At 42.1% G+C, this 265,288-nt stretch overlaps 1 protein-coding gene and 1 long non-coding RNA gene across 2 annotated transcripts; one reads left to right on the top strand and one right to left on the bottom strand.

Moving 5' to 3' along the window:
* Positions 1–100,154: 100,154 nt before the first annotated feature.
* Positions 100,155–101,359, bottom strand: LOC117507963. Its single transcript, XR_004559910.1, has 3 exons — positions 101,350–101,359; positions 100,329–100,332; positions 100,155–100,257 (listed from the first exon to the last, which is right to left on the bottom strand). It is a non-coding gene; the product is annotated as an uncharacterized LOC117507963 (long non-coding RNA).
* Positions 101,360–116,762: 15,403 nt separating this feature from the next.
* LOC117507210 (uncharacterized protein KIAA1755 homolog) lies at positions 116,763–254,225 on the top strand. Its single transcript, XM_034167026.1, has 24 exons — positions 116,763–117,068; positions 157,274–157,471; positions 162,936–164,415; positions 179,855–180,031; positions 183,110–183,233; positions 184,008–184,101; positions 194,978–195,064; positions 195,174–195,290; positions 199,839–199,937; positions 200,031–200,179; positions 206,421–206,559; positions 206,781–206,903; positions 208,175–208,372; positions 208,606–209,537; positions 209,713–209,962; positions 213,844–213,933; positions 217,818–218,042; positions 226,037–226,207; positions 226,814–226,991; positions 233,812–233,928; positions 234,114–234,383; positions 252,163–252,440; positions 253,387–253,439; positions 253,575–254,225. The coding sequence occupies exons 1-23, from the start codon at positions 117,066–117,068 to the stop codon at positions 253,417–253,419; spliced, it is 5,532 nt and encodes a 1,843-aa protein (XP_034022917.1). The 5' UTR covers positions 116,763–117,065; the 3' UTR covers positions 253,420–253,439; positions 253,575–254,225.
* The last annotated feature ends 11,063 nt before the right edge of the window (positions 254,226–265,288 follow it).

The raw sequence follows: 265,288 nt of genomic DNA, 5'->3' as shown, positions 1-265,288 counted from the left end.
GACAAAATCACAGTCAGTGAGCAAAAATTACAGGTTGAAGACAGAAAATGATCAGAACACAGGCTGCAGAGATGAGCGCTGGAGACGTGATTTGATACACACAATACTCTACAGCAGTAAGTGGCAATGCACCCGTCAGCAACTAAATAATGCAACCAATTAGTGTGGCAGTGCAGAAAGTGATCGTGGATGAGAAACAGGTGTGGAAGCTCTGGAATGTGCAGAGGATGAGATGTCCACAAAAGACACAGGTAGGTGTTTACAAAGGTGAAACCAGCATGGAATTCAAGTGAGTGCATGCAGCGAGTGTCATGTCACTCTGGGACACAGAAGAAAAAGGAAAGTGAAAAAGATACACATGATCCCCACACACAGGCACAGGTAGGGTGGAGTGGAGTGGGTCGAGAAGCCTGACAGGAGTGATTTGTGGTCAAAGGACATCAGTGAAAGGGAACATTTACAAGAGCTGACGAGCTGTGTTGCACGGTTTATATTAAGTCAGAGACTCTAACAAAGACAAGAAGCAGGCCTGAAGGTTGTAGAGTGTAAGGGCCCCTTCACACATAACACGGAAGAAAAGCCGCAAACAAAAAACAAAATGGGGAACCGTGAAACATTCCACCTGCTGTTGAGAGGGACACACAGTCAGACAGGCGTGCACGATACAGCAGCGACGGTTTCATGCACGCTTGTGTGTATGCACAAACACAGTGTGAACAGCTGGAATGTGTTGCACCACATTACGCCGCTGCTGTGAGGAAAAAAAAACACACACCATAAAAAACACCACAATTTATTTAATCCCTCTTATCGAGCGGACAATACAAGTATGAACCTTTTGTTCCAGCCGGCCCTGCACGTGTCCAGCGAGTGGCACACATGTCCAGCGAGTGGCGCGCGTGTCCAGCGAGCAGCGTGTGTGTCCAGCGAGAGGTGCGCATGTCCAGCAAGAGGCGTGCATGTCCAAAGCCGAAGCATAGATGCTGCATCATGTGGACCAGAGTTGACGTGGGTGACATGACGTTCAGATTGCCAGCTGAGTGTCCACATGATCAGACGGTCCTTTTCTCCTGGCACACCCTGCCAGTGTGTGCGCTATGTGGTCGCTGCAGCTCGTTGCAGAGGTGATATATGTTTTATGTATTTCCACATGAGGACAGCAGACACATGCACGCACCCCACGGTGGACAGTTGTAAGGTGATGTTCTTCAAAACACTCTATGTGTTCTCCAGCTGTGACTCGCAGGTCCAGAGATCTCAACAGCAGTGGCTCGCATGGAAACGCCTGTCTGTTCGATCAGCGCACAGAATAAAGTGTCACTCTCCTTTGCTTATTATTATTTTATTTTATTTTATCTCCTTTTACATGGACGTAGCTTCACTTTGCAAACTGGGAGATATTAACGGTCCAGTCGGCTCCAGAGGATCGTGCGCTGCTCAATTTTCAGTTTCAATTTATTTTCATTTATATAGTACCAGATCACAACAAGGTTGCCTCAAGGCCCTTCACACAAGTAAGATGTATCCTTACCAACCCCCAGAACAACAATGGTAAGGAAAAACTCACTCTGAGGAAGAAACCTCAAGCAGACCCGACTCAAAGGGGTGACCCTCTGCTTGGGCCATGCTACGGCACAAATTACAAAACAATTCACAAAACGAACATACAGGAAATGTTGCCGGTGCACAGGACGGTTTCCGGAACAGATACCACACCCATCTCTGGATGGAGCCACACCTCAAACAGAAAGAAAAGAAAAAAAGCAGAATCAAGCATCAGAAAGACAACAAATAAAAGTATAATTTGTCAGTATTAAGGAACAAGAAAAACAAAAGAAATACTAAGGTGATCGACGGCCACTAGCCCTAAGTTTCACTAAAAGACCCAGAATTTAGAAAAAGTTGAGGCCGTGGCATGCTCCGTTTCCTAATAAAATGAAGTAAAAGAGTAAAAAGCATAGAAGCATACAATGCCAATATGCTAGCCATACGAAAGGGAAAATAAGTGCGTCTTAAGTTGGACTTGAAAGTCTCCACAGAATCTGTTTTAACATGCCCTGACATGTCCAGCTTGTCCACAATTTCTCGGATAGTCACACGACTGAAAAGCCACCGAAAACCGTCTGAATCTTCCGAATGGTTGACGAGCTGGGCATGTTACAACATATCCTGTGAGACTTCAACACTGAGGCGCTGTTGCTGCGCCATCAGCTTCGTGCTGATGAATTTCGCCGCCACTCTTTTCATGGCAAAATCTTCTGTCACAGTGGAATGTGCCAAAAAAGTGCTGATGTCCACCTCTTCCACAATTTCTTGGATAATCATCACGGTCCCACATCTCCACAGCGTTCACTTTGGAAATGATCTGGTCATTTCAGTGTGTTGATGCCGATCGGAGCGCGGCACGCCCTCCACCGTTGTGCGGACGTCTTTAAACTGGTTGTACCGCTCCTTAATCTGTGTGATGCCCAGAGGATCGTCACCGAAAGCCATCGAAATAATCCGAATGGTTTCCACCTGGCTGTCGCCCAGTTTGTGGCAAAATTTGATGCAGTCGCGCTGCTCCAGTCGTTCCGCCATTTCCTTGCAAAGAAAAAACGATGAGAGACTCCACCCATCCTCACACAAAGGCTGCTTACAAGCAAATGACGCAACCGACAGGCGTGAAAAAAATCACGCATGCGCACAAAGGTTCAAGGTTGGCTCATGCAAGCACACGTGATTCAAATCCATCAGGTTTTTGAAAAAAATAAAAAGGTCGGATACTTTTCTAACAGACCTCGTATGATCAAACTGTGACTTTTTTTTCCCAATTATTTATTTATTTTTACTACTTAACATTCTTGGCATTTTTTCCCACAAAGTTAAACAATATTGATTAAGATGCGTCTTTGTCTGTGTGTGCATGTGTGCGTGACTGAGTGACTATGTGAGAGGGAGAAAGAGAGGTTGTTCAACTGACCAATTTATTTTTATGAACTGCAGTGAGAAAGTGTCAGATACTGCATGCAGCCATATTCAATAAAAAATATTAATATAGGCTACTTTGTGTGTTCAGCTATATGTGTGTATGTGTGTAAGTGGTCTGTAAGACTTTATTTTTTAATGATCTGTGTGAACTTGGTGATTCACACAAACATCCAGTGATGGCAAACAGGGAAATAATATGTCAGCCTTATTCACTGTATTCTTCTCAAAAGCACCACGTTCAGTACAAGCAAAGTTTTCCAACAGACTTTATATTACCCAACCAAACGAAGAGCAAACAAACAGCAAAAAAAAAAAAAAAACCCGACTGGAGTGGAGGCAGTGACCGACACCACATGGGCCGTTTTCAGCTCTGTCTTGTCAAATGCTCTGCGTATGATACGAAACAAGTTCACCAAGACCTTTAAATACCAAAAAAGAGACGAGCTGAAGAAACAGCACAGCACGGAAGCCAAGCACAGAGAGAGATCCTGTGTGTGTGTGTGTGTGAGAGAGAGAAGCTGCGGTGAGACGTGTCTGTGTTGGGAAGGTCGGGCGCTGTGTGTGACTGGCCAATCACAGAGCGTGAAGACAGTCAGTTAGCCAATGAGAATTTTCCTTCAGCACAGCACAGATATTGAAGGGTTTTATTTGGATCATGTTCGTACTCGTCAAAAATGCTTTATCCGTACCGGATACTCGTCTGAAACGAGTATCTGGGTCAACCCTACTAAGGACCTCAGTGGGGTTGACGGTTAGACTATTTGGGTTTAGGGGTGATTCCAGAGTAGCATATATAAGATGCCTGGAAGTAGGTTTAGGTCTGAGACATTCCACACAAGTTGTAGGTAGCATACACAAAATCTTTGATATTGCTGGAACAGCCAACGGGCCATCCTCAATTTCAACATCATCTAATGTAGTAATGGGTATTAAGTTTGCAAAGCATATCCTCTATGATTTTTATGGACACGTCTATGGAAGCAGGTCACAGTCTCAACTTGTTGAATTTCCCTCCCTGGCAGATAAACTGCTCTATCACCATAGTGGATTTTTGCCACTAATTTCCCCACTAAGCTAATGGATTCCACACCCACATTTGTCATAGACCTTGCAGGGTCTCTAATCACCTGCTCCGTGGCCTGCTGTAAAATCCTAATGTTACCCTCCCTGTAGAGCTCTATCTATGTTCGCAGACAAGATGGCGGTGCCTTCCCCAGTAGGGTGAAGGCCGTCCAGCATCAGCAAGCCACGGCGGCCCCAGAATGAGGGCCAGTTATCAATAAAACTAAAGCCTTGCTCTCTACAAAACTGCGCCAGTCACCTATTCAACGATGTCAGCCTGCTAAATGCCTCATCATTACCCCGGGAGGGGAGGGGACCAGAGACTATTAATCAATGCCAACACATTTTTCTGGCAAGGTCACAAGTCCGCTCTATCTCATTTTTGCTCCACCACGGAAAACAACACGTTAACAAGGCACTAATAATAACTGCACACTGTGAAGCGGCAAATAATTCTCTTTTCTTGCCACAACAGCAGACATGAATCCTGGTCTTTAATCAGCAGACAACTGACATCTTTAAAAGGCTTTGACAGAGGCTGATGAATAAATTGTGGACTTGCTGCTTTAAAATAATAATAATAATAATAATAATAATAATAATAATCAGCCCCACTCATTATACTCTCAGGCTCAGACACATGCTGGCATCCCAAATGAGTACGATGATTCGATTCAGCAGGGTTTTATCACTTTATTACCAGATCACACCCGAAAATAACAACTTCTACTACACTTTCTAATAGGTTGACAATGTGGGATGTCCCTTTGCAATCCCAGCATGCACCACGCCAAATCCAAAATGGAGGTATCCATAAAACAGTTTATTGCATTCATTCATTCATTTTCAAAACCCACTTACTCAAATGAAGGGTCCCAGGGGCTGGAGCCGATCTCAGCAGTCATAAGGTGAGAGGTGGGGTACACCCTAGACACCAGTCTATTGCAGGGCCACATATAGACAGACAAACACAACCACACTCTTACCCAGTGTTGTATAAAGTACCGGAAAATCACACTTAAGTAAAAGTACAGCTAGCCATTAAAAAAATGACTTTGGTAGAAGTTCAAGTCACCGATTGCAATGCAACTCAAGTAAAAGTCTTAAAGTATGTAGTATTTATTGTACTTAAGTATGACAAGTAATGTACAACTAAATGTACTCAAGTATTGAAAGTAAAAGTACAAGTAAATGTTAATCAAAAACAGACTGTTTTTTTTTTTCATATTACAAAGTTTATCTAGGCTTGTAAATGACTGGTAGTATTATTCAAAATACTGAAAATTGTGCACATCACACAAAAACACTTCAGAAACAAGGTTTCAAAACCAAAACGAGAGTAGGCTACTCGTGTTCACAGGAAACAGTTATTTATTTCTATATGTATTTATTTATTTTCATTGTTACATGGTTTTATCTTTTCTGTTGTGTTTTGTTTCATTAGGTTCTTTTTGTCTCTTTCTCTAAAATTGTATTGTAACATTATTAGTCTATTATTATTGTCTATTATGTAGACTATTGTTGTTGCTATAATATATGAATAAAAATAAATTTTAAAAATTACAATTTGACTCTTTTACAACAACGAACGCTGAGCCATTAATTATACAGAAAACAAACCAACAGAAACTGATGCAAACAGCTTAATGCTAACTTTAAAATTTTGAAAACGCCATAGACATGCTAATGCGTTAGCATCGGTCCCGTTTTTAAGTTATAAAATACATCTATCAACTGTTTCAGAAGACCATAACAGGTCGGTTTAACATAAAAATATTAAATATTACTCACAGACATATGCTCTTCAGGGTTTTAGCGGGGGGAAATTAGGATAAAGCGAAATTAAACAATATATCCATGAATCATAGATCGAAGCATCACATATTAGATGATGTCCACTAAGTTCACAGTATAGCATAGTGTCAAACCATGTTCGCAGCCCTAACCCACACAGACAATTTAAAAAAAATTCTAAAAAGTTTCTTTTACTCCAGCAAAATTTAATGATGAATCAATATCTGCTAGATAGTATCAAACTAGAGATCTCTGGCTTTCATATGACACCAAAATCACAGTGATATGTGAAGAAGAAATCAAATACAACTACATTAAAATTCCATATATATGCTTCAAATTATTGCAATAGCTTTCTCTGAGCCACACGATTGTCACATCCATTTCTAGATTAGAACTTTGTGTGCATTTATTAGAATCATAAACTAAATCAAACCCTGCAGTAGTACTAGTGCAAATATTCTTACCTGAACATTCTTCATCATCAAAAATTATCAACATATCATAAAAATGTAAATGACAGATACAAGGTTAAAACTAAGCCTTTCACAATATATTCATGACCTGGTGTCCACACATTATCTACACTAGATCAACAAACTAGTAAATGGAACAACAAACTAGTAAACTGAACAATCATCAGATTCTGCACAGTTTAGTCATCATCACTGTCTGAATCATGACATGTCAGCATGTGCTGATGTTCTGACATAGCAGATGCAAAGGCTTTTCAGGGTACCTGAAAAAAAACTTGCACAATTTTTGTTATCTAAACCCAAACTAGATCTGGTCTGCATATATCAACCGTACAAGTTCTTGAAATACAGCGGTAGTATTGAAAACAAGTTTTTATTTGATATATTACACAACTTATTCAATGACATTTTTCCACTTTAAGAAAGAAGGTGAAATATTGTAAAAGTTTACTGCGTTCAAGATGCAACATGTGAATTTGAAGCATAAATAAGGAATTTTAATGTAGTTATTTGATTTCTCCTTCATATATCACTGTGATTTTGGTGTCATATGAAAGCCAGAGATCTCTAGTTTGATACTATCTAGCAGATATTGATTCATCATTAACTTTTGTTGGAGTAAAAGAAACTTTTTAGAAAACTTTTCTTAAATTGTCTGTGTGGGTTAGGGCTGCGAACATGGTTTGACACTATGCTATGATGTGAACTTATCCTTTGTTACACAGAAATATAGTGGACATCATGTAAATCTAGAGAATCTAAGCTTTTTAAAAATGTATAGTTTTATATGATATACAGAACATTTATACAACTTTTATGCATGTCAAAAATGCAAAAAAAAAAAAAAAAAAAAAATCAGCCCATAATTGGGCAAGGACAAGACAGTTTGAGGTATAATAAGAAAAACGGTGTTTTGATCAAGTTGATCCCTATATTTTTTTCTGTTACCTCTCCATTTCATACTCTGTAGAGTTCAGGGAATCTGTTGGGAAAGTGTAGTGACACGGACCCACAACAGGGGGCGTAAATGAACGGACAATAGAGGGAGTTAAATTAGAACACTTTACTGTTGTGAATGTCACAACCACACACAGCAGATTACAGAATAAATACAAGTCAATAAATGAAGGTGTCGTGTGGGCAGGCTCGACAATAGGAGACGCCCGTCTGGAGATGAACCGGAACCACACGATTTCCACCGCCACCGAACCCGAAGGATACTGGAGCCGCCAAGTCCCGAAGTCCCCAGGTGGCCACCGTCTCAGCGTGTCAGATCTGGTACTGCTGGCGGAGAACAAAGACAGTCAAGTGTGGGTGTGTGTACACCCCGTAACAATAATGGTGGGAATTCCACCTCCACCTTTAACACACACTCGTGCAGCGTCTGTTTAACCACTTATCTGACGGGACGTAGGACGAAACAGTCGCGACCCACGCCGGTCCTCTGGTTGACAGCTGCAAAACAATAGCTCTTGAAATCACTGAATGCTGGCAGAGAAAGTTACCTCTCACAGAAGTCGATATCTCGGCGATGTGGTGGAGGTGTCATCCTGCTTTTATTCAGGGTGAGATGCAGATGATCGGTGACAGCTGTCATAGTTGATGAGTGACAGCTGTCACCTCGGCTGTTCCTGTAGGCGGCAGCGCCCTCTCGTGCCTGAAGCCCGCACTTCAGGCAGGGCGCCCTCTGGTGGTGGGCCAGCAGTACCTCCTCTTCTGGCGGCCCACACAACAGAATCTAAAAAATATGGTTTCATTAAATTGTGTGTGGGCGAGGGGTGCTCCCTGGACCTATTCCAGCCTGTGGCCTACCACGGATGACCGAACTTCTCACCCTATCTCTAAGGGAGACACCAGCCACCCTCCTAAGGAAGCCCATTTCGACCACTTCTACTCATGATCTAGTTCTTTCGGTCATGACCCAACCCTCATGACCATAGGTGAGAGTAGGAACGAAGATTGACCAGTAGATCGAGAGCTTCGCCTTTTGGCTCAGCTCCGTTTTTGACACAACAGTACAGTAGAGCAAATGCAGCACCACCCCTGCTGCGCCGATTCTCCAGCCAATCTCACGCTCCATTGTCCCCTCACTCGTGAACAAGACCCCTAGGTACTTGAACTCCTTCACTATATTATCATACGTAACAAAATTCCATGCCTCGCATGGGGGACCAAAATACATGTAACAAATTTGCTAAATCCTCACACCAGGGGACCAATAAATAATGTAGTAATTTACAGGTCCTTCACACCGGCGCACCAATAAATATGTAGTGAAAATGTTGTTAAACTCCCAAATTGAATTAGATTGGCCTAGACCTCATTTAATGGGTCACCAAAATAATTAACAATTTTAGGGTTTAATAATTATTATTTAATTTGAATAAATCTAATCCTCAGGGGCATCACCTATTTAAAGCATAGGTACTTTAATTTAAACATTCATTAATTTATCAGTCTCAAATAAATCAGTCTCAATTTAATTAATCGGTCTCGGGTCTGAAAGTCTGAATTCTTTAATACGACTGACCAAAGGTTTCCTTCTGAACACAAAATGGACCACAGCAAACATATTTACATTTTATTTACAATTATACAAGAAATGAACAGTTTACTGGCATTTTTGTGGACAGTGATTAAATAAGTTCATTTATGGACACGATTTACTTGCTCATGAGACGTTGAAAGAAAGAGAGATAAAGCTTAAAGACTTTAGGTAAATAAATCTGATTAGAATTTAGTGATGAAATTTGAAGCCAATTATTATTAAGAAAATTATAAAACAAACATATGAATATGTTTAAAAAGAAGAAGCCACTTTGCATCCATTGACAACAAAACCCTTTTTCTGGATCCTTTAACTGGGTCACTTAGCTGATCCATTGAAGAGGTGGTTCGGACCACCCGTCTGTCCGTCATTGGTGTAGGCTCTTTGCAACATGCTCACTTGGGACAGTGGTTAACTCAGTGGTCTCCCCGGGTGATCCCAAAGGCTTGTGTCGGTTGGCTTTACCGACAGGATGGCTGCTTGCAGTCAGGTCGTCAGCTTGCTGAAGCCCAGAGGTGGAAGGCGTTTGTTGAAAATGGTTTCTGGTAGCTTTTAAAAAGTTTGTTGGAGCCAAATTAAAAGTCTTTGTGAATTCAGGAAAAAAGGTAAAAACTTTAAAAGCTGCATTGTAAATTACAAAAAAGGAAAGTCGCTTTTCTGTAAATTCGCTATTATTTTGAAAATGTTATGTGGGCCGCTGAAGAGGAGGTACTGCTGGCCCACCACCACCAGAGGGCGCCCTGCTTGGAGTGCGGGCTCCAAGCACGAGAGGGCGCCGGACCCTGAAGAAGTGACAGCTGTCATTCATCCCCTGCACCAGCTGTCACTCGTTCATCATCAGCATCACCATCTTAAAAGCCGGATCGGAACTCCACCTCCTCGCCGAGAAATCGACTACCGTGAGGTAATTTTCTCTGCTGACTTTAACACAGTGTTTAGGATTCTGACCTTTTGTTGCAGCCGGTATCCTGTGGTGTTCACCCTTATCTGGAAGTGGCGTGGAGCGTGACGACGACAACCGCGCTACAGATAAGTGGTCACACTAGGAGCTGCACGAGTGTGTGATTCGGAGGTGGAGGTTCTCCTCCTAACTGTGCACAGACTGTAGACCACTGAGTGTAAGGATTTACACTCACTCATCTTTTTCTGCTTTCTGCCAGCAGTACCAGGGTCGACAGCCGAAGACAGAGGTCACCTGGGGATTCGGGACTTGGCGGCTCCGGTGTTCTTCAGACCGTTGGTGGTGGAGGCCGTGTGGGACGCGGTCTCTCTCTCGTCGGGGTCTTCTATCTTCGAGCCTGCCCACACGTCACCTGGTGTTCATTGACTTTGCAATTTCTGTACATTTAGTTGTGTATTGTCACAACAGTAAATTGTTACCTTTTGGCTTACTCATTGTCCGTTCATTTGCGCCCCCTGTTGTGGGTCCGTGCTACGACACCTTCCCAACAGAAAAGATCAGATCAGATCAGAAGTTCTCTTAAATATTTGAAAGACTTGACAAACCTTAAAACTTGTTAAAGCTATCAAAGGATATCAACTAATGAATGAATGAATGCCACATGGTGCCTTAGCTAAGGTTAGCATGGGGCCTTGTTGACCCAAAATTGAAGATAAGCATTTAAAGAGAAGAGAAGAGGGAAGGCAGGCAGAAGAGCACTCCAAGAGAGCGAGAGAGACTCTGTTCTAACTTTTTAAAGGGGACTTACGTCATTAAACTCCACCCATTCAGGGTATGTAATTTCACAGAAACTTCATGTGTTAGAGAGTCAGACAAAGAAATGATTCAACTATTTAAACACATTAACTATTTTGGCATACTATTTGTTCTAAGACACTCGAATGGATACACATTATTAATAGTCACTTAAACACATCCTTTGGATAAACAGAATACTTCAACATCAACATATTGATAATGCAGAAAGATCACACTTAAACACACATCAGTTAAAAGGAACACGTGCCAATAAAACAGAATGATTATATGCAAAGCATTTTGTTTGATTAATTAATACAAACACATTAGAAGTTTTTATATATGAATAAAGGAATACTGATGCATCTTTTTTTTATTTTAAGCAAAGGTCTTTCTCTTTACTTAGACCTATAGATAATAGCTGGTTGTCAAGGCCCAACGTTTTTGGCCATTATCGTGGAAGAGATCTTCCTGCAGCGTCTGGGGAGGTTCTGGCCTTGGCGTGAGACCATAAAAGGTGGTTCTCCGGGCCTGGGGAAGTTCAGATTCTGACATGAAGCAATTATAATGTCATGTAATTCATAGTGACCGAAATTTAACCGATAAACAAGCAAGGGCTCCTTTGAAGAACTCTGAGTTACAGTTCTGTTTTGCTCTGAGCCACAGTGTGGAGACCCATGAGGGTTGTCTCCAAGAGCTTATCTCCAGATCTCCAGATGGACTTAGGAATTTCAGAGCTAGGAGTGAAAACAACAGCCTCTGTCCTCAGTTCAAAACCTCAGGTTTTTGTTGAGACAGCATTAATGTATTTATTTAATTAAGGCAATTCGAGGCCATGTACTACACATACTATTTATTATGTTATCCAAATGAGAGGCGGTTTGTGTGTGAGGTGTTTCTCAATATGTTTCTACACACACCCCTCCTGCTTAAAGAAAAAAAATTAGTAAACAAATAAAAAAAAAAAAATCTATATTGGCCCTAGTAGGCAGTGGTGTATGTATGTATGTGTTTTTTCAGCTGCATGAGTTTGCATTATTTGTGTCTCTGTTCTTTTGGACACTGTCTGATTATAATGTGTTTCTTTTAACCCTGTTCAGCTTGTTCCATGTCTGCTCAACATCCCTGCCTCAAATTGGACCACCCATTAATTCATAAAATTGTTTGAACATTTTCTGCTGTCCTGACTCTGCCATATTGTAAAGTGATAGTTTGTTGAGACAACAGTGCTGCACATTCACTTACTCACTCGCTCACTCACTCATCTTCAACAACTGCTTATCCGGGACCGGGATGCAGGGGCTGCACATTCAGTGCTTTTGTAAAGGTTTGAGAAAAGGATTGTCAAGACTTCTATTCCTGTTCATCTTCATCACTGGGTTCTTGGCCTTGCACCCAAACAGGTACTGGTGACCTTCTGTGGCCACTAGGGTTGAGCCGGATACTCATTTCAGACGAGTATCCGGTACGGATAAAGCATTTTTTGACGAGCATGAGCATGATCCGAATAAAACTCATCAATATCTGTGCTCGTGCTGAAGGAAAATTCTCATTGGCTAACTGACTGTCTTCACGCTCTGTGATTGGCCAGTCACACATAGTGCCCACCCCTCCCTTCACAGACACGTATCTCTGCAGCTTCACACACACACACACACACACACACACACACACACACACACACACACACACACACACACACACACACACACACACACACACACACACACACACACACAGAGGATCTCTCTCTGTGCTTGGCTGGATTCTGCCTCACGTTGCTCTGTCAGTACTCTAAGTTTTCTTCAGATCGCCTCTTTTTTGGTTTGTCTGATATTTAAAATTACTTGGTGGACTTGTTTTGTATCTTACGCCGTGCGTTTGACAAGACAGAGCTGAAAACAGCTCCTGTCGCGTCGGTCATTACCTCCACTATGGTCAGGTTTATTTTTTTATTTATTTGTTTTTTTACCGTTTGCTTGCTCTTTGTTTGGTTTGGTGATATAAAGTCAGTTGGAAAACTTTGCTCCGACTGAACACGGTGCTTTTGAGAAGAATACAGTGAACAAGACTGACATATTATTTCCCTGTTTGCCATCACTGGATGTTTGCGTGAATCACCAATTTCACACAGATCATTAAAAAATAAACAGTCTTACAGACCACTTACACACATACACACATATAACTGAACACATAAAGTAGCCTATATTAATATTTTTATTGAATATGGCTGCATGCAGTATCTGACACTTTCTCACTGCAGTTCATAAAAATAAATTGGTCAGTCGAACAACCTCTCTCTCTCCCTCTCACACATTTACACACACGAGAGAGAAAACTGACCCACCTTTCGTCAAAAAAGTGACAGCTGCCAATCAAAATCGACTACGTCACTAAGCCCCGCCCCCTCTATGACGTCATAGCCAATCAGAATCGATGACGTCGCTATGTCCCGCCCTAAGCCCCGCCCCTAGTCCCGCCTCCAAGCCCCGCCCCTTATGACATCACAGCCAATCATAATCGATGACGTCACTATGCCCCGCCCCTAAGCCCCGCCCCTAGTCCCGCCTCCGAGCCCCCGCCCCTTATGACGTCACATCCAATCAGAGTCGATGACGTCAGTATGTCCCGCCCCTAAGCCCCGCCCCCGGCTCCTCCCCTAGTTCCGCCCCTGGCTCCTCCCCTAGCCCCACCCCCAAGCTCCTCCCCTAACCCCGGCCAAGCACCGCCTCCAAGCCATACCTCCCCTCCCACCCAGGGTCTAATATTTTAATGTCATTTTATTTCATGAATTAAAGAATGATTAAAAATACCTAGATCTTTTTAATGTATTAAAGAATTAACTAATTCTGAAATAATTAAACATAAATCACTGTCTATTATTTAATGCCCCTTTAATATCTTTAATTCTTAAATTATTACGTTTCCTTTTCTGTTTTTTAATTCGTAAATTAAAGAAGGGGAACAAATACCCGTCTCTCTCGGCTGTAAGTCTTTGCAGCAAGACGGTCAAATACCCACGCATAGAGCCGCTCGCGGAAACATGACCCCACGGCTGTAAAACCTGTTGCAGACGCTGTGTCTGTGTGAGTGCGTGTGTGTGTGCGTGTGTGTGTGTGTGTGTGTGTGTGTGTGTGTGGCGGGACACCCGCTGAGCGGAGATGCTGCCCCGAGGTGATGAACCCGAAGAACAATAAACAATGCTCCTTATCACTCACGCCAGATGATGTTTTCTTTTAAGATATTAGCCGATCGATCATGGGGCGCGGGACACCCGCTGAGCGGAGATGCTGCCCCGAGCCCGAACAATAAACAATGCTCCTTATCACTTAAGCCAAACGGTGTTTTTAGAGCAAAAGGTAAGGAATTACGCCCCGCGGACGAAGAAGGGTTTAAAAATCCCCTTTCGACGATAGAGTGACATACAGCATTCACCATGGCGAGACGAACTCCGATCCTCCGCTACATCTGCGAGACCCCGGTTAACATCACCATGACAACAGAAGGCTCGCTTGCCCCAAAAAAAGCGAGAATGTACGTCAGCCGTCTGAGCCAACCGATACCGGAGGAAGATCTGACGTACAGCCTGGAGGGGCACGAACGTTTAACTTACACGTTCGACCCGTATTATGCCCAAGTAAGTTTCTTCACTCTGGCCGAGGGTGAGACTGCCACTCGAGGAACCCCACGGGTGGCGCTTACTTCCGCCGATTGGGGTGTCTTCTCCGCGGCGGCGGGCTCGATGATTCGCGACACGGTCAACCCTGAACCTCCAGGAGATCGGACGCCGGAAAAGAAGAAAACACGCTTCCAACTCACCTGGCTCAGCGCCCAGGGGCCTCGCTATAGGGTGATATTCCAGCGTGGACCTCCTGACACTGTCTCTGAGGGTGAAATTAAGTTGGAGCGGGTTAGTGCCAGCGGCCACGTCAGAAGCGTCACAGCTGCGGCTGAGAGCTGGCATGAGATGTTCAACACCTGCAACGACAGGATTACGGGCCTCTTTACAAGGTGCCTGGCCTGGAGGGACGTTATCGAAGTCCGAAAAAACTTGGCCCCTCTTTTTACTTAAAAAAAATAAATAAAAAAATAAAATAAAAAAATAAAAAAAACTCTGACGTAGCTCCTCCCCGCATGCACGGGGATTTCTATAAAAACCAGGGGACCACATCTCATTCAAGCATCGGACGACGAACCAGCATGAGCTCCTCAACCTCTCCCATTGCAGCGGCCGACGACATCGCTTGTGACTGCGCGCTCGACTGTGGAAGAGACCAGCCCTCTCTGAGCCAGGCTTCACGGACCCGCGGTGGGTACGAGAGCCCGTGGGGAGTTCAGCTCGAGGCGGTCTGGGGCGAGATCCATCCTTCTCACGCGCTTTCCAGCCCGGGAGGCGTGGGGTCTCTTCCGCTGTCACGGAGGCCGCGAGTCCGCGGGAGGTACAAGACCTCGAGCCGGCTGAGAAATACGCCACATCTTTCGCATCTGACCGGCCTGACGGGTTCCTGTCAGAGGAATTCCTGAAAACGGTGAAAGTCGGCGTGGCACACTTACTTTTGGCTGTGATCAAAAGTTACAGACAAAAACTCTGTTACGGGTGTGAGATCGATCACCCCAGCCAGCGCCAGCACGAGTGCCTGGACCCGTTAAATGAATATTTCTTTACCGGACATTTTGAGAGATTAATGGTGAGACTCTGGAGACCGACCTTCATCCCGGCTGTGGTAAAGCTCCTAGCCCAGCGCTTCCTCAACCCATCGGCTGCGAGGGTTCAGGGGGTGGTAGAAAACATCCTCACTGAGCTGAAATACACTGATACTTTTGAAGCAAAGATCAACGAACTGTACACATGTTTCGGTGAAGACGCAGATCTCGACCTGGAGGGGATGGTAGCCGTCTATAACCCAGACGACTGAAGAAAAACCTGCTTTTTTTTGTTTGTTTTTTTTAAATATCATTATATTGTTTTACAGTCATGGGTAATTGTGTGATGATTCTCTTTCAAAGCTTGCGGGAAGTTTATATTATACGTGGACTCTCGTATAAGCTGGAGCGGGTAGTCATTCGCAGGCTGGAGATCCCAGACGCCCCGCCTTCATGCGTTATGGAGAGGGTCTTCGACGTTATCAGACGTCGCCCCGGGCCCGGAGTCTGGACAGATCATATCTACAGCGCGGCTCTCCATTCATCTGAAAAATCTCTGTACAACGTATTACTGAAAATCTCTGTTTTGACCACTGACGATTTTACACGGTGTAATACGATGCATCTGCTTACATTATACACTCTGTTTGTGGATGTGATAGCGTGCCGGGTGAAACAGATGGGGGTGTCCAGAGGGGAGATTGTTCCTACACTTTTACAGCTGAATACTGAAATAAACCGTAAATGCGGGGGAGATGTATTACTGAGAGTTTTCCAGTTTTGTACGTGAACGTATGCTTTTTTCCTTCACGTATGCTGTGTTTAATAAACATGAACAATTGCTTTTTTCTCTGTGTGTGACTTTAATGAATGTAATAAAGCACATATTCTAAACCTTATACGGCCTGTGTTCTTTCCTATAATATTGTTGAAAAAGGGTGAAATGTTTTTCATATTGCAAGACAGAGTCATACAAACGAGGTTTTGGTGGAAAAAAGGTGCTCGTATGAATTAATGAGGGGTTTTAACACGGTCTCATTAAAAGCTCGAGGCTGCTCTGTGAGCGCTCTCCGCGGTGCTGAATCAGAGTTCAATTTAACGTTTCCAAGAGCTCCTATTTAAAACGTATACTTTTTTCCTTCACGCATGTTGTGTTTAATAAACATGAACAATTGCTTTTTTCTCTGTGTGTGACTTTAATGAATGTAATAAAGCATATATTCTAAACCTTATACGGCCTGTGTTCTTTCCTATAATATTGTTGAAAAAGGGTGAAATGTTTTACAAATCAAATTTATATAGTGCCAAAACCACAACAAAACAGTTGCCTCAAGGCGCTTCATATTGCAAGACAGAGTCATACAAACGAGGTTTTGGTGGAAAAAAGGTGCTCGTATGAATTAATGAGGGGTTTTAACACGGTCTTATTAAAAGCTCGAGGCTGCTCTGTGAGCGCTCTCCGCGGTGCTGAATCAGAGTTCAATTTAAAACAAAAGACTAATATTTATGGTCGCTAAAACATATAAAAATGCAAAAGGACTATCCGGTTCATCATTCTGAAGAGATCCGTCTTAAAAGATGGGTGATGAGGGTTTAATGAAGGATGTATATTATAGTCCGGTAAATCCGGGGAGTTTTGGAGGGCCGGAGCATTTACGCAGGGCTCTGCATGATCAACACAGCTCTAAAATTCGTATGAAGCATATCAGAGATTTCCTGTCGGGGGAAGATGCATACACATTACACAAACCTGCCAGGACGCATTTTCCAAGAAATAGAGTATTTGTCACAAACCCGCTTAACCAATTTCAGGCGGATTTATGCGACATGCAGGGGTTATCAGATTTTAACGACGGGTACAAGTACCTGCTGACCGTTATCGATATCTTCTCAAAAAAAGCGTATGCCAGACCTCTGAAGTCAAAGCAAGGGCGCGAAGTCTCACAGGCCTTTGCCTCACTCTTAAAGCAGAGCGGGGTGCCTCTGAAGATGCAGACTGATGCCGGGAAAGAGTTTTTTAACAAACCGTTCAAGGATTTAATGAAAAAACACCGGATTCTACATTTTGCCACCGCAAGTGATCTGAAAGCCTTGGTTGTCGAGAGGTTTAATCGCACGCTAAAGACGAGAATGTGGAGATATTTTACTGCTAAAAACACGAGAAGATACATCGACGTCCTACCGTCTTTACTCACGGCTTATAACGAGAGTTATCATAAAAGCATTAAGATGAGGCCGAATGAGGTTAATGATCGAAATGTCGATCAAGTGTTTCAAAATTTGTATGGGGCATCCACCCTACGCAGGAGGCCTGTGAAGTGTAAATATAAGGTCGGAGATATAGTCAGGGTCTCCAAGCTCAGGGGAGTTTTTGATAAAAAATATGAACAAAGTTTTACGGATGAAATGTTCACGGTGTCAGAATGTATACAACGTACGCCGCCCGTTTATAAATTGAAAGATTATGACGGTGAGATCATTGAAGGCTCATTCTATGAACCGGAATTGCAGAAGGTTAAAATAGCAAAAGACAGACCGTATCAGGTTCAAGAAATTATTCGTGAACGTTTTACCAAGGGAAAGAAATTTGTATTTGTCAGATGGAAAAATTGGCCCGAGAAATTTAACTCCTGGGTTCCCGCGGACCAGCTGATGGCCGTATAAATATGAGAACTTCCATCTTCAACCGACATATGAGAAATGGATCGGGATCTGAAACACGGATTTTATATGACTCTGCCTTCAAACGCCAGCCTAAAAGTATTCCCGGACAACACAATTTCATGCTACCAGGTGGACTTGGCTCGACACCTGGATCTAGAGGGTGACTGGGATGTGGCGCTGACGGAAATTTGTTATCCGCACACCTGGTTAAATATCCCGGAAAAGCCTTCCTGTACGTTCCAGGTGATGAAAATTACGGGCAAGAACAAACTCGCCGTTCACTCGCGATATTTTGACACGGGATATTATGATAACTTTGAGGTTATTGCAGGGCTGATAAACCCTCGTTTGAAGACTATAGATCCGAATCTGACTTTAAAATATGACGATATCCAGAAAAAGTTTCTGTGGGAAGGAGACGGTACCAGCCAGGTATATTTTGAAGCCCCGACGGCGTACATGCTGGGGATGCACCCTAATCAATGGTTGAGATGCGGACCCGGGGTCACGAGCTGTCCCCGCTACCCCGATATAAAAGCAGGGATGTATCACCTGTTCTGTTATACAGACGTTGTACAGCCTCAGGCGGTGGGTGACGCTTTTGCTCCTCTCCTCCGAGCGTTCGAAATTGGAGGTCGTTTCGGGGAAATAATTACAAAGAAATTCAACCCCGCTTATTACATCCCGGTCTCCAAAAGACATATTGAGACAATACGCATCGAAATCAAAAGCGATCAAGATCAAACGGTGGATTTCAGATACGGTAAAGTGGTTGTGACATTACATTTTAAACCGGCGGGATAAAAAAAAATGGCTGGGGCAGCGCACAAAGCCGACATTTATAGATTTGTGCCTTACTATGAAAATCAAGTCGGGAACGGCCTTCACGGCTTCCACGGCGCTCCTGTTATGTATGGGCGCGGGCTCGGGAACATATTTTCGAAACTGTTCAAATTTGTGTCGCCGCTGATTAAACAAGGATACACGATCGCCAAACCTCACCTGAAAAACGCAGCCCGAAGCATCGCTTCCGACGTAGTGAGCCGCGTTGTTGAGAGGGCCGGACGGAGTCAGGAGCCCGAGCAGCAGCGGGGGTCCGGGATCATGGTGCTCTCAAGAAGGCCCCGGAAACGCCCCCCGGGGAAACGGGTCAAAACGGTTAAAAAGCGAAAGACCCCCGGAAAAAGCAGAACAGTTCGAAGGAAGCATAAGAAGAGGAGGTTGTCCGGGGATATTTTCTCTTAAACAATGTCTCTTTTGCGAAATAATTCCCCCGAATGCACCATGAGCGAATTGGATTTATTCGCCGTCCCCGGGACCCAGCTGTCCATCGAGCAAAGCCAATACGTTGAAGTCAGCCCGTTATCAGCCCTGACGGACATGGGCCCTATCGAGTTTTTTATCCCCGGAGACGGTGAGAGGTATTTAGACCTCAATAATACGCTGCTTTATCTGCGAATGAAAATTACAAACGCCGACGGGACTGACCTGGCTAATGACGCCCGCGTGGGCGTCATAAATTATCCTCTCAATACGATTTTCTCACAAGTCGACGTGACTCTGGGTGACCGGCTGATTTCCCAGTCCAGCGCGACGCACCCGTACAGGGCAATGATTGAGACGCTGCTGAACTTTTCCCCCGCTTCATTGAAATCGCAGTTCACGGGCGGTTTGTTTTACAAGGACACCCCGGGTCAGCACAATTCGACCGCTGTGGATGACGCGGGCCCGAATAAAGGCCTCGTGAGCAGAGCACGCTTTAGCGCCGAATCGCGTGAATTTCAAGTTCAGGGTCCGCTGCACGCGGACATATTTTTCTGCGAGAGGCTTCTTCTGAATAACATTGATCTAAGAGTTAAATTAATTCGAGCCAGCGATGCTTTCTGCCTGATGGGGCTGGCGGCCTCCACTTTCAAGCTGAAAATTCTGGGCGCGTCCCTATTCGTTAAGAAAGTCACCGTATCCCCTGCAGTGAGATTGGGCCACTCCGCGGCTCTCATGAAAGGGAACGCTGTGTACCCGTTATCACGAATCAACGTTAAGACTTACGTGATCCCCAGCCATTCCAGGATATGCAACCAGGAGAACCTGTTTTTAGGAACCATGCCCAAATATGTGGTTCTGGGTATGGTGAATCACAATGCATTCAGTGGGAGAAGAGATCTGTCCCCGTTTGAATTTGCACACTATGACCTGGAGTACCTCGCACTCAGTCAAAACGGGAGACAGCTGCCGGCTAAAGCTTTCCAGCCTGAATTTAACAACGAACTCTCTGTCAGGGAGTTTTACAATCTCTACACCGCGACCGGACGACACCTCAAAGACCAGCCTCTCTGTATAGACCGGGAGGATTTTGCGCGCGGCTACGCGCTGTACGTCTTCAATTTAAACCCGGAGGAGGACAGCGGCGCTCTGAGCCCCGTCTCCACAGGCACCCTGCGACTTGAAATGAGATTCAGAGTCGCGACTCCGCATACCACCACGCTGATAGTGTACGCGTGTTATGATTCTCTCCTGGAGATTAATTCCAAGCGACAGGTCCTTGTGGATTTTTACTGATGAACACCCTGGAATTGGACGCTGTTATGAGGGGCTTAATAGGAGACCTGTTTGCCGGTGTTTTTGTGTCTGACGAGTTATTCCGGATCAAGCCGGGCCCTCCCGTATATTTCATTGTAAACACCCACCCTAGACATTTACCGGGAGAACACTGGTTAGCGCTCACCGTTGAAAAAAATGGTCGAGCCACATTTTTTGACTCGTTCGGCCTCAGCCCTGACTTTGATTACTACCCTAAAAGCATCCTGCAATATCTGGAGAATCTCCCAGATGTTAAAAACATTCTGTATCACAACAAGCAGCTTCAGCACGAGTTATCCGACGTATGCGGACAACACTGCGTGTATTATCTGTATAACAGAGCCAGTGGGAAGTCGTACCGGGACGTGGTGTCTTTATACTCCGAAAATACTATCGCGAACGATGATTTGGTTTCTGATTTTGTGAAAAGATATCGTTATTGCCTTAAGAAAAGCTGCAATACCTCCTGTAACCAGCTAGCAGGGCCTCTGCATGAGTTTAAATATTGTCACGGCTTGTGTTAACCGGCGTTCCTATTTTTTTATGTTTTTCCGTGTGAAAATGTAACCCCCGTCTTAGAACGCTCTCCCGATCATACCTTTAAAGTTTTATTGCGTTCGGAAAATTTAAACCCCCGTTTTTTAAACGTAGAAAGAAGCCTTGACCTTTGACCTTTGATTTTTGTATGTGTTTTTTTCGCCTGAAAACGGGGTGGATGTGTGAGAGCGGCCTTCCGATCATACCTTTAAAGTTTTAACGCGTTTGCATAATGTAAACCCCCGTTTTTAAACGTAGAAAGAAGCTTTGACCTTTGACCTTTGATTTTTTGTATGTGTTTTTTTCGCCTGAAAACGGGGTGGATGTGTGAGAGCGGCCTTCCGATCATACCTTTAAAGTTTTAACGCGTTTGCATAATGTAAGCCTCCGTTTTTAAACGTAGAAAGAAGCTTTGACCTTTGACCTTTGATTTTTTGTATGTTTTTTTTCGCCTGAAAACGGGGTGGATGTGTGAGAGCGGCCTTCCGAACATACCTTTAAAGTTTTAACGCGTTTGCATAATGTAAACCCCCGTTTTTAAACGTAGAAAGAAGCTTTGACCTTTGACCTTTGATTTTTTTTATGTGTTTTTTTTCGCCTGAAAACGGGGTGGATGTGTGAGAGCGGCCTTCCGAACATACCTTTAAAGTTTTAACGCGTTTGCATAATGTAAACCCCCGTTTTTAAACGTAGAAAGAAGCTTTGACCTTTGACCTTTGATTTTTTTTATGTGTTTTTTCGCCTGAAAACGGGGTGGATGTGTGAGAGCGGCCTTCCGAACATACCTTTAAAGTTTTATCGCGTTTGCACGCTTTAAAACATTGTTATTAAGTACAGAAAGAAGTGTTAATCTTTGATCCTAAATTTTTTTTATGTTTTTTTTCGCCTGAAAACGGGGTGGATGTGTGAGAGCGGCCTTCCGATCATACCTTTAAAGTTTTATCGCGTTTGCATGATGTAAACCCCCGTTTTTAAACGTAGAAAGAAGCTTTGACCTTTGATTTTTTTTATGTGTTTTTTGTGAAAAATGTTCCGAATGTGTAGAAAATGCACCCCCGATCATACCTTTAATGTTTTTGCATCGTTGTTATTAAGTAGAGAAGTGTTGAAAGTTGTTTTTTAAACCGTATACCGAATAAAAGTGATGAAGGCCGGAGATGAGTTTCAGTCTGTGTTTTATTAGTAACAATATACAAAAACGTGACTGACTGCGATGTATTTTAAAGAATCTTGATCATAATATCCAGTCAGTTTTTAATTCGATACCCTCCTTTTATGGTGAGAAACCTTCCCAGCGTTGGAAGTCTTTTTTTTTCTTAAGTTTCTTCCTGGCCGGCGAATCGGTTAAAAGAAGGGATTCATCCGGCGAGCTGCTCCGGCCTTTTTTAAGCTTCTGAAGCTGCTCGCGGGCTTGCGGGTTTGATACGCACGCCACCGGGATGTTCCGCTCCTGTAAAATATTGAGGAACTTCACCCAGCCTGTAGGAGGGCTCGATTTCTTGAACGAGGATCCGAGATGTTTCATAAGATCTATGGCGTGAGACCCCCTCACGACTTTCCCCTTGTAAATAAATTCCCCCGACGGACTCCAGCGCGTATCACCCTTCGATAATTTCCTCATAATATATTCAGCGTTTCTACGCTCTCTGGAGGGGATATTCTTCAGGACCTCTGTGACAGTCTCATCCTCCTCCTCCTCCACCCCCTCCTCCTCAGGTTGCTTAGCGACGCGAGTCTCTTGCGGGGGTGAAACGCGTGATTCGAGTTCCCCCTGCTTGATCAGGGTTAAATAGCGCTGCAGCAGAGCCTCATACTTTTTAATTTTTTCATAAGGAGAGTGAGTACGTTCTTCCAGTATACCTCGCATTCGCGAGTCTAAATCATTTTCCGCCGTTTGTCTGATGTTATTTCCGCTCGGCGGAACGGAATGACTGAGTTGAAGCATCTGCTGTGGAGTGAGTAAAAACATCTTTTGCGCCGCTTTGAACGCCATTATCCTCTGGGTACTATTAGACTCGTTATAACGGGCAGGGCCGCGGCGAGCAGAGGCAGGAGAAAGCCGCCCGTCTGAATCAGCGCTCCCCGCTTCTTTTTATAACTGGTTTTTCTGTCGGCCAGAAGACGTAAAACTCTTTTTCATTTTTTCAAGGCCCGGAATTGAGAGTCGCTCAAGGCGATATTCCCCTTTAATATATTCAAAGCGATCTCGGATAAAGTTTTCAGAAGCTCCGCCCTGCAGGTCTTCAGGCTGTGGTGACGCTCCCTCGCCCCGGCTCTGATTAGCGCTTTAAGAGCGGGGGCGTTCCTTTTTAAAAGAGAGCTCATATCCGTTTATCTTTCTGTAAATAAACTGTGGGCCACTCGTGCGGGAGTAATCCCGATCTCAGTCTGAACTGATCTGGACACTCCTGCGTGCAATCCAGTAATAAATACCCGTAAGGTACGCTCGTAGCATCATCAAGTGCCTCCAAAAAAAATTGTTTTCTGCCGGGAAACATTTGCTGAGCCAGAATGTTCATCTGTAACTTGTCTCTGGGATTTTTAAACAGCACCATATAATTACAATTCAAACTGATGGTTCGACTGTATTTCCCTTTATGAAACACGTTCTGTGTGATCATGATGACGCTCATATTCCGGTGATGTCTGTACTGGGTGAAAATTCTTACAACTTCAGGATGATCCGTTGCTTGAAAGATGAGATCGTCCAAAATAACCAGATGGCTCTGACCTTCAGGGAAAAGGCTGTCGTCCAGAAATGAGTCAGGGAGTCCTCTTACAAATTTAATATTTTTATTCTTCAGTTCAGAATACAGAGGTTGTTCAGACGTATACAGCCATACAATGTTGTCAGGCACATATCTCATAGCGTGGCTACAATTTTCCAGCAATGTTTTCACAAACACAGTCTTTCCCGAACCACTCGGTCCAACGATGAGACAGGAGAATGGGAGCTGAAGTCTGGGGTCAATCTCCACCGTATTTCCAGAGTGAGACATGTTTCAAAATCCGAACGGTTCGGTTTCCCCGTCCTTTAAAAGACGCCGCTTGTCATACACCACCCTGAAGGATTTTTGAAATGACACGTTTGTCAAACTGAAACTGCTTTTATGACGTTTAATTCCCTGCTGCGGCGTTATGATAGATGCAGCGAGGGCGGGATCTTTTATATAACCCTCGACCAGATCTTTGACGCTGTCAAAGTTTATTTTCTGACAGCTTTCGTGGGTTTGAGTGATCCCCTTCACACGCATGACCGTTTTACCTCGTGCGGTTTTATATGCGTAACTTTTAGGTCCCGCCGCTGCAAACTCTGTGATGACGTCGCCGTTCAACTCGTCGGTGAGCTGCCCCAGATAATTACCGGTAGGCAGCGGGGTTTCACCCCGCCTACAAACGTAAATCAGGCTATCGGTATCATAATACAGAATCCTGTCAGGATTTGCCACAGCCTCCATAAAACCGTACAAGGTCAAACGCGCGTACGCCGTTGTAAACGCCGCGATGAAAATATTGACGGTTTTACCCGGTCGGCTGACGTGCCGCGGGCCGTACCTCCATTGAACCATAGCCGCCTGACTGCTGAGGAATGTTAGATATGTGACCTCGTACTCTTCAGAAAACAGATACCTGAACAGATCGTCAGCATTTTTAACGAGCGCGGTCTGCGTCAGATTTGCCCTCTGGGCGAATTTCCCCCAGAAGGAGTTGAGGCAGATCTTAGCCATCTGTCGTTTTGCCGGATTGTGACTGATTTTTTCTGGGTCTAAACGAATCTTCTGATTCAGCCAGTAGTCCGTGATGTATTTTTCTCTGCTCTCGGAGTCTTTATCAAATTCGGGAGGGAAACCAGAGGCTTCCTGCTTGTGTTTTAAGAAGGTGTTTATGTACCCCTCAAAGATTTTATCACTTTTTTCCTCAAAATGCCAGACTTCAAAAATCTTAGCTACAGCATAGCCTGTATCCAGAGCTTTGTGGAATTCCGGGGTCGTCCAAGTCCCAGACAGAGCTCTCTGCTGCTGACTGTGTGTGCACGCTGCAGCTTGATTATTTTCATCAGCGCAGGTGCGACACAGAGTAAACACCAGTTTACCGTGAGGAGTTCTGTGTGGGAGGACGGGGAATTTTAGCCCCTGGGGCGGGTACACGATGGCTTTGATGAGCCCGAAATAAGTCCTGGGGTCTCTGAAATTTCTCTCTATAATTTCCGTATGCCCCGTGGGATATGTGAAATTTACGTTAACGTAAGGATACAGCGAGGTCACGTCGACGTAATAGACCGTCTCATCTTGCTCAGCCGTGTACCTCAGACGGGCCGCGCAAGTCCGACCGCCGTATAAAGCGTCGCGAGGTTCGAGGGGCGGCGGTAACCCCCTGCGGGCGAGGAAACACCGAACGCTCTCATCCCTCAGCCTCATTTCAAGCCATTGATGCTCCCAAATTACGTTGAGGGTGACGCCCGGCATAGCCCGCAGAAAGGCTATTTTTTTCTGACATGCTGCGTGGAGCTCTCCAAATGAGGTGTTTGTGAGAGGGTTTATTTCATGCTGTGTAAAACACCTTGCACACCCGTGGTAAAAACATCCGAGAAACTCCCACACTTTTATCCGGCCGTCAATCTGAGCATACCCATCAACATAATAACCTCCTATTTTTTTCTCGCCCCTGTTTAGAGCATGATCGATGATAATGTTTTGCGTCTCAGCAACCCATTCTAACCATTGCACGGCCACGTCCGAATATTTTTTATGCCTCGTTCTATAATTGTCGGCGGAGGGGATCGCCAGCGTTTTTGGAGCAAGAAAGTTAGTTTGGAAGACTTTCATACACGCCGAGGCGATTGTAACGCAGGTAAAAGGATCCACGAGTGTTTCAGCGATGAATTCAGACATAAATTTGGAGCAGGCTGCAGCCAAGATTTTTGTGTCGTTATCACAATACATAACGGCCTCGGCTTTAAAATCGAAAATTGCGGGTTTTTTCCGCACGTACCACGCGTTAAATTCCTCTCTTTCTCCCTCTGACATATTTGCGACCCCGTAAGCCGCTGAGTCAGGGTACGGACCGACATAGTTCAGATTTTTTTCTGAACTGAACAGGTGCGGAAAGTAACCTTTGCGGATGATTTCGTCTTTCAGCCGGATCCCCAGGGCTTTAGGCATCTGAGATAAGCGCATTGTAAGGAAAGATAACGAATCTATATATTTCTGTTTAAAGGCGGCGTCTGTCATGAGTAATAGTTTACTCCCGGTCATAATCACAGCGGGGGTTACGCCCTGCTGGACTAAATACTTTAGAAGCAAATAGCCGTCAAAACCTTTTGAGTTGTGAGCGATGAACACGTATTCTTTGAATTTTCTCGTTCTAAAATGTTTAAAGAAGCGGGCTACGCAGTCTGTCCCCCATGCGCTCCAAAAATCACCCGTCTTTGTTACAGCGCTGACGTAAAACGGTACGTGTTCCCCGTTATTATCGACATACGTTTCAAAATCATAAAAAACATATTTCTCTGAATGCGTCTCTTCAGCTTTGAGCGGGGTCATATAGCAGAGGTGACCCTCGCTCGGCTCCTGGAGAGCCTCGCCGCATATATGACACCTCTTCTGCTTACACACGTGCGGAGCGCTGTTTTTAGAAAACGCTATGTAATACTCACGTTTACATCGAGGGCATTTTTTTCTGTTATCACACACATTAACGAACTTACCGGCGGAAGGACGATACTTTGGCTGTTTATGCAGGGGGTAACAGGTGGGAGAGCGACACTCCTTGTTACATTCGCTGCAGAATACCGGGTTATTTTTCTCATAACACTGCGTGGATTCACAAATTTTACAATATGACGGACAATTATGGGAGGCGTGGTTATTGTACCCCTCAAAGCAAAACTTACATACATATTTCACTCCCAAAAATCTCTTTAAATCGATGATTCCGTAAAAATGATTATTAAACAGAAAAACGAAAAGAGTTTTCTGCTGCGCCGGTATTCCTGTCTGGAATTTTGTCAGCTTTCTCTCCCCTTCGGCTCTGAAAAACACCACAATTTTACAACCCAGAGCGTTTTCAAATTTTCCCACCTGCTCTAAAGATACCGGCGTAGCTTCCGTTAATCCGACGCTATTTTGTAACGCCAGTCCGCGCTGCTCCGCCTCGTGCGTACTCAGATGAGGATTCAATAACTGAACGAGGTTTATCGCGAAACATAAACTGTTGTCAGGATTATACACGATATTAAGGCATTTGGATTTTTTCCTCAGAACCTCGTGATGGAGGAGGTCATCTATTCTGCGCTTCCCCGCGCCGTTCTGGTTGCGGATGACTTGAACCACTAATTCCAGAGACTCGTCGGCTAAAACGTTGGAATTTGATTGTATCAATCGTTCTAACAGATTTTGGAAGCCCGTCACATCGCCAGCGTCGTTATATGAGCTGATCAAAGCGGCCTCGTTGTAGACTGAGTCCCCACGAATCTCCATTTGGATAAAGTCCCCGGCCCTGGCGTGTGTTAAAGCCTTTTCGACCGAGTTATGAAGAGCCCCAACGACGTTACGGTAAAATTCCGCGTAGTCGGGAATTTCGTCGGCGCGCTGGAAATTGAGAGGCAGCCTGATTTCGATATTGTTAAAAGCAGGTCTCCTGATGACGTTAGCAGCCCCACCACCCATCATGGGAGAGTGTCAGCTGGACCCCGGTCGTGCATCATCCCCGTCTTCCATCAAAACAGAGATCGCCGCGTTTATCGGGGTTAAACGAGCTCTGTTTAAAATCTCTTCTCCGCGCGCATTGCGCGGGGAGGGACTTCTTAAAGGTGAAAAAGCGCGAGCGTCGTTAGGCGTTTGATTTAATTCATCCACCGCGGATTGGACGTGAGGATTAACTTCACACGCGAGGAGGTTTACGGCGTTATTTAACGGAGTCAGACGTACCTGGTTCAACGCCGCGGGACCGGACTCGTCTGGAGGTGAGGTGTGCGGGGGGTCAGGGGGCTCTTCAGTATCAGACTGGACCGTCGAATTTATAGCGTTAATCGCAGAAATGATGTAGGGGTTAATTTCTTCCGATTCTCGTTCAGCCGCTAAATTGTTAAGAGCCTCATTTAACGGTGTTAAACGAACACGGCTTAAAAGTCTCTCTCCGGACTCGATGTTATTTTGAGGCGGCGAATTTAACGCCTCGGGTAATGGGCCATCTGCTCCAGGAGCGCTCCCCGCTGAGTCGATTATTGAAGCGTTTAAATCCAATACACGTCCGAAGTTATTTTCCCGATGTGAATTCTCTCCTTCCATCTTTTAAAATCTGTAGCAGGAAGAATCTACCTCAAGAAATTCAGTTAATATACCTCTTCAAAATGAATTCTCCCGTTCCATCGGAATAAGAGAAAAAATAAAAAAATAAAAACAGACTACACATTTTCAAGAAAGTTGCGTGATGAGGTTAATCCCAGCTCAGAATATCTTCGAGCCTTGCGTCTCTGTGGAAAATAGACGGTCTCCCTCCACCGCGTGCTGAAAAAAGAGAAAATCGTTAGTTATTAAATATTTAAAATAAATAAATACATAAACTCCGACTCCTTACCGTGTACATCCGCGGATCGTTTTACGGGTCTCTCCCGCTGACCCGCTTCTCCATGGGCTGTGACAGAAAAAATCGGGTTATTCCAGAGTTTTAATCGTGATTTAATCTCGATCGCTGTACTTACATCTGCGTGGTGAAGTCGGGGCTTCCAGCCTTCGAACTTCTTCAGGGGGCTCTGACTTGATTTCTAGAATTAACATAAATAAATGAATACAAAGCATCACCCTCGCAAGCGGATATTCTGTACTATTTCAAATATATTACCGAGGACGGGTCCGAACGCGCTCTGGACCGTCTGCGTGGTTTTGTCTAAAAAAAAAAAAAAAAAAAAGACAGTTTCAGACGGCGTGCATCATTTAAAAACACTCATTTCTATCAAAACAGATTACTTAAATCACTTACCCTGAAAGCTGATGCGGTTTTCGCACTCTGCTCGAAGACAAGAAAACTTAATTAAACAACATGGTTTTCCAGGATTTTTTCCGCAAATTTATTCTATTTTATACCCATAGCTGGGGGTCCAGGCATCTTCACTCTTCACCGGTCGTAGTGGAAATGCTCGCTGACTCGTTCCCAGGGACGTGAGTGATAAGGAGCATTGTTGATTGTTCGGGCTCGGGGCAGCATCTCCGCTCAGCGGGTGTCCCGCGCCCCATGATCGATCGGCTAATATCTTAAAAGAAAACATCATCTGGCGTGAGTGATAAGGAGCATTGTTTATTGTTCTTCGGGTTCATCACCTCGGGGCAGCATCTCCGCTCAGCGGGTGTCCCGCCACACACACACACACACACACACACACACACACACACACACACACACACACACACACACGCACACACACACGCACTCACACAGACACAGCGTCTGCAACAGGTTTTACAGCCGTGGGGTCATGTTTCCGCGAGCGGCTCTATGCGTGGGTATTTGACCGTCTTGCTGCAAAGACTTACAGCCGAGAGAGACGGGTATTTGTTCCCCTTCTTTAATTTACGAATTAAAAAACAGAAAAGGAAACGTAATAATTTAAGAATTAAAGATATTAAAGGGGCATTAAATAATAGACAGTGATTTATGTTTAATTATTTCAGAATTAGTTAATTCTTTAATACATTAAAAAGATCTAGGTATTTTTAATCATTCTTTAATTCATGAAATAAAATGACATTAAAATATTAGACCCTGGGTGGGAGGGGAGGTATGGCTTGGAGGCGGTGCTTGGCCGGGGTTAGGGGAGGAGCTTGGGGGTGGGGCTAGGGGAGGAGCCAGGGGCGGAACTAGGGGAGGAGCCGGGGGCGGGGCTTAGGGGCGGGACATACTGACGTCATCGACTCTGATTGGATGTGACGGCATAAGGGGCGGGGGCTCGGAGGCGGGACTAGGGGCGGGGCTTAGGGGCGGGGCATAGTGACGTCATCGATTATGATTGGCTGTGATGTCATAAGGGGCGGGGCTTGGAGGCGGGACTAGGGGCGGGGCTTAGGGCGGGACATAGTGACGTCATCGATTCTGATTGGCTATGACGTCATAGAGGGGGCGGGGCTTAGTGACGTAGTCGATTTTGATTGGCAGCTGTCACTTTTTTGACGAAAGGTGGGTCAGTTTTCTCTCTCACATGCACACACAGACAGTCATGCATGCACAGACACACACACCTTAATCAATATTGTTTAACTTTGTGTGGAAAAAAATGCCAAGAACGTTAGGTAGTAAAAATAACTAATTGATCATAAAATAAAATAAAAAAGAAAGTTGTGTTGAGTATGACAATTCTTGTTCATGCATACTTAGTAGTTCATAATTTCCTACTACACTGAATGTTAATTCTGAGGCTGTTCTGTAAATATTCATTCATACACTTTAGAATATTCATGTTCTGAGTTCATAAAAAAAACTTGTTCTGTAAATAGTTCTCTTACTTTTGTGATCAAAAACATTGATTTGAATCTCAATTTTGAGGCTGCTCTGTAAATAGTTTTCAAATAAACAATAAATATAGCAACTTTTGATCAACCCATATCAATTTCAGACTTAAAATAATGTACTGATTTAAGCCCCAGCCATTTGGGGTTAAACCATGCCCATTTCCGGTTTCGGCCCCGCCCACTACGAGTACAGATAGGGATACAGATCATTTAGATGGTTGAACAGATACAGATACAGATAGTGGTGTACTCGCTCATCCCTAGTGGCCACAACTACAACAAGCCACTTGTGCAGTTACGACTTTGAACACTGAAATTCCATGTCCACACCTGCTTCTGGAATGCAACAAATGCTCCTCCAAAGGTGAAAGGTCAAAACTTTGCAGCCTAGGGTGTCAACCAGATTTTCCTACACTATTCATGAGACATTTGGGTTTACAGCAGCCTGGCATTCATCACTCAACTGTACAAAGTATATAGCCACATGTGATGATGCAACTACAAATTTGATCATTTGTTGGGGTTTTGTGTTTGTGTGCATGTGTGTATGTGTGTGTGTTCCTCTCAATCCCACCCCTCTCCCTGTCGTGTGCATTACACCATGGCATAGTTCGCAGGTGGCATCTGCTCCACTGCCCCGCCAAAAACAGCTGTGGGATGAGAAGAATTCAACTCCACTTGGTACTGTTTCCCATCTCAAAAATCATAACCAGCAAGGTGACATTCTATAGTCTCAGAGTCAGTTGATACAAGTGGGATTCAGCACTCTAATGATATAATTGTGTTCCCTCAGTAAAACATACTTTAGGTTATATACAGTGGTGGGCACAGTTCTGCTCATCCGTTAACCGCTAATTATCAAAGCTAATGTTTTCATTATCAGATTAGCTTTTCAGATAACTTTGAAAACCATCAGTGGACCAATTATCTTCCAATAAAATAATTTTTAGACCGCTAACATATTATTACAGGCTTAGTGAATACATTTTTAACAGTTAATAAACATTTTTGAAGTCTGATATCAAAGATTTTAGAGCCTACCTGTTAAATGTTTTATAGCAGACGTATAGTTGTATCCTTGGCAAACAGAGCAGAGCTGGTTTCAGGAAAAACTGCTCTATCCTTTGGAATCAGAGGAGAACTGGTCACAGAACAAAAACAAAATAAGAATAGAAAAAATAATTTCTCTTGACACCCTACTAACTAGCCGGCAATATCACCCAAGTCATCCAGAGGCGTGCAGTTTTAACTTATGGTTAAAAATTTAACCAAACTAATTTCGGACAAGTTATTTAAATTAACGTCACGTCTGAAGTTTTACAAAGTGAAAATATCTGCTATATGTTTTAGTTTTAAGACAATTGTCCTCTTAGTTGTGTTTCCTAAAAACAGTGCATTTATTGGGATGACTAATGAAAGCAATGTTTCGCAGTGAACACAAAGAGAAGAAATAATGTACGGTGCCTCCAATCGGTCAGGTGTGGAAAAGATCTGTGTACAAGAAGGCCTAAGTTTCAACACATCTTTACAAGACTGCATGTTTGCAGACCAGACAACTAAATATCCTCTGTGGCAACTTTGTTCCTGCAAATACAATAGAACAACTCTGTCATGCACTGGATGTGATGGTAATGATGAAATCAACAAGAACAGATGTGGCGATCTGGTACTGACTGAGGAAAAGGAGTTTGGAATAGGCAAACACAGGGTGTGAGTGTGCGTGCACGTGTCTGTGTGTGTGTATGTGCCTGTGTGAAATTATGAGAAATATCAGGTATAGATCAGAAGGGTCCAAATTGCCAAACTAAATCATGCAAGTGGTAAAATTGTAAAACTAGAAAACATTGGCACATGGAATACATGTAACAACATGTGCACGTGCATGGCAGGAACAGCACTGACTTGACACTGCACAGATTATATTCAGGCACACTTAGGATTTAAACCCACTGACATAAACACACACACACACTCTTATTTTTGTCTCTCTTTGACAGTTCTGAGCAGTGTAGGCACACAGCCACACTTTAACAGTGCCTTCACAATAAGATGTTTGCATGAATACCACATGCACACTGACACTCTTTCTGGTGCACACATGAATGATGCGACACGGCATCCCACAGTATTCCACTAAAGGTTGCTCTTGTTCATGTTTTAATCACATCTGTAGTGTCCTCAAATTCACTGTGGCACCATCTACTTGATTACACACCTGTTTTCTTTAGCCTGTGTGTTGTTAATGGTGCACCCCACTGCACTGCAACTACATCAGTCTTCTATTCCTCAGGACACTGAACATTTGAGCAGGATTTTCTTTTCTGCAGAATGATGGAGTTTAGTTGTCTGATTCCATGAATGAACAAAAGGCTTCCATTTTCAAACTTCACCTATTTGTTTGGGTTGTGATGCTGATAGAATGACTGACAGACAGGGTCATGCAAGGTTGTATCAGAGTGTGTGCATGTATTGTGCATGACAGTGTGTTTGTATTTGTTCAGATGTTGAGGTCTATGCAACTTAGAGCTGGTATTTTCTCACTCCATATCAACTTTATATTTAAAATTTGGAATGTTTTAATTTCAGAATGTAATATTTCTACAAGCTTCAGTTTCAGTGGCTGCACTCTTGCCTTAAAGCATAGAGGTAGAGAGATGGAATGCCAACTTCTGATCTTGGGGGCTGAGGTTGTGCCGCGCATGCGCGAGAGGAGTTTGGGTTCTGCACTTCTGGTCTTTTGCTGTGCAGCCAACGTTTCGTTCACAGACTCCAATATTCTGCTGGGAATCGACGATGTCAAACATCACAAAATAAGGTTAAAGGTTTTGATCAATTAATCTGAATATTTTACAGAGCCTTACATTTTGTAGCTGCCCCGATTATCGCTCACAAAGTCACGCTGCTCTCAAAATGAAAATGCTTCGTCGGTGCTTCACTGTTATTGTTGCGAAGGTTTGTAAACAACCGGTTAGGTTGAAAGATCAAGATATAACCCACGTATCCCACTTGTCCGGAAATATTCAGCTAAAATATATCTTATATAAAATATAGACCTTGCAGTCGATTAGCAACAAGGCAAGTTTTAAAAGACAGTTAAATTTAAGTTTATTCAGTCAGCTAAGGGAAGAGGATCACACCACCTTTTTTATGTTGTGTGGGCCGCCAGAAGAGGAGGTACTGCTGGCCCACCACCAGAGGGCGCCCTGCCTGAAGTGCGGGCTTCAGGCACGAGAGGGCGCTGCCGCCACGGACACAGCCAGGATTGACAGCTGTCACTCATTATCTCATGACAGCTGTCACCCATCTTCACTTCATCATACTACTCCATAAAACCCGGACGTCATCTCCACCTTGTTGCCGAGATGTCTTCGACCTGTTAAGGTAACTTCTCAGCTGTAGTCAACTCTGACAAATAATCTGAGCTCTTTTTGCAGCCGTTTTCCTGTGGTGTTTCCTTATCTGCTGGATTGGCGTTTGGTGTGATTAGCGACGGCTTCGCCTCACACCCCAACCAGATAAGTGGTTAAACAGGAGCTGCACGAGTGTGTGATTTGAGGTGGAATTTCCATCATTGTTGTTACTGGGTGTACACACACCCACATCTTATTGTTTCTGCTCCTCGCCAGCAGTACCAGATCCGACACTCGGAGACGGTGGCCACCTGGGGACTCGGGACTTGGCGGCTCCAGTATTATCCGGGTTCGGTGGCGGAGGAAATCGTGTGGTTCCGGTTCTTCTCAGGACAGACGTCTTCTATCCTCGAGCCTGCCCACACGTCATCTTTGTGGATTGACTGTTTGCAAAATTCTGTAGTCCTCTGTATTGTGGTTGTGCTCATTTCACAACAGTAAAGTGTTCATATTCGACTCTTTCATTGTCCGTTCATTTACGCCCCCTGTTGTGGGTCCGTGTCACTACACTTTCCCAACAATTTACCTTTGTTTTTCAATGTGATTTCTGGTCCAAAAGACTAGCTTGTCTTCAAGTCCATTATTTTGTTGTCCAAAACATGGTGCTAAATTTGTTGTTTTTATTGATATCCCAGTGTAAATTGTATATATATGTATAAATAGGGTTGGGTAGGATTACTTTGAAATGTAATCCAAAAGTAATCAGATTACAAGTAATCCGAATGTATGTACATACATGAATGTAATCCACATGTATTCTTTCAAAGTAATCCTACTCAACCTTGTATATAAACTACACACTTATGGCTACTTACATTGATTGATGAGATTATAATGTCTTTGCAATCTGTATGTTTAATCGAGCAGTGTTGTCAAGTTTTAGCCTCACATGGACCACAACGGAAATAAGCATTTATTGTGTCATCTGTGCATCATTGATATATTCATCTTTCTCTTTATATTTATTTTACAAAATTAAGTCAATCAATTCTGTAAATACTGATGATTTCTGTTTTACTCTACTATTTTATCTGAGAAAACAAGGCTGTCCATGTTGTCAGACTGAGAACTGCTCGACTCAGCATCCAAGAGTCAGCTGTTGGTCTCCTGTCACCTGTGTCATTCTGTCAGCCGCCATCTGGTACAATACCGCCTGTGAGGCCTCACGGTTGATCCCAGATATTCTGTACCTCTTCATGATGCAAGAACTAGCAATGTGCGCAGTTCCGAAACTATAAAACTTTCATGTCAATTTAAATCATGCAATATTATACAAACCTGCTGGGCTTGCTGGTGATTTTTCCAGTTTTGGCAGCTTGATAGAAACTAAAAGCAGGTGTCAGGTCCTTCATGATGCCTCATATTTTCTTTGATTTGTGTGGACTGAAATAAATGATGCATATTTCATCGTATTGACTGTGTCATCTGTCCTGATGTGACGACAGCGGTTTCTGACACTCTCCGGGCGCTGGATGGAAAACGTTGAGTGGATTTTAAGATACTAAGGCCTATTCAAAGATGTCAGTCTGTCAGCCTGACAGAAGTCTTCAGTTTGGGTCTCATTAACATCAGATCACTGTCCTCAAAATGCCTGTTGATTAACGATCTAATTATGGATCATCACTAGGATATGATTGGGTTATGTGAAACCTGGCTCAAACCCACAGCTGTTCTTCCTCTGAATGAGGCCTGCCCTACCAGGGTACACATTTAGTCACATGTCTCATGGTGCGAAGCAAGGCGGGGGTGTTGCTTTTATTTATAAATCCAGGTTTACCTTATTGACTGTTGGGGGTCATAAATATAATTCATTTGAGCATCTGACTCTCTGCTCTGCCCATGATGCTACATATTGTCAGGGTCAGAAGTAGGGATGGGTATCGAGAACTGGTTCCTTTTCGGGTATCGTTAAGAAATGATTCGATCCACCGACATCAATAACCTTTTTGATTAACGATTCCCTTATCGGCCCTTCAGAGTGGCCGTTGTTTTGGGGGTGTTTGTCAGGAAAATGATCATTTTGCTACATTGATTACAGATGCTGCAACGGCTCTGTAATCAACTTTTTTGCAGCGCGGCTTTGCTTTGAACCTTGAACAAGTTGAAGCAGTGGTTGATTCATTGTTTAATTTTGCTTTATCTTAATTTTTCCCCGCTAAAACCCCAAAGAGAATATGTCTGTGAGTAATATTTACCTTTTTGACGTTAAACTGACCTTGTTGTGTGGGCCGCCAGAAGAGGAGGTACTGCTGGCCCACCACCAGAGGGCGCCCTGCCTGAAGTGCAGGCTTCAGGCACGAGAGGGCGCTGCCGCCACGGACACAGCTGGGGGTGACAGCTGTCACTCATTATCTCTTGACAGCTGTCACCCATCTACTCTACATCATCTCACTCCATAAAGACCAGACGTCATCTCCACCTCCTTGCCGAGATATCGTACTTCTATGGAGGTAATTTTCTCTGCTGAACTAATACATTAAGAAATAATCTGAGCTCTTTTTGCAGCCGTTTTCCTGTGGTGTTTTCTTATCTGCTGGATTGGCGTTTGGTGTGATTAGCGACGGCTTCGCCTCACACCCCAACCAGATAAGTGGTTAAACAGGAGCTGCACGAGTGTGTGTTAGAGGTGGAGGTGGCATTCCCACCGTTGTTACGGGGTGTACACACACCCACACTTGACTGTCTTTGCTCTTCGCCAGCAGTACCAGATCCGACAGTCGGGGACGGTGATCACCTGGGAATTCGGGACTTGGCGGCTCCAGTATTCACCAGGTTCGGTGGCGGCGGAAATCGTGTGGTTCCGGCTCTTCTCGGGACAGACGTCTTCTATCCTCGAGCCTGCCCACACGTCACCATTGTGGATTGACTGTTATCAGATACTGAGATTGTCTGTGTATTCGTTGTGCACCTTCACAACATTAAATTGTTACTTTTTGGCTCATCTATTGACCGTTCATTTGCGCCCCCTGTTGTGGGTCCATGTCACTACACTTTCACAACAGACCTGTTACGTTCTTCTGAAACACTAAACTACTAGATGTATTTCATAACTTTAAAACAGGGCCGGTGCTAATGCGTTAGCATGTCTAAGGTGTTTTCAATGTTAAAGTTATCATTAAGCTGTTTGCATCTCAGTCAGCATGTTTGTGTGCATTTCTTTTCTGTATAATTATACAGAATAATAATCATGCTCAACGTTCGTTGTCGTAAAGGAGTCAATATTTTTAAATTAATTTTTAGTAATATATTAATAATAGCAAAAATAATAGTAATAATAATTCATAATGACTACTAATGCTACAGTACAATTTTAGAGAAAGAGACAAAAAGAACCTGATGAAACAAAACACAACAGAAAAGATAAAACCAACTAACAATGAAAATAAATAAATAGATATAGAAATAAATAACTGTTTCCTGTGAACACCTAGTGACTCTTACACCTCCACTTCATCCCTGTTTAAGTTTAATGACAATTTGTTTCGGTCAAATCATATTTTCAATTTATTAATTTCTTCAGTGATTTCCTCCAGATGTATCTGCATCCTCGTAAGGGCAGAATACCACTGGAATGAATTTGAATAAGGAATGTTTTTTTTTGTTTCTCACCAAAATGGATTCTGCACTCACTGCAGTTTATTGTCTGGAATAGTCCCAGATTGCATTTCAGAGCTTCTAGAATTCAAACATTTTCATGTGGGTGGTGTTGGGGGGTAATTTTGGATTACAGCGTTTTTTGTTTTTCACCACATTCATCCCTGAGTACGTCAATCGTGAGTCAGTTTTGTGAGGATTAAACTGGGACTCCTGTCTTGTTGCGAGAAAGAAAAGAGAATCATCCTTCATTCTGTTCACACAGTTCCAAACGCTGCGCCGCTCTTTGCCGAGTCAAGTTAGAACAATAGAGTCCAGTCGGAATTAATAAATTAAAAGCGAAACACCGTTTAAATCAAATGACACCTCTTTCCAAACATTGTAATACAAACAAACTGCAATCAATCAAAACGCTTTATTTCCTCCCAAAATGAGACGTCCTGGGCTGACGTGCAGTAGCCGGCTGAGTTCAGCTCAGAGATATGGAGAGACATTCATGCCAAAATGTCTGAAAGGAAATGCTTTTGACAAAAACTACAGATTTTATTTATTTTTATTTATGTCCGGAGATCAAGGATCCAGTGACCAATGTAAAATGTTGTTGACATAGTAAACCTGTAAAACCTACATTTAGCACACAGAAAATTCACAATTCAATTCAATTCAATTCAATTTGTTTTTTATATAGCGCCAAATCACAACAAACAGTTGCCCCAAGGCGCTTTATATTGTAAGGCAAGGCCATACAATAATTATGTAAAACCCCAACGGTCAAAACGACCCCCTGTGAGCAAGCACTTGGCTACAGTGGGAAGGAAAAACTCCCTTTTAACAGGAAGAAACCTCCAGCAGAGGTATCAACAAGAGGTATCGATAAGGGAATCGATAAGGAATCGCATCGATAAGCGGAATCGATAATGGCATCGATTTCGATAAAATCTTATCAATACCCATCCCTAGTCAGAAGTATGGAAATCATTCATGTTATTTTGTCACTGTTAATAGGCCTCCCGGCTGATATTCTGAATTCTTAGATGAATTTGGTGCGTTCATCGCTACCCTGTCAGCTAGTGTGGACAACAGTTTGATTATTGGTGATTTTAACATTCATATAAATAAGCCCTCTGATCCCCTTTGCAAGTCATTTATGGAACTTGTGGATGCGTTGGGATTCAAGCAATGCATTCAGGATTCAACGCACATTAGTGGAAATACCCTTGATTTGGTTCTCACACGTGGCCTTGCTGTCACGAACATCGACATTTTGCCTCTTACCTCGGTGGTCTCTGACCACTCATTTATTAGGCTTGCATTTATGTTGCTGCATTTAGTGGACCGAAAGCCTTGTCTGTCTCTGTGGTGACGCATTAATCCCTCAACTATGACTGAACTCGAAGCCAGACCGCCTGAAATTTTGGCTTCAGGTTTGGAGAATGTTCAATCAGTGGATAGTCTTGTGGATGGCTTGAATTCAGCGCTCAAGGCTACACTGGATAAGGTTGCACCTCCTCTTTTAAGGCCACGCCTTCCCAAGGCGAAGTCACCTTGGTTCAGTGGTTACTTGCATGACCTTAGGCAGAAGGCTCAAGGTTTGGAACGGAAATGGCAAAGTTCTAAATTAGAGGTGTTCCACCTTGCATGGCGTGATGCTGTCTTAGATTATAAGCATGCATTACTGGCTACAAAGCGTGCCTATTATTCTGATTTGTTCAATTAAAAACAAGCATAACTCAAAGTTTTTGTTTGAAACTGTAGCATTTCTCATTCATGGATGGCCACCTGTTATTCACTCTCCCTTTTCAGCACAGGACTTCTTGGACTAGTTCGAGAAGAAAATTGAGGATATTAGGTTGAGCATACACCCACTGAGGTGTTACCCAGATTTACAGATTTTGATGGTATCTCGCTAGGCACGCTGAGGAACCTTGGGGTAATTTTTGAGCCTATGTTGTCCTTTGGCCTCCACATTAGAGATATTATGAGGACTGCTTCTTCCACCTGCGAAATATAGAGAAGATTCGTCCCATCCTGTCTATGGCTGATGCTGAGACCCTGATTCATGCGTTTGTCTCTTTTAGATTGGACAACTGAAATGTTCTATTTTCTGGTTTACCGCAGTCCAGCATTAGGGGTCTGCAGTTGGTTCAAAATGCTGCCACCAGACTTTTGACAGGAAGCAGAAAGTTTGACCACATTACACCCATTTTGGCATCCCTTCACTGGCTTCCTGTCCCTGTGAGGTCAGATTTTAAGGTTCTGCTACTAGCCTATAAAATTGTTCATGGACTGGCACCTCCCTACCTAGCTGAACTAATTAAACCTTATGCATCAGCCCGGGCTCTGCGTTTTGCATTCTCAGGGCTACTTTGTGTCCCTAGGGTGAATAAAAAGTGTGCGGGTCACAGAGCTTTCTCTTATCGTGCCCCTGTTCTGTGGAATGATCTCCCTCCGTCAATAAAACAAGTCAGATTCTGTGGAGACTTTTAAGTTCAGACTTAAGATGCACTTATTTTTCCTTTCTTATGGCTAACATACTGGTATAGTATGTTACTATGCTTTTTACTCTTTTAAATAAATTTTATTAGGAAACGGAGTGGGCCGCAGCCGCAACTTTATCTACATTCTGAGTCTTAAGATACACTTAAGACACACTTATTTTCCCTTTCGTATGGCTAGCACAGTGGCATAGCGTGTTAGTATTCCTTTTACTTTTAAATTCATTTTATTAGGGGGAGGACTTCCGCGTCACAGAGGGATGGCGGCATAGTTCTTTGTCTCTTGAACAAAAGTAATTCATTTTCCCGAAAGACAAGAAAAATCTGTATGATTTTTAAATGATAAACATCTAGTAAGGGGAAGAGATGGCTACGAAACAAAAGCATAAAAAGTCCACCCCTGCCATGGTTAAAGAAGCGGAGGTTCTGCACTACGATGAAGACACTAACACTAGCGCCATTGTTGCTAGCCTAGCTGAAAATATGGCAGCCAAGGAGGGGGAACCAGCGAGCCTAACGCTAATTCTCAAGAAGCTATGGGAATTTAGGCACGACAATAACCAAAAGCTTGAAATTATTCAAGATGAAATTAAGAGCACCAACTCGAGACTGGATGATGCTAAGGCAAGGATCGGAGAAACAGAGGAAAAACTGCAGAACATTGATGACGTGCTAGCGGAAATGCTAAAAATACAAGAGCGACTGCAAGATAAACTTACGGATCAAGAAGGCAGTTTGAGAAGAGAGAATGTGAGAATTTATGGTATCCCAGAAGGAGCAGAGGGGGACCCAAAAATGATGATCCCCTTCTAGAGAAGTTACTCAGAGAAAACCTCAACATTTGCGAATCAAAAGACCTGCAAATAGAGAGAGCGCACCGGGCGCTAGCGCAGCGACCCTCGCCAGAATCACATCCCAGATCCATCCTCATTAGATTAGTTAAAGTTATTGCGTAACCAACGACGCTGATGGAAATGATACAGAAGGCAGCGTGGCAACCGGTGCGGGGGAGGTGGACGAGCAGAGAGAGGAAATGGAACTACAAGGAAAGACTGCAAGTATATACAATCACCAGTAGAAATTGCACGTTGAAATTGATGGACAACAAAGGCGCTGCATGTTATTGAAAACTTAAGCCATTTTAAGTATAGTAATTATAAGAGACTTTGGTCAAGATATTGGAAAGGGAAACAAAGAAAAGAGGATTCATTGTCGCAATGCGGGCCTCCTAACCCTAACGGGGAGTAGAGGCTATCCCTCAACCTTGGATCAGGTTGGTAAATGGACCACAAGGTTGGAAGTAAGGAAAGGAGCATTTAATTTTCTTTTACTATTATTACTATTATTATTCCTAATGTTTGAGGTACTTCTGATGGAAGTAGTTCTGTTTTGTTCTACATTGCACTTACAGTCGACTCTTGAAGGGAAAGGTGTTATTAATGTTATTGTAAATACCCATGTCAGGAGAACCATTAGAGATAGTTTCCTTTAATGTTAATGGGGTTTTAAATCCCATAAAGAGGAGTAAAATTTTGTCAAAGTTAAAAAAGGAGAGGGCTCAGATCGCTCTCCTCCAAGAAACTCACCTGAGCAAACTTGAACATGAAAAACTGAGGAGAAAGGACTTTAAGTATGTATTTTCCTCCTCATTTAAACAAGGTCATAGGAGAGGAGTGGCTATTCTAATTTTGAGTACAATAAATTATGAGCATATATCAGAATTAAAGGATGATGAGGGCAGCTTTGTTAATCAATCAATCAATCAATTTTATTTATATAGCGCCAAATCACAACAAACAGTTGCCCCAAGGCGTTTTATATTGTAAGGCAAGGCCATACAATAATTACGTAAAAACCCCAATGGTCAAAATGACCCCCTGTGAGCAAGCACTTGGTGACAGTGGGAAGGAAAAACTCCCTTTTAACAGGAAGAAACCTCCAGCAGAACCAGGCTCAGGGAGGGGCAGTCTTCTGCTGGGACTGGTCGGGGCTGAGGGAGAGAACCAGGAAAAAGACATGCTGTGGAGGGGAGCAGAGATCAATCACTAATGATTAAATGCAGAGTGGTGCATACAGAGCAAAAAGAGAAAGAAACACTCAGTGCATTATGGGAACCCCCCAGCAGTCTAAGTCTATAGCAGCATAACTAAGGGATGGTTCAGGGTCACCTGATCCAGCCCTAACTATAAGCTTTAGCAAAAAGGAAAGTTTTAAGCCTAATCTTAAAAGTAGAGAGGGTGTCTGTCTCCCTGATCCGAATTGGGAGCTGGTTCCACAGGAGAGGAGCCTGAAAGCTGAAGGCTCTGCCTCCCATTCTACTCTTACAAACCCTAGGAACTACAGATGTTAAGATAACAGGGAGAATAGAGGTAATTGAAATAACCATTATAAATGTATACATCCCCCCAGGAAGTGATTGGCCAATTTACAAAAGGATCTTTGACCTCATGCTGAACTCCTAGGGCATAGCAATTTGTGGGGGAGACTTTGATATTAGATTGAACCCAGAACTAGACACATCAGGGGTGTCTCTCAAGTCAAATTCATTAACTAAAAAAGTGGGGTCAATGATGCAACAGTTGGGCATCCTGGATGTTTGGAGGGACTTGCACCCAAAGAGTACAGGCTACACACATTAATTGTCTTCACACACCATTTATTCAAGACTAGACTACTTTTTTATGCTGGATGCTGACAGATTTAGAGTAAGAGATTGTAGTATAAAGACAATTGACCTCTTGGATCACAGCCCAATCTCACTTACTATTCTCTTAGAATAGGAGGCCCCGAAAGGATTATGGAAATTGAACGGCAATAGTTTGAATTATTCTAAAATTAAAGAGAAATTAAAAGAAGAAATTAAAGAGTATTTGGAACTAAATGATACTGGACAAGTGCCACAGACAATCTTATGGGACACGCTGAAAGCAGTACTGAGAGGCAAACTTATTTCAATTACATCTCATCTGAAGAAATTAAAGGGGGAAAAATTAGTAGACTTACAGGGGAAACTAAAACAGCTACAAAAAGCAGATAGTACCAGAGCTAATTTCAATGTGAAAAAGGAAATTAAAAAATACAAGGTGAAATTGATGAGATTTACACACAGGAAACTCAGAAGAAAATGATTTTTTTGAAACAAAAATATTATGAAATGGGGGGAAATCAGAAAAGCTACTAGCATATAAACTACGTAAACAAAGAATGGAAAATACCATTTACAAAATAAAGAACCCCCAGACCAGGACTATTGAAACTAAACTTGAGAAAATTCAGGAGAGCTTTGAAGTATTTTACCGTGCCCTATACTCAGAATCTCAAGTTCCAAAAGAGACACAGATTGAAGAATGTTTAAAATCTCTAGACCTACCAAAACTCACAAATACTCAAAACGAGACATTACTACAACTAATAACAATTAAAGAACTGAACCTGGCCATATCAAGATTAAAGACAGGATCAGACGGTTGCACTGCAGAGTGGTATAAAGCTATGAAACAAGAACTATCCCCCCTTTTAATAAAGACATTTAATTGGGTTATAGAACAAGGAGAAATTCCCCCATCCTGGAGAGCTGCGGTCATTTCAGTCATCCCAAAGGAGGGTAGGGATAAACAGGAGTGTGGGAACTACAGACCTATTAGCGTTTTAAATTTTGATTACAAATTATTTACATCTATCATGGCATGAAGACTAGAAAATATTTTACCAGATTTGAATAATTTAGACCTAACAGGCTTTGTTCTACGGAGAAAGACTCTGGACATTATCAGGAGGACATTACATGTAATAGAACACTTGGCTAAGACAAAGACTAAGGCTTTAATAGTAGGACTAGATGCCGAAAAGGCTCTGTTAGATGGACTTTTCTATATGAAGTACTAGCAAGATTTGGATTTGTAGACAATTTTGTAACGATAATAAAAAAAAACGTATATAATAAACTGAGGGCCCGAATTAAGATAAATGGAGATCTCTCTGACTCATTTGTCTTGGAGAGAGGTATGAGGCAGGGATGCCCAATTTCCCCTCTTCTTTTTGCCCTCTTTATAGAGCCTCTGGGCCAACTAATAAGACAGAGTGACATGATTAAAGGAATTTCGGTGGCGGGAGAAGAGCAAAAAGTGGCAATGTTTGCAGATGACGTAATAGTTTTTATAGGGGAGCCTGAAAACTCATTTCCTGAACTGATGGCCGTACTATCTAATTTTGGGAATCTGTCTGGCTACAGAGTAAATGTGTCTAAAACACAGGTGATGACTTTGAACTTCAATGCCACCAAATCGTTACGTGACAAATTTGATCTTAATTGGGAAGCGGACTCACTGAAATACAGTGAGGAAAATAAGTATTTGAACACCCTGCGGTTTTGCAAGTTCTCCCACTTAGAAGTCATGGAGGGGTCTGAAATTTTCATCTTAGGTGCATGTCCACTGTGTGAGACATAATCTAAAAAAAAATAAAAATACAGAAATCACAAGGTATGATTTTTTAAAATAATTTATTTGTATGTTACTGCTGCAAATAAGTATTTGAACACCTGTGAAAATCAATGTTAATATTTGGTACAACAGCCTTTGTTTGCAATTACAGAGGTCAGACATTTCCTGTAGTTCTTGACCAAGTTTTCACACACTGTAGCAGGGATTTTGGTCCACTCCTCCATACAGATCTTCTCTAGATCTTTCAGGTTTGGAGTTTCAGAGATTCCAAAGATTTCCAAAGGAGTTTCCAAAGATTTTCTATTGAGTTCAGATCTGGAGACTGGCCAGGCCACTCCAGGACCTTGAAATGCTTCTTACGGAGACCCTCCTTAGTTGCCCTGGCTGTGTGTTTGGGGTCAATGTCATGCTGGAAGACCCAGCCATGACCCATCTTCAATGCTCTTGCTGAGGGAAGGACGTTGTTTGCCAAAATCTCACAACACATGACCCCATCCATCCTCCTTTCAATACGGTGTAGTCGTCCTGTCCCCTTTGCAGAAGAGCACCCCCAGAGTATGATGTTTCCACCCCCATGCGTCACGGTTGGGATGGTTTTCTTGGGGTTGTTTTCATCCTCTAAACATCGTAAGTGGAGCTGATTCCAAAAAGCTCTATTCTGGTCTCATCTGACCACATGACCTTCTCCTATGCCTCCTCTGGATCATCCAGATGGTCACTGGTGAACTTCAAATGGGCCTGGACATGTGCTGGCTTGAGCAGGGGGACCTTGCTGCCCTGCAGGATTTTAAACCATGACAGCATCATGTGTTACTAATGTAATCTTTGTGACTGTGGTCCCAGCTCTCTTCAGGTCATTGACCAGGTCCTCCTGTGTAGTTCTGAGCTTTCTCAGAATCATCCTTACCCCACAAAGTGAGATCTTGCATGGAATCCCAGACCAAGGGAGACTGTCAGTCATCTTGTGTTTTTCCACTTTTTAATAAATAATCATAACAGTTGTCTTCTACCAAGCTGCTTTCCTGTTGTCCAGTAGTTTATCCCAGCCTTGTGCAGGTCTACAGTTTTGTCCCTGGTGTCCTTAGACAGCTCTTTGGTCTTGGCTATGGTGGACAGGTTGGAGTGTGATTGATTGAGTGTGTGAACAGGTGTCTTTATACAGGTAACAAGTTCAAACAGGTGCAATTAATACAGGTAATGTGTGCAGAATAAGAGGGCTTCTTAAAGAAAAATTAACAGGTCTGTGAGAGCCAGAATTCTTGCTGGTTGGTAGGTGTTCAAATATTTATTTACAGCAGTAACATACAAATAAATTATTAAAAAATCATACATTGTGATGTCCGGATTTTTTTTTTTTTAGATTACGTCTCTCACAGTGGACATGCACCTAAGATGAAAATTTCAGACCCCTCCATGATTTATGAGTGGGAGAACTTGCAAAATCGCAGGGTGTTCAAACACTTATTTTCCTCACTGTATCTGGGAATCATGATGACAAATGACTTTTCAAAATTAGCACAAATGAATTATGGACCACTATCTTCAACAATAAAAACAGACTTACATAGATGGAATTTGATGCACTTTTTAAACTTGAAAGCAAAGATAAATGCAGTAAAAATGAATATATTGCCACGTCTATTGTATGTTTTTAGGACCTTGCCAGTTGAGGTGGATGATGCACAATTCAGGGAATGGGATAAATGGCTCTCCCATTTCATTTGGCAGGGTAGGAAACCGAGAATTCGCTTCACGGTCCTACAACAATATAAACAGAAGGGGTGGGGGGCATCAATCCAAAATTTAAGGTTTTATTACTATGCCTCACAATTAATTCCTATGTTCTATTGGTGCAACCAGGATTGTGAGGTCAAATGGAAAACAATCGAAATGGGCATAACATCAAATTACCCCCTGCAGGCTGCAATGGCAGACAAGGTCCTAACAGATCAACTTGCAGGGTTGAATTTATGGATTAATCACACACTTAAAATATGGCAGAAAGTGGTCAAGACCTGTGAGATCAACAACATGTTAAAAATATTTAGATGGTGTGCCAATGACACAGATTTCCAACCAAATAAAATGCATAAAAGATTTCAATTATGGACAAAGTTTGGATTAACAACATTTCTTTCATTCACTCATAAGAACACACTGCAAAGTTTTCAGAGTTTAAAATCCAAACACACACTGCATAAGTCAGCTTTTTTCAGGTTCCTCCAGATGCGGGCATATTTTTTTAAGAATTGTAGGGTTACAAACCTGACACCAGTTGAAATGCACTTTTTCAGGATTTTAAGCCTGTCATACACTACATCTGTAACTAAAGCTATTTCTCCATTGTATAATGTGTTGCTTCAGGCCAAAAATGGGAGCACTTTACATATAAAGGACAAATGGGAACGTGAAGCGGGAATAAATATAACTACAAAAGACTGGGAGAAAGTATGCCGCTTCCAATGGTCTTCCACCAATTCCCTGTTGTGGCGGGAACACTGTTGGAAAAATGTCATTAGATATTTTAGGTCAGTAAGAAAGCAGTTACGAGAAATTGGTTGAATCCAGCACCACCAAAGTTAGAAAACTGGTTTCAAGCTACATTTGAAATTTATAGGTAAGTCCCATTGGCTGCTCCCTTGTTTGCACTCAGGTCACTACAGCAAATCCAAGGTGGATATGCATGTTGAATTGGCATAGGTTTTACGCCGGATGCCCTTCCTGACGCAACTCCACATTACATGGAGAAATGCGGCAGGGGTGGGATTTGAACCCGGAACCTTCTGCACTGAAACCAACCGCATTAACCACTTGGCCACCACCCCTGCCATATGTGAAATTTATAGAATGGAAAAATTAACATACTCTTTGAGAATTCAAAAGGACTGTTTCTATGAAATTTGGAACAAATGGATCGCCTTCATATCTCCTACCCATGCAGACGTTTTATGACTCATCGAGGAATTTCTCATGTTGATTGCCATTTTATTTCCCTTTTCTAATGAATGTTCCATGACTGAGAGTGCTTAGTTTGGATACAATGTTCATGTTTGTTACTGTTCTTAATTTGCTTGTTTTATAGTGTGTAAAACCGAAAAAGGACTAACTGTAATTGTAAATGCAGAATATAACTGTGATGTTGCCTTTTTCAAATAAAATTATAATAATAATAATAATAATAATAAAAATTAATTTTATTAGGAAACGGAGCGCGCCGCAGCCTCAACTTTATCTAAATTCTGGATCTTTTAGTGGCGGTCATCTTTGTATTTCTTTTGTTGCTGTTGCTTAGTGCTGACAAATTATATTCTCATGCCTGATTCTGTTTTATTTTTTTTCCTCTCTGTTTGAGATGCAGCTCCAACCAGAAATGGGTGTGGTGTCTGTTTCTGAAAACCTCCTGTCCTGTGCACCGACATTTCCTGTATAATCATTTTGTGAATTGTTTTGTAATTTATGTCTGTATCATTGCCCAAGCAAGGTCACCCCTTTGAGTCTGGTCTGCTTAAGTTTTCTTCCTCAGAGGGAGTTTTTTCTCACCATTGTCACCTGTGTGCTTGCTCTGGGGTTTGGTAAGGTTAGACCTTACTTGTGTGACACACCTTGAGGCAACTTCTTTGTGATTTGGTGCTATATAAATGAAAATACATTGAAATTAAATTGAAACAAAACCATAAAACTGAACCTCACTAGGACAGGATGTCAGTGAAGAGAGGCCAAATTCAGGGTGATGTGCTCAAACTTTCTGCTTCAAGTCAACATTCTAGCAGCAGAATTTTGAACTAGTTGTACACATCTAATGCTGGACAGGGGTAATCAGAAAAACAGACAAAGGCATGGATCAGAGTCTCAGCATCAGCCATATGGGATGAATCCTTGCTATGTTACCAAGATGAGAGAAAGCAGTCCAATCAAAGGACAGTGAGAGATACAAGATCACATGAATCTAAGTTTAACGTTAGATATTCAAACTGATGTCTATACATTGCAGGACCGGTGACCATCATCTCAGTCCAAATGTAAATGCAGAAAGTTGCTAGACATCCAGCTTCTCAATGACGCCAGGCAGTGACAAGGCTGTGTTGTTCAGCAGCATCACTGTCAGGATCGTACCCTGTGCATTCAGCTTTTGTCCACGATGATCATGTGCAACAAAGCAGAACTACTACACAGCATGATACCACTCTCGACTGCAGCAATGGGATAGTCTACCTGTTGTATTACAGTACATCCAATTAGTATGCACTTAAAAAGAAGACCTGAAAGTTCAGCTGCAATTTGCCAGAAGGCACATCTGAGATGCAAGCCTCGATTTGATGGTTTTGTGAAAGAAAATCCTCCTCTATACCACTTCATCATCAAGCTGTATACCTGGTGATGCAAAATATGCACTATGCACAATTTCTCCAGCCACATAAGCCTATAACTTCTTCTGGGTTGTGTGGGTGTCTTGGTGGCTTTCCTCACTCTTCTCCTTCTTTCACAGTCACTCAGTTTTTGAGAGCTGTCTACTCCACACAGATGTACCATAAAGTGCCAAACTGTTTGTATTTCTTCATAACTGATATAAATAAAGTCCAAGACATATTAAATGACTTGGAAATGTCCATGTATCCATCCCCTGACTTGTCTGAGGAAAATGCAATAAAACTGATTACAGGTATTATACCAAAGCCTTCCATTATTTATGCAACTATCATCTTGACTTTTATATTTTTTGATTAATTTATATCAAGTTGTACAGATTTTCTTTCAGTTAGACTTTAAGGAAGATAATTTTGGAATTTTTTATTTTTTGGATTTTGTTGTATTTGAAATGGCATAAACAAATTAAAATGTGTGAAATACCAAGTGTTCCAGTACTTTTGGAGGGCACTGTATGTGTATCCGAATGCAGGAAACAGCTGTGCCAACTGATCTGAAATGATTGCTTTAAACGTTGTATTTGATGTGCCCCCTCTGGTGTTTAAACGTATTAAATTAATTCAAATCAATTTTATTTATATAGCGGCAAATCACAACAACAGCTGCCCCAAGACGCTTTATATTGCAAGGCAAAAGCCATACAATAATCACAGAAAAACCCCAACGGTCAAAACGACCCCTATGAGCAAGCACTTGGCGACAGTGGGAAGGAAAAACTCCCTTTTAACAGGAAGAAACCTCCAGCAGAACCAGGCTCAGGGAGGGGCAGTCTTCTGCTGGGACTGCTTGGGCCAGAGGGGAGAGAATCAGGAAAAAGACATGCTGTGGAAGACAGCAGAGATCAATCACTAATGATTAAATGCAGAGTGGTGCATACAGAGCAAAAAGAGAAAGAAACACTCAGTGCATCATGGGAACCCCCCAGCAGTCTAAGTCTATAGCAGCATAACTAAGGGGTGGTTCAGGGTCACCTGATCCAGCCCTAACTATAAGCTTTAGCAAAAAGGAAAGTTTTAAGCCTAATCTTAAAAGTAGAGAGGGTGTCTGTCTCCCTGATCCGAATTGGGAGCTGGTTCCACAGGAGAGGAGCCTGAAAGCTAAAGGCTCTGCCTCCCATTCTACTCTTAAAAACCCAAAGAGCGAGGAACTGTAGCCATTTTTTATTGTTCACACGTCACGCACGAACGACTCGTCTGTGAAGATAAATTTATTAACTACACAGATGTACAAATAGTGACTGGTTTATCGGGGGACATAATGGTGACATCACATTATATGCTGCCCTCCAAACCAGTCACTATTTATATATTGACCGGCAAAATGAGAGCCGCTATTCCACAAAGTCAAGTTATATAATGGCTAATCCTCTACACTAATAAAAATGATATTATGTTCATTGATAGTGTTTACAAAAACAAACTATCTTAATCTATTTTCAGTGGAAGTGTGCTGCAAGCGGTGGGAGGGACTTGCGGGACACTTACCTCAGAGAGAGAAGGATGGAGACAGAGGCCAGGAAGAGTGGGGCAGCAGCACACCAGCGGAGGAGATGGAGGTTCTCTGGTGTCCTCTCGTTCCTGGGCCCATTCGTGGCTCCCCGGCCCACTACCAGCAACATGAGCCAGGTCCAGGAGCCACAAGAGACCCAGAACCAGGACCTCCCTCCCTCATGGACGTTGGACCAGGAGTCAGAAGGTACAGTGCAACCAAAACATGTATTTTAACATGTCTTTTAAAGATGTCATAACGTTATGTCCTGTCATTATAGAGGATGATGAAGAGCCCAGGACCTCCTCACTGCCTGAGGTCTTGTCAGGCTCAAATAACCCTGGTCCTTCTGGTGGTGCTGCTGCACCCACTCCCCCGGTGTCCACTCCCAAGGTGTGTGCTGGTTATTATACAATCCACCAATCAATGTAGTTTTTCTTTGTTTAGGGCTGTTATACACACTGTAGAAATTGTGGGAAATCTAATTTAAATTTTTTTATTTTTCACAGGACAAAGAAAGGAGGAGAGCCAGACCACAGGAGGAGCCTTCTGTGGTGGAGGCTGCCATTTTGGCAGCTCTCCAAAACCGGCCGCCACTACCTCCACCTCCCCCTCCTCCTCTGGAATTTAGTGCTGTGGAGCATTTTCTCCTCGGTTTAGCCCTATCCCTTGAAAGACTGCCATTTCATGAGCTAGAGATAGTAAAAATGCAAATTTATCAGGTCATATTTGATTATTCCACAGTTGTGCTCAATTTGGAACATTTGGCCCCTCAATAGATTTTTTTTTACAATATAAATTGACAGTTTTTCAAGGGATGGACCTAAACATTATCTCCATCCTTCTCTCCCTCCCTGTACTTGTCTTTGTAAATTTTGTTCCAGTCATACAACTCCAGCCTACCAAACAATATATGGTTCAATAAATTTGTTCTTTTTTCCTGACAACTATGGTATAATTTCTTGCAGTCAATCTATACATAAGTATGACATGTTCATTTATCCACCAATGCATACTACTACTACTACTAATAATAATAATGTACTTTTGTGATGGTGTAGAAATGTAAGGTTTTTCACTTGGGCTTATCTCAATTTATTAAATCCTAATATTATAGCACACAAACAAACAATACTTTATGACTTTTCAAGAAGAAAGAAAGGCACAAAAGTGTTTTCATGGAAATTTTAAGTGGTAAAGTCAGCAATGGTGAAGAAAGAACAAAATAATTGCACTCAACACATATAAAAGACAGAACAAATAATGTAGAAAATGGGTGAAGTTAAGGTTTGCTGTTTGTATGTTTGTGGGTGGCTTTTAAAAAAGCCGTTTTTAGTCCTGAGAAGGACTGTTAAATCACTCAGTGGGCTGCCATGGTAGTGCTCCCTCCACTGTGAAGAAGTCTTTAAAGATGTCCCTCACACGCCGTGCATCTGTCGAGGAGTTGTTGGCAGCTACTCAGCCCAGGCCTGGCAATGGCTCCTCTCCACCTACTGGACCCCACAATGTCAGTGTCTCATCGTCCACTGAAGCCCGCAAGAAACTGTGTAGCACACATGTGGCCTTCACACACTGCTCCCCAACTTCTGTGCGGACCTCAATGAGGTGATGATACCACCTCCACTGGGAGGCCAGAATTCCAATCCTCCACCACCAGCCGGGCGCGGGACAAGTGGTAAATAAATGACCGCTCCTCCGATGACAGATGACCACGTCCTGTGAAGGGTCGTATTATGCACCTCCTCAGCGGGAACACCTCATCCGCCACGAAGACATAGGGCTGGGGTCCTCGGTCTGCAGCTCCAGGCAGGAGCTGGCCAGGAGGCAGATGGAGTGTTCCATCCCGCAAAGTCTGGCCAAAGGCAGAGTTGGCCAGAATGCCACCGTCACTTGTCCTACCATACCCCCCAACATCAATCACCCAGAACAGATACCGAGCGTCAACAACAGCAAGGAGCACAATAGAAAAATGCCCCTTGTAGTTGTGGAACAGGGATCCTGAGTTGGGAGGTGCTTGGATCTGGACATGCTTTCCATCCACAGCTCCGCAGCACAGGGGAAACTGCCACCGCAAGTAAAACTCCTCCGCAATGGCTCTCCAGTCTTCAGTGGTGGGCACAGCCATGAAGCTCTCGCTGAGGCAGTCCCAGATTGCAGTCACCACCTGAGGGACAATAACGCTGACGGTAGACACTCCCACCCGGAAACTATCAGCGATAGTTCGGTAGGAGTCCCCTGTGGCCAGATACCTAATCAAACAAAAACAAACAATTATAAAATATAAAATGTGTGACATATATTACATTACTTGTCATATAAGCAAGAACACACTATATATATATATAAATCACTCTGTTTAAAACTAAAAAAATAATGTTTGATATATACACTCAACAAAAATATAAATGCAACACTTTTGGTTTTGCTCCCATTTTGTATGAGATGAACTCAAAGATCTAAAACTTTTTCCACATACACAATATCACCATTTCCCTCAAATATTGTTCACAAACCAGTCTAAATCTGTGATAGTGAGCACTTCTCCTTTGCTGAGATAATCCATCCCACCTCACAGGTGTGCCATACCAAGATGCTGATTAGACACCATGATTAGTGCACAGGTGTGCCTTAGACTGCCCACAATAAAAGGCCACTCTGAAAGGTGCAGTTTTGTTTTATTGGGGGGTGATACCAGTCAGTATCTGGTGTGACCACCATTTGCCTCGTGCAGTGCAACACATCTCCTTCGCATAGAGTTGATCAGGTTGTCAATTGTGGCCTGTGGAATGTTGGTCCACTCCTCTTCAATGGCTGTGTGAAGTTGCTGGATATTGGCAGGAACTGGTACACGCTGTCATATACGCCAGTCCAGAGCATCCCAAACATGCTCAATGGGTGACATGTCCGATGAGTATGCCGGCCATGCAAGAACTGGGACATTCCAAGAATTGTGTACAGATCCTTGCAACATGAGGCCGTGCATTATCCTGCTGCAACATGAGGTGATGTTCTTGGATGTATGGCACAACAATGGGCCTCAGGATCTCGTCACGGTATCTCTGTGCATTCAAAATGCCATCAATAAAATGCACCTGTGTTCTTCGTCTATAACAGATGCCTGCCCATACCATAACCCCACCGCCACCATGGGCCACTCGATCCACAACATTGACATCAGAAAACCGCTCACCCACACAACGCCACACACGCTGTCTGCCATCTGCCCTGGACAGTGTGAACCGGGATTCATCCGTGAAGAGAACACCTCTCCAACGTGCCAAACGCCAGCGAATGTGAGCATTTGCCCACTCAAGTCGGTTACGACGACGAACTGGAGTCAGGTCGAGACCCCGATGAGGACGACGAGCATGCAGATGAGCTCCCCTGAGACGGTTTCTGACAGTTTGTGCAGAAATTCTTTGGTTATGCAAACCGATTGTTTCAGCAGCTGTCCGAGTGGCTGGTCTCAGACGATCTTGGAGGTGAACATGCTGGATGTGGAGGTCCTGGGCTGGTGTGGTTACACGTGGTCTGCGGTTGTGAGGCTGGTTGGATGTACTGCCAAATTCTCTGAAACGCCTTTGGAGACGGCTTATGGTAGAGAAATGAACATTCAATACACGAGCAACAGCTCTGGTTGACATTCCTGCTGTCAGCATGCCAATTGCACGCTCCCTCAAATCTTGCGACATCTGTGGCATTGTGCTGTGTGATAAAACTGCACCTTTCAGAGTGGCCTTTTATTGTGGGCAGTCTAAGGCACACCTGTGCACTAATCATGGTGTCTAATCAGCATCTTGATATGGCACACCTGTGAGGTGGGATGGATTATCTCAGCAAAGGAGAAGTGCTCACTATCACAGATTTAGACTGGTTTGTGAGCAATATTTGAGGGAAATAATGATATTGTGTATGTGGAAAAAGTTTTAGATCTTTGAGTTCATCTCATACAAAATGGGAGCAAAACCAAAAGTGTTGCGTTTATATTTTTGTTGAGTATATTAACCAATTTCTTATTTATTCTTGTTGCCATTTTATATATAGACTTTTCAACACTGTCATGTTCCCTAGTAACCTTTCTCGAAGACTTGCTTTGAATTAAACTTTTGTACTATTTTTGTATCCACTATATCCCAGCACGACACACTCATTTCATTTTAGCATTAAAAACTACATTTAGTGAAAAGGAGGCAGGCAATAAATCATTCATACTTATAATAAGAGAACATCAAAAAAGCAGTGAGTATTTTTTGGTTAATACACTATATAAGGATATATAAAGTATCAAAAACAATATTTAGCAGTCATTATTTTTGCAATATATATATTCATCAGTACATATGCATTATTTATTCATTATTTTTTTACCAATTTACTTATGGGGCAGTGCCTGAAAGCCACTAGATAGCGCTACTGGGTGGTATTCAATATCTTTGTTAATAACAATCAATATTATTATCTAAATAGTTATTATCTGAACCACATTTTACCAGGAAATTCCCATTACGAATGATTTATTGCTTTATGGCAATCATATGACAATTTACCTCTGTTGCCATCTGTTTGCCCAGTGTATTTTTATATTTTGGTGGCCTTTGATTATTGATTTAAGTGCAGGATATTTACATAACATATTTTGGATATATTGGTGTATATTTTTATTGTAGACAGGTTGTTTTTAATAACCAAAGACAGATGGAAAGGCGCTCTGCGGCAGGGATAGACCGTCTGTAATTCGTGTCCTGGAGGCAGATGGTGACTCCAATGTGGAACAGGAGGTCCTCAAACTGGGTCCTGGAGAGGCAGAAGTACCGCTGAAAGCGGCCATCATCCAGACGCAGGCTCTTGCAGCAAATGATGAAACTCCCCGAATTGGGAACTTCGCATGAGGATGCTGTGAACCCAGGGACGGCACCGCTGGCGATGTTAGTCAGCTTTCCACAACAAATAGAGCACAGCAACTCGCTCCGTGTGATCAAGGTCCGCCATGTTGACTTGATGCTGAGCGGAATGGAAGCTCCTCCTATTTTATGACCTATTGGAGTGAATTTTCGCAGCGAAAGTTCTGCCCAAGCAGAGCGACACACCGGGCGATGGTGGCGTCGCGTCGCACCCGGTGTGAACGCGACATAAGATGGGAGGCAATGTCGGGAGCTTTGGCCCCAGTAATACATTTGTTATTAACTTTCAAAATTATTCATGGACTAGCGCCTCCTTACCCAGCTGTTCTAATTAAACCTCATGTACCAGCCCATGTTCTGCATTCTCAGGATGCATGATTACTATGTGTCAGTAAAAAAGAAGTCAGCAGGCCACAGAGCACTCTTATCATACACCTCTTCTGTGGAAAAATATGCCTGTGGAGATAAAACAGTCTGATTCTCTGGATTGTTTCAAGTCTAGACTAAAGATTCACCTGTACTTCCTTTCATATGACTAACATTTGTGTGTACATAGTAGTGAACCACCTTTCATTCAGCGATCAACCAGCAGTTACACTTCCTCACTCATCTTCAACTGCTTACTGTAATTAACCACCACTATTTTTCAAAATTAATTTTTGACAGTAGACGAAATCCAAAAATTTTATCTGACATAATGGGGGCTATTGTTTCACCCGTACTTCCTGCTGCAAATATTCAGTCTAATGATTCCAGTAAAATCCATGGTACCAGGGCAACCATCAACACCTCTCCTTCTCTTACCGTCTCATGCCTCACCCAGCCATCACTACTGGAGCGCTCCATGCCATTATCATTGAAAGAGCTCATCAGTCTGGTTAATAGGATGAAACCTTCCTCCTACCCACTTGATATCATCCCCACCACTGGCCTGCATGTTTTATCACTAATCAACAAATTACTGATTTCTGGCTGTGTCCCTTGGTGTTTTAACGGGCTGTTATTCACTCACTTTTAAACGAGTGCTCTTGTTGTGTGGGCCACCAGAAGAGGAGGTACTGCTGGCCCACCACCAGTGGGCGCCCTGCCTGAAGTGCGGGCTTCAGGCACGAGAGGGCGCTGCCGCCACGGACACAGCCGGGGGTGACAGCTGTCACTCATTATCTCTTGACAGCTGTCACCCATCTACTCAACATCATCTCACTCCATAAAGACCAGACGTCATCTCCACCTCGTTGCCGAGATATCGTACTTCGTTGGAGGTAATATCCTCAGCCATTTGTGTTGCAACATATCTGTATATTGTGAGTGTTTGCAGGAGTACCGGTCCCTTTTTCTGTGGAGGCTGAGTGAGTGCAGGACGGCACTCATTTCCCCTGAGGAATCACTGCGGTACTCTGCAACATATTGAGTGAGAGGTGGAGGTGGCATTCCCACCGTTGTTGTTACAGGGTGTACACACACCCACACTTGACTGTCTTTGTTCTCGCCAGCAGTACCAGATCCGACAGTCGGGGACGGTGATCACCTGGGAATTCGGGACTTGGCGGCTCCAGTATTCACCAGGTTCGGTGGCGGCGGAAATCGTGTGGTTCTGGCTCTTCTCAGGACAGACGTCTTCTATCCTCGAGCCTGCCCACACGTCACCTTTGTGGATTGACTGTAATCATATTCTGAGATTGTCTGTATGTTCGTTGTGCACCTTCACAACATTAAATTGTTAATTTTTGGCTCATCTACTGACCGTTCATTTGCGCCCCCTGTTGTGGGTCCGTGTCACTACACTTTCACAACAGCTCTGAGAGCACAATATCCCTACTAGCAAATGTTGCTTTGTTTCAAGTGCTTGCTACATTCTGATAACATTTCAAGATTTGTGATAGTTGATTTCAGAATGCAGACACCAACTCATGAAACTGGCGGTGTCTCAGTTTGTTAATCAAGAGCCATAACTCTGCCAAGATGTGAAAATCTTGTACAATATTACGATATGCGTATTACCAACCTATAACAAGGATTTGTACCACGTTTCACAAAATTCCTCCTAAAAATGTGAGTAGTTGATTTCAGAATGCAGGCACCCACTCATGAAATTGGCAGAGTCTAGACTTGTTAATGAAGTGCCATAACGCTGGTAAAATGGGCCCACTCAAACAATATGATAATATGCGTATTACCAACCTATAACAAGGACTTGTACCAAGTTTCACAAAATTTCTCCTAAAAGTGTGAGAGGGGTTGATTTCAGAATGCTTATACCCTTTTTGGGACAGATAGAGAGACGGGCAGAAATCGCGATGACATAATCCCCCTTCGGGCCTTCGGCCAGCGACTTATGACATGGGTTTGGCATCTCTGGGTCAGCCTTTGACTGGTTTTTGCCCTCTCTCTCTAACAGGAGATTATCAGTTTCTGTAGCAAAATTTATGTATTCATCTGCCATTCTGTCTTGTAGTGTGCCCCAAGGTTCTGTATTGGGATTATTTATTTATTTATTTTTGCTTTGTATTTCCTCCCACTTGGACACATTTTGAGTATATTTGAAGATGACTCACATCATTGTTATACAGATGATATCCAGCTGTACATCCCATTTACATCTCACAATGTTGCTCAGATATCTGTCCTTAAAAACTGTGTCAATGTCATAAAGGACCAAATGGCTGCTAACTATCTGTTGGTGAATACAGCAAAAACTGAAGTTCTTGTTTGTGCCCCAGACAACTTAATTCCCACTGTAGTGTCTTCAGGAAACACATAGCTAAACCTCCAGAAGAAACCTCACAGATGTTTTCAATTTATATTTTTCTTTACTGGATGGTGAAAACTGTAACACATACATAACATTGTGTTAGCAAATGGATGATAGAAATGTAAAAACAAAGTGCACTTGTCCTTTTAAACATAATAATTTTAGCAAAATAATCCGTAAATATAAGTCCAAACACATTGATAAAACATCTCTGAAACTTAGAGCATTGCCCTTTGACATCTCAGGGTGGATGGCTACTGATTACAACAGAACATGCGTCTCAGTGCCAGCTCTCACATGGCCTCTGTTCACTACCTAGTGGGGGGAACCGGAAGTACTGCAGCAAACAGGAAGCTGATTTTTAACTATAATATTTTTTAACCTTTTTTTTTTTTTTACAAAAAACAATGACTACATTTACATGCAGCCAATCACCCTTTCATAACCCTTTCATAACCGGAATATCAGCAATAACCCGGTTGCGCACGGCCATGTAAACACCCGCAAAAACCCGAATATGCTCAGATTCCGGTTTTTAAAATCCCGAATAAGACCCCTGGGTTACTCCTTTTCTAACCTGAATATCAGGTCATATAAACACTCATCGGGATATCTGCATAGAAAGGAACATTATTTTGTGTTCTGCGCATGTCCTATCCGCAAGGAATCGCAAAGAATCTTGGTCTTTTGAGTAGGGCAGCTACTTGTATGCGACGCGCGCAACCCACCAGACACCACAGAAGCAGAGCTAAACAGTGCATTGTGTTCTGCATCCTTATCAGGCGGGCCGGTCGCGGCACCGGTCGGCATCACTGCGACTGCTCTCACTGCCTCCAATGCGTTTACTGTGTCTGCGGGCTCGGTAAACACCGCAGCAGGCCACTCCACTGCCCCTCTCTCTGCTGTGCGGAGCTGCGCCAAATCTGGCAACAGGTCCAGAGACTACGCTCGCTGTTTTGATGCGGAGGCAGCCCACAGTAGAGAAAATTGAGAAAAATGTTAATGCCTGTTTGAGAAAAGTGTGTAGTGAGGGGTTTTACACAAAGCAGGATTTGCACGAACGCCAGACCAAATCAAGCACTGGTGGAAGACGTGCCTCTCTGTTTAGATGGGGATATTCCAAATGATACCAGTGACCATACAGGAGTAACTCTGTCAGCTTAAGCATGTAAAGGGGTTATTCCTAATGATTCAGAAACCAGAATATTGACCTTAACCCGAATATTATTTATTTATTAGTTTATTTGACAGTGACAATACAATCAGACATAGCTACAAATCAAAGCTTGTAGCTGATGTGATGCATACAGAGTATAGCAACAAGTGCTAATTTACAACTCCCGTCCCTGGTTAGGCTTTTCTACTCTAACACGACCTAAAAACATCTTAATTTACATTTGAACATCTATAATAAATACAACAGTGCAATTCAAACTCTCACTCTCACTCATCTCATTCATTCACTCTCATATGTTTACTGGTGGGTACAGTTTTGGTTTGATTTAAGCCAAGATTAAGTTTAAAGGTGAACATTTTCAACTCACTGATGGCCTTAATATCTGTGGGCAGTGAGTTCCAGAGTTTACAGCTTTTGTAAGAAAAGGCTGACTGTCCAAACGAGGTTCTGCACTTGGGGATGGTACAGTTATGATTTAAGCTACCTCTTGTTGCTACTTGTATTAACGGCATGTAAACGTAGTCAGTGACTCAATAGTCTAAGCAATTTAGAAATAGTTATTTAACTTATTCCAGCATTTTGTTATGCTTTTATACTTCCATAAATTGTCAATGGATTATTTATTATAAAAACAAGTGCCTTAAGGGCAACACACCCACAGTGATTAAGAACCTTTGCTCTTTGCCATCATGAGTTCACTCAACAATCAGAAATCTGGGTGTTACATTTGACCAGGTTCTCAACCCTGTGTTAGCCACCTTGTACAAGCTGGTTTCTTCCATTTACAGAACATCGCCTGCCTTAACTGTGTCTCAAGCTGAGCTAGAAATGATTATTCATGCTTTTATTTCATATTTGAACTAGATTTCCCTTCCCATTCAACTGTTATTTTTATCCCAGTTCTTTTATGCAAGATTCTGCTCCTTACCAAAAACCAAACCACTGTATTCCTCATTTTGAGTTTATTAAAGGTCAAGTCAAAAACCAGGCCTGGGACCATCACAGACAGTGTCCATCTTGTGAAAAGGCCCCTACAATGAGTCATACATCACGTTTTATACCTTATGGGTGTTAACAATAGGTGTGGTTTAGTCTCACATTTCTAATGTTACTGGCTCTCACCAACAGGTGAAGATCTCCCTGTGTCCGAAACTTGGACATATGATGGAAGTGAAACTTAGCTTATTTCTCAGAATTTCCAAACAAATAACACAAATACTTGATAGCTAACATAAAACAAAGAATTAGCACATATATTATCTAACACAACCAGGATTGCCCCAGTGCACCCAGAGGGAAGTAATGATGATGATGATACATGTCTAGACTTCTCCAAATCTTCAGAAAACTGATGTCCAGCCTGTAAGAAAGCCTGTTTCTCTTCCTGTTGCTTTAATTTGATCAGTTTTTACATGATATGGCTTCTTTAAAGAGACTTTTTTTCATTACAAAATAAAACAAAACAGTAATTCAATTTTGTACAATTCAGTGTTGATCAGTCATTGTCACACTGTTCAAACCATGAAGCTCCTTTAATCAAGCAAAATTACACCAAGCCTCCTATCTGTGAAAATGAAACACTAGCAGTGGTGGGCACAGATAACCAAAAAATTAACTTTGATAACAGATAATCACATAACTGAAAAGTTATTTTTGATAAAGATAAACCAATAAACCACCCAAAAATGTATCGGAAGTTACAGATAATCGATAAATTCCAGTATTGTCTCTGGTACATTTGCAACTACTAATAAACTGAATTTGAGTTTTAACACCACGATTGCTTCTGGTAGCATCAAAAGCAACAACAGACCCAAACAATGAGCCAGCACTTCTGTCTTTGAAGATTTTGCCCCTTGCTAGAAGCTCTTGTTTACTACACAGCTTCCAGCACAAGCTGAGCACAGCCACAAAGCCCAGCTCTCTACCCAATCACAAAGCTCCGGTCAGGCGGAGGTCTTGGAAAATAAAGCAGTGCTGACGTATGGTTTTGATTTATAACATTAATACTGACAGAATAACTCCATTAATGTCAATTCTGTCATTTGTACAAAGTTAAAATATAACATATATCTTTTAATGTTGAATAATGCACTAATTCTGAGGTTTTGTAACAAACACAGACAGATCAGACCCAGTATTCTGGGTAAAATGTGCCTCTGCTAAACACTGATTGTTTCAGTCATTCATTATGTAAACCAACACATTAATGTGACGTGTGTCGTGTGTTGGTGTTTACAGATAAATGTGTTTTTGTAAAATATTCCATTTTTTTATTTGTAAAAACCGGCATTTTTACGGAGCCCTGGAAGTGTCATCGCAAAATGTTTTGCATGTGGAAAGAATGTGCACTCATTTTCTTATATTATGTGCACATTTTATTTTGTTGTGCGCACGTTTTATTATATTGTGCACACGTTTTATTATATTGTAAAATGTGCACTCAATATTGCCTTGACACATAAATGTTGGCTATTCGCCCTATTGATGTTTCAAATCCCACAAAACCTCGGAGAGGTCGCTGCGCTGTGAGATCTCAGTAACATTGAGAACTGCATTGAGACGCTCTGATCACAATGCATTTTAACCGCTGCACACAGACAACACCATTAACATCGCAACATAAAACTATTTTTATATTGTGCCTAAAACTCTCGTGAATATATTCTCTGGGTTTATAGATGTTGTTATTGTGTATATTTTATGTAAACGTGAGAATCACAGGCTGTCTGTTGGGAAAGTGTAGGAACACGGACCCACAACAGGGGGCGCAAATGAACGGACAATGGAGGAAGTCAAATAGCACAACAAACACAACTGATTACAACAATAGACAATAAAGTCGAATCACAAAGGTGTCATGTGGGCAGGCTCGAAGATAGGAGACGTCTGTCCCAAGCAGAACCGGAACCACACGATTTCCTCCGCCACCGAACCCCGGGAATACTGGAGCCGCCAAGTCCCGAACTCCCAGGTGGCCACTGCCTCCGCTTGTCGGATCTGGTACTGCTGGCGAGGAACAGAAACAGTCAGATGTGGGTGCGCCTGCACCCAGCAACACGTACGGTGGAAAAAAACACCTCGACCTCTTGTCAGGAAAACACTGTTAGTGCAGGAATGTGAGTACTTATCCAAAAGGGGTCCAATACAGTCTCCTGCTGTTCTACTCACTCTCTGCGTGAAGGCAAAAAAGTATTTATGGTCAAAAGACAATGTAATTGGCTGGATACGTTACCTCCTCGGTAGAGCGATATCTCGGCAAAGAAGTGGAGATGACGTCTTGCAGATATACCGCTGCGGATCAGATGATTGGTAACAGCTGTCGCAGGTGACAGCTGTCACCCCGGCTGCTCCTGTGAGGTGGCAGCGCCCTCTGGTGCCTGGAGCCCGCACTCCAGGCAGGGTGCCCTCTGGTGGTGGTGGGCCAGCAGTACCTCCTCTTCAGCGGCCCACACAACAGGACCCCCCCCTCAACGGGCGCCTCCTGGCGCCCGACCAGGCTTGTCCGGATGGCGGCGGTAGAAATCGGCCAGGAGGGCCGGGTCCAGGATGAAGCTCCTCTTCACCCAGGAGTGTTCTTCGGGGCCGTACCCCTCCCAGTCCACCAAATACTGGAAGCCCCGGCCCATCCTACGGACGTCCAAGAGCCGGCGCACAGTCCAAGCCGGCTCGCCATCGATGATCCGGGCAGGAGGTGGTGCCGGACCCGGAGTACAGAGGGGTGAGGTGTGATGTGGCTTAATCCGGGACACATGGAAAACGGGATGGATCCGCAGTGAGGCCGGAAGCTGAAGCCTCACCGCGGCTGGACTGATGACCTTGAGGATTTTAAATGGACCGATGTACCGATCCTGCAGTTTAGGTGAGACCACTTGGAGGGGAATGTCCTTTGTTGACAACCACACCTCCTGCCCTGGCCGATACGTAGGGGCCGGGGTCCGCCGACGGTCTGCATGGGCTTTCGTCCTCATCCGGGCCCTCAGCAAAGCAGAACGGGCAGCACGCCACACCCGACGGCACTTCCGCAGGTGGGCCTGGACCGAGGGCACACCGACCTCTCCCTCAACCACCGGAAACAAAGGAGGCTGGTACCCCAGACACACCTCAAAAGGGGAGAGGCCGGTGGCTGACGACACCTGGCTGTTATGGGCATACTCGATGCAGGCCAAATGGGTACTCCAGGCCACCGGGTGCGCGGCCGTCACGCAACGCAGGGCCTGTTCCACCTCCTGATTGGCCCGTTCTGCTTGCCCGTTGGTCTGGGGATGATACCCGGCAGAAGCTCCTCCAGATTTGCGAGGAGAACTGGGGACCGCGATCGGAGACGATGTCTGTTGGAATCCCATGCAGCCGGACGACGTGGTGGACCAGGAGGTCCGCTGTCTCCTGGGCCGTCGGGAGCTTCGGGAGGGCCACGAAGTGGGCCGCCTTGGAGAATCGGTCCACTATCGTGAGGATGGTGGTGTTGCCCTGGGACGGCGGGAGGCCCATGACAAAATCCAGGCCGATGTGGGACCAGGGGCGATGAGGCACGGGCAGCGGCTGGAGCAGTCCCGAAGCCCTGCGATGATCAGCCGTGCCCCTGGCGCAGGTGGTGCAGGCCTGGATATAATCCCGGACGTCGGCCTCTAGGGACGCCCACCAGAAGCGCTGCCGGACAACTGCCACGGTTCCTCGCTCCCCTGGATGACAGGAGAGCTTGGAGCCGTGACAGAAGTCCAGGACTGCAGCCCTAGCCTCTGGTGGGACGTAGAGTCTGTTCTTCGGCCCAGTTCCGGGGTCCAGGCTTCGTGCCAGGGCCTCCCGGACGGTTCTCTCTACGTCCCAGGTGAGGGTGGCCACGATAGTGGACTCCGGGATGATGGGTTCCGGTGGATCCGACAACTCCGCTTTGACTTCATCTTCATGTACCCGGGACAAGGCATCCGATCTCTGGTTTTTGGTCCCGGGACGGTAGGTGATCCGGAAGTCAAAACGGCCGAAGAACAGTGACCAGCGGGCTTGCCTGGGGTTCAGCCGCTTGGCGGTCCTGATATACTCCAGGTTCCGGTGGTCAGTGAAAACCGTGAATGGCACGGACGTTCCCTCCAACAGATGTCTCCACTCTTCAAGAGCCTCTTTCACCGCAAGGAGTTCTCGATTGCCGACGTCATAGTTCCGTTCGGCCGGGGTCAACCTGCGGGAAAAATAGGCACACGGGTGAAGGACCTTATCGGTCTTCCCGCTCTGGGAAAGCACAGCTCCTATCTCTGAGTCCGAGGCGTCCACTTCAACCACTAACTGGCGACTAGGATCGGGCTGCACCAGAATGGGTGCAGACGAGAAGCGCCGTTTCAACTCCTTGAACGCGGCATCGCAACGATCCGACCAGGTGAAGGGGACTTTTGGTGAGGTCAGGGCTGTCAGGGGGCTAACTACCTGACTGTAGCCCTTAATGAACCTCCTGTAGAAATTAGCAAAGCCGAGGAACTGTTGCAGCTTCCTACGGCTGGTGGGTTGGGGCCAGTCTCTCACCGCCGCGACCTTGGCCGGATCAGGAGCGACGGAGTTAGGGGAGATGATAAACCCCAGGAAGGACAAAGAAGTGCGGTGGAACTCTCACTTCTCGCCCTTCACAAACAGCCGGTTCTCTAACAACCGCTGCAGGACCTGACGTACATGCCGGACACGGGTCTCAGGATCCGGAGAAAAGATGAGTATATCGTCCAGATATACGAAGACGAATCGGTGCAGGAAATCCCGCAAGACATCATTAACCAATGCTTGGAACGTCGCGGGGGCGTTTGTAAGACTGAACGGCATGACCAGGTACTCAAAGTGACCTAACGGGGTGTTAAATGCCGTCTTCCACTCGTCTCCCTTCCGGATCCGAACCAGGTGATACGCATTTCTAAGATCTAGCTTAGTGAACATTTGGGCTCCATGCAGGGGCGTGAACACTGAATCCAACAAGGGCAATGGGTATCGGTTACGAACCGTGATTTCGTTCAGCCCCCTGTAATCAATGCATGGACGTAGTCCGCCATCCTTTTTCCCCACAAAAAAGAAACCTGCACCCATCGGGGAGGTGGAATTCCGGATCAACCCGGCAGCTAAAGAGTCCCGGATGTAGGTCTCCATTGATTCGCGCTCAGGTCGTGAGAGGTTGTACAGCCTGCTGGATGGAAACTCAACGCCTGGAACCAAATCAATGGCACAATCGTACGGGCGGTGCGGGGGAAGGGTGAGCGCCAGATCCTTGCTGAACACGTCCACAAGGTCATGGTACTCCACCGGCACTGTCCCGAGATTGGGCGGGACTCTGACCTCCTCCTTAGCCTGGGAACCGGGAGGAACCGAGGAACCTAAACATACCCGATGGCAGGTCTCGCTCCACTGAACCACTACCCCGGACGGCCAATCGATCCGGGGATTGTGTTTTAACATCCAGGGGAACCCGAGAATCACGCGGGAGGTGGCAGGAGTCACAAAAAACTCGATCTCCTCCCGGTGGTTCCCTGACACCACCAGAGTTACTGGAGGTGTCTTATGTGTGATTAAAGGGAGTAGGGAGCCATCTACTGCCCGTACTTGCACAGGAGAAGTAAGTGCCACCAGAGGGAGCCCTGCCTCCCTGGCCCATTTGCTGTCTAGCAAATTCCCTTCAGAGCCCGTGTCCACCAGTGCTGGGGCCTGAAGGGTTAAATCCTCATAAAGGATTGTAACCGGGAGTCGTGTGGCAATATGGGTGTGTCCCACGTGAATGTCTTGGCCCACCCCTAGTCCAGTTTCTAGGGGCGGGCGTTGGTGTTTAACCGCTCGGGGCAGTCCCTCACCTGATGCTCTATCGAGCCACAAACAAAGCATGCTCCGCGGACCAGCCTCCTCTGTCTATCCGGGGGTCTAAATGTGGCCCTGCTCGTGTCCATAGCTTCATCAGCAGGGGGAGCTGTAACCACACGGAGCGTAGGGGCCGTGTAGCCTGGGGAGGGCGGTTCTCGGTCGGAGCTGGAAGGGAGAGGGACGGCGCGTGCCCGGCCACGCCCTTCGTCTCGTTCCCGACGGCGTTCTTCTAACCGATTGTCTAATCGTATAACGAGATCAATAAGCCCATCTAAATCCCGCGGTTCGTCCTTAGCCACCAGGTGCTCCTTTAGGACCAACGACAGTCCGTTTACGAAGGCAGCGCGGAGGGCAGTGCTATTCCAGCCGGACCTCGCAGCCGCGATGCGGAAGTCGACTGCATAAGCAGCTGCGCTCTGGCGCCCCTGTCTCATTGACAGCAGCACGGCTGAAGCGGTCTCTCCTCTATTTGGGTGATCGAACACTGTTCTGAACTCCCTCACAAACCCATCATATGTTTGAAGGAGCCGTGAATTTTGCTCCCAGAGCGCTGTAGCCCAAGCGCGTGCCTCACCGCGAAGCAGGTTTATCACATAAGCTATTTTGCTGGCATCATCATGACGGGACGTTGTGCGGAGACGAGCGAACACTGCATAAGAAAGTCCGCGCACGTCTCCACACAACCTCCGTACGGCTCTGGAGGGCTTATGTATGCTTCCGGGGAAGGTGGGAGGGGTCGTTGAACGACCTGTGGAACGTCACTGTTACGCACAGGGTCGACAGGAGGGAGAGCCGCAGCAGCGCCCTGAGGGCGCGCTTCCACCTGCGCGGCGAGAGCCTCCACCCTGCGGTTAAGGAGGACGTTCTGCTCGGTCATTAGATCCAACCGAGCCGTGAAAGCGGTGAGGATTCGCTGCAACTCACCGATCATTCCTCCTGCGGACGCCTGTGCGCCCTGTTCTTCCATTGGCCGTTCAACAGCCGGTTGACGCCCCTCGGGATCCATGACGTGGCCGAGATATCCTGTTGGGAAAGTGTAGGAACACGGACCCACAACAGGGGGCGCAAATGAACGGACAATGGAGGAAGTCAAATAGCACTTTTACTGTTGTGAAATAAGCACAACAAACACAACTGATTACAACAATAGACAATAAAGTCGAATCACAAAGGTGTCATGTGGGCAGGCTCGAAGATAGGAGACGTCTGTCCCAAGCAGAACCGGAACCACACAATTTCCTCCGCCACCGAACCCCGGGAATACTGGACCCGCCAAGTCCCGAACTCCCAGGTGGCCACTGCCTCCGCTTGTCGGATCTGGTACTGCTGGCGAGGAACAGAAACAGTCAGATGTGGGTGCGCCTGCACCCAGCAACACGTACGGTGGAAAAAACCACCTCCACCTCTCGTCAGGAAAACACTGTTAGTGCAGGAATGTGAGTACTTATCCAAAAGGGGTCCAATACAGTCTCCTGCTGTTCTACTCACTCTCTGCGTGAAGGCAAAAAAGTATTTATGGTCAAAAGACAATGTAATTGGCTGGATACGTTACCTCCTCGGTAGAGCGATATCTCGGCAAAGAAGTGGAGATGACGTCTTGCAGATATACCGCTGCGGATCAGATGATTGGTAACAGCTGTCGCAGGTGACAGCTGTCACCCCGGCTGCTCCTGTGAGGTGGCAGCGCCCTCTGGTGCCTGGAGCCCGCACTCCAGGCAGGGTGCCCTCTGGTGGTGGTGGGCCAGCAGTACCTCCTCTTCAGCGGCCCACACAACACTGTCTCTCCGTTATTTTCAATGGGAGCTGCTGTGAGCTACAATCGCTTCCTGATCATGTCGTTCTGGGGAAAAGTGAAGTTTGCTCTTTAACGTCTTGATTATTGTTCTTTACAACACTGTTGGTCCTCTTTGTTCCAGACTAATACGTATATATGTCTGAAATTTGGTTTGTGTTTATTAAATTCCACACAGATTAAACGTAACAGACATGGATTATTTGTTATAATTGTTTTAGCAAGTTTTCAGGGTATGCAGTCTCTTATTAATGTGATGAAAAGCATAAAAAAGTACATTTTTGTAGTATAATATTAATGTACAACTGTCTTCGTGTTGATTCTCTATATCAGGGGTGGCCAAGTTCGGTCCTCGAGAGCCACATTCCTGACACTCTTAGTTGTCTCCCTGCTCTAACACACCTGAATCCAATGAAAGGCTCATTAAAAGTCTGCTAACGAGTCTATATAAAGCGCCTTGGGGCAACTGTTTGTTGTGATTTGGCGCTATATAAAAAAAAATTGATTGATATATTGGTATTAAGGTATTAACTAATAGGTAATCTGTGCTGTCTTCATACAACAACCTCCCTTTCAAAATGCACCTGATACACCCAGTTGATCGGCAATTTTTTTTTCCACCGTGTTGAAAGCTCTGGGTGTGCAGAGACACCAAAAATAAGTTTCTCTTCCTCCATGGTTTAAATGTCTTTTCTCTTTTTTCAGTCACAGACCCAGATTTCCCAGTTCTTGTTTCATGCCTCATTTCTACTGGCAGTGTGAGAATAGTGCTCCTGACTCGTTTCTACTGGACAGTGCAAAGCTACGTCACAGCGCACAGCAGTGAAAGTTGGATTGGGTTGAACTTTGACCGCGGCAGCCTGACGACAAGTGGCAATGCGCGCTCCCGGCAGATGCTTCGCTTTAGCTCGGTTTTTGATGCGACACTTCTGCCGTGTCAAAAATGCCACGCATCTCATTGAAAATAATGCTTTTTAGACTGATCCGCAATGCTTCTGCTGTATCTGATGCTTCTGGTGTGAAAGCCCCTTTACTGTTTCTGTCCTTCGATGCCATATTATTGTGGTTAACCACCTTAGCTTCCAGCCTTCCTTTCAAGTTTTGTCATAGTCCTTGTTCTGATTGCCTACCGTATGTTTGACCACCTGCCTGTTTTTTGGATCATGCCTTGCCTTATGTATTTATTACTGTTGCTGATGTAGCAAGGTATAGTCCAGATTGAAAAGATGTTCCTGCTAGCTTGGCTAGCAGGGAATTCCCCTTTGGCTGTCCTGGTAGAGTTTTGGTCTTCAGTTCAAACAGTCCAGTGTTCGAATCCCACCACCATCCTGGCCACAAAGATAGGTCCTCTGGTCACACTCATCTTTTACTGTCTTTTCATGTACCGAATCCTGCCTGTGACCAGATTAAACTTTTTTGAATGCCAACGTCTGAGTCAGAGTCACGCATTTGTGTCCAGCCTTCTTTGGTCCCAGAGCCTGATAGTTTGTCCAGTCAGATTTACACTTATTGGATGTACTTTCAATACACGCTTTATGAACACTGTACCGCTCACAATGCAAATAGATGTATAGCTGACTGTAAAGCTTGGCAAAATAAGGTAATAATAATAGTGCACCCCCTACCCACCTGAGAAAGGTGACACTGTGACCTAAAATGTCTATGCAGAAAGCGTAAGGTGAAATGTTTTCTTAAGCAGGTTAGGTTACATCCAGGAACATGCACTGGTGTCGCATGTTGCCACATCCACCACCCTAGGAGTCACCTTGAGTGCTGGATAGAAACCACCTAGGCAGACATCCAGTCCATCTCCACCTTATGAAAGTAGCTATCTATACGGTGAAACATGGGAAGAACATCACATGACTGAAATGTTGTAGCTGATGTTCCCTCACAATGCAAGTATTATACCTGATTAATATGACACAAAGTCATTCCAGTGGTGCTCAAAGATCCTCTGAGACCAGACACCACAGACATCCATTCATCAACTAAGGTGACAGGTTAGAGTCTCACAACGAGACAGGAAGCATCAGGACCTTCTTCCTGCTGCAAAGGTATCATTCATTCATTTTCTATACCAGCTTACCTCTATCCAGCATCCTCAAGCTCTCCCCAGGTGTCTCACAGAGGACTGACAGAGGATATGACTGAATAAATGGATCATAAAAGATAGGCTTGCTGTAGCACGAATGCAGCTTTTCATCAAAACCAGCCTGTTGCCTGCCTCTGCCCCAAATGAAGCCCATCCCATCTTCTTTCTCTGTCTGAGCCCTTGCTCTCACACTACACCTGTTCCACAGAATACGTTGTGACAGCCTGCTCTCAGACTTCTGCCTCACAATCAACACAGTCTACAGCGAAGGAGCTGGACTTCACTGAAAAACTGCCGCGTTATAAGGTATGTTCACACCTGTTTTTGCAGTATTTCTTGGACTGTTTCCACTGCTTGATACAGTGATTCAAATATAATAAAGCCTTCATGATGTGTAACTACAACTTCCACATCAGTGGAGAACTGAGCAAGGGCTATGTGGTTTTGTCAGTTTAGAAGTTTGTTTTCGCCTGCAGGTGTGTAAAGGAACAGTATGGTTGGGAATGTAACATTCTGTCTGAGGCCGTCACTGCACTAATGAAGCTCCCACTGTTTCAAATCTACAGGGGAGCATTAATATTTAATACACATCTTAGAGTTGCTTTGCTTTGTGGGTTGCAATGAAGTAAAAATTTTGCTTTCAGCAAATATAACACCCCAACTGCAAATATGATTATGGGAGGTGATTCAGAACAATATTTTCTTAGATGAGCCAATGGGACTATGAAGTCAAATAAAGCGTTGTTAATTAAAGCAGAGAGGAAGGTGATGCATAAATAACTTCAACATGTTGAAATATGCTTTAAAATCAAGACAAAGTGTGAGTTTAGGAACAATGACAACAATGAGCTGGATTCTAAGAGCTGCAGAAGCTCATGCTGCAGCAAGACTCAGTCACGCCTTTGATGGAATAATAGGCTGGAATACATGAAATATTACTATAACATATCAAAATACACCTGTGCAAACACATGCATATATATCTTTAACATCAGGAGTAAACCTTGATGAAGGCTTGATACTGAAATGCATCTGATGTTTTATGGTTTACGGTGACCTTCTGAAATGTTTTTTAATAGAGTGCCATGGATTTTTTCTCTTGTTTTTAGATATACAGTTTCACATACAAAGAACACCTCAAAATACTGTTTTTTTTTTCAAGCAGGAAGTGGTCCTTCTGAAGTATTTCATATCTTCAGTTTAATTTACATACATCTTCTTGAAAATGCCATTATTTTTGAATGCAGGAAAAATATACACTGTTCGTCATCATCACTCACTCGCTCATCTTCAAACGCTTATTCCAATTAAGGGTCATGGGGGTGGGGGGATGCTGGAGCCTATCCCAGCAGTCATAGGGCATGAGGCAGGGTACACCCTGGACAGTATGCCAGTCTGTCACAGGGCCTGTTCATCATCATCATAATTATTATTATCATTATAAGAACAGGAAGAATTAAGAATTAATTAATCCCGAAGGAAATTGTTTATTATTGTTATTGCCTTTAATGTGCTTAAACTGCAAAATTCTCAAAATTCAAGTAGCATTATGTTTATACCATTTCTGAGTTTATATGGCAATTTGAAGCAGTTCTGAAGTTAGTGGTTTTAAAACATCAGCACTTTAATAGTATGGTTTCAACGCTATAGAGACATTAAAAATACAGTTGTTCTTCTGGTCATGAAGCAAAACAAACAAACAAACCCCCCCCCCCCACCAAAAAAAAAAAAAAAAAATTGAAAATAGCTACCATCACGACTTGCATAACTCATGGGCAGAGGCAAAAACTACATTGTCACAGAAGTAAATTACACTTGTCGACAGCCTCATCAATACAGGTACGATTTATTTGGATAAACGATTCTAATACTGTGCAAAATTTACAATGAGATTGTTAAAATTGCATTTTAAGACATAATATAGTTCTTAGGGTTTTAACACATGTAACTTCAACCACACCTGCTCCTAATTTCCACTATGCTTATGGTGTGTAAATTATTGGCTGTAACAAGCCTCTGACCTGTTCAACATGTGACAGACAAGCTACACAACTTCAACCATACCTGCTTCTAATTTCCATCAACCATCCAGCAGATGGCAGCATTCAGCAGGTTACAGGAAGATTCATGGGATATTACATTAGTGAAACAAAATTAGTTTTTGGATTGATCTGGTGTGTTCACCAGGTTTGAATCAGTTTATCTTTGTTATATGCCCTTTTAATCTGGACAGGTCACAAAACGACAGCATTTATTGTTTTTGATTGTGTGAACAAACTGAATGGAGTGCATTCATTCGATTCATATTTTAGCAGGTACATGCCAAGGCTTTTTGGACTTGTTTATAATTTTCATAAACCTCAATATACAGAGAAATTAAACTTTGTGGAACACAGTGTGCTTCTGCAATGTGTTGTTTCCTTCCAGCAGTTAAACTGAGCCTCTAACTCAAAATGACAAAACCATTGTTACAATGATAGTCTGGAAAACTCTTATGACCTGATATTTTCTGTTTTAGCACGCAGGTGTTTTATGTGTGGGAAGACAATTACACAAAGTTTTCTCATTGTACATAACAGAAGTTGTGCGTAGGAAATGTTTGCTTTGAAGCTCTGTCTAATCCCAGCTGTTTGCAGGTTTCACATCCTCAGCACCACACAGTGATTACAGCATACACGTCTTTCCTCTTTTATTTATTAGATTTGTGTATAAGTATGGCTGGGTGTGTACTGTCTCACAAAAGCTTCAGATCACCTAACAAGAGCACACAGCCGAATATGTTACCAAACCCACAAAATATTCTTCCAGAAATAATGCAGGTGAAACGCGATACGAGCTCTTGTGTTCGAGCCCAAGCAGTGGGGAAGGTGCAGGGAGGTGATTCTGATGGATTTTTAAACAAAAGGCAACCAGAAAAAGTAGGTCGGTGAATATTCACACTTACAGAATGATGCTCATTTGATCAGGGAGGTGATATTTCCGGCCTGTAGGCCTGTAATCCTGTAATCCTGCACAAAACAGCAGTTTCGCTGACTCTCCTGTTCAAGAACCCGTCTCAAAATGTTCCAGCCCACCTGTCGCCTGCTGACAGGGATCATATATTTGTGTCAGTGTGTAGCTGTTGTTTTCTTTCCAGATTTGTGGGAGTCATACAGACAAAAGGTCATGGCCTCTTAACGCCTTCCTGCCTCCTGTCTGGGGGTCAGCTGCCTCTCTCAGCCCAGAAAACACCAGAGTGTTAATTTTAGCACATTTGTGACCTGTCGACCTCTCACTTTTGTTTGCAATAATGAGGTTAATTTATCAGGTGAACTCGCAGAGTTTGAAAAGTGGAGCTTTTTGAAGGTTCACTGCTTTGTGCACATGAATTCTTAATCTACTCCTGGGTGATATTTTAAATATGTGCTGTGTTGGCTTGCAGTTTTATTCTTTTCATTGGAAGGTTGAAATGTTTCATTTATGAAATGTGTGAAAATTCTTCCTTGAAGTAGTTGTGTTATTCACTTGTATGATAAAAAGGTGTTACTTCAAGTTTGAGTAATCAGCTGTTTGTGTGCCTGTGGCTTTAAATGGAAAGGAGCTGCTGGTCACCACACCTCCTCTCTAAAAGAGAGGGGAATGCTGTTACAAACAAAAGATGTGAACATTTCCTATCTCCAAAGAAGTATTCCACCTATCATGTCAAAACAAGAAAAAAAAAAGATTAGATTAGATTAGATAGAACTTTATTGATCCCTTGGTATCGAAGAAATTGAAGATCACTAAATGTGAGAAATTAATATTTCTAGAAAAAGTTGTTTGTTTTGGCTACTGGACAGTCAGATTCGGTAATAGAGAAACATACACAGCTCTGGGTGTTCCAGCTGCCAAGTTCCATTCACTCACTCATCTTTAACCGCCTACTCCAAATAAGGGTCACGGGGGCTGGAGCCTATCCCAGCAGTCATAGGGTGTGAGGCGCGGTACACCCTGGTCAGGACACCAGGCTGTTTCAGGGCCACATATAGACAAACAAACACATTCACACCCGCACGCACACTTACGGACAATTTAAATATTCTAATCCACCTAACCTGCATGTCTTTGGATGTGAGAGGAAGCCAGAGCACCCGGAGAGAACCCACGCAAACGGGGAGAGCATGCAAACTCCATAAAGAAGGGCCACAGGTGGGAATCAATCGCATGACCTTCTTGCTGTGAGGCAACAGTGCTAACCACTAAGCCACCGTGCTTCCCAGCAAAGTTCCAATCAGAACCTCTTCCACTTCACTTCATTTGTCCTGCATTTTCAGGTAAAAGTTCATTTTACAGTAGGTATACCTCGTGTTAGTGTTGAGTGGACACATCATAAACTGAGAATGAGCAACACTGGTGACATATTTTGATGTCAGTGTACACAGACAACCTGTTTTGTTATATTTATAGTACATTTTAACTCAACATCATCCAGATATATAATTTTCTTTGTCTGTTAGCTGATTATTTACATTGCTGTGAAGCCACTGCCATACTGAGTGACATCAGCTGTCTATGAACACAGAATAGATGGATGAAGGGCCAATCTGAAGTACTTTATGGAGTAGAAGGTCAAAAAGTTATGAATTAAAAGTTGCCTGTAATGCAGCATAAAGGTTGAGTAATTCGCCCTATTGACGTATCCCATAATCTCTTGCACTTCAGAGAGTCGCTGCAGTCAAACAACATAGAGAATCCACATGACAATTGTAAATGAATATTATACTACAAAAATGTAATTTTTTATGCTTTTCGTTAATAAGAGACTGCTGCATGATACCCTGAAAACTTGCTAAAACAATTATAATGAATAATCCGTGTCTGCTACGTTTAATCTGCGTGGAAATTAATAAACGCAAACCAAATTTCAGACATATATATTAGTCTGGAACAAAGAGGACAAACAGTGTTGTAAAGAACAATAATCAAGACGTTAAAGAGCAAACTTCACTTTCCCCCAGAATGACATGAACAGGAAGCGAGTGTCGCTCACAACAGCTCCCATTGAAAATAACGGAGAGACAGCCTGTGATTCTCGCATGTTTACATAAAACAAGCGCAATAACAACATCTAAAAACCCAGAGAATATATTCATCGGAGTTTTAGGCACAATATAAAAATAGTTTTATGTTGTTGCGATGTTAATGGTGTTGTCCGTGTGCAGCGGTTAAAGTAGAGCCCGATCAGAGCATCTCAATGCAGTTCTCAATGTTACTGAGATCTCACAGCGCGGCAACCTCTTCGAAGTTTTGCTGGATTTGAAACGTCAATAGGGTGAATACATCTCCCACAGGCAATGTGTTTTGAAGCATCATATGAACTTCTTGATCTATCTTTTTGAATCTTGAACAAACTTGGTATACACAGAAGATAAAGCTAGAATGCCGGCAATCTTAAGTAGATAAAATATAGTCTGAAGTTTAATATAAAATAAACTACATCATATTTAGAACCCATTAAAATTTTTTGGGAATTTTTAATTCATGGGAACATACATAATTTGAGGGAAATCCATAGCGTATTTCGCCCCAGGGAACGTCAAAACCTGACGCACTTAATAACTCAGATAATCAGATAATAACAGACTCAGATAATAACCATGACTGTACACCATCAGACACCAGTCACCAGGCAACTCACCTGTCCAAAAGCAGTGCTGCAAAATCCTTGTGAGTTCGATCACCAGTCTTCTAGCTAGCTGCTAGCGGTGAAACCCCCCACGTGACCTGTGACGTCACCCCGATTGTGTCCTGGCTTTCAAATTTTTGGCACGTGCCAATAATTCAGAATTTCTTAAGATACAAACAAATTTTAATCATGTTCAGACTAATATTTTGGGAATCCTTTATATTCACACTAACGAACAAAACTACTTTGGTCCCCATCAAAATTCTAACACTCGTCTCAATTTCAATATGCTTCCTGGCACTTTAGCTTTAAGGCCGTCATCAGCACCAGTTTTGAAATCAGAGTCAAACTTTTCATCCTGATTTGCAAAATCATCGATAGTGTGTGGTAACTTCCGGATGTTCTTAGTCTTAACAATCGTGTGAACATCTTTAAATGGGGTAGTCCTGCTAATTATAGCTTAAACATTTAATCGTGCTCCTTTGGTGGAAAATTTTGAAGCCAAAGCAGTGTTCGTTGCAGTTCTGGCCGAGGGCGTAACTCCTGTCTTACGTTTTCGGGTGGGTTGCCAGGTAGGTCTGAATTTTATGATCTAGCTTGTTAGGAGGCATGATCATTTTGTCAGCACTGGCCAGCGCCTGGTGTATCTAATAACTTCACATTGGTCTTTTATGTGAGGAATAAAAACAAACTTGTTAATGGCCTCTTCACACATAGTACGAATAAGTACAAATCAGGGTGAATCACGGCAGAACAGCTAGTATGAGCAAACCACGAAAACATTGAGCCTACAGGCAGGCGTGAACGAACCTGCTGCAGTGGTTTCGTGCCTGCGATGGTGTCTTGCACAAGCCTGCATGGCACCATTGCAGCGGGAACACAGTGCAAGGGGTTGGTAAGGTTAGACTTTACTTGTGTGAAGTGACTTGAGGCAACATTGTTGCGATATGGCACTACATAAATGAAAATAAATTGAAATTGAACAGCTGGAGCAGGTGTAACCACATCGCGCAGCTGCTGTGAAAAAAAATGCTAACATGACATGTGTGTCCTGTTAGACAGATGTGACATTCAGATTGTCTGCTGCGTGTCCACATGAACTGATGGCCCCTTTCAGCTGGTACAGCCTGCCAATGTGCGCACTCTCCAGCCCGTCGCAAAAGCGATATATGTTTTTATGTATTTCCACATGAGGAAAGCAAGCACACACACGTGCGTGTCCGTCAAAACACGGTACGTGTTCCGCAGCTGTGACGTCCAAGACCAGAGACAGATGAGGCGGCTCGCCTGAGGGGGAGTGCGTGAACCACACGCACGCACGTGTTGGGCGGGGGAGGGGAGGTGAGCTCACGAAACACATGTACACATGTTGTGGTGGAGCCGACACTCTGGCGCGCCACATGTGTATTCGGCAACTCTACAGTCATGGAGGCACTTAGACAAATTTCACCGCAAGCTCGAAAGTGAACATATGCTGACTGTTGTCGTGCTAATAGTGTGAATGGCCACACATTTTCTAAGTGCCAAGCAAGCGGTGTTAGATGTCCGTGTGTGTCACCTGGAATTTGGTTGACACCTGCCACGAGAAGGACTGAATGGGCTCTGTCTTTCAGCTGCTGGTGTGCACAAATAGTTGTAGCAACAGGCGTACGATGCGTTGGAGGCAGCTACGATTTTACACATATTGCATACGATTCCTGCTTCATGCGCAACTCGTGCAATTCACACACATTCGTATTATGTGTGATGGGCCCTAATCTTTTTTGTATCTCCACATGTAAGTGAAACACCTTTTAGTTTTCTTACAAATGTAAATAAGTGCCTTCGCATTCTATCTTGTTTCATTTGGGTTCATAGCAGATCTGGGGTGGATTATTATTTGGTAATGATAGACTAATGAGCAGGCGGTTATGAATGTTATATTCTGTTTTTCTCATAAACACCCCTAAATCCAACACACTGTGGTCCTGATTTACTAAGACTCCAGATAACGATTGTTAAATTGTGTGGGCAATCCATACTTTTGTGCTTTGGGGTGGAGACAGTTTTGCGGGTTGTTTACTTAAAGTAAATGAGCAGTTGATAGCGGACAGTAATGTAACACAGACATAACTATGTAAATGAGGATTTTACACTTGTTAATAAGCATTCTACCTGTGGAATGCACACAGACAATTGTGCCCACTGACGGAACATATAATAATTATCCACCATTTTTCTGAAATACCATGGATGTTTCAAGAATTAAAAGTCAAGGATATTGTTTTTATATGGTTGGTTGTTTGTTGTAATAGCCAGAGGATGAGTATATTCAAGATCTGTGCATCCCTTGCTCACATAATGTCCCACACAGACTCTTGATATGTATGTCTTGTTTTGGTCTACATATTGTTAATGAAATAAGCATAAAATACAGTTGAATATGCTCAACAATTTACAATGAATTTTTATTTTTTGTTCTGTGCAGCCTCTGTGCTGGAACAGCATTTTGAACCAGCAGTCTGTCAAGTGCAATGAGTTAATACCAAGGTTTCAAACTTTGAAAGTACTAAATTTCCCTTTGGCAGGGGTGGTGGCCAAGTGGTTAATGCGCTTGGGTTCAGTTCAGAAGGCTCTGGGTTCAAATCCCACCCCTGCCACATTTCTCCATGTAATGTGGAGTTGTGTCAGGAAGGGCATCCGGCGTAAAACCTGTGCCAATTCAACATGCAGATCCACCTTGGATTTGCTGTGGCGACCCCAAGTGCAAACAAGGGAGCAGCCGAAGGGACTTACTTTACCATGCTAAATTGTGTTGCATGTGCACACACATCTATTTGCCTGCATCCTCCCGCAATTTTTTTGTACTCAGGTAGACAAACCCCTAATTGCATATTCATGAAAGCAAACACGCTAAATTGACAATATGCATTATTTTGTGCATTTGACAGACTCAACCTTGTTGCACACCATTAGTAATTCAGCATGCAGCTATATTTGCAAGTACAATGCACTGAAAAAATTTGGAGTAATATTTCCTTGAGTAAATTTCACAAGGAGAATTCTTAAGTAAATTTTACTTGCACATATTAGTTTATCTAAAAGAATAACTCAAGTAACATTTACTAGCAATTATCACTTGAATATTTTCATTGAATTTTACTCTGTCTTTATTCATAAAAAGTAAAACTTTTCAGCTGTTCCCTTGTTTCCATTCATGGTTGCCACAGCAGATCCAATTTGGATCTGCATGTTGATTTGGCACAAATTCTACACTGGATGCCATCCCTGACGCACCTCCACATTACATGGAAAAATGTGGCAGGGGTGGAGTTTGAACCCGGAACCATCTGCAATGAAATCAAGTGGACTAACCGCTTGTCCACTACCCCTGCACTGAGTTATAAGTCCCTTTGGCTGCCCTTATTTTCACTCGGAGTCGCCACAGCAGATCTTGGATCATTAGTTCATGAATAATGCATCTTGATGCATCTTTTTTTCTACACAGAATTTCTTTTGTCTCACTGTCTGACAAATGTAAGTATTTTTAATAATCCATAGTGGACAGAGGTGTGAACAAGTGATTAGTGCACTTGATTTCAGGGCAAAAGGTTCCCGGGTTCAAACCCCATCACTGCCACATTTTTCCATGTAATGTGGAGGTCCATCAGGAAGGGCATCCAGTGTAGAACTTGTGCCAAAACAACATGTAGATGCAAACTGGTTCTGCTGTGAAAACAAGGGGGACAGCTGAAAAGTTTTACTTTTTATGACTAAAGACAGAGTAAAAATCATTGAAAATATTCAGTTTATAATTGATAGTAAATGTTACTTGAGTTATTCTTTAGATAAACTAATATAAACCTTTATTAAATCAGGCCATGTAGCTTTAGGGCTTGTGGCAGCATGTCATCTCTGCTACACAAAGGGCTTGAACAACAGTAAAATAACTGGAAATTGAATATGCTATTCTATGCTATACTAGGCTTCTTCTATGCTGTGCTTTGATACTTTATGTGGTGCTACCCCACTGGTGAACTCCGAAGCATATGTGTACATTGGTTAACATGGTCCTGCTGCCTAACCCAGGCTTTACAAGGAGCATGGAGTGGCTCAGTGGGTGTGTCATAAAGCAAACAGAAAATCAGATCTGTTATAAAATGAGTAATTTGAAGAGAAAATTTAACTAATCATAGGGTCATTTCCACAAGCACCAACATGCAATTATGGGACTATGAAAATGTTTAACATTAAATTCCAACATTTCACACTACAGTGTAAATTTACAGAGATTTGTAAAATATGATATGGTGATCTTGTTTTTCCTGAGCAACAATATGTCTTATTTCTCACTTTGGCATATTCCTGCTTATGGCTTGTCTGTTATTAGGCTTCTCATTTCCAGTTACATTTCCAGCATTATTGGTTTTAATGCTACTTACGTGTAGAATGGAAGGTCTGTAATTCTTTGACTTCTTCTTTCTTCTTTGTCTTTTGGCTGTTCCCGTTAGGGTCGCCACAGCAGATCAATCGTTTCCATCTCACCCTGTCCTCTGTATCTTCCTCTGTCACACCAACCACCTGCATGTCCTCCCTCAGCACATCCATAAACCTCCTCTTTGGCCTCCCTCTTCTCCTCCTGCCTGGTGGCTCCATCCTCAGCATCCTTCTCCCTATATACCCTGGGTCCCTCCTCTGCACGTCCAAATGATCTCAATCTCGCCTCTCTGACTTTGTCTCTAAACTGTCCCACCTGAGCTGTCCCTCTGATATGTTCATTCCTAATCTTGTCCATTCTCATCACTCCCAAAGAGAATCTCAACATCTTCAGCTCTGCCACCTCCAGCTCTGCCTCCTGTCTTTTTGTTAGTGCCACCGTCTCTAAGCCATACAACATAGCTGGTCTCACTACTGTCTTATAAACTTTCCCCTTCACTCTTGCTGATATTCTTCGGTCACAAATCACTCCTGCCACCTTTCTCCACCCACTCCACCCTGCCTGCACTCTCTTCTTCACCTCTCTACTACACTCTCCATTACTTTGAACAGTTGACCCCAAATATTTAAACCCATCTACTTTCACCACTTCTACTCCTTGTAACCGCACTATTCCACTGGGCTCCCTCCCATTCACACACATGTACTCAGTCTTGCTTCTACTGACTTTCATTCCCCTTCTCTCCAAAGAATATCTCCACCTCTCCAGAATAGACTCAACTTGCTCTCTACTCTCACTACAGATCACAATGTCATCTGCAAACATCATAGTCCATGGGGACTCCTGTCTGATCTCATCCATCAACCTGTCCATCACCACTGCAAACTCAGAGCTGATCCTTGGTGTAATCCCACCTCCACTTTGAATGAGTCTGTCATTCTGACTGCACATCTCACTGCTGTCACACTATTCTTGTACATGTCCTGCACTACCCTAACATACTTCTCTGTCACTCCAGACTTCCTCATACAATACCACAGCTCTTTCTCTTGGCACCCTATCATAAGCTTTTTCTAAGTCCACAAACACACAATGTAACTCTTTCTGGCCTTCTCTGTACTTCAACAGTATTCTCAGAGCAAACATTACATCTGTAGTGCTCTTTCTCGGCATATTGCTGCTTACAGATCTTCACCTGTTTTCTAAGCCTAGCTTCTACTACTCTTTCGCATAACTTCATGCTGTGGCTGATCAGCTTTATGCCTCTGTAGTTACTGCAGCTCTGCACATCACCCTTGTTCTTGAAAATAGGAACCAGCACACTTCATCTCCACTCCTCAGGCATCCTCTCACTTTCCAAGATTTTATTAAAAAATCTGGTTAGAAACTCTACTCCCATCTCTCCTAGACATTTCTATGCCTCCACTGGAATGTCATCTGGACCAACTGCCTTTCCACTCTTCATCCTCTTCATAGCAGCCCTCACTTCTTCCTTACTAATCTCTTGTACTTTCTGATTTACTCTCACCACATCATCCAGCCTTTTCTCTCGCTCATTTTCTTTATTCATCAGCTCTTCGAAATATACCCTCCACCTTCTCAGCACACACTCCTCACTTGTCAGCACATTACCATGTGCATCTTTTACCACCCTAACCTGCTGCACATCCTTTCCAGCTCTGTCGCTTTGTCTGGCCAATTGGAACAAGTCCTTTTCTCCTTCCTTACTATTCAACTTCTTGTACAGCTCACAATTTGCCTTTTCCTTTGCTTTTGCCACTTCTCTTTTCGCCTTATGCTGCATCGTCTTGTGCTCCTGTCTACTTTCTTCATCTCTCTGACTATCCCAAAACTTTTTCACCAACCACTTTCTCCTTATACTTTCCTGGACCTCTTCATTCCACCACCAAGTCTGCTTGTCTTCCTTCCACTGTCCAGATGTCATGCCCAGTACTGTCCTAGCTGTCTCCCTCACCACATCTGCAGTACTTTTCCAGTTGTCCAAAATTGCTTCCTCTACAACCAGTGCTTCTCTCACCTGCTCGCTAAATTTTACACAACATTCTTCCTCCTTCAGCTTCCACCATCTGATCCTTTGTTGAGCTCTCACTCTCTTCTTCTTCTTTACCTCTTAAGTCATCCTACAAACAACCATCCTATGCTGTCTAACGACACTCTCTCCTGCCACCACCTTACAGTCTGTGATTTCTTTTAGCTTGCATCTCCTATAAAGAATGTAGTCCACCTGTGTGCACCTTCCTCCACTCTTACAACCCCTGGCAAAAATTATGGAATCACCGGCGTCGGAGGATGTTCGTTCAGTTGTTTAATTTTGTAGAAAAAAGCAGATCACAGACATGACACTGTTATTGTGTCGGACCGCAGCTCGGAGAACCGACCAGCGTTTGAAGGACCCAGTATGAAATAAGCAGAGCACGGTACAAAGGCTAACTGAATTTAATACATAACAGTGATCATAATAATAATAAAAGGTGCGGTCTGGCGTGGTGCGCTCCCAGCAGCGCTAATGTCCGGAGCCAGAAGCTGTTTCGGACCCAAGGACCCCGCCGACACCCCCCAGGTGGCCGCAACAACCGAGTCTGTGAAAGAAGGAACCATTATGTGAGTCCACACTCTACACACAGAACACTTAAAGGTGTACAAACAGCAAACACTTCCTGGCTTGATTACTGATCAGCTTCCAACCTGCAGGCATGGAACATCCCGTTCACAAATCACCACCGCAGTGGAAGCTGATACATGACTAACATACAGCTCAATACAATAAGGTGTGAGGGACACCACATTTACTGACTGTATAACTGTTAGTCACAAAATCCAACGTACCTCAGAAGTGTGCTGACGAGCGTGAGACCTCACCCTCTCCTCTTTCACAGACCGTGCATCAAACCTGGGCATTCTCAGCGTCCGCTGCTGATGAGATGGCTCCCAAGACGACGATCTCACCCGTCTGGTCACAAGGTCGAGTCTCTGGCAAATGCACACTGTGCACTTCAGTCTTAATGCCAACATACTCCAATCCCCTCCAGATGCACCTCAGCTGTGAGTCCTGACGAGGCGCAGGTGATCAGGGTGAAGTCCTAACAGCCTCAGCAACACAGCCACTCAGTCCCAAATGCATGCCACCTGGGAGGAAACACAAAGGCAAACAAACCGGCAGCCAGGCCCCCCCAGCCATACAACAGACACCAAAACTAAAGTCATTTCAAATGGCAACTTTCTGGCTTTAAGAAACACTATAAGAAATCAAGAAAAAAGATTGTTGCAGTCAGTAACGGTTACTTTTTTAGACCAAGCAGAGAAAAAAAAATATGGACTCACTCAATTCTGAGGAATAAATTATGGAATCACCCTGTAAATTTTCATCCCCAAAACTAACACCTGCATCAAATCACATCTGCTCGTTAGTCTGCATCTAAAAAGGGAGTGATCACACCTTGGAGAGCTGTTGCACCAAGTGGACTGATATGAATCATGGCTCCAACGCGAGAGATGTCAATTGAAACAAAGGAGAGGATTATCAAACTCTTAAAGAGGGTAAATCATCACGCAATGTTGCAAAAGATGTTGGTTGTTCACAGTCAGCTGTGTCTAAACTCTGGACCAAATACAAACAACATGGGAAGGTTGTTAAAGGCAAACATACTGGTAGACCAAGGAAGACATCAAAGCGTCAAGACAGAAACTTAAAGCAATATGTCTCAAAATATGAAAATGCACAACAAAACAAATGAGGAACGAATGGGAGGAACTGGAGTCAACGTCTGTGACCGAACTGTAAGAAACCGCCCTAAAGGAAATGGGATTTACATACAGAAAAGCTAAACAAACGCCATCATTAACACCTAAACAGAAAAAAAAACAAGGTTACAATGGTGCTAAGGAAAAGCAATCGTGGACTGTGGATGACTGGATGAAGTCATATTCAGTGATGAATTTCGAATCTGCATTGGGCAAGGTGATGATGCTGAAACTTTTGTTTGGTGCCGTTCCAATGAGATTTATAAAGATGACTGCCTGAAGAGAACATGTAAATTTCCACAGTCATTGATGATATGGGGCTGCATGTCAGGTAAAGGCACTGGGGAGATGGCTGTCATTACAACATCAATAAATGCACAAGTCTACGTTGATATTTTGGACACTTTTCTGATGTTTGGGGATGATGAAATCATTTTTCAAGATGATAATGCATCTTGCCATAGAGCAAAAACTGTGACAACATTCCTTGCAAAAAGACACATAGGGTCAATGTCATGACATAGGGTCAATGTCAATCAGCAGATGTGATTGATGCAGGTGTTAGTTTTGGGATGAAAATTTACAGGGTGATTCCAGAATTTATTCCTCAGAATTGAGTGAGTCCATATTTTTTTCCTCTGCTTGGTCTAAAAAAGTAACCGTTACTGACTGCCACAATCTTTTTTTCTTGATTTCTTATAGTGTTTCTTAAAGCCAGAAAGTTGCCATTTGAAATAAGTTTAGTTTTGGGTCATGTCTGTGATCTGCTTTTTTTCTACAAAATTAAACAATAGAATGAACATCCTCTGAGGCTGGTGATTCCATCATTTTTGCCAGGGGTTGTATATGTTACCCTGTGCTCCTCCCTTTTCTTAAAGTAGGTATTCACCACAGCCATTTCCATCCTTTCTGCAAAATCAACTATCATCTGTCCTTCCCCATTCCTATCCTTGATACTATATCTCCCATTACTTCCTCATCACCTCTGTTCCCTTCACCAACATGCCCATTGAAATTCCGCTCCTATCACCACTCTTTCATTCTTGGGCACACTCTCCACCACCTATATAAACACTCCAGAAATCTTCTTTCTCCTTCATCTCACAACCTACCTGTGGGGCATATGCACTGATGATATTCATCATCACCCCTTCAATTTCCAACTTCACACTCATCACCCTGTCAGACACCCGCTTAACCTCCAACACACTTTTAACATACTCTTTCTCTTTTTGCTCTGTATGCACCACTCTGCATTTAATCATTAGTGATTGATCTCTGCTGTCTTCCACAGCATGTCTTTTTCCTGATTCTCTCCCCTCAGCCCCAACCAGTCCCAGCAGAAGACTGCCCCTCCCTGAGCCTGGTTCTGCTGGAGGTTTCTTCCTGTTAAAAGGGAGTTTTTCCTTCCACTGTCGCCAAGTGCTTGCTCACAGGGGGTCGTTTGACCGTTGGGGTTTTTCTGTAATTATTATATGGCTTTTGCCTTGCAATATAAAGCGCCTTGGGGCAACTGTTGTTGTGATTTTGACGCTATATAAATAAAATTGATTTGATTTGATACTCTTCCTTTAAAATGACCCAACACCATTTCTCTTCCTGTCCTCACCATGGTACAACACTTGTACCCACCGCCGATGCTCCTGCTCTTACTTCCCTTCCACTTGGTCTCTTGCACCACAATATGTCTACCTTTCTCCTCTCCATCATATCAGCCAGCTCTCTCCCTTTACCAGTCATACTACCAACATTCAAAGTCCCCACTCTCATTTCCACTCTTCTAGTTTTCTTCTTCTCCCGCTGTTTGTGCAACGTTCTCCTCCTCTTCTTCGTCGTCTTCGCCCACATATATCTTTGACATATAAATTAAAAATATCAAAATACAAAAGTGTGAAAAAATATAATGACAAGTTCAGGTTTTATTGTTTTCCATCAGTATTTTCTTTTTATTTGTAATCATTCCATAGAACAATGAATATCTGGTCATGCTTATGAATTAACTCTCAGATTTGCCAGAATGATCCATGCTGCATAATGTGTGGTCAGTCTGCGGTGTTCAGGCTCTTGCTGGGGTCGTGTGTGTGTGTGTGTGTGTGTGTTTTCTTTGTACTTAGGTAAATATGTTTTAAAGGCCAGGGTATCAGGGTCTTTGCTGCTGGTGTGTTTGTCAGCGCGTGTTGCTTACACAGCTGCAGACTTACATAGGGACACACACGTTTTGTGACACGGTGCACCAGACACACTATTGTATGTCTTATCGACAAAACCACAACTTATTTTCATTTCTTCCACTGACTGAAACACTGGGGAGTTCATGTTCTGTGCTGGCTTGTGCTCTGACAGACAAAAGCTGGGTTACTTTATTCTCACTTTGTCACTAGAGGAAAGTTGTCTTATCATCTTTATCATGTTTAAAATCTACTCATGCAGGTGAACTCTGCATCACTCCAGATGTTAATGCAGGCTCAGGCAACACAAACCTGCTGAATCTGCTGGGGAAGAGCGCCCTCCTTTGGCAAACACAGGCAATGCCACACAGCTCTCAGTTGAGTCATTTCAATGAATTATATTGTCCGTTTCTGAAGAGGTTCGGACTAATTATATACAACAGATGATTGTTAAGGTGAAGTCAGATATCTGCACGGAAAGCAGATCAGTGTGAGCATTTATAACGTTCAGTTTACTACTTTCAGAGGCAACAAATGTGACGAATGTTAAAATTGAGAAAAAGTGACAATTAGTGGTGACACCGTGAACTGCAAATGCAGTTAGGAAAAAATCAACCTGGCGCGAACCAGGTGCTTCGAAGAAGAAAGAAAGAAGAAAGAAAGAAAGAAGAAAGAAAGAAAGAACTGCTGCATTCAAAACCACAACACAATAGAAAGTAAATGAAACAGGTAGAACTGAAACAGAAATTAAATGAATGCAATGACTGAAAAGAGTTTGAAAGGACAGAAAGGAAGGTGGGGAAAAAGCCCTAGAAACTAATTGGGAACCCAAAGAAACATGATGTGTGATTAAGTTAAAGAAGTAGAAACGAGTGTTATACAGAGTTGGAGTATGAAGAGAGACTATTACAAAAAAGGAGAACGACAGTCAGAGTGCAAGACGCACACCTTGTTTGGTAAGGAATACTACAAATCAGAGTCACACAAGTCACCAGTGGCGGCTGGTGTAAAACAGTCTTGGTGGGGCTGCTGTGCCAATAGATTCCCTTGCCTTGTCCAATACAGGCATTCAAGTGAACAGTCGGAAAATTACTACAATTCCACAATAATCATTTCATGTCCTTCTCAAAATCAGCAGTTTTACCAGATAAGTTAACCATTTACAGCTATATTAGGCCCCATTTCTACTTTGGAAAGGAACAGTATCAAATACAACACTCAAGTTCTTGAGCAAAGAACATTTCACCATTTGACACCAATTACACACATAGTACACCAAACTGTACTGCACTGCCATTATCTTCAGACAAACAGATCCTGGGGTTCACAATGACACCCCCTTAACAAAATAGAAAATATCACCAAATTTACACTGTTTCAAAATATGGAAAAATTCTTCAATTGACAAAAGAACATTATGTACATACTACAATGTTCACACCACCTTCAGAGAGAGAGAGAAAATGTTTGTGTGTGTGTGTGAGTGAGAGAGAGAGTGTGTATGTGAGAGAGAGAAAATTAAGGTAATATTTTGCATGAACATTACTGAGTGGAATGGAGGCAAAAAAAGAAGCTTGAAAAACTTAAATTAAATAACTTAACAAATAACACCAAAACCTTTAAATTAAATTGGTTAAAATTAATTAACAGTGTAGAGGACAAAGCAAATGAAGTATACAAAACCACTTAATGCGTTGCTAAACTTGGGTTTGTCTTGCTATAAGTGTCTTGTGTGAACTCAGTGGCTGAGTTAGAATTTCTTTAAAAAACATGCAAATTGCTATTTTAGGGTTTTGTTTTATTTTGTTTTTAAACTGAGCAAATAATGTTTTAGAGTGTGGAATACTCCAAAGAATATTTCACTTCTGTGAACTGATCCTCATAACGTGTAAAGTGAAATCAAAATACCAGCATGGCTACAGCTTTGAACACTGTTACAAACAGCCCCAGCCTCCCCTATTACCATTATAACTGTCTGCTGTCCCAATAAAGATCAAAACTTTGACCCCCTAAAACAAACAAAAAACATCACTCATTCGTTTTATCTTAAATTTTCATCCTCGTTTCCACACCAGGAGCAACATTCGGGAATAAATCCGAGCAGCTCGTCAGCTCACCTGAGCTGAAGTGGATCCAGAGGAGTCAGAGGTGGATGTGCTCCTTTCCAACCCGCAGTAAAGAGTGTAGATCAGCAGCCTCCGTGACGTGTGCACGCTGACAGTGTGAATGAAGCCTGACACGGTTTATAACGAGTCAGACAAACGTCTCTCCTCCAACCGGGATGTGCAACTGTCATTAAACCACGAGAAAGATCTGATGTGCGCACCTCCAAAAGGATCCCCGCCAAACTTTGGTGTCATTGATTTGATTAGTTTTGTCCCGTTTTAAACCTCCGAAGAGTTCTTCACTTACTCCAGCAAAAACACACGGAGACAAAATAAAAATAAATAAATATAACCCAAACGTCGTCGTCACCATCATCTCTCCTGTCTGACTGACTGACAGCAGCAGCTGCAGCATCACGTGTATCACTGACTGTAATCTAACGTTCCCCCGCAATTTTTGTAGCAAGGGCTAAAAATCCGGCGCCCCAAAGCCATTAATTTTGGCAATGTTGATTTGCCAAATATTTATTAATTTTTCCTAGCAACACATACAATTGGTTATTTCGCTGCACTTCAGGGCGCTTTGGATGAGCGCCCAAGACGAGGAATAACGTTTCTCTGCTTCTGTCTGGTGGAAATGCACTGCTGAATGAGAGTCAGTTGGAGGAAGTGTTGTTTAATCATGCATATACATGTAGGCACATACTATTAAGTAAACCTGACATGATAATACTTTTTAAATATATATATATTATGACTTTCCCCCTCCACATCAAGGAGGGCGCGACCTAGCGCCCCCTATGGGCCAGCCGCCACTGCGAGTCACGTATAGGTTCATATGACTATTAGAATGGTGATAAAATTAATCATATTACGTAGTAACCTAGATGACTATTTTCAGTAGTTTGAACCATAGATGTATCTTTTTCTCCAGTAGTGACCATTTGCTGTTCACAGTTGTGAATTTCACACCGTTTCGCGGTCCATGACTCACTCGAGAGGTCAGTTTCAGCAGAGTTCCAGTTTAGGGCACAGTGTAAACACATCTTGTGAATAATGGACAAGAAGACAACATCGGGACACAGCAGAAGTCCATCACAGGTGCTACACCTCATCTAGATAACCCTCTTAACTTGGGAGAACGTGTCATCATCATAATTGCTTGTGAACTCGCTGACTCGATGCCATCCACATATTCGCTAGCCATTGCTTACATGACTGTGAAACGCCAAAACTCTGCTGGCACCGTGGTGCATTCTGGAGACACAGGGGGCCGCCATGGGGATTATGGGAAACATTAAAGAAGCAAATAGGTGTATCTTTGATAGAGCCCAACCGATATGGATTTTTTGGGGGGCCAATACAGACATTGGGGAGTTACAATTACAATTCTTTTTATCTGCTAATGTATACATAAAATGTCAGTGATTCCTCAAATTTCATGATCAAACCCTTGATTTTTTACAGTTTAAACATGAACTTTACCATAAATAACTACAACCAACCACTGTATGTCATGTTGCCTTCATTTAGACTGGCAGTTGCCATGTCCCATCACACAGCATTTGCATAAAATAGACTTCCTATCTGTTTTGGCCCCGCCTAGCTGACAGCAAAGTGACCACTTTTCTCTAGCTGCTGTAAAACATCCGCTTTGACTGGAAATGAATGGCAGCTATTCCCTTTGCCCCTGTCTCTTGTACCTAATGTGACTAAGGGGTGATGGGGTCCCAGGCAAGCTTGACAGCATTTTAAATAACACATTCGGAATGCCCTTTGCTGGACAAACTACACAGTGACACAATTTTGAAAAGCCAAAGTGATTTTCTCTATTGTTTAGTCAGGAAAATAAAATTTTTCATATAAGCTAAAAGAACAGTCCTATGTGAAAGGCTCATATCATGGCTAGGCTCTCACCTTTGAACAATTCATCAAAACAGCCATTTAAATAGCCCCATTATACCTTTTGAGTTATTTTGTTCACACATGGACAGATACACAATTCTCCACATTTGTGAGTGCTGCATGCAAATGAAAAAAAATACAACTGTTAACCCAAATAAATGTGACATGGAACTAAACAGAAAGTTACAATGACTGCAGTGGTAGTATAAATACAGACAAGACCCCATGATTAGAAGGATGGGATATGTAGAGCTCACCTACTCCCTGATAAAGAGTGGAACAAAACAGACCATGTTGACTGTCAGTTTTGTCCAGTTCAGGTTCCACAGCCATAAATCAGAGATGAGCTCCATTCAGCACAGCAGCTTTTAAATTTTTGCATAACTACTTGCAAGATAGAAAAGAAACGGGTGAGGAAACATAAAAGTTTTTTCTTTTTTAAATGTGACAAATGTCACAAGAGAGCGGACAATACGGATAAGAGATACGTGAGAAGAAGTTGGTCTTGTGTCCTGTAAATGAAGGGTTCAAATGCAAAATCCAAACCTCCAAAACCATAATTTTTTAGTTGAGGCCAACATGTACTTGCTGCCAAGGGGACCATCAGTGCGCAAAATATGAAAGAATTTGAACAAACTGTTTTCATTTTATTGATGAAAGTCTGTGCATTTCCCCATATGGTTTCCTTTAAATCTCCATTTTCAACTACATTTTTTCTCCATTTAAAACAACAACAAAAAACCTTTCTGCGTTTTGCATCTGAACTCTTCAAATGGTAGATAAACCTGTGGTGAGTCAGTGACATTTTAATGAAACACGTTCAGTCCTGACAGCTGTAAGTCACATCGTAAGTACGTCAACTTCCTGTTGGCTCAGACAGTTTCTTTAGTTTGTTTGTGGGACTTAAGAAGCCGAGATCATCTGAGGTGCTTCTTTCTCACACTCCCGCCTGTTGTCATTCACCTGGAACAACATCGGTGTGTCTGTGACTCAGCTGCATATCTGCACTGCCCTGGTTCCCATGTCCCAGCAGCAGGCCTTGTTTTCATACCGCCGGCCCAAAGCACTGCTGTGCTTACACAGAACATCCTAAAGAGCTCCATGCACTGTTAAATATCATCTTCGGGGGTCTTCCCAGACGCCCTGATGGCTGTTTTGCAGAAAGCTTCATTGTAAGACTCTTGCTTCAGGATTACACAAGAATGAGATGTTGCTTAACGTGTGGACTGGAAGTGGGAGCGTCACGTGAGTCACCAATTTGTTCCATCAAGTTAAAACTGTGCAGTCATTCTTTTATAGATCATTTATCATGATGACGACATCACAGGTGGTCTGCCTGAGCATGATGTACTGAGTCACAAACTCATTTTATTTTGATTTCAATTTATCCCCAGTTTACATTTACTGGGGTCAAAAGTCAAAACAGGGATTTTCAGGAGAAAACATTAAATTATATCGAATACAAATTTGGGTTCACTGAGTTTATCTCATAATTTCAATGATTAATGGGTGATTGATATTGTTTTTGGCAGTTACAATGGAGGTATTTCAGTTTCTTGCCAGTAATTTCATGTTGTTGTTTGTCTTTCGGTTGCCCCTGGTTGTCCAGGGTCACCACAGCAGATCCAGTACAGATTTGCATTAGGATTTAGCACAAACGTTATGCTGGATGCCCTTCCTGATGCGACTGCAGTTCTTACATGAAGAAACAGGCACAGATCCTGATCTTCCCAAGTGAATGATATTGTCTGTTGCTATGATTTCCTTTCCCAAAGGGCTTTTTAACCCCTGTAACCATTGCTTCATGGGTGCTAAAATCAAACTTTAATCAACCAGGTTTCATAAAGTTTCAATCAGAAGGCTGCCTCTCTTGGTGGGGATCCAAATCCAGAGGCATAAAACATAGAATCATTACACAATACTCTGAGGATTACAAGTGGCTTAAAAAAGTATTTTATAAAATTCATTCATTCATTTCTGGAACCCACTTGGTCCTGTAAAGTGTTATCCCGAATTTAAGTACCTGAATGTTGACGACCCCGGTTGGTGAAGAAGGTCAAGGGAATGCTCACATTTCATCTGGCCGCAGCAGATACATAATTATTTTAGAGATGTGGGAATGGAACGGGATAGGGTGCTCCTATGGACAGAATAGGACAGGATGGACAGGATAGCGTCTCCTCACCCTATCCCTTAGAGATAGGGTGAGGAGCTCGGTCACTTGGGAGGAGCTCAGAGTCGAGCCGCTGCTCCTCCACGTCGAAAGGAGCCAGCTGAGGTGGCTCGGGCATCTTTTTCAGGTTCCCCTGGACGCCTCGCTGGAGAGGTGTTCCGGGCACGTCACATTGGGAGGAGGCCCCGGGGAAGACCCAGGACACGCTGGAGGGACTACGTCTCGCAGCTGGCTTTGGCACCTACAGTCAGTTTAAAGTTTCCAATTTACCAAACCTGCTTGTCTTTGGAGGTGGAAAAAGCCCTAAGCACCTGGGGAGAACCCGCACCAACACAGGAAGAACCTGTAACTCCACACAGAAAACAGTAGGGTGGATTTCAACCCAGACCTTCTTGCATCCTAACCATTAAGCCACAGTGCTGCATCAGTCTGTCACTGATTTTACATTTAAAAGATCTTATTGTTATAGTTTCAGTGTGGCCAGTTTGACTTGTCATTGAAAACACTTTTTCAAGGTACTTATTAATAAATAAAATAGAACAAAATAAAATATTAGTTTCTTTCATCTATTAATTTTCTCCCACTTATCCTGTCCAGTTCTCAGCAGCAGTAGACCAAACAACTTATCCCACACTTCCCCATCTTCAGCCAAGTGCTGCAACTATTTTTGGGGGGTTCCAGGGGCATTCCCAAACTAGATGGGAACTATAACCCCTCCAACATATAATCCCTCCAGCAGTGTCTCCTCCCAGTTGGACCTGACTGAAAAACGTCCCTAGGCATATGATCATTGGGCATCGTCACCAGATGCCCCCTGATCTACTTTGCTTCTCACTCTGTCCCAAAGTACACTATAAGCTCAGATACATGATAGAGGAATGTCATTTCTACTGCTTGTATCCATGACCTTGTTGTGTAGGCAATGACCCAAAGTTCTTGTCCATAGTTGAGGATACATGTGTAAATTGACTGGTAGAGTGAGAGCCTCACCTTCTGCCTTCATCATGATGGTCCAGAACAGATGCAGCTCAAATCCATCTATTGATCTCATGCTCCAACTTACCCCCACTTGTGAACAAGGCCCTGAGATAATTAAACTCCACTTGGGGCAATAACTCTCTCCTCACCCAGAGGGGACAGTCCACCCTTTTGAAGCAGAAGACCATGGTCTCAGATTTGGAGTTGTTGATTCTCATCCCAGTCACTTCAAATTGGAGGTCACATCGGAGGGGGGAGTTGGAAGGGTTAGACCTTACCCCTGTGAACCACCTTGGGGCAACTTATGTTATGATCTGGTGCTATATAAATAAACTAAAATTTCTGGGTACCTCACTGTGCTATTTGGTCTTGGCTGTGGATAGGAAAGTATGGGATGAGTTGTTTAGACTGCTGCCACCATTTCTCAGACCCGAATAACCATCAGAAAATTAATGCATGTACATTCTGGTCCCTCATAATCTTTTTTTCAATTATTTTCTTTGTGTAAATCAAAGTGCATCATGCAAGTGCATTTGAGGCCTGTCCAACTCTACTGTGCTATATTTACACAGTGCATAATTTGAGGTGTAAAGTAAGGTGCAGGGTGCAAAGGGGTTGCAATAAATCTATTAATTAATCACAGCTGTGTTTTGGTGTGACATAACTTACACCAATCAGAGTGTCTTCTGCCATCACATTTAAGAATTTGGTTCTGGCACATTGCTATTTAAGAGGATGCAGCCTCTTATAAACTGTAAGCTTGTTTGTTTGGATTGACCTTTGCAGCCAAAAGTAAAAGTTTCAATGTTAAATTAGTACTGCTGCAGCTGCAATATTGTTAAGACTGCATTAAATAACTCCATTAGAGTATTATATCATACTGATCAACCCTAGTGGAGTAAAATTAAACTACAATAGAGAAAAATTCAACAGTATTTTCACTGTGACCACATGTACCCTCTGCAGTGTTAATTTAGCTGTGCGGGGTCATTTGTGTGGCTCTGCTCCTGTGACAGCAAGCTTTTAATTTCTTATGATAAGAAAAAAAAACTTTTGCGCCCAAAATCTTTCCACATTGTTGAGTCTCAGCTGCTGTGAATGTCACACCTGCTTCCCACACTTTACCCGCATCCAGCAGAGACCAGCTGATGTTCGGGCCCCTCGTGCACATGTTGTCATGACGACACACGTTAATGGGTCAAACAAAACAACTGAGAAATTCACACCTGATATTAAGAGAGAAAATGCTACATCAAAATCCGTATAGCAGCATCTTAAGAACTTGCATGTATTTTCAAAAAAGACAGAAAGATTTGATTTCACATACAGTCTCTGGAGAAACAGATAAGTAGCTCATAGCATCACCCTCAGCAACTGCTACAGCAACTTTACTGTCAACTCAGTGTGATGCAAACCACAATATACATTTCCACTCTTGCCGGCTATGCAGCGATTTCAGGATCCACTAATCTTTTGCACAGACTCGGTCTCGTACTCTAAGTGGGATTCAATATAAAAGCAACAAGATTTTGTGATATAATAACAGGATTATCTGGTAATGTGATGAGCGAGGATTTGTGAGCCTCTGTATCCATGCATCTACAGGATTATTAGGAATTCAAACACTTTACTGTCTGTGGTCAAGAGAGTTTAATTATTTCCACTTTTTGTGTGTGTGTGTGTGTGTGTGTGTGGTCATGTCTGTGTTTTTATTTGATGGTCTGCAGGATATTTTTAAAAACATATTTTAGTGAAATTTAACAGAGAGGTAGGTCTTGCTTAAGGGCCCCTTCACGCATAGTACGAATGTGGTCGAATTGGGCTTGAAGTGTGCATGAAGCAGGAATTGTATGCAGTACGTGTAAAATCTTAGCTGCCTCCAACGCCTCATACACCTGTTGCTACAACTATTTGCGCACACCAGCGGCTGAGAGACAGAGTGTGCACTGTGAGAACCCATCGAACAGTCTCGCACCAGGTGTCGACCAAATTCCAGGTCACACACACGAACATCTAACACCGCTCGCTTGGCACTTAGAAAATGTGTGGCCATTCACACTGTTAGCATGAAAACAGTCAGCGATCACTTTTGAGCTCAATCTGAAATTTGTCTACGTGAGACACATGCAACAGACGTGGTGCATGTGTCTCACACGTGTGCGTGTGTGTTGCGCCCCCTTCCCCGCTCCCCCCAACACATATGGCGTGCCGACGGGGTCAGGGGGGGGGGGCACACTTGCATAAAATGCTTATATGTATATACAGATCTCATCACATGGAGGCCGGACAGAGAGGTCTCAGCACAGGGAGGGGCTGTCAGCTGATCGCAGCACAGTGACAGCTGGATGACGGCTCAGTGCACCCATTAAAAACACAGAAACTAATGCCAGGACAGATATATAAATAATTATGACAATGCCTATTTACAATTACATAATAAATAACGAAAATAAATGACTACATAACACAGAGACACGTTGGTCTGGGCGCTAAACAGACAAGGGGGGCATGTCTGCCCACAGTGGCTGCTACTGTGATCTGTGCTCCTGGGCATCCCAGCTGGAGAACACGTACCATGTTTTGAAGGACATGAACTTACAAAATTCCTCCGTGAGGTGCATGTCTCGGCCTGCTGTCCTCACATGGAAATACATAAAAACATATATTGCTTTTGCGAAGGTCTGGACAGCGTACACAGCATGCACATTGACAGGCTGTCCCAGCTGGAACGGACCGTCAGTTCATGTGGACACGCAGCAGGTGATCTGAATGTTACATCTGTCTGACAGGACAAACGTGTCCTGTTAGCGGTGCACCGCAGGACTACATGACAAGCCAACAGTGCAACAAATATGCCACTTTCAGTCACATATCAGCAGAAATACCCCATAACAAATGGCGTTTGGTCAGTTATCATGGCACTTTTTTCTCTTTTTTAAAAAATATGTTTATCTGCTTGTTGATTTCAGCCATTTCACGCTCCTGTTATAAGTTTCCATCTGGTAATCAGAGCTTGCAGGTTTGAATTCCGTAAGTGGCATTTATTTTTTATTTAACCAGGGTTATTTGACTGTGGGGTTCTGTATTGCGCCCCCTTTAATATGAAGTTATGTAAAGTTAAAACAAAAATAAACAAACAAAAAACCCCACCTTAGTTATCTATGCGTGGTCCCTCAAAGTTCACTGCATGTATTGCAGACAGTAAGTATTCAATCATACTGTAAAACTAGAAGCACTCAGAAAGTGCAAAACTCCGCCAAGGCCGTGGGGTCACTGATGCCATAACATCTACACGCCGTGGAATCATTGAACCTAAAAAAGGCTAACAATGATGTTTGTTCAGTAGTAAAAAAAAGTTTAATCTGCTGTGACTGGATAGCATGTATCCTTAGAGCTTGGCATCACAGTTTATTGCAACTTGCACCTTTCCCAGAAGCTACTGTCATCTGAGCACTGATATTGATATTGCATGTGCTTATAGACAAAAACAAATAAGAGAGAAAATTCAATTTATTATTCAACTAAACTGCAAATATATGAATTTTTTAACATTTATGAAACACTTCTCTAAACAAGGTCATAGGGTCACTGACCCTAAAGAGATTCCCTCCTTGGCACAGTAATCTATTTCTTTTTGTCTCTTTCTCTAAAATTGTATATAATAATCATTAGATTATTAATATATAAACAAAAATACATTTAAGAAATATTACAATTTGAAAACAAATGCACCCAAACGTGATGACAGCTGCAACTGCTTAATGCTAACTTTTAACATTGAAAATGCAATAGACATGCTAACGTGTTAGCATCGGGATCTGGATCGTGATCCGGATCACCACTAAAATTTAATCACTTGTTCCTCTTGTCATTTCCAACCACTCCACAAAATTTCATCAAAATCCGTTCAAAACTTTTTGAGTTAACCTGCTGACAGACAGACAAACAAACAAACACGACCGAAAACATAACCTCCTTGGCGGAGGTAATAAACAGTGTGCAGTGTGTGCAGGGTATTCATCAGCCCTCTGCAGCCTTTCATTTAATTTTGAAGCAGGTGCAAATCCTGAATCAATTTGAAATTATACTTTTATTCTGTCTTCTGTTAATCCATGTTACTTGTACTTTGGGAAAACAGCACCACCTGCATTTAGGCCTTTCTGCCAGTTATGATTTTTGGCCTTTGCATCTGGTGTCCAAATACGAGGTAAGGCCGTAGTTACTGGATTTATGGGTTTACGATACGCCGACTGCTCTCAGTCAATTGCTTGGTGTGCTGCCCAACAATTTTAAGACCCAAGCGTGACTTCAGGAGTGGTGTTGTGTCCTGGGTTTGTGAGTTTAACTGATATCCTACATTATGGATTAAAGTGAATTTTTATCGGAGTGCTTCCAAAGGATCACTGTGACCATGCCTCCTGTCCAGCCATGGAGGAACTGCACCATCTAATGGAATTAAATTATAATGCACGGACAGGCTGTATTCGCACAGGCTGTGCACACTGTCCTGTTCGGCCATGGAGGAGCCGATCCATCCAATCGAATTAAGTTTGATGCTATGCATGCTCAGTCCGGTTGTGCATGCATGCTGGATGTGTCCTGTTTGGCCTGTTTTTTTGCATGAACCAGATTTATTGTATTTTGCTCTTTTTATTTATTTATTTATTCTGAGGACTCTTTGTTCATCTGTAAATTAAAAGCACAATTTGTCCATTATTATTTCAGATGAGATGACTTCTTAATTAACATGATAATGAACCTTGGACATTTATTTTTTTAGACAAATACAATAGCATGAAAAGTAGTGTGCGCATTTTTCTGTCTGGTAGATTCATTCATATCTGCATTTCAACCAGGAAAACCATAAATAAATACAAATATTTATTATAAACACAACAGAAGATGATGTAACAATGACTGCAGTGTGTCTGTTAATTAGGATTTCTCAATGTGACATAAACTCATGATGAAATCATTTATTAATTAGTATTTCAATGTTTAATTGCATCCTTGTTGACTATGTGATTGCTTTTAATGTAATCAGGGCAGACTAATTACTAAAATATGATTTTGACTATTCTAGTGATTGTGAATGCTTTGAAATTATGCACAATAAGGGCAGGGCTTCTACCTGTGCAAGTGCCTTTTTGATGGAACTTTGACTTCATGGACATGTTTAATGATTCATTCATGTAATGCTAAAATAAAAAAGTAAACAGCTTTTTCGAATAATAAAATAGTTGCTGTATAAAGAGCCTTTGTTTTATTTAGAAACATAGCAACAGGTGTAAGTTTTCAGAGACGACAGGTGAGCTGGACTCCCAGGACATTTCACCAGATGGTCTCCTCTGCAGCTTCAACCCCTTGGTGGAGGTTTTGGAGACACTTTCCTCACATTTTGAAGAGCAGAGATGTTCTTTTCTTCTTTCTGGACTTCAGGTTTTGGTGTTCAACTCTATCACTGGAAGTTCTGAAGTGAATCTGGATTCATTTGGATTCATTCATTCATCTGGATTCATTTTAGGTTCTCTGCACAGCAAATTTTGAAATGTTCCTAATGTGTGACAAGTAAAGAAATCTATTTCTTAAAATACAAGCAAACACAAAACAGCGCTGTGCTATTTTAGATTTTTTAATTTAATTTTTTGAAACTATGTCATATAAAGTTGAGATTGTTCTTCTAGTCCAGGGGTGCCCAAGTTCGGTCCTCGAGATCTACCTTCCTGACACTCTTAGTTGTCTCCCTGTTCCAACACACCTTGTCTCCCTGTTCCAACACACCTGAAGGATTCAGGTGTGTTGGAACAGGGAGACAACTAAGAGTGTCAGGAAGGTAGATCTCGAGGACCGAACTTGGGCACCCCTGTAATTTAGTCACTGCGGTAATAATGAAAAAACTATTGTGTAGATGTAGATTTATTTGGTAAAAGTAAAATTAGATCAAATAATTTTCAAATATAAAACATTGACTCAGTTTGACTGACTGATTCTACAGCTAAAGGCTGAAGGCTAAGCTAACCATTAGCCGATAAATCTAACTGTTCAGCGGTTGCACTACATCATGTTTATTTTCAGGTTACTCACACACCTCAGACAAACTTGCAGAAACTCTGTTGCTCAAACTGGGTGTGTGTATATAACTAAAAGTGAAGAATTTCAGATTGAATGTGTCTCCTCGATCACACTGGCTGCTGTTTCTCTCTGTGACCGGGTCTGTGGGTGTCTGGCTGGGCCAGTGTTGCCAACTTCTCAGTAACAAAAGTAGCTATTGGCTGTCCTAAAAGTCACTCACTGACGTCATCGTCTAATTTGCATATTATTTGCATAATATGATGTCGTAACAGATTATGCCGTAAAAAGAATAAAGTCGTGGGAGAGACAAAAAAGTGAGTAAAAACATCTTAGAACTACTCAGGAAATTTTGCTGAGTAAAATTTACTCTGCTGGGATAACATTTGGTCCCAGTCTAAATAGAGTTAAATATACTCTACCCTGGGGCTAAATCAACTCAACACAATGTAAAATCAACTCTTATTAGAGTAGAACCACCTCGTTTCTGCTTCCAACTGCTCTCCAGTCATCATCTATCTCAGCGACAGATATCTGAAGGGTTTGTACAACAACCATTTCCACATAAATTCAGCATGATTTCATCATCAAAGAAGGAGGAAGCGATCAGAGCGCCGCAGCTACACGGGCTGCTAGCTGTTGCGTTCACTGACCGTCCATCATTTCAAAGTGTCACTGATTAACGCCTCATTCCTGCTTAAAATGGCTTTGTTTCTGTTTAAAACTGACTTTAGAATTATTTAAGAGGTTTTACCTTGTCATCCGATGGGTAGTAATCACATTAATCCATTTGATCACTTTGGGTGAAGACAGTCTGTCCACAGGAGCTGCTGAGCTCCAAAATGATGCATGCGCAGTGGAGGCAGGGCGGGCCTGTGACAATCATAGAGCTGATTTCACTCTATAATAGTCTTTTTTACTCTATTTGGACTAGGACCAAATGTTATCCCAGCAGAGTAAATTTTACTCAGCAAAATTTACTGTGTACAAATAAACTTGATTCTTGGTTTGTTTGTTTATTTTGCCATTAAAATTGCCCATCACTTCTCAAAATAAAATAATAACTTCTCAAGGCCAGGCTGAGCAGCAAACGAGGTATGTAGGCTGATGGAGTCCGAGTGAGGTTTGCGATTCAATGATCAGATCATTGCAGCAGCAGTGATCTAGATGACAGTCACCAAGAGGGTTTGGAAAGTCTCTTGATTTAGCAAGAAATTCTCCAAGTCGGCAACACTAGGCTGGGCCGGCCGCTCAACTCCACCCGGCTGCTTCAGCTCCGCTCAGCCACCTCACTCCGAACAGTTGCTTCAAAAAGCTTCTCCTAGTCTTCTGCTTTATCTGTTGTGGTTATGATGGGCAGACTGAGTGTTTCTCTTTTTCCTGTTGCAAATCCATGATGGCGATTGTCGGGGTTGTTCACCGGACCCTCGAAAAGCCAGATAGTATTATAGAAATCTCCATCCCTGTCCAGACACATTGTTGCCACATCCAATGCAAGCGAATGCAGCAAAATGATCGTCCGACGTGCAAGGCCCAATACACAGTCAAATGTGTCATTACAGACATATGTATACGAGGTCTCTTAGATATAAACCGACCCTTTTATTATTTTTTTAACTATATGGATTTGAATGACATGCGATTACACCAATCATGCTTGAACCTCGTGCGCCTGCGTGAGTTTTTTCACGCGTGTCGGTGACGTCATTTCCCTGTGGGCAGGCCTTGAGTGAGATGTGGTCCCCGCCCTCTCGCTGAATTCCTTTGTTTCACACGCTGCTCGAGACGGCGCGCGTTGCTTTATCAAAATTTTTCTGGACCTGTGAGGAATATCCGAGTGGACACTATTTGAGAAATTAAGCTGGTTTTCTGTGAAAAGTTTAACGGCTGATGAGAGATTATGGGTGTTTCTGTCGGTGTAAGGACTTCCCACGGAGCGGGACGTCCTGCAGCGCTTCCAGGCGCTGTTGTCGGCCTGTTTCGAGCTGAAAACATCCCTAATTTAAGGCTTAATTCAACCAGGACATCGTGAGAGAACAGAGAAGATTCAGAAGAGGCCGGCATGAGGAATTTATGCGGACATTCCACTGTTTAAGGACATTTTTTTTAATGAAAGACGTACGCGCAAATTCGCCGAGTCGTTTCCCGTGACGACTCGGCAAATCTGTGTGCGCCGCGACAGGAAAAACACCTCCGTGTTGAAAACCATTTGTAGAATTCAGGCGGCTTATTATGGCTTTCAACAAGTGAGTAACTGAGAAATTTGTTTAACAGCTTGGGGCATGTTCCAACTTGCCCGTTAAGATTTCCAACGGAGGTGTTTTTCCTGCCGCGGACCCCCCGCGGTCGGGTCCAGCCCGACATGCGACTCTGCCCGCACGTTCTTTCATTACAAAATGACCGTTAACAATGGAATGTCCGAATAAACTCCTCATGCCGACTTCTTCTGAAAGTTCTCTGTTCTCTGACGACTTACTGCATCAACAGAGGCCTGAAATGTGGAAGTTTTCAACTTGAAAACGGCGAGACGCTGCCGCCTCGAAGCGCAGATCGCCGTCAGGCGCCGTGGACCATCCTTAAAGCGACACTACCAGACCAAAATCTCTCATCAGCCGTTAAAATTTTTACCGAAAACCAGCTGAATTTATTGAATGGTGTCCACTCAGTTGTGCCTTACAGTTTTGAAAAAATTTTTATCAAACAAAGCAACAGTCTCTGAGCCATTCCTAAACAATGAAAAAAAATCGACGAGCGGGTGGGCGACCTCCTCACTCAAAGACTGCCCACAGGCGAATGACGTAACCGACAGGCGTGAAAAAACTCTCGCATGCCCACGAGGGTTCAAGCATGTCTGATGTAATCACACGTGATTCAAATCCATATGGTTTTTGAAAAAATAATAAGGTCGGATACTTTTCTAATAGACCTCGTATTTACGTGTACATTTATATCGTGGTGTGGAGAGTGTGCAGGGTATGCATCAGTCCCCTGATGTTTTTCATGTTAATTATGTTTTCCCAGCATTTTAGTGAAAACAAATAGCATGCGCATAGCAACAATTAGTATTATTATTTTTTATTGGGGGGGGGGGGGTGGAGAAAGGGGCTATCTGAACTAAAGCACATAATTGCATCCTTCTTGAAGTATTAAAATGTGATGTCTCATTATAAAGTCTCAGCGGGAACAAAGCAATTAAAATGGGCCAGGTGGAAAAAATATTAAAGTGCCTGTCATGTCTTTTATTGACCATAAAAATGGGAGTGTGGTACGTAGATGTGGATAGATACACGGACAAACGTATCTATCAATTTCAAAGCACAAACAGGTGAAATTTGACATTGTGTTGAGGAACAAAGAATGAAAAGTTCACACCTTTTGCTCTGTTGGAATTGCAGATTTTTGTAAAGACAGCCTTTATGTTCTCTTGAAGGCCTCACAGAGTGACACATTAATCACAACGCGCCTTAAATCCCTGTAGGCGAGGCGGGAATAGACAGCAGCAGGAATGTCTGTCTGTGGCACAGACATCGAAGCCTGCATTTCTGTTTCTTCTGCTGTGTTGATAGAAGACATGTTACCATTGCAAAACTGGGGCCACTAATCTTGATGAGACTGTAGGGCAGGAAATGATGTCATGTGCAGTGGCAGATCTCCAGACACCGATAAGGTGACTTTGTCTGGGAGAGTGAAGCAATAGAGAGAGACAAATTAGACTAGTGTTTTCTGCTAGACTTGGACCAATGTTGCAGACCGAACGAGTCGTCCCTAAAAATTGGTCCACCCTGCCTCCACTGCGCATGCGTCATTTCAGAGCTGAGCCACTCGTCTGAGACAGAATGTCTTCACCCAAAGCGATCAAATGGATTAATGGGATTATTACCCATCAGATGACAAGGTAAACCCTCTTAAATCATTCTAAAGTCAGTTTTCAGCAGTAACGAGGTGAAACTCTGTGACACTTTGAAATGACTGACGTGCAGTGAACGCATCAGCTAGCAGCTCGTGTAGCCGCAGCACTCTGATCGCTTCTTCTGTCTTTTATGATGAAATAATGCTGAATTTACGTGGAAATGACTGTTGTACAAAAGCTTCAGATATCTGTCCCTGAGATAGATGATGACTGGAGTGCAGTTTTAAACAGAAACAAGGTGATAATCCTTGAACCGTGGCTAATGATGCATGCGCAGTGAAGGCAAGGCGGACTGATTTGTAGGGGGGACCATTTGGTCTGAGACACTGGCTGTCATTGATGCTGCACTTCAGGGAGAGTGGACACGTCAATCTTACAGGATAATGGAGAACTTGACAGCCTATAATTCAATTATATATAAGCAGTTCGGGACCTGGTTAGTACTTGGATGGGAGACCTCTTTGGAACACCAGCGGCTGGTGTGGTTTCTCCAGGTTACTCTGGAGTTGTGTCAGGAAGGGTATCCAGCGTAAAAACTTGTACCAAATGCCAATGCCGGTCTGGCTGTATCCACTGTGGTGACCCCGAATGAAAAAACTATAATTCAGATATCCTGCTCCGAATCAAAAGCAGCATGAGACATGCTGAATTTTGGGCATGTTGCGGTGGCATTCTAACCTCAATGAATCATCAGTGCTGAGAAAGTTGTTCTTCATCTGTATTAAATGAAAACAGTGACACATAAAACTAATGAGAACCAGCTTCACTGACATAATGGAGTCCAGGTAATTAATCCAAGTAGTGATGCAGGGGGGTAGACTGCCGAGAGGAGAGCTGGTATTTAATGATGATATCAGTGTGTTGGCTCACTGTGAGTCAGATTTTATAGACTGTCAGACGGCGGGCCGCTGTGTCTGTTATGTGGGAGAGTTGGTAATTCACTGAAGGGTTCCTGCTTACTTGCCTTAGGGGACTCCCAGGTTGGAATTAAACATGACAAAGGTGCACTCAGGGGCTCCTCCTGCTGTGTTTGCGTGCAATGTGCATATATATGCCTTCATGGCTATATTTTAAACATTTCTGCAGACATTTGTTTATGTACTTGCTTAACAGACCATCATGGGTGTGTGCGGTAGACTTCCTGATTGTGGTGTGGTGTATGTCCGGAACACTCTATTTGTATTTTTCTGTCTTGTTGTGTCTGTGTCTGTGTGTGTTTTATATCTACACTTTTAAGCGCACGTTCATGTCTCCACGTTCACTGAGTCACTGCACTCGCTCCCTCTGTGTTGGGTTCGATGGACAGCACATCTGGTTTATATGAAATCAGGATCAAAACTGAGCGTCGGCTTGCTGTGGCTGCTTTCACGCTGCTCACACTCAGCTTCACCATCACATTTCAAGTTGAGAGAACAGTCTCAATCCAGAAATGGAGTCAAACAAAAACAAAACTTTCTTTCAAGTCAGCCACGAAGAAGGTCATTACTCAGATAGATTAACAGAAATACAATACTTTCTCAATGAACGCCTGCCAAGACTCATATAACTTAGCTTACTTTAAAGCTACAGTGTGAAGGATTTAGCAGAAATGGAATATAGCATCCATAACTATCAGTTTATTCATGTATCTTCACCTAGAACAAGGAATCAGTGTATTTTCAGCAGCTTAGAATGAGCCCTTCATTATCTAAATGGGAGCAGGCCCCTTATGGAGGCCACCACACTGCACCACAATGCCAAGAAGGACATATGTACTCCATCAGTCACATTTTGCAGCGCAGCTGGATGACTGAAGAAAGAAGAAAAGCAATCAGTGGTTCTCTCTCCTACACACCGTGTATGGAGGATCAGAAATATTGTTTATCACAAGAGGAGACAAGGGAGCATGAATCCCCTTCACCAAAGAAGTGAAAAGATGAAGGAAAACAATGTCATGATTGTTGACAGTATAATGCAATCTGAATCCTTACCACTAGATGACACTAAGTCACACACACTGTAACTTTAAATAATGAATCTAGTAAAAGTGAGTGTTGTGCTCCAAAGTTTACATACCCTGGCAGATTTTTAGTTTTTTTTTTTGCCCATTTTTCAGAGAATATGAATGATAACAGAAAAACTTTTTTTTCACTCATGGTTAGTGGTAAAGACATTTATTGTCAAATAACTGTGTTTACTCTTTTTTAAATCATAATAACAACAGGAACTACCCAAATGACCCTGATCAAAAGTTTACATACCCCTGTTCTTAATACCGTGTATTGCCCCTTTAACATCAACAACAGCTTTGAGTCTTTTGTGGTAGTTTGTGGACGAGGCTCTCTGATGGTAAAGCTGCCACTGAATATGTCTTGGACTTTACTTTTGTTTTCTCTCTCTCTCTCTCTCTCTCTCTGAGGTGCAGCTCCATCCATAGATGGGAGTGGGTGTCTTCTTCTGCAAGCCTCCCGTCCTGTGCACTAGCATGCATGCCCAAAATTTCCTGCATATTCATTTTGCAAATTGTGTACATGCTGATAACTGCTGGTCATGTCATACAAATAAAGTCTTTAAAGGATTGCCTTGCATCAGTGAAAAACTGGATGTCCAGCAATTTCTTACTTTTAAGCTCGGACAAGACCGAAATGATGGTCCTTGGTCCAGCGAGACATTAACATCAGCTTGACCAGCTAACGCTTAACCTAGGCTGTTGTGTCATGTATCACACTGACAAAGTAAGGAACCTTGGTGTTGTGTGGGCCACCAGAAGAGGAGGTACTGCTGGCCCACCACCAGAGGGCGCCCTGCCTGAATTGCGGGCTTCAGGCACGAGAGGGCGTTGCCGCCACGAACACAGCTGGGGGTGACAGCTGTCACTCATTATCTCTTGACAGCTGTCACCCATCCATGCTTCATCATCTCACTCCATAAAACCCGGACGTCATCTCCACCTCATTGCCGAGATATCGTCGAACCGTTCAGGTACTATTCTCAGCCTTAAAGTAAATTGTGTGTCAGTCTGAACTCTTTTTTGCAGCCGCTTACCTGTGGTGTTCCTTATCTGAGAGACCGGCGTTTGGTGTGAACAGCGACAGCTTCGCTTCACACCACTACCAGATAAGTGGTAGACAGGAGCTGCACGAGTGTGTGTTAGAGGTGGAGGTGGAATTCCCACCGTTGTTGTTACTGGGTGTGCACACACCCATATCTTATTGTCTCTGCTCCTGCCAGCAGTACCAGATCCGACCTTCGAAGGCGGTGGCCACCTGGGGACTCGGGACTTGGCGACTCCAGTATTCTCCGGGTTCGGTGGCGGATGAAATCGTGTGGTTCCGGTTCATCTCAGGACAGACGTCTTCTATCCTCGAGCCTGCCCACATGTCACCCTTGTGATTGACTGTCTACAAAATTTCACATTCCTCTGTGTTGTGCTCATTCACAACAGTAAAGTGTTTATATTCGACTCTTTCATTGTCCGTTCATTTACTCCCCCTGTTGTGGGTCCGTGTCACTACACTTTCACAACAGGATATCTCGGCCAGCGTCATGGATCCCGAGGGGCGTCACCCATCTGTTGGACAGCCAATGGAAGAGCAGGGTGCACAGACGTCTGCAGGAGGCGTGCTCGGTGAGTTGCAGCAAATCCTCACCGCCTTTAACGCTCGGCTGGATTTGATGACCGAGCAAAACGTCATCCTTAATCACAGGATGGAGGCTCTCACCGCACAGGTGGAAGTGCGCGATCAGAGCGCTGCTGCGGCTCCTCCTCCTGCCGACCCGGTGCCGGATATTAACGTTCCACTGGTCATTCAACGAACCCCCCCACCATTCCCTGAAGCATACATAAGTCCCCCAGAGCCGTACGGGGGTTGTGTGGAGACGTGCGCGGACTTTCTGATGCAGTGTTCGCTCGTCTTTGCACAACGACCCGTGATGTACACGTCTGAGGCCAGCAAGGTGGCTTATGTTATTAACTTGCTTCGTGGTGAGGCACGCGCTTGGGCTACAGCGCTTTGGGAGCAAAACTCACGGCTCCTTACCTCTTATACTGGGTTTGTGAGGGAGTTCAGAACAGTGTTTGATCACCTTAACAGAGGAGAGACCGCTTCAACAGTGCTGCTGTCAATGCGACAGGGGCGCCGGAGCGCAGCCGAATATGCAGTCAACTTCCGCATGCGAGGACCGGCTGGAATAACGTTGTGCTCCGCGCCGCCTTCATAAACGGACTGTCGTTGGTCCTGAAGGAGCACCTGGTAGCTAAGGAAGAACCGCAGGATTTAGATGGGCTTATCGATCTCGTTATACGGTTAGACAATCGGTTGGAGGAACGCCGTCGGGAGCGAGACGAAGGACGTGGCCGGGCACGCGCCGTCCCTCTCCCTTCCGGGTTCAAAAAGGTTCCGCCCTCCCCACGCTCCACAGCCGCAGCGCTCCGTGGGGCAACAGCTCCCCCTGCTGACGTTGCTAGGGAAACGCAGAGGGCCAAAATGAGAACAAATGACAGAATGAGGAGGCTGGTCCGCGGGGAGTGTTTTCTCTGCAGCTCAAAAGAGCACATACAGAAAAACTGCCCCAAACGGCCAAAACGACAACACCTGCCCTTAGAGACTGGGCTAAGGGGGGGTCATAACATTCACGTGGGACACACACATATTGCCACACGACTCCCAGTTACAATCCTTCAAGCCCCAGCACTGGTGGACACGGGGTCAGAAGGGAATCTGCTAGACAGCAGATGGGCAAGGGAGGTAGGGCTCCCTCTGGTGGCGCTTCCTTCGCCATTGCAGGTGCGGGCACTAGATGGCACCCTTCTCCCTTTAATCACGCACAAGACACAACCTGTAACTCTGGTGGTGTCTGGAAATCATTGGGAGGAGATCGAGTTTTTTGTGACTCCTTCTACCTCCCGCGTGATTTTGGGTTTCCCGTGGAAGTTGAAACACAATTCCCGGATTGATTGGCCGTCTGGGGTAGTGGTTCAGTGGAGCGAGACCTGCCATCGGGTGTGTTTAGGAGCCTCGGTTCCTCCCGGTTTACATGCTAAGGAGGAGGTCAAAGTCCCTCCCAATCTGACGGCGGTGCCGGTTGAGTACCACGATCTTGCTGACGTCTTCAGCAAGGATCTGGCACTCACCCTTCCCCCGCACCGTCCGTACGATTGTGCCATTGATTTGGTTCCAGGCGTTGAGTTCCCGTCCAGCACGCTGTACAACCTCTCACGACCTGAGTGCGAATCAATGAGACCTACATCCGGGACTCATTAGCTGCCGGGCTGATCCGGAACTCCACCTCCCCGATGGGTGCAGGTTTCTTTTTTGTGGGCAAGAAAGATGGCGGACTCCGTCCATGCATTGATTACAGGGGGCTGAACGAGATTACAGTTCGCAACCGATACCCATTGCCGTTGTTAGATTCCGTGTTCACCCCCCTGCATGGAGCCAATATCTTTACTAAGCTGGATCTTAGGAATGCGTATCACCTGGTTCGGATCCGGAAGGGAGACGAGTGGAAGATGGCATTTAACACCCCGTTAGGTCACTTTGAGTACCTGGTCATGCCGTTCGGCCTCACTAACGCCCCCGCGACGTTCCAAGCTTTGGTTAATGACGTCTTGCGGGACTTCCTGCACCGATTCGTCTTCGTATACCTGGACGATATACTCATCTTTTCTCCGGATCCTGAGACTCATGTCCAGCATGTACGTCAGATCCTGCAGCGGTTGTTGGAGAACCGGTTGTTTGTGAAGGGCGAGAAGTGCGAGTTTCACCGCACTACTTTGTCCTTCCTGGGGTTTATCATCTCCTCTAACTCCGTCGCCCCTGATCCGGCCAGGGTTGCGGCGGTGAGAGATTGGCCCCAACCAACAAGCCGTAGGAAGCTGCAACAGTTCCTCGGCTTTGCTAATTTCTATAGGAGGTTCATTAAGGGCTATAGTCAGGTAGTTAGCCCCCTGACAGCCCTGACCTCTCCAAAAGTCCCCTTCACCTGGTCGGATCGGTGCGAAGCCGCATTCAAGGAGTTGAAACGTCGGTTCTCTACTGCACCAGTTTTGGTGCAGCCCGACCCTAGCCGCCAGTTTGTGGTTGAAGTGGACGCCTCTGACTCAGGGATAGGAGCCGTGCTATCCCAGAGCGGAGAGACCGATAAGGTTCTTCACCCGTGTGCCTACTTTTCTCGCAGGTTGACCCCAGCCGAACGGAACTATGACGTCGGCAACCGAGAACTCCTTGCGGTGAAAGAGGCTCTTGAGGAGTGAAGACACCTGTTGGAGGGAGTGTCTGTGCCGTTCACGGTTTTCACTGACCATCGGAACCTGGAGTATATCAGGACCGCCAAGCGGCTGAACCCCAGGCAAGCCCGCTGGTCACTGTTCTTCGGGCGTTTTGACTTCCGGATCACCTATCACCCCGGGACCAAGAACCAGAGATCGGATGCCTTGTCCCGGGTACACGAAGAGGAGGTCAAAACTGCGCTGTCGGATCCACCGGAGCCCATCCTTCCTGAGTCCACTATCGTGGCCACCCTCACCTGGGACATGGAGAAGACCGTCCGGGAGGCCCTGGCACAAAGCCCAGACCCGGGAACTGGACCAAAGGACAGACTATACATCCCACCAGAGGCCAGGGCTGCGGTCCTAGACTTCTGTCATGGTTCCAAGCTCTCCTGTCATCCGGGGTTGCGAAGGACCATGGCAGTTGTCCGGCAGCGCTTCTGGTGGGCGTCTATGGAGGCCGACGTACGGGAGTACATCCAGGCCTGCACCACCTGCGCCAGGGGCAAGGCTGACCACAGGAAGTCCCAAGGACTGCTCCAACCGCATCCTGTGCCTCATCGCCCCTGGTCCCACATCGGCCTGGATTTTGTCACGGGCCTCCCACCATCCCAGGGCAACACCACCATTCTCATGATAGTGGACCGATTCTCCAAGGCGGCCCACTTCGTGGCCCTCCCGAAGCTCCCTACGGCCCAGGAGACAGCGGACCTTCTGGTCCACCACATCGTCTGTCTGCATGGGATACCTACTGACGTTGTCTCGGATCGTGGTCCCCAGTTTTCCTCTCAAGTCTGGAGGAGTTTCTGCAGGGAACTGGGGGCCACCGTGAGCCTCTCGTCCGGGTACCACCCACAGACGAATGGACAGGCAGAACGGGCCAACCAGGAGTTGGAACAGACCCTCCGCTGTGTGACATCCGCGCACCCGATGGCCTGGAGCAACCACCTGGCCTGGATCGAGTATGCACACAACAGCCAGGTGTCTTCTGCCACCGGCCTCTCCCCGTTTGAGGTGTGTTTGGGGTACCAGCCCCCATTATTTCCCGTGGTTGAGGGAGAGGTCGGTGTGCCCTCGGTCCGGGCCCACCTTCGGAGGTGCCGTCGGGTGTGGCGCACCGCCCGTTCTGCCTTGTTGAAGGCCCGGACGAGGGCCAAGACCCATGCAGACCGCCGGCGGTCCCCGGCCCCTGCATACCAGCCCGGGATGGAGGTGTGGCTATCAATGAAGGACATCCCGCTTCAGGTGGAATCACCGAAACTGATGGACAGGTTCATCGGACCCTTCAAAATCCTCAAGGTCCTCAGCCCTGCCGCAGTGAAGCTCCAACTCCCAGCTTCACTGCGGATCCACATGGTATTCCACATCTCCAGGATCAAACCGCACCATACCTCACCCCTCTGTGCTCCCGGTCCGGCGCCGCCTCCTGCCCGGATCATTGACGGGGAGCCGGCCTGGACAGTGCGCCGGCTCCTGGACGTCCGTCGAATGGGCCGGGGGTTCCAATATCTGGTGGACTGGGAGGGGTATGGACCCGAAGAATGCTCCTGGGTGAAGAGGAGCTTCATCCTGGATCCGGCCCTCCTGGCCGATTTCTACCATCGTCACCCCGATAAACCTGGTCGGGCGCCAGGAGGCGCCCGTTGAGGGGGGGGGGGGGTCCTGTTGTGTGGGCTGCCAGAAGAGGAGGTACTGCTGGCCCACCACCAGAGGGCGCCCTGCCTGAAGTGCGGGCTTCAGGCACGAGAGGGCGCTGCCACCACGGACACGGGGGTGACAGCTGTCACTCATTATCTCTTGACAGCTGTCACCCATCCATGCTTCATCATCTCACTCCATAAAACCCGGACGTCATCTCCACCTCATTGCCGAGATATCGTCGAACCGTTCAGGTACTATTCTCAGCCTTAAAGTAAATTGTCAGTCTGAACTCTTTTTTGCAGCCGCTTACCTGTGGTGTTCCTTATCTGAGAGACCGGTGTTTGGTGTGAACAGCGACAGCTTCGCTTCACACCACTGCCAGATAAGTGGTAGACAGGAGCTGCACGAGTGTGTGTTAGAGGTGGAGGTGGAATTCCCACCGCTGTTGTTACTGGGTGTGCACACACCCATATCTTATTGTCGCTGCTCCCTGCCAGCAGTACCAGATCCGACCTTCGAAGGCGGTGGCCACCTGGGGACTCGGGACTTGGCGACTCCAGTATTCTCCGGGTTCGGTGGCGGATGAAATCGTGTGGTTCCGGTTCATCTCAGGACAGACGTCTTCTATCCTCGAGCCTGCCCACATGTCACCCTTGTGATTGACTGTCTACAAAATTTCACATTCCTCTGTGTTGTGCTCATTCACAACAGTAAAGTGTTTATATTCGACTCTTTCATTGTCCGTTCATTTACGCCCCCTGTTGTGGGTCCGTGTCACTACACTTTCACAACTGGACATCTCGGCCAGCGTCATGGATCCCGAGGGGCGTCACCCATCTGTTGGACAGCCAATGGAAGAGCAGGGTGCACAGGCGTCTGCAGGAGGCGTGCTCGGTGAGTTGCAGCAAATCCTCACCGCCTTTAACGCTCGGCTGGATTTGATGACCGAGCAAAACATCATCCTTAATCGCAGGATGGAGGCTCTCACCGCACAGGTGGAAGTACGCGATCAGAGCGCTGCTGCGGCTCCTCCTCCTGCCGACCCGGTGCCGGATATTAACGTTCCACTGGTCGTTCAACGAACCCCCCCACCATTCCCTGAAGCATACATAAGTCCCCCAGAGCCGTACGGGGGTTGTGTGGAGACGTGCGCGGACTTTCTGATGCAGTATTCGCTGGCTTCCGGTCTTTGTGAGGTCAGATTTTAAGTTTCTGTTACTAACCTATGAAACTATTTACAGACTAGTACTTCCCTACATATGCTATCCCCTACTTCCCGAGCCGGTACACCCTGCGTACCGGCTCGGGCTCTGAGATCTCAGGGCACAGGACTACTTTATCGGGTGAATAAAAAGTGTGCAGGCCACAAAACCTTTTCTTATCATGCCCCTGTTTTGTGGAATGATCTCCCTGTAGAGATAAAGCAGTCAGATTCTGTAGCGACATTCAAGTCCAGACATAAGATACATTTTTTCTCCCTCTCGTATCATTAGCATACTAGCATAGTGTGGAACTATGCTTGATATCCCTTAAATTCATCTCATTAGCAATGGAACAGGTCTTGGCCTCTCTTCATCTAAATTGTGGGTCTGTTAGTGAAGCGCAATTCTAGCTGCTGGCGATCACCTCCTGCTGGTGAATTCATATAGTAGGTGCAGCTTTTCTGGCCAAATGATTCTGCTCTTTTCCTCTCTGTCCGAGGCACTGATGACATTGCGCAAGGCTGACAGCTGCACACTATAGGGCGCTGGACTGACCACGAGATACCATGACTGAAGCTGATGCAGCGCACTGCAGTCTACTTTTTGAATATAGTCTACCAGGAGGACAGCTTGTGCTGTGGCCCATTGATCATGTGATGAATGGACACTGACCCTGAACTCCAGGGCGCTGGATGGCCCCCTGTCTGCACCACCAATGACTGTGTGCTTATCTCAGCTACTCTGGCTTTTCTGTTTCCTGTTACTTCAGCTTAGCAAAAACTTTGCAACAACCTTGTTAGAACGGCCTTAGTAGTGGGTCACCCCACTGAGTCTGGTCTGCTTGAGATTTCTTCAACATCATCAGAGGGAGTTTTTCCTTACTACTGTTGCCTGTGTGCTTTGCTCTGGGGTTTGGTAAGGTTAGACCTTACTTGTGTGAAGCACCTTGAGGCAACTTTGTTGTGATTTGGTGCCATATAAATGAAAATAAATTGAATTTAAAATTTCATAATTTCACAACAGAAATATGAATATATTTGAAATATATAAATATTTATGAGTATACTGTATTTTGTTGTTTGTGTTTGCCTATACTCTGACTGACTGTGATAGTGTCCTGTTGGCTCCAGCTCCAAGCAGTTGAAGATGAGTGTGTGTGTGTGTGACTAATTGTCTGAATTTTTGTACCAATACAAACGTGATGAAAGTGTTCTGTGTTTTTCCAGGTACATTTTTTTCACATTTTTGGAAATTAGATTTGAAAAAATAGCTTAAGACAATCCGTTCTGAGCCTGCTATATGCTAAACTACCCAAACAAGCAGACTGTAATTATTGGTCATATTGTATAACTAGCTAGCTGGTTAGTGTGCCTGGGAATGGACATTTGTACAAGTGAGTATTGACTTAGGCCCAACTGCAATAAATAATTATATATTTTTAATATAGCTGTGTATTCTTAATGTAGCCTTTATTGTCATTGTACTACATATGCATACAACCCCAATTCCAATGAAGTTGGAAGCCTCCGCGCGGCTTTCCATGACAAAATCTCTTGTTAAAAGTGAAATCTGCCGGAAAATGGCTGATGTCCAGCTCTTGTGATAACCAGAGAAAGAGCACACGACAGTCTCGTATCCACAGAGCCATTCGTTGAGAAATGGTCCAGTGGCTTGTGCCGCGTTGTCGCAGCTCGGAGCGTGGTGCGTCGAGCGTCCTTAAAGGGGTCCTTAAAGCTGTAGTAACAGACCTTATTCTCTGTGAAGCCCATAAAATTTTCACCGAAAGCCAGATAAATTTTTCGAATGGTATCCAGGTGCCAGTCTCTAACAGCTTCTGAAAAAATTCTGATGGAAAAAAAGTCCTTTTCATTCCACCATTTCCAGACAATGAAAATCCGATGAGGGGGCGGGACCACTCCTTCCCAAGGCATGCTCGCAGGCGAATTACGTCACCGACAGGCGTGGAAAAACTCACGCATGCGCACGAGGGTTCAAGCATGTCTGACGTAAAAACATATGAATGAAATCCATATAGTTTTTGAAAAAAATAAAAAGGACCATTACTTTATTGACAGACCTCGTAAATGCAGTCCATTTACCATTTATCAGTACAATCCAATATTCCCTTTCAACTGACAACAAAGTGTAGGGTGATTCTTAGACTATGGGCACTTATTATGTCCTTTGATCATATTGTATGAAAAACAGAAAAAAGGGGAAATTTCACACAACTGTTGTGGTTTTTTTAAACAAAATGTAGTTGTCCCACACTATTGCCGTAATTTCCACCACAACACTGTAATGTCCCTTTAAACAGTTTGTATGAAAGATTGTTTGGGTAGTTTCTATGGAGATAAACAGTGACATCAGAGCACATGTATATAGCGCCAAATCACAACAAACAGTTGCCCCAAGGCGCTTTATATTGTAAGGCAATGGTGTGGTGGAAATTACATTTACAAGGCCAATAGTGTCCGTAGTTAAAGAATCACCCATTAATCTGTTTTGGAATAGTTTTCATTTTACTGATGCAAAATCTTAACACCATATCTCATGGAGCAGCAAATGCTGCAGAGCGTAGTGAATTTTGGGTTGGGTACAAGAGTAGAGAGCAGCTGACCATATTTGAGCTGTCCGTGAAAAGTGTCTAAGTGCAACACCAGTGTGGCGTAACCTAGCAACACATGTTGTGACTTTGCCAAACCTCCCCCAACACCACTACCACACACACACATACACACACACACCATGAATCCAACATTGTCAGCTGTGGCTGAGGGTCCACCCTGCCTTCAGTGCGCATGCGTCATTTTGGAGCATCAGCAGCGTGTTTTCTGAGCATCAGCTACGATGTACCAATTATCACCTCGTTTCTGCTTATAACTGCACTCCAGCCATCATCTATATCAGCGGTAGATATCTGAAACTTTTGTACAACCATTTCCACATAAATTCAGCATTATTTCATAATAAAAGACAGGGGAGCGATCAGAGCGCAGCAACAGCACGTGTAAGTCTGACATGGTGCTTCTGCGCCTACATCATGTCGGAGTGTCATTAGCGATTCACCGATTGTCGCCTCGTTTCTGCTTAAAACTGACTTTAGAATGATTTAAGAGGTTTTACTTTGTCATCTAATGGTTAATAATCACATTATTCCATATGATCGCTTTGGGTGTAGAGAGTCAAACTCAGAGAGTCAGACTTAGTGATGGCGGGGGGGGGACCGATTTTTAGAGGGGCCCGTTTGGTTGGCAACACCAGCAGCGACCGTCTTCGATGTTCTTGCTCGTGCAGAGGGGTGTAGGAAATTTCGGGGAATGAAATTACAATTTGGCTCATTTTTCAGACCATCCTTCAACAATACTCCTTTATTTGGTTTACAGGTTGACAAAATGCAACAGGAGGAAAATGTTCAATTGCTTTGTATGCTCTGAAAACCAATGGAAAACAGGTGAGGTGTGAGCAGATGGCTGAACACCTGCTCTGTCTTTAACTGTCCTTTTAACCCCATTGATAAACATTTTGACTGCAGCCCTTGGTCAAGAAAGTAAGAAGAACAAAGAAATGAAAACACACAGCAGAAAAGTAAGAGGAGAAAAAAAAAGTTAACCACATTTAAAGAACGTCACCTACATATTTTGTGGTTTTGGGTGAGAGGAAACATTAGCACGGAAAAAATGAGAGGAATGCACAGGAGACTGCTGCTTCTGCAAAAAGGCAAACAAGGGATAAGCAGCGCAAGACAGAAACTCACATTTAATATGTTACAGCTGTCACCAAATCTGCTTTTCGCTTCTTTATTGAAAGATGAAAATTCTGCTCGTTCTCACGGCTAACTCACGGCCTCTTTTATTAGCTCTGGAATTTGAACAAACAAACACACATTGAGGCCAAATGTGAGGTGTTCGTCCAAACTGTGACTTTCATTTTTGCTGGCGTTGAAATGACACACACACACACACACACACACACACACACACACACACACACACACACACACACACACACACACACACACACACACACAGAGGAATGTCAGTTTTCTCAGTTTTGGTAATGAGCATTTTCTCTTTGCAGAGCGGATCTTTGTTTTTGAAATCCAGATGTAAAATTTAGTGCAGAGGGTGTAACCTTGCATTCCTCAGGCTTAATGTCTGAGGTAGCAGTGACTCTTCTTGCACCTCCTGCTCGGCTTGGACATCCACAGGGAAGCCCCTCTGCACTCTCCTCAGCCAAAAAAAAAAAATCCCTAAGAAGAGAGGAAATGAGACAGCCCGGAGCAGACACAGGAAACCTACAAGGGATAGGAGAGAAGTGAAAGATGGACTTAGCTTTCTAAAAGGCCCGAGTGATTAAAATAGAAAGAAAGGGGCCTCAAATGAGGGACTGGACATTTGTAAAATGGAGAGTGTGCATACATCTGTGCACGTTTGTGTTTACATGCATGACAAAGCAGGTGACATGACCAGATTTAAACTCATGCATTTCGTGCACGCAGTGAGTGTGTGTCTATCTGATATGTTCCTGTTTGTTTGTGCTGTATTGTGGCTTGATGTGGGTGTGTGTGTGGGAGAGAGCAGGGATTGTGAAAAAGCCTGGAGGGGGCTTTCCTGTGAAAGGGAAAGCTTTTTCTCCTCCCCTTCTCTCCTTCCCTCTCTCTCTCTCTCTCTCTCTCTTGCTCTAACCCTCAAAGTGTCCTGAGAAGTGAAAGACGAACTACGGGATCAACAGGCACCTGGTTGTTTCTTCATCCTCACACTTGTGGAAAGTCCATGAAGAATGGAAAAAACTTTATTAAAAGAACCAACCGTCATGTGGATGTGCTACAACTGATGTCAACACTTGAGTTATGTGCTCAGCATGGCAAGTCTGACTACCCCGAGCCTGTGGAGATTCTCTGCAGAGGATTATCAAGAACAAAGATGAAAAGATTTTCTGCCTCGTAAAGGAGAAACTCCTGCAAAGATGGTGAAGTAGCATCACGTCCTGTCCTGTGTGTTGTAAAGTTTCTTGTTTAAAGGTTAAAGCGGGACCAAGTGATAGAGTGGACTTCTGTTTGGACAAGTGACTTTGTTTATCTAAGTGGCTTTTCCAGACATGCATAACTGAAGTTCTGAAAATGTATTCTGCAAGCTTAGTTACTTAAGTAAACTAAAAGAATGCTGTATATATTGTTTGATAATGGACACAAAATTAATTAATGCATTAAAAATGATGGAAAAAGTCCATTTGAAAGGTATTTAATTTGCAAGATTGAACCATTTGCTTTAACTCTGGTTTTGGTCCAGATTAACAGAGAACCACATGAGTCTGTACGTCATGCGGTTTCAGTGAGGTTATTTCTACAGTGACTGAAGTGTCTGCAATGATGCAGGGCAAGAGTGGTAACTACTACCCCGCTGTGCTGGCTATGTTTACTGAATCTAATACTAACTGAATGTACAAGCAACAAGCCAACAGGACCCTGCAATTCTCTATGAACCAACGTTGTTATTGTTATTGCCTTATTTTGTGAAGATTTGCGGTCAATTGTACTTCTGTCTGGGTGAGTTGCCACCCGCACAGTGTTCATAAAGTGAGCACTAAATCCGGGTACTGAATCCGAATCTGAGCTCAGAGTTCCTCTATCACATCGTGTTTTTTTTTTTGTTGGTTTTTTTTGCAATCTGCATGTTCCGTATTGATGGATTACGCAAAAGTTGCTCATTCACTCACGAGTTTGACACCACTAATCCTGTACAAAAGCAGCTTCAAAAGTACAGTTTTTAATCCAGGTTCACAAAATGTGAACAAGAGCTGTAATATCATCCATGGCACCTTTTTGGCGCCATGGATATGATATGGCGCCATGGATATGATATGATATTACAGCTCAGGATTAAGATGATATTACAGCATACATGTCAACCCCTTTGAGGGTCCACCTGTATAACCAAGTGAAAAAATCCATAAAATCAACACAAAATCCTTATAACCTCCAAATCGCACCAAAATCAGTTTTATTACAGTACACACAACTGCAAAGCGGTATCACATAACTGGGGTTTTGTCCATATGTTAATAACTAACACCAGGGATCTCCATGGGCTCTTTTATGGTGGAAGTCCTCCACAGTTAAATCCTCTTGCTCCACAGTAAAATTGCTTGCTGTCAATAAAATCAATGTCTACAAGAACATTGTAGGTATTTTGTACAAACTCAATATATTTCCTGTAAATATAGTGTCACACAGCTGTTCTATTTTTACAGAAACAAGAATTCACAGAATAACAGATCACTGCTCCTAACAATCTTTGGCCCCACTGTCTGAGACTGCTCTGCCCTACAATTGGATATTGGAAAACCATGTGACGGTGAACCAATTCCGATTGGACGCTCACATTGCGCACGTCATCACACAGCTTCTACGAGATGTACAAAGATGGTGGATGGCTGCCGAAAGTCTGTGGAGTTAAGAAAAACAACAGTAAAAAAATAAATTTACAACAGAAAACCCTGAATATCCGTAAGACTTTATTTGTACTTGTATGACTCTGAAACTCGGAAAAATCTGTATAATTTATGGACAATCTGTATAGGTTGACATTTATGCTGTAGCTTTTGCTTCAATGTTTGATGCGAGAAATATGTTTTCATATCTCAAAAACATGATGTGATTGGCAAAAACTAACACCAGATGCAGATTCATTGCCCCCAAATTACCCAAAATCCATTGACAAACTCCATGCACTCCATGTGATTCTTGATTCTTTCATTTATTCCAGTTGAGATCGCAAACAGAGCCATCCACTTTAGGCAAAGTGACTCACACCTGCTCCGGCCTTCACATGGCTTTGCCACCTTCAATAAGTTCTGTGAGTCTGACATTATGGTCAGTTAACATCCGATTACCATCATCACATTTGTGTTTCTTTATTCTTTTATTTGTCCAACCACAGTTAATAAGCAGGTAAGGACAGACATTGCTAACACAAAGCAGTAAGTAAGTAGTAAGTAAAGTTGTGTTCCCAATACAACTTTCACTTTGAGATCGTGAACAAAGCCATCTGCTGTAGTTACCCAAGGCTGATTCCTCTCCAAGCCTCCTTGGTCACACTCTGCCAAATCAGAAAAACTTGCATGGCTTTCTCAGACACATAGAAATAAAACATAGTATCCAGACGCTGCTAAGTGAAACTGTTCACTGCATGAAGGTGACCAAATTTCATCTGTCTGAAAGAAAACACTGGATGTTGAGTATGCAATGCATTCTGGGTTGATTTTTGCCTATATGTTAGAGGGGGAATTTGCAAAAAGGTTTAATAAAGAATTTGATTGGCCTGTCTGTCTTTATGTTAAGTTATTGTCATTGTGCTTGTTAAAAGATCCTAACATGACTTAAACTAGGGGATTCTCTGGTTGTCACTTGTATCTACCACTCACAGAACTAAATCCGAAGCTTACACACAACTTCAAAAAATATAAACATGACTGAAAAGCAACAGAATGTTAATGTACCTGAAAAGCCAACAGAATATCAAGCTAAGTGAAACTAAAACTAAATTAATATGAAACCACATGAATGCTAAAATAATACAAAGGTAACTGAATCTTTAACAGATTATTGGGCTAACTCAAAGCTAACAGGAACAGAAAAGCTAACAGAATATTAATCAAGATAATATAAAACTGCCTGAAAAGCTAACTGAACTTAAATTTAACCAAAATAAACCTAATCTTGACCTAACTGATTTTAGAATAAATTGAACATCTGAATATGAAGGGCCTACATACTGAGAGTAGTGCTATTCAGTGTCACAGTGTTTTGACAGACAGGCGCCATATTGTTTCCAACTCCAGAGTGACTGTGTATTGATCACATTGTAAACTAGAGCTCTGCGTTTATAGAGTACAAACCTCCAACAACACTAGTTTCCAATTCCACAAATTTTTACCTTGGAAAACATTTTTAAGATCAAAGTCCTGTTAGAAGTGGTTTTTCATAACCTAAATTACATGTGATCAAATGTCAGAAGTATGTAGTTCATGTACCTGAATCAAAGTTTTTTGTAATGTCAGGTTTTTTTCCCCTAGTTTTTCAGTTTCTGAATTCTTTTTCAGATAATTTTCACAGAACATTGGTTATCTCTGCTATGCACAATTTGTCATGGGTTTTTGGCACTTGGTTTCCGACTGATAACTGGAAGATAGAAAAAAAGGCATAAAATTTGAACCTCCATCCAATTTTGGTGGTGTAGCTAAATCCATAACAGAAAAATGAGTGATTGAAGCACTTTTGACTGAGATATATAATACATAATGTAAAACACATGGGGGTTTCAATATTAAATTCAAATGTCCACAAAATTCACAATCTGGATCAGATCGCGATCAAATTTTGTCAAGTGATAGTGAGTGCCAGTCTGGAATTCACTTTCAAATATGAGAGTGATTGATGCATGTTTGATTAAAATATAATTCAAAATATACATTAAATGGGGTTTTCAATATTAATGGCCACAAAATCTGTAATCCGTATCAGATCTGGTTTAAACTTTTGTCAGTCGATAATGCATACCATCCTACATAATGCTCTGAAATATGAAAGAAATTTGATCTTTTTTGACAGAGGTATGAATTTTTGAAAATGTATTCAGTATTAAAGGATAGGGATTTTTCCAATTTTCCAAGATTTATCCTGACTTTAACCTTTGACCTATGACCTTGAAAATTGAATAAGCTCTTGCCTATCAGGATATGAATCCTCTGTAAAAAAAAAATTCAGAACAATGTATGAAAAATTGTGGGTTACAGGCTGTTCACATAAAGACAAACAAACAAACCGGCGAAAACATAACCTCTGCCCAACATCATTGTACAGTACAGATTAGAAAGAAACACAATAATATAAAATTAACATGATTTAAAAATACAATAAAACTTAAAAAAATAAATATCTGCACAGTAATTTAACTGATATAGACAAGGAGCACTATAAAGTTATCACAAGAAAGTGATGCGTGTAATTACACAGTAAACCTTATGGTACTGTCGAAGTAATGGGTTAATTTAGATTAATTAATTATTGAGCCTTTAATGTCAAAAATATCTCTTTAAATTAAAAAAAAAAAAAGGCCATGAAATCTTTGGCTGATGTCACTGCAGCCTTGAAATGTGTTATTTTCTGAGCCACAGTTTGTTGGGATTGTTTCACATCAGCAGTTTTAGCTTTTTCATGCTGTTCAAGTGTGCTGACACAAAGAGAGGGACACAGAGACAGAAAGACAGAGGAGGCTCATTGTCTTTTGTTTTGCTTCTTTACGTCCTTTGGTTGGCTTTTAATTGATGCAGATGGCTCACATACTTCAGTGAGCTCAGAGGATTTGCTGGTATAAATGATTTCAACTACTTGTGTGTACACATAATGTAATTTGTCAGTTCAGTATTTTGCGCTTGATAAATTTCAGAGACTTTTATGAGTGGATAGAATGAGTCTTAAGTAGAGGGTAATTGATTGCAGTTGCTCAGAATGACAGCATATGTTCAACCTGACAATGGGTTTCTACATGGATGGGACTTCTTTTTGAATGTGAATTTATTGAATTTATTTTGGCACACATGGATCCAAGCAATTAACAAAACATACAAAGAAAGAAAAAGAGAAAATAGTTATACAAAGAAAAGAGAAAATAGTCCAAGAGCGCACCCATGCGGCCGAAAAGGGGTTAGGCAGAAGCAAAGCTTGTAGATGCCTACCCCATTAACCAAAGAAATAAAAATTGTGCATATGTACGAAAAATTATACATCCATCCAATTAAATCCAATCTGAAAAGGCGTGGGGGGGAGCAGCAAAAAACCATTTATCCCACTCCCTATTTCAACCGCTCAATCATTCCAACTCATAGGACACATTCCCAATGTTACACAACAAGCTACATTCACAATTCAGCAACTCACAGAGCACAAACTCATTTTTCTTCATCACTCACATATCTAGAGACCATAATTTTTTCTTTATATTGATATTTAAACTGAATAATATTTGGACATCGCTTGAGTTCCTCCGTCAGTTTATTCCATAATTTAGGGCCACAAATGGAGACACAGAAACCTTTCCTGGTCGTCCGAGCCCCTGCAGTTTTAAAATAATACAAGCCCCTTAGATTATACTTTCCCTCTCTCTCTGTGAAAAATTCTTGAATTCTAAAGGGCATTTGCTTATTTTTCAATTTATACATTAATGGAACCGTCTTAAAAGCATATCTTTTATCTTTATTGTTGGTGGTTTAAGTTTCCAGTACTCACATTGAGCTCCAAAAACAGGTTGCAGCAAAGAAAACAATTTGTGCAGTGTTTAGTCTGCCATTTATTGTGTTTTTTCTTTGCGTAGGAAGGTTGCAAGTGTAAAGCTGGCCATACGCTACACATTGATACAATGCCATAGTGCCTTATCATTGTTATGTAGGAGCATATTACAGAATAACTCCAAAACATGAGGTACACATAACCTGGTGCACCTCTATAGCCTCCATCCACACAGTGAGGGATGCGCTGGAGCTTTGCAGTGCTGCACTGGTTGTTCCATCTATAGTCAACACAGAGCTTGAGTGACAGAGAAATGATTATGGGAAAAGGCTGCTTTTTATACAGCACACCAAATGCTACTGGAAGGGTGCACATGAAATGGAAGTGTACAAAATATATAATTATTACCCACATTTGATTAGCATATGATAAGCATCTGCTGCATGCCAAGTTGCCAAACGTGCAGAGAATTGAGATAGAAAATAAGACCCTACATGATAGATGTTATTATTGGGTGTTTGTGTGGATAATAACAAACATGGAAATACATTTATTGAGCACAGAATAGATTTTGTTTTATCAGAGAGAAAAGTTTACATGAGCAAGCACCTCCCCTTATCCAGTGACTTGCCCCATGCGTTGCCACAATGATTTAAGTATTTATTTCATGCGGACAAATGAATCAAATCATGGGATTGAATTATACATCACACACATGCAATAAGATTTCAGGTGCAATATTTTGTTTATTTTTTAAGTTTTTCTATGGCTACTCCAATGTGCTGCTCACACCTTCATATGGCAGCTTGGAACTCCAGTGTTTTAAAGTTGCACAGCTCTTTTTTCTTTCTACTGCTCTTCTTTCTACTTTTTTAACATGAATCTCCACATCACATAATTTTTTGAAGGAAGTCTGGTGGACTTTAGCCACAGGTTGAGTATATTGTTTCATGTTACTGTATTTGGTTCATTTTGAATACTGCTGTTTTGCTCAGGTGCACATGTGCACACGCCCGTGTTTGTCTGCTTTTAATAACATCTATGTAACACCATGCAATGCACATTATGATGGGTAAAAAGATCAGGTTGCATTACAAAGGTTTTTGAACATGTTCAGTGCTTGTGCCACGCTCTCATCTCATCAGGACATGCATTGGTAAGGCAGTTGCTGTGCACACATTATATTACAGCATGCATTTTTGTACAGTTCTGCCATAATTTGCATTCGTATTGCATCATTGTGTAGTGTATGGTTGGCTTAACATGTAAAGTTCAAGCTTTCCAGAAAAATGATACACCAGCTACTCAAGTTCTCCGCTGTACTTTGTGCACTTGTCTATGGTTAAGTGCAACTGCTTTTAGTAATTACATGATGTCTGCTGAATTCCAACCCAAACTGTTTTACTTAAAGTCATGAACATGAAAGATATTGCATTGCTGCACGGTGCATGACTGGAAAATTCTATCTTGAGTAAACATTTTATACCAAAACAGCCCTGGTTTCTTGGTGACCATTGTGTTTACATTTAGTTACTGTGTGACAAGGATGGCTAAGAGTCAGTCATTCACCAGCAAGGTCAAGCATGCTCCCCTTAAGGCCACACAACTGCCTGTTTTTGTTCCATTACACCGTCAACATGGCGATTTCGTGATGTGCAGAGAGCGTCTGCTGCACTATTCAAAGCTTATTCAAAGTGAATGGAAATCATAGGATTGTGTGCTGGTTTTGTTCCTGGGTTTTTGATGTGCTGTGTGTCTCGTCACAACAGCTTTAGTGCCACACTATCAGATCTTTGAGTGATGTTGAGATTTGACTTTTACAAGCCAAAACATGTATTTTAGATAACTTAAGCCAATATAAGATCAACAACATTGGCCTTAATGGCAACCAGGACCCTGTGAATAGCAAGAAGGCTTTGTGTATCGCATGCAAATGTAACGGTAGCCACAAATGTCAACTTCCAGTACTGACAAATAAAGCAAACATGGAAGTGCCAAATGCTGCAGTTCCTTCAATGGCCACTTGATGCTAGCTCCAAAAGTCACTCAATCCCCATAATAGTCCATACTACAATGTCCAACTTAACAGCAGAAATAAACATGTGTACAGCCCCAACATTTTTTGTGGCTCTATCCCTATTTTCCCCATCCAGGGTTTTCACGTATCCCATAATCCCTTGTGCGCCAGAGAGTCACTGCAGTCAAAACAACATAGAGAATCCACATGATGACAATTGTAAATGAATATTATACTACAAAAATGTATTTTTTTATGCTTTTCATCACATTAATAAGAGACTGCTGTATGATACCCTGAAAACTTGCTAAAACAATCATAACAAATAATGCGTGTCTGCTACGTTTAATCTGCGTGGAATTTAATAAACGCAAACCGAATTTCAGACATATTATATATATTAGTCTGGAACAAAGAGGACAAACAGTGTTGTAAAGAACAATAATCAAGACGTTAAAGAGCAAACTTCACTTTCCCCCAGAACGACATGATCAGGAAGCGATTGTAGCTCACAGCAGCTCCCACTGAAAATAACGGAGAGACAGCCTGTGATTCTCACATGTTTACATAAACACAATAACAACATCTATAAACCCAGAGAATATATTCACAAGAGTTTTAGGCACAATATAAAATTAGTTTTATGTTGCAATGTTAATGGTGTTGTCTGTGTGCAGCGGTTAAAGTACAGCGTGATCAGAGCGTCTCAATACAGTTCTCAATGTTACTGAGATCTCGCAGAACGGCGACCTCTCCGAGGTTTTGTGGGATTTGAAACCTGAAAAGGGTGGATTCATGGATACATTGCAGAGTGTGCATTTTTAATAACTCATCAGCTTAAGTTGCTGTATTTTGTCATAGATTTATAAATAATTTGGGGCATGGTTACAGTGATTGACAGCAAGTGCGCCAGATCAAGGTAGCAGTGGCCACTAGCTACTGTGGACTTGAGTGGGTTTGTCATTTCTGAACATTTTAATATAAATATCTGTGATAATGTTGCTTGTTGTGTGGTTCATTGTATGAACACATCATTTAAGAAGCCCATGCTCCAGTATTTCTAGTATTATTTAATTTGCATTTAGCACAGTTAGCACTACAGTACATCCAGAAGTATTCACAGTGCTGCACGTTTTCTACATTTTTTATGTTACAGCCTTATTCCAAAATGGATGAAATTCATTTTTTCCTCAGAATTATAGTGCCAATGTGAAAAGTTTTGCAATTCTATTAAACATAACAAACTTATAAATCACATGTACATCACGTGTACAACTTTTTCCATGAAGCTCAAAATTGAGCTCAGGTGCATCTTGTTTCCACTGATCATCCTTGAGATGTTTCTAATAGCTTAATTGGAGTCCACCTGGGGCAACAGTTCATCTTTCAGCAATGACCCTAAGCACACAAACAAGATATCAAAGGAATGGCTTCAGGACACCTCTGTGAGAGCCTAGATCTGAATCCAATTGAAGCTCTCTGGAGAGATCTGAAAATGGCTGTGGACCAACGCTCCCCATCCGACCTGATGGAGCTTGAGAGGTGCTGCAAAGAGGAATGAGCAAAACTGCTCAAATATAGGTGCACAAAGCTGCTGGCATCATATTCAAGAAGACTTGAGGCTGTAATTGCTGCCAAAGGTGCATCAACAAAGTATCGAGCAAAAGGGTTTTTAATTTTTTTTAAATTTGCAAAAAGTATATATATATATATATATATATATATATATATATATATATATAAACTTTTTTCATGTTGTCATTATGGGGTTTTGTGAGTAGAATTTTGAGGGAAAAAAATGAATTTACTCCATTTTGGAATAAGGCTGTAACAACAAAATGTGGAAAACGTGAAGCACCGTGAATACTTTCTGGATGTACTGTAAATTGCAAGAATTGATCACTTGTTAATTTTACGTGCATTTATTGAGGCAATATGCCGATCATAGTTTTTAATACCCACACCTAAGTTATGAAATCCACCACCCACTCCACAAAATTCTGCATTAATCAAACACCAAAACCAAAATCATGCTCTTAATATTAGCTTGTTTGATAACTGTGAGATGGGTCAGACGAGCTGCTGTGGTCCCAAATGATGCATGTGCAGTGAAGGCAGGGTGGACCAATTTTTAGGGGGGGCCACTCGGTCTGCAACACCGGTAGTTAGAAAATAAGTTGGGTTTCTGTAGAAAAACCTCTGAACAATAACAGTGAAAAGTAGAAAATGTCTTCACCTTTATTTAAAATTTAATTCAAAAATAAAATAAATATGCATGAATAGCATGCATATGAACATGTACTTATGTCAACATTGCAAGCAGAGGAAATGCACAGAAGACTACAAACAAACCATGAACAACAGATACATTAGCCAACAAAACATATCCTGTAACACCTTTTAGAATAGACTAGAATAGAATAGAATAGAATACCTTTTATTGTCAATATACAATGTACAACAAGATTAAAAGCCAACTCCAAAATCAGTGCAGGCAAGTAAGAAGAAAAGCAGCAATATCAAATAATAAGTATCAAAAAATATATATACAATGTAAACATCAGAAAGTAAGGTGCACGGTCCTGGATGGTATGTACATTGTAGAATAAGTATGTTATTATATACATTGTTAAAAATGATAAATATTGCACATTATGGGATGGAATGTTGCACATTATCGTTGATGCATGTGGAAATTCAGGATGGTTACCTCTTTGGGAAAGAAACTAAATTATTAAACAATGTTCAGTGGCAAAAATAGTCAATGAAAAACATATACATGTATGAACAAAGTATGGAATCCCCAAAAAGACATATTTTCTGACTACTGGTGTTGCAGATCGAATGATCCCCCTAAAAATTGGTCGCCCCACCTTCACTGCACATGCATCATCAACTGCGGTTAACAGATTAACATCTCATTTCTGCTTAAAACTGCACTCCAGTCATCATCTAGCTCAGCGACAGATATCTGAAGCTATTGTACAACAATCATTTCCACATAAATTCTGAATTATTTCATAATAAAAGACTGATGAAGCGATCAGGGCGCCGCGTTAAATGAGGTGCTAGGTGATGCGTTCACTGCGCGTCTGTCATTTCAAAGTGTCACGGAATTTCACAGAGTTTCTGCATAAAATGGCCTTGTTTCTGCTTAAAACTGCTTTAGAATGATTTAAGAGGTTTTACCTTCATCATCTGATGGTTAATAATCACATTAATCCATTTGATTGCTCTGGGTGAAGAGACTCCGTCTCAGATGTGCTGCTGTGGTCCGAAATGATGCGACACCAGGCCTTCTGAAAACAGGGCAGACCCCGAGCTGGTGTCATTTGAGCTTCAGAAAACCTGTAGTTGACATCATGGAGGGTTTGTCCAGTATAATTGTTCCATGTACGGGCAGCCAGCAGGTGCTGTGCAGTGAGTAAACCTCACTCCCCAACACCAAAAGGCATTCTAACGGCAAATGTTAGACTATTAGGTTTTTAGCCTACTTATCAAAGTGTCCTATATTCAAGGTCATGAGTTTGTGTCCATTGTGGGACAGTGTAATGTCAAACACAGCCCAGTTTACACAAACAAGAGGCCAACTACACATGACAAGCCCAGAGAAGTCCTTCTGTACCACCATTGCTTTTTAAATGAATAGAATAATGGCAAATTTTGTGTGTATGCCAGCATTGACGTCCACTGGTCCTTATGTTTGAGAACCACAAACATCAGAGGTGAATATGCAGTAATTTATATAAGCAAAGCGTCGCGCAGCAGCGCGAAGCTCACTCATGGTACAGGGCAACCTAAACAGGAAGTGCCAAAATTCAAATCCAGAGTAAAACAGGAAATGTCAAACACTTCATGGATTGTTGTTAAAAGCAACATTTCTCCTTTAATTCGGGTTACCTTATATACACATGTTTAAGCTAACAGACAGCAGCTGGTTCATGGTCTATTGGCTTATTAGTGCAGCAGATAACTGAAACAATCCTTCAAATGGTGATACAAGCATCAAATTCAGTACAAATACAGCTGGAGCAAAATGAATGGAGCACCTTTAACTTTTGACCCCTGTACAAACTGAAACTGACCTTTGTCACCATTCAGAAGCTGAAAGTTTTTTGCCATGCTAATGCTCCCCTGAAACATTTACTCAAAATAAAGTCTAAATGCATGGTGAGATGCTGACGAGCTTCGCTTATTCATGTCCACGACATATGCATATTATAGTAGTAGAATATGCAGTCTACCAACTATCCAAGATTCTATATTCTAATATGTGCTGTGTGATTGAGAGCATGCACATAGATTTGTTTGAACAGTATCACAGCTGTCTTTAAATGTCCAGTGGACACGCATCAGTAGTCCTTTGGTAGTAACAAGTCATCACATCTTTAAGCTACTCTGCTGCATCTGGAAGACTGAACTTTGCCTCATGCCCACTGCTTCAGTTGCTGAGATTTATCCAAATTCCTTCTGAGGCAGTGACAGGGGAAATCTATAAAATGAAATCCAACATGATTTGTAAGGGAAATACATGTAATTGTAGACATCTGCCTCATGCTACCAAATTATTTCTAGACATTTTTCACCACTCAGTGAGCCAAGTTTCTGGGAGTTGCCATGTAGTGGTAAATTATATTCTCTTTCCCATGAGTGTATAATAAATGTATTATAAAAGTGGGTCACGAGACGCTGTGCAGTGTGTAATCTCAAAATACAGCCTTGGAAAGTGTTTACAGCTTCAGAGCCTCTTTGAGGCAGTGAGCTTATTCTCCAGATAGGTAGTAAAGGATTCCCATTTCCTTCACAGAAGCTGGTTCAAACTTACTGTTGAGACCTGTTTTCAGTTGTATCACAGACAGTTGACTGGTTGTGTCACATCCTGCTAAGCTTCTCGTTGAACAAATCAAAACCAGCTGAACAACTTACCTGTGCACAAGAGTATGAGCTGTTACTGTTCATTGATGCTACATTAAGCGAACATTTGGTATTTTATTGTGTAGAATAGTTTATTTCTATTTTGAATAAATATGAGTGTATATTCATGTTAAACATCAACAAATTCTCACAATTCTGTGTGCCTGCATTTTGAAACTATACTGCAATTAGTTTTGTCAAACTCTTTTTCACAGAAAATCTTGTTTTAGACTTATGACATATAAATGTACAAATATAATGCAGCATAAAAATATTTAAAATGATAAAATGTGTTACATTGTCAAAACTGATCTCGCATTTGGAGTTTAAGTTGATTATGAAGGATCGAGAGGAAAACTCCCTTGGTCAATGTGACCGCTTTTAAATGTTTTTTATGATGACATTTTAGAAACTGTCCCTGTATCCCATGCTCGGTGGGTGTTGTGATTTTATTTTATATGTGTGTGTGTGCATATGTATATGTGTGTACATATATTTTGTATATTTGCTGTGTATGGAAGTTCTCATGTGTCTTTGTGGGCATGTTGTGCTGCTTTCTTGGCCAGATCACTCTTGGAAAAGAGATTTTTAATCTCGATGAGGCTTTTACCTGGTTAAATACAGGAGATATATATTATGGAATTTACATATATATATATATGTATATATATATGTATATATATATATATATATATATATATATATATATATATATATATATATATATATATATATATATATATATATATATATATACACACACACACCACAGGTCGCTGACATTTCCAATGAAGTTGGGACATTGTGTAAAATGGAAATAACAGAATACAATGATTTGCAAATCCTCTTCAGCCTATATTCAACTGAATACACCACGAAGACAAGATATTTAAGATTTTTAGACTTTGTTTTTGTGCAAATATTTGCTCATTTTGAAATGGATGCCTGCAACTTTTTCAAAAAAAGAATTGGGAAGTTGATGAATGCTCAAAGACCACCTAAATGAAAACAGGTGAGTGTCATAATTGGATATAAAAGGAGCATCCCCAAAAGGCTCAGCCATTCACAAGCAAAGATGGGGCGAGGATCACCACTTTGTGAAAAACTGCATGAAAAAATAGTCCAACAGTTTAAGAACAATATTTCTCAACATTCAATTGCATGGAATTTAGAGATTCCATCATCTACAGTCCATAATATAATCAGAAGATTCAGAGAATCTGGAGAACTTTCTACACATAAGCGGCAAGATCGAAAACCAACACTGAATGCCTGTGACCTTTGATCCCTCAGGTGGCAGTGCATTAAAAATCGACATCATTGTGTAAAGGATCTTACCGCATAGGCTCAGAAACACTTCAGAAAATCATTCTCAGTTAACACTTTTTGTCGCTACATCCACAAGTGCAAGTTAAAACTCTACCATGCAAAGTGAAAGCCATACATCAACAACATCCAGAAACGCCGCCGCCTTCTCTGGGCCTGAGCTCATTTGAAATGGACAGACGCAAAGTGGAAAAGTGTGCTGTGGTCTGATGAGTCCACGTTTCAGATTGTTTTTGGAAATCATGGACGTCGTGTTCTTTGGACAAAAGAGGAAAAAGACCATCCAGATTGTTACCAGCGCAAAGTTCAAAAGCCAGCATCAGTGATGGTATGGGGGTGTGTTCGTGCCCATGGCATGGACAACTTACACATCTGTGATGGCACCATCAATGCTGAACGGTACATCCAGGTTTTGGAGCAGCACATGCTGCCATCCAAGCAACGTCTTTTTAGGGGGACATCCCTGCTTATTTCAGCAAGATAATGCCAAGCCACATTCTGCACGTGTTACAACAGCGTGGCTTCGTAGTAAAAGCGTGCAGGTACTAGACTGGCCTGCCTGCAGTCCAGACCTGTCATCCATTGAAAATGTGTGGCGCATTATGAAGTGCAAAATACGACAACGGAGACCCCAGACTGTTGAACAACTGAAGTTGTACATCAAGCAAGAATGGGAAAGAATTCTCCCTACAAACCTTTAACAATTAGTGTCCTCAGTTCCCAAATGCGTATTGAGTGTTGTTAGAAGGAAAGGTGATGTAACTCAGTGGTAAACATACCACTGTCCCAGCTTTTTTGAAACATGTTGCAGGCATCCATTTCAAAATGAGCAAATATTTGCAAGATAATGCCAAGCCACATTCTGCACGTGTTACAACAGTGTGGCTTCGTAGTAAAAGCGTGCGGGTACTAGACTGGCCTGCCTGCAGTCCAGACCTGTCGCCCACTGAAAATGTGTGGTGCAAAATACGACAACGGAGACCCCGGACTGTTGAACAACTGAAGTCGTACATCAAGCAAGAATGGGAAAGAATTCCACCTACAAAGATTCAATAATTAGTGTCCTCAGTTCCAAAATGTTTATTGAGTGTTGTTAGAAGGAAAGGTGATGTAACACAGTGGTAAACATACCACTGTCCCAGCTTTTTTGAAATGTGTTGCAAGCATCCATTTCAAAATAAGCAAATATTTGCACAAAACAATAAAGTTTATCAGTTTGAACATTAAATATCGTCTTTGCGGTGTGTTCAATTGAATATAGGTTGAAAAGGATTTGCAGATCATTGTATTCTGTTGTTATTTACATTTTACACAGCGTCCCAACTTCATTGGAATTGGGGCTGTATTTATTTGCTGAAAATGCCAGGCATTTGGATGCACAAATAGACATAACAAGGGCTTCGAGATGTACAGATTCCCTTCAGATCTGAACAGAAGAAAATTTGGGAAAATAAAGTCAGCTGTGTGGGACTTCATTGTCAAAGCTTTGGAGGTAAATTTATTGTTCAGTCACATGTACAGTAAAACTCACCTAAACCATCATCGTATAAACCAGATATTCGTAGTCACTGGGCAAAAAAGTCCCAAAGTTTTTGTATCGTTTTCTATGTAGTAAACACTGTATATATCAGATTTTGTATATCTGATCGCAGTGCATTTCCATTAAAAACCCCCGAGCATCTGGACGTGCAAAGTGGCAGAGGTACAAATTAAAGTTCAGCGCTCTGACACTCGCCTATTTGAGGAAAGTGGGACCGGAGTCATTACAGTGATTAAAAGCACGACCGTTTATTTTTAAATGACCCGCAGCCTGTGATTTGACACTTTTTTGCTTTAACTCCTTCGTCTGCCATCATATTTTAACAGTTTTTTGCAGTATGCACACTGATTAAAAATGGATCAGAAAAATTTGTAACTTTATAGCACAAAGTCAGAAAAAGAGGAAAATGTACAGCTTACCTTTGATTTGGAGGTGATGACTGAAAGAAAAGCTTGTTGGGTGTCAAATTAATCGAGAATAAAGCATAATCCAGAGACAGAGAACTTTAAAACTGCCACGCACGTCATTGCATGACATGGAGTTACAGAGCTGCAGATGCATAAATCAGGCTTTAAATGAATTAAATAATTCATCATAAATTGTAAATTTATGTAAATTTGATAGCTTAACTATTTTTATATTTATTGTGATAGTGCCTATATCTGGATGTGTTGCTGTATGTGGTTAAATGATTTAAAAAAATGTCGAAAACCTAAAAGATTCATTCAGTAGTTCAGTGCAGTTGGAACCAAAATGGTGTCATGTTCTGAGTTGACGCTCCTCTCCTCAATCAAGAGACTCTATCAAACACTATAAATCTGGGATGCCTAAAACCTTTGCACAATACTGTATGTTATGTATGTCCATTATACCCAGACTGCTGATTACCCTGTAAGTCTGTCTGAACTCTATTTAAAATAATATTAATCATAATCTCTACTGTCAGCCTTTGAATGTGGAGGATAACACATTCTGCTCTAAGAGCAGGGGCCCTATCTTGACAACTTAGCACAAGTTCATTTGGGGTGTGTAAAACTCCACTTTAGTGTTCATACGATGCACAACCAGAATCCAAAGTTATGTGCAGCATGCAAAGGGGCTGTAATTTGTCTGTTACTTACTTATTCATGGGTGTGTTTTGGGTGTAAACATGAGTTACACCAATCAAACTGTCATCTGTCATCCCATTTAAAGAGCATAGTGCCCTCATATGTGGTACATTGCTATTTAGACAGTGACCTCAGTGTGTGACAGACGTTAGAGACAGAAGTGCACAGCAGATCGTGAGAGCAGCAGTTATCCACCGCAGCTCCCTGAGGTGAATCACTCGAGTGCTTCTTTCCTGCAGTATCTCCTCCTACACCATCTCCATACAGCCTTTGCTGTGGCCAGCCCCATTTTCATGCTCCCTGCCAATGAACCTCAGGTGGAAGAAAGTGTGTGTAAAACTGTGAAACCCAAATGTGGAAGCACAGAGTGATCAGTCTCAGTCGATCCTAATCCATTCTGATTTTGTGTACTGTGTGTACAAGGAGAATGTACATGCTTACTGAACCCACTTGTGTCAGCATATCTGATATTGAACCCTATAAATAGCAGCACTGGACTTCAGACCATGTTTTTGTTGGTCTGTGGTGCTTTCTGATGCCTCACAACACCACTGTGCCTCACGTTGCACATATCAGTGCTAGTACACTCTGTATTTAATGAACGTTGAAACCTAGCAATGACACTTGCTCTGTACTTTGCGCTGCATTGCAGCAGTTGTAAAATAGGGCCCATATGATATTTTACATGGAGCACGTAGTCCATAATATACCTCATGTATTAATCCCTTTTCATTTCTTGGACATTTGAACATTGTGAATTGAAACACACTAAAATCCTGCATTTTTCCCAGATATTTTGTCAGCAATATAATACAACCTCTGAGGAGCAAAATCACATGCAGGATCTTTATGTTTCAAATATGTTCCAGAGAACCTAAAATAAATTCATAGCACATGTACAGTAATCTCTTTCACGTGTTGTCACAGAAGTCCAGATTTTGCATTTTAATGCCACACCTGTTCCCAAACACATCTCATAGTTCTGAATCGCTTTACATGGCACTGGAGAATTTCTGGAGCTGTACATCTGTTTTAACCTTTGGGACGACTGGAAATGTCCTGAAGTGATGTGATGAAAAAAGATCTAAGAAACTTTTTTTCTTTGTTCAAAATTAGTGGTGCACTAGCCTTCAAAACAGAAGCAGAAGACCACTGTTGCCCATTCTCTAATGTGGAGTTACAATCACAAAAGGGCATCCGGCGTAAAACTTGTGCCAAATCAACATGCAGATCCATACTGGATCCACGATGGTGACTGTGACCAAAAAGGGAGAAGCCACCACATGAAGGACAGTGATGACGCAGCAGTTTTAGCATCAATAATAAGTGCTTTATGTTCAAACCACTCTGTTGTGTTGTAATTCAGCAGTTATGCTTATTTACATTATGGGGGGAAAAAGGCATTCATCATTATACAAAAGAATCAGTGTTGTCTGCAGACTGCACACTTAACATTTATGGCAGTGACACCCAAAATGTTGCTGAAGGCAATTAGGATTAAAAACAGAATGTGAATAAAATGTAAATTGGCCAACATAAAGTGTTGGAGAGACACGTAGAGTGGTATTTCTTTCTAAAGTCACCTCATCGTGTCATTTGTCATGACATAAAATAAAAAATAAATTACTTTAAATTTATTTACTCATGTTCAGCGGATTTCACTTTGTAATTTGTTGTAGTGACATTGAGCTCAAGTAACGTGATCTAAAAACAAACTTATTTCTCGACTTTTAAACATTTATTAGAGCCTATTTTTTCCTAATCTGGAAAAAAAAAAAAACCTTAAGTTATCTAAGCTATTTTTAGAGTGACAAGACTTTCCTTTATGATGTATTTGAAATAGAAAATGTATTCTCATATGCATATGCATATCTCACCCATATTGGCCTCTCTTCATTGGCTTCCTGTTAATTCTAGAATAGAATTTAAAATTCTTCTTCTTACTTATAAGGTTTTGAATAATCAGGTCCCATCTTATCTTAGGGACCTCGTAGTACCATATCACCCCAATAGAGCGCTTCGCTCTCAGACTGCAGGCTTACTTGTAGTTCCTAGGGTTTGTAAGAGTAGAATGGGAGGCAGAGCCTTCAGCTTTCAGGCTCCTCTCCTGTGGAACCAGCTCCCAATTCAGATCAGGGAGACAGACACCCTCTCTACTTTTAAGATTAGGCTTAAAACTTTCCTTTTTGCTAAAGCTTATAGTTAGGGCTGGATCAGGTGACCCTGAACCATCCCTTAGTTATGCTGCTATAGACGTAGACTGCTGGGGGGTTCCCATGATGCACTGTTTCTTTCTCTTTTTGCTCTGTATGCACCACTCTGCATTTAATCATTAGTGATCGATCTCTGCTCCCCTCCACAGCATGTCTTTTTCCTGGTTCTCTCCCTCAGCCCCAACCAGTCCCAGCAGAAGACTGCCCCTCCCTGAGCCTGGTTCTGCTGGAGGTTTCTTCCTGTTAAAAGGGAGTTTTTCCTTCCCACTGTAGCCAAGTGCTTGCTCACAGGGGGTCGTTTTGACCGTTGGGGTTTTACATAATTATTGTATGGCCTTGCCTTACAATATAAAGCGCCTTGGGGCAACTGTTTGTTGTGATTTGGCGCTATATAAAAAAAAATTGATTGATTGATTGACTATAAATTACTTAAAGCTGTATGGCCTTTCAAATTTCACAAAACTGACAATATTTAGTTTTTACCAAAATCCAAGCATAATAATGTCTGTTCATTTTTTAAATGTTTTGCAAAATTACACCTCATTCTATGGCTATCGTCAGTAACTGCTAATGTCACAGACTGAACGGTCCCTCCCTCAGGGCCCCTTCATACATAGTGTGAAGTTTGGTCAAAGTGCGCACAAAGTGCACATGAAGCAGGAATCATGTGCGAAATGTGTAAAATTGTCCCTGCCTTGAATGCCTCATACACCTGTTGCTACAACTATTTGCACACACCAACGGCTGAAAGATAGAGTGTGCACTATGTGAACCCATCGATCCCTCTTGTGGCAGGTGTCAGCCAAATTCCATCTGACACACACGAACATCTAACACCGCTCGTTTGGCACTTAGAAAATGTGTGGCCATTCGCACTCTTGGCACGACAGCAGTCTGCAGACAATCACTGTCGTGCTGGCAGTGAAATTGTTCTAAGTTCCCCATGAGTGTGGCTTTGGTGTGTGCGCTGAACTGACAGGAGGTGTGGCCACTAACAGAAGAGCTGTGGAGAACTGTCGATCTGGACATCCCAGCTGGACAACACCTACTGTGTTTGGACAGACATGGACTAACAACTGGCCACTGTGATGTGCATGTGTCTGTTTGCTGTCATCACATGGACATAAATAAAAAACGTATCGCTGTGGCGATATATGCTGTTGGCTGCAGCGAGCGTGCGTGCATGTGTGTAGCTGTGTGTGTTTGTGTGTGTGTGTGTGTGTGTGTCTGTGTGTGTGTGTGTGTGTGTGTGTGTGTGTGTGCAGAGTGCAATGGTACCAAATGTATGTAACCAAATTTGCACTCTAAATGGAACAAAACTGCACTCTAAATGCAATGCAACACAAATGGGACAAATAATCCATGTCATGTGGCATACAAAGCACCAATCAAATGACAAGGATCCACTCAGCTGTTGTATAATTTTCAATATGATTGGAGCATCTTTTAATTTTTACCCCTGTGTAATTCTTCAATTGACCCCTACCTGACTGCCATATTGAAAATTCAATTGGCAAATCCTTTTTTTTTTTTTCTAAAGAGTAATGTCTAAGGAGTATTTGTGCCGAATTTGATGCTTGTATCACCATTTGCATGATTCTGCTTTAAATATTCTCTTATCTGCTGCACTAAAGAAAATGAATTGCAAATTATTCTGACAACTGAGTCAGTCTGAGCAGTAACATAACTCCATTCTAGACATTAATGGTTTCTGGTGTAGGCCACGCCCAACATTTGCAGTTTCACAGTCACTGATTAATTACTTTGTATGCTCCTGCTAACAAACGAACCAAGATCCAAGAAATAAACACTGGTTAACTTATTCTTGTTGGAGTTAATTAATAAGTCCTTTGTGAAATGATATCTTATCTTCAAATTGGCCAGTTATAAATTCAGGCTCCTTAAGAACCCCGATAAATCAGAGCCATAACACTCCTATTTATAGAGCATGCTAACTTTACAAAAAGTCTACATTCTTCTGAAATACAAGCTGTCTTTTTTGTGGTATTGCAAGGCCTTTTCTATCAGTTTAAAGGATTTAAAATGGATTAGATGAATGAAGGAGCACTCTGCTGAGTTTAACAAGAGTGAATCACACACAAAGACAGCTTTGTCTCACCACCACGCAGGAGACACAACTCTTTTTAAGGAGAGAAGAATGGAAGGATGGGAAGGATGTGTGTGTGTGGGGGGGATTAACTCACAGACACTGCTTACATGTGCTATCTGGATAAAATATGACCATTATGATTGCTCCCAGATCTATCTCACTCTACATTAACAGTGCGTGAGCTTTTTCACGTGATGAGAATGAGTCGATGACATCCACAGCGTGGGTATGACTCAAATTTATACTCTGTCTGCAACTTTAATTTTCATTCCCCCGATAATATCCCTTGTGGTTATTTGAGTCCCTGTTTGTTTTGGAAAAGAAACACAAGCCAGTGTCACACCTCATAAGCACTCTGTCTCAGTGCAGAAAGTGACTGTTGTTGGCGTGTCGTCTGAGGATTTTGGACAAATCTACATGACCACACATGCAGGTGTCTGGCAGCATTCAGACTTCACTGGTAGGTCTTGACTGTCACTTTCTGCTAATGTTTTGCTTTTACCCCGGGAAGTGATGTGACAGTCCGCTTTTCAGCAAGATGTCAGAAAAAAATGTGACATCGACTAATCCCTTGCGCATGTCGCATCAAGTGGTGTGGACATTTAGCTGAAGTTAATCTTGCTCAAAAATCGTACTGTGGTCGCTTTTCTGACCATTTGACTCTAACGCTGACAGCTTGTTTACACTGTGAATGAAATCTGGGCCCTGACTTGGCTCAGCCACAGCCCAAGGCAACACAAAAAACCTGTAATTAAGTGAATAATACTCAGTACAGGCAAAAATGCCCCAGGCTCTGTGGGACAGAGTGGGTGAACCTTTAGACAAAATGAATGACAAAGTCGACACCAGCCAGGTCAAACGATGATATCCGCTGGAGAGTGAAGGTCCTCAAGAGGGAAGTTTCAGCCTGAACTGGACAATAGAAAGAAGAGGGGAATTCCCTTGATTTTAGTTTGTGGAGGGGGCGGCTGTGGAATGTAGTTTTCTTCTAGACAGAGATCAAATCTCACTCTGTGCACAGACCATAATAAATGTCCAGCATGGAAGCATGATTTAAACATCCTGTTTATAGAAGCAAAATATTTCATAAATATAAGTAATAATGTTTCTTTCAAAAAGGAAACATGAGCGCAGTCTAGTGCAGGGCACAGATGGTGTCTCACTGCAATCATGGGACTGACAAAAACACACTTAGCCATGAGACTTTGTTGATAAAACTAACAGATGTGATAGCCAAAAAAAAAAAAAAAAAAAACCCAGTACAGAGAGAAATGTAGAGTCACAGTTTAACTCTTATCAATGTTGTAACTGTAGTTAATACAGTCTTTGCAACAGTTACAGTTGTACTCATATGTTTACATACCCTGCCAGAACAAGGGCACACACACACACACACACACACACACACACACACACACACACACACACACACACACACACACACACACACACACACACACACACACACACACACACACACACACACACACACAACTCAAACTTTATTTATAGAGCACATTTAAAACAACCAGAGTTGACCAAAGTGCTATACACATTCAAATAAGATCATTAATAAAACTTAAAAATGCGGAGATGGGCATTTTGTACCAGCAGCAGGCGGTGCACGAGTGAGTGGCCCAGGCCAAAATACAATGAGTTACAGTAATCCAAACATGTGTTAATAAAAGCATGGATTACAATCTCAAAATCTTCATGTGGCAGTTACCCTTTTACTTTAGGTAAAATCCGTAGATGGAAAAAAAACTATTTTTCACAACAGAACTAACTTGGCGATCAAGTTTCAGCCTGTCATCAAATATGACACCAAGATTTTTCACTGATGACCGGATGTTTGGTGCCAGGGGGCCCAGAAAGCCACATCGAAACATTATAATTTTTTTTTTTAAAGTTTGCAGTCATCCAAGACTTAACATCATTTAGACAATCAAACAATGTCTCACACACACACATACACAACTGCAGCTTCTCTCCCCCTGCCATCCCCCCAGTACCCCATCCCCGTAGAGACGGTGCCTGCTCCCAGACCACCAACAACCAGTAAAAATCTATTTAAGCATAAAAATTCAAAAAGAAAAAATAATATAGCACCTTCAACTGCACCACAGACTAAACAGTTAAATGTGGTTTATTAAACATTAGGTCTCTCTCTTCTAAGTCCCTGTTAGTAAATGATATAATAATTGATCAACATATTGATTTATTCTGCCTTACAGAAACCTGGTTACAGCAGGATGAATATGTTAGTTTAAATGAGTCAACACCCCCGAGTCACACTAACTGTCAGAATGCTCGTAGCACAGGCCGAGGGGGAGGATTAGCAGCAATCTTCCACTCCAGCTTATTAATTAATCAAAAACCCAGACAGAGCTTTAATTCATTTGAAAGCTTGACTCTTAGTCTTGTCCATCCAAATTGGAAGTCCCAAAAACCAGTTTTATTTGTTGTTATCTATCGTCCACCTGGTCGTTACTGTGTTTCTCTGTGAATTTTCAGACCTTTTGTCTGACTTAGTGCTTAGCTCAGATAAGATAATTATAGTGGGCGATTTTAACATCCACATAGATGCTGAGAATGACAGCCTCAACACTGCATTTAATCTATTATTAGACTCAATTGGCTTTGCTCAAAATGTAAATGAGTCCACCCACCACTTTAATCATACTTTAGATCTTGTTTTGACTTATGGCATGGAAATTGAAGACTTAACAGTATTCCCTGAAAACCCCCCTCTGTCTGATCATTTCTTAATAACATTTACATTTACTTTAATGGACTACCCAGCAGTGGGAAATAAGTTTCATTACAGTAGAAGTCTTTCGGAAAGCGCTGTAACTAGGTTTAAGGATATGATTCCTTCTTTGTTATGTTCTCCAATGCCATATACCAACACAGTGCAGAGTAGCTACCTAAACTCTGTGAGTGAGATAGATTATCTCGTCAATAGTTTTACATCCTCATTGAGCACAACCTTGGATGCTGTAGCTCCTCTGAAAAAGAGAGCCTTAAATCAGAAGTGCCTGACTCCGCGATTAACTCACAAACTCGCAGCTTAAAGCAGATAACCCGTAAGTTGGAGAGGAAATGGCGTCTCACTAATTTAGAAGATCTTCACTTAGCCTGGAAAAAGAGTCTGTTGCTCTATAAAAAAGCTCTCCGTAAAGCTAGGACATCTTACTACTCATCACTAATTGAAGAAAATAAGAACAACCCCAGGTTTCTTTTCAGCACTGTAGCCAGGCTGACAAAGAGTCAGAGCTCTATTGAGCTGAGTATTCCTTTAACTTTAACTAGTAATGACTTCATGACTTTCTTTGCTAATAGAATTTTAACTATTAGAGAAAAAATTACTCATAACCATCACAAAGACATATCGTTATCATTGGCTGCTTTCAGTAATGCTGGTATTTGGTTAAACTCTTTCTCTCCGATTGTTCTGTCTGTTATTTTCATTAGTTACTTCCTCCAAACCATCAACATGTCTATTAGACCCCATTCCTACCAGGCTGCTCAAGGAAGCCCTACATTAATTAATGCTTCGATCTAAAATATGATCAATCTTTCTTTATTAGTTGGCTATGTACCACAGGCTTTTAAGGTGGCAGTAACTAAACCATTACTTAAAAAGCCATCACTTGACCCAGCTATCTTAGCTAATTATAGGCCAATCTCCAACCTTCCTTTTGTCTCAAAAATTCTTGAAAGGGTTGTAAAACAGCTAACTGATCATCTGCAGAGGAATGGTCTATTTGAAGAGTTTCAGTCAGGTTTCAGAATTCACCATTGTACAGAAACAGCATTAGTGAAGGTTATAAATGATCTTCTTATGGCCTCAGACAGTGGACTCATCTCTGTGCTTGTCCTGTTAGACCTCAGAGCTGCTTTTGATACTGTTGACCATAAAATTTTATTACAGAGATTAGAGCATGCCACAGATATTAAAGGCACTGCGCTGTGGTGGTTTGAATCATATTTATCTAATAGATTACAGTTTGTTCATGTAAATGGGCAGTCTTCTTCACAGACTAAGGTTAATTATGGAGTTCCACAAGGTTCTGTGCTAGGACCAATTTTATTCACTTTATACATGCTTCCCTTAGGCAGTATTATTAGAAAGCATTGCTTACATTTTCATTGTTACGCAGATGATACCCAGCTTTATCTATCCATGAAGGCACAGGACACACACCAATTAGTTAAACTGCAGGAATGTCTTACAGACATAAAGACATGGATGACCTCTAATTTCCTGCTTTTAAATTCAGATAAAACTGAAGTTATTGTACTTGGCCCCACAAATCTTAGAAACATGGTGTCTAACCAGATCCTTACTCTGGATGGCATTACCCTGACTTCTAGTAATACTGTGAGAAATCTTGGAGTCATTTTTGATCAAGATATGTCCTTCAATGTGCATATTAAGCAAACATGTAGGACTGCTTTTTTGCATTTGCGCAATATCTCTCAAATTAGAAAGGTCTTGTCTCAGAGTGATGCTGAAAAACTAATTCATGCATTTATTTCCTCTAGGCTGGACTATTGTAATTCATTATTATCAGGTTGTCCTAAAAGTTCCCTGAAAAGCCTTCAGTTAATTCAAAATGCTGCAGCTAGAGTACTGACGGGGACTAGAAGGAGAGAGCATATTTCACCCATATTGGCCTCTCTTCATTGGCTTCCTGTTAATTCTAGAATAGAATTTAAAATTCTTCTTCTTACTTATAAGGTTTTGAATAATCAGGTCCCATCTTATCTTAGGGACCTCATAGTACCATATCACCCCAATAGAGCGCTTCGCTCTCAGACTGCAGGCTTACTTGTAGTTCCTAGGGTTTTTAAGAGTAGAATAGGAGGCAGAGCCTTCAGCTTTCAGGCTCCTCTCCTGTGGAACCAGTTCCAGATTCAGATCAGGGAGACAGACACCCTCTCTACTTTTAAGATTAGGCTTAAAACTTTCCTTTTTGCTAAAGCTTATAGTTAGGGCTGGATCAGGTGACCCTGAACCATCCCTTAGTTATGTTGCTATAGACTTAGACTGCTGGGGGGTTCCCATGATGCACTGAGTGTTTCTTTCTCTTTTTGCTCTGTATGCACCACTCTGCATTTAATCATTAGTGATTGATCTCTGCTCCCCTCCACAGCATGTCTTTTTCCTGATTCTCTCCCCTCAGCACCAACCAGTCCCAGCAGAAGATTGCCCCTCCTTGAACCTGGTTCTGCTGGAGGTTTCTTCCTGTTAAAAGGGAGTTTTTCCTTCCAACTGTCGCCAAGTGCTTGCTCACAGGGGGTCGTTTTGACCATTGGGGTTTTTCTGTAATTATTGCATGGCTTTTGCCTTACAATATAAAGCGCCTTGGGGCAACTGTTTGTTGTGATTTGGCGCTATATAATTAAATTTTTTTTTTTTTTTTTGAACTGTGTGTGCCTTATTTAAAGAATAATGAAAGGCATCAGAGGACTGATGCATATCCTGCACTCTCAGTTCACTATGACATAAATGTACAAGTAAATATATGGTGTTTTCTGACTATGAATAACTTCATCATATGACTTCTGGGTGACTTCATTTTGAAGTCTTTCATATCAATCAGTCACAAATATTTTGCTCATCAATATATGCTTTAGATCATTTAGGTTTCTTAGTTGTTGAGATATACTAAGAAAGTGTGCTTTTTTGGACATTAGCCATTTTCCGGCAGATTTCACTTTTAACAAGAGATTTTGTCATGGAAAGCCGCGCGGAGGCTTCGAATGTCATATTCGTGTCATTCTTGGCACATTCCTGACATTCGTAACATGACTTAATGCACCTGAATAGGTTTCTTAATAGTGCGTGTTGGTGCGTGATATTCGTGATTTTCGTGGAGTATGTTTTTGGCTGTCAAAAAATCTTCCATTTCAAATCTTTATTTCGCCTCATGTCATGGAGGTCGCAACTGAGTGTGTTGATCCGTCTTGATTAGTGATGATCCTTAATAAAGTGTGACAGCATTCATCTCTGATGTGTGCATTAAACCCTGCTGCACCACATTCAGTTTCATTGCTGCAGTATGCTGAAGAAGCACAGTGATGCCAAGTTGGCTAAAAGTTTCATTCCAGCGCTCATCAGTGTACTCCTGCAGGTGTTCCGCCTGCCGCTGTTGCTGTGCCTTATGTTTAGGAAAATGCACAAGACAAGAGCCGCATGGAGCCACACATCTGGCTCTCTCTGTCTCCTCCTCCTCGCTGCGCCATTCCATGGCACAGAGCCCAACTAAGCAGGCAATCACAAAGTTCTTCTGCTGTGGATTTTGAGGAGCAAACTGGAGTGATCTGAATTGTTCAGCAGCTGATGAATGAATATGGCGGTGTGTGTGGAGACAATTCGCCTCATTCACAAAGTGACAGAACATGATGCACTGTTATGCGCAACAGTGTGGAACATTATTCTTGACCGTGCGTAATGGTTCCTTATAATTCACCAGCAACATGTGCAAATTGTAATGAGTGGTAACAGGTTGCAGCAGTTCCTGATGAGACCTGACGCCTCTGCCTCAAACCATCACATTTGTGATGAGCGGTCAAGAATGTATACTTTGTGATATTTGTGACTTGTCGTCATCATGTGTAAATGCAGTATTAAGTGTAGTCCACAAATTTTCAGTAGAGTTGTGGTTGGGGCTTTGTGAAGGCCATTCCAGAAGCTTAATGTTAGTCTGCTTTATCCAACCTACAGCCAGTTTTGAAGTGTGTTTGGGATCATTGTCCTGTTGGAACACCCAATTATGGCCATGTTTCTACCATCTAGGTGTTGATTTGAGGTAATATTGAAGAATTTGCAGGTAGTCCTCCTTCTTCATTATTCCATTCACTTTGTGCAATGCACTAGTACCACTGCCAGCAAAACAGTCCCAGAGCATTATGCTACCACTATCATGCATAACAATTGGCACAGTGTTCTTAGCTTTGAAAGCCTCACCTTTACTCCTCCAAACATACCACTTGTCATTGTGGCCAAATAGCTGAATCTTTGTCTTATCTGACCATAAAATGTTTCTCCAGAAGGCATTTGGCTTGTTCATGTGAGCAGCTGCAAATTTCAGTCTAGTTTGAAGGTGTCAATTTTGGCTTCTTTCTTGGTTGCCACTCTTTCAGTCCAGGATATTGTAAAGCATGTGAGCATGTTTAATTCCTCTTAACAGGTGGAAAATATCTCACTTAAACAATGATGACGTGGCATGATCTGATACAAATGTGCATTTTTATTCTCAGTCCAGTTTTTTTTTAATAAGATACTGAGAATGCAGCCATAACATTGTGGCTTCCCCCTCATTTGGATTGGGGATTTGACTGGCAGTGTATTACCATTTAAAGCAACAGACAGAAATCAGTGGTTTCTGAGAAAACTGATGTGATTTAGAGTCATTCATCTCAGTGTCAATGGTGTACGAGTATTTTTCACTTTCTGTTTCAGACACCCAGTGAGTTACATATGGCAGCTTAACGATAAAGGTGTAGAAATGGACCTCTTTAAGATTGCATTTTTGATCAGTTATACTGTAAATAAAATATTTGTTTCAATACTGTAATACAATTTAAGTGATTATTACATTTCAGATGTTTTTTGTTTTTTTTTGCTTTTTTTTACTACAATCAATTTACAATATAGTTACCATATTTTTGGAAGTATGTCACACCAGCGTATAAGTCGCACCTGTTTAAAAAAAATGGCTCTTGACAAGGAAAACTCCATACATATAAGCTGCACAGAAGTATAAGTTGCACCTTTCTTCTTCATTCTGTCAGTTCTTTCATTTGGGTGCTATTTATTTTTGGAATGTATTATTTCATGATTAGAAGCGGGTGTGGTGGCCAAGTGGTTCGTGCACTTGGTTCCATCGTGGAAGGTTCCCGGTTCCAACCCCACCCCTGCCACATTTCTCCATGTAATGTGGAGTTCTGTCAGGAAGGGCATCCTGTGTCAAACATGTGTCACATCAACATGCAGGTCTGCTGTGGTGACAAGGCAGCAGTCAAAGAGGCTTAGTTCATTATTAGAATGTATTTTGTTTAGTGCCTTGAATCGTGAGAAAGTCCTATATAAATAGCCATAATAATTATTATTATTATTTCTGTTATTATTTGTAGTAGTAGTAGTAGTAGTAGTAGTAGTAGTAGTAGTAGTAGTAGTAATGTTAATGAACATGTGGATCTTCGTGGTTACTGTTGCTTGTGTTTTACCCTGACCATTTGTAAGTTTAGTTTTGACATGACTTAATTTATACCTATTTTTATTTCACATTCAAGCTACAGAAAACATTTGTTTTTTCATACTGAATTTTTCACAGTTCAGGACTATTCAGTTTGTCTGAAATAATGAGATACAGAAGAACTCACAACACAGCCGGTTTTCCTGCTCTCGGCTCACTTGGCTGGTCTGTCTGTCTGAAATGGGTCCAGCTGACCTCTGCTTACCAGCTCTCCAGAGGATCTACTAACTGGGCCACCCACAGCGCACACTCATAGTCAGGATGATACCTTGAGGATCTTTTATGTTGGAATATTTTGGCCAGAAATAACTTTTTGTCATTTATCTGTCAGAAATGCTGATTAAAACAGTGGGTTGCTTTCAAAGATGGTGAGCATGCATGTTTTTTTGAAGTGCGTCACAGGAATAAAAATTCAAATTAAGGTTTATTTGTAAATTTAATTTCTGATAAATAATAAATACCTTATTGATGAAATCTGCAGCACAGATTGTCAACTGTACTTTAATTCAACTAAAACCTTGAGTTGCGAACAGTAACTTTCCAGAGCTGTTTCCTGAGATATGACCTCATGTTTATTGTTAACTTTAGGAGATACAGAAGAATTTGATGCTGAATAGCAGCAGTTATACACCCAACAGCTGTGATAGATTACCACATGAGTCAGCCTCAAAGGTATACTGTTTTTGTATTTTTTAAAACTATTATGACAAATGTGCACAGTGAGACAAAGGAAGTCTTCTTGTCTGTTGTCGACATGCCATTTGAACAATGACTTGCTTCAAGACATTCAAACATGATGACTTACCTTTTACTTCTACATAAACTACTACTGATGCAAATTAAGGACTTTGCCCAAGGACCCTTAGTGATTTCCCGGTCAGGTTGGGATTTGAACCGAGGATCCTCTGGTCTCAAGCCCAACGCTTAACCACTAGACCATCACCTCCCCTAAAGTCATTCCAAGGCACTTCAAAAGGGTAAAGTCTAACCTTCCCCACATTCTGAGCAAGCACATTGACAACAGCATTAAGGAAAAACTCTCTTGGGCATTTTTTTGATTATAGGAAGAAACCTCAAGCAAACCAGACTCAGAGGGGTGACCATCTGATTTGGCCATACTACAAAAAAAAAAAAAAAAAAAAAAAAATCAAATAAAGAAAGCACAACAAAGAAATACCAAATATGCAAAAGACAGAGGTGAAGGAACTAATCATCATCCAGGTACTTATAAAGTCTATGGGTCATATTAACCATATGTCAACAGTTATGTAGGATCATCACAGTCGCTTAAATGTACTTTGCATGTAAGGGTAGTCCTATCAAAATTGAATAGAGCAGTTGAACACAATTCATCAAATCTTAAACACCAGTTAAACATCTTGACCTTTCTTCCAAGTATTTCCAAGAAGATGCTTAAAATGGCATTCTTTTACAATTCTTCCCCAAGGCATTGTTGAACAAGTCTTGGGGCAGGAAACAAGAAATTGAAGACAAAGTTTTACCTTTGCATGGTAGTGAAGTTCAGAAGCATACTAAATGTTAATCAGTGTTCACTGTTTGACGCCTGTGGTCAGGCCATTAGCTTACCTTAGTTAATGATTTAATGAATGTGCTGTTCATGCATGAGGCCACACATGGAGAACTTTGAACTCATGTTAATTTCTGATTCCTTAGGGATTAATAAATGAATTTTGGATCATTCATGTACACTTACCACAAAGTATTATCACATAAATAACACAGTAAATAAAATGAGAGAGAAACAGTAATATCCACTTTCTAACACTGGCAGTGTTCCTTTGGTGAACAGCTGTTTAGTTCATAGTGATGGTGCGCTCTCTTACAGGTAGCCTGTGTTACATTTCTATCTGATGCCTCCAATTACTTCATCAGCTCCTTAATTGTGAGCCTGAGGTTCTTTAGAACAAATGTTCACTATAGTTCCTGGGTGCTAATTTCAGCCTCATCCTATAATTAGTGCAGCTGATAAGAGAATATTTACAGAGGAATCCTTCAAATGGTGATGCAAGAACTGAATTTGGCACAAACACCCCTGTTTTGAAAAACCAGAGTGTCCACTTGACTTTTCAATAGGCAGCCAGGTAGGGGTCAATTGAAGAATTACAGACGGGTCAAAATTTAAAAATGCTCCATTCATATTGAAAGGTATTCCATGTTATTTGTCTGATAATAACGATTTCAAAAAAGTATAGTTTGGACCATCTATGACTGAATTCTTTGGAGCTATGGGGTAAAAAATTGCAAAAATGGTGAGAAAGCTCCGTTTCAGTTTATACAGAGGGCTTATAAGTTAAAGTTGCTCCAATTTAGGTAAAAAGTGGTGCAAATTATTGGTTGACCTAATAATATTAACAAAAATGGAATCATTTTGACTGTGTGCTTGGTCTGCAAAGTAAAGGTCAAATAATGTTGACGTCCACTGGATTCTATGACATGTGACATATGTTACCTTGTAACATGATAACTAAGCATGACCCATGATGCAAACTATTCCTTTTTAAAACCCTATTAATTGTGTATGTACATAAATTGTTGACACACTGAAGATCTTACATCATGAGTAAAAATGCAATATCCATTTATTTTCCTTACCCGCTTACTCCAATTAAGGGTCACGGGGGGTTGGAGCTTATCCCACCAGTCATAGGGCATGAGGCAGGGTACATCCTGGACAGGACACCAGTCTGTCTCAGGGCCACATATAGACAAACAAACACATTCACACCTACGGACAGTTTAAAGTTTCCAGCCCACCTAACCTGCATATCTTTGGATGTGGGAGGAAGCCGAAGCACCTGGAGGGAACCCACGCAAACATGGGGAGAACATGCAAAATCCACACTGAATTGATCCCATGACCTTCTTGCTGTGAGGCAACAGTGCTAACCAGTAATCTACCGTGCTGCCTAAAAATGCAACACAAGAAAAACATACAAAAAATAAAAATTTCTAAAATTATCTTCCTTAAACTCAAACTAAAAGCAAATCTCTACAACTTGATGTAAATTAATTAAAAATATAAAAGCCAAGATGATGGGTTGCATAAGTAATGGAACACTGGAAGTAATGTAAGTCAGTGGATGGATACATGAGCAGTTCTCACACACACACACACACACTCATCTTCAACTGCTTAGTCCAATTAAGGGTCACGGGGATGAGCATTTCTAAGTTACTTAATATGTCTCAGACTTTATTTACATAAATTATGATGAAATACAAACAGTATGGCACTCTCTGGTAAATCTGTGTGGAGTAGACATCTCTCAAAAACTGAGTGACTGCAAGAAGGAGAAGAGTGAGGAAAGCCACCAAGACATCCAGACAACCCAGAAGAAGTTACAGGCTTCTGTGGCTGTGATTGGAGAAATTGTGCATAGTGCATATTTTGCATTTTGCATCTCCAGTTATACAGCTTCATGATGAAGTGGTACTGAGGAGGGTTTTCTTTCACTAAAACATCAAATCTAGTCTTGCATCTCAGATGTACTTTCTGGTAAATTGTAGTTGAACTTTCAGTTCTTCTTCTTAAGAAAATCCCCCTCACCATGTTTTAACACTCATATTATTTAATAAAAAGGAATTTGTGCAATTGGAGCAAATGAGTTTTAATGTCTACAGCCAGAGTGTATGTAAACTTGTGTATTCAGCCATATATCTTTACTGACAAGACTCACAGCTATAAATATCACAACCTTAAATACATTTCACAGATGTGCTGCTTCATTTTTTTTTTTTTTTTTTTTAAAGAGGGCCTGCTTTCATCTGTTTTTTTTTTACCCGTGACACAGCTGGTTCTGGTATCTTTGCCAAAGAGCAGGACCTCAAGCTCTAATAAGCACGGTTGCCAAGAATATTTTTGCATGCAGTAAACAGAAGTACCATGTGTACTTCTCAGCAGAAAAAACAGTGCATGTTAGTCTAATGGTTTACATATTTTCCTCTCTGTTGGGATTTCTGATGGCACCATATGTTTTCGCTGCTCTTTTCTTCCTGTCTCTATGAATAAGATCAGACTTTGAATGCCACAAATGTAAAAGTTTCACTGAAGTGAATCTTGGCCAGAGATGAAAGAGAAGAGACATGATGATTAAAGACATGCTTTAATCATCTGCAGACCTCAGATGAAGCTTTTGATTGGACCCACTCAAACAGCCTCGTACTTAAAATAATAGTTATTAATTTAGCTTGATTTTGTTTTCAATGGAGAGAAGTGCTCATCATGTTTGAATTTTGGCTGAACTGATTGTTTGCTCCAGGTTCCAGTTTGTTATACATCAGCTTCACTGTAGCAGTACACATGGTCTTATTCTGAGTTTGCCTATTTAAGATTATTCAAATGTGCAATCATGAAAAAAAAAGAAGCATTTAAGTCCTCCGCAGGCCCATCTAAAACACTTAAAAGGATTCCAAACCATGACAGTTTGGAGCACAGGGCCAAGGAAAATATTTGTCTTGACATCCAGCATTTGCTGACTGTTTGTTCTCAGCGTGTTACGACCATGAACCTTCTTTAAATAAATCTGAGCCAAACTCGGAGATAGTATATTTACACTTGTAATTATCTGTCAGGCACAGATTGTTTCCATGAAATAAAAGCAGCTCTTGCTGTATGAATATTTGCTGTATGGATGTTCTTCATAAGTGTTCTTATATATATATATATATATATATATATATATATATATATATATATATATATATATATATATATATATATATATATATATATATATATATATATATATATATATATATATATATATAAGAACACTTATGAAGAACATCCACAAATTAATAAAATTAAAACATAAGATGAGGTCTTGACATGAATATTTGTGGTAACTTCATATAATTGCTGAGGGGGTGGAGGCAATAATCAGGAAACTTCTTAATACCAGCTTTAGAGGGGGATACAAAAAGCAGTCAAAATTAGACTTGCATTAAATGTATGTCATGGAACAGCATATTAACATTATTACATGTATTAGATCAGTGTATTAGATCAGGCACGGAAAACATGGGGCAGGATGAACTCTGCACTGGAAGCCTCTGACTCATTAATGAAACTACACACAAATCTACTTGCTCACTGAATGCAAAAATATTAATGTAATGTCTTCCAGCAGTTACAAAGCACTATATGGTACATCCAGAAAGTATTCACAACTCGGGATGGGTATTGATAAGATTTTATCGATATCGATGCCATTATCAATTCCGCTTATCGATCCAACTCCTTATCGATTCCCTTATTGATACTTCTTGTGAATTTTCTGTGTACTAAAAGTAGGCTTTACAGGTTTTCTATGTCAACAACATTTTATTGACTCTTAAAGTAAATAAATGTGAAATTGGTCACTGGATACTTAAACTCTGGACATAATAAACTCTACATGGTGGATCCTTGATCTCTGGACATAAATATAAATAAACAAAATCTGTAGTTTTTGTCAAAAGCATTTCCTTTCAGACATTATTGGCATTAATGTCTTTCCATACATCTGAGCTGAGCTCTTGCAGCTGGCTGTGCTGCACGTCAGGATATACGAGGTCTGTTAGAAAAGTATCAGACCTTTTTATTTTTTTTCAAAAACCTGATGGATTTGAATCACGTGTGCTTGCATGAGCAAACCTTGAACCTTCGTTCGCATGCGCTAACTTTTTCACGCCTGTTGATTGCATCATTTTCTGGTAAGCAGCCTTTGTGTGAGGTGTGTGTCGTGCGCTCGGCGTTTTTTCATTCCAAGGAAAAAGATGGAACGACTGGAGCAGCGCCGCATCAAATTTTGCCAGAAACTGGGCGACAGCCAGGTGGAAACCATTTGGAAGATTCAGACGGCTTTCGGTGATGATCCTCTGGGCATCACACAGATTAAGGAGCGGTACAACCAGTTTAAAGACATCTGCACAACAGTGGAGAGCGAGCCGCGTGCCGGTCAGCCATCAACATGCTGAAATGACCGGATCATTTCCAAAGTGAACGCTGTGGTGATGCAGGACCGTCGTGTGACTCTCCGAGAAATTGCGGAAGAGGTGGACATCAGCACTTTTTCGGTACATTCCACTGTGACAGAAGATTTAGCCATGAAAAGATTGGTGGTGAAATTCATGCTGCTGCTGATGGCGCAGCAAAAGCGCCTTCATGTTGAAGTCTCACAGGACATGTTGTGACATGCCCAGCTCTTCCACAATTTCTCGGATAGTCACACGACTGAAAAGTCACAAAAAGCCATCTGAATCATCCGAATGGTTTCCACCTGGCCGTCGCCCAGTTTCTGGCAAAATTTGATGCAGCGCTGCTCCAGTCGTTCCATCTTTTTCCTTGGAATGAAAAAATGCCGAGCGCACGACACACACCTCACACAAAGGCTGCTTACCAGGAAATGATGCAATCGACAGGCGTGAAAAAGTTCACGCATGTGCACAAAGGTTCAAGGTTTGCTCATGCAAGCACACGTGATTCAAATCCATCAGGATTTTTAAAAAAATAAAAAGGTTCGATACTTTTCTAACAGACCTCGTAATTCATAAAGAATGCAGGACGTCTCATTTTGGGAGGAAAAAAATGTTTTAGTCGATTGTAGTTTATTGCCTGTATTACAGCGTAGAAAAAATTAAACATGTTTAATTTTCGGCATCTGATTCGCTTCATCCTTTGCATCCCTCACGCTGTTTTGGCGTTGAGTTACATCGTCTCGGCACGGGGTTGCTTCCACGTGGCGTCGTCATGACGCCGCATGATGCAGCTCGAAGCAGGCCCGTGTGAAAGGGGCTTTAGTGACTTTAATCCACACAAAAGTGACTCATGATTAACATATTTTAATGGCTTTGAGAGGGGTTAAGAAGCGGAGTTGCCGCTTCTGAAGAGCGGCAAATCAAATAACCATGAGCCAGCAGATCGAAGCATTGCTTCATTGATTCATGCTTCAAACTGAAGTTGCGCTGCAGAAACAGTTGATTACAGACCTGCTGCAGGGTCTGCAATCAACGTCGAGGAATGATCATTTTCCCAGCAAACACACACAAAAACAATGGCTGCTCTGAAGTACTGATAATGGAATCATTAAGCAAAAAGACTCTTGATATCGGATGATTCTTTTGGCTGTGGTTAGGGCGGTCTTGAGCCAAAGTGCCTTTTCCCTGGTTATACCAGTGCTAGAATCCAGTACATTCAGAAGGCATAACTGAGGTGTCAAAACAATTTTAACATTAAGACAGTTACATAATTTTTCCATAATGTTTCCCCAGTAACCATCAAGACTGGGACAAGTCAGAAACATATGGAGCATATCCCCAGGGGCAGAGTGACATCTCCAGCAAGTATCGGATAGACTGATGTTAGCCCTATGTAACTTCACTGGTGTCCAATATAGTCTATTAAATATTTTAAATTGTATCAGCTTAGAACGTGCATCCCTCATCAGCTTCAACATATGTTTAACCAGGGTATTCCATTCATCTCCATTAAAATTTGCCTCCAGATCTTTTTCCCCACACATCCTTCAATCCTTTATTAGCATCACTAGTATCTTCGTTTAAATATTTGTAGATATTGCTGACTAGATGAGGTAGACTATGCAATTTTTGAAATTTAGATTGTACCAGTGATTTAGAAGGAATAGTAGAGAAAGATGTTGTTAGTTTTGTCAGGCAGTCCTTCAGCTGGATATACTGCCAAAATTCTTTGTTGCAGAGGCCGTAAAGTTAATTGAAGATCTTCAAAAGTCTTAAATTTATTATCATGAAAAACATATTCTATCTGACGAATTCCTTTATTAAACCACTGACCCCAGAATACAGTCTTCCCTCCTATCATAAGCATAGGATTTTTCCAAACTGACGCTGAGCCAACGAGGAAAGGGGACATTTTTTTCCTTTTATTAAGCTGCAACCACACTTTCCGCGTATGCAATATAACTGGGTTGAATTTAATGGTGACACTGGGGACTTGAGACAAATAGTGTTCAGCCTTAAACGGGGCGTTGATTTCATCTTCCAGATGTACCCATAACGGTTTATCATCCCTATTTGATAAAAGTGCGGCTATCTGGGCAGCTGTGAAGGCGTCATGATATAGCTGTAAATTGGGCAGATTCACTCCTCCATGGGTTGTACTTTTGCCTGCCCACACAAATGTATTTATTAGTTTGTCTATTGTTTTAAATATTGATTGTGGAACTGTGAGAGGCAATAAACTGAAGAGATAATTCAATTTAGGAGCAATAACCATTTTGATTGCCTGTATTCTGCCCCATAACGAAATCTGGAGTTTATCCCATCCTTTTAGAAGCAGGTCAGTTTTCTGAATCAGAGGCTCATAGTTATCTACCACAATATTACCCAACCCTGGATTTAGTAGAACACCCAAATATTTGAGGTTTTTTGTAACCCATTTGAATTTCCAGTTATCAAAGTGACTCTTAAAACATGCTTTAGACAGGGGCATCACTTCACATTTAGTCCAGTTTACTTTATATCCCTATAGGTTTGAAAACTTATTTATCACATTTAGAAATGAAGGTACAGATTTCTGAGGATCAGATACCAGAACTAATACATCATTGGCAAAAATCAACATTTTGTTATTGTGACCACCCATGCATGTACCTTTTATTTTGTCATTCTGTCTGATAGCCTGAGCCAATGGTTCCAGAGATATTATGAAAAGCAGGGGCGAAAGGGGGTCGCCTTGTTTAGTCCCACGCTCCAGGAAGAATACAGAGGATCTCAACCCGTTAGTTGTTACTACTGCTTTAGAATTTGTATAAATCATTTTAATAATGTCTTGAAGAATTTTACCAAATCCAAATGTATTTAGTGTAAAATATAAATAGCTCCAGCTAACCCTATCAAACGCCTTCTCGGCGTCTAGTGACAAAGCTGCAATAGGGTCAGTTGAGTCTTGTGCTTTCCAGACCAGATGTAATAAACATCTCAAGCTATCAGAGGAAGACCTACCCCTGACAAACCCCACCTGGTCAGAGTGTATTATTTCAGATATTACCTTATTGATTCTAATTGCGAAGAGTTTTGTGAAAAATTTTGTGTCACAGCACAAAAGACTGATGGGCCTATAACTGCCACATTCCAAAGGATCTTTCCCCTTCTTGGGTGTGAGGGTGATTAATGATTCAGACATCGAAGAAGGTAGTTTTTGAGAAGAGATGGCAGAGTTGAATACTTTTAAAGTTCCGGACAAAGTTCTGATGCAAATTTTTTATAAAGTCCCGTCAATACCAGGGGTCTTTCCATTAGGAGAACTATTTAGAGTTTTCTTTAATTCTTCCAGAGTTATGGGTTGTTCCAAATTTTTAGCCAGATCTTCAGAGATTTTAGGGAGATGAAGTCGACCGAAGAATTCCTCTGCTTCATGTATTGAAAAACAGCCTTCTTCAGTGTAGAGGTCTTTATAGAAATCTTTAAAAAACATATTAATTTCTTTGTGATTATTTTGCCTTGCTTATTTTTAACAGCACTAATTTGTCAGGAAGCTTGCCTTGCTTTAAGTTGGCTGGCCAGTAGTTTGCTAGCTTTGTCGCCAGATTCATACCATTTTTGTTTAATTCTGTAAAGAGAGTATTCAACTTTTTTTGATATAATCGTATTCAGCTCATATTTAGCTTTTACCAGCGCGGCTAGTGTGAGTGAGCTAGGGTTGTCTCTATAATCTTTTTCAAACTTTTTTATGTCATCTTCTACCTTTGAAATTTTAATTTGGTCTTGTTTTTTAAGCAGGGATGATTGTTGTATTAATATGCCCCTGACGCAGGCTTTGAATGCATCCCACACTGAGCTCTGTTTTGCAGTTCCATTATTCGCTTCAAAAAATTGTTGTATGTCATTTTTGAGCTTCGAGCAGAAAAGTTCATTGTGGAGGTAGGTTTTTATTTTTAATAAATTTGCAAAAACAAAACAAACAAACAAAAGTTTCATGTTGTCATTATGGGGTTTTGTGTGTAGAATTTGGAGGGAAAAATGAATTTCATCCATTCTGGAATAAGGCTGTAACATAAAATGTGGAAAAAGTGAAGCACTGTGAATACTTACCAGATGCACACTATTTTGGCCTTCATGAAAAGCCATTGTGAGTCAAATTAGTCCAGCAACACAGTAGTGGGAGCACAATTTATTTAAAACTTTTTTTTTCCATGCTTTGTTATTTACCAGTAATGTAGTCCATGGGGATCTCTACCTTAAGGGTCAATGGGTCATGTCACTGACATGACCCACTGACCCTTTCAATGTTTCACTGCCATTCAATTGGCATTGAAACATTTTTATTTTTTTGCATTCAACACTTATTTTTCCATATGACAGCATATGCAATAAGCACACCTTCTAACTGTTGGAAAAAAATAAATACTTCTCCTAGCAGTCTTGCTTTCCTTCCTGTTAGCATTTGAGAACTATGTATGCTTGTTCAGTGTGCTTTTGATGTGGGGCATGATGAAGTTTTTCCCATGGCCAATTAAAAAACAAACAGAAATGTAGTTTATGTAATTTACACCACCAGCACTGGTTTATACACGTTAAGCCATCATGAGTCATCAGTTATGCTAGCCACTCCCAACAGCAAGACAACCAAATAAATCAAGTCCACAATAAAAATTGATTTAGCATGTTGGCATTAGTGCAAGGTTAAATGTTTGGGACCACACCAGCCACAGTGTGGGAATGACAGAAACCACTGTCAGTCTCAAGTGGTTCAAGAGAAAAACATGACACTGCTAAAGTCACAACTACAAACCCATAATCATCAAATCAATGACCACTGCTTATCAGAGAGAAACTTCTTTATGTTGAGAAAGTCGAGGACTTTTCTCCACAGCATCATGATGTTCTAAAGATTTAATCAACTTGCAGGCTCTCTGCTGAGAAGATTGTCAAGATCCTTTGTAACTGTGTTCTGTGTTATTTTGGCTGGAGGTTAATATGTGGAAAGCATTGGGTTTTCCTGCTCTGTTGCTTTGGATGTATTATTACACTTACAGACCACAATGACTACGTTGTAAGCACAACACCAACAGTAGAAGACTTTACTGAAGTTGGGTAACAATGATATCCTGAGGGACAACCCTACCCTCATGCCCTGGGCTATACGCCTATGGACTTGACCTTTTTAGAACATTCTTACATCAGGCCTTATCAGAACAGACCCTATTTTGAAATATTTTAACAAATTCCATTAATTGTAATTAAACTAATGTTTTCAAGTACAAAAGGTGAATTTGTTGCTGCGGATGCCTGTTTCAGGAGGAATATATGGAGACTTCTGAGCCACAGTGTATCACTGCTGCATTCAGAGTGAAGCTATCCACCGAGCTTGTGCATGGTGACTTCATTAACCTCCCTCTCTCCTGTCCTGCAGAACCCAGAGTCTCTGGATTCGTCCATCCAGTCTGCCCTGTCAGCCTTGTTCCCACCTTTCGAGGCCACAGCACCCATCGTTCTCAGTCAGCTGTTTCGCACCATTGAGGAACGTTACTATGGTGATGCATTGCAGTGTCTAATAGATTTCCTCATCCCCTCCAAACATCTGTTGGAAAGTGTGCAGCAAGCAGCATGTGTGAGTATCAAAGCATTTAGAAGACAAACAATCTCACTGTACATTACAACACCTGGCAATAATTATGGAATCACCGGCCTCGGAGGATGTTCATTCAGTTGTTTAATTTTGTAGAAAAAAAACAGATCATAGACATGACACAAAACTAAAGTCATATCAAATGGCAACTTTCTGGCTTTAAGAAACACTATAAGAAATCAGGGGAAAAAAATGGCATTCAGTAACGGTTACTTTTTTAGACCAAGCAGAAGAAAAAAATATGGAATCACTCAATTCTGAGGAAAAAATTATGGAATCACCCTGTAAATTTTCATCCCCAAAACTAACACCTGCATCAAATCAGATCTGCTTGTTAGTCTGCATCTAAAAAGGAATGATCACACCTTGGAGAGCTGTTGCACCAAGTGGACTGACATGAATCATGGCTCCAACACGAGAGATGTCAATTGAAACAAGGGAGAGGTTTATCAAACTCTTAAAAGAGGGTAAATCATCACGCAATGTTGCAAAAGATGTTGGTTGTTCACAGTCAGCTGTGTCTAAACTCTGGACCAAATACAAACAACATGGGAAGGTTGTTAAAGGCAAACATACTGGTAGACCAAGGAAGACATCAAAGCATCAAGAAGAAAACTTAAAGCAATATGTCTCAAAAATCAAAAATGCACAACAAAACAAATGAGGAATGAATGGGAGGAAACTGGAGTCAACGTCTGTGACCGAACTGTAAGAAACCGCCTAAAGGAAATGGGATTTACATACAGAAAAGCTAAACGAAAGCCATCATTAACACCTAAACAGAAAAAAACAAGGTTAGAATGGGCTAAGGAAAAGCAATCGTGGACTGTGGATGACTGGATGAAAGTCATATTCAGTGATGAATCTCAAATCTGCATTGGGCAAGGTGATGATGCTGGAACTTTTGTTTGGTGCCGTTCCAATGAGATTTATAAAGATGACTGCCTGAAGAGAACATGTACATTTCCACAGTCATTGATGATATGGGGCTGCATGTCAGGTAAAGGCACTGGGGAGATGGCTGTCATTACATCATCAGTAAATGCACAAGTTTACGTTGATATTTTGGACACTTTTCTTATCCCATCAACTGAAAGGATGTTTGGGGATGATGAAATCATTTTTCAAGATGATAATGCATCTTGCCATAGAGCAAAACTGTGAAAACATTCCTTGCAAAAAGACACATAGGGTCAAAAAATAGTCCGGATCTTAATCCAATTGAAAATCTTTGGTGGAAGTTGAAGAAAATGATCCATGACAAGGCTCCAACCTGCAAAGCTGATCTGGCAACAGCAATCAGAGAAAGTTGGAGCCAGCTTGATGAAGAGTACTGTTTGTCACTCATTAAGTCCATGCCTCAGAGACTGCAAGCTGTTATAAAAGCCAGAGCTGGTGCAACAAAATACTAGTGATGTGTTGGAGCGTTCTTTTGTTTTTCATGATTCCATAATTTTTTCCTCAGAATTCAGTGATTCCATTTTTTTTCCCCTCTGCTTGGTCTAAAAAAGTAACCGTTACTGACTGCCACAATTTTTTTTCCTGATTTCTTATAGCGTTTCTTAAGGCCAGAAAGTTGCCATTTGAAATTACTTTAGTTTTGTGTCATGTCTGTGATCTGCTTTTTTTCTACAAAATTAAACAACTGAATGAACATCCTCCGAGGCCGGTGATTCCATCATTTTTGCCAGGGGTTGTATATGCACACCTATCTTGTTAAATGCACAAGGTCAAACAGCAGTTATATCTCAGACATATGATTATTCCTAGAATTTGGAAAAGCCAAGAAATGTACCCTTTAAAATGCAGTGAATGAATAGATAAATGAATGTATGAGTCCATCTCCTCCCATTTGTTAAAAAACAATAGTTCAATAACAACACATTCTCACTCCCAACTCATCACATTTTGACATCAAATGTTCATTTTGACCAAATGTCATTATGTGGTAATATGGGTAACCCATTTTCATCATTATGTGATGTGTGGGGAATTGCTAACCCCAATCATAACCTTAACCATGTCCATAACGATAGCCAAAACCTAAATGAATGCTCCCTGATGAATAAATGAAGCAGATAGTTCCCTGCGTTGTCAGAAATAAATTATGCTGCTCTCAAAAAAAGTGCTTCCCTGCACTTCACTAAAATACTTAACTTGCCATATCGTGATGCAAAGGGGCACTGACCAAATGTAAATATGTGACGAGTTGGGTGTAAAAATGTGCTGTCAAAAACAATCAATTATCTTGTAACTTAACAAATTAAAAGGGGAAATTGTAGACACACTCTTCATACCTGGTGAATTTTGAAACACCAGATCAATCAAAAAAGCAATTTTATTTTGCCTATGCAATATTCCATAGATGTGTCTGCCCCCTGCTGGAGGGTTAGTGGATACTAGATGGATTGAGTAAAATTATATGAAGTTGTATATATGTAGCTTGTGTGCCACTGCTGAACACCAGGCAGGTCATACGCACAGCAGTGTGCTCTGCCCACGAGCTCCCTTGCATGTAAGCCAGCAACATGATGTGTAACGTTATGAATATGGGACAAAACATACAACAGAACATGGAAGGAACACTGGAATTAAAGAAAATGTGGCTGTGGATGATACCAAAACTTTTCATCATTAGTTGAAATTTGTGATGGTGAACTCAAAACACTGTTTTGAAATATTTCAAAACCTTTGTAACACCTAAACATTGTAAAAATCATTCCAGTGTCTGTTTCAAAAAGAACACAATGGGGCCTCTTTACATCAGCAGCTGTTTGAAAACACATGATTTGTAACATAATAAATATTTAACTAACGAGGATCACAGTGTTTGAATTCATAAACAGTACTTAAAAGGGACCTCTTGTACATTTTTTGGTATAATAGTATCATTTGAAGTGGTAAATAAAACTAATATTTTCAGTTATTTTCAAAATTAGGATTCCTATTAAACATATTCAGTAAAAGTAAATCACCACTAGAGGCGCTGCATTCAAACAGGTAGGGTGACATAATGTATGTATATGGCTGGAACCCGGTTGCTCTGGAGCTCTTTCACTTATTACATGGACGCCAAACAGAGAAATTTAACATTTTTTAGATTTTATTTTATTTTTGTGCTGGTGGATCATGGGATGTATTTTCATCGCAGAAAGAGGTGACTGATGGCTCTGTTAAACACTGACGTCACATGAATGATTGAGGCGCAGCTGTGACTATTCAGCTTTTAAAATAAGCACATTTTCTTGTTGCATAACAAAATCCCAGCGTTCTCTGGTTCAGGCTGAAAACACAGAAAGACGCCTTTTAAAACGCTACATTTCTTCAGTCACGACAAGGAACTATTTTCAGATGTCGTTGTCCACAATCAGGATGCATTATGTGGACACATTTTCATCAGGCTGTAATGATGAATCCGGCTGAAACGGCATAACAGATAAGATTAAGACTGTGTCTCGTCCCGCGTTTACACACTTACTGAAGTCAAATAATGTTGAGACTGCAGTATCTTTCAGCAGGTTTTTTGGTTTTAAACCCATTCTCAGTGGGACAAGTGATGAACTGTGAGTAGCCGTTACATTAGTGGCTGCGTCTATAAGTGAGTGAGTCAGACTCTAGTTTTACACAAGTGTATAAACAGCCGGTCAAGTGTTCGCACACACAGAGGTTGTTTGTGACAATCCCGCTGATCGCACCTGAACTTGGTAAATCTTTTGTCAGTCCACCTTATTGACATTCTCCCTCTGTTGCACATAGAATTCAATATGGATCCATTAAGGTGGGTGCTTTGTCCCCACGCGCATACATCAGAACATTTCTGACCAATCACATGCGTTCTTTATGTTGTTGTGAGTTCGGCTGCTCCCATTATTGTTCAGGGTCACCACAGCGGATACAGCCAGATACGCATTGGGATTTTGCACAAGTTTTACGCCGGATGCCCTTCTTGACGTAACTCCAGTTTTACCGCTGGTGTTCCGAAGAGGTCTCCCATCCAAGTACTAACTAGATGCTGCACTCATGAGCTTCTGAGATCTGATGGGATCAGGCTTACACAGAGCAGACCAGCTGCCAAATGCATTCTTTATAATTATTTATTTTATCGATTTATTAATGATAAAAAAAAAAAAACCCTCATAAGAAGGGAGGGATAATGCAAGTTTTTAGTACATTTTCTAAGATAAAATAATAATTATTTTTAAGCTAGCTCCCCTTTAAATATTAAGGCCCTTTGGCATCCCCCTTTTTTCTCTCAGGGTCACCACAACAGATCCGAACTGGATGTGCATGTTGATTTGGTGCAAATTTTACACCGGATGTCCTTCCTGATGCAACGCAACATAACATGGAGAATGAGCAGCGGTGGCCTTGAACTGGGAACATTCCTCTCTGGAAATTAGAGCACTTAAAGCGCATCCACAGATTGCGTTTACTGTCTCCATTAAAAACAAATCCACATGGATAGCGGGGGAAGAGGGGAGAGGGAGGGCCAACAGTGACTTTTTATGACCGTGTTTTGACATATGTACTCCCAAGCTGTAGGGGGAGCAACATTGAGAAAAATACAACCAAAAAAACTGACGAAACAGTGAAAAACTGACCAGACTTACATAATTTGTCCTCATGGGAGTATTCTACAGAGCGCCATTCCTTCCCGTTTCATCCCAAATAGGAAATCAGGGCACCATTTGAAGCATCACAGTAACGTCTTGATCCATCTTTGTCAATCTTGAACAAATTTGGTATACATAGTTGTTACAGCCATCATCAGCACCAGTTTTGAAATAGCACGAATGCAAAGACAGGAGGCAGAGATGTAGGTGGCAGAGCTGAAGATGTGGGAGTGACAAGGATAGACAGGATTAGGAATGAACATATTTGAGGGACAGCCCAGCTGGGATGGTTTGGAGATAAAATCAGAGAGGTGAGACTGAGATGGTTTGGACATGTGCAGAGGAGGGACCCGGGGTATAGGAGAAAGGGAGGCCAAAGAGAAAGAGAATTTATGGCTGTGCTGAGGGAGGACATGCAGGTGGTTGGTGTGACAGAGGAAGATGCACAGGACAGGGTGAGATGGGAACTGTTGATTTGCTTGGACAACCCCTAACATGAGCAGCCAAAAGAAGAAGAAGTTGTCTCTCAGCATATGAGTGGTTGTAAAGTTACTGTACATGTAGCTTGAGATGAGAATGTTTGGTGAGTTTCTTTCATTGCCACTGCTTCAGACTGGTGCCTACCTACGTCACTGCAGCTCATTGTCAATGTAAAATTTAATGATAACAAACTGAACACATATTCTGACACATAAACTACAGTGGATGCATATTTTACAATCGGAAGGCTGCCTATTATGCAAACAGTAAAAAGCAGTAAGGTTAAAGTGCTCTAGTTTCAATGTGTTATAACAAAATGACATTGAAATTGTCATTCTTGCATGTGTTTTCAGGCTGGGTTCTCTGATGTGCTTTTCCGCTGTGAGGGCTGGCCCTTGTGTCTCCATGACAAGACTGTCATCCAGTTAGCACCACTCAACCCTCTGCTTCTGCGTCCTGGAGACTTCTATCTACAGGTTGAACCTTTCGGGGACCAAGCAGCACGCATTGTACTCAAAAGTCTCCTGGAAGAAGGATGTCGAGAAGTAGAAGAGACCCCCGTCTGTGAGACATCATACTCCTGTATCTTCACCGAAGAGTGGCTGCAGGATATCAATGAGGATCGCCATGGGACTCCTCTTTCACGTTGCTTGCTTTGTACAGACCAAGGTGTAATCAAGTTACCCTGGGCTAAAATAGCTATCCCAGAGTTTTTAGACAAGCCTAAGATCATGCCTACTTCCTCCTCTGCTTTTCCTTCAGAGCCAAAGCAAGTCCCAGTTCCCTCCCATTTTAGCTCCTCAACCCTTCCACTGGAAGACGTTCTTCCTGAGATGGACAGGAAGACATCATCTTCAAAACCTGTGGGTTATTCTTCTAAACTTGTCAAAATGGATCATGATAAACGAACCCATAGATCACGCACCAAACCTTTAATGAAACCTGTGGGCTGGGTTTCACCAAACACTTGGGACAGTCACAACAATCGAGAACTTGAGGGTGATTATGTAGACCTGATGGATCTTGCAAAAGGGAATGACAACCATCCAAGTTCGCCAAATTCATGTTTGCTCAAACCAGCCAGACCACCATCAGCTGTACCAGTTGAGACTAGTGCCCAGTGTGGACATGTAGTTAACCCATGTACTCCCTGTAGCCAGAGAACACTGGGACTTGATTCCACTGATCAATACTTGCAGTGTAGGTACAGAGATTCTTACATGGCAGCACTGAAAAATCCCTTCACATTTGAGAAGGTCAGTGTTGATCTCCTGTCTGTTGTGGAGGAGGTCAGTCTTTGTGAAGATGGCGAATTAAGATCCAAGGACACATATGAAGCTCAAAGAGAGAACACGTGTGGGCACTGTAACAAACCTGTGATGAGACATGAGCCCTGTCAGAACAGACACAGCTGTGATCCAACACCAGAAACCGTTATATCCAGGGGTTCTGGTTCAGAAAACCTTTTCAAGGAACCTGCCACTGCTTTGAAATCATCCCCTGGTTTGAATCATTGTCAAAGAACACAAATAAAAGGTTTTCTCCACCAGCTAGGCTATGATTTGAAGGGCTATCCATCACCTGTTCAGACCTGCGATGGTAACATGACATCACAACAGAAAGTGGAGGTGGTGAAACCATCAGGAAAGCACAAAGTAAAGCTTCGGTCTCGGTCCACAGTGTCAGAGACGCCTAAAGGGAACCCAATGCTGCATCAGCCCACTAGCAGGGCTCACAGTGATGTTGGTCCTGAAGTGATAATGCAATGTAGGCAGCATTCACTGTTTAATCAGGTGTCTCCAAAGCTGGAACGACGACAGTCTCCTAAAAAAGGTAAGCAAAGAAGCAATGAAGAACATTCAGAACACTTTATTCATCCCAGAGGAATGTTACATTACAGTGTTATGGAATATTATATTACAACTGTACATATTAACAGAGACACGAAGACATGAAGAACATGAACATCAATATGAAGAGCAGTGTGCAAGAAAATGAATGATATCAGAAGAAAATAAATTGAAATTAAATATCTAGATACATAAGGCTACTTTTAAAACATCTTCAGCCTGAATAACTGCACCTAATTGTTACGGATTAGATCTCAAATAGTCAAAATCAAACCCCAAAATGCAGACAGCTAAAGGCTAGGTGATTTATTTCCACAGAGGAGGAAACAGAGTTCAAAAAATAGAGTAGCACGAGAAGAAATTCAAAGACTGAGTAAACATGCGAAGCGGGAAAACTATAAATCACGAAATACTCACAGAGATAGATACGCAGGAATGACAATGATCACAGTGAATCAATCTGCAACAGAAATGTGGACGAGTGAGGGTTTAAATACCAAACAAACTAATTAGTGACATGTGTAACAACTCAGGGAAAAGGAGGAAGGAACAACATACATGAAATCTAAATGAACATGAGGTGACTGAAAACAAAACCTGAACTCAAGAGCTAATAGAAAATAAAGCATAACAATAAACACAGCAATAGCAAAAAATACAACAGAAGTAACAAAAACAAACATATGCTGTAAATGCAAGTGCAAAACTACAGAAACTAACATGGAACTCAATCTGTGTATAAGTGAAACCGAGACAGGACTAACAAGAACTAATACAAGGCTACTCTCAGATAATACTACAATAGAACATCAAAACAATAACTGAAAACTAATACCAGGAACATAAGTACACAAGCACCACGCAAGAATTAAACGCCCAGGAAATTCAATCCCTATAGTGCCATAAGTTTCAAGCGAGCGAGCAGGAATTCTCTATGCGTAAGCAGAAATAAACTTTGCGTGAGCAGAAATCAAGTTCAAGCGGGTGGGGGAGCGTTGGTCCTCGGCTGGCGCCTAGCAGCTGACTTAGAACTGGTGCGGACCAGGGGAATCCGACTGTTTAATTAAAACAAAGCATCACCTTTGCGTGCACGGAGTGATTATTTGCGCGCACGCAGTTAATATCTACACATGAACACATTTTTTACGAGAGTCGGATTTTGTCACTGATCTGACACCATATCGGTGCACAGCCATTTTGAGTCTATGCTCTGTTTCAGGTTGTCCTCTGACATACACTGTCAACTGTGGGACCTTATGTTATATGTTGACAGGTGTGTGTCTTTCCAAATCATGTCCCATCAACTGAATTTACCCCAGGTGGACTCCAATTAAGCTGTAGAAACATCTCAAGGATGATCAGTGGAAACAGGATCCACCTGAGCTCAATTTTGAGCTTCAAGGCAAAGGCTGTGAATACTTTTGTGCATGTGATTTCTCAGTTGATGTATTTTTAATAAATTTACAAAATTCTTAAAAAAAAAAAACTTCTTTACATTGTCATTATGGAGTATTTTGTGTAGAATTTTGAGGAAAAAAATTAATTTAATCCACTTTGGAATAAGGCTGTAACTACTGATGCCGGCAACATGTTACTTAGTAACACATTACTTAGTAACACGTTACTCTAATCTGAATTGTTTTTCAGTAACGAGTAATCTAATGCGTTAATCTTTCCAAATCAGTAATCAGATTAAAGTTAGTTCTCCAAGTCACTGTGCATTACTATTGCAGCATTAAACTTGGCTCATGGGCAGGGGGAGTTGGGGTTTGACTGAACTGCACACTTTCAGCGAGCTGCGAGCTTTACCACTGTGGTTTTCAGCAGCAGTTCTGAGTCAAAAACAGTCGTCGTCTCTCAAAGCGTGGTGACAACAGCACATCTGCACTGACCTTTACAAACACATTTTTACGCTTCCCCCCCCTTTATTTAAAACTCTGAGCGCCACTCTGTATTTGTCTCTCGCTAAAAACAGCTGATCTGTGATGCGTGAACAACAAATAGTTTTTTCTACTTTTTTTGCACTCAAAATCTCTCTTTGTGAGGATGACATGACATAAAAAAATGCTGATATAACTTTTTAACCTGTCAATCTGGTCACGATTTCTGCACAAATAAAGGTATCCATTTTTCCTGCTCAAATGCCAAAGCAGGGGCGAATCCAGATGGAAAAGGGGCGGGGGAGGGCCCCCTCACAACACCCCTAGATTAAGGTCCACATTTAAAGTCTTTTTTTTTAACTACTACTACTTCTGCTACTACTACTTATAATAATAATTTCAACAACTAAATTGTGTACAGAATTTAAATGTTAGAAAAATTAAATGATTTAATAGTTACATTTATAAACTAGAAGCACTCAGAGAGTGCAAACCTCCGCCAAGGCCATGGGGTCACTGACGCCATAACATCTACACGCCGTGGAATCATTGAACCAAAAAAAGTCTAACAATGATGTTTGTTCAGTAGTAAAAAAAAAGTTTCATCTGCTGTGACTGGATAGCATGTATCCTTAGCGCTTGGCATCACAGTTTATTGCAACTTGCAACTTTCCCAGAAGCTACTGTCATCTGAGCACTGATATTGATATTGCATGTGCTTATAGACAAGAACAAATGAGACAAAATTCAATTTATTATTCAACTAAACTGCAAATATATGAATTGTTTAACATTTATGAAACACTTCACTAAACAAGGCCATAGGGTCACTGACCCTAAAGAGATTCCCTCCTTCCCTCCTTGGCGGAAGGGAGTTTTTCCTTCCCACTGTAAGTGCTTGCTCACAGGGGGTCGTTTTGACCGTTGGGGTTTTACATAATTATTGTATGGCCTTGCCTTACAATATAAAGCGCCTTGGGGCAACTGTTGTGATTTGGCGCTATATAAAAAAATTGATTGATTGATTGGCACAGTGATCTATTTCTTTTTGTCTCTTTCTCTAAAATTGTATATAATAATCATTAGATTATTAATATATAAACAAACATAACCTCCTTGGCGGAGGTAAAAATAAATGTAAGAAATATTACAATTTGAAAACAAATGCACCCAAACATGATGACAGTTGCAACTGCTTAATGCTAACTTTTAACATTGAAAATGCCATAGACATGCTAATGCGTTAGCATCGGGATCCGGATCGTGATCCGGATCACCACTAAAATTTAATCACTTGTTCCTCTTGTCATTTCCAACCACTCCACAAAATTTCATCAAAATCCGTTCAAAACTTAAAAGTTATCCTGCTGACAAATAGACAGACAAACGTGACCGAAAACATAACCTCCTTGGGGGAGGTAACAATGTAGGTTAGAAATTGCAAGTTTTACTGTCACAGTGCTGTCAACAGTAAAATGAGGCCAAGAAAGACTGACTTTTATTTTTTATAAAACAAATATTTATGTTCATTGAAGTCAAGAAAGGGTGACTTTAAAGTGAATTTTAGCAAAATGGGTTATCATTTTCATGTTGAGGTGGTGGAGGGTGTGTCAGCAGCTGCTGAAAGTAACTATAACGTAACTAAATAAAGTACTAAGTTACTTTTTCAAAGAGTAATAAGTAATCAGTAATTGGATTATTTTTTCAAAGTAACTGTGGCAACACTGGCTATAACATAAAATGTGGAAAAAAGTCAAGTGCTGTGAATACTTTCTGGATGCACTGTACATTATGCATAGAAAGTATTATACAGAAAGTGTGTTGAAAGGAAATTCACGTTTCAATCAAATCTCTTGTTAACAAGTTATAACTGTTACAACAAGAGGTACTCATTGTGTAAATCAATGCTCAACGGTGCACTCAACATTCTGACCAACACTCAACCGTGACCATCTGTGCATTAGAAAATCTACTCCACCGTGCTCTTCTGAATCATTGTTCCAAGGGCAGCAGTCATACACTCAACAAAAATATAAATGCAGCACTTTTGGTTTTGCTCCCATTTTGTATGAGATGAACTCAAAGATCTAAAACTTTTTCCACATACACAATATCACCATTTCCCTCAAATATTGTTCACAAACCAGTCTAAATCTGTGATAGTGAGCACTTCTCCTTTGCTGAGATAATCCATCACACCTCACAGGTGTGCCATATCAAGATGCTGATTAGACACCATGATTAGTGCACAGGTGTGCCTTAGACTGCCCACAATAAAAGGCCACTCTGAAAGGTGCAGTTTTGTTTTATTGGGGGGATACCAGTCAGTATCTGGTGTGACCACCATTTGCCTCATGCAGTGCAACACATCTCCTTCGCATAGAGTTGATCAGGTTGTCAATTGTGGCCTGTGGAATGTTGGTCCACTCCTCTTCAATGGCTGTGCAAAGTTGCTGGATATTGGCAGGAACTGGTACACGCTGTCATATACGCCGGTCCAGAGCATCCCAAACATACTCAATGGGTGACATGTCCGGTGAGTATGCCGGCCATGCAAGAACTGGGACATTTTCAGCTTCCAAGAATTGTGTACAGATCCTTGCAACATGGGGCCGTGCATTATCCTGCTGCAACATGAGGTGATGTTCTTGGATGTATGGCGCAACAATGGGCCTCAGGATCTCGTCACGGTATCTCTGTGCATTCAAAATACCATCAATAAAATGCACCTGTGTTCTTCATCCATAACAGACACCTGCCCATACCATAACCCCACCGCCACCATGGGCCACTCAATCCACAACATTGACATCAGAAAACCGCTCACCCACACGACGCCACACACGCTGTCTGCCATCTGCCCTCAACAGTGTGAACCGGGATTCATCCGTGAAGAGAACACCTCTCCAACGTGCCAAACGCCAGTGAATGTGAGCATTTGCCCACTCAAGTCGGTTACGACGACGAACTGGAGTCAGGTCGAGACCCCGATGAGGACGACAAGCATGCAGATGAGCTTCCGTGAGACGGTTTCTGACAGTTTGTGCAGAAATTCTTTGGTTATGCAAACCGATTGTTTCAGCAGCTGTCCGAGTGGCTGGTCTCAGACGATCTTGGAGGTGAACATGCTGGATGTGGAGGTCCTGGGCTGGTGTGGTACACGTGGTCTGCGGTTGTGAGGCTGGTTGGATGTACTGCCAAATTCTCCTGAAACGCCTTTGGAGACGGCTTATGGTAGAGAAATGAACATTCAATACACGAGCAACAGCTCTGGTTGACATTCCTGCTGTCAGCATGCCATTGCAACGCTCCCTCAAATCTTGCGACATCTGTGGCATTGTGCTGTGTGATAAACTGCACCTTTCAGAGTGGCCTTTTATTGTGGGCAGTCTAAGGCACACCTGTGCACTAATCATGGTGTCTAATCAGCATCTTGATATGGAACACCTGTGAGGTGGGATGGATTATCTCAGCAAAGGAGAAGTGCTCACTATCACAGATTTAGACTGGTTTGTGAACAATATTTGAGGGAAATGGTGATATTGTGTATGTGGAAAAAGTTTTAGATCTTTGAGTTCATCTCATACAAAATGGGAGCAAAACCAAAAGTGTTGCGTTTATATTTTTGTTGAGTGTATTTTGCACAATATTCCTCAATGGAACCTCCCACTGCTGTCTTTCTCTGTCGTTTGGTTGCATTGACATCATTCACATTATCAAGGGAGTGAACAGAAATACCACACTGTATCCTGCTGGAAAGGAAAGCCTGAAGCCGCTCTATTAAAAGAAAGCACAGCATTCCCCTCCTGCAGGGAGACGGCACTGCACGTACAGAGGAGTATGTATGGAGGCGTGTATGCTTTTGTCTTCCAGTGGATGCAATGATTTTGAGTGAACACATGTTTGACATGGACTATTAAAGCGTCAAGGAGAGAGAACACAGGCGAGGCTTTGTTGGCTCGAAAGAGAGGCCAATTAGGATGTCTGAAATCAAAGCCAGGCTTAGTAGCCAGACCACCACAGTGTTTAGTTACAGAGGCCACAGCTAATGTTTGATGCTGTCGGTACACAGCTGTAGGCCAGGTCCATGATGACAGAGACGTGTTTGAAGAACTGAAGAAGTACTGTTGCTATGCAAGGGCAAAGGTCACTGGCTAAGACATACAAGTTGGTGTTTTGGCATTCAGTCTTGACTTTAAAGGGACATTCCTTGAAATTTGCAGCCAGGAATACTAAACATATTTTTATTTTGGTTTGGAAGATCAAGCGCTTGCACCTCTCCAACATTTGTGTATGTTGCCTGTTGCCAGAACAGATCATGTTAGAGGCAGGGAATCTCAGCGGGAATACCCTCAATAGCCTGATTTAATCCATATGTGGATTGAGCCGCTGTAGGCTTTACTTCCATGCTGCTGCACTTTGGCGTTTGTCTCCCAAACAGTTGGGTGATTGTGCACCTGTAGATTTACATCAGAAAGTGGAATGGAAGAAGCCCTCTGTTGGCATAACATAGCATGCTATCTCTCCAGGAGGATAATATATTGTAAAAGAAAGGCCCATGCTCACATTTGCCTGTATTTTTTTAATATTTGATAGAAGCTGATCAAGCTATTAAAAGTTGCCAGGTAAACACATGAAAAAGCCTCTGCATCATCTAATTGGACTTTGCCTTGTTTTGAAAAGGACCATTTGCACTGTTTTTTTTTATTATTATTACCGCCACCAACAAAGTTGAAGGAGGTTATGTTTTAGCCCCTGTTTGATTGTTTGTCTGTTTGTGAACAGACTGGAGCCCACAATTTTTCATATATCATTATGAAATTTTTATTGAAGATTCATATCCTGATAGGCAACAACTGAGTCACTTTTTAAGGTCATAGGTCAAAGGGCAAAATCAGGAAAAATCTTGGAAAATTGGAAAAGTTAATACCTCTGTCAAAAAAGATCGAATTGCTTTCATATTTGAGCATCAGCAGGGCAAAGAATTAATAAAGATGTGTTCCAATCATTTTTATCTACTATATGTTTGTTAGTATGTACGTCTGTTTTTTTGTGTTTTGGTTTGTCTGTAATCATTGCATTTTTCACCTTTAACTCACTGTGCAGCACACAGTTTACATCACAGACTCTTGCGATTCTCATCAAGCCCTTTAATTTGGTGTATTACACGACATGTTTTACTGTAATCTTAAGTTTGACCTAATTTAAGTGACATTTGACCTCAAGCGAAACCCTGAAGGTCGACGTCAATCACTTATCCCAGGTAATGGTTTATAAGCCAAGCCTATCACTATGTGCATGCCAAATTTGGAAGCAAAATTTCAAAAAATGCGACCAGGAAAGTTGTTTAGTTGAATTTAGTGTTTCACCTTCCTGTGAGCTTGACCTTTGACCTTGATTCTTTTGTGTACTGAAAGGTACCTTATTAGGGCTGCTATATGTGAAGTTGCAAGAGTCTGCAATGTAAACTGTGCTGCACAGCGAGTTAAAGTGAAAAATGCATTATTATATTATTATTATTACATAGAAACCAAAAACAAACAAAAAAAAGATAAACTGTTACACCGGCATTCATCAGGGATATGTTCTGGCTCCTATACTGTTTGCATCTTGTATGGACTAGATGTTGGGTTGGGTTGCGGAAACCAAAAGCTTATGTGATTTTTTTTTTTTTTTGCAAGGAAAGGTTTACAGAATTTTCTTTGAGTAAGTTTCTGTAATCTATGCAGAATCAATGGATACCCTGATTACAGAAATTGAGAAGCTGAGTGAGGAGTGTTTGGGTTTGTGATTATCCTGGATCAAGACAAGGGTTTCACTTATTTCCTGGGCTCAGCCATCAGAAGTGTATCTGTATGTGGTGAAAGTGTTGAACTTGTAGAGATATTCACTTATCTTGGCAGTGACATTCATATCTCTGTGTCCTCGGCCTTTGAGATTGAGAGAGGTGTGGGGAGAGCTTATGGAGTCAAGAGGCCACTGGACAGAGGTGTTTGGTGATGCTGATATTTTTGCAAGAGAACAGTGGTGTAAGTCTTTTGGGTCCTGGTGGTTCCCATCTTTCTGTATGGTGGTGAGACTTGAGTGAATGAACAGACACACACATCCAAAATGTAAACGGCATGCTGGATAAAGGTGAGGCAAATATTAAAATAGAGCAAAGATCCGCACAGCCTGAAAGTACCCATGCAAAAATCTTTATTGACGCCAAGTTTGTTAATCTTAGGAGTAGTTTTCTCTTAGGACCCCCCCACACACACACACGCCCCCCGTTTCTATTATAATTATTTTATTAATGATTCTACCAGTCTAATACTTTACGTTTTTCAGTGCAACTGCTGTGAATTTTAGCTCATTATTTTACTCCTGCATGAACCTTAGGAGTGGTTAGCATATTCGTTAGTGGTTAGCTATTGCTTGCTTGGCTATAATCTTGAATTTTCTTTCAATCAATCAATCAATTTTTTTATATAGCGCCAAATCACAACAAACAGTTGCCCCAAGACGCTTTATATTGTAAGGCAAGGCCATACAATAATTATGTAAAACCCCAACGGTCAAAACGACCCCCTGTGAGCAAGCACTTGGCTACAGTGGGAAGGAAAAACTCCCTTTAACAGGAAGAAACCTCCAGCAGAACCAGGCTCAGGGAGGGGCAGTCTTCTGCTGGGACTGGTTGGGGCTGAGGGAGAGAACCAGGAAAAAGACATGCTGTGGAAGAGAGCAGAGATCAATCACTAATGATTAAATGCAGAGTGGTGCATACAGAGCAAAAAGAGAAAGAAACAGTGCATCATGGGAACCCCCCAGCAGTCTACGTCTATAGCAACATAACTAAGGGATGGTCCAGGGTCACCTGATCCAGCCCTAACTATAAGCTTTAGCAAAAAGGAAAGTTTTAAGCCTAATCTTAAAAGTAGAGAGGGTGTCTGTCTCCCTGATCTGAATTGGGAGCTGGTTCCACAGGAGAGGAGCCTGAAAGCTGAAGGCTCTGCCTCCCATTCTACTCTTACAAACCCTAGGAACTACAAGTAAGCCTGCAGTCTGAGAGCGAAGCGCTCTATTGGGGTGATATGGTACTACGAGGTCCCTAAGATAAGATGGGACCTGATTATTCAAAACCTTATAAGTAAGAAGAAGAATTTTAAATTCTATTCTAGAATTAACAGGAAGCCAATGAAGAGAGGCCAATATGGGTGAGATATGCTCTCTCCTTCTAGTCCCCGTCAGTACTCTAGCTGCAGCATTTTGAATTAACTGAAGGCTTTTTAGGGAACTTTTAGGACAACCTGATAATAATGAATTACAATAGTCAAGCCTAGAGGAAATAAATGCATGAATTAGTTTTTCAGCATCACTCTGAGACAAGACCTTTCTGATTTTAGAGATATTGCGTAAATGCAAAAAAGCAGTCCTACATATTTGTTTAATTTCGCTTTGAATGACATATCCTGATCAAAAATGACTCCAAGATTTCTCACAGTATTACTAGAGGTCAGGGTAATGCCATCCAGAGTAAGGATCTGGTTAGACACCATGTTTCTAAGATTTGTGGGGCCAAGTACAATAACTTCAGTTTTATCTGAGTTTAAAAGCAGGAAATTAGAGGTCATCCATGTCTTTATGTCTGTAAGACAATCCTGCAGTTTAGCTAATTGGTGTGGTGTCCTCTGGCTTCATGGATAGATAAAGCTGGGTATCATCTGCGTAACAATGAAAATTTAAGCAATACCGTCTAATAATACTACCTAAGGGAAGCATGTATAAAGTGAATAAATTGGTCCTAGCACAGAAACTTGTGGAACTCCATAATTAAACTTTTAGTCTGTGAAGAAGATTCCCCATTTACATGAACAAATTGTAATCTATTAGACAAATATGATTCAAACCACCGCAGCGCAGTGCCTTTAATACCTATGGCATGCTCTAATCTCTGTAATAAAATTTTATGGTCAACAGTATCAAAAGCAGCACTGAGGTCTAACAGAACAAGCACAGAGAATGAGTCCACTGTCCGAGGCCATAAGAAGATCATTTGTAACCTTCACTAATGCTGTTTCTGTACTATGATGAATTCTAAAACCTGACTGAAACTCTTCAAATAGACCATTCCTCTGCAGATGATCAGTAGCTGTTTTACAACTACCCTTTCAAGAATTTTTGAGAGAAAAGGAAGGTTGGAGATTGACCTATATTAGCTAAGATAGCTGGGTCAAGTGATGGCTTTTTAAGTAATGGTTTAATTACTGCCACCTTAAAAGCCTGTGGTACATAGCCAACTAACAAAGATAGATTGATCATATTTAAGATCGAAGCATTAAATATGGTAGGGCTTCCTTGAGCAGCCTGGTAGGAATGGGGTCTAATAACATGTTGATGGTTTGGATGAAGTAACTAATGAAAATAACTCAGACAGAACAATCGGAGAGAAAGAGTCTAACCAAATACTGGCATCACTGAAAGCAGCCAAAGATAACGATACGTCTTTGGGATGGTTATGAGTAATTTTTTCTCTATAGTTAAAATTTTGTTAGCAAAGAAAGTCATGAAGTCATTACTAGTTAAAGTTAATGGAATACTCAGCTCAATAGAGCTCTGACTCTTTGTCAGCCTGGCTACAGTGCTGAAAAGAAACCTGGGGTTGTTCTTATTTTCTTCAATTAGTGATGAGTAGAAAGATGTCCTAGCTTTACGGAGGGCTTTTTTAAAGTAGTGTACTTTTGCACAAAGTACACTACTTTACACTTTACATAAATCCTGCGCGATGCTGGAAGATAGGGTGGCTCTTTAGAGAGCTGTATCCCTAAGCCAGAACAGCATATTAGCTCAGTGGAGATAGATGTTATGGGCACTCCAGACAAAGATAATGTTGGGCCGGATAGCATACCCATTAGCATCAGCCTAGAAATGCCGGCTGTGGAGGACGGCTTTCGGACTGTGGTCAAGTGGAGGAAGTCACGTAGGGCTTGGTGCCCGGTTGTGGTAGCCCGATCACACTCGCCACTGCGAACTGTGAACCGTTTTCTCCCTTGGATATACCTGATGTGAGTTCTTTGAGCCCACGGGGGACTTCCACTCCTATCTCCAGGCCAAAACGCCGGTCTTTAGTGAACGGGGATTCTATCACCCGCAAAGTCAGGTTACAGACCATGGCTGATGTTAAATGTATTCCTGGGGCCAGAGCTCCCAACGTTGCCTCCCATTTTATGGTGCTGATGCTGCAGAAGGGTAGACAGACAAAGGAAAATGACACTAGATACAGTCACATGGTTATTCACGTCGGCGCCAATGATGTCACGATGAGGCACTCAGAGGTTACAAAAATGGACATAGAGAGGACTTGTGACCTTGCCAAAAAGATGTGTCAGCATCGATTAATAGTCTCTGGTCCCCTCCCCTCCCGGGGTAATGATGAGGCGTTTAGCAGGCTGACATTGTTAAATAGGTGGCTGGCACTATTCTGCAGACAGGCTTATGACAAATGTGGGTGTGGAATCCATTAGCTTAGCGGGGAAATTAGTGCAGAAAATCCACTATTGTGATCATGCAGTTTATCTGCCAGGGAGAGAAATTCATTAAGTTGAGACTTTGTCCTGTTGCGTAGACGTGTCCATAAAAATCATAGAGGGATATGCTTTGCAAAATTAATACCCATTACAACACTGGATGGCAAGGAAATTGAGGATGGCCCATTGGCTGTTCCAGCAATATCAATTATTTTGTGTCTGCTACCTACAACCCGTGTGGAATGTCTTAAAACTTAACCTACTTCCAGGCATCTTGTAAATGCTACTCTGGAACCTCCCCTAATTCCAAACAGTCCAACTGTCAGCCCAACTGAGGTCCTTATTCTGGGTCTCATTAACACAATATCACTATTCCCGAAATCATTGTTGATTAATGATCTAATTATGGACCATCAAATAGATATGATTGGGTTATGTGAAACCTGGCTTAAACCTACAGCTGTCCTCCCCTTAAATGATGCCTGCCCACTGGCATACACATTTAGTCACATCCCTCATGATGCTCTTATTTCTAAATTCAAGTTTAGCTTATTAGCTGTTGGGGGTCACAAATATAACTCGTTTGAACATCTGATTCTCTGCTCTGCCTATGATGCTACATATCATCAAGGTCGGAAGAATAAAAAGCAGCCATATTACAACCCCAATTCAAATGAAGTTGGGATGTTGTGTAAAATGTAAATAAAAAGAGAATACAATGATTTGCAAATCCTCTTCAACCTATACTCGATTGAATACACAACAAAGACAAGACATTTAATGTTCAAACTGATAAACATATTGTTTTTGTGCAAATATTTGCTCATTTTGAAATGGATGCCTGCAACATGTTTCAAAAAAGCTGGGACAGTGGTATGTTAACCACTGAGTTACATCACCTTTCCTTCTAACAACACTCAATACGCATTTGGGAACTGAGGACACTAATTGTTAAAGGTTTGTAGGTGGAATTCTTTCCCATTCTTGCTTGATGTACAACTTCAGTTGTTCAACAGTCCAGGGTCTCCGTTGTCGTATTTTGCACTTCATAATGCGCCACACATTTTCAATGGATGACAGGTCTGGACTGCAGGCAGGCCAGTCTAGTACCTGCACTCTTTTACTATGAAACCATGCTGTTGTATCGTGCAGAATGTGGCTTGGCATTGTCTTACCGAAATAAGCAGGGACGTCCCTGAAAAAGACATTGCTTGGATGGCAGCATGTGTTGCTCCAAAACCAGGATGTACCTTTCAGCATTGATGGTGCCATCACAGATGTGTAAGTTGCCCATGCCATGGGCACTAACACACCCCATACCATCACAGATGCTGGCTTTTGAACTTTGCGCTGGTAACAATCTGGATGGTCTTTTTCCTCTTTTGTCCACAGGACACGACATCCATGATTTCCAAAAACAATTTGAAATAAGGACTCATCAGACCACAGCACACTTTTCCACTTTCCGTCTGTCCATTTCAAATGAGCTTGGGCCCAGAGAAGGCAGCGGCGTTGTTGGATGTTGTTGATGTATGGCTTTCGCTTTGCATGGTAGAGTTTTAAATTGCACTTCTAGATGTAGCGACGAACTGTGTTAACTGACAATGGTTTTCTGAAGTGTTCCTGAGCCCACGTGGTAAGATCCTTTACACAATGATGTTGGTTTTTAATGCAGTGCCGCCTGAGGGATCGAAGGTCATGGGCATTCAATGTTGGTTTTCGGTCTTGCCGCTTATGTGTAGAAAGTTCTCCAGATTCTCTGAATCTTCTGATTATATTATGGACTGTAGATGATGGAATCCCTAAATTCCTTGCAATTAAACGTTGAGAAACATTGTTCTTAAACTATTGGACTATTTTTTCATGCAATTGTTCACAAAGTGGTGATTCTTGTCCCATCTTTGCTTGTGAACGGCTGAGCCTTTTGGGGATGCTCCTTTTATACCCAATCATGACACTTACAGTTAGTGTCCTCAGTTCCCAAACGATTATTGAGTTATGTAACACAGTGGTAAACATACCACTGTCCCAGCTTTTTTAAAACATGTTGCTGGTATCCATTTCAAAATGAGCAACTATTTGCACAAAATCAATAAAGATTATCAGTTTGAACATTAAATATCTTGTCTTTGTAGTGTATTCAATTGAATACGGGTTGAAGAGGATTTGCAAATTATTGTATTCTGTTTTTGTTTACATTTCACATGTCCCAACTTCATTGTAATTGGGGTTGTAATTATTAGGTTCCAAAAAACTGAGTTTGCAGCTCGCAATCAGACTGTGATGTCACGGTGCAGCTCTACTCTGATTGGCTGTCACCCTCACCACTCAAAAACTAAACAACACTAACGTCTGCTAAATATCTTTTAAATCACTTCAGAGGTATTATTAGATTCAAAATCAGTCTTTTCAGTTTTAGAAGTGTTTATTTCTCACTCACTTTTACATAATATATGACAAAGAGGATATATTTACACTAGAGCTGGGTATCAATTCAAATTTCAAGAATCAATTCGATTCTGATTCTTAAGATTCAGAATCGATTATTTTGATTTAATTTGATCCAATATCGATATGGGTTAGTGTTATTAAAGCTGTTTTTTGAGCTGTTACATGATTGTCTGGTTATGTAACATATTAATACTACATAAAATTTGGCCCTCAAAATGCAGGCAACAGTGTTTCAGATAGTTTTAAATTTAAAACTTTTCTGGGGGATAACGGTCTCAGTCTCCCTTACAAAACCCGCATCTGCAGCACTCACTGCATGGCACACTGCAGCAGGAGAACACGGATATTAGAAAATTTATCCTGCAGCAGGAGAACGCAGATATTAGAACAGTTATCTTGCAGCAGGTGAAGTTTTCCTAAATTTTCCTGCAGCAGGAGAATGCAGCTCCCACAGTCTACTCTACATCTACATCTACACTACAATCTTCGTGCGTTGTTCCTCGGAAATGGCACTTTGTGAGGAACGGAAAAAAAACAGCTGTGTGAATTAAACAGCAGACGATTTTCTTTTCTTGCCCACAACAACAGTCCCGGTAGTCATGATTAATAATCTTTAAATGACTAAAATGCACCCTCAGAAACAGAGCAATGGCCCAACTGCAGCGTAATTATATATATATATATATATATATATATATAGATATATATATATATATATATATATATATATATATATATATATATGTGTGTGTGTGTGTGTGTGTGTGTGGGTGTGTGTGTGAGTGTGTGTGTGTGTGTGTGTGTGAAAAAAATCGATCTTTGGATGTATGAATTGATTTGTGGGAATTAAAATGAGAATCGATTTAAATTTGGTGAATCAATCTTTTCAACCCAGCACTAATTTACACACAAATGAAACAGAGTTTTGCTACCAACCTGTGACATCACCACACTAACGTCCACTAAATGTTTTGTAAATCCTTCCAGAGGTGTTATCAGGTTACAGATATAGCGTTTTCAGTTTTAGAAGTGTTTATTTCTCTTTAGCTTTTACATAATATATGAGAAAGGTGTTCTCTCTAACCAAAAAAACAAAGCAAAGTTAGCACCCAGCGATAGCAGGAAGCGACGTCACCATGCTCACGCGCTAACGTCCGTGAGATCATGCCATAAAATTAGGTACAGAATGTGACATTTTAACATCTTAAATTACCTCTTAAAATATGTCAAGGTTAGCCATCTTTGGACTTGTCCAAGGTTTGTGTCCCAAGATTGTTCCCTGTGAATGTGAAGACTGTGGCAGTAATAGAACTGGACTTATGTTGTACACAGACAGACGGATGGACGCAAGGTCTTCACAATACACAATGGCCATATGTTGGCCTCGGGTAAAACAGTTGTTTACCTTTATATGGGGGAACAGTGTCATTGTTTCTCAAACCTTGAGAAGGCATTTCTAGTGTTTATGCATTTTTGGCACAAAGCATACAATTACTTGTCTTGATAGTCAGTTTAAATCTTTCCAAAGAAAAACAATGTTTTTTGTGTAGAAACATTCATCTTTGTTTCCTTTACTGATTTGCAGAGTCACAGCCAAGGAAGAATGATATTCTCTCCAACACAGATGGACAACATACTTCTACTTCTCCAGAGGTTCAGCTTCCTTCAGCCAGCTCTGACATGCTGGTGTCTTCACAAACCAAAGAATCAAGTTTCAGATGTATCAGTAGTCTGCTTGAACTAGGCATTATTTATTTACCAGGTACTTTTTATTACATTGTAAAATAAAAAAAATTGGACTTTCAGTTTTAATTTTGTATGAATAATTTGTGTCTGAACAAAACTACCAAATGTAATCCCATAAGGGGTCTCAAAGTTCCAGTCAGGCTTGTGAACAGTATGTGGCATTTGCCTTATTGAGATATCCCATAATTCCTTGCACGCCAGAGAAACATAGAGAATCCACATGACGACAACATACAACCAAAATGTAATTTTTTTTATGGTTATCATCACATTATTGAGAGACTGCTGCATGAGACCCTGAAAACTTGCTAAAACAAATATTCCAAATAATCCATGTCTGCTATGTTTAATCTGCATGGATCTTCATAAATGCAAACCAAATTTCAGACATTTTATATATATTACTCAGGAACAAACAAGACAATCTGTGCTGTAAAGGACAATAAGCAGGACATTAAAGAGCAAACTTCACTTTCCCCAGAATGACACGAACAGGAAGCGATCAAAGCTCACAGAGATTCCCATTGAAAATAACAGAGGAACAACCTGAGCTTCTCACATGTTTATACGTATAAAACAAACGCAATAACATCTAAAAACCCAGATAATATATTCACAAGAGTTTTAGGCACAATATACAAAGAGTTTTATGTTGCAATATTAATGCTGTTGTCCGTGTTCAGCGGTTAAAGTGCAGCCTGATCAGACCAACTCAATGCATTTCTCAGTGTTAATGACATCTCGCAGAGCGGTGAACTCTCCGAAGTTTTGTGAGATTTTGTGGGATTTGAAACCTCACTAAGGCGAATGCTTGTAATTGATTTAAAACAAAACCATACACAAACAAACAATCTCTAAAACATCGTGGGCAGTGGGTGAGGGACAGTATTTTAATTAGATTTAACATCATTATCATCATATTATGCAAGTACAATGCAGCAAAATGCAACTTGACATACAACCTATGTAAAACTGAGCATGTGTAAATACTTCAAAAGTGATCAATCATTATTATTGCGAAGGAAAATGGAGATATGTACAGTATATTCAGATAAGTTGGATTCTTAGTACAAAGGTTTGCATCAATATAAAACCAGGCTGCCTAGAAAGGTTGTATGTAAATGGGCAAATTTTAAAGATATGCATAGTTAGGCTTCATAGGGAATCCACATCCACTGGACACCACTCAGTGCACACTGTGATAATTTGTGACAGCAGAAAGATGTGTGTGTACAGTATGTGTGAGTTGCTATCCAGTGGTTTAGCCGCTCAGCGGTTTTGTATTAACCCCATCTTCAAGTGGCTTGGCCCCAAGTTTCAATGTGAATAAAATTGATCAAACATGTGACCATTGTAGCTTTTAATAGGGCAGAACTCTTTTAAAAGCAAAGTTTGAACTTAAAGTTGTCAACTGCGTCTAATTTGAAAAATAAATGTGAAGTTGAAGAAAGTCTCGGAGGCGCTGTGGGGTTCTTACAAAGAAATTACAGGAAAGAATAACATGCTGGAAAATTCCAAAACTCACAGAGGTTTTGACGAAAAGTGGACTGAAAGTTACCAGAAAGATTAGCTCCAGTGTTATGGTCACTCATTTTTACAGCCAGTGAATATTTTGCAGATTGTTTTGCCGGTTTTTGTATTTTCCAGCTTCATATTCTTATTATATTTATATTTTCAGTGTTTTTCATACTATTCTCATCCCTGTTTATAGAATATAATACTTGAAAAATAAAAAAAATTTTAATGAACACTGTCAGCATGAACAAATTTAAAATGTAAAGTACCCCATCATAAAAAAGGAATTTATGATATTAACTGACTGGATGCTTTTGTTGTTAAGCTTTTTATGTTTAATAATCATCTCTGTAGAAGCCATAGCAAGTCATATGAATCTTATTTGGAAGAGGACTATACCACAGGCACCACAGTGGTTTGTGGTTAGCACTGTTGCCTTACAGCAAAAAAGGTGTCGCTTCTCATGAGTTCCTTTCTGTGTGGAGCTTGTGGGTTCCCTTGGGGTGCTCTTTTTGCCTTCCAAATCAGTGCAGGTTAGGTGAATTGGTGACTCTAAATTAACTGTAGGAGTGAATGAGTTTGTCTGTCTATACATGGCCTTGCAATGGGTTTAGGAAATGAATGAATGTAAGTATAATAAATTGTACCCAGCATTTTTACTACCTCTATTTTCATAACATCAGCAGATGAACTGTGGAACATCACACTCATCTGAAACAGACTGTAGTGATGTACTTCACACTGGCGAGCTTTTCCACTCCCCTAAGGTATGCACACTATTGTGCATGCCCAAATAAGCATATTGATGCCTTTACAGTGTCAAATCTCGCGTGTAATCACATTCTCGCTGGGGAGGCAGAGATTTTGTTGTCAGTGTAAATAAGCATTTGCAGCAACTTGTTTGCAACATTGCGTCCTTATGGAGGTGTATTTAGGTGTTTAACTAAGATAATCGTGAGTCTTTAAGGTGAGTTTTGTAATTTAAAAAAAAAGCGTGTTGCTGTTAGAGTTGTGTGTCAGGAACCGGTTTGTATCCTTAAGAAATTATTTGATCCATCAATTTACCTTTTTTATGTTAAACCGACCTCTTATGGTCTTCTGAAACAGTTGATAGATGTATTGAATAACTTATAAACGGGATCAATGCTAACGCGTTAGCATGTCTATGCCATTATCAAGCTTCCCTCCCCAGCACGCAAAGGATTCTGGGATACTCTAAAACCATCAACAGATTGATAAACAATGTTTAAAAATGTAAAAGAAAACATGACAATTAAAGGATGAAACTGAGCTCAAATCAATGTGTTTTTGAGGGACGGTGTGTCCCCTAAGTGCTGTGAGTGGCTGGTATGAACACACACTCGAGGTACAGATAAGGTCTACTCAATGATGGGGCTAAAACACTTGCAGATGGGGCAAATACACTGGGGAGGGCTAAACCACCAGGAGGCAGAATCTCTGCAATTCATGTCAGTTGCAAAGCTAAAACATCTGTGGAGAGTGGTCTAGTGTAGCTGCTACCAACAAATGCAGCTGACTTTGCATTTCATTGCTAAGTTGTCTGTGTTTACGTCCTCAGGAAGCAGGGACAGAACTGGCAGGGCAGTGGTGGAGGTCCACGCTGACAGGAAGGAGTGGGCCTCTCCTATTATATCGGCCCAGAATGTCTGCGAGCTGCTGCTCTACTTACACTCCATACCAAGGTACTGGGACCAATGCTTTGGATGATTTAGTGTTATAAATATGAAATAAATTAGATTTGTCTGAAGCAATGGCAATATTGGTGTCGGTCTTATTAAATGTAATTGGACGACACACCACAAGGGGGCAGCAGAATCTCACTATACATACACCAGCACTGCAAACTGGCAGATTGTGTGAATATGAAATGTTTTTAATATGTAGAATAATCTTCATGCCGTCCCTTTGAATCTTCGTGTTTTTTTTAACATAACCTATTTCAGAATAAATTAAGCATCTTTTCTTGTGGTCTGTCCTGTTTCTGTTTCCTCCTGACATAGTCAGATGGTAATGCTAACCTCCTACCAAGCTAATTCACTACTCAACCTCAGAGGCCTGCTAGCTAACACATAAACAATGTTGTGTTTGGCAGAGTCTGTGAAGCTTAAAACATTCTATTTGATAGCTTGGTCTTCTGCTGTCCCCATTAAAAGGACATACCACAGCAACAGTCCTGTCTCTGTCCAGGCTAGCTGCCAGATGTCTGGTATGTAGCGCCTCGTTACAATTAGCTGCCACGTCTGATGTCGGTTCACACAAGTGTAACCCAAGAAGAGACCATTAACGCGGGTGTGTGAAGGCGTCAAACGCACAACAGGATGTGTGAGGATGTGTCTGTGTGTGTCAAAGAATGTTAAAAAGATGAATGTCAAAGCCTAAAAGCTTTTGTATGAAGCCCATATCAGGTCAAGAGCAGTGAAAAGAACATGTTTTAACATGCTTTGATGTTTTCCTAGGAAAGATGTTCGGGAGCTGGGAATGACTTTGCTCATCAATGCCAGGAAGAAGCCTCCCTCACCTCACTTCTACAAAGCTCTGCTTATGGCACAGGTTACTTGTATAACTACACCAGAATGAAGAATGGGTGACACAATCACGTAGCGTAATCAGACACCGAGTGACCTGAAAATGTCATCACCATTTGAAAATGTCATAGATGTCAGGATTAGTAACCTCTGTTTCTGCCATCTGAAAGTATAAATCATCAGATGACACAATCACATTTCTAGTTCATACAACTTTTCTGATTTCTGAGTAGCGCAGGGGTGAAATCTCCATTTACAACAGTATAGATTATTTTGTTTTGTTGACAGATTCCTCAATTGTTACCATCTTTCTTAGCACAGTCAGCAGAAGTTGGGGTGGGGGGGTGTAAAGATCAAGGTGCTCCCATAGTCAAACCTGGGGGAGCTGGGACCCACCACAGCTATTTAGTTCATGCACGTTTTTTCAAGTTTTTTGTGGTGTTGTCAGGTTTTTTTTTTTTTTTTTTTCATCTTTTTCAGTTTCTGGTTTCTGTTTCAGACAATTTTCAAAGAACATTGGTTATCTTTGCTATGCACAATTTATCACTGCTTTTCGGCAATTTCTTTCCAACTGATAACTAGAAGATAGACAAACAGGCATAAAATTGGAACATCTGTCAAATTTTGGTTTATACTTTGTTTCATCATAACAGAAATGAAATAAAATGAGAGTAATTGAGGGACTTTTGATTGAGATATAATGCAAAATGTACACCAAATGGGCTTTTCGATATTGAATGAATGAATGAAAACTGTTTATTTCGAACATTTGATACAACAACAATTACAAGATAGATCAGTGAAGACAACAACAAAAAAGTTCCTACTGTGTACCCAACATGTCCGAAAAGGGGTAGGGTGAAGCATCAGCTTATTTTTCCCTACCCCTTCTTCCCCACAACCAGTGATACCCTTTGCCACATATACACATAGATTCCTACACACCTAAACCGATATCAATATATATATATATATATATATATATATATATAGTATATATATATATATTATATATATATATATATATATATATATATATATATATATACACAAACATAAATATACACCTACACATACCTACTTACATACAAAATACTATATATTTACAAGCCGAAGCAAAAAACAAAAACACCCTAACCCTCATTACCCTTCCTCCTCCCTATACCCAGAAAAAAACATATTTTTGTACCGCTGTTTGAACTGGTTCATGCTTGGACCTTGCTTGAGCCCCACTCCCAATCTGTTCCACATCCTCACCCCACAGACAGAAATACAGAAACCTTTTAATGTTGTTCGTGCCCACTGATGCTTTAAATTAAATTTCCCCCTCAGACTGCAATCCCCTGATCTGTTAAAAAACATATTTTTAATATTTGCTTGAAGTAAATTGTTTATTGCTTTATACACGATTTGTACTGTTTGAAAATGAACCAAGTCTGTGAATTTTAAGATTTTGGATTGTAAAAATAGTGGATTTGTATGATCTCTATAGCCAGTATTATGAATAATTCTTATAGCTCTTTTCTGCATTACTGATAGTGATTGTGTTGTACCTTTATAAGTATTACCCCATACCTCTGCACAGTACTGTAAATATGGTAAACCAGTGGAACAGTAAAGAATGCGGAGTGAGTTGTGGTCCAGAATATGTTTTGCTTTGTTTAGAACTGAAATGCTTCTTGACAGTTTACTTTGTATATGTTTTATATGAGTCTTCCAGTTTATCTTATCATCTATTATCACCCCCAGAAACTTATTTTCATGTACCCTTTCAATATCTACCCCCTCGACTTGTAACTGAACCTGTATGTCTGTATTACAATAGCCAAATAACATGTATTTTGTTTTACTTAAGTTTAATGATAATTTGTTTCTGTCAACCATATTTCAATTTTCCCATTTCTATACTGATCCTCCTCAGTAACTCCTGCAAATCCCCCCCTGAACAAAAAATGCTTGTGTCATCTGCAAATAATACTAATTTTAATATTTTGGAAACATTGACAATATCATTTATATAAATTAGAAACAGTTTTGGACCCAATACTGACCCCTGTGGGACGCCACAAGCATTGTCCAAGCATGATGATGTATATTCCCCCAACTTCACAAACTGTTTTCTGTTACTTAAGTAGCTTCTCACCCAGTGCAACACCAACCCCCTAACGTCGTTCATCCTTGTGTACTTTTCCAACTACGTACAATGGTTCTCCAGGTACACCAGACGCTGGTCTTTCTCGGCATTCTGGATCCGGAGAGCCTTCACTTCTTCCACCAGCTCCATAATGGATTTCTGCTGCATTTTAACAACAGAGATTTCCTCAGACAGAAAGTCCAGGGACTTCTTGATATCGTCTCCCTCCTCCGCCGTCAGTGCCTTCTTCGGACCCATGGTCAGATAATTTCGCGCTGGCGCCTTGGGCCTCGGTAAAGCCGTGCCGGTGGAACTGCACTGACGCCTCGGGCCTCGGTGGAGCCGCACCGGTGGAACTGCGCTGACGCCTCGGGCTTCAGGTGGAGCCGCGCCGGTGGATGTGCGCTGGTGCCTCGGGCCTCGGTGGAGCTGCGCCGGTGGAAAACAATCCTGCTGTGGATCAGGGAACTTCACACTAATAATGTGATTATTAACTGTCAGATGACAATGTAAAACCTCTTAATCATTCTAAAGTTGATTGTAAGCAAAAACAAGGCAGTTTAAGCGCAAACGGGGCGATAATCTCTTAATTGCTGCTAGCGCTCAGTCATGACGCTGCTAGCGCTCCGCCATTTGGTGTGATTTGGTGATATTAAATCCAAATGGCCACAAAGTCTGTAATCTGGATCAGATCCGGTGTCCCTGAATGAATGGTCCTTCCTAAAAACTGGGCCACCCTGATTGCACTGCACATGCTGTTGTGTGGGCCGCCCGAAGAGGAGGTACTGCTTGGCCAACACCAGAGGGTGCCCTACCTGTTGTCGGGTTTCAGGCACCAGAGGGCACAGTTACCATCCAGGAGCCAGGACTGACAGCTGTCAGCAACCATCATCATCTGCACCATAAAAGCCTGGAGGAGACACCACATCTCTGCCGAGATATCAGCTTACCTCACAGGTAAACTTCTCAGCCATTACTGTGCCGTTCGCACATATTCCTGTTTCTAAGTTTGGCAGTGTTTAACCTTGTATACTCGCAGCTTGGAGCTGGGTGGTAGAAGTTGGAAGGAGTCGGCGTTTCCTACTCCTCACTTCTCACCTAAGTATACTACTGGTGCTGCACGTGCTTAGCGTTTCCTGTTTCCTGGGTGTGGTGGATTATTCCCTCAGGAAGGACTGGTGACTTTTGTTTGCTGACTGCTTACTGGGTGTCCACACACCCACCATTAACCTGTTTTTGTTCCTGCCAGCAGTACCGGATCTGACAGCTGAAGCTGAGGCCACCTGGGGACTCGGGACTTGGCGGCTTCGGTATACTGCAGGTCTTCGTTGGCGGCGGAACCTGGTGGGCCCCGGCTCTTCTCTGGATAGGCGTCTCCTATCCTCGGGCCTGCCCACACGTCACTTATTGTATCTTGTGATTGACTGTCTAAAAGCAGTATTCGACCTGTTGTGCACATTTGCCGCAATAAATTGTATTTATTGGAATATCTATTGACCGTTCATTTACACCCCCTGTTGTGGGTCCGTGCATTACACTTTCCCCAACACATGCGTCATTATGGAGGTCAGCAGCATCATTTCTGAGCTTCCCCAGCAATTCGCTGAATATGACCTCATTTCTGCTTAAAACTGCACTCCAGTCATCACCTGTTTCAGTGGCAGATAACTGAAGCTTTTGTACAACAATCATTTCCACATACATTCAGCATTATTTCATAATAAAAGACAGGGGAAGCGATCAGAGAGCCGCAGCTGCAGCTGTGCCTACGTCATTTCAGAGCGTCAGTAGCAACTCACCGATTATCACCTTGTTTCTCCGTAAAAATGGCCTCATTTCTGCTTAAAATTGACTACAATCATTTAAGAGGTTTTACTTTGTCATCTGATGGTTAAAAATCACATTATTCCCTTTGAACGCTTTGGCCGTAAAGAGTCAGATTCAGACGTGCTTGCTGTAGTCCCAAATGATGCATGCGCAGTGAAGGCAGGGCCGATCAATTTTTAGCGGAGCCCATTCGTTGGCAACATTGGATCAAACTTTGTCAGTTGATAAAGGATACCGTCCTATATAAGGCTCTCAAATATGAAAGAAATTAAATTTTTTTGACAGTTATGAATTTTTGAAAATTTGCTCAATGTTAAAAGGATATTTTTTCAATTTTCCAATATTATTCCTGATTTTGACCTTTGGCTTATGACCTCTAAAGCCCCTGTCACAAGAATGTGCTGGAACCAGGGCGAAACAGCAAATATTACCATCATCCGACGCAGTTGGGAGGAAAAGAGGCGTGGTCAGCAGTGTCAGAATGCATCCAGATTACCTGCAAGATGGCATCCAAAGCACATGAAGACAACAGTTTAGATGACACAGACTGTCCAATGTCCAAACGTCTGGGTGGCAAACATGGGACCGGAGTGGGAGGAAGCGCAGTGGGAGGGAGTGCAGTGTGTGTGTGTGTGTATTCATAACTGCTGCATGAGCCACTAAGCATGCACGGGGCGTGCGTGCTACTGGACACCTTTGCTGAACGTTTGCTGGCAGTGGGCCAAGCAGTCACGCCATGCGTCAGACGGAACCTTTCCAGCAAACTTTAATTTCTTGTTTCTTTTTGCTCACTTCAGGAGCACAACACAACTCTGTACATCGTGATGTCAGTTGGATTATCACATGGGATTTAATTTTTGCAGCCGGGGTGAGGCTTTTCACCACAGGATGTGGTTTGGTTCCTGTGCGCTCTGCGCTATGAAAGGATCCTGGGGCCATGCTGAAGGTGAGTTTCATGTTTAATAACGTTGTCACGGCCTGGGATACAGTTCCACATCACACCTTCTACGAGGTCTATTAGAAAAGTATCCAACCTTATTATTTTTATTTTTTTCAAAAACCATATGGATTTGAATCACGTGTGATTGCATCAGACAAGCTTGAACCCTCGTGCGCATGCGTGAGTTTTTTCACGCCTGTCGGTTGTGTGAGGAGTGGTCCACCCCTCTCCTCATTTTTTTCATTGTTTAGGAATGGCTCAGAGACTGCTGGTTTGCTTGATCAAAATTTTTTCAGAAACTGTGAGGGACATCAAAGTGGACACCATTCAAGAAATTCAGATGGTTTTGGTTAAAATTTTATGGGCTTCAAAGAGATTACGGAGTGTTACTATCGCTTTAAGGATGGCCCAGAGCGACTGCTGGTGCGCTGCGCTCCGAAGCCGTCATTGACAGGCTGAGCGACCATTTCATTTCTAAACGGATGGCTGTATGGATCCGTGACCATCGTGTGCAATTTCTCTGGTTATCACAAGAGCTGGACATCAACCATTTTCCAGCAGATTTCACTTTTAACAAGAGATTTTGTCATGGAAAGCCGAGCGGAGGCTTTGCGCGTCACGATGGATTCGCTACTGGAGCGAGACAAAACCACCTCCGTTTTGGTCTCACAGGACGGCTTTGAGATAGCATTCAGACAGCTGTCGGTGGTTTTTCCATTGAGTGATTATCCGAGAAATTGTAGATGTGCCTGGACACGCCAGAACATGTCCTGTGAGGCTTCATCACGGCGTTGCTTTGCTCCATGCGGCACCGCCACGACGCATGAAGCCTCAGCTCCTCTTTCCATGACAAAAACTCCTGTAACAGTGGAATGTGCCGTTCATTTCCAAACTGGACGCTGTGTTTTATCCGGGATGTCATCTGGCTAGCACAGGAATTGTGAAAAGACGTGGACATCAGCACTTTTTCGGCACATCGAGACAGACGTGCGGAGGAATTCCGCGCGTCGCGGCAGTGCCGCATGGCGCAAAGCAACGCCGTGATGAAGCCTCACAGGACATGTTCTGGCATGTCCAGGCACATCCGCAATTTCTCAGATAATCACTCGATGGAAAAACCACTGACAGCTGTCTGAACGCCATCTCAAAGCCGTCCTGTGAGACCAAAACGGAGGTGGTTTTGTCTCGCTCCAGTAGCGAATCCATTGTGACGCGTGAAGCCTCCGCTCAGCTTTCCATGACAAAATCTCTTGTTAAAAGTGAAATCTGCCGGAAAATGGTTGATGTCCAGCTCTTGTGATAACCAGAGAAATTGCACACGATGGTCACGGATCCATACAGCCATCCGTTTAGAAATGAAATGGTCGCTCAGCCTGTTGATGGCGGCTTCGGCGCGCGGTGCACCACCAGTCACTCTGGACCATCCTTAAAGCGACAGTAACACTCCGTAATCTCTTAGAAGCCCATAAAACTTTCACCAAAAACCATCTGAATTTCTCGAATGGTGTCCACTTTGATGTCCCTCACAGTTTCTGAAAAAATTTTGATCAAGCAAAGCGGCAGTCTCTGAGCCATTCCTAAACAATGAAAAAAACTACGAGAGGGGTGGACCACTCCTCACTCAAAGCCTGCTCACAGGCCAATGACGCAACCGACAGGCGTGAAAAAAGTCACACATGCGCACGAAGGTTCAAGCTTGGCTGACGCAATCACACATGATTCAAATCCATATGGTTTTTGAAAAAAGTAATAAGGTTGGATACTTTTCTAATAGACCTCGTACAGAGTTTAGATGGTGTTCAGGTAATAATATGTATATTACAGTGGTGAGATCCATTCAGCTCTGTGCCTGACATGCGATATGATGCATTACTGCACACAAGACCACGGAGAGGCGCAGCGGCACATGGTGCTTTTGGTTTGATTGCGTGCTGTTCACATTCACTGTAAATGATGAATGCCTGCCACATACATGTTATTACATGTCAACATTTCCTTTGCCATCCCTGGCCGGGGTCCAGTGGAGGTGGACATCCCACAACATGACGGCAGGCTTTCCTGTGACTGATCGATCTCAGAGCTCAATCAACCGCGATCACATCATTTCAGATGCTGTATTGATGCTGTCAACGTATGTAGACTGCGATCAGATGACGCAAAAACTGCATAGAGATCACCGTCAGATGTGCGTTCCATCTTGGTGCTAAGAGTGTTTTGAACATGTGCAACACACTCGGGACAGCCGAGCGAATGGGACCAAATACAATCCCAATTCCAATGAAGTTGGGCCGTTGTGTAAAATGTAAATAAAAACAGAATATAATGATTTGCAAATCCTCTTCAACCTATATTCAATTGAATACACCACAAAGACAAGATATTTAATGTTCAAACTGATAGACTTTATTGTATTTTGTGCAAACATTTGCTCATTTTGACATGTTTATGTGTAGGCTCTCAGTTGTCCAGGTGGTTTCCAAAATAGAGAAGCTTGAATCTTCAACTGGACTGGGTTGCTTGACGCGAGGACGTTTCGCTTCAAATCGCAGAAGCTTCCTCAGCTAAAATTCTTGCTCTGGAAGTCTGACTTCTGTCTGACTCTTGTAGAGACGAATGAACAGAAGCCAACAAAAGCTGGAGTTTTAAACCTAACCAGACCCCTCCTACTGAGAGGCAGACTGCTATAGGCTAGTGACTAAACAATAGCTCTAATTAGCAACTATCGTGCTCTAGTTAGCACTCTCCTAATGACAGGGCAGCTGTCCCTCCTAATGATGGGATGGATGCCTTTCTTGATGACTCCCTTGATGACTCTCCTGATGACGTGAATGACTCATTACCATGAACAAAAGACTGAAACTCCTTTGACCTGAGTACCCCATTGTAAACAGGGGATAAAGCGTGTCTCAGACCCCCTCCCCGGTTAAGGCTGGGTTTCAAACGTTTCACAAAGAATGCCTCCTTGACCCCTCTCTCAAACCGTTTCTTCTCTCTGGCTAATATTTTAACTTCCTTGTCCTCAAACACGTGGTTAGTGTCTTTAAGTTTGAGATGAACTGCAGACTGAGGTCCACTGGCGCCCTCTCTGCGGTGCTGGTATAGTCTTTTGTGCAAAGGTTGCTTAGTCTCACCTATGTAGTGTTCGTTACAGTTTACCTGACATCTGGTACAATACACTATGTTGCTCTGTTTGTAACTAGGGATCATGTCCTTAGGGTGAACTAATTTCTGTCTCAAGGTGTTAATCGGTTTAAAGTAAACTGGGATTTTGTGCTGTCTGAAGATCTTCTGTAGTTCCCCTACTCCTGCTAAATAAGTGAGAGACACTCTTCTTGTCTCCGTCTCCTGTCTATCTAGTCTCTTTGTTCTCTGGGACTTCTGCACTTTGTCCAGGGACCATCGTGGGTACCCACATACTGTGAGGGCTTTCCGGACACGTTGTTGTTCTTTAGCCCTTCCCTCTGCAGTTGTGGGCACCTGTAGGGCTCTGTGTTGAAGCGTCCTGATCACCCCGAGCTTGTGTTCAAGGGGTGGTTTGAGCCAAAGAGCAGATATTGGTCAGTGTGAGTTGGTTTTCTGTAAACCCCTGTCTGGAGCTGCCTGTTCTCTCCAATCGTAGCATCACAGTCCAAGAAGGCTAAATGGTTGTTTCTGGCATCCTCACGTGTGAACTTGATGTTGGCATCCACCGAGTTGATGTGTTCTGTAAAGCCTTCAACTTCCTGTTGCTTGATTTTAACCCATGTGTCATCAACATATCTGAACCAGTGACTGGGAGAGATGCCCATGAAAGACGTCAAGGCTGTCTTCTCCACTCGCTCCATGTACAGATTGGCCACAATGGGGGATACCGGAGACCCCATCGCACAACCATGAATCTGCCTGTAGTAATTCCCCCTAAACAGGAAATACGTGGTGTTGAGACAGATCTCCAAGAGTTGGCAGATGTGGTCTGGTGTGAGTTTGGTCCTTTCAAGTAGAGACACATCCTCCAGCAGTCTCTGCCTCACAGCTGAGACGGCCTCAGTGGTGGGGATGCAGGTGAACAACGATGTCACATCAAATGACACCATAGTTTCATCTGCCTCCAGCTGTAGGTCCTTGATCTTGTTCACAAAATCTTGTGTGTTCTCCACATGGTGGTCTGAGTTACCCACTAGAGGAGCCAAAATCCACTTGTCATTTTGACATGGATGCCTGCAACACATTTCAAAAAAGCTGGGACAGTGGCAACAAAAGACTGGGAAAGTTGATGAATGCTCAAAGAACACCTGTTTGGAACATTCCACAGGTGAACAGGTTAATTGGAAACAGGTGAGTGTCATGATTGGGTATAAAAGGAGCATCCCCAAAAGGCTCAGCCGTTCACAAGCAAAAATGGGGCGAGGATCACCACTTTGTGAACAACTGCATGAAAAAAATAGTCCAGCAATTTTTGAACAATATTTCTTAATGTTCAGTTGCAAGGAATTTAGGGATTCCATCATCTACAGTCCATAATATAATCAGAAGATTTCGAGAATCTGGAGAACTTTCTACACTTAAGCGGCAAGCCGAAAACCATCATTGAATGCCCGTGACCTTCGATCCCTCAGGCGGCATTGCATTACAAACCGACATCATTGTGTAAAGGATCTTACCACCTGGTCTCAGGAACACTTCAGAAAACCATTGTCATTTAACACAGTTCATCGCTACATCGACAAGTGCAAGTTAAAACTTTACTATGCAAAGCGAAAGCCATACATCAACAACATCCAGAAACGCTGCTGCGTTCTGTGGGCCCGAGCTCATTTGAAATGGACAGACGCAAAGTGGAAAAGTGTGCTGTGGTCTGATGAGTCCACATTTCAAATTGTTTTTGGAAATCATGGATGTCGTGTCCTCCGGACAAAAGAGAAAAAAGAAAAAGACCATGTTGATTGTTACCAGCACAAAGTTCAAAAGCCAGCATCTGTGATGGTATGGGGGTGTGTTAGTGCCCATGGCATGGGCAACTTACACATCTGTGATGGCACCATCAATGCTGAAAGGTACATCCAGGATTTGGAGTAACACATGCTGCGTCTTTTTCAGGGACATCCCTGCTTATTTCAGCAAGACAATGCCAAGCCACATTCTGCACGTGTTACAACAGCATGGCTTCGTAGTAAAAGAGTGCGAAATGAAGCGCAAAATACGACAACGGAGACCCCGGACTGTTGAACAACTGAAGTTGTACATCAAGCAAGAATGGGAAAGAATTCCACCTACAAAGCTTCAACAATTAGTGTCCTCAGTTCCCAAACATTATTGAGTGTTTTTAGAAGGAAAGGTGATGTAACACAGTGGTAAACATACCACTGTCCCAGCGTTTTTGAAACATGTTGCAGGCATCCAGTTTGAACATTAAATATCTTGTCTTTGTGGTGTATTCAATTAAATATAGGTTGAATAGGATTTGAAAATCATTGTATTCTGTTTTAATTTATATTTTACACAACATCCCAACTTCATTGAAATTAGGGTTGTGTGTAGATGCTAACAGACTGCTGTCCACTGGTTTTCAGACCCCAAGCCAACATTTCCCGAATGTGGCTGGGTGCGTCATTCTGACGCAGTTCAGCCTCAGTCAGCGTATGTGTGATGGGAGTATAAACTGAATCACTTCCTGCCTATCAGGATATGAATCCTCTGTAAACATTTCATAATGATATATGAAAAATTGTGGATTCCAGTCTGTTCACAGACAAACAAACGGGCGAAAACACAACTTCCACCCAGCTTAGTTGGCGGAGGTAATAAATGATTCAATGTAAATGCAAAGTACCAAACAATATTTCAGAACACACCATTTAACAGAGACAATTAAAACATGTCATGAGGCTATTCCCCCGAACCCACCCCCAACCTCTTTTTTCTGCTGATGTATAGTATATCAATTTAAGTGTGTACACTAACATTTTTATTGAAGAGATTTTCCTTGAGTTTCACCTCTAACTTATTAATTTTGTCTGACAGGAACAAGCTCTCCATACTGTCCACAGTGTTTTGGTACTGGTCGATAAAGACACAAGTCCACGCCCTGAAAAACAGCCCGGGTTGCAGGTCAGTAAAGAATCAAGAAACACAGCTCTTAGATGTCCTTCACTCTGCTTGGACACACTGTCATATGTAAGTGTCATATGTGACGCAGGCTTTGTCTTTTTCAATAAAGATGGACATCGTGACATCTATGAAAGTACTGAGCAAGACGGTCGATGCTTCCCAGCTGACCTCTGACCTGGGCGGGACCTTCACCTACAGCCACACTGACTGGCTGCAGTTCCACCAAGTATTGAATCATCACTGTAGTTTTTCAGAAATGCTGATGCTGTGTTTGTACCCCCTGCTCGCCCCCCTCCCCCCAGAGAATGTGAATAATCAGTGTTTCCCGTGAATTCAGGTCAGTGTGCTGTTACAACATGGTTTGTCTTTTGAGCAAAGATTACCCGCACACCCCCACACCAAATGTTAATCACCTTTGCTCACAGTGAGTTTTGGGTTTTTTGAGTAAAGGGAGGATACATTCACTGATGTAATTTATCTGAATGTTAAATTGCGTTCTTCATTTTATGATGTCACTGACTTGAGAGAGGAGGCAGATATTTTATCATCTTCCTGCAGCACTGACCATTACAGACCTTCACTCGCTCACCTCCTGCTGGTTATGTGTGACACAGTGTGATTGGAGAAATTATGCACAGTGCAGATTTTTCATTTTGCGTCACCACTCTTAGCTTCATAGTGGAGTAGAGCAGAGAAGGATTTTCTTTCACCACAACAGATCAAATCTAGACTTCTAGACAAGGTGTGTTTACACTGTGAGTGCTGAGCTCCTGACACTGGAACCCTGCTGAAACTAACCTCTCACGTGAGTCGTGGACCGCGCCACTGCGCAAGATTCACAACTGCGAAACAGCGAATACCACTTCCTCATGAAGCTGTATAACTAGTGATACAAAAGCTTGCACTGTATTATTTGAACTTTTTTCCTGTAAGACTCCGAATATAGCTGAAAATTCAAAGTTTGAAGAAAAAATTACACCCCCACCCCCTTTGAGATTTTACTCACTCAAATAGCACGCTAGATGAAGCACGCAGCACTATTCTCTAATCATTTCTGACATTATGGCATGTCTATGTAGTGGTGAGCACAGATAACCAAAAAAATTAACTTCGATAACAGATAATCAGATAACGGAAAAGTTATCTTTGATAAAGCTAAAACAATAAACCACCCCAAAATGTATCGGAAGTTACAGATAACCGATAAATTCCAGTATTGTCTCCGGTACATTTGCAACTACTAACAAACTGAATTTGAGTTTTAACACCACGATCGCTGCTGGTAGCATCAAAAGCGACAACAGACCCAAACAATGAGCCCACACTTCTAACTTTGAACATCTTGCACCCTGCTGGAAGCTCTTCTTAACTACATGGCTTCCAGCACAGACGCAAACTGAGAGCAGCCGCAAAGCTCAGCTCTCTACCCAATCACAATGCTCTGGTCAGGCAGAGGTCTTGGAAAATAAAGCAATGCTGAGTTATGGTTTGGTGTATAAATAAAATTAATACTGATAGAATAACTCCATTAATGTAAATTCTGTCATATATCTTTTAATGTTGAATAATGCACTAATTCTGAAGTTTTGTAAAAAGCACAGACAGATCGCAAAGGATTCTGGGTAAAATGTGCCTCTTCTGCTAAACACTGATTGGTTGAGTCATTCATTATGTAAACCAACATGTTAATGTGACGTGTGTTGGTGTTTACAGATAAATGTGCTTTTGTAAAATATTCCATTTTTTTTATTTGTAAAAACAGGCATTTTTACGGAGCCCTGGACGTGTCATCGCAAAAGGTTTTGCATGTGGAGAGAATGTGCGCTCATTTTATTATATTGTGCGCATGTTTTGTTATATTGTGCACACGTTTTATTATATTGTAAAGCATGCTCTCAATATTGTCTTGACACATAAATGTTGGCTATTCGCCCTATTGATGTTTCAAATCCCACAAAACCTCGGAGAGGGCGCCACACTGCGAGATCTCAGTAACATTGAGAACTGCACTGAGACGCTCTGATCACACTGCACTTTAACTGCTGCACACAGACAACACCATTAACATCGCAACATAAAACTATACTTATATTGTGCCTAAAATGCTCGTGAATATATTCTCTGGGTTTATAGATGTTGTTATTGTGTTTATTTTATGTAAACGTGAGAATCACAGGCTGTCTCTCCGTTATTTTCAATGGGAGCTGCTGTGAGCTACAATCGCTTCCTGTTCATGTCGTTTGGGAGAAAGTGAAGTTTGCTCTTTAACATTTTGATTATTGTTCTTTACAACACTGTTTGTCCTCTTTGTTTGAGACTAATATATATAATATGTCTGAAATTCGGTTTGCGTTTATTAAATTCCATGCAGATTAAACGTAACAGACACGGATTATTTGTTATAATTGTTTAGCAAGTTTTCATGGTATCATGCAGCAGTCTCTTATTAACGTGACGAAAAGCATAAAAAATTACATTTTTGTAGTATAATATTCATTTACAGCTGTCATCATGTTGATTCTCTATGTTGTTTGACTGCAGCGACTCTCTGGCATGCAAGGGATTATGGGATATGTCAATAGGGTGAATGAACACTAATGGCCAGTAGATGGTAGTAGAGACATTGAAAACTTGCCAAAACAAAATTCCAGATAATCTGTGTCTGCTACATTTAAAATGTGTGGAATTTAATAAACGCGGACACAATAACAACGCCTATAAACCCAGAGAATATATTCACGAGGGCTTTAGGCACTAGAGTTTAATGCTGTTGTCCGTAGAGCCTGATCAGTGTTTCAAATGCATTTCTCATGTCGTGAACGTACTGAGATTCCCCTATCCTACCCATAATGCACTGCCCGGCACAGCATATATCCACACTAAAACCTTAAAAATTAGTGTATTACTTTAAAACTAAAACATACGAGGTCTGTCCATAAAGTATAGGTCCTTTTTATTTTTTTCAAAAACTATATGGATTTCATTCATATGTTTTTACGTCAGACATGCTTGAACCCTCGTGCGCATGCGTGAGTTTTTCCACGCCTGTCGGTGATGTCATTCGGCGTCACAGGAAAAACACCTCCGTGTTGATAACCATTTGTAAAATCCAGGCGGCTTTTGATGGCTTTCAGTGGAGTGAGTATATGAGAAATTGTTTAACAGCTGGACATGTTCCAACTTGTCCTTAAGGCTTCCAACAGAGGTGTTTTTCCTGTGGCGGAGCGTCGCGGCGGCTGCGAGCCGACGCTGCAATCCGTCCGCACATCTTTCATTAAAAAATCTCCTTTAACAGTGGAATATCCGGATAAAATGCTGAAACCGACTTCTTCTGAAACTTCTCTGTTCTCTCACGACGTCCTGGATCAATAGAGCCTGAAATGTGGAGGTTTTCAGCTTGAAACAGGCTGATGATGGCGCCTGAGAGCGCTGCGCGACGTCTCGCACCGTGGGAAGTCCTTAAAGCGACAGTATCACCTCAAAATCTCTCATCAGCTGTTAAAATTTTCACTGAAAACCAGCTTAATTTTTTGAACCGTGTCCACTTCGATGTGTCTCACAGGTTTAGAAAAAATTTTGATCAAACAAAGCGCCAGTCTCTCAGCAACTTCTCAGACAAAGGAATTCCGACGAGGGGCTGGACGACTCCTCCCACAAGGAGTGCTCACAGGCGAATGATGTCACCGACAGGCGTGGAAAAACTCACGCATGCGCACGAGGGTTCAAGCATGTCTGACGTAAAAACATATGAATGAAATCCATATAGTTTTTGAAAAAAATAAAAAGGACCTATACTTTATGGACAGACCTCGTATATCTGATATTTTCACTTTATAAAACTTCAGAAATTAGTTTGGTAAAAAGTTGAACCATAAGTTAAAAATCTATGCCTCTGGATGACTTGGGTGATATTGCCCGTGTTTTAGAATGGGTTTAAGAGAAATGAGTTTTTCTTTTTGGGGCCAGTTCTCCTTTATCTGCAGAGAATAGAGCGGTTTCTTCTTGAAGCAGCTCTTCTCTGTTTTGCAGAGGGTAGAACTACACATCAACTACGAAACATTTAACAGGTAGGTGCTCAACTGATTTTAAGTTTTATAAATATTTGTAGCTATTCAGCTTTATTTACCATGTTATTGATCTAAAAATTATCGGACAAAAATTTATTGCAAGATAATTAGTCTAATGGTTTTTAAAGTTATCTAAAAAGATAATCCAATAATGAAAACATTATCTTCCATAATTATTGGTTATCGGATTATCGAAACTGTGCCCACCACTGTGTGTATGCAATTACCATAAAAAGTTGGACATTTTATCATGGGCTTCTATGAGACTGGGAATTGCAATATTTCTGACTTCCTGGCTGAGGTCAAAATACAGGCTCCAATGTTGCCGCTTGGTCTGCACATATCATCCACAGTCTCCTGCAATGAGGTGTTAGCACGGCAGCATATTATAGTCAACAGTGTGTGTGTGAGTTTGGGGAAGGGTACTGGAAGAAGAGAGTGAAACCAAATGTACATGTCTTACAGGAATTTTCTCTCTCTCTCTCTCTCTCTCTCTCTCTCGAAGTGATTCATAGTCAACATTTAACAAATAATGCGATGGTATTAATATGCAGCCATGTTCAATGCTCTTTCATCACACACACACACACACACACACACACACACACACACACACACACACACACACACACACACACACACACACACACACAAACTAGTGTTACTACAAAACTCACAGCCACTGATATACATCTTTCTTTTTTCAGAGGTTAGTTTCTTTCAAGTCCAGCTTGTGGGCTGCAGACAGTTTGTTGCAGAAAGCCATACAAAATGTGGACGGTAGTAAGAGGATGGACAGTGCACAGGTAATGGACATTTACACTATGACACGATGAACTACTATATCAGAAAATGTTATATACTCTGTGTTCATAGTGCAGTGCTTGTGCTTGTTACAGGATGTGCAGCGATGCATTCACGAACAGAAGGCTTCGATGAAAGAGGTGCTGGAGGACACCCGATTGGTCACACTACAAAGAGAAGGTGGAGCCCTTTTGGCCAGGATGAGAAGGGAGGAGTTTAGATTTCCACAATCCGAGGACTACAGGTCTCAGATAATTATTCTCTTCTGCTCCTCATCCAGTTTGATCAAACTTATGATTGGTTCTGTGTTACATACTTTACATACTTTTAGAATTGTGTATGAGCAGATATAAGGCAGTTATCAATCATAGAGCTCAGACATGGGAATTGAGAGTGCAGGAGAAGCTGGATGAGTAAAAACTGAGAATGCTGAAGTGCAGAAGAACATGAAAAAGTCGTGGGTACAACAAAAGTAGAGATATCAAAGAGAGGAAAAAAATTGACAGGCGGTTCTGTCTGGAGAAAAATGCAAGACTCCCACAGGAAGCTGTGGTTGTAGCAAGACTTTAGTGATGTGGAGAGCACAGGTCGGTACATGGGGAGGCAGTCCAAAATACAGAGCAGAAGTACAATAAACATCAGGCTTAAGCAAGGTCGGAGCAAACAGGCTGGAGGTCGAGAACACGCTGAGACAGGCAGGACTAAGGACACGAGATCCAAGAGCTGGAATGAAGGCACAGGGCGCATCAATCTGGCAAAGAAGCAGAGCAACATGAGCAGTATGTATATATATATATATATATATATATATATATATATATACAGTGAGGAAAATAAGTATTTGAACAACCTGCGATTTTGCAAGTTCTCCCACTTAGAAATTATGGAGGGGTCTGAAATTTTCATCTTAGGTGCATGTCCACTGTGAGAGACATAATCTAAAAAAAAGCGCAGAAGGTATTAGAATGAGGGCGTGGTCAGGGAGAGAGAGAGAGAGACAAGCCCACATCACAGAGAGACAGAAAACCAACACAGGGAAAAGGTCAAACAAGAAAATAGTCAAAAAGGAAAACAACCAAGTGTGTGTGAGTGCAAGGGGGCATGTCCAAATGTACATTGCTATTTATGAGACACTAAATCTGAGTGCCAGATTTGGTTCAGAGTGCAACCAGTGGTGGGCACAGTTCTGCTAACCGCTAATTATCGAAGATAATGTTTTCATTGTCGGACTAGCTTTTCAGATAACTTCGAAAACCGTCATCGGACTAATTATCTTCCAATACGTTTTGGTCCAATAATTTTTAGACTGCTAACATATTTTTGCAAACATGGTAAACAAAGCTGAATAGTTACAAACATCTATGAAATCTAAAATCAATTAAATACCTACCTGTTAAATGTTTTATAGCAGATATACAGTTCTATTCTCCGTAAACAGAGGAGAGCTGGTTCTACAAAAAACTGTTCTATCCTCTACAGGCAAAGGAAAACTGGTCACAAAAAAGATTCATTTTTTTAACCCCATACTGATACGCTCGCAATATCACTCAAATCATCCAGAGGCATACAGTTTTAACTTATGGTTAAAATTTTACCAAACTAATTTCGGACAAGTTATTTAAATTAACGACATGTCTGAAGTTTTATAACATGAAAATATCAGATATATGTTTTAGTTTTAAAGTAGTGCACTAATTTTGAAGGTTTTAGTGTGGACATGCTGTGCCCAGGTGCATTATGGGTACCTCAGTACATTAACGACAGAAGAAATGCATTTGAGATGCTCTGATCAGGCTCCACACGGACAACAGTCCTGCTTATGTCGAACACTCTCTGTCATCTTTGTTCCAGAGTAATATATATAAGATGTCTGAAATTCAGTTTGCGTTAAATTGTTAAATTCCATGCATCTTAAACATAGCAGACATAGATTATCTGGAATTTTGTTTTGGCAAGTTTTCACGGTCTCTACTGCCATCTACTGGCCAGTAGTGCTCATGGCAGTATTCGCCCTAGTACTGAGCATCCAATAGTTGGCAGTGTTCTATTTATTTTGACACCGGTTATATCAGATGGTTATCTAATTACAACTTGGCTTTTTTTTTTTTTTTTTTTGAAAATGCCTTTTTTTTTTTTTTTTACAAATTAAATAAATGGCATATTTTACAAAAGGACATTTATCTGTAAACACCAATGCACGGCGCACCTCACATTAATGTGTTGATTTACATAGAATGAAAGAGTCAACCAATCAGTTTTAGCTGAGGCACATTTTACCCATAATCCTTTGCCATCTGTCTGTGTTTGTTACAAAACTTCAGAATTAGTGCATTATTCAACATTAAAAGATATATGTTATATTTTAACTTTGTACAAATGACTGAACTGACATTAATGGAGTTATTCTATCAGTATTCTTTCAGCAGTGGGTAGTGCGCTCAAAGACAGAAGTGCTGACTCATTGTTTGGGTCTCTAGTCCCCTTTGAACCTACCAGAAGCGATTGTGGTGTTAAAACTCAAAATCACCTCGTTAGTAGTTGCAAGTGTACTGGAGACAATACTGGAAGTTATCTGTAGCTTCAGGTAAATTTTTGGGTGGTTTATTGGTTTAGCTTAGCTAGCTGATTATCTGTTATTGAAGCCAATTTTTTGGTTAGTTGTGCCCACCACTGAGTGCAACGTGGTTGTATTTAGTCCTCTAATTAGTCATGGGTATAAAACTGAATTTACCTGATTATTATGTGTTGTCCTCATCATCATTAAGCTACCAGTGTGCCAGCTTCTGGCAAACTGATGTTCAGAGTGCAAACTCAGAAGTGAGTTTTTATTGACAAAGAAGTCTGTCTACACAAAGCACACGTAAAATTAGTAGGCAAAAAAAGACTCCTGTCCAAGAACCAGAAAATACTGAAAGTCATGTGAAGTGCAGTGACTGCTGCAAGGCTTGAATTAACATTTAGTGTACGAGGTCTGTTAGAAAAGTATCGGACCTTTTTATTTTTTGCAATAACCTTATGGATTTGAATCATGTGTGCTTGCATCAGCCAAGCTTGAACCTTCGTGCGCATGCGTGAGTTTTTTCACGCCTGTCGGTTGCATCATTCGCGTGAGCACACTTTGAGTGAGCACTGGTCCTCCCCTCTCGTTGGATTTTCATTGTGAGGAAAATGTCGGAACGGCTGGAGCAGCGCTGCATCAAATTTTTCCAGAAACTGTGAGAGACAGCCAGGTGGACACCATTCGGAAAATTCAGATGGCTTTCAGGGACGATTTTATGGGCATCACACAGATTAAGGAGTGGTACAGCTGGTTTAAAGACGGCGCACAATGGCGGAGGGCGCGCCGCGCTCCGAGCAGCGATCGACAGGCTGAAACAACCAGATCATTTCCAAACTGATTGCTGTGTTGATCCGGGATGGCGCACAACAAACACCTTCGTGTTGGAAACCATTCGGAAGATTCAGATGGCTTTCGGTGGCTTTTCAGTCGAGTGAGTATCCGAGAAATTGTGTAACAGCTGGGCATGCCACAACATGTCCTGTGAGACTTGGAACACAGAGGTGTTTGTTGTGCGCCATGAGCGGCTCCATCCCGACGCGCGAATTCCTCCGCACGTCTTTCATTACACAAAAGTGCTGATGTCCACATTGCCACAAAAGTGCTGATGTCCACATTTTCTGCAATTTCTCTGGTAGTCACACGACGTGCCGGATCAACACAGCCTTCACTTTGGAAATGATCTGGTCGTTTCAGCCTGTCGATGGCCGCTCGGAGCGCGGCGTGCCCTCCGCCGCTGTGGACCGTCTTTAATCCAGTTGTAATGGTCCTTAATCTGTGTGACGCCGATAGAATCTTCACCAAAAGCCATCTGAAAATTTGCGAATGGTTTCTACCTGGCTGTCTCACATAGTTTCTGAAAAAATTTTCATGGAGCAAAGCGGCAGTCGCTCAGCCATTTCCCTGACAATGAAAATCCGACGAGGGGGCTGGACCAGTGCTCACTCAAAGCCTGCCCACAGACGAATGACGCAACCAACAGGCGTGAAAAAACTCACGCATGCGCATGAAGGTTCAAGCTTGGCTGATGCAATCACACGTGATTCAAATCCATATAGTTTTTGAAAAAAATAAAAAGGTCCGTTACTTTTTGGACAGATCTCGTATCACAATTATCTGGGAACTACGTTTTGCACAGGAGTTCATCAAGCATGTCGGCCGCTGCCCCACATGAACACAGAATATACAGAAGCTGTATATCATTGTTCGGCAGTCATTCTAAGTGATGTGTGTGTGCATTGATACCACACTTTAGAGGAGCATGGGTGACTAAAACATATACCTTGGTATTTATAAAGCAATTTACTATACTGTATATTGTTCATTTCGACGACATTCTGTGGAGCCCCTCCAACCTTTACCCCAGCTCCGCCTCAGCCCCCCCCAACACAAATTTCCTGGCGCCCCCACTGCCTGAGACCAGACTTTTGCTGGTCTATGGCACCTTCACTTTCTGTTGACACTATCAATGACGTGCGCTGCACTGTGCACTGCTTTGCACTGGGTGGAAGATGAGGCCCGATACTTTAATGTATTACACAGAGAGCAGTGAGACTTTTGCTTACTGCCATGCAGTCTTATGCCCAGCTTAGCTCAGGTCTGGCAGCATGTGCTGGTGCTGTGCATCAGCAACACACTATGGAACCACCTTGGGTCCTAGATGGCAACCACCCAATCAGAAAAGTGGTCCAACCTTTCAAAAGTAACCATCTATCAGCAACAGGCAGATGAAAAATGGGCATCTCTTTGGCCTTTTCCAACCACTGGGATCTTCAGTAATGAGGCACCTGCCTGCTGGATCATGACCAAAGAAATGCTCCACTTGTCCAAAATTTTGTCGCTGGTATTCCCTCACAATCCATGTGATACTCCTCATATGAGTCTCTATAAATAAACACTCCTTTGACATAAAGTCATTCCAAGCAGTATCCAAGTGACCTCCAAATAGTCATAGAACCAAAGAAGTCTAGTCGTCAACTTAGGTCACTGGTTAGCATCTAAGTCTCACAACCATAAGAAAAGGTACACCAGGACCCTAACAACCTTTCTTTTGCTGCAAAGGCATTAGCTTTCCCATATAGCTCTGTCCCGTGATCTCATGACTCTATAATATGTAGGAAAACATGCAGGCGTTTACGTCCATAGGGATTCTCTCCAGGCTCCTAGACACTGCTGAGTGGCAAATCAGTCACATTTTTTACTTTGTACCCCTTATGCAAGTAGACATTTCAAAGTGCTTACAAGTATAAATTTTTGGAATCTTGTTCATTAACACTTATAGGACCAGACATTTCCAGTTCTGCTGCTTGCCCCCTCCTATTTGCAAAACATGTTAATTCCTCTCAATATACTAACATATTGAGAGGTCTCCACGGTAACACTCAGCCCTCCAACCACACCCGCAGAGGTTGCTACCTGTAATGACAAAAGCCAAACTGCCTGTTTGAATAAAGTCTCATCAGCCCAACATAACTGTGTGTGCCAGTGTGGGCCATTTCTGTGGAAGTAAATGTGTGCCATCAGAGTCTGAATTTGAATTTTAAGGTTGAATTTGTTTTGCATCAAAATATTCAGCCTCAAAAAATTCAACCTAAAAAAATTCAACCTCAAACAATAGAAAAGCAGGGGATCGTATGGAAGTAAATCTGTGCCATCAGAGTTTGAATTTGAATTTTTAAGGTTAAAATTTGTTTAGCATCAAAATATTCAGCCTCATAAAGTTCAACCTAAAAAAAAAATCAAACTATAAACAATTCAACCTAAAAACAATTCAACCTCAAAACAATAGAAAAGCAGGGAGAAACAATCAAGCCCTGTCTTAATCATTGCATGTTCAGCAATGTTGTTGTCTTCTTCTTCTTCTTTTGATTTGGTCTCGGTGTCACGTGACCAATGGAACAAAATGTGATTGGTTGAACGTTGGATGATTGAGACTGGGATCGATTGCTTCTGCTTTTCTATTTTTTGAGGTTGAATTTTTTTGGGGGGGAAATCATGTAACCATGATTTTTGAATACATTTATATGGAAACAAAGTAGACATACTATGACTTAACACAGATATTAATCGATAACATGAAATATCTCCATCACATACAGGAAGGTATGGAAAGACAGAGGTAGTGGCCAAGTTCTTAGCGCACTTGATTTCAGTGTGGAAGCTCCCCGGTTCAAACCCCACCCCTGTCATATTTCTCCATGTAATGTGGAATTGCGTAAGGAAGGGCATCTGGCGTAAAACCTGTGCCAATTCAACATGCAGAGCCACATCGGGTTTGCTGTGGTGACCCCGAGTGCAAACGGGGGGAGCAGCTGAAGGGACTTACTTTATATAAAGACTTGTGTTCACAATTACAAACATGAATAACAGCACATAATGGACTTCAACTTGAATATATGTGATGTTGGTGTTTGTCTGATCACTGCAGAGATGCTTTGGAATCAGTGACAAGTCTGTACAACCAAGTGGAAGAGAAGCTCCACACTCTGGTCATGAGATCAAATGAATCACTGCAGCAGCTGGAGTTCCTCTTCAGGCTGAGAGAGATGGAGGGAAAAATCAGCACGGTAATATCAGAGGTTTTTTGTGTTGCTGATCTGGCACAAGATCACAGTCCAACCATTAACAGCAATAATGCGTTTTCAAACATGCAATTCAGTAACAGACGGAGGAGAAAGTGCTCATCTCTTTTCCACATACTTGTGATTGTACTTCAGAAATATGATGCAAAATAAGATGTATAATATATAACTTTTGCCAACTTTTTTCAATGCATTATGTCTTACAGGTTGGGATGTGGTTCAATACAGAAGGTGAACAGAAACTGAAGGACTCTTACATGACAGAGGACACACTGGTCTGCACTGAAAAGACGTTGGAGCACTTTGATCGATTTGTCACTCAGTCTAAGGTATGAAACCAAATGTGTTGGTTTTTGTAAAGTTGGGTAAATATAAATTACAGCTGTGATTACACAACCATTCCCTGTGATTTGCAGATTAGGCATAGGATTAATAGGGTCAGCCAATCAGTGTAATGGTCTAAGCACAACCAGGGACCCGGGAGCAGAGAGGCACACTGATGGTAAAAGTTCAGTAGATTTATTTACAGTGATTAAAACCACTGACCTCAGCACATAGACGAGCAACAGTCTGCACAACAAAAGTGACTGTGCAGAAACAAACTGGTGGGTTAACTGATGAAACTAATAAGGCAGCGTTTTGCGGCTCAAAATGCTGCTGCCAGATGTTTGACAGGAATCTGGTCTGCTTGAGGTTTCTTCCTCAAATCATCAGAGGGAGTTTTTCCTTACCACTGTCACCTGTGTGCTTGCTCTAAGGGTTGGTAAGGTTAGACCTTACTTATGTGACGCGCTATATAAATGAAATAAATTGAATTGAAAGCTCAGAGCAGAACAGGAAGGCAGTTGGAAAGGACACAATGTCCACGTGTGAAACAGCAATTGAGTTAACCAGATTAGCAGGCTGAGGGTCTGTACACAGTCAACAATCATGCGAGGCAACCAGTCCATAAACCCCATGCAAGGCTCCATAAACACAAAGAAGCAGTATAGGTCAGCAACTGGAGAACTAACATAGAAGAACATTGTGAGAATGCAGGCATGGAAGCTAGATAATCTGGCACTGGAGTGAAGGACTGTGAACGGTTATGCAGTGTGTAACTCAAAGAGCAAGGAAATGAGCTTGCATGTGAAAGTGGAAGCTAGAGTGCATGTGGAAAGAAAAAAATGTCAAGTGAAGTACACAACCAGACATATCAGAATAAGAGTATGAGAAGAATTCAATAGGAGATCAAGTAAGCACACAGGGATAAAAATAAGGGATGTGATCAAGGCCCTGACCGTCAGTGAGTGAGTCTGCAAAATTTTAGTAAATGACTTCCTAAAAACTACTCCATATTCAGCTCTGAAATTTTGGGCTCTCATAGATAGGTGAGGACCAGTGGACCTCCTATTTTAGGCCATGTTGGTGTCTTTTATCATGCACACTGACCATAACAGAAAATAAAGGCAGACAGGTCAGTTGAGTTGTTTGTGAAGACTTGTTTCTAATTGTAGGGTCCTCGTGGCCACAAAGACCATTGCTGCTTGAAAACTGAGATCTTGTAGAACAAAGGAGAAAGAAACACAAACTCCACTTGACATCTCATCATTCATCACAGGAGAAACAACAGTATGCCCTGATGCTCGTGATGGAAGCAGAGAAGATTGCGAAGAGTGGTGATTCTACCCCCACAACAGAAATTTTCCAGACTCTGGTCAGCACTTTTAAATCCAACATGGATGACTTCATGTTCCGAATTGAGCAGAGGCGCAAAGACCTGGACACACTGGTGCATGTGCATCGCTTCTGCGATCAGGTTTGTCAGTGTTACTTCACACTTTTGGCCCACTGCTAAATGGGCCAAAAGCATTTTGTCATTAAATTCATTCTTTTACCCTTTAGTCTACATAAATTGAAGTTACAAAAATCAAAAAGGTTCCCTTTGTTGATAAGCAGGAGCATACACGTAAACTCTGTCAAGCCATTAAGCCTCAATAATAAGGAAATAAATGCAAAATTCTCATTGTTATACTTCATGTCTTTCTCTAGGCTTTGTCTCTGACTAAGGAATGCAGTGATTTTCTGAAGCAGGTAGAGAACGGCAGTAACTCAGCTCAGGCCTGTCTAACCACACTTCATGCGTATGAAGAGAGATTAAGTGGTGAATTCTCCACAACACACTTCCAGGCTGTGAAAAGTAAAGCCTGTGCACTGGGATCAGCAGCCTTGGGAGTGATTACAGTTTGGAGAGCAGCATTGATGCGGTGCCAAGAAGTAAGGGAGCGTTTGGAGGAGATGCAGGAGAAGAACGCTAGAGATAAGAACCAAAATCTGCCAGACATACCTGCAGACTGTCAAGAGAAAGCTGGAGAGATAAAGAAGGAGGAAAGGAATGAAATGGGGGAGGCTAAATACTCTCTTAAGGAGGATCAGCGCAGAAACAGTGCACCAGAAAGCAACACTGTTGTGGGTTTTAACTACCAGTTTAAAATGGCCTTGCATAGGAGCGATGAAGGAGAATCGCTGCACCAAAAGAGTGTTGAAAATGTGAAAATGACCCTTGTTTCTCCACAAGATCCCGACGGTCCTCCAGAAACCACATGGAAGCCGAGAGAGCACCACAGCGAGGCAGATCTGAGGAGCGTGGACTCTGCAGATGGGGGTTTTAAATTACATCAGGCCTTGGGTCGGTCCCTGAGTGAAGGCTCAGCCGTGAGATCCCATATGATGTGCCTCTCTAGCTTTTCACCGCTGATTGTGAGACACAAACACTGTGACAGCAGGATGCAGCCACTTGTGCATAATGTGCAGACTCCCCCAAATCTTCATTTTTCCCACAATGAGAGTTTACTCCCAGGATACACAAACAGTGGCAGTAATGAACAGCAGGCTGAACGCTGCACAGGCCCCACCCAAAGCTCAGATTTTAGGACCCAAGAGGCATTGCACAAGGACACAGAACACAATGGCCCCAATGTTTTGTAAGTACAGCTGCTGCCTCAACCACAGTCTAAACATCAGCTGTCTATGGCATTTTATGTCAGCAGTCATGTCACTCCAAGACCTATAGACAAATGGAGAAATTATTTAAAAGAAATTAGTTTGGATTGCAACTGTAATAAAAATATGTGGTTTCAATTTCTTAATTTGGTACAGAAAACTGCAGAGGATCATAGAGGAGCTGCTGACGACAGAGAGGGAATATGTGCGGGCGCTGGGATATGTCCGAGAGCATTATTTCCCTGAGGTAGACCGGCCTGACGTCCCTCAGGACCTAAGGGGCCAAAAGGGCAGCATCTTCGGTAACTTGGAAAAACTCCACGACTTCCATCGACATCATTTTCTCAATGAGCTGGAAAGCTGTGTGGATGAACCCCTCAGAGTGGGCCGCTGCTTCTTACGACATGTAGGTGGCGTGTCTATGATTTTGGAAGTTCATAGATTACCTGAATATAAATTACAGTTTGCTCTGATAGCGTGGTGCAGAACTCATATTTTTATGATTCTTTGAGCTATGAATTCTGACTTAGATATTTATAGATATTATTCAAATTCACTGTTGGTCCCAAGACAACACTTCCTAAAAGATGATCAAAATCTTGGTAGCAATTTTCAATTGAAAAACACTAAAAAATAAAATTATTTTTCCTTGTGTAGAAAAATCTGTCCATATATGCAAATAAATGTTGAGAATTAGTGTTGGTTGAATCTGGTCAACTCATGCAATTACATTAATAGTTTTATTTATTTATGAGCATGTATGGCTTTATTAACACCCCTATTCCACAGGGCACCATTCTACTAGGATCACCCATGATCCAAAAAAAAAAAAAAAAAACCCCTTACGAAAACGAGATGCAACAGCTCAGTCCGGCTTGCCTCATAACAGGCTGGCTAATAAAAGGCAGACCTGGCAACTGGCTGTCTTATAAAATGCAGACATGGCAACCCACCTGAAAATGAAAGAAAAGAAGCTGCACTCTCAGCCAGAACCACTACAAATGCTGCTTCGGCTTTAAACTTTTACCCCGATGGAGCATGATCAAAGAAGTTTGAAGGTCCATGATCAAAGAAGTTTGAAGGTCATGGTCATGATTCATTTATTGTTGATCCAGCATGTAATGCACAAAAGGAATGAAATGCAGTACTCAAGGCCCAGTGAAGGCATGCAAACTAAAAAAAAGTAAATGATATGCAAAATATATACAAATAAAATACACAGTAAATTAAAAATAACTAAAATAAGTTAAACCTAAACTAAATTGAACAGAAGAGTCAGTGTGGTGAACTGCAAAAAGTGAAATTGTGACCATATTGCACTCAGTACCATTTAACAGCGTTGCATTAGGCATATGACTTTTTATTCATCAGTCTGACAGTTTCTGGAAAGAAACTGAACCACAGATGGGAGGTTCTGGCTTTGATGCTATGCAGCCTCCTCCCTGTTGGCAGAGGAACAAACCGTCCGTCGGCGGGGTGAGTGGGGTCCTTCATAATACTGGAGGTCCTGCTCCTGCAGCGGCTAATGTAAATGTCACTAATGGAAGGAAGGTTACGCCCAATGACCCTCTGTGCAGCTTTCACCACACGCTGCCTTCCTGTCTGCTGCAAGCTGTAGTCACTATGAATACCCTTTGAAGACAAAGGAGCTGGTCATTGACTTGGGGAAGTCCAGACCAAGACCACGACCAGTTCTGATCGAGGGCGCTGAGGTGAAGGTTTTGGATTCCTACAAGTAACTCGGACTGTGGCAGGACAGCAAACTGGACTGGACAACCCACACCAACCACCTGCACAGCAAGAGATAGAGCAGGCTGTACTTCCCCAGGAGGCTGCAGTTGTTTAACATCTGTAGGAAAGTCCTGTGGATGTTCTACCAGTCCATAGTAGCCGTAGTAGTCCTCTTTTACACCGTGGTGTGCTGGGGGGATGGGGGAGCAGCACATCCAAGAAGGACACATCCACGCTGGATAAACTGATCAGATGGGCTGGCTCTGTGGTTGGCATGAAGGACTCTCTGGTGATGGTGGCAGAGATGAGAACACTGGACAAACTGCTGGACATTATGGATGATGCCAGTCACCCTCTGCACACTGTCATCAGCACCCAGAGGAGCCTCGTCAGCCAAAGACTGCTCCTTTCCAAGTGCAGGACCAACAGACTGAAAAACTCCTTTGTCCCTCAGGCCATCAGACTGTACAACTCCTCACTCAGGGGGAGGAGGAGTAACAGGAAGACAGAGGTCGCGAATGAGAGGAACAACAGTAGCCAGTAAACCAGTAGCGAGCAGTACGAGTACGAGCCAACCTTGAACTTTTGTGCGCATGCGTGAGTTTTTTCACGCCTGTCGATTGCGTCATTTGCTTGTAAGCAGCCTTTGTGTGAGGATGGGTGGAGTCTCTCATCGTTTTTTCTTTGCAAGGAAATGGTGGAACGCCTGGAGCAGCGCGACTGCATCAAATTTTGGCAGAAACTGGGCGACAGCCAGGTGGAAACCATTCGGATTATTCAGACAGCTTTCGGTGACGATCCTCTGGGCATCACACAGATTAAGGAGCGGTACAACTGGTTTAAAGACGGCCGCACAACGGTGGAGAGCGCGCTGCACTCCAGGCGGCCATCAGCATGCTGAAATGACCAGATCATTTCCAAAGTGAACGCTGTGGTGATGCAGGACTGTCGTGTGACTATCCGAGAAATTGTGGAAGAGGTGGACATCAGCACTTTTTCGGCAGATTCCACTGTGACAAGATTTTGCCATGAAAAGAGTTGCAGCGAAATTCATTGGCACGAAGCTGATGGCGGAGTAAAAGCGCCACCGTGTTGAAGCCTCACAGGACATGTGACATGTTCACCTCTTCCACAATTTCTCGGATAGCCACACGACTGAAAAGCCACCGAAAGCCATCTGAATCTTCCGAATGGCATGTCACAACATGTCCTGTGAGGCTTCAACACGGTGGCGCTTTTGCTGCACCATCAACTTTATGCCAAAGCCATCGGCATGAATTTCGCCGCCACTCTTTTCATGGCAAAATCTTCTGTCGCAGTGGAATGTGCTGAAAAAGTGCTGATGTCCATCTCTTCCACAATTTCTCGGATAGTCACACGACGGTCCCGCATCACCACAGAGTTCACTTTGGAAATGATCTGGTCATTTCAGCATGTTGTGAGGCTGTCTTTAAACCGGCTGTACCGCTCCTTGCCACACAATCTCAAGAGGGATGAAAAAGAAATTTGGAGAATCCCTCTTGAGATGTGTGGCAATGTCATCACAAACTTCAGTGTGTGTGTTGCAGCTGTAATCCAAAGAAGAGGAACGTGGATTGAACATGTCATCAATTACTGAACTGTGTGGAAAACAAGAGACAAAGTGGGAAACATTTGGTATCAACTGTTAATTTGATGCTTCTGTTACAAGTCTGTAAATACAATTTTCGAATAAGTTCTCATTTCAAAAACTTGTGTACGATCAAAAAGTGGTAACATTTTATTGGCCCACCCTGTAGTTTCAGTTTAGATACTCTGTGTGCTTCTTACCCTGTGTTGTGCTATACAATGCTGCTGGAACCTCCGTTTCCCTGAGGGAGTCTTCCCAAGGGATAAATAAAGGTCTTTTTAATCTAATCAAATCTCTAATCTAAAGAAGTCCAAACATGATGCCTGGAAGTTACCAGTACCATCAATGATTTTGAGAATTAGGAAGAATTTTTTAACTCTTCAAAAATTGGATGGCCATAATGATGGCCCTAACTACTATGTATACCAAGTTTGTTCAAGATTGCAAAGATGGATCAAGAAATTAATATGATGCTTTAGAACATGCCCCAATTTGCTATTCGGGATTAAAGTGGGAACAACAACAACAAAAAAAACAGCGCTCTGTGGAATAGACCTCTTAATTTCAATTGCATTTTTGTTGTTTGAGTCAAGTCTGGGACCCAAAGTACTCTATACTTTCAAGTCAGTCAGCTGTTGTTTAGCTGAGCACATCCACCTGATTTTATCTGCTCTAATTATTTCAGGGACAACTGTAAAATGTGCACTACTTTGAACCCTGAGGGTCAAGTTGGGGGAAATACCGGGTTCATTTATTTTTGAGATTTTGATTGAGTGAGCAAACTCACCAAAAATCCAACAAACAAACCTACAATAATAACATGATAAAATAGCAAGTGTAGAAATAACCTTCTTGTTGAAGATACAGTAATCATATCAGAGTGAACAAAATGTGCACAGAGGTGATAATTAGTGATCAAGGTGTGTTTTTTAAATCTTCTCTTTCAGAGAGAGAGTTTTGCTTTGTATGCCCATTACAGCAAGAATAAGCCTCAGTCTGACAGTCTGCTCATCAATCACGGACAAGTCTTCTTCAAGGCAAGTCTCCCTGTTCATTTTCATTTCCTTATTGTTCCATGTCAAAGCATTGTTAATTTTGTTTGTTTTTTTTAGACTTCTGAGAGAACATTCATATTCAGTTAACCTCTTAAACCCTAGAGTCTAGGGGAGTCCAGGGGACTTGTCCTGTTTTGGAACATTTGAACACTCATAACTAATCAATGCTGACACCAACATACACTTATTATACATCAAAATGTCAAGCGAAGTCTCCTCTACAAAAGTATTCACTTCAATCACATATCAACTAACCACAGCTGAAGCACCAAGCAAATAAATACATAAATTGGAATTAATTTTTTGGGGAAAAAAACTCATTTACTCCTACCAAGTATTATTTACTTTCAATTTTTTTGCATCCACAACATCCCCTAGGACCTGTTTTTTAGCTGATCCAAACTTTTGCATTTTTGACCTTGTACAAGCTGAGAAATAAAGCATAATGTATGGGTATGTGATTTTGGTGAAATAGGCTCTAGGGCTTAAGGGGTTAAATGACTTATAACGTCTTCAAAAGTCAGATCAGCTCTGGGAACATGCACGCTACATTTATCACCCTATGGGACTGCCTTGGGTCCCAGCTGACCACTCAGGCAAACATCAGGTCCAGGACACCTCTCAAAAGAAACCATCTGTCTTTCACAGCCAGATGCAATGTGTGCATTCAGGCTGAAACGATTAGTCAAGTAACTCGAATAATTAGATTACAAAAAATGTCTGAGGCAAATTCTGTGCCTTGAAGCTTCATTTAACGTTGTAGTACATATGCCAGGTCTGTGTGTGGCGCTGTAACGTCCCCCCTGCCAAAAAAACTGAAGAAGACTAGAGCATGCATAAGCCATGTAAACGCTAATAGCACAAAAGCTACTGCTTTCCAATGCGGCACACAGAGTAAAATAAAGCCTTTTAGGAAAAAGAGGGTCCACGCTGATGATCTGAAATAGCTTACTGCACATTTTAAGCAAAGCAGTGTGATTGTCTGTTTTTTTTTTTTAAAAAAAGTACTGTTTCATCCACTGCCTGAGTTCCGCTCTACGTGGGGAGTGTCTATTCGCCCGGCGGCCGGTTGCTGTCTCTCTTTGCCCGGTGTGACGGGCTCGGGGCTCCCCTCACACTGGGCGAGTAAAAGCTCTGTCCCCAGCCACACTGACAAACAGTTTCTAAAAGATCCTCTCAGCAAAAGTCCACTCTTTCTTCTGTGTCTTGCTCAGACTCGCATTGAGTGTTTCGTTTTTTAATTTTCGCTTTTTTGGGAAACACGTCACAAACACGGTAACTTAAATAAAATAATAATAATAATAAAAAACTGACAATGAGGCTTTCATGTTCAACCCCCAGCTTATTAGTTGTTTATTTTCATAATGTGTTTATTCTATGTTCTGTTTTTCTTTGCCGCCTTGTGTCTTTGTAACTTTGTATACTTCAGCCATGTTTCAGTTCCATTCTTGCTTTGTTCACTCAGTCTGTGTTTTCATTGTTTATCTTTTAGTTATCATCTGCTTATTTTTGCTGTTCTCATTTCTGTTATCTGTAGTATTTTAATGTCAGGTTTTGTTATCAGTCTGTTTTCCTTATAGTTTATTTCTCAGTCTGTTAAAGTTTAGTTTTGTCTTAATGTTTTAATTCCTATTATTCTCTGATCAGTTTATCTTCTGTGTTTAGTATCTTCTAGTTTTTATTACCAGTTTGTTTCCTTTGAATAGTCATTAGGTGTCATGTCTGTAATTCTCGTCACTGCTCACCTACACCTGCCTGTCTCTTCTTGTCTTCCTCTGCTCCGTGTCTGCACTCATCTCTCTTCTCATGTATTCACACCCAGCTTCTTTATCACAGTCTCCCGCGGATCATTGCACTCTCTTGTCTTGCACCTGCACTTCCTCATCTGTTGACCACACCCTGTTTTGTCTGTCATTTCCTTGCCCACTTGTCACTGACTTTTCTTGCATCTCTGTTCCCCTCTTGGATTCACTTGACCACACCCCCTTTCCAGATCCTTCTCCCACCACATGCATGTCGTCATCCAATTGCTGAGTTACCACCTGTTCTTATTTAAACTGCTTCTGTTCACTTCCTCCCTGCTTGTTTGGCGGCTTTGTCACTTACCAGCTCACGTCACTGTTCTGTAGTTTGCCGAGCCGTGTTTATGACCCCTCCTCTGTTTTTTGGAACCCGTTTTTGCCTTTGCTCTGATTGCCCTGTTTGCTGGTTTACTGAACCCTGCTTGTTTTGGACCTCGACTTATTGTCTCACCCTTATCTGTACTTTTGCACTGTGGACTGCTTGCCTTGTACCATACCCGTGTCTCCATTAAAGACCCAGCCTTTACTCATACGCAGCCTGTGAGTCTGCATGTTGCGTCTAGCCTCAGTCTCTGCCTCGCTACCTCCCAGCCTGACAGTTGGGGAAAACAAAAAACAGAAAGCCATATCCCAATGCCATTTCAGCAAAATGTCAAGACTTTGGCCCGACTTTGGCTGAGCTCCTGACACCGGGAAAGATCCAAAACTTGTAAAGATGTGAAAAAATAATTAACCAGGAAAACAGAAAGGGACACACTAAATTTGACCATTTGTCTGATGACACAGCAACATTGTACCATTGCTTAGGAAGAGCCCTGGACTGTTGATGTTGTTTAAAACACAAAAGTACTTTTAATCTGATTACTCGATTAATCGCCAGAACAATCTATAGCTGCAGCCCTAGTGTGCACCCCCTTGGTGCTCACATTTTAGTTCTGCAGTTGCTGGTTCCTCAGTACTGGCACACCTGTGTTTTGGATTATGCCCAGAGAAATGTGCTACATAGAAGACATTCCCCAAAGATGGAAGTGATACTCCTCATCTGAGTGTCCTTAAGTAACCATTTATATAATGACTGAGTAGATCCTTGCCATTTGATTGGTGCTTTGTATGCCACATGAGTTGGATTATTCATCCCATTTTTGTTGCATTGCATTTGTAGTGCAAATTTGGTTCCATACATTTGGTACCATTGCACTTTGCACACACACACACACACACACACACACACACACACACACACACACACACACACACACACACACACACACACACACACACACACACACACACACACACACACACACACACACACACACACACACACAATGTGTGCAAAGATGTAAGTATTGTCAAAAACCTGTATCCAGCAACACCATGACTCTATAAGCTTTTCCCAAGCTTCACAGGACGTCAAAGGCCAACAATGCAGATACATCAATGTCACTACTGAGATAAGTGAATCTCATATCCAAGCTTGATGCATTCACCATATACAGATACATTTCTGTTACTTGAGTTCAAGAAACCACATTGAAAGCCTGGATATTAATTTTGATCTAGGACAATCACAAACCCAGAGAGTCTGATTCCTCACTTTCCTTCTCAAAGGCTACAATTAGGGCATTGATTCTGCAAAGATCATTTCATCATCCACAAAATCAAGGTCAGTTAAATTTTGCTCATCAAAGGCACCTAAGCCATCAGTTTTTACAACCCTACCCAACACTGAGTCTAGACAAGCACTGAATAGAGTAGGAGCCAGAACTTATCCCCGAAGAACACCAGTATTCTCTGGAAAAGAGATTCTGCCAACCCTTATACACAGTGCTCACAGTACCTGTATATCAGCCAAATGATGTCCAGGAACTTGAGGATGTCCCAGAGCATAGTGCAGTCAAACAAATCAAACCCAACTGAACGTGCAATACAAATACCTACAACTCCTATATCCACTAGGTGATCACTAACTGTTTCAATGTCCTACAACTCAGCCTCAGTGTACTCCTTTTTATTTCTGTAGTACCATCACTGATTGATTTGTCTTGTCTCCATCTACACCAGCAAAAGCAGCTGAAGTTGGTGGATAAAATGGACCTATGGTCTTACCTGTTGAAACCTGTTCAGAGGATTAGTAAGTACAGCCTGCTGTTGCAGGACATGATGAAGGAGTGCGGCCCAAGACAAATAAGAGAAATGGCTGAAGTCCAGGCTGCCCTGGAGGTCGTCCACTTCCAGCTGCGCCACGGTAACAACCTGTTGGCCATGGATGCCATCCTGCACTGTGACGTAAGTACTACTTTCTGAGTCTGATGTGTTTTTAGGGTAGTGCCATTTTATAAACTGGAGTGTCAAGTAAGATTAAAGGAAGGAGAATGTCTTGTCTTTTACTTATAAACTGTGTACAGCACTTGTACAGATGCAGTATTTATATACAGTAAGAGAAACATATTGTTTTTTCCTTTCAAATATGACCTTGTAACTTTGCACAATGTCCAATTTATGTCAAAACAGTCAACATCAATAGTGTCAAACACCATAAATTTATTTCATTTTGTTTAGTAATTCTCCAGACAGTACGGTACTGTACGGCAAATCTGTCTGGAGTCAGTAGTTCTCAGAGACAGAGTGACCTTGCAACAGTGAAGGAAGCCAAGGAACTGTGCGTAGTGCAGCTTCTGTCTGTTAGATCCCCACGTACAGTAGTGTTCAGAATAATAGTAGTGCTATGTGACTAAAAAGATTAATCCAGGTTTTGAGTATATTTCTTATTGTTACATGGGAAACAAAGTACCAGTAGATTCAGTAGATTCTCACAAATCCAACAAGACCAAGCATTCATGATATGCACACTCTTAAGACTATGAAATTGGGCTATTAGTAAAAAAAAAAAGTAGAAAAGGGGTGTTCACAATAATAGTAGCATCTGCTGTTGACGCTACAAACTCAAAACAATTATGTTCAAACTGCTTTTTTAGCAATCCTGTGAATCACTAAACTAGTATTTAGTTTTATAACCACAGTTTTTCATGATTTCTTCACATCTCTGAGGCATTCATTTTGTTGGTTTGGAACCAAGCTTTTGCTCGTTTACTAGTGTGCTTGGGCTTTTTTGAGAAATCAGTAATTTTTGAAAACAACAAGCCTGTTTATGTCGCACTGCCACAATAAGAGCCTGTATTTCAAAATATAAGCCTGTGAGGCTGCTGCAGACCTGACAAAATTTCATCCACTGTCCTCCTCTAGCACCCCACACTGATCACCTTGCTGTTTTCACAGCTTGAATCCTCATGAAAAAAATGCCAAAGGACAAAAGTCAGCTCTTTCTGGATTTTAATTGATGCTTCAGATATACAAACGCACAGAGGTCACTTCCATTCACTTCCCTTTTATTATATGAATTTCTGTGGGTTTTTATGAACTATATGTCAGAGCTGTGAAAACTCTGCGGATCCGCGGGATTCCGCGGATTTCATCGTGGGGGGGGGGGGGGGTGTTAGTGTTGTACTCTTTAATCATGAACATCACTGAGTTTTTAAAATGCTTATCGCAAAGCGTTCTCTCTTTTTTTACGACATCGTGTAAGTTTTATTAGTCCGCGGACACTGATCTGTGTGTTACAGATACAAATCAGTTTCCTCAGATCCGTGGAGTTTCGCGAATGAAAAATGCCACTCAAAGCGTAGCTGTTACGACAGTTGTCGTAAAGCAGGACTGGTTGGTTGCTGTGGGGACGCTGTGTGGCTCCTGTGCGATGCTTAAGCTAAACTTAGCATGTGGACATTCCAAACTTTTAGAGCTTTCAAGTTTTTAAAAGAAGATTTGTGCAGCATGTCTGTGTCATGGAGCGACGTCGCACAGAGAGAAGATGGCGAGAAAGACTGTTTGAACAAGTCTTATAAGGACAAGAATCCGTGGAATCGTCGCTGGCTTCATCAACACACCTGAAAGATAAAAGAAACAGGAAAAGTGAACTGTGTCCTCTCAGGAAACATGGTAAGAATTTTTCTCTCCCTGGAAAATAAACATTCTGCTGTTCAAACATTATTTTAGACAAGATTATGTGACTTTTTTCACTAATCTAGACTTTCTTTCATTGTAAAAAAGACATTGTGGCTTTGAATGGATTTAGGCTGCATGAATTTACACAAGAATACGTGTATAAGTGACTTTTTACTATAAGGTATGTTAATTGATATTTTACCATGATTTTCCAAATATTCTGCAAGCTTTAGCTGTGGTTTTTGAAATGCTGTAACAGTCTTTTCAATCTTCATAAATCTCATGTAGTTTAATTGTTCTGAGTTAATGCATAATTTGGTTTACAATTAAAAGGAAAATCATTCCAGGTCCTACTTCCATGTCATATTCTGTTATTTCAACATCATCACTGACAGGTCAAATAAAAGATTGAATGTAGGATCATTTAAATATCCACTAATTTTGAGATTTGTTCTTCCAGGAGATGCTGAAAAAGTATCATTAGATAAAAATTTAATTCTGGGGCCCTAGACCCCAGCTCCTGGGGAGCTGTACGCCCCCCCCGGCCTCCCTGCTAATTTTCCTCGGCTTTCATAATTTTCATTTCACAGCCCTGCTACATATACAAAAAAATTAAGGAAATACAGTATATATGCCTATTATAAGACTGAGATCACATCTGGGAGCACATGCCAGTTGGTGTGCATCACAACATCCACTAAACTACTGAACCATCTTGTGTCCTGGAAGGCACCACCTGGGCAGACGCCTGGTCCATCAACACATCATGAATCTGCTGCAGCCAGGTGAAGCATGACTGTCCACCTGGCCCTATCCTGTTGCTGCATTCCTCAACGCTGAGGCACCTGCCTGCTGGATCATGTGTCACATTGCCAAAATTGATAGAATCAGAATCAGAAGAAGTTTATTGCCATTGCCAGTGAACAGGATTCACAGACTAGGAATTTGCTTCGGTACAATGGTGCAACATTAAGAAGAGATAAAATGCTAAGATAAAATATAACGTGTGTCGAAATATGAAAGGCTGCGTGCAACAGAAAAACAGAGAAACAGAAAAAACAGTGCAGTGGGAGGAGTGCAATTAAAAACCAAAGTACATTGTCTAAAGTGACCCGTGATAAAATGATAAAGTGACAGAGTTAAGCTTAAGGTGACTTAAGGTGATAGCTAGCTTAAGATTTAATATGATAGCTGACGCTCCCTAACAATGAAAGTTGTACTCTTCATCTGCCTCAGTAGCTGTTCGTTATTTTCCAACAGTACCCAAGGACCTTGTGAAGAGATCTAGTACCAAAGACATCCAGTCATACTTGAGGTCACTGGTCAGAGTCCAAACCTCACAACCATACAGTACCTGTCAAAAGTTTGGACACACTTTCCCATTCAACTTTTTTGACTGGTATTGTATATGAGACAAAGCACCACTACCCTAAAAATTTGGATGTTCATTCTCCTGCAAAGGTACTGACATCACCAAACACCTCTGTCTAGATACCAGATGACTCCATAAGCTCTTCTGAGCCGAATCGTGGTCTCACGGCCATGGACCTAGGAACATGAATGTCACTGCCAGCATAAATTAATGTCTTTTAGGTTAGCAGCTATTGATTACTTTTGTAATCGAGTATTCTATCCATTATTCTGGCGATTAATTGAGTAATCGGATAAAAAGTACTTTTGCGTTTTTAAACAACATCAATAGTCCAGGGCTCTCCCTAAGCAATGGCGCAATGTCCCTGTGCCAAAGTCTTGACATTTTGCTGAAATGGCGATAGGATATGGCTTTCTCTTCTGTTTTTTTTTTTTCCCCCCAACTTGTAAAATGTAACCATTTTGAGTTATTGTTGTTTTTTTAAGGTTGGTGGACTGGATCCCTACGTGTTTTTTTTTTTTTTTTTTTTTGTATCCCTGTTTCTCTGTGATTCAGCAGATGCATTTCAGCAGGAGGTTGAACATGCAAGCCTCGCACTTAGGTTTTTTTATTTTTTAAGTTAACGTGTTTGTGAAGCATTGTGTGTTGCCAAGAAAATGCGAAACACTTAGTGGGAGTCTGAACAGCAGCCGGCTTCGACTGTGGGTACCCGGCCGTCGGGTCAATAGTCATTCACCACGTCGAGCAGACCGGGTGTTTTTTTAATAATAGACAAATACACTGCTTCACTTTAAATGCGCAGTAAGTTTATTTCAGATGATCAGTGTGGACCCTCGTTCTCTTAAAAGACTTTATTTTACGCTGTGTCGCATTGGAAAGCGGTAGCTTTAAGGGCTAAATTATAAGCTGTTACACGGCCTGAGCACATACTCTAGTCTTCTTCTTGTTTTTCTGGGGACATTACAGCACCACACACAGGCCTGGCATATGTACTACAACGTTTAAACGAAGCTTCAAGGCACATAATTTGCCTCGATCATTTTTTGTAATCGAATTATTCGAGTTATTCGAGTAATCATTTCAACTCTAATGTCTTTAGAAGTTTGACTTTCAGGTCAAACATTCAAAAAGTCACTGAAATCCTGGGCCTGTATGCACAAAGCATCTCAAAGTCCTCTCAAAGAGCTTCTAACTTAGCCTAAAATTTCCTGGCAAGGAATCTTAGTCTAAGAGTGTGCCAGCAGGTGTATGAGAGCAAGTCTGAGCAAGAAGGAGACAAAACTCCGATCTTAGCGAGGAGGCGTGGTTGACCCTGTTGCTAGGTATGACATGGTCCTGTAAGAGCTGTGACTGGTTGTCAGTGAAAGGGAAGTGGGAAAAAATGCACTCTGCGCTTCTACATATGAATGAACAGTAAAGTCAACCGATCATATAACTGCATTAAGAAATGCGTAATCATGAAAATAATTTAATGTCATGATGATGATGATACTCAGCAAAATAAAATTGGAGCGATCACCGAGCCGGTCACTAAACCTGTAAATTCTTGTGCTGCAATGCATTATGGGAGTTCTGGGTTTTGGGGTTTTAAATGTTAGTGTTGATGATTTATTGTGTTTTTGTAGTTCAATTGGTTTAGTGAGTTAAGTGTCACCATGTTGTCACCATAAGTGAAAAGTGTATTGTGTTTGACGCCGTCCGTGTTGTTTTATCTGAAAAATAAGAGCGCCTCCTAGTGGCAGAGTGCCAAAAGACAAAAGCTCTCACTTGTCTTTCATTAATGCAACTGTTTGTTGTGATTTGGCGCTATATAAATAAAATTGATTTGATTTGATTAATTCACTCAGCTCACCACAAAATGAACTGTTATACAGCTTGAAGATGTTTGAACATATCTCATTCACATGCAGATTATCTACATATTAAAAATGTGCGTGGGTGTGTGAGTTTATTAATAAGTTCATTGTGAGTACATAATATAATTGTAAATAAGTTAAAATTACATGCATGACACAAGAAAGTGAAAACACTTATTTCCATTGTTGTCCATTTAAAAATCAAATGACAAAAGACAAGTAATAATAAAATAAAATATCAATAATACTGATAATAATAATAATAATGATAATATTAATGTATGTATATGATAACAAGAACCTAAACAATTTATAAATACATTTAGACAGTAAATTACTATAAAATAATTACATAGATCAAGCTGGTAGCATGTTTCTGACTCACTGTCATCCTACACACAGAGAATACAGTATCTCTGTTTCCTCTGTCTTTCCACCAGCTTGTGTGCTTAAGACACTCTTAGATTTCTTAAAATCTTTCTCCCTCCTCTTATCAGTTTGGCACCAGCGCACGGGGGCGTGGTTTGGTTCCGGCTTCACCGGGAATCGTCGAAAAAATTATTCAACATGTCGAATAAATCTGGGAGCGCTTCCGGAGAAGTGGCCTGACGACGGAGACAACGCGAACAACGGCGTTTGATACTTTTTAATTGCCGTGTCATCCCGCCCCTTCCTGTAGTGCCGCAGTTTACACCGCCGTAATTGGCGGCCGGTGTTGTATCCTTAACGAACGACGTGTAAAACGGCGATAGAGCCCACATTGGCGTCCTCAAAGGCGTTTTAACCAGCGACAGAGGCAGACAAAACGGCGGCGCTAGTGGACAGTACGCTGTTCTAAATGCCACCTCCCAGGTAACGGCATTCCAAATGGCCGATAGGTGGCAGTCAGTATAAAAACGCTAGCGCGCTGCATGCAGGTCTCTCACTCACGGCCAGCTCCAGATATTTTTGCAGAGAAGCGCCAGTATGCCTCCTAAAATAAAATTGGCAGCGGCAAGGACTTACCAAGAGGTCTGGTTCAGAAGCAGAGGGTAGCCCTGTGGTGGAAACGAGCAACACGTTGAGGAGGGGGAAAAGGAGAGAAAAGAAAAGGCTGAGAGATGAGCTCCCTGTCACTCCCTCCCCCTGCACTGACAGCTGCTTCAGACTATTATACTCTGGGGGCGGTGCCTATAAGCAAAAGTTCCTGGAGTAACGCAGGATTTGCCTGGATAAATCCAGCGGTACACAGGGCATTATCGGTGGCAGCAGAACACCGCCGTTCTCACGTGCATCTTAACCTGCGATTGTAAAGGATAGAACTGAGTATTAACCCCCGTTGCCTGACGTGTGCCGGATGCTACGGCGTCAAAACTCTGCTTTATTCGGCGGATTTAGCGACATTTTATCCGCGTATTTGCGGCTAGTATGGCGCTCAAAACGCCGGTGAAATGCTCCGCCCCTTTCCACCGTGAAAACAGCCGGAACCACCGTGAACTTCGGTCTACGTACTACCCGCCGACAAAACGTCTATGTGTAACCTGGGCTTAAGGTGCATTGTGGACAACTTTCATCTTACCAAGGGAAAGTTTTAAGAAACGTCTAAGAATTTGAGAAATTCTAAGATTTTTCTTAGAATAACGTCACTAGGAGCTATTTTTAGCCTTAGGCTGCTTCGTGCATATGGGCCCTGGATCTTATTCTTGATCCAGCATGATCGCAAACCCCGGTACTCTGACTCCTCACTAGGGGTGGGTAATGATAAGATTTTATCAATATCGATGCCATTATCGATTCCGCTTATCGATCCGATTCCTTATCGATTCCCTTATCAATACCTCTTGTGAATTTTCTGTGTACTAAAAGTAGGCTTTACAGGTTTTCTATGTCAATGAATGAAGAAGTGTGTGGTATATGGTGTGTGGTTTTTCTTTTTTTAAAATACGTCCATGTCCTTCTTGATATCAGGCATTTTCCCGCATCTTTCATAGGACAGCGATGGTAGCTCAGTGGAAAAGTTTCTGACTGGGAATCAGAGCTTTTGGAAAGTGCAGGTTTGAATCCCGTGGGTGGCATGTATTTTTATTTTCAAAGCAGCTGCACGATGTGTAACCACATCACACAGCTGCTCGCACTGTGTTCCTGCATGCACAAATGTCGCACTGGCATCGTGCACTCCTGCCTGTCGGCTTTGTTTCTGTGGTTCGCTAATATGAGCTGTTCCGCCGTGAGTCGCACTGAGTTGTACTTATTCATACTATGTGTGATGGGGCCCTAAAGAATGCAGGATGTCTCACTTTGGGAAGAAATAAACATTTTATTCAATTGCAGTTTATTGTTTGTATTACAATTTTTGGAAAGAGGTGTCATTTGATATACAATGACGCTTCACTTTGAAGTCATTAATTCTGGCCGAACTCCTATAACAATCCAAATAATTTCTTAACGATCCTCCAAAAGAACCTGTACTCGATACCCATCCCTACTCCTCGCCAAGCTTTTCAGGTCATCCATTGAGTCTGCAACATTCACAGGGTTGTCTGTGAAGTTAAGGTCAAATAACTTTCCTTACAGACAAAGACAACTAAGGTACTGGACTCCTCAGCCCAATACCCACAACATGCAACCAGTGAACAGAGTAAGAGCCAGAACACATCTTTGATTATCAGCTCCATACCTTCAAATTATTTTCTGTTTATTCATCATGGTGTGTCCCGGTGTGTAGTGAGCGCCTTGTATGCCAGCACCCTGACATCGGGGTGAATGTGAGGCATAATTGTAAAGCGCTTTGAGCATCTGATGCAGATGGAAAAGTGCTATATAAATGCAGTCCATTTACCATTTTTACCATCATAGTGACCCTTTACATCCATCTATTTTCTAAACTCATTTATTGTAGTTAGGGGCAAGGGGCTGGAGCCTATTTCGGCAGTCAATGAGTGAGAGGCATTGTCCACCCTGGACATTCTGCCAGTCTAGCACAGGGGATGATATTCATTCATTCTTTCTTTCTTACTTACTTACTTACTTACTGACTTTTTGGTCTGAGTGATTCTTGTTTTTGTGACCAATAGGTTAATCTGAAGGAGCAGGGGCAGCTGATGCTTCAGGATGAGTTCTTTGTTACTTTCAGAAAGAAAAAATGCTTTCGCCACATATTCCTCTTCCAAGAACTCATCCTGTTTAGCAAGACCAAGAAGACGGACGTGGGGAATGACACTTATGTCTACAAACAGTCATTCAAGGTGAATGTGCATACGCATCCTCTGTGTTCCTACTTATTCTTTAGAACTTCATAAAAGATTGTGATATGACATCAGCAAGTTCTGGAGAAAAGGTGCGCTGGAATATGAGTCACACCTTTTTGGAATTATCAGCTGTTTCATTTGGGATTGTTGTGCATTGTTGCGGTGTACTTTTTTAATCATTGTCATTTATTTTTTATTATTGGAGTTTATTTTTTCAGTCATTTGATTCCTTGGAGGTCTGTATAAATAATCATTGCTATTTTCATTATTAGCACTGATTTTTCATTATATCAGTCACATTAGAGTATAAATTCACAGGAGCTCTCAAACTAGTTAAAAAAAATAAATGAATACAGTAGGTTTTGACAGCCATTGAATTTTGTCTAGATATCAATGCGTATCGATTAACCTCCGCATGGCCTAGTGTTCATGTGAAGTGTAGTGTGCTTGAAGAGGGTGTGTTTTAAACATTGCTTGTGTTTCCTCTTGTGGTGACCTCTTGTGATTTGAAGTTGTGTAAATTGATTTGAATTTAATTAATGTGACCAATAAACCTGCATGTGTTTTGTCATCTCACATCAGTCTGTCTCTGCTTGGTTTTAGACCTCAGACATCGGCATAACCCAAAACTCCGGTGAGACTGGTCTGTGTTTTGAGATCTGGTTCAGGAAGAGAAAGACCCAGGACACGTACACTCTCCAAGCAGTTAGCCGGGAGGTCAAGGACAGCTGGACCAGGGACCTGGAACGGATCCTTTGGGAGCAGGCTGTACACAACAGAGGTAACAACAAATACACATGCACGGACATTATCTTAAAACAGTAAGAGACATTACTTTGGGGGAATGTTCTGACAGAGTGAACATCAGGTTCTTGGTCAGCTCCCTGACTAAGGCCCTCCACCCCCAATCAGTCAGTTTAGAAGGGTCGCCACCTCCAGGTAGAGTCCTGGTGGATCCGAACTGCTTCCATTTAAGGATGTGGAGGCCACTGTGCTCATTGGGACCTTCAAAGCAGCAGAAATATTTCTGTACCTTTCCTCAGATTTGTGCCTCAAGACAATCTTGTCTCAGAGGTCTACAGACAATTCCTTTGACGTCATGATTGGTTTGTGCTCTGACATGCACTGTCAACTGTGGGACTTTATATGTAGACAGGTGTGTATCTTTCCAAATCATGTCCACAATCAACTGAGTTTACCCCAGGTAGACTCCAATTAAGATGTAGAAACATCTCAAGGATGATTAGTGGAAACAGGATGTACCTGAGATTTATATCCAAGGCTGTGGATACTTATGTACATGTGATTTCTTAGTTTTTTAATACATTTGGAAAAATATAAAAAACTATTTTTTACACTGTCATTATGGGGTAGTGTGTGTAGAATGTTGAGGAACGATGAATTTCATCCATTTTGGAATAAAGCTGTAACCTTTAAAAAATGTTGAAAAAGTGCAGCACTGTGAATACTTTTTGGATGCACTGTAGATTGTTGTACAGTTACATATTTACCTCTTACGTTTGAGATGAATGTCACCATCATGTGCAGTATTGTGCAGCTCAGTGGAAAAGGAGTTGTTCTATACGTATGTAGACCTGGGTTCAAATCCTGGTCACACTGCCCATGTGTGTCCTTGGACAAGAAACTTCATCTGCACTATCCCAGTCCAAACAGCTATAAATTAGCACTGGGAAGTAACCTGTGTGTCCTGTACAGTGGAGTCATAGACTTTCATCCACTTCACATTACAGAATCTAGAGATAAGAACCAATTGATCTTATTCTTCCTTTAAGTTATCTGGACTAGGGATGAGTATTGATAAGATAAGATTGATATTGATGCCATTATCGATTCCGCTTATCGATCTGATTCCTCATCGTTTCCCTTATCAATACCTCCTGTGAATTTTCTGTGTACTGAAAGTAGGCTTTACAGGTTTTCCATGTCAACAACATTTTATTGAGTATTAAAGTAAATAAATATGATATTGGTCATTGGATCCTTGATCTCTGGACATACATAGAAATCAACAAAATCTGTAGTTTTCTTCAAAAGCATTTACTTTCAGATATTAATGGCACAAATGTAACTCCATACCTCCGAACTGAGCTCAGCCGGCTGCATTGCACATCAGGATGTAATTCATAAAACACAGATGACGTCTCATTTTGGGAGAAAAAAATGTTTTGGTTTGTTGTTTGTATTACAACATTTGGAAAGAGGTGTCATTTGAAACGGCAAAACGCTTTGAAGTTATTAATTCCGATCAGACTCTGTCTTTCTAATTTGACTCAGCAGAGAGCGGTGCAGCGTTTGGAGCGGTACAAGCAGAACAGAGGACTATTTTAATTTCTTGCCTGCAGCAATACAAGTGTTAGGGAAAAAACCCACGGGACAGTAGTTGGACCCAAAATGCAGAGAACAGGCCTAAGTACAAAAATATAATGATTTATTGAAAAGTATAGTAGATAGTTTAAACCGGGAAGCCAGGCGCTGGAGAAAGGAGAAACCGCTGTAGCACACAGGAGGCAGGAACGTCATACAGTTAATCCGGAACCAGCTCAGAACAGGACCAGGTGGCAAGGGAACCAGGAGCACTGGGAACACAAGAAACACCGAGTTAATTCACAACGTAGAAACCAGGACAGAAAATGCTGCAGAGACAAGGCCGAGGAAACCTGGAGACAACTGTAGTTTCTGGCGTCTGAGAGCGTGAAGAGAAGCAGTCTTTGTACAGGTGGTTGATGAGTGTGAACAAGTGAATCCAATCAGTACCACAGGTGGCTCCAGCAGACACAGGAAGGGAGGGGTAGTGAGGCAGATCCAGCAGCAAACAGCAGCCAACAAAGACAGCACAACAGGACCCCCCTTCAACGGGAGCCTCCAGGCGACCTACCAGGCCGACCCGGACGAGCCCGATAGACGTCAGAGATGAGGGAAGGGTCCAAAATAAGGCCCCGCGAGTCCTAGGAATGCTCCTCTGGGCCATACCCATCCCAGTCCACCAGATCCTGAGAGCCCCGGCCCCGGCGATGAACACTGAGAATACGACTCACCATCCAGGCAGGATGGCCATCCACCGTCCGGGGGGGAGGATGGCCATCCTTTGCAGATAACCAGACCTTCTGGACAGGCCGGTAGTGGGGGGCCGGGGCACAACGCCGGTCTGCATGATGAATAGTCTTCTCCCTCCTACGGAGAAGGGCGGAGCGGGCGGAGCGGGCGGTCTGCCAGACACGTTGACAACACCGCAGATGGACCTGGACTGAAGGCACTGAGAGGTTTAATTCCTGTGCAGGGAACAGAGGCGGTTGGTAACCCACAGAACACTCAAACAGCATCAGGCCGGTGGCTGAGCTCATCTGGGAATTATGTGCATACTCAACCCATGGCAGGTGAGTACTCCAGGAAGATGGGTGGGAGGATGTGACACAGCGCAGGGCGGCTGCCAATTCCTGGTGAGCCCGCTCCGCCTGCCCATTGGTCTGGGGATGGAATCCAGATGAGAGACTGACTGAAGCCCCCAAAGCCGCGCAGCAGGCGCCTCGATCCGACACTATGTCCAGGGGGATGCCATGCAGCCGGAACACATGGTAGACCAGGCGGTTTGCAGTCTCCAGTGCCGAGTGTAACTTGGGCAGGGCCAGAAAGTGTGCTGCCTTTGAAAACCAGTCCAGGATAGTGAGGATGACTGTATTTCCATTTGAGGGAGGTAATCCAGTGACGAAATCCAGGCAGATGTGGGACCATGGTCGACCAGGTGTGGGAAGCGGACAAAGAAGACCAGATGGCTGTTGGTGAGAGGACTTATTTCGGGCACAGATGGTGCAGGCGTTGACAAATTCACGGGTATCTGCATGGAGAGTTGGCCACCAGAAATGCTGCTGAACAAGGTGTATGGTTCTATGAATGCCAGGATGACAGGAGAATTTAGAAGAATGAACGAACTGTAGGACACCACTGAGGGAGGCACAAACAGCCGGCCGGGAGGTCCCCCTCCAGGGTCAGGATGAGTTCTCTGGGCCTCCCGGATGACTCGCTCAATGTCCCAGGAGAAAGCGCCTACAACCATGTGGCTGGGAAGGATGCAGTCTGGTGTAGGGGAATAGTCCTCAGGAGCAAACTGGCGGGACAAGGCATCGGGTTTAACATTTTTGGAGCCAGGTCTGTAGGTGAGGGTGAAGTTAAATCGACCAAAAAATAAGGACCACCTGGCCTGTCTGGAATTGAGTCTCTTAGCATTTTGAATGTAACCCAGGTTTTTATGGTCAGTCCAAACAACAAATGGAATAGACGTACCTTCCAGCCAGTGTCTCCACTCCTCCAGCGCCTCCTTCACGGCCAAGAGTTCCCGGTCACCAACATCGTAGTTGTGCTCAGCAGGAGAGAGCCGCCGGGAGAAAAAAGCACAAGGGTGTAATAAATTGTCACCCTCAGCCCTCTGGGAGAGAACGGCCCCGTTCCCGATGTCTGAGGCATCGACCTCCACGATGAACTGGTGGTCCGGATCGGGTTGAACGAGGACAGGGGCAGTGGTAAACCTATGTTTAAGGGACTGAAAAGCTCATTCAGCTGCAGTGGACCACTGAAAACTGGACTTGGAAGAAGTGAGTGTATGGAGAGGGGCAGCTACTTGACTAAAGTTACGTATGAAGCGGAGGTAAAAATTAGCAAATCCTAGGAACTGTTGAAGTTGTTTGCGATTGGAAGGAGTCGGCCATTTCACTACAGCAGAGACTTTGGCAGGATCTAGTCTAATCTGATTGTGTTCAAATATGAATCCTAGGAAGGACACAGAGGTTTGATAGAAGGCACATTTCTAGGCTTTGACAAAGAGACTGTTCTCTAAGAGACGTTTCAGAACTAGACGGACATGTTGAATGTGTTCAGGCAGGTTCTTAGAAAAAATGAGAATGTCATCTAAGTAGACAAAACAAAACGATTGAGAAAGTCACGGAGGACATCGTTAACCAAAGCTTGAAAGACAGCGGGAGCATTAGTGAGACTGAAGGGCATAACGAGATATTCAAAATGCCCTAAGGGTGTGTTAAACGCAGTCTTCCACTCATCTCCCTCCTTGATATGGACTAGGTGGTAGGCATTTCTAAGATCTAGTTTGGAAAAGATGGCTCCCTGCAGAGAGTCTAATGTGGAGTTTAACAGAGGCAAAGGATACTGGTTACGAACAGCTATGGCATTTAACCCACGGAAATCAATACAGGGATGGAGGGTCTCGTCCTTCTTCCCCACAAAAAAGAAGCCTGCCCCTAAGGGCGAGGAGGAGGGACGACTTAGACCTGCTGCCAGGGAGTCTTGAATATACTGCTCCATCATTTCCCTTTTCGGGTGTGACAGATTGTACAGGCGGCTGGAAGGAAGCTCCGCACCCAGAAGCAAATCGAGGGAGCAGTCATACGGTCAGTGAGGAGGCAATGATAGTGCACGGCTCTTACTAAAGACCTCTTGGAGGTCAAGGTACTCTTTAGGAACTAAAGAGAGGTCTATGGGAGGAATAATTGACTCCGTGGACTTCTGGGTGGGTGAAACAGACGAACGGAGACAACGGAGGTGACAGGCTTCGCTCCACTGGGAAATGGACCCGGTCGGCCAGTCAACATCCAGATTGTGTAATAATAAACAGGGGTGCCCTAAAACAATCGGTGGAGTGGATGTGTAAACAAAAAAATTGAATAGACTCACGATGATTACCAGAAACTAGCAATAACACAGGAACTGTCTGGTGAGTTATCGCAGGGAGCAGAGTGCCGTTAAGTGCTGAAACTTGGATAGGGGAGGGTAATTCGACCACAGGAATGTGGGCCTGGTTTATCACGCTAGGATCCAAAAAATTGGCGTCAGCACCAGAATCATCAATAAAGAGTTTTAATGACTGATTAGAAAAGAACAGTGTGACCGGGATTTGGGTACGTGAAGCTTTGCCCACTACCAAATGAGTGCAGCTCACCAATAGCCCGGGGTCTATTGGCGAGCGTTCTCTTTTGGCCGAACCGGGCATTTGCGAATAATATGTCCCTGGGCACTACAATACAGGCACTCCCCGGCTGACAAGCGCCGTCTACGCACTTATGCATTTACGCACGATTTACAAGGGCTGTCAATAAAGTAACGGTCCTTTTTATTTTTTTCAAAAACTATATGGATTTCATTCATATGTTTTTACGTCAGACATGCTTGAACCCTCGTGCGCATGCGTGAGTTTTTCCACGCCTGTCGGTGACGTCATTCGCCTGTGAGCACTCCTTGTGGGAGGAGTCGTCCAGCCCCTCGTCGGAATTCCTTTGTCTGAGAAGTTGCTGAGAGACTGGCGCGTTGTTTGATCAAACTTTTTTCTAAACCTGTGAGACACATCGAAGTGGACACGGTTCGAAAAATTAAGCTGGTTTTCAGTGAAAATTTTAACGGCTGATGAGAGATTTTGAGGTGATTCTGTCGCTTTAAGGACTTCCCACGGTGCAAGACGTCGCGCAGCACTCTCAGCCGCCGTCGTCAGCTTGTTCAAGCTGAAAACCTCCACATTTCAGGCTCTATTGATCCAGGACGTCGTGAGAGAACAGAGAAGTTTCAGAAGAAGTCGGTTTCAGCATTTTATCCGGATATTCCACTGTTAAAGGAGATTTTTTTAATGAAAGACGTGCGGACGGGTCCGCGCGTCGGGACGCAGCTGCCGCGACGCTCCGCCACAGGAAAAACACCTCTGTTGAAAGCCTTAAGGACAAGTTGGAACATGTCCTGCCTGTTAAACAATTTCTCATATACTCACTCCACTGAAAGCCATCAAAAGCTGCCTGGATTTTACAAATGGTTATCAACACGGAGGTGTTTTTCCTGTGCCGCCGCACGTCTTTCATTAAAAAAATCTCCTTTAACAGTGGAATATCCGGATAAAATGCTGAAACCGACTTCTTCTGAAACTTCTCTGTTCTCTCACGACGTCCTGGATCAATAGACCCTGAAATGTGGAGGTTTTCAGCTTGAACAGGCTGACGACGGCGGCTGAGCGACGTCTCGCACCGTGGGAAGTCCTTAAAGCGACAGAATCACCTCAAAATCTCTCATCAGCCGTTAAAATTTTCACTGAAAACCAGTTTAATTTTTCGAACCGTGTCCACTTCGATGTGTCTCACAGGTTTAGAAAAAAGTTTGATCAAACAACGCGCCAGTCTCTCAGCAACTTCTCAGACAAAGGAATTCCGACGAGGGGCTGGACGACTCCTCCCACAAGGAGTGCTCACAGGTGAATGACGTCACCGACAGGCGTGGAAAAACTCACGCATGCGCACGAGGGTTCAAGCATGTCTGACGTAAAAACATATGAATGAAATCCATATAGTTTTTGAAAAAAATAAAAAGGACCGTTAATTTATTGACAGCCCTCGTATATCCACATTCACAGACATGGTGATACAGGACAGGACAGGTGACCAGAGACATGAAAGGGTACTGGTATAAAAACCACATACAAAGAACCCCAAAAAACACTTCAAATGAACCAAACCCCAACAGCATGCACACGTTAGTGACATTTCTCAGATTTTGAATATTTTCCTTAAAAATGATTTTGTTTGTATTGTGTTTAAAAGAGGTGCGCATGCAGGAGAGAGTATTCATGGGTATTGGAAATAAACCTTTCATCGACATCCAGCCCAGTGAAGCAGCGATCAGTGATCGAGCTGTCAACTACGTACTGATTGGAAGAGGTAAGCCAAAAATACCATACCATCTTCAACGGCTTATCTGGACCAGAAATAAATACCACACATCACATGTTTATTCAGTTGATGTTGTTGTTGTTGTCAGAGGTACTGCAATAAATTTATTATTCATGGTTATCTTTTTACTTATTGAGCCTCCACTTACACTTGATCTCACCTTATCTCCTCAGAGAACAAGTTGCTGTCCTCTGTGGGACACTGTGGACCACAGGACGGTCTTAATGGGGGTCGGCCAAAATCTGTTGGTTCAGGAAGCAGTTCATCTTCCTCTGGCAGCCACTCCTCTTCTTCCTCAGGCAGAGGCTCCATGTCTCCTGTGGGATACTTGTGTGTGCCAAAGCGGCGGGTGCTTACAGGGAGCATAGCGGGATATGTCTCTCCTCCTGGAGTTCTGGAGGTGGATGACTTAGACCATGAGAGTGGGAGTCAGAACCTACTGTGTGAGTCGTTGTGCCTCCCTGTGTGTATAAATACAAAACATATAAAGGTCAATGGGAAAATTTTTATTAATATTTATTAAAAATTATCCTGGAGGTGCATTCAACTCAGCCACATGGGGTGTGCAACCATATGTTTCTTAATGTTGCACCATTGTACCGAAGCAAATTCCTAGTCTGTGAATCCTGTTCACTGGCAATGGCAATAAACTTCTTCTGATTCTGATTCTACATTGTGAGTGCCAGTCCCAAGCCTAAATAAATAAGGGGATTAGAAGGAGGCAGGGCATTATCCTTAAAGTCTGTCAAATCTCAGCCACATGGGGTGTGCAGCCAGTACACGGAGTGCAGCCAGTACATTGAGTCAAACTGCATTCGACCTGCATTCAAATTCCTCGGACAGCATTCGTATGGCAACTTAGGAAAATACTCCAAATTCACATGCCGAGCACAAATGTAGGAAACAGGCAGACTACTGTCGTGCCTCTTTCGAACTGGGGAATATTCGTATGGTGGTCAAACTGCTGTGTGACTGCTTCCTCAAATGGCATTTAAACTGGAATCACAAATGGCAAACCACCAGCATTCAGAGCAGTCTGATCACAACAGCACGTCCTGATTGTGGTCCCCACGCAGCCTGTTCAGGGTGCACAAACAAAATATTTTAATGTGCAAAGTCTGTGGCACACAATCATCATGTGCACTAGATGTGAACATTGCGTGTCAGTGTAGACGGGGTCTAACAGCTATGATAACATGATAATACAGATAAATCCTCTGACACATGAGGTGGACTGACAATAGATGTGTGATATCGTGTTTATTCTGGACATTATACTGCAATCAATCAACCAATCAATCAACTTTTTTTTTATATAGCGCCAAATCACAACAAACAGTTGCCCCAAGGCGCTTTATATTGTAAGGCAAGGCCATACAATAATTATGAAAAACCCCAACGGTCAAAACGACCCCCTGTGAGCAAGCACTTGGCAACAGTGGGAAGGAAAAACTCCCTCTTAACAGGAAGAAACCTCCAGCAGAACCAGGCTCAGGGAGGGGCAGTCTTCTGCTGAGACTGGTTGGGGCTGAGGGAAAGAACCAGGAAAAAGACATGCTGTGGAGGGGGGCAGAGATCGATCACTAATGATTAAATGCGGAGTGATGCATACAGAGCAAAAAGAGAAAGAAACAGTGCATCATGGGAACCCCCCCACAGTCTACGTCTAAAGCAGCATAACCAAGGGATAGTCCAGGGTCACCCGATCCAGCCCTAACTATAAGCCTTAGCGAAAAGGAAAGTTTTAAGCCTAATCTTAAAAGTAGAGAGGGTATCTGTCTCCCTGATCTGAATTGGGAGCTGGTTCCACAGGAGAGGAGCCTGAAAGCTGAAGGCTCTGCCTCCCATTCTACTCTTACAAACCCTAGGAACTACAAGTAAGCCTGCAGTCTGAGAGCGAAGCGCTCTATTAGGGTGATATGGTACTACGAGGTCCCTAAGATAAGATGGGACCTGATTATTCAAAACCTTATAAGTAAGAAGAAGAATTTTAAATTCTATTCTAGAATTAACAGGAAGCCAATGAAGAGAGGCCAACACGGGTGAGATATGCTCTCTCCTGCTAGTCCCCGTCAGTACTCTAGCTGCAGCATTTTGAATTAACTGAAGGCTTTTTAGGGAACTTTTAGGACAACCTGATAATAAAGAATTACAATAGTCCAGCCTAGAGGAAATAAATGCATGAATTAGTTTTTCAGCATCACTCTGAGATAAGACCTTTCTGATTTTAGAGATATTGCGTAAATGCAAAAAGGCAGTCCTACATATTTGTTTAATATGCGCTTTGAATGACATATCCTGATCAAAAATGACTCCAAGATTTCTCACAGTATTACTAGAGGTCAGGGAAATGCCATCCAGAGTAAAGATCTGGTTAGACACCATGCTTCTAAGATTTGTGGGGCCAAGTACAATAACTTCAGTTTTATCTGAGTTTAAAAGCAGGAAATTAGAGGTCATCCATGTCTTTATGTCTGTAAGACAATCCTGCAGTTTAGCTAATTGGTGTGTGTCCTCTGGCTTCATGGATAGATAAAGCTGGGTATCATCTGCGTAACAATGAAAATTTAAGCAATACCGTCTAATAATACTGCCTAAGGGAAGCATGTATAAAGTGAATAAAATTGGTCCTAGCACAGAACCTTGTGGAACTCCATAATTAACTTTAGTCTGTGAAGAAGATTCCCCATTTACATGAACAAACTGTAATCTATTAGACAAATATGATTCAAACCACCGCAGCGCAGTGCCTTTAATACCTATGACATGCTCTAATCTCTGTAATAAAATTTTATGGTCAACAGTATCAAAAGCAGCACTGAGGTCCAACAGAACAAGCACAGAGATAAGTCCACTGTCTGAAGCCATAAGAAGATCATTTGTAACCTTCACTAATGCTGTTTCTGTACTATGATGAATTCTAAAACCTGACTGAACCTCTTCAAATAGACCATTCCTTTGCAGGTGATCAGTTAGCTGTTTTACAACTACCCTCTCAAGAATCTTTGAGAGAAAAGGAAGGTTGGAGATTGGCCTATAATTAGCTAAAATAGCTGGGTCAAGTGATGGCTTTTTAAGTAATGGTTTAATTACTGCCACCTTAAAAGCCTGTGGTACATAGCCAACTAACAAAGATAAGTTGATCATATTTAAGATTGAAGCATTAAATAATGGTAGGACTTCCTTAAGCAGCCTGGCAGGAATGGGGTCTAATAAACATGTTGATGGTTTGGATGAAGTAACTAATGAAAATAACTCAGACAGAACAATCGGAGAGAAAGAGTCTAACCAAATACCGGCATCACTGAAAGCAGCCAAAGATAACGATACATCTTTGGGATGGTTATGAGTAATTTTTTCTCTAATAGTCAAAATTTTGTTAGCAAAGAAAGTCATGAAGTCATTACTAGTTAAAGTTAATGGAATACTCAGCTCAATAGAGCTCTGACTCTTTGTCAGCCTGGCTACAGTGCTGAAAAGAAACCTGAGGTTGTTCTTATTTTCTTCAATTAGTGATGAGTAGAAAGATGTCCTAGTTTTACGGAGGGCTTTTTTATAGAGCAACAAACTCTTTTTCCAGGCTAAGTGAAGATCTTCTAAATTAGTGAGACGCCATTTCCTCTCCAACTTACGGGTTATCTGCTTTAAGCTACGAGTTGTGAGTTATACCACGGAGTCAGACACTTCTGATTTAAAGCTCTCTTTTTCAGAGGAGCTACAGCATCCAAAGTTGTCTTCAATGAGGATGTAAAACTATTGACGAGATACTCTAACTCTCTTACAGAGTTTAGGTAGCTACTCTGCTCTGTGTTGGTATATGACAATAGAGAACATAAAGAAGGAATCATATCCTTAAACCTAGTTACAGCGCTTTCTGAAAGACTTCTAGTGTAATGAAACTTATTCCCCACTGCAGGGTAGTCCATCAGGGTAAATGTAATGTTATTAAAAAATGATCAGACAGAAGGGAGTTTTCAGGGAATACTGTTAAGTCTTCTATTTCCATACCATAAGTCAAAACAAGATCTAAGATATGATTAAAGTGGTGGGTGGACTCATTTACTTTTTGAGCAAAGCCAATAGAGTCTAATAATAGATTAAATGCAGTGTTGAGGCTGTCATTCTCAGCATCTGTGTGGATGTTAAAATCGCCCACTATAAGTATCTTATCTGAGCTAAGCACTAAGTCAGACAGAAGGTCTGAAAATTCACAGAGAAACTCACAGTAACGACCAGGTGGACGATAGATAATAACAAATAAAACTGGTTTTTGGGACTTCCAATTTGGATGGAAAAGACTAAGAGACAAGCTTTCAAATGAATTAAAGCTCTGTCTAGGTTTTTGATTAATTAATAAGCTGGAATGGAAGATTGCTGCTAATCCTCCGCCCCGGCCCGTACTACGAGCATTCTGACAGTTAGTGTGACTCGGGGGTGTTGACTCATTTAAACTAACATATTCATCCTGCTGTAACCAGGTTTCTGTTAGGCAGAATAAATCAATACGTTGATCAATTATTATATCATTTACCAACAGGGACTTAGAAGAGAGAGACCTAATGTTTAATAGACCACATTTAACTGTTTTAGTCTGTGGTGCAGTTGAAGGTGCTATATTATTTTTTCTTTTTGAATTTTTTTGCTTAAATAGATTTTTGCTGGTTATTGGTGGTCTGGAAGCAGGCACCGTCTCTACGGGGATGGGGTAATGAGGGGATGGCAGGGGGAGAGAAGCTGCAGAAAGGTGTATAAGACCACAGCTCTGCCTCCTGGTCCCAACGCTAGACAGTCACAGTTTGGAGGATCCAAGAAAATTGGCCAGATTTCTAGAAATGAGAGCTGCTCCATCTAAAGTGGGATGGATGCCGTCTCTCCTAACAAGACCAGGTTTTCCCCAGAAGCTTTGCCAATTATCAATGAAGCCCACCTCATTTTTTGGACACCACTCAGACAGCCAGCAATTCAAGGAGAACATGCGGCTAAACATGTCACTCCCGGTCTGATTGGGGAGGGGCCCAGAGAAAACAACAGAGTCCGACATTGTTTTTGCAAAGTTACACACCGATTTAATGTTAATTTTAGTGACCTCCGATTGGCGTAACCGAGTGTCATTACTGCCGACGTGAATTACAATCTTACCAAATTTACGCTTAGCCTTAGCCAGCAATTTCAAATTTCCTTCAATGTCGCCTGCTCTGGCCCCCGGAAGACAATTGACAATGGTTGCTGGTGTCGCTAACTTCACATTTCTCAAAACAGAGTCGCCAATAACCAGAGTTTGATCCTCGGCGAGTGTGTCGTCGAGTGGGGAAAAACGGTTAGAGATGTGCACGGGTTGACGGTGTACACAGGGCTTCTGTTTAGGGCTACGCTTCCTCCTCACAGTCACCCAGTCGGCCTGCTTTCCCGACTGCACGGGATCCGCCAGGGGGGAACTAACGGTGGCTAAGCCACCTTGGTCCGCACCGACTACAGGGGCCTGGCTAGCTGTAGAATTTTCCACGGTGCGGAGCCGAGTCTCCAATTCGCCCAGCCTGGCCTCCAAAGCTACGAATAAGCTGCACTTATTACAAGTACCGATACTGCTAAAGGAAGCCGAGGAACAACTAAACATTTCACACCCAGAGCAGAAAAGTGCGGGAGAGACAGGAGAAGCCGCCATGCTAAATCGGCTAAAAGCTAGTAGCTACGCAACCTAGTGGATTCCTAAAAACACGCAAAGTGAATAATGTGTAAATAATTTAGAGGTGATTCAGCAGAAGGAGTGCTTTAGTTAAGGCACCAGACAGGCCATGAAGCAGCACAAGTAACGCACGGCAACAGCGAACGCACGACAACGGTGCAAAAATAAAATAAAAATCCACTAGACAGGCTGTGGAGCAGCACAGGTAACGCACGACAACAGTGGTAGAAAATAAAATAAAAATCCACTAGACAGGCTGTGGAGCAGCACAGGTAACACACGACAACAGTGCTAAAATAAAATAAAAATCCACTAGACAGGCTGTGGAGCAGCACAGGTAACGCACGACAACGGCGGCAAAAAATAAAATAAAAATCCACTAGACAGGCTGCGGAGCAGCACAGGCAACGCACGACAACAGTGGTAAAAAATAAAATAAAAATCCACTAGACAGGCTGTGGAGCAGCACAGGTAACGCACGACAACGGCGGCAAAAAATAAAATAAAAATCCACTAGACAGGCTGCGGAGCAGCACAGGCAACGCACGACAACGGTGGCAAAAAACAAAATAAAAATCCACTAGACAGGCTGTGGAGCAGCACAGGCAACGCACGACAACGGTGGCAAAAAACAAAATAAAAATCCACTAGACAGGCTGTGGAGCAGCACAGGTAACGCACGACAACGGTGGTAAAAAATAAAATAAAAATCCACTAGACAGACTGCGGAGCAGCACAGGTAACGCACGACAACAGTGCTAAAAAATAAAATAAAAATCCACAGAACAGGCTGTGGAGCAGCACAGGTAACACACGACAACAGTGCTAAAAAATAAAATAAAAATCCACTGGACAGGCTGTGGAGCAGCACAGGTAACACACGACAACAGTGCTAAAAAATAAAATAAAAATCCACTGAACAGGCTGTGGAGCAGCACAGGTAACGCACGACAACAGTGCTAAAAAATAAAATAAAAATCCACTGGACAGGCTGTGGAGCAGCACAGGTAACACACGACAACAGTGCTAAAATAAAATAAAAATCCACTGGACAGGCTGTGGAGCAGCACAGGTAACGCACGACAACAGCGCTAAAATAAAATAAAAATCCACTAGACAGGCTGTGGAGCAGCACGACAACAGTGCTAAAAAAATAAAATAAAAATAAAAACGAAAGCGTTAGCAAGCTAGTTAGCTTGCCAACGCTGATGAAAGTTAGCTGATAAAAGTGCTCCGTCGCGATGTTTCGACCGTTAGAGGTCTTCTTTAGGCGTTGGAGCACGGTGAAAAAGTAAAAAAAAAAAAGTAAAAAGTAAAAAAGTCTTGAAAAAGACTGTTAATTCAAAGAACTCAAACAGCTCAGTTCAAACAGCTAACAGATACAGCAGAACACCGCTGTGCTCCGGAACAGGAAGTCACAGGAAGTCAGGAATATCTCTCTATTCTGATCTCTACTCTGAATCACAGGCACTGTGCATCAGTGCATCTCTGTGATGCATTGACACGCATTGTGGCCGTGTGGACGTGGTCTAACAGCCTTGGAAACATAGTACATATAAATCCTCTGACACATGAGATGGACCGACAATAAATCTGTAATACCACTTTTTTATGACAGCCGTCCCGCCCCCTTCTGCTGGGGGAGGGCTGAGTTCCTCACAGCGGCCTGACTGTTGCAGACACACAGACAGGAACTAACATGTATGATTTTAGGGTTCACAAATGTTTTTGACCGTTAAGCTTTAGTTACTTTGCCAGCAAAAGAAATGTTAGCGGACTGAAATGTAGTAGAACTAACTTTAGCGTAAGCTAATTGGTCCGCTGATGGTTTTCAAAGTTACCTGAAAAGCTAATCCGCTAACGAAAAAGTTAGTTTTGCTACTTAGCGGTTAGATTAGTGGAACTGTGCCCACCACTGAACTACAGAGGCATCAAGTTAATCAGCCACAGCATGAAGTTATGGGAAAAAGTAGTAGAAACTAGGCTTAGAAAACAGGTGATCTGTGAGCAGCCATGTGGTGTCATGCCGAGAAAGAGCACTACAAATACAATGTTTCCCCTGAGAATACTGATGGAAAAGTATAGAGAACGCCAGAAGGAGTTACATTATGTGTTTGTGGATTTAGAGAAAGCTTATTAGGGTGCAAGAGAAGAGCTGTGGTATTGTATGAGGAAGTCTGGAATGGCAGCAAAGTATGTGAGGGAAGTGCAGGAGAGATACAAGGATAGTGTGACAGTGGTGAGATGTGGAGTAGGAATGACAGACTCATTCAAGGTAGAGGAGGGATTACACCAAGGATCAGGTCTGAGTCCTTTCTTGTTCACAGTGCTGATGGACAGGTTGACAGATGCGACCAGACAGGACTATGATGTTTGCAGATGACATTGTAATCTGTAGTCAGAGTAGAGAACAAGTTGAGTCTAGCCTGGAGAGGTGGAGATATGCTTTGGAGAGCAGGGGAATGAAAGTCAGTAGGAGAAAGACTGTGTACATGTATGTGAATGAGAGGACGCCCACTGGAATTGTGTGTTTACAAGGAGTAGAAGTGGTGAAAGTAGATGAGTTTAAAAACTGGGGTCAACTGTCCAAAGTAATGTTAAGTGTGGTAGAGAGGGAAATATTGAGATACGGTCTGAAGACCAACGGACAGCAGTCTGTCAACATCTACATATTTGGTCGCTCAGCTGTCCTGAGTGTGTTGCACATGTTCAAAAGACTCTTGGAGCCACTGAGATGTGACATACATCTGACAGCGGTCTATATGCAGTTTCTGCGTCATCTGATTGCAGTCTACATATTCTGATGGCATCAAAACAGCATCTGCAACGATCTGATCGCGGTTGATTGAGCTCTGAGATCAATCATTCACAGGAAAGCCTGCCGTCATGTTGTGGGATGTCCACCTCCACTGGACCCCGGCCAGGGAGGGCAAAGGAAATGTTGATATGTAATAACATGTATTTGGCAGGCATTCATCATGTACAGTGCGTGTGAACAGCGCACAATCAAACTGAAAGTACCGTGTGCACTGTGCCTCTCCGTGGTCTGATGTGCAGTAATGCATCATAGCGCACGCCAGGCACAGAGCTGAACAGATCTCACTGCTGTAATATGCATGTTATTACCTGATCACCATCTAAACTCTGTAGGAGGTGTTAAGTGGAACTGTATTGCTAGGCAATGACATTATTAAACATGAAACTCACCTCCTGCACGGAAACAGCACAGCGCAGAGCGCACAGTGCAGAGGATCCAAACCACAGCCTGTAGTGAAAAGCCTCTCACCAGGCTGCTGTGTGCTGCAAATAACCACACAAAAATTAAATCCCATGTGATAATCCACCGACATCACAATGTACAGAGTGGTGTTGTGCTCCTGCAGTGAGCAAAAAAGACAAAGAAAATAAAGTTCGCTGGAAAGGCTGTGTCTGACACAGGGTGTGACTGCTGCAACTTTCAGCAAAGGTGTCTAGTGGTGCACCCTGCAAACATACGCGTGGGGCCGGAATAGTCACATAGCTGTGTGCATGTGTTCATAACGGCTATATGAGCAACTAAGCATGCACACATGCCGCACATGCCACTGGATACCTTTGCTGAAAGTTTGCTGGCAGTGGGTCAAGCAGTCACACCATGCGTCAGACACAGCTTTGACACATGTGGCACAAGTCTGGTCTATACGCTGGTTGTACTCCAGTGTCCAGTACCAGCAGGGACTGTACAAAGGCAAAGGGAGGACACAGTGCTCCCTCTCGCGGCACGTGTTTGCCATCCAGACATTTGGACATCAGGCAGTCTTCAGAGCCTTTTATGGCCGTCTGACAGTAGTGTGTGTCATCTTGTCTTGTCCACACATGCTTTGGATGTCATTGTTCGTGACACATCATGAAACGGCTGACCACGCCTCTTTTCCTTCCGACTGCGTCCGATTATGACAATATTTGCCGTTTCGGCCTCATTCCTGCATATTCTTGCTATGTGTGATGGGGGCTTTAGTGATGGTGCCACTAACAAAAAAACAGGAGGTAGAGCTGGAGGTGGCAGAGCTGAAGATGGTGTGATTTTCTTTGGGAGTGATGAGGATGGGCAGGATTAGGAAGAAACATATCAGAGGGACAGCTCAGGCAGAATGGTTTGGACACAAAGTCAGAGAGGCAAGATTGAGATGGTTTGGACATGTGCAGAGGAGGGGCTGAGGGTATATGAGGAGAGGGCTGCTGAAAGACGGAGCCACCAGGCAGGAGGAGAAGAGGGAAGCCAAAGAGGAGGTTTATGGATGTGCTGAGAGAGGACACGCAGGTGGTTGGTGTGACAGAGGAAGATACAAAGGACAGGGTGAGATGGAAACAATTGATCTGCTGTGGCGACCCGTAACGGGAGCAGCCAAAAGATGATCCTGGAGGTGCATTCACCTCAGTCTACTGAACTTTTCTTTGACATAAGGCAACCTCTCTACCAAATGTCACAGAATTTCAACAGAATGTGCCCTGGCTAGCAAGCAAATGGTAGTAACAAGTGTCTCTCAGAGGTTCTGTTGAAAATTTACTCTGGCATGGTCTCATTTTGTTCTTGTTGTTAAATGTTGTACAGAGAAAATTTCCTTAATGTAGATGGATGGAATATGATATGTAGATGGAATAAGATATTTACATTTAGGTGGCTGGGTTGATGATTGGAAAGATGCTTGATCTTTTCGAGGTTAAGGTCAATCTGTTAGTTCTTCATCTACTTTAAGACTTAAGAGATGCAGGATAAGAGTCACATCAAGATTGTAGGCAATGATATGAGCCATTCCTGTGAGCTGTTATACAATATATAGAGAAAAAGAAGGGTCCAAACACTGAACCTTGAGGTACAGTGTATTTTTAAGTTGAAGTATATCAGTATTGTTTTTAACTTGTGCAAATGGTCCAGTTCATAGAAAAACAGGATACCAAGCTAACATTTTTATTTTTAGCTTCTAAATGGACAAGAAATGTACATGGTAGATAAATGACAAATGACATGATAAAAATTATATTACTCTTAAGCAATATAATAAAAATAAATAAATAAAAAAAATGAGGTGGGCTTCATAGATAATTGGCAAAGCTTCTGGGGAAAACCTGGTCTTGTTAGGAGAGACGGCATCCATCCCACTTTGGATGGAGCAGCTCTCATTTCTAGAAATCTGGCCAATTTTCTTAAATCCTCCAAACAGTGACTATCCAGGGTTGGGACCAGGAAGCAGAGTTGTAGTCTTACACACCTCTCTGCAGCTTCTCTCCCCCTGCCATCCCCTCATTACCCCATCCCCGTAGAGACGGTGCCTGCTCCCAGACCACCAATAACCAGCAAAAATCTATTTAAGCATAAAAATTCAAAAAGAAAAAATAATTTAGCACCTTCAACTGCACCACAGACTAAAACAGTTAAATGTGGTCTATTAAACATTAGGTCACTCTCTTCTAAGTCCCTGTTAGTAAATGATATAATAATTGATCAACATATTGATTTATTCTGCCTTACAGAAACCTGGTTACAGCAGGATGAATATGTTAGTTTAAATGAGTCAACACCCCCGAGTCACACTAACTGCCAGAATGCTCGTAGCACGGGCCGAGGCGGAGGATTAGCAGCAATCTTCCATTCCATGTTATTAATTAATCAAAAACCCAGACAGAGCTTTAATTCATTTGAAAGCTTGACTCTTAGTCTTGTCCATCCAAATTGGAAGTCCCAAAAACCAGTTTTATTTATTATCTATCGTCCACCTGGTCGTTACTGTGAGTTTCTCTGTGAATTTTCAGACCTTTTGTCTGACTTAGTGCTTAGCTCAGATAAGATAATTATAGTGGGTGATTTTAACATCCACACAGATGCTGAGAATGACAGCCTCAACACTGCATTTAATCTATTATTAGACTCAGTTGGCTTTTCTCAAAATGTAAATGAGTCCACCCACCACTTTAATCATATCTTAGATCTTGTTCTGACTTATGGTATGGAAATTGAAGACTTAACAGTATTCCCTGAAAACCCCCTTCTGTCTGATCATTTCTTAATAACAATTACATTTACTTTAATGGACTACCCAGCAGTGGGGAATAAGTTTCATTACACTAGAAGTCTTTCAGAAAGCGCTGTAACTAGGTTTAAGGATATGATTCCTTCTTTATGTTCTCTAATGCCATATACCAACACAGTGCAGAGTAGCTACCTAAACTCTGTAAGTGAGATAGAGTATCTCATCAATAGTTTTACATCCTCATTGAAGACAACTTTGGATGCTGTAGCTCCTCTGAAAAAGAGAGCTTTAAATCAGAAGTGCCTGACTCTGTGGTATAACTCACAAACTCGCAGCTTAAAGCAGATAACCCGTAAGTTGGAGAGGAAATGGCGTCTCACTAATTTAGAAGATCTTCACTTAGCCTGGAAAAAGAGTCTGTTGCGCTATAAAAAAAGCCCTCCGTAAAGCTAGGACATCTTACTACTCATCACTAATTGAAGAAAATAAGAACAACCCCAGGTTTCTTTTCAGCACTGTAGCCAGGCTGACAAAGAGTCAGAGCTCTATTGAGCCGAGTATTCCTTTAACTTTAACTAGTAATGACTTCATGACTTTCTTTGCTAATAAAATTTTAACTATTAGAGAAAAAATTACTCATAACCATCCCAAAGACGTATCGTTACCTTTGGCTGCTTTCAGTGATGCCGGTATTTGGTTAGACTCTTTCTCTCCGATTGTTCTGTCTGAGTTATTTTCATTAGTTACTTCCTCCAAACCATCAACATGTCTATTAGACCCCATTCCTACCAGGCTGCTCAAGGTAGCCCTACCATTATTTAATGCTTCGATCTTAAATATGATCAATCTATCTTTATTAGTTGGCTATGTAACACAGGCTTTTAAGGTGGCAGTAATTAAACCATTACTTAAAAAGCCATCACTTGACCCAGCTATCTTAGCTAATTATAGGCCAATCTCCAACCTTCCTTTTCTCTCAAAAATTCTTGAAAGGGTAGTTGTAAAACAGCTAACTGATCATCTGCAGAGGAATGGTCTATTTGAAGAGTTTCAGTCAGGTTTTAGAATTCATCATAGTACACAAACACCATTAGTGAAGGTTACAAATGATCTTCTTATGGCCTCAGACAGTGGACTCATCTCTGTGCTTGTTCTGTTAGACCTCAGTGCTGCTTTTGATACTGTTGACCATAAAATTTTATTACAGAGATTAGAGCATGCCATAGGTATTAAAGGCACTGCGCTGCGGTGGTTTGAATCATATTTATCTAATAGATAACAATTTGTTCATGTAAATGGGGAATTCTTCACAGACTAAGGTTAATTATGGAGTTCCACAAGGTTCTGTGCTAGGACCAATTTTATTCACTTTATACATGCTTCCCTTAGGCAGTATTATTAGACGGCATTGCTTAAATTTTCATTGTTACGCAGATGATACCCAGCTTTATCTATCCATGAAGCCAGAGGACACACACCAATTAGCTAAACTGCAGGATTGTCTTACAGACATAAAGACATGGATGACCTCTAATTTCCTGCTTTTAAACTCAGATAAAACTGAAGTTATTGTACTTGGCCCCACAAATCTTAGAAACATGGTGTCTAACCAGATCCTTACTCTGGATGGCATTACCCTGACCTCTAGTAATACTGTGAGAAATCTTGGAGTCATTTTTGATCAGGATATGTCATTAAATGTGCATATTAAACAAATATGTAGGACTGCTTTTTTGCATTTACGCAATATCTCTAAAATTAGAAAGGTCTTGTCTCAGAGTGACGCTGAAAAACTAATTCATGCATTTATTTCCTCTAGGCTGGACTATTGTAATTCATTATTATCAGGTTGTCCTAAAAGTTCCCTGAAAAGCCTTCAGTTAATTCAAAATGCTGCAGCTAGAGTACTAACGGGGACTAGAAGGAGAGAGCATATCTCACCCATATTGGCCTCTCTTCATTGGCTTCCTGTTAATTCTAGAATAGAATTTAAAATTCTTCTTCTTACTTATAAGGTTTTGAATAATCAGGTCCCATCTTATCTTAGGGACCTCATAGTACCATATCACCCCAATAGAGCGCTTCGTTCTCAGACTGCAGGCTTACTTGTAGTTCCTAGGGTTTGTAAGAGTAGAATGGGAGGCAGAGCCTTCAGCTTTCAGGCTCGTCTCCTGTGGAACCAGCTCCCAATTCAGATCAGGGAGACAGACACCCTCTCTACTTTTAAGATTAGGCTTAAAACTTTCCTTTTTGCTAAAGCTTATAGTTAGGGCTGGATCAGGTGACCCTGAACCATCCCTTAGTTATGCTGCTATAGTCTTAGACTGCTGGGGGGTTCCCATGATGCACTGAGTGTTTCTTTCTCTTTTTGCTCTGTATGCACCACTCTGCATTTAATCATTAGTGATTGATCTCTGCTCCCCTCCACAGCATGTCTTTTTCCTGGTTCTCTCCCTCAGCCCCAACCAGTCCCAGCAGAAGACTGCCCCTCCCTGAGCCTGGTTCTGCTGGAGGTTTCTTCCTGTTAAAAAAGGAGTTTTTCCTTCCCACTGTCACCAAGTGCTTGCTCACAGGGGGTCGTTTTGACCGTTGGGGTTTTTACGTAATTATTGTATGGCCTTGCCTTACAATATAAAGTGCCTTGGGGCAACTGTTTGTTGTGATTTGGCGCTATATAAATAAAATTGATTGATTGATTGTTCCATTGCATTAAGACGTTATAACTGATCACCAAAATAAGAATTAATGACAAATATTCAACATCCACATAATAACAACATTACAGAACACATATTTTATATGTACTGCTTTAGCACAAATGCAAACTTGATAAACTTGATATGTGGAAACATTTGTAAACAATAATCAAAACTGATACAGCAATATAAGATCAGATTGCACATACTGGACAACATCATTAACAAAGGGCATTAACTGAAACACTGAAATTCTGCCTATTCTGGCGGACGTAATAAAGTCACCTGTGTTTATTCATCTGTCTGTCTGTCTGCAGGATTATGTCAAAACTACTACACGGATATTGACGAAATTTGCACCACAGATACAACCCCAGTTCTAATGAAGTTGGGATGTTTAAAATGTAAATTAAAACAGAATACAATGATTTGAAAATCCTCTTCAACCTATATTCAATTGAATACACCACAAAGACAAGATATTTAATGTTCAAACTGATAGACTTTGTTGTTTTTGTGCAAATATTTACTCATTTTGAAAAGGATGCCTGCAACACATTTCAACAAAGTTGGGATGGGGCAACAAAAGACTGGGAAAGTTGATGAATGCTCAAAGAACACCTAATTGGAAACAGTTGAGTGTCATGATTGGGTATAAAAAGAGCATCCCCAAAAGGCTCAGATGTTCACAAACAAAGATGGGGTGAGGATCACCACTTTATGAACAACTGTGTTAAAAAAAAGTCCAACAGATTAAGAGCAATGTTTCTCAATGTTCAATTGCAAGGAATTTAGGGATTCCATCATCTACAGTCCATAATATAATCAGAAGATTCAGAGTATCTGGAGAACTTTCTACATGTAAGCAGCAAGGCCGAAAACCAACATTGAATGCCCGTGACCTTCGATCAGGCGGCACGGCATTAAAACCCAACATCATTGTGTAAAGGATCTTACCGCGTGGGCTCCGGAACACTTCAGAAAATGATTGTTAGTTAACACAGTTTGTCGCTACATCTACAAGTGCAAGTTAAAACTCTACCATGCAAAGCGAAAGGCATACATCAACAACATGCTGCTGCCTTCTCTGGGTCTGAGCTCATTTGAAATGGACAGACACAAAGTGGAAAAGTGTGCTGTGGTCTGATAAGTCCACGTTTCAAATTATTTTTGGAAATCATGGATGTTGTGTCCTCCAGACAAAAGAGGAAAAAGACCATCCAGATTGTTACCAGCACAAAGTTCAGAAGCCAGCATCTGTGATGGTATGGGGGTGTGTTTGTGCCCATGGCATGGGCGACTTACACATCTGTGATGGCACCATCAATGCCCAAAGGTCTATCCAGGTTTTGGAGCAACACATGCTGCCATCCAAGCAACGTCTTTTTCAAGGATGTCCCTGCTTATTTCAGCAAGACAATGCCGAGCTACATTCTGCAAGTGTTAAACAGCGTGGCTTCGTAGTAAAAGAGTACTGGTACTAGACTGGCCTGCCTGGAGTCCAGACCTGTTGCCCATTGAATATGTGTGGCGCATTATGAAGCGCAAAATATGACAATGGAGACCCCGGGCTCTTGAACAACTGAAGTTGTACATCGAGCAAGATTGGGAAAGAATTCCACCTACAAAGATTCAACAATTACTGTCCTCAGTTCCCAAACACTTATTGAGTGTTTTTAGAAGGAAAGGTGATGTAACACAGTGGTAAACAAACCACTGTCCCAACTTTTTTGAAATGTGTTGCAGGCATCCATTTCAAAATGAGCAAATATTTGCACAAATACAATAAAGTTTTCCAGTTTGAACATTAAATATCTTGTCTTTGTGGTGTATTCAATTGAATATACGAGGTCTATTAGATAATAAACCGACCCTTTTATTTATTTTTTTTAACTATATGGATTTGAATGACGTGCGATTACACCACCATGCTTGAACCCTCGTGCGCATGCGTGAGTTTTTTCCACGCGTGTCGGTGACGTCATTTCCCTGTGGGCAGGCCTTGAGTGAGATGTGGTCCCGCCCTCTCGGCTGAATTCCTTTGTTTCACACGCTGCTCGAGACGGCGCACGTTGCTTTATCAAAATTTTTTCTGGACCTGTGAGGAATATCCGAGCGGACACTATTCGAGAAATTAAGCTGGTTTTCGGTGAAAAGTTTAACGGCTGATGAGAGATTATGGGGTGTTTCTGTCGCTGTAAGGACTTCCCACGCAGCGGGACGTCGTGCAGCGCTTCCAGGCGCCGTCGTCGGCCTGTTTCGACCTGAAAACATCCTAATTTAAGGCTTAATTCACCCAGGACGTCGTGAGAGAACAGAGAAGATTCAGAAGAGGCCGGCATGAGGACTTTATGCGGACATTCCACTGTTTAAGGACATTTTGTAATGAAAGACGTGCGTGCAAATTCGCCGAGTCGTTTCCGTGAGGACTCGACAAATCTGTGCGCGCCTCGACAGGAAAAACACCTCCGTGTTGAAAACCATTTGTAAAATTCAGGCAGCTTTTGATGGCTTTCAACAAGTGAGTAACTGAGAAATTGTTTAACAGCTTGGGCATGTTCCAACTTGCCCGTTAAGGTTTCCAACGGAGGTGTTTTTCCTGTCGCGACCCCCCGCAGTCGGGTCCAGCCCGACATGCGACTCTGCCCGCACGTTCTTTCATTACAAAATGTCCGTTAACAATGGAATGTCCGAATAAACTCCTCATGCCGACTTCTTCTGAAAGTTCTCTGTTCTCTGACGACTTCCTGGGTCAACAGAGCCTGAAATGTGGAAGTTTTCAACTTGAAACGACGAGACGCTGCCGCCTCGAAGCGCAGATCGCCATCAGGCACCGTGGACCGTCCTTACGGCAACACTACCAGACCAAAATCTCTCATCGGCCGTTAAAATTTTTACCGAAAACCAGCTGAATTTATCAAATGGTGTCCACTCAGTTGTGCCTTACAGTTTTGAAAAAAATTTGATCAAACAAAGCAGCAGTCTCTGAGCCATTCCTAAACAATGAAAAAATCGACGAGAGGGTGGGCCACTCCTCACTCAAAGACTGCCCACAGGCAAATGACGTAACCGACAGGCATGAAAAAACTCTCGCATGCCCACGAGGGTTCAAGCATGTCTGATGTAATCACACGTGATTGAAATCCATATGGTTTTTGAAAAAAATAATAAGGTCGGATACTTTTCTAATAGACCTCGTAAGTTGAAGAGGATTTGAAAAATTGTATTCTGTTTTTATTTACATTTTACACAATGTCCCAACTTCATTGGAATTGGGGTTGTAGATATTAGGCCATAGAGGAGCCCATTAAATTTTGGAGTTGATCTGGATCCAGATTCTGCATCAAGAGTTTATATATGCTTTGAAGGATTACGTCAAAACTACTTCACAGATTCTCACCAAATTTGCACCACAGATAGATATTAGGGCGTGGAAGACTCCATTAAATTGTGGAGGTGATCCGGATTCAGATTGGCAGACGTTAGAAATCTTTGTTTGCTCTTTAATATGAGTTATCTCCTGTACAATCAGTGGTCAGTAAAGCATTAAGCTCATTGAACAAGTAACGAGTAGGGCATTCGTTAGCATTCCTACATCGGGCAAGGCTATAAATGCTATATATCTCACAATGTTAAAAATTCTTAAATGTGAACTGGCTCCACTCCTTTGATTTGGATCCATGCCTAAAGTCTGAACAGTTATTTTACTGATGCAGGATTTCACTGAGGTTAGCGTTTTGTTTTTGACCTTTGTGTTGGGACAGTCATCTCATTCAGTTTAAGACTGATGACACACAGTTATCAAATCCATGATCAGGTCTTGTGTTTGTTCCAGTGGACAGCTCTGAGTCTTCAGGAGACAGCATCAGTGGCTTCAGCAGCTCCGGTCACAGCTGTCGCTCTGCTGTCGGGGCAGAGGGGGAGGACACCTCTTCCATCTGCACCTCTATAATAACAGCTAAGGAGACAGTGGTAGATCATCAAGCTGAAGCTTCTACAAACCTCCATAAACCAGACAGACTGGTTGAGTGCCCAGAAGAAACTCAACCACCAGATGCATCTGTGTCCAAACCAAGAACACCCTGCCAGGCCAACAGTCGGCACAGTGACAAGGTGTGGCACAAATACTGTGTCATGATCAGTAAGGCCCCATTTAAAAAAAAACAAAACATTAGTTTAGCAACCTTGACATCAGAAAAAAGTGATGAGGGAGGGCGCATTTTTTTCTTAGAAACAGAGAACAAACAGAGTAAAATTTTAAGGCTGAGAAATGAAACTTTTCAATTAGAACTATGACAAAACCAGCCTCACAGCTCTGTAATAGTATTTGATTAAAATCCACAAAAATATGTATATAATGCCAGATGTATCCTATGAAAAATAACTCACGGGCTAGACCAAGCAGCTGGAACTACCGAGCACTAGTACTTTTTGGCATTAATGAGTCGCCATAGAAGAAGAAAAAGGGAACAAAGAAAACCTCACCTTGCAACTGTTGTACTTAGCATCCAAGCTACCTCCATTGTCCAGCACACCACAAGCATACTGGGTGTAAATATCGCTCATGGTCGGCTCTGGGGGAACGTTCACTCCGTACCATGGCTTCAGCTTCTTGGCTTGTCACATCTGTGGTTGTCAATGATGACAAGCGGTAAGTTTGTGGTCCGGCATGGTAAACGTCAGGCGTCTTCGGCCAAAGCACACTCACCACCTAGCAGATGTACCAGTTCTTGCAAAAGGCTGTACCTTCATCAATAAAATTTGCCAGTATAAAATCGATGCAGTCCAATTTTGGCATGAGGTCAGGGATGATAAACTAATGTTTTGCATTGTTTTTTGGGCCTAACTGTATATAATGATTACACATTCTAGAGAAAATGTGAAACCAGTAAGTAACTGCTTCAAAATTAACTAATACTGATTAACAAGACAAAGTGCACAATATGATGAAAAACCTGCTTATTTAGTGGTTCAGATTGTTTTCTCATCTCAACAAATACATTATTCTGTGATTAATGTTGCCTTACTAATGTATTTTGTATAAATCATTCCGATTCAGGAGACTACTGCTGGAAAATCCACTGAGGTTTGAGGTGTAAGACATTGCACAAGGTAAGGTTTATTCAGGTTAAATTGATTAAAAACTTGTTTTTGTTAAATTAGCTACCTGTCGGTCTAGGATTTAATATATGACACGTGCTGTTGCTCTAATAAACCACTTTTACATTCCTCAAATGTCTTCTGCAGATTAGCACAAGAAAAACTCAGAGGCCAGGCATCACTGTCAACAGAACGATTGCAGCATCAAGGCTTTTATCTGACTGTTACGGTAAATCAGTCTTCAAATCTTCTTCATAAGGGTACCACTAAAAATGCCTGTATGTGTACTGCAGTCTGATGTATATACAAAAGCAGTGAGCAGTGTAAAAATGCATGCCTGACGCAGCTTTGCTCCGTGCACTGTAAAGTCGAGTTTTGTAGCTTACGCAAAGTGTATCAGTGTTCAGGTAAACATACTGAAATAGGTTGAAGCTAATAGTTACTGAAAATGTTATAGTGACATATATATATATATATATGTGTGGCTAAATCATATTCTAAACATTGATCAGCATATTCATCAATAATTCTAATTCTATAATCATATCAATTAAATCATTTAATTCAGTTTGTACACATCTATGTAACTTTATTACAATAAACATTTGCTCATTTCCCCTGAAAATAAAACACTTTTTCCCTGCTTTTTTTTTTTTTAAAGATTTTGTATAATCTAATAAGTTTTCAAAATGAAGTTTTGTTGCTCTGTATTTAGTGACGTTGCATACAGTATGTTTGTGATCCTGTTTGCTCCACACTTGTGTCATATTTATACAATAAACATAACCTACAGCCAGACAGAACCTTCTGGTTAATGTGTACTGCCGGTGTTTTGTATTTAATGAAACATTTCATTACTTGGATACATTTTCAGATGTTGTCAATATGGGCACACCGTTTCTTTTTTATAGAACTGTCAGTTTAAATGATAAGAGAATCAGTTCAAGTAAGCACGTTATCAGAACATTTATGTTGAGGGTTTCTTGGAAAGGTAATACTTTAATTTAAACAAGTCTAATATTCTGCTTAGATTTATTTACTTGGTTTTACGAGAAATTCTTAAAACAAGCTGACATATCAGTCAGAAAGCTCCACTGAGTTTGAAATTAGAACTTTCTTAAAACCCTATTTTTCAATCTGTTAAAAAGCAGATATTTTCAAAAATACTGAACAACACAATAGATGCAAGTATGTCTTAATATTGCTTCATGAGCAAAATTTCTGTCAGGTTTTGTACATGATGTCATATACATTAATAACTGAAAGTGTGTTTGACTTTATTGAATCGATAAACAGAAAGGTAATGTTCTTGGTCAGATCACAGTCAGCAGCATGTGTGACCACCATATGCTGCAATTACCATATTCATCCATCAGAGTCCCCAGGGCCCTCTACACGAAAATCTGCCTGGCGAGGGGGTGGGCCGATACATGAGACATGGCCAATTATGTTTGTCAGAATACCCATTTCAATAAAATGTCTGATTTCATCACAAATAAAGAAATAAATCACAATTAACTCACCTGTTAGTGTCTATTTTTGCCCTTTTCTTATTCTTTAAGTGTGTTCCTTGTAATTGAATTTAATTTTAGGTGGGCACATAACCAACTTTCTTCAAAAACGGTCGTGGGCTGATGCTCGGCCCTGGGCCTCAGATGGGCAAATATATGGTAATACAACTAATCTTCTGCACATGGAACCCACTAAATGACAAATTTCTTGTTGAGGAATGGCCTGCCCCTCCTTCATCAAGGCATTCTGGAGTTGAATAATAGTGTTCAGTATTGGGATACCAGCACGAACACGACGATCCAGAATATCCCATAAGTGTTGTGCAGATTTGTTATGTGTCATCCCTGTGTCACGGAACCTCCTCCTGAACCAGCTAATAGTCGACTCATGAACATTTAAACATCTGTGTATGTTTAGCACTGCAAAACCAGCACCCAGCGTGCCAATGGCGTGTCAAGAGTTTCACTGAGCCATGAGACAGAGAGGAGCAGCGTAGGGTGCAACAGGAGCTCCAGTGGAAGATCTGTACAGCCAAGAAGGTGTATGGAGGGAAGATGGAGCAGCTAGCCTGGAACAACGTCAGACATGTGGAGATGCCTCAAGACTGCCGGATTTGGGCAGGGTGCCAGCAGGACTACAGATGGGGATTCTTGGTTCGCAGAGGAGCTAAACAGCTACTTTAACCGTTTTGGCTCCTCCAAGCCTGCACCCCCGCCTGCTCCCGGCCCCCAACGTCTCCAGCAGCCAGCCCTCCAGTCCCTCTGTCCCACCACCTTCTACCCCCTGGTCACCTTCACTGCACCACGGACCTCGCCCCCCCATGATTGTATTCAGCACCAGCCCACCTCACCTCACACCCAAGCTCCCCCCCCCCCACTGTAACTCCAACTGAGGTGAGACCACTTCCTGCGACTGAAGCAGAGGAAAGCAGCAGGACCTGATGGGATCTCCCCAAGGCTGCCGAGGACCTGTAAGGTCCTCAGCCAGCTCTTCAACATGAGCCTCAGCCTGGGGGTGGTCCCCACCCTGTGGAAGACCTCCTGTGTGGTCCCAGTTCCCAAGACACTGCACGCCAAGGAACCGGCCCACTACAGACCAGTTGCCCTGACCTCCCATCTCATTTAGACCATGGAACGACTCGCCCTGTCTCACCGTGGTGAGCAACACCTGGGACCCACTGCAGTTTGCCTACAGGCCCAACATCGCGGTAAATGACGCTGTCATCTACCTACTGCAACGAGTGCTCACCCATCTGGAGACCGGTGGGAGCACTGTGAGAGTCATGTTCATTGATTTCTCCAGTGCTTTTAACACTATCAGACCGGCACTGCTGAGGGGGAAACTGGAGGACGCAGGTGTGAATGTACACCTCGCTGCCTGGACCATCGACTACCTCACTGACCGCCCGCAGTACGTGGTCAGTCTGAGGTGGTAAGGTGCAGCACTGGGGCCCCCCAGGGCACTGTCCTCTCGCCTTTCCTCTTCACCCTCTACACCTCAGACTTCACCTACAACACAGACAGCTGCCACCTCCAGAAGTTCTCTGATGACTCCGTCATTGTGGGTCGCATGTCTGAGGGGAACGAGCTGGTGTACCGGTCTGTCATCACAGACTTCGTGGACTGGTGTGAGAGCAACCACTTGTGTCTCAACACCAGTAAGACAAAGGAGATGGTGATCGACTTCAGGAGGAAACCACCACCTCATCCACCGGTGAACATCCAGGGGGAGGACATAGATGAATGAATGAATGAATGGATTTATTCAGCACACACACACAAATCCGAAAGAACAGAAACATACAAATAACATGACTGTTATATAAACAAAGCCTGTGAGTCCGAAAGGGTGTGGACAGAAGCAAAGCTTATCAACGCCCACCCCTGCTAGTATAAGTCCAACAATTATAACAGTCATAATAACATAAACACAAATTCACAACACACTACATATCAACACACAGACACACACTTCAATATTCAGTTACACTTCAATTCATGTATAAGTATATTATGTATATATATAAAGCGCCAAATCACAACAAATTTGGCCCAAGTCACTCCACTCAAATAAGGACCAACCTTGCTGACCCCCAGAGCAAGCACTAGGCAACTGTGGTGAGGAAAAACTCCCTTTTAGGAAGAAACCTCAAGCAGACCAGGCTCAAGGGGGTGACCCTCTGCTTGGGCCGTGCCATATATACCTATATACGTACATATATACATTAACATACACACACATATATATATATATATATACACACATATATATCGTACACATATGCATACATACACCCACATATACACACACACATATATATATATATATATATATATATATATATATATATATATATACATACATACATACTGATTGATTGATTATTTATTTCGAGCTTTACAAAATAAGCATTTCTTAAAAGAACAGGACATACAGACATACATACGTACAAACATACATACATACACGCGCATTTAGCCCAAAAAGGGGTGGGAAGAAGACGAGCTTATTTAATCCCACCCCCAAACACCCATACATTATTGCCACTACCGAGTGTGACCAATATTCCTTTTTTATTATTATGTAATTCATGTCATATATTAGTGATGAATATCTATAATAATAATAATAAAAATTCCCACCATAATAGTAATAATGACAATAATAATATTATTATTAATTGATATTGCTGGTGTCATTCCTTGAGTCATTTTCATATGTCAATAAGTTCCCCACATTTATTCAAAGAATGACTATTTAGAAGAATTATTATTGTATGCGTCGATATCAGTTCTGTCTCAATATATATATATATATATATATATATATATATATATATATATATATATATATATATGTAGATATACATACACAAAATACACAAATACACACATACATCACCTATACACACATGCATACACATACACACATATATATACAAATATGTTTCATTTATTTTACTAATTTTATTACCTTAACGTTTTTATTTTTTTTTCCCCCTTCCCCTCCCTCCCCATACGTCTTGTGTGTGCTGCATTAAACAATGCAAAGTATTTTGTAAACCTGCTGCCAGAGAGGGGTCGCCCCCTGACACAGGTCCACCCTTTGCTGAATGTCCTAGGCTCTGCATTAAAAGACAAGGTTTTGGAGTCTGCTGGCAGAAGGGGGAGACCTTCGAGCAACAGACCACCACTTGCCGGCCCTGATCTGGTGATAGTGATGTAAGTGATGTAAGTGGGGGAAACAAGGAGGAAAGAAAAATAATTGTATTTTTATGTATCAATACATTTATATATGTACATATTTATATAAATGTAAATATATATATATATATATATATATATATATATATATATATGGAATGTCCGAATAAACTCCTCATGCCGACTTCTTCTGAAAGTTCTCTGTTCTCTGAAGACTTACTGGGTCAACAGAGCCTGAAATCCATCATGAACAACTCCACTCACCCTCTGGACCGGACTGTAGTGGAGCTGACCAGCTCGTTAAGTGACAGACTGAGGCACCCTCAGTGCAACAAGGAACGATTACGCAGGTCATTCCTCCCTGCTGCTGTCAGGCTGTACAATAACACTGTGAAATAACCACATGCAATAATATGTCCACAAATCACGTGCAATATTATTAATATGTCCACATATCAAGTGCAATAATAACTCATTTACAAATCCCAGCACTAATGTCACCTTACCACATCTAAACTCCATTTCACATGTAAAGAAGATGCTCCTATCTCCTTTTCAATCCCAATCATGTTTATATATATGCATATGTATATGTGTATGTGTATAGGTATGTGTGTGCATATGGGTATGCGTGTATGTGTATGTATATGTGTATATGGATATGAATACATATATATACATATATATGTATATAGGTATGTACATGGGTGTGTATATGTGTATGTATGTATGTATGTGTACGTATATGTATATACACACGCACGTATGTGAGTGCTTGTGTGTGTGTATATATATATATATATATATATATATATATATATATATATATATATATATATATATATTCTATTTCTACCTCATTTCTTATGTCTTGTACTGCTACAAGTATTATTATTATTGCTTATCCTTGCACACGCTGTTCGATGAACATTTTCCTCTACTTGCACCCACCTTGTGTGTTTTCTTAAGAGCTGACGTAACATGTGAATTTCTCCTTTGTGAGATCAGTAAAGTTTATTTATCTATAATGCAACAAATATCAAATTTTGTCTTTTGCTTTGATAGGCCCCAACAAAATCACCACTCCTAATTAGTATCAACAGCAAGTCATATTGCTCAAAACATGCCACACTTCCGTCATTCTGTCCAGGTGCTCTCCAGCACCCGTGGTTGTGTGCAAGTGCATGTTTCATGACTTAAACTTCATTATTTACAATCTGCATCTCTGTGATAGACTCAAAATGAAATTGCTCTCCTCCCCACTGTTTGCAGAAAAACTTGTATTTACGTACCGTACATATGATTACTTATTGTAACACACTGTATTCCTTTTGGATAGACAAAAATAATAATTGTTTTTCACATTCATATTTGTTAGGAACCAACCCTTCAATGAGAACCATATAGGAGGAGTATAACTGTTTTAGTTTTGGCTATAATTTTTGTTATTAAAAAGACAACAAAAACAACTATGGGGTGCCATCATAAAAAAAGTTGTTTAAAAAGTCGGGGGCACTGGGGCAGTATAAAAACAGTTTCAGAAACAGAGTATACATGAAAACAAAAGAAATGATTTTTTTTTTGCCAAACTGACTTTTCTTTGTATTGCAGCTGCTCCATGTTCAGATCCAATATGAAGGACATTGGTTAGGGCCCCTTTACACATAGTGCAAATTTGGTCGAAGTGCGCATGAAGCAGGAATCGTATGCAAAACGTAAATTTGTAGCTGCCTCGAACGCCTCGTACACCTGTTGCTACAACTATTTGCGCACACCAGTGGCTGAAAGACAGAGTTTGCGCTGTGCGAGCCCATTGAACCTTCTCGTGGCAGGTGTCGGCCAAATTGCAGCTGACACACAAGAACATCTAACACCATTTGTGTGGCACTTAGAAAATGTGTGGCCATTCGCATCACCACGAAAACAGTCAGCAGACAATCATTGTAGAGCTGGATGTGAAATTTGTCTAAGTGCCCCCACAAGTGTGGCTTTGCAAAGCAGCAATACACGTGAGGTGCCAAAGTGTCGGCTCCCCCCACACACACGTGTCATGCATGTGAATCACGTGTGTTGTGCTCCCCTCCCATTCGTAAACGTGGTGCCGGGAGGAGCGCACTTGCCTGATATATGGATGTACAGATGGTGTGTTGGGGTGTGTGCTGAACTGACAGAGGGTGTGTCTGCCCACAGCGCACACATTGACAGGCTGCCCCAGGTGACAATGAACTGTCAGATCATAACACGCAGTGGGCGATCTGACTGTCATGTCACCCACATGAGCTCTGTTCCACACACGCGTGGGTCCGGCTGGACACACCAGACTAGTAGATGTGGACATGATAACAGCACACTGCTTCATTAAAGTCATTTCATGACTGTACATCTGTGATCATGGGTCATCTACAGAGGAACAGACGGTTCATTTTTTTTCATGTTTTTTTTATGGTGTGTGGTTTTTTTAATACATCCATCTCTGTTGATTTCAGGCATTTTCCCACACTGTTTACAGGCCAGTGGGTTGGCAGTCAGTAAAGTCGAGGTACGAATCCCATGGATGGCATATATGTTTTGTTTCTTTTTCATTTTCCACAGCAGCAACGCGATGTGGTTCCACAGGTACCAGCTGGTTTTTATTTTTTATTTATTCCACAGTAGCGGCACGATGTGGTTACACATGCTCCAGTTGCTCGCACTGTGTTCGTGCACAACACCTTTGCAGCAGGATCGTACACACCTGCCTGTCGGCACAATGTTTTTGTGTTTTGGTAATTCAAACTCTTTCGCGCTGTTTCGCCGTAATTCGACCAAAACGCACTCTGTGTGAAGGGGACCTTAATAAACGCCTCATTGTGAGTTAAAGGGGACATACACCCTAAGAAATGAAATACTATGTTTACATAATTTAGTTATGTCAACCGGTTTCACATATTTAGATTGTTTAAATGGGAACCCAAATATAGAATTCACTGTCAGAAATTGTTGCAATTTGCAGAGTTTGCTATCAGATTTCGTAATTACTTTGGCTAATATGGCATCACCAGATCAAGACTGAGCTAAAGTGACAACCAAATAAGTTACTTCTGATTTTGATTCAGTAACATTTTCACCTTTACCTGTGATAGGTTCTTCACTGAATCATCTGCAACATTCTGCTTGTGATTCACCAAAGGTTACATGTAGTACAGCTTCACAGAGGAACACTAGAAGACAGTGCTACTAAAATCACAAGCCTATGTTCTGCAAGGAAGATACAGGCTGTAAACTTTATGATGTTTCATTTAAAATAAGGGGACCCAGATCAAAACCATTGGACTAGAAACAAGTACTTTATCCTACACATCAGAATGATGTAAATTTGCTAAATTTTGTGAGATAACAGTAAAGCTAAACAACACAATCAAGCACTGTTAGGACAGATCTGCTCAGACCTTCAATTACTTCCAGACAAAACAAAACCTGAAGAGGTTCATTCAATAAGAAGCAAAGACCATTTGATAGCAAGTACAGCATCGGCAGATCTGAAGGAGGACTGAAAAGTCCTGTTTGAGAGCAGCCAAAACACAGTGATATCACCGTCTCCTGGAAATTTCACGTAACATTTGCAACAACAAAACAACAAAAATAACAACAGAGCTTTCAGACAACACTTTTAAACTTTGTTCAGTATTGCCCGACCTCCTGCCGTACAGAAAAATATGACATGCAAGGTCCTGATAGAGCTAGACGCTGCCATTTCATAGAAAAAAAAGGTCATGAAATAGAAAGTGGGATTGTAAATGGAGAAGATGCTCTCACTGGGAGGAGTCTGGGTTCCATCATTGCTTTTAATTTTAGGAGGCCTTTGTCCAAAGCAAAACAAAACAAAAAAAAGACAAAAAAAAAAAACTACAGTTTTTCATCTCATTTTATCAATGACTTAATGAATGTGAATGAATGAATGAAAGGTTTATTTCGCACATGTAAACAGATTAAAAAAAAATACAATGCAGAATTCAACTCAAATGTCAAAAAGTAGTCAGCTGAAGTAATAAACTTATTTCTGTCATGGCTGAGTGGATCCTTCATTTGACTGGTGCTTTGTATGTCACGTGACATGGATTATTCGTCCCATTTGTGTCGTGTTGCCTTTACCATGCAAATTTGGTTCCATATGTTTTGTATCATTGCACGCTGTGACCACCGCGTGCGGGGATGGCATTTAGCTATAAATGGCAGTTTGTTTTTCTGTTGGAAAATGATTTGAAGGAGCTAATTGACAGTGCTAATTCTTCTAACATACAAAAAAACCCAAAAAACAAAACAAAAAACAAATCCTCTACACTGTAAGCCGTCTGGAGGCATGAAGACCTGTTAGGAAGAAGAGGATGAAGTTATGATAAATAGCTGGAAAAATTTCTGACACAATTTTTCGCTGGAGTGAGGAAAGCAGACGGCAGTCTGTACACAAAGTCAGCGCACAGCATCACGAACTACATCGTCAGAAATGTTTTTGAACTATTTGACTGTTTTTCCAAGCTGACTGAGAACAATTTTAGATTCCTATTTAAAGTTTGTGTTGGACTGTTGACGTCAAAGCACCAGTGACGAACACCAAAATGTAAGTCCCTTTTCTGTTGTTTAGAAATTAATAAAATATCAAACGACAAGGATCTATTTTCTCCATTATAGAAAACAAATAATGAATTTTTTTTTATTCATTCAATGGAACGAATATTTCATTCAGTGAAAGATGGAATGTTCCATTCAACAAGAGCTCAAATGTTTATGTTCATATTAGGTGTGCTAGCAGAGACTTGAGGATATTATCATGAAACCCCAGTCATACTTAACCATAAAAGATGAAGACATAAGCTCCTGAGGAGTACCGGAGCCAGTGCTTACTCCTGGATACCACACTCAAGTGAGAGTCTGTGTCTGCCCCTGGGGACGGGATGGCAGATTACTTCCCTAGCCATGGCAGATACCCATTCACAGATGGGTTAATTGATACAATGTAGATGAAGTGTGTTGTCCAAGGACACAGATGCGTATTGTATCCCAGAATTAAACCCAATCCACATACTGGTTCCATGATGCATACCACAAAATAGCTGACACACATCCAAAATGTCAAACTATCTGATCTTAACCTAACAGCTTTTCAAAATGGCTGACACACATCCAAAATGTCCTTGTATTTGGCATGACCATCTGATCTTTTTATCGCTGTCTAATTGATAAAACCATCTGATCTTTTTACAGCCATCTGATTGATAAAACTAAAGTGTTACCGCCCGGTTGTGGTACTGAGTGATATTCAGTGAAATCTGTGGCCTTTTTACCACTTTGAGGCGACTGGTTTTTGTCACTGAACTACGTGGCCACTTTTTAAGGTACCTTTTCTAAATTTCTGCCAGGCTAAGACTCATACATTGTTCAGTGGTAGACTGATGTTTGTTGAATGAATATTGTGATCGGAGTTTTTCACTGAAAGGAGAGTCATCACCATCCGGCCGGCGAGCCGTGGGTTTTAAGTCGTTGGAGGTATCGGTGTTATAGGCTCCAAAAATTAAAGGTTTTGACCTCGAGAAAGCAGGATTTCCTTTTCAGAAAAGAGGGATTCCCACTGTCTCTAAATTCTGGGTTTAAGTCCCTGGGTGTGACTGGCGCATACTCCATCAATGTGGGGGTCTGGCGTCCCTGTAGATGACGATTCTGCAAAACGTCTAACGGTGCCTGATTTTTTGCTAAATGTACTCATCCGTCGAATGATTGTGGAGCCGGTGAGTGTGTTCCTTTGTTCGTCGAGTGAGTGAGTGGACCACGTGGTGTATCCTTTGTTCGTCCACATGCATCCTTTGTTTGTTTGTTCGCCTGCATGGAGGTTTTGGTAGCTACAGCGGGGGAGGGAAGCCTGTGCTGATCAGTTCTAAACTGCCAAAATCCTCATTTTGTCTGTTTCGCCCCTGTAGGTCTGGTCTGCTTGAAGTTTTTTCCTCAAATCATAGAGGGAGTTTTTCTTACCACCGTCGCCTGTGTGCTTGCTCTAGGGGTTGGTAAGGTAGACCTTATATTTTGATGTGATTTGGCGCAATATAAATGAAAATGAATTAAAACTGAACTAGATGGGACTCACATAGGTTTCACGTATGTTCGGGTGTTTTGGTGTTTTTGTATTTTACTTGTAATTTTTCTTTTCTTTTCTCTCTTTATTTGTTTTTGTTTTGTACCTCACTTTTTTCTTCTTTAATGATGTGACTCAGGTCACATCAACAGGGGGAGTTGTCAGAATGTTCCATGATGCATACCACAAAGTGGCTGATGCACATCCAAAATGACCTTGTATTTGGCACCACCATCTGATCTTTTAACAGCTGTCTAATTGATAAAACCATATGATCTTTTTACAGCTGCTGAATTGATAAAACCAAAGTATTCGCATCTATTTGGACGGTATGATAAAACACTCTGATTTGTTTCCTGGCACACAGACATACACCATAAGATTTTTACATACCGCCTTGAACGCAACGTGAGTACGACACCCGCTTTGCAGCCAAATACATAGCCACTGAATCACGACAGACTAAGGACTGCCCACATGGGGCCGGCCTAGACTCAGAAATAAAAGTTAATGTAGAGAGAAAATCTAGGCTCTTTGTCCAGATGTTGCATATGGTCTGTTCGAAGACACCAGCACTGCTAAATGATTCTCTTTAATCAGTGTAGGCACCTTTCAATACAACATCTAAACTTTTCCTGTCCAATTCTTTTTGAGATCACTCACCACATAAAAGAACCTAACCATACTCTCATTGAAGTTGTCATCTGTCACCAAAACAAACCCTGCCATGTTCAGTTTTAAGCTGAGCACTGTCGCCGCTATTGTGAGTGCACAGTGGTCGTGGCATGCCATAGCACAAAATGTATAGCACCAAAATTGCACGCTAAATAGAACCAAAATTAAATGGAGTACAATGGAAAATGGTATGAATGAACCATATGGCATACAAACCACCAATCAAATGACAGGCATTATATAGTATACAAATAATGAATGTTTATAAGTTCAGTGGTACGAATATTACATGAGGTGAAAGATGGAATGTTCCATTCAATGAGGCGAACAATCTATCGTTAACTTTTAACCAACACTTTATGTGAATC

Source organism: Thalassophryne amazonica, chromosome 3, assembly GCF_902500255.1.
Source record: "Thalassophryne amazonica chromosome 3, fThaAma1.1, whole genome shotgun sequence".
In the NCBI taxonomy this organism is placed as follows: domain Eukaryota; kingdom Metazoa; phylum Chordata; class Actinopteri; order Batrachoidiformes; family Batrachoididae; genus Thalassophryne; species Thalassophryne amazonica.
This window is presented reverse-complemented; position numbering and strand designations above follow the sequence as displayed.

Excerpts from the sequence above, each read along its gene's own strand:
- LOC117507210 (XM_034167026.1), top strand. Across the intron at positions 180,032-183,109 it reads AGGCATTATTTATTTACCAG|GAAGCAGGGACAGAACTGGC; the intron begins GTACTTTTTATT and ends TTACGTCCTCAG. Across the intron at positions 206,904-208,174 it reads GATTTGTCACTCAGTCTAAG|GAGAAACAACAGTATGCCCT; the intron begins GTATGAAACCAA and ends CATTCATCACAG.